General features: G+C 37.1%; 2 protein-coding genes across 3 annotated transcripts; one reads left to right on the top strand and one right to left on the bottom strand.

The window, feature by feature from the left end:
• Window positions 1-47933: 47933 nt before the first annotated feature.
• Window positions 47934-281239, top strand: PDGFD (platelet derived growth factor D). 2 transcript variants are annotated; one of them, XM_012770510.2, is made up of 7 exons: window positions 47934-48460; window positions 204777-204963; window positions 208761-208941; window positions 249665-249727; window positions 253774-253972; window positions 267023-267237; window positions 277611-281239. In XM_012770510.2, the coding sequence occupies exons 1-7, from the start codon at window positions 48337-48339 to the stop codon at window positions 277734-277736; spliced, it is 1095 nt and encodes a 364-aa protein (XP_012625964.1). In that variant the 5' UTR covers window positions 47934-48336; the 3' UTR covers window positions 277737-281239. The 2 variants fall into 2 exon arrangements, with proteins under 2 accessions (XP_012625964.1, XP_012625963.1); XM_012770509.2 differs by having other exon boundaries at window positions 204759-204963.
• Window positions 169340-170692, bottom strand: DDI1 (DDI proteasomal shuttling factor 1). Its single transcript, XM_012770508.3, has one exon. The coding sequence runs from the start codon at window positions 170690-170692 to the stop codon at window positions 169448-169450; it is 1245 nt and encodes a 414-aa protein (XP_012625962.3). The 3' UTR covers window positions 169340-169447.
• Window positions 281240-288358: the final 7119 nt, after the last annotated feature.

Genomic DNA, 288358 nt, shown 5'->3' with positions numbered 1-288358 from the left:
GCACATCTTATATTTTCCTGGTTAGAGCTGGAACCCATACTATTAAGTGAAGTTTCCCAAGAATGGAAAAACAAGCACCACATATACTCACCAGCAAATTGGTATTAACTGAACAGCACCTAAGTGGTCACATAGGTACTACAGTAATAGGATATTGGGCAGGTGGGAGGGGGGAGGGGGGTGGGTATATACATACATAATGAGTGAGATGTGCACCATCTCGGGGATGGTCATGATGGAGACTCAGACTTGTGGGGGGAGGGGGGGAAACGGGCATTTATTGAAACCTTGAAATCTGTACCCCCGTAATATGCCGAAATAAAAAAAAAAAAAAAAGAATTGCTCACCAAATGCCCTTCCCTTGCTGGCTGGGCCAGGAGGCCATGACTCAGTAAGGCCAGGAATAGAGCTCAAGAGCATACTGGCTGCAGTCTCTTAGCACAGCCTTCCTTCTGGGCTCTACTCCACCCAATCCATGGTCTTCCTTGTCCCGGCCCGCGGGAACTTCTGTTACTTGTGGGGTCAAGGGGGACTGTCCTGAAAGAGATGGGCGAGAGAAAAGAACAAGACCAAGCAAAGGGTTGTCAAGGTCTACTTTACTTGGATTCTTTGTAGATTTTATAAGCATACAGAAACAAGGAAGTAGAAACAGAAAAATAGAGTGGGGCGACGATGAGGCTTGGGTCTGGGGCAATCAGCCCCAATCAGCGTCTTATCGGTATCGAAGCTGTTTGTGACTGATTACTCAACCCCAACCTGGCAGGTGGTCGGGAACAATTGCAGTTAGCACTCCCTGGAGCATTCCATGGTCAGCACGTCATGGAATGCATTCTTCTCGGAGCTATAGCTGGAATTTTCCAGGGCGAAGCCCGTGCGTAGGACGAGTCATAGGGGAGTTGAGGGTCTTTGAGGGTCCTTGCCTCCAACACTTCCTCTTAGTATGATCATGAGTACTTCGTCTCCTGTCCCTTAATAGCTTCTTATTAGTGCTATCTGTAAATATTAATCAGTCCTGCTATTTGGAAAACTATCATTTCATGCTCAGAAAAACAAGTGTCAGAACTGTAAAATCTCTTCCTACATGGATCTACGGACTTGTTCCAACTATCATGTGTCCAGTGGTCCATTGCTGCCATTTTTCCAAATGTGCACATTGTGCCTGTCCCTTCAGACCTTAGATTTCACCTTGCTGAGATCACTCTGTTCCAGAGACTCATACAATTGCTGCTGTTGAATATTGCCAGAATACTACACTTTGTGCCCTTCAAGCCATCACTTTGTTAATTTACTAATGGCTTCTCTTTTGTTTGATGAGAGTTTTAACTTCTTCCTAATGCCTTCCTGCCCTAAAGACTGCCTGTTTAAGTCTGGTGCTCAAGAGATGCTGAATCCAGATACAATGACTACTGCCATCAATCAAAGTCTCATATCCATAGGGAAGCTGGGCAACGTTAGCAATGAAACCCACAAAAGGACTAAGGCAAATGATTTGAGCTTTGAGAGTGTCTTATGAGAAACAATGTCACAGACATAAGCATTGGCTTTTGACAGATCTAGATTTGAAGTCAAGTATAACCACATAATTGTGTGACCTAGATAAAGGCATTTAATCTGCCTGAGCCTCAAAGTTCTTCATTGTAAAATGAGACAAATCACAGTATTTGCCTTACCTGGCTGAGGTGAGGATTCAATATGTTAAGTCACAAATGTCAAATTCTATGTACCTGGCACATAGAAAACACTACAAAAAGGTAACTATTATGATTATTTGGAGGTGAAACATGTTGCAACCATCAGCTCTGCATTGGTTTATACCAACACAACTCTCCAGTTCACTGCTGCTGGTAGGAGTAACTATATAGTACCAAATCAAATAGAAGACTGACTTGCCTCAAAGGACAAATGCAATATAAAAGGGTACTCAGAAACAAAAAGGAGAGCAAGAATCCAAAAATGGAAAATAATTCTTACTGCAGGAGAATTATTAAGTTATGGCCAACAAGTCAAAATGAAACAAATCCAGACTTGTCAACTGATAATTTGGGGAGCAAAGGAGCTGGCTTTTCTTAATTCTTAACATATGTTGTTTAGGAGGATGGCTGTTTTGCAATCAGAGAGTCTTTTTTCTTGATGTGCCAAACTTTCCAAGAAGACTGTCACTCACCATATACTTATGTCTCAAGTAATGGCATAGTGCCTTTGAGGGAAGACTGCATGTTGAGTCACACATTTTTATTAGAATTACACACAGTTCTACTTTAACTCTGGGCTTGTCTATCCTCTTGCCTTTGCTCGTGTAAGTGCTTTAGAAGGAATGCAGTCCCACTTCTTTTGGGGTATGCAATCTTTCTCATCCTTTAGGGTACACAACCAATGCCTCATGAAATCCTCCCTAATATAACCCTCCCGTTGATGTAATCTCTCCCTGTGCTGCACTCCTATAGCACTTAATCTGCTCGTGCTTTATGATAAATAACACCTTTGACTTTATAAACCACTAATTCACCTACTTGCATTAACTCCCTTATCATATGTTATTTTGAAGACAGAGGTGTTTTTTTCATGCTATATTAAATTTTAAGTCTCCAAACTTTTAGAACCATGCTTTGAATATGGTAGAGACTCAATATATGTTTGGTGAATGCATGAATTTACCAGACTGTAGATCCTTTAGATCCTATTTTCCACTAAGGAAGAGATTATGCTAATTTTATCAATGACAGGATCTCATACAGTTGCAGCACACGAAGTAGGTGCTCCATGGATATTTGCTTGATGAATAAGTGGGTGGTACATCCAATGTCCTGTGGTGGCGTTTCAATTAAAGGAAGCCTCATTTAGGTTTGGAGGGGAAAATAAGAAACAGCTACATGACACATCTTGGCAGGCCTTTAAGAATTGGGAGGACCAGCTGGAAGCATCCATGTGCAAAAATCACACAACAGCACTGACACATAATGAAATGTGTAATAAAAATGCTTTTTTCTTAAGTCAGCAACATTTTATTTATCCCACTATTCATTAGGCATTTACATTCTTAATAAACTTTAATTTGTGTGCATATTAACTACTGAAATTTTAAGTGAAAGTGATTATTCAAAATCATATTAAATTTTACATGCTTTAAAATGCACTATAAAAGTTTATAAGTCAGTGGCTATCTCAGATTACATACGTGAGATGTTTGCAAATCAGACATAATTACATAAAGGTTGTGATACTCAGTCTGCATGAAGTCCCTCAAAGATTAAAAAGGAATATATGGCATGAAATACATGACATATATGTACAATAAGACTGTAATTTACTGTAGTGCTCTGAATATGTGTTCGTCTCATTAACCAAATGATATGGGTAAATGAGACCTAAATAGGAAACAATTTTTTTCTAGAATCATCAGCTGTTATGATTATAACTTATTTCATTTAAAGCCTCCTAACTGGTCCACTTATCTGGCCCTTCTACCACCGTCACTGTCTCACAACAGGCAGCGATCCTTTTAAGACGTAAACAATCAAGTTGCTTCCTAGTACATTAAAGTTCAAACTTTTTACCATGGGGAACAACCAGAGGTGACAACCATAACCTGAGGTTGTACTAAGTGGTTCTGAATCTGGGCTGCATATTGGAATTACCTGGGGAACATCGAACCATTCTGATGCTTGTGTCTCCCTCCCTGAGATCCTGATTTAACTGGTCTGGCTTGGGGCCCAAGCATGAGCATCTTCTAATGGCTCCCCAGGTGACACTAATGTGCAGCCAATGCTGAGAACCACTATGCTGAGTTTGGCCCTCATTCTGAGAGGGATGGTTAGTTTTAAACAGCAAAGCAAAATTTGCCCCTACTATAGAATTTTTATTGAAATAAAAAAAAAAGAAAGTTACAAGTTAACCATTTCATTGATCCTTGAGGTTTCAATGTTTTTAATAAAGAACAGCAACTCATCTAGAATTTGTCAGGTTAATGAAGTTGTTTAATAAACATTTATCAGTCACCACAGCATCCATGTCACTGAGACGTTGCTATGTACAAACTGTTCATTCATTTATTCAGTAGCATTTGTTGTGTTTTCACTATGTGCCAGGCACCATCCCAGGTATAAGGAAGATGAAAATGAACACTATAGGTGTGCTTGTCAAACATGTTAACCCTTCATCAGGATGACAGACAAACGCATGGCTAACTCGGTGATAAAATAAGAAATTCTATAGAAGCAAAGATACAAATAATCTGCTATTAGAGGCAAAGGGAAGGTCAGTGACAGAAGCTACAGAGTAGCAGTGCCACTTGCTCCAGGCCTGAAAAGATGGTTGGGGATCTACCAAACAGAGAGGAGAGAAAGAGTCGTCTAATTTAAGGGAATGGTGACAGCAGTGGCCTGAAGGAAGCATGAGAGGGCATGGTCTGTTGAAGACAGGATGACCCATTGAGGAGACAGGTCGTAGGCTGTGCTGCAAGGGCTGGTGCATGATAAAAAAATAGAAAAGTAACTCAATCTCCTAGGTATTTTCTTACAATAATTTATAGATATTCAGAGGAATAAAACAAGTGTTTCATGGTAAGGTTTAAAAATCTAGAAATTAAGTTTACAATTCAGGAGTGAAGCTCTCTGGGTACAAAGTAGAATGACTTGGGGCAGCAGCTCAACTGCCAGCCTACAGCTCCTCTTTCCCTGTGAGTTGGCAGCAAACCCAGATGGCAGCACACGGAAATAAAGGTCATTTGCATTGCACATGAGGAGTGCCCAAAACATCAACCTGCCCTAATATACCCTGCATTGGCTTCAGAGTCCTATCTAATCTGGGATCAGTAGAGTACTTCCTGTGAGCCAAATCTGGCCCAGTGCCCGTTTTTGAAAATAATGTTTCGCTGGAGCACAGCCATTCTCATTCATTTACATATTGTCTATGGATGCTTTCATGCTACAATGGTAGAGTTGAATATTTGTGACAGAGGCCATATGGGCTGCAAGCCTGAAATATTTATTCTTTGGTCCTTTACATACACACACACAAATTACCAATACCGATCTAGCTTGTGAGTAAAGTTTTCCTCTATAAATGCCCAATTAAAATGAAAATTCATTAGCTGAGGGGGTAATGCATTTAGCCACAGACGCTGCTTAATACATGAGCACATACGTTAATGTGGCACAAGCTCTGGAGTCATCATGCCTGGGTTCAAATCCCAGCTCTGCCACCTACCAGTTATGTGAGCAATTTGGGAAGGTTCATAAACTTTGCTAAGTCCTAGACAGGTTCATGGGGTTGAGTTGTGAAGACCATTTATTGCACAACTCCAGGAGCAACATATATTACATAGTCTTTATGAAAGGTGACTGTGGAATTATGCAGTGTGCAATCTTTGTGCTCCTTTGTGGTTTGTGCATCTGTTAAATAAAGCCAATTACAGCATCTTTCTCATAGAAGGGTTGAAAAGAACAGACTAGGTTCTATAATGAAGTGAATAGCACAGGGCCTAGCACATAGTATGCACACAGTAAATAAATTTACTGCAGCAGATTGCTACATGTCTCCCCAACCCCATTCTTACTTACTTTCTTTCTTATAAAGTTTTAGTTAGACACAAAACCATCTGGCCAGACTCCATATTTCCTAGTCTTCCTTACTGGAAAGGTAAGGAAGGTGTGGCTATAAGATTAAATTTGGGAAAAGGAGTATGAGTAGAGGAGATAAGTAAACTTCAAATAATCTCTGATTGAAGATCATTCACTCATTCTGGAGATTTTTTTGTTTTTGGTTTTTCTCCTTCTCTTGGAGTATGCCAGAGGTACAGCAGGGAACCAGAGAACCGACACTGACTATGCAGATGAAGCTACACCCTGGGGAGATAAAGACAAGAGAAGGAAGGAGTCTGGGTCCCTGGATGATCTGAGAACTTCCATAACAGACTACAGGGAACACACTTGCATATGGCATAGAAACAAACTCCATCTTAATGAAACAAAATATTTTAACAGCTTTATGATGCCTAATTGACATACCAAACCTGGACATCTTTAAACTGTAAAATTTGCTGTGTCCTGACTCAGGTATATGCTTGTGAAACCATCACCACAATCACAATAATGAATATATTCATCCTCCCCCACAGTTTTCCTTGAACCACTTTAGAATCCCTCCCTCCTGTCCCTCCCCTGTGCCCCCAGTCACCAGGCAGCTACTTATATTGTATAGTCTTTGGGCCAGAGTACTTTAGCTTTCATCTAAACTAATTGCAGATATTCTTAGTATTACCATGAGTGCTGTGTCAGTTCCCACGGACATTCTTGGCAAATGGTCCAGGTGACAGATATGTTTTAATGTGTGTGGGGAGGGAAGGAAATAATAAATACATGAAGCATAAGGCCCTGACATAGAGTAAGACAGTGTTTTGGGGTGAGAGCTTTAAGCCATCAGGGGCAGCTAGTTGCTTGACCATAAACTCACTGACGGTGGGGCCAATGTTTCATTCACCTCTAAATCCCCGACACATACAGCAGTATCCTCCCTTCAGTGGACTCTCAGTGCATGCTACATGGGTGCATGAATGAGGGTACAATAGCATAAAGAGAGTGAGAAAAAGGCAGCAATTATAGTCATTTTATAATTATCCACTAAGTTTGGCATGATTGTCAATGCATTAGGAAACCAAGACCAACAACAGATTTTAGCCAATTTTGCTTCAGAGCAAGCACAAAAATAAAAAATATGATTAGGTACAACAATTTTGAGGAAAACATCTTTGATCTTCCAACATACTTGGCAAAGGAGAACAAAGGTAAGAAAATACTCAATGTTATGAAAACTCTCAGGAGAGGAACATTTTTATTTGACATTTAAGAGCTATCTCTGGTTATATATTTTTTTCAACTCCTGATCTAAAGCTGAAGAGCAAAGAACAAAACAGAATCGTGAAGAATGAGCAGAATGTGTAATGTGCCAGAACAGAGGGGAAGAGTAAAGAAATGGAAGGACGGAAACTGAAAAAGAATCATCATCATGATTCACAGAATGCCAGGGCCCCTGGGATCATTTTTTGTTCCTTTTGATGCTCAATATGGCCCAATATGCATTCATTCATCACTCAACCAACCAGGAACTATGCTTGGAGTTGGGAACAAAAATGATAAATATGTAATTATCAATTATATTTTTAATAGGAGAAGACAGTCATGTAAACACATAAATAAAAGTTACAAATAAAGGGACCATGCGTTCCAACTTGCTCAGTGTAATTTCAATGTAAATCTATTAGATCACTGTAATTTTTGCTAGCATACTTTCACTTTGTAAAGTGTCCCAGGTTGGGTGATCAATGCAGTGCTAGGGTAGAAATCTTAATAGAATCTCGAAGAACAAAGTAGTTAAGTCTACCTGAAGAGATCGGGAAAGATTTCATACAGAATAAACTTTGAAGCAAATATAAAATATAAGTAACTGGGAGTCAGGAAAGTAAGGACAGGGGTTGGGCACTCCAGGCAGAGGGAGTATTGTAGCTGAGTTTCAGAGTCACAAGCAAGCATTGCACTTTCAGAGAATAAAGACGGTGGCAAAGATGGAAGAGGCTTAAAGAGTAAGGAAAATTTTTTGCATTAAAAGTTTGTGGGCAATGAAGCAGAATGGATTAAGGATGCATAAAAATATTTTTGATAATCTAGTTGAGTTGGTCACAACAGTTTATTAGTGGGGCCCATCCTCCCAACTGCTGACTACTGATTCCTCAAATGACATCCATGAGATCAGGTGTAAGAGCAAGACGTGGCCAGTGACATTGATTAAACGTTTTATGAGAGGATGCAAAAAAAGGGCAAAGGACACAATGTTGAATGCACACAGTGGCAAGAGAACTTTTAATACAATAAAATATTTCGTCAAAGCTGTGTAAACAGGGAAGTCAAATCGGGCTGGATGAGAGGAGGAAGTACAGAGAAAAATAAAAAGGATAAGAAAAGAAGTGACTAGATTAATTGACCTCAAATTGTATTGTGTATAAGAATCACCAAATGTGTTTATTAAAAATACAGTCTCTAGTGCTTCATTCCTAGAATTCTGATGTGGAACATCTGGTATGAGTCCCAACAATCATTTCAAAGGGATGGGTGTAGTTCAAGTCAAGAATGAGGGCCCAGAGAGTCTTCAAACTCAAAGCAAATAAATGTTCTGTCCCTTTGTGCTTTCTTTGGTCAACTGCTTTCTTAATGTAAGTACTTTAGTTCATTCCTTTATTCCCTACTGTTCTCAATCACTTGCTCATTCAAAAACATAGATTGTAAAGGGATTTATTCACTTACTAGCCTTAGCAAGTTGCTTAATCCATTTCTCATTTCACCATTGGTTAAAATGGGGATAAAAATACCTATGTTGTAGAGATGTTGCATTTAATGATATAATACATGCAAGGGACCCCAGATAGAAATTGAAATATAATAATCACTTGAAAAATACTGTTTATTTTTGTTCATTGTATGTTAACATCTTATTACACAGCAATCCTTAAAAACTTCCAGAAGGTGGTTCTTCATGTGTATTTATCAGAGGGAACTCTGTTTAAATACTCAGAGAAGACTGAGTGATCAGAAATCATTCATATATCCAGTTAGACTGGGGAAGAGTAGGTGTTTTAAAGGGCTTGTAGAGAATTCTAAAATTCTAAGAAGAATGAAACGCTAAACTCACAGTGTACTAGAGTACTGCAGAATCATAAAATATTTACATTGGAAGGGATTTTAGAGGTTATCTAGTCCAAATACATTAGGAATCTGATGTGAAAGACGGTTAGATCTTTCACTCCAGGTCACAGAGCAAAGTGGTATAAATGAACTTGGTGCCCAGCAGTTTCGATTGTCAAGCCAGAGTTCTTTCTACTGCTCATGCTCCCTTGATTGTTATTTAATAATATATATTTGTCTATTTGTTAATTCATTTCTTTATTCATTTTACAAATTTTATTGAGCAACTAATATGCACCAGACATTATTTGAGATATTGAGAATACTGCCCTGAAGTAGCCAATAAATCTGATCATAATAGCTCAAATATGTTGAGTGTTTACAATATGTGAAATACTATTTTAAATGCTTTGCCCCTATTAATTCATTAATCACACAACACCTTTATGAGTTTATTTGTTATCCACATTTTGCAGATAGGGAAACTGAAGCACAGAGGAATTAAATAACTCTCCCCAGATCATATGGCTAGTACACGGTAAAACTGGGATGTAACCTTAACCTGTATTGGTAACTACTACACTATACTCAGAGAAGGGAAACATGCAACAAAGCAGATTAGCAAATAATAAAATAAATGCAAATAGTTACAATGCTTTAATGGAAATAAAGTTCAAATATAATAGTGAAGAAAAGGGTTGGAATGTATTCTGATGCTGGTGTGGAATTTCTCTGCGTTGTGACTTAAGACCAGAATGATTGGAAGGCAGCTAAACAAAGAGAAAGGACTTTAAAGCACCCACTGTTTCCCAGTCTTAATGGATATCTGAATGATTTCCAATCACCTGGAGGCTTCTCTGAACACTTAGAGCTCCCACCAATAAATACTCTTGAAGGACCGCCTTCTGGAAGTTTCTGAGGATTGCCATGTCGTAAGATGTTAACATACAATAAACAAAAATAAACAGTATTTTTCAAGTGATTATTATATTTCATAAAAATGTCCACACTCATGTGAGAAAGGCCAAGTGTGTAAGAGCCTGGCGTGCTTATGCACAGAAAAGGCCAGTGTGACTAGAATGTTGAGAACAAGGACAAGAATGAGAGAAGATACAGTCACAGAGAAAGGCAGGGTCCAGATGGTGCAGTGTATTGGGCCACATTAAGAAATTTCAATTTCATTATAAGCAAGAAGGGAAGTCACCGAAGCATTTTAAGCTGAGACCATGCTTTCTGTGTTTTTTGCATCTTCAGTCTTTGTTCCCACTAGTGCACTATACATATTGGATTGTGAATAAAATTTAGAGTCAAATTGACCAACCGTTTTCAACATTACCAATGGTGAAGGCATTTTCTTCCATTTGATTGTTTCTGTATTGTTACAGAGAGGAACACAGTCCACACAGAAATAATAAGCAATTATATAGAGATAAACATACATCATAACTTTGTCAGTTTCCATGCCAATAAAAATATTAGCCTACCACCCACACCACCATTCACATATTTGAATAACTAACAATGACGCTATTTAAAATCAAAGGTCAGTCGTGGGTCCATACTTTTAGAAATCCCCAGCCTAAATGAAATAAAACATTCAGCCAGAATTTTTTTCTCAGTCCATAGGGTCCTTGCTTATTTCACAGAAATAAATTATTTTTACTTTTAAGAGAGATATGCTCTTAAATACACACACACATACACACACACACACACACACATTTCTTTAGTAATCCATCTCAAGCAAAAACCATGTATCAGAGCAAAAACAAAAATAGATTCACCTCTGACTTACAGAATTGTTGAAACCACAAGGGTGGAATGGAAGAAAAATGTTTCCAGAATTCTTTTAGTGTTTTCTTTAGACGAATTAAGTAACCTTAAGGAACTGTATTAGACCAGACTAGAGTCTGGGTCTGGGATGAAGGAGGATAAAAATGACAATTTGGACTCAGTTCAAGGATTACTCCCAAAGCGGCTAACGAGTCATGCAAATGGAAATTATGAGACTCTGATAAGAGCAGAAGAATATGGTTCGGGTTGCCCTCTTGTACTTTATCGAGGAGCATCCCAAGCCCAGCAGTTACGGCAGCGGCAGCCCTCACAGAGTGAGTGGATATCCCCTATGCCAAAGGCACATGCAATCATAAACTTTCTCCCCAATACACCCCCAAGTCACATTAGCACCAGAAACAATTTTTAAGAATTTGCAAGACTATAATTTTTTTACAACTCAATAAGCCTAGTCACCATAGGTGAAGGTTTAAGTTATAGGTCTTAAATTTTTTTATCTGCTGAGACTGGGGCAATCTCTGTTTATCTAGATGTTCACTGCAAAATCTAGGAGTTTCACTTATATCTGTCCAGGGGCTTTCCATAGCCAGGCAGGCACTGCCTACCACACTCACTCATCCTGAGTTTAAACAGTGATCAACTCCTCACTCCTGGCATTATATGTTCTATTGTTTATGGATGTGATACCTTGAACCAATCGGTAAAAGCATGAAGTATGCATTAGCACTTGCCTAGCCCCATATCTCAAATAACTTGTTTAAAAATAACAAATGATAGTTAACTCAAAATAGAGTGAAGAAAATAGCATTAGGACAGGATTATTGTTATAGTCTCCAGTATAAGCAAGAAAGAATTCTAGCTGAAAAGTGTTCTCATAATTATTTTACAAAAAACAGTAGACATGTGTATATGTAAACTTCAGAAATGAATCCAAGCATGTAATATTCTAGGTTTCTGTGAGACATGATTAAATCTAAATATTATAACTAACCAAAGCACTGTGTATTTAACAGGTACCTAATCCCACTGACCTAGCAAGGAACACTTTGGCCTTTGAGAGCACAAAGAGTTAGAACAGAGGAGACATCCTTTTTTCTCCCCTGTTAGATGTTCTTTTTCTCATAGAATAATGTGAGAACAATTGCATCACCTTTAGAAGATGAACACGAGATATATATTTTAAATGCCTTCTGTTGAACAACACAAGATTAAATGCTAGAATAAATGAGTTCACAGCAAGTCATAGGTATAATTATATTGTTTGTTCCTTCTAACAATTTAAAGACAACTGGTTATCCATTATAGATGATGTCCATAAAAGAGCATCGGAATTGGACTAGAAAGAATGTCTTTTTCACTATTGTTCATCTATCTACATCCAGAAAGGGCATAACAGTTTTTAATATTTTGGTAGCGCTTTATTGTTTAAAAAGTGCTTACACACACACCAAACCATATCACACAACATTTTATAAGCACAGAAACTGATGCCCAGAATGGTTAATTGACTTGTGCAATATCACCCTGCCATCAAGTTATAACACAAAACTCAAATCTAGAGGTTCTTTCCATAATCTCGGGGGGGGGGGGGCAGCTCCACACATGATATAGAGGAATGCACTACATTCGATGGCCTGAGTGCAGCCTGCCAATACGTTAATGAGTATGGTCCCTGCCATTATTTTTTCATAGCAATAATGATACACATTATCAGATAAATATTTGATCCCATGCTGCATGGAATATCCTCACATGATCTATTCATCCATCAAAACATAAAATATACCATATTGTTTTCCAAACTAATAAGCATTTGAAGAGCTTTTATCTTATATTTCATGCTAACATTTGTTGATCTAAGCATTACATTATTTATAAATATTGGCAATTGACAATATTGATTTGATAATCAATATAGATATTTTATAAACTTAATTTTTTATAATATGATAGATGCCCAGCTCAGCATCACTCTCAATGAAAACTTAGGAAAAATAGTATTTATCATTCCTCCCAATAATGTACTTATGGGTATGATTAGCCTTTGGTATACCAAATGGAACATAAATTTAAATGTATGTTTTCTATTATTAAATGAAATGTAAAGAAATGGCATAATCACCATAGATGCACTTTTGAGTGCATAAGTTTAAACATTTTTTAGAAATTCCACTCATTCCCTGTTCTTACCTTATCTTTCTGAAATATTCCCAGCCCACTATCTCAGCCAGGCCAAATATCCTTCTCACCTCTGCCTCACCAATGTCTATTCCCCTCACCTCCACCGCTGAGTATTTCTGCTGCAGCTAACTGGATAAAAATATAAATTTTCATAAATGGTTGCCATTGACAAAGATTAGCCCTTACTTATAACCTGTGAGACTTAGCTCCAAAAGACGAGATGCACCAATCAGATCGTCTCTCAGCAATTTGAAGCTTGTATTATAATAACATGGGAAGATCTAGCCTATGATGAATACTTGCTCTAAAAAATTTATAGAACTGAGTCAATGGAGGCAATGAAAAGTCCCCAAGCCTTGGAAGTTAGACAAGATGAGAATCTCAGAAGGAGGTGGTTGGGAGACAGATGAGAAAGGAGGAAGAAGCAGCATGTTGGCGTTCTTGGCCCCCAAGAGACAAGCAGCCTCTGTCCCTCACTTCCCAGGTCCTGTCTTCATCTTAAGGAGACCTGACCTCACTTCACTTCTGATCTTGGTTGGATGTGGAGCTCTCTGTTAAATCTTTACAATAAATTTTCCTTCTCATGAAGTTTGAATGAGCCTCTCTATTCCTTGCAACTGAAAAACAAACACGGCCAGGCGCGGTGGCTCAAACCTGTAATCCTAGCACTCTGGGAGGCTGAGGCAGGCGGATCGCTCAAGGTCAGGAATTCAAAACCAGCCTGAGCAAAATCGAGACTTCGTCTCTACTAAAAATAGAAAGAAATTAATTGGACAACTAAAAATATACAGAAAAAATTAGCCGGGCATGGTGGTGCATACCTGTAGTCCCAGTACTTGGGAGGCTGAGGCAGAAGGATTGCTTGAGTCCAGGAATTTGAAGTTGCTGTGAGCTAGGCTGACGCCAGAGCACTCTAGCCCTGGCAACAGAGTAAGACTCTGTCTCAAAAAAAAAAAAAAAAAAAAAAAGAAGAAGAAGAAAAGAAAAGAAAAAACAAACAAACAAAAAACAAAACCCTAACTGGAACATGAATAACTATTTTAGTTTATTTGATAACCTGGGTGTTTGTATGTATGTGTGTGGTGATGGTACCCTCAGATTATCATTTATATCCTCAAAAGCATAGAACAAACAGAGCGAGCATTGAGTTTTTCTAATTAAAAGTTCATCAAAATTCCAAAGGAGGAGAGGGAGATATTGGGAAAGAAAGAAGTAGGTGAGGCTCTTGACAGTATATTAAAATACAATGATCAGCAATTCATTTGCTATCAAAAAGTCACGACTGTGACATCTATACACACAATCATAAAGAAACATGATGCACTAAAATTGCTATAGTTTGAATTTTTTCGTCCCCTCCAAAACTCATGCTGAACTTGATCCCCAAAGCAACAGTATTGGGAAGGAGCTTCCTAGAATGCTGAATCCTTGGAGGGGTGGAACCCTGTTCCTCACATGACAGAAGAGTGGAAGAAAGTGAATTTTACCTTTTTTTTTTATATAGTGGTGTTAATCCATTCAAGAGGGCAGAGCCCTCATGAAGTAAACATCTCTCATTAGGTCCCACTGTTAATATTCATGCTGAGTTCAAAAGCAGGTAGAAAGAGGCACCAAGGCCGGGCGCGGTGGCTCACGCCTGTAATCCTAGCTCTCTGGGAGGCCGAGGCGGGAGGATCCCTCGAGGTCAGGAGTTCGAAACCAGCCTGAGCAAGAGCGAGACCCCGTCTCTACTATAAATAGAAAGAAACTAATTGGCCAACTAATATATATAGAAAAAAAATTAGCCGGGCACGGTGGCACATGCCTGTAGTCCCAGCTACTCGGGAGGCTGAGGCAGCAGGATTGCTTGAGCCCAGGAGTTTGAGGTTGCTGTGAGCTAGGCTGACGCCACGGCACTCACTCTAGCCTAGGCAACAAAGCGAGACTCTGTCTCAAAAAAAAAAAAAAAAAAAAAAAAAAAAAGAAAGAGGCACCAAATGTGAACAAGAACCTCCTTGGAGACAAATGAATAATATCACTATGAGCAATTATACATTTCAAATCAGAAAACCTCAACATTTTTCTTCTACAGATCTATTTGTGGAAGAATGATTGCCTGGGAGTCGCTCCAAGAAAGGTATTTATACACAACAGGAATCACTGCATAGATTCCAGGCCTCTTCTTACACTAGGCACCTCTACAGGTATAAATTTCATTGTTAAATCATACAATTGTCACAAATGAATCACTGTGCCCAACAGTGGCCAGACTGATGTATTCTTAGTGATGTCAGCTCAAAATGAAATGAGAAAATATGTGAGAACCCACTCACTTGCTAAGAAACTGATTGTGTTAAGAAATGCCCTGACCATCAACTGTGGCTGTAATTATTGTTTACCAGGACCCTAATGGCAAGAAGTATTTTATACACTTCCCAGGGACTGTCTCCTCAAAGGTGATTTCACTGGCTATTTGCTGATTCTGCAAACCTGGGATCCTTTCATCTCAATTTCTCTCTGATTTTAAAGAAATTTCAGGCAAAAGAATAAAATCACAGGAACAAAAGTTGTTAACATATTTTCACAATATACTTTTTTTTTTTGGCATATTATGGGGGTACAGATTTTAAGGTTTCAATAAATGCCCCTTTCCCCCCTCCCCCCAAAAGTCTGAGTCTCCATCATGACCATCCCCCAGATGGTGCACATCTCACTTGTTATGTTTGTATATACCCGCCCCCCTCCCCCCTCCCACCTCCCCAATACCCTATTACTGTAGCACCTATGTGTCCACTTAGGTGCTACTCAGTTAATACCAGTTTGCTGGAGAATATATCTGGTGCTTGTTTTTCCATTCTTGGGATACTTCACTTAGTAGTATGGGTTCCAGCTCTAACCAGGAAAATATAAGGTGTGCTATATCACCATTGTTTCTTAGAGCTGAATAGTACTCCATGGTATACATATACCACATTTTATTAATCCATTCTTGGATTGATGGGCACTTGGGCTGTTTCCACAGCCTTGCAATTATGAATTGTGCTGCTATAAACATTCGAGTGCAGGTGTCTTTTTTGTAGAGTGTCACTGGATCATTTGGGTAGATGCCCAGCAATGGGATTGCAGGATCAAATGGTAGATTCACTTGTATCGCTTTAAGGTATCTCCATATTGCTTTCCACAAAGGTTGAACCAGTTTGCAGTCCCACCAGCAGTGTAGGAGTGTTCCTCTCTCTCCGCAACCATGCCAGCATTTATTGTTTGGAGATTTTTTGATAAAGGCCATTCTCACTGGGGTTAAGTGATATCTCATTGTGGTTTTGATTTGCATTTCCCTGATGATTAGAGATGTTGAGCATTTTTTCATATGTTTGTTGGCCATTCTTCTGTCTTCTTTAGAAAAATTTCTGTTCAAGTCCTTTGCCCACTTTTTAATGGGGTTATTTGATTTTTTCTTCCTGATTTTCGTGAGTTCTAAGTATATTCTAGTTATCAGTCCCTTATCGGATGCATAGGATACAAAAATTTTCTCCCATTCTGTAGGTTGTCTGTTTACTTTCATGACTATTTCTTTGGCTGTGCAGAAGCTTTGTAGTTTGATCATGTCCCATTTATTTATTTTTGTTGCTGCTGTGATTGCCTTTGGGGAGTTCTTCATAAACTCTTTGCCCAGGCCGATGTCTAGGAGAGTGTTTCCAACTTTTTCCTCTAGAGTTCTAATAGTTTCATATCTTAGGTTTAAGTCTGTTATCCAGCGTGAGTTAGTTTTTGATAATCAATATAGATATTTTATAAACTTGATTTTTTGTCATTTATGATGTACTTTGAACATATCAAAAGCATAGTACTTAATAGTATCACTACGCCAAAAGACACATTTTTTTACTATTTGATATGGAAGAATGAACTTCTCTGAAATAAATAGCAATTGCCAAGCTTCATGCCTAGCAACTTAATAGTAAATTCTGGAAGACCACAGAATTACCTCAGGGTAAATTATTAGTGCTGCTTATGCAAAATGCGGACATGGAAGTCTATTAGGTAGCATTATGAGGTGCGTAATTTTGAAGCTGATACATTTTTTTTTCTCTCCACTGAGAAACTATAGTTTTAGAGATGAAGCTTGTAGTTTGGAGACCCTAACTGAGTTAGGCATAAATAATTTATATTCATCTAAGTTGAATGTCTGACTCTCTGGCATGTTAAGTGCTACAATTATCAGGACCAGACAAGTACTTCATTTTCATTTTCTGGGATGATTTTTTTTTTATGGTTGACTATATATGTGGATATTTCTGCATGATTGCTTACAAAGGGCTTGCTCATTCCCCATTTAAACTTGCTAAAAGAAGTTAGCTTAATGCTTTGCTATATTGAAATTTATATTAATGCTGAAGGGTTATATTGAATTATGTCAGTGTGTTTTATGATTATTTTATCCTTAGTAGGCTGTGGGGAGGAGATGTCAGGTCATAAGGAAATTCTATTTTGCACAGTTAAGTATCTTTTGTTCCCTTTGTTCATCTCATATTCAAACTATGATTGCATTTATTTGACCACTAGAACATTTCTTTGAGAAAAAAACCACCTTAACTTAATGAAGTTGTTTTGAAGGAAACAACATGGCCATAGATGCACAGCAAAAGTCAAAGATTCTACCTTTCAAATTAAAATTTTGTGGGACCTGAGTATTTGCTTTCTATTATTTCTCATTTGGAGTCACTTTTCTCCTTTTGTCAAACTTGGACTAGTATGTAAAAATTGCAGAAGGGAATATCATTCCCTGTTATTTTCTTCCCTTGGTATTTCTTACTTAGATGTTCGAAGGCATTATTTATTTGTTCAATAGCATACAATTATCAAAAAGGGGGTAGGGAAAGAATTTTGCTAGAACATCATTGTCTTTTAGGTTTTGAAAGATGTTATGACTACAGAATGCGGGCATAATTTTTAAGATATTGAAAGAAAATCCAAGAACTACTACATTTTTCCCTTCTTTCTTTTTAACTTCAGGTGCAAAGGGTTAATGAACTCACATTCTACAGTTCATGGTACTGATACCATTGTCTTTGGAAGGCAGTGTTTTTAGTGTTATTGTTTTGTTTTATTTTTAATTCCGTCTTTATGCTCCATATCTATGCCACAATGTCTACAATTCCCTGCAAGAAATAGGGGAGAAAAATCAAACATTTAACCCCATAAACTTCCAAGGCTTCTAAATCAGTGAAGGGGAAAATGAAAGGAGGGAGAGGGAAGGGAATGATTCAGAAAATTTAAAAAATCATTTGATTAATCAAGTATTCATTTATGGAAAACAACTTTGATATATGATTATAATGTGATAACTACCACTTGAAATTTATCTACCATGTTCAATCTACCATCATTTCACACTGTTCATGTCAAAACTCTCACCGTCATCCTTGATTCATCTTTCTTTCAGCTCTCATGGATACATCTTGCCTTTGTTGACTCTTCTCAGTCCCCACTCTTACTCTCATGGTTCAAAACACCATCTCCTCGCACCTGGACTGTAGGAGGAATCTCCTTTCTCATCTCTCTGCTTCCATGCTTAAAATATATTTTTGACACATTAGCCTTTTTTCCAATCTGAAGACCTTTCCATTGACTAGTTCTTCTTCCTAGAAAACACTTCTGATTGTCAGTTGTTTCATTTCTTTGCATCACTCAGTTCTCAGCTCAAACATCACCTCCTTAAAGATGATTTTCATGATCACCTATGGAAAATAGCCTGCCTTAGTCTGCTCAGGCTGCTGTAACAAAATGCCATAGACTGGATAGCTTTTAAACAGGAAAAATTTATTTCTCATAGTTCTGGAGGCTATAAAGTCCAAGATAAGGGCATCAGCAGATTTGGTGTCTGGTGAGGGACCATTACTTTGTTCAAAGATGACACCTTCTCATTGTGTCCTCATGTGGTAGAAGGGGCAAGGAGTCTTTTTCCAGATATATATATAAAATATATATTATATATTAATATATATAATATATAGTGTATATTATATATATAATATATATATAGCCACTAATCCCTTATAAAAGGACCAATTTATCTCCCAAAGGCTTCATCGTCTAATAACACTTTGAATCTTAGGATTTCAACATATGAATTTGGGATGGGGGGTGACACAAACATTCACACAATAGCATAGCCCTACCCTACCCCAATTCATTCTCCATTTTATTAATCAGTTTATTTTTTAGCTGTTATTATTAGAAATTTTCTTATTTATTTGTTTATTTGCTTATATTTTCCACTTTCCCTCAATCCCCAATTGAAGATATAATCCATGAAAGACATGGACTTTGTTTTTGTTAGGCTGTCTCCCATACAGTGTAACCACCAGAGTAGTCCCATGGTAGGCAACTAATGGATACTTGTTAAATAGATAAAAACACCAGGTACTTTATTAAGCAATACACATCCATCCTAAGAGTAAGTAGAGCACACTATCATACTTCCTGTTTTGCAGTTATGGAAACTGAAGCTTGGAGAGGTTAGATAAATTGTTCAAGATTACATGAATAGTAAATGGCACATCCAGGATTAAAACCCTCATTTGTTCTGAGGGTCTTTTTATTAAGCCCTCAGTCTTTTTATTAAGTCCTTAATTTTTAAAGTTGACTTCATTTAATTTGAACAAAGCCCTATGCAGTGTCATCATCTCCATTTTTATTGACAAGAAAGCTTAGGATCAGAATAATCAACTCTTTTGCCTCAAATCATACGGATAGAACATGGTAGAGTCAGAATTTGAATCCCACTTTCTAACCTCAGGCTCTTTCTATCCATCATGCCACCTTATCTTTCCAATCACAGCACTGAAGTTAAAGCATTTTATTATAAAGTTTTAAGAAAGATGTTAAAGACAAGCACATCATATATTTTTTTTTACATTGGGCACTAAATGCTTTCATTTGATATATAGTATAAATGTTGATAACTGACTTCTAGGAACATGAGTCTAACCTCATAACCATCTCTTTACAAGTGATGCTGTAATAGACCCTTTAGGGTAAGTCCATATGTGCAGGCTGACAAGTCCAACCTAGCTGGTAGCACCCACCCAGATTTGGGCTTTGCGATAAAGTCAATATTTGGGTATAATTTTCTGGCACAGACTATTTCCACTGGCCCAAACTCATGTTCTCCTCTTCTTCATGGGTACATATTTGGAAGATTTACCTCATTTCCTGGGCTCCATCTTATTCTGTGTGGCCATAAGACTAAGACTGCATTCCCAATGAGAGAATATGAGAGGAAACGATAAACATCACTTCAAAGACTAGCCCAGGAAAACCTTTTACAGAGGCCTCTCAGATATTTTTCTTCTTCTGATTGGATGAAATGGAGATGGTTCACAAGGCCAACTTGCAAGCTTCCATAAGCCCATGTTCCTGAAAATTGCCCAGAGTGAGGCTTCCACCAACCTGTTCACTGGCATAAAACTATTATCTGGGGAAGAAATAGATCACTCAAGCCTGTTCTGAAATTTCTGCAATGAATTGACTCATACAAAATTGCTAAACAAGGAAATGATTTAGAACAATGTACAGTGGTGTGACTTTGTAAGTGATATTTCCCAGCATATTAATATTTTGTGCCATGAAGTAACAGCAGCAGAGAGCACCAGCTTTTCAAGTAAGACTCAACAGAATGAGTCATGGACAAATAGAGAACCACAACTTCCCATCCACTCCATGTTTGCTCTGAGCTTGATCATTTGCTCTGTATCACAAACTTTGGATGGTTTCCTCTGCTGGTCTTTGCTACCTTAACTCTGAAGATCCGTTATTCCTTATACCTGTCCATCATGCTTATTCTCCCACTTTTCTTTTAAAAAAAGGTAGCTTCAAAGTGTTTCTTACTTATTAGGAATTTAACATGTATTTTTACAGAGACTTTATTTTTTAGAGCAGATTTAGATTTACAACAAAATGTAGCTGACAGTATGGAGAGTTCCTGTGTACTACCTGCCCACTCACATGCACAGCCTCTGCCACTGCTGATATTCCCCATCAGAGTGGTACATTCGTTACAATTTATGAAACTACATGGACACATCATATCACCCAAGGTTCGTAGTTTCCATTAAGCTCCTCTCTTGGGTTCATTCTGTGGGTTTTGACAAATGTATAATGACATATATCAAACGTTATATTAACAGTATCATACAGAATAGTCTCGCTGCCCTAAAAATCCTCTAGCATCTACCTTTTCATCTATCTTTCCCCCAGCCCCTGACAATTGCTAATATTTCTACTGTCTCCAGAGATTTTCCTTTTCTAGAATATCATATAGTTGGAAACATGTATTTTTAAGTGTCCTAGCATGTTTTTCTTGTTTTTTAGTGTTCCGCTTACAAAGCTCCATAGATTTGAAGGGGTTTGTTCCAACCTTGTTTTTTTCCAGAGGTCCTGTTATTTTTAATGTGTAATTTTATAGAATGGGCGATTTTTTTTAGAATAAATCCATTGAATTTTCATACTAACAGAAACTCAAATATATCAGTTTGAACTATTATACACTTTTGGAACTCAATGTTTTATGTGTTAGCTAACTCTAGTTTATAAAGATCTTTAACTGAAATTACTTTTACCCAAAAGAATAGGGCATTTTAACATAGTATTATTAAAAGCAGTGTAGCATAGTAGTTGTATGACCTTGAGCAAGTCTCTAAATCTTAATTACATTACCTGTCAAATAGATATAATAGGTTTCTGTAAGTATTCAACAAAAAAGCTGGGCAATACTCTTGGTTCAGTACTGATGCATGATAATCACTCAAACTTTTCAACTGCAATTTTTATCATTGGCTTTGAGATACCAGAATTCTGTCACTTCCTATCTTCCTATCTGTACAACTTTAGGAATGTTTTTAACCCCTGAAAGTATCAGTTTCTTCATCTGTAAGATGGAATTAGTATTTTACACTCATTGTTCCAGGGAGAACTGACTGAGATAATATATGAAAAGCTAGAACCATATACTAGATCACATTTAAACAGAAAAATGATGTTCAACACTTTTCAGGCAATGCAACCACATTGGAAAAAAACAGGTTTTCAATGCTTTCAATTTGCATCTTAGAGGCAACTACTGTCCTTGCACACACATCAAAATGGTTCCAGGGGTTACCAGTGAGAAGGGAATGTGTCTGTAATCAGGGGCAGACATACTAAGCTTGAGGAAAAGAAACGTTTTAACTACAGTATTTTCCTCTTTACCCAAGGACATGTACATAATAAGTAACTCTATGTTGGTAAATAGTTTATTAAAATTCTTTCTGGATTTCATAGTATTCAGTTTAAAGAAAAGAGATAAGACAAATGGCATACATAAAAATAAATCCCAGAATTTGAGAGTTAAGCAGTAAAGAAGGAATAAAGTAACTGGAAGAAATAACATGTGAATATTATCAGTTATTGGGCTATAGAAAGACTTTTTGAGTATAATATTATAAATGAGAACCATTAAAGGAAAGTTTAACAGATATGACTTTCTAAACATTTTAAACTTTTACCCAATTGTTTTATCTCCCTCCCACCCATCACTCCAAAAGGCAAACAACTAACTAGGAAAAATGTGGATAATATATATATATATATATACACACATATATATATATATATCAGACACAAAAGATTAATAGGATTAATGGCCTTATTCTTTTCAATAAGAAAAAGAGAAACATCCAAATAAAAAGATGGTTAAAGGGCAAATTCAGATAATTCATTACACAAATATTTATTAAGCACCTAGTATATGCTGCATAGGGTTCTAGTTTGTGGGAAGTAATACTGAAATAGATAAGGTAGTCACACTCAACCCTTCAGGAAGCTTCTATTCTAATGAGAAGACATTAAAAAAGCAAAAAGGAGGCAACTATATAACTAAACAATATAATTTTAGGTGGTAAATAAATTTTATGAGAAAGTAGGGGAGGTGGTTATAGAATAATGGAAGGAGACGCTATTTTGGATGAGGGGGCCACCTAGAAAGGTTCTCTGAGGAGTTAGCATTTGGACAGAACAGAATGGAATAAGAAAGTGAACCCTGCTAAGATTTGGAAGCAGGGATATGTTGCAGCTAGAGAAAACCAACAACATGGTCAAGGTCCCTGAGGTGGAAACAAACTTAGCGTAGTCTAACAACCGCAAGGTCCATATGGCTAGAGTAGAGTAATATAAGAAAGGTTGTTAGAGAGGAAGAAGGTCCAGATCATGTAGGGCCTGAAGGCAACTGAGGCTACAGTGTATTTTTAAAATGACTTCACCTTACAAATAATAACACACATGCGGATTAGAAATATAATGAGAAACCATTGTACCTATCAAACTGGCAAGGATTTGATGATAATACACAGTGTTGGAGAGAACAGTGAGGGTCTGATATTTTCAAATCTCCCAGCAGGCATGAAAATGTGCACCATCTGACTGGGAAGAAACTTGACAACTGCATCTAATATTAATAGCTTAATATATCCTCCTACAATGAATTATCTGAATTTGACCTTTACCCAATCTTTCTATTTGGATGTTTCTATTTTTCTTATAGAAAACATTCCAATAGAATAACAGTATTGATCCTAATAATGTTTTGTTTGATATAGATACTACCCATATTTTCTTAGATAGTTGTTTGCCTTTTGGGGGGATGAGAGGGGGATAAAACATTTGGGTAAAAATATAAAATGTTTAGGAATTTAACCAGGTAATTCCAATTGTGCGGTGGCTCACGCCTGTAATCCTAACACTCTGGGAGGCCGAGGCAGGCGGATTGCTTGAGGTCAGGAGTTCGAAACCAGCCTGAGCAAGAGCGAGACCCTGTCTCTACTATAAATAGAAAGAAATTAATTGGCCATCTAATATATATAGAAAAAATTAGCTGGGCATGGTGGTGCATGCCTGTAGTCCCAGCTACTCGGGAGGCTGAGGCAGTAGGATCACTTGAGCCCAGGAGTTTGAGGTTATTGTGAGCTAGGATGACGCCATGGCACTCACTCTAGTCTGGGCAACAAAGCGAGACTCTGTCTCAAAAAAAAAAAATTCCAATTGTGGAAGTCTATACTGATGAAATAATTGAATAAATGTATGTATGTACACAGATATTCATACATTCACACATTATCATTCAAAATATAATGCAATATTGAAATAAACTAAATGTGTTAATACAATCATAGGAGATTATTACCTTAGCATAGTGCCACAATAATATGGAATGATATGCAGAAATAAAATGATGTTTTTAAAGATTACTTAATGAGGCATGAAATATTCAAGATAATATGCTGAGGGCAAAGAGAAGTATACAAGAAAAAATAAAACAAAAACATGGCCCAGATGTTATATAAAAAACAAAGAAAGAGGCAAGCGAGCAAGAACATTAAAATGTAAGCAATGATAATCACTAGGTTGAAGAATTATGTGTGATTTTTATTTTCCTCTTTATACTCCATGTGCTTTCCAATTTTTGCCTAATGGCAATATATCACTTTTATAATCAAGAAAACATTATTAACAAAAGAAAGTTTGTGTCCAAAAACATATTTTTTTTAAATAAAAATGGCCTATAATGGGTTACCCTCATAGTGAATTGTATGTTCAGCTTGTTTGGCTGCAGACAGAATTACAGCAAGGAAGATGCTATAGTTCTCTGGACATAGTTTTGCAAAACATCATCACAGAATTATGGTTGTTACATTTGGTAAGGACTATGAAGAGCATTTAGTCAAAACACCTTGTTTCAAAAATGAGGAAACTGAGCCCCAGGAAAGATATGTGATCTGCTATTGACCCAAAAATGAGTCAATTTTGAGAAGTCAACAACCTCTATCTCTTGTTTTTTGGCCCATTTTCCAGTATTCCAGAACTCGTCCTCCATCCTGACAGCAGCAATACCAACATTCTGGGCAAAGGGGACGTGTCAGAAGAAGAGAGAATAAAAGGCTAGGAGAAGCTTCTTAGGTGTAGGAAGAAATTGAAATCTAGTGAAAGAGAAACAATGATGGCATCAATTGTCAATCTGACTTTTGGAGACAAAACTAAGTGCCAAGAAGAAAGGAAAGAATCATTGAGAGTCAAAATAGAGCAGGCCGGAGCAACAGTTTCTCAGAGCATCTGTTTTTAAGAGAATAAGTTCAGCCAGGTAATGAACCTACAGAAGCATAACTAGAATCCACCCATTCTTTAGAACAAGAATATTCAGTGATGTAGAGCCTAGAAGGAGTGGTAAAAGTCAGATAACATGCTACAGGTATTAGGCTAGATAAAGTATATACATAAATATATATATATATATATAGACATTGTGTTTCTAATTTTCCTATGGTTTTACATGCTCACATTCCTTGTATAATAGTAGGCTATTTTCATACCTTAAAATTCTTTAGATTGGTAGTTCACCATCATCATTTCTGCCATGATATAATTCATAGATATTTCCCATATGCTTGCCATGTTAGCATTTGAACACACAGAATTATAATGTATGATCTGCAGTACAAGTCAGCAATCTCAGTAATAACACTGAATTCCAAAAGCTTGGATGGTACAGTGGAAAAAAGAAAAAAAAAAAAAGAAACTATTGTGTGACATACAAACACTAATTTTGTCATTTACTTTCCTTGGGAAAATTAGTTTCGGCTTCTTCATCTATAAAATGGGGAATAACACCTAACTAGTAGAACTGAGGGGATAAAATGAGATGCTGAATGTAAAACAACTAGAGTATTTGAAGTAGGAAAGTACAAGGTAAATATTATAGGCTTTTTCATATTCTTCACATCCAAAAGTGTACACTGCTTCCCTCCTTCATCCCTTCCATTCTTTTCAAATGTAGTTAGAGTTTACTGAACTAGAGTTTACTGAACTAGAGTTTAATGCCCCTTCTGCAGAACTGTAGTTTTCAGGGACCATCAATGCTTATTGACCAAGTCTACATAGTGGAGATCACCCACAACCCTAAAGATGAAGGTGAAAGTTCATTCTGACTTGAGCAACTGAAATTGCCCATCAAGCACTGAAAAGGATTTCCACAAGCCCCATGTGAAATCCTGTCATAGGCTTCTTTAGCTACTGCTTGTTTAACAGAATTGTTTGTGTGTCTGTGTATGTGTGGTGTGCGCTTACAGAGAGAAAGGGAGATTTTGTTTGACATGCAAAATCACTGATTCAATGGAATAATGAGTAAGGTAATGATGGATTCCACTACACTTGTTGACTAAGTGTGCCCTGGAGGCAGATGCAAACCTACAGGAGGTCTTGCACGTTTCAATTTTCCATTCCTCCCCCACTGAGCATGCAAGTGAAATGGAAAAATAAATGTCAATTTGAGCTTTCTAATATATAATATTTGGTAGGAAGGGATATTAAGTTTGAAAGTAAAGCAATTCATTTCTTCTCTGCATGACTATAATCTAATCCTACTCTTTGATGCAAATATAGATCATGAATATGGGGGCCACAAACCACTGACCTTATCCTATCAATGTTTACAACCCGCAATTACAAACATGTAACTCTTTTAACTATTACTGAAATCTATTTCCCTCTTTTACTTTTACTTTTTAAAAACGTTACTAATGTATATAAGAATCACCTGTGGAACTTTGTAAAAATACAAATTCCCGCGTCTATCATAAAAAATTCTGATTTGGGAATCTGCATGTTTTAATCAACATCTGATTCTGATGCATATGGCCAGCACAAGGACATTCTGAGAAAACACTACAGGTCCCCCGTTCTTTCTTTCTTATTATTTCTTTCCAATGAGGAATTCATCTAGTTTGTCATCTTCCTCTCTATTGCTTTCTACTGAAAATATACATTTTTTTTCAATCTTTAAAAAGATATTACATGTTCAGCTATCTCTTTCCCTTGCCATTTTGTTGTTTCTATTCACATAGTTAATATGAAACATCTTCATTTGGCTTCCAGAATACACATTTGCCTGATTTTCCTGTTACATTAAATACTATCCCTTTTCAGTAGACTTTCTTGGTCCCTCCTTATCTCCTCAACTTCTCAATGTTAATATACACAAGGCTCAGTCCTTGGATATTTCTCTTTTCTATCAAAAATCACTCCCTAAGTGATCTTTTCCATTTCATGGCTTATATATCCATCTGCCTTCTTGACATCTCCACATGGATGTCTAAAAAGCACCTCAGACTTTTCATGCCTAAAACTGTAAACCTGGTGCCTATCCCAATCTAATTCTCCTTCAGTCTTCTACATCTTTGCAGTTGTTTAGACCAAAATCTGTAGAATTATCTTTAACTCTTACCTTTTTATGACATCCAATCCATTAGCACATTCCATTGGCTCTACTTAAAATTTTATTTATAATCTGAACACTTATCTCCCCCAACTCTGCCACTCTGGTCCAAGCCTTTATCATTTCTCACCTGGATGATTTGCAGCTTCTATGCTGATCATCGGCTGATCATCTTCCTTTTATTCATCCTCCCTTTCTGAGTTATGTTTGCTATGGCAGCAGGAATGAGCTTGTTAAAATATAATTCAAGAACATGTCATGCAGGAAAGAGGCCAAGATGGCAGCTTGCACACATCATTCTCAGAGAGATGATCGAAATGGGCAAGTAGATATTTACCTTTGGATCAGTTGTCTAAGAGATAGCATTGGGAATCAACAGAGAAGCAATGGGAGGCACCTAAAGTGAAGGAGATGGAAGTGGGGTGACCCTAAAATGAAGGGTCATCTTCTCCTGCACCTAAAGTGAAGGAGATAGAAGTGGGTTGACCCATTTGGCAGGATTAGAGGTACCAGGAAAGGTGCCCACACATGGGGAAGAGACAGAGGAAACAACCCCAGAGCTCCCCACTTCTCCTGTGGCTACTACAATCAGAGCTGTGGGAGGACGCTTATACTGCGGTGGACCTCTGGTCAGATGCAGGGAGCTGACTGCAGACTGCACAACAGTTACTCCAGACAGTAGGCACAGGAGGGTCCCACTGGTTCCTGAATCCTGGATACTGAGCCTGGCATCAATTTGAGGTTCCAGCTCCAGAGTGCTGCACTAGAGAATCAGACACAATGCTACAGTCTCCCCATAGCTCCTACTATCTGGGGATGGAGCAGAGAGGCTGGACACTCTCACACACCACCACCACCGTCACCACCAGGAGATCCAGGCAGAGCAGGCACCCATGGACCTGGTGCCTGCTGTCACCACCTGGGTAGCCCTGCCCAGCCACAGCTACTGTGGGACCCATGCTCAGAGTCCCTGGCTCCCACTCCACTACCTAGATAGGGCTGCTACTGAAGGACCTAGGCAGGGCATATGCTCACCCCACCACTGATGCTGCCATTGCAGCCACCAGTGGACCTGGGTGCAGCGAATGACCAGGCTTCCACACACAGACAACCCTGTACCTACTGCAAGCTAACAACCCACCACATGCCTGCCACGCCTTGCTTGCCCCTGACAACCACAGGTGAATAGGGAGATGAAGGACAGCAGTAATGTTAAAGGCTCACAGTTTATCCACCCATCTTCTGCTTGGTCAGTCTTCCAGAGTAGGAATGAAACATGCCATCTACAGGCCTCTCCCTCTTCATTGAACAACAGAGTTCCCAGCAAAGGGGAAGAGGTGTACTACAAAGATATCAGTTTTGAGCTGAGAGAAGAGGTGACAGATGAGAAGGAACCAGCATAAGAACTCAAGCAACATGGAAAAAAAAAAACAGGCTGTTTTGATACCCCTCCAAAGGATCACACTAGCTCTTCAGCTAGTATGATAAATTAATTCAGTACAATTTCAGGTTACAAAATTAACATATACAAATCAGTAGCATTACCACATACTAATAAAACAGTCAAGCTGAGAGTCAAATCAAGAACTCAATACCATTCACAATAGCTACAAAGAAAATAAAATACTTAGTTAACAAAGGAGATGAAAGATTTCTGCAAAAAGAACTACAAAGGATTGATGAAAGTAATCATAGATGACACAAACAAATGGAAAAACATCCCATACTCATGGATTAGAAGAATCAAAACATCCCATACTCATGGATTAGAAGAATCAACATTGTTAAAATGTCCATACTGCCCAAAGTGATTTACAGGTTTAACACAATTCCCATCAAAATATCAATGCCAATTTTCACAGAGCTAGACAAAACAATCCTAAACTTCATATGGAACCAAAAAAGAGTCTGAACAGCCAAAGCAATCCTGAGCAAAAGAACAAATCTGACATCACATTACTTGATTTCAAATACTCCAAGGCTGTAGTAGCTGAAACTCCATTGTACTGGTACAAAGATGGACACATACAACCAATGGAACAGAATAGAGAATCCAGAAATAAAGTCATATAAATACAACCCACTGACCTTCAACAAAGCAGGCAAAAACATACACTGCGGGAAAGGATGCCCTATTCAATAAACAGTGCTGGGAAAGTTAGTGAGCTGCATGCAGAAGAATAAAACTGGATCTCTATCTCACCATATACAAAAATTAACTCAAATGGATTAAAGATAAATGTAAAATCTGAAACAGTAAATGTTCTAGAAGAAAACTTAGGATAAACTCTTCTGGATATTGGTCTAGGCAAAGAATTTATGACTAAGATCCCCAAAGTAAATATAGCAATAACAAAAATAAGCCAACAAAGGTAAAGAAGACAAAGACAGTCATTATATAATGGTAAATAGAGAGAGCCAACAAGAAGACAAAACAAACCTAAATATATATGTCCCCACAACAGAAGCTCCCAGATACACAAAGCAAATCTGACTAGAGCTAAGCAAAGAAATAAATAGTACCATTGTAATTTCTAGGGACCTCAACATCCCACTGTCAGAGCTCAAGAAATCATCAAAGCAGAAAATAAATAAAGAAATAATGGACTTAAATAAAACTCGAATTTAAATGGACCTAACAGATATTTCCAGAACATTCTACCCAAAAAGTACAGAATACACATTCTTCTCAGCAGCACATGGGACATTCTCCAAGATTAATCAGGTCTTAGGCCATAAAACAGGTCTTGACAAATGCAAAAAAATTGAAATCATACCATGTACCTTCTCAGACCACAGTGGAGTAAAAGCAGAAATCAATCACAAGAGTAACACTGAAACCTATAAAAAGTCACGGAAATTAAACAACCTGCTGCTGAATAATTATTAGATCAAGAATGAAATTAAGATGGCATCTACCCAAAAGAACAAAAGACATTCTATCAAAACGACATCTGCACTCGAATGTTTATAGCAGCACAATTCACAATGGCAAAGATGTGGAAACAACCCAAGTGCTCATCAATACATGAGTGGATTAATAAAATGTGGTATATGTATACCATGGAGTACTATTCAGCTATAAGAAACAATGGTGATATAGCACCTCTTGTATTATCCTGGATAGATCTGGAGCCCATTCTACTAAGTGAAGTATCCCAAGAATGGAAAAATAAGCACCATAAGTACTCACCATCAAATTGGTTTCACTGATCAACACCTAAGTGCACATATAGGAATAACATTTATTGGGCATCCAGCAGATGGGAGGGGGAAGACGGGATGGGTATATACATACACAATGAGTGTGATGTGCACCAACTGGGGGATGGATACGCTTGAAGCTCTGACTACAGGAGAGAAGGGGGGCAAGGCAACATACATAACCTAAACATTTGTACCCCCATAATATACTGAAATAAAAAAAAAGATGGATATCAAAAAATTCTTTGAGCTGAATGACAAAGGGTATGCAAGCTATCAAAATATTTGGAACACAGCAAAAACATTCCTCAGGGAAATATTTATAGCCTTAAATGCCTACATCAAAAATATAGAAAGATCATGAATTAAAAACCTAATGTCACACTTTCAGGAATAAGAAAAGGAAGAATAAACCAAACTCGAAATCAACAGAAGAAAAGAAATAATGAAAGTCAGAGCAGAGCTAAATAAATTTGTAGAACAAAAAAATAATACAAAGGATTAATGATATAAAAAGTTGGTTCTTTGAAAAGATAAACAAAATTGACAAACCTCTTTCTAGATTAATGAAGAACAGAAGAGAAAGGACCCAAATAACCTCAATCAGAAATGAAAAAGGTGATATTAAAATTGATACCACAGAAATACAAAATATCATCCATGAATATGATATAAATCTCCACCTGCATAAACTAGAGAATAGAGTGGAAATGGACAAGTTCCTGGAAATACACCACCCCTTAAGACTCAACCAGGAAGAAACATAACTCCTGAACAGACCAATAATGAACAGTGATATTGAATCAATAATAAATACCTCCCCCAAACAAAAAGCCCTGGACCAGATGGACTCACAGCCAAATTCTATCAGACCTATAAAGAAGACCTAGAACTCATAATACGGAAATTATTCCATAATAATGAGAAAGGGGAAATCCTCCTCAACTTATTTCTATGAAGCCAGTATCACCTTGATAGCAACGCCAGGAAATGACACAACAAAAAAAGAAAACTATAGACTAATATCCCATATGTATGTAGATGCAAGAATCATCAATGAAATACTAACAAACCAAATTCAACAGCACATCAAAAAAATAATCTACAAAGACCAAGTGGGCTTCATCTCAGGGATGTAAGGATGATTCAACCTATGTAAATCAATAAATGTGATTCATCATGTAAACAAAAGCAGAAACAAAGACCATACGATCATCTCAATAGATGCAGAAAAAATATTCAACAAAATCCAGTACCCTTTCATGATAAAAACCCTCAACAAACTAGGCACAGAAGGAACATATCCTAGAATTATAAAAACTATATATGACAAACCCATGGCCAACATTATACTGAATGGGGAAAAGTTGAAAGCATTCACCCTAAGAACTGGAAAAGATAAGAATGTCACTATCACCTCTCCTATTGAACATAGTGCTAGAAGTCATAGGCAAGTCAATCAAGCAAAAGGAGAATATTAAGGGTATCCAAATCAGCAAAAAGGAGGTCAAATCATTGCTCTTTGCTGATGATATGATCTTGCATCTGGAAAACCCCAAGGATTCTACCAAGAGTCTTCTGGAATTGATAAATAAATTCAGTAAAGTTTCAGGATAGAAAATCAATGTACATTAGTCAGTAGCATTTCTATGTACTAATAACAGTTAAGCCAAGAGTCAAATCAAAGGCTCAATACCATTCACAACAACTACAAAGAAAATAAAATACCTAGGAATATACTTCACCAAGGAAGTGAAAGATCTCCACAAGGAGAACTATGAAACTCTGAGGAAAGAAATCACACAGGATACAAACAAATGGAAAAACATAGCATGCTCATGGGTATGTAGACTCAACATTGTTAAAATATCCATTCTGCCCAAAGTGATTTACAAATTTCAATAGCCATCAAGTTACCAAAGTCATAATTCACATATCTAGAAAAAATAATTATGCCCTTCATTTGGAACCAGAAAAGAGCCCCAATAGCCAAGCAATCTTAAGCAGAAAGAACAAATCTGGAGCCATCACATTACTAGACTTGAAACTATACTGGAGAGCTATAGTAACCAAAATTGCATGGTACTGGCACAAACCCAGATATAAAGTCATCTACCTACAACCAACTGCTCTTTGATAAAGGAGACAATAAATTACACTGGAGAAAACTGGGAAAATTGGACAGCTATATGCAGAAAAATAAAGCAGGACCTGTACCTTACCACTCACAAAAATTAATTCAAGATGGATAAAATACTTAGATGTAAGGCATAAAACCATAAGAATTCTAGAGGAAAATGTAGGAAAAACTCTTCTAGGTATTGGCCTAGGCAAAGAATGTATGAAAAAGATCTCAGTGGCAATCAGGGCAATAATAAAAATTAATAAATGGGATTTTATTAAACTAAAAAGCTTCTGCACAGCTAAGGAAACCATTATTAGAGCAAATAGTCAACCTACAGAACGGATGAAAATATTTGTAAGCTATATATCCAATAAAGGGCTAATAACTAGAATTTGCAAAGTACTCAAGAAAATCAGTAAGAGAAAACCAAACAACCCTATTGAAAGATGGGCAAAAGATATGAACAGAAGCTTCTGAAAAAAGAAAGACAAATGCCCAATAAACATATGAAAAAATACTCAATGTCACTAATCATCAGGGAAATGCAAATTAAAACCACAATGAGATATCACTTTACCCCAGTTAGAGTGGCTTTTATTAAAAAGTACAAAATCAACAGATGATGGCATGGATGCAGAGAGAAAGGAATGCTTATACACTGCTGATGGGACTGCAAATTAGGATTAATACAACCTCTATGGACAACAGTATGCAGATTCCTCAAAGAACTAAAAGTAAACCTACCATTCATTCCAGAAATCCCACTACTGGATATTTATCTAAGGGAAAAGTAGTCATTTTTATCAAAAAGACACCTGCACCCAAATGTTTACTGCAGCACAATTCACAATTGCAGAGATGTGAAATCAGCCCACTTGTCCATTAATTCATAATGCATTAATAATATATGGTATATGTACACATTGGAGTACTACTCCACCATATAAAAGATGAATTACCACCTTTTAAAAGAATTTGGATGGAACCGGAGATCATTCTTCTAAGTGAAGTATGTAAAGAATGGAAAAACAAACACCACATGTACTCACTAGTAAACTGGAACTAACCAATGAGCACACAAGTGCACAGAGGGAAGTTAAACTTGGTGGAGAGCAACTGTGGGTGAGGCTGGGGGATAAATCAACCTAATGGGTACTATGAACACTATTTGGGTGATGGGCACACATATAGCCAGTACTCAAGCATTATAAAAATGATCCATGTAACCCAAAACATTTGTACCCCCTTAATATTTTGCAATAAATAAAAAAAATTCAAAAAATAAGTAAATGCACACCTTCTAATAAAAAAAAGGTCAAAAACAATATATGTTGGCAGGGATGTGGTAAAAAGAAAATGCTTATGTACTGTTAGTGGAAATGTAAACTAGCACAACTTCTATGGAAAACAGTAAGAATATTCCTCAAAGAACTATAGGAGATGTAACATTCTGTCCAGCAATCCAATTATCTATCCAAAGAAAAGAAGTCATTTATATGAAAGATGCCTGTGCCTGAATGTTTATTGAATCACAATTTGCAATTGAAAAGTTATGGAATCAACCTAAATGTCCACCAGCTGAGTAGTGGATAAAGACAATGTGGTATATAAATATACCATGGAGTACTACTCAGCCACAAAAAGGAATGAAATAATGTCTTTTGTAGTAAATTGGATTGAACTAAAGACCTAAGTGAAGTATCTCAGAAATGAAAAAACAAATACCTGTTCTCCCCTGTAAGTGGATGCTTAATAAGTGGTATATATTGTCATTAATTGGTATAATGGACATTGAAAACTAAGCAAGAGGGTGGGTAGGAAGGGGAGAAGAATATAAATCTACCTATCAGGTATGATGTTTACTATTCTGGTGACAAGTACACTAAAATCCCTGACTTCAGCATTATACAAGTATGTTACAAAAAACAGTTGAACCCCCTAAATCTCTTGAAATAAAAATAAATAATAAAATTATCCAAAAAAATTAATAAATAAAAGAGCATGTCATTCCTCAAAACCCAATGACTTCTCACTTCACTAGAGAAAAACTCATAGTCGATACCCTGTCCTGCAAGGCCCCACAATGATCTGACCACCCGTTACCCCTCTGACTATTCTCCTGCTACTACCTCTATTACTCTTTCTCCTATAGCCACAGGTCCTTTGCAAGTGCTGTTTCCTCTGCCTCGAATCTCCTCTCAGATATGCGCATGGCTTTACCCATCACTTCCTTTAGCTCTTTACTTAAAATCACTTTCTCAGACAACCTTTCCTGGCCAAACTATCTGAATCTCAACACTCCCATCCCTACCCTTAACCACTAACACTTCATAGTCCCACCACCTGCTTCATTTTTCATAATCATCTCTTATTCTAACTGTCAGATATTTTACCTCTGTTATCCACATTTGAATGCTAGTTCCATGAGTACTTTGTTTATTGCTGTATCTCTAGTACCTAGAACAGTGCCTGACACATGGCAGACATTCAACAAATACTGTTTGAATAATTTAATGGACACATTTTTAGCTCCTGGAGCCATGTAATCCATTCAGTTTACTTCTAATATTTTCTCCAGTTCTCTCCTTTACATTTTCCAACCTCTTTTCCCCCTAAGTGAACATGTGTCAAATAGCTTTATGTGACCAAATAAAGTGCTCTGTTTTCTACTCTAACATTGTTTCGACTGTTAATATCTTTTACTATTAAAATGATAGCCTTCACTTTTACAGTGCCTCCTGTGTGACAAGTACTAATAGTCACAACCAACCTCTAACTAATGCTCTTTTCCCATTTTACATACAAGGAAAGCAACCTTTGAGTGAGTTGCCTGACATCGTATTTAGTGACCATCCTTTGGTCCTCCTCAGTCTGCCGCCAAAGCTGAGCTTTTCCCATAAACCATGCTCTGCCTTCTCATACCAACATCATATTATATTGCTTCACATGCAATTGTCCCATCATTGAAACACTTCCATATCCTAATTATAATGCACTATCCTCTCAAGATTTACTTTATATACATTTATCTTTGTTCTTTCATTTAACAGTTTATATATAGGATGAACATCTTAGAATTCACCCTGTATTTTCATTTATCTTAAGACTTTCCTGATGGAGAGAAGATTTTACTGCTATATATTAATATTTTTTTATGTCATTTGACTTCTAAAGTCTCTCCCTCTCTTTCTCTCACTCTAGATTTTCCCCTCCTCTAGATCTCTCAACAGTTAAACAAACCTCAAATTCCAACCCCACTTAATAAAATGTGTCATATAAGCTAGTATTAAGTTATAGCCAATGTCAGCAGAAAATCTGGATAACTCATTGTTTCAAATTGGAATTATTGGCTCATTAATCTGGTGAGGTTATTCGAATATTGAAAAGGCATTAACACATGTGCCAAGCATTTCCACATAATTTTTGTTGGGTAAATTCTGTATCTATTAGAATAATACAAAAAAGGAAAAAATTTTAAGATGATCTAAATTTTAAAGAACACTGACATCTGCATGCTTTCTATGATATTTTGTACTATTTTTAATCATAAAGACTATGATAAGATACCTAACATTAATGGAAAAACTGCCAGAAAAAGTGAAAAAAATCATGGCAATTTAATATTGTAAAAATTAATTATGTTCTTCTTGCTGAGATTTACTGAATTCAGATATTGCTCATGAAAAGAAAGTACCACTTCCACAGGACAAAATGCTTATCTTCAATAAATATTTTAATGCTCATGATTCTCAAAATAAGTCTTTGTTCCTTTATAATTCACCAACAAATCTGGTGAGGTTATATTCTCCAAAGCCATATTTTCTTTAGAGGTAGCTTTGAGCTTTACAATATTCTCCTACATTTTTATTAGAAAAGAGAGGAGGGTGAGAGACTGGATTATGAAGGTACTTATGTAAATTCATTACTTTCCCTAGAGATGAGGATGAATTTTATAGTCACGTTGCACTGAATCATAACTTCCTTAATATATGGTAGAATTCTTTTTTTTTTTTGAGACATAGTCTTGCTCTGTTGCCTGGGCGAGAGTGCCATGGTGTTAGCCTAGCTCACAGCAACCTCAATTTCCTAGGCTCAAGCAATCTTCCTGCCTCCACCTCCCAAGCAATTGGGACTACAGGCATGCACCACCATGCCTGGCTATTTTTTTCTTTATATATTTTTAGCTGTCCAGCTAATTTCTTTCTATTTTTTTTTTTTTTTTAGTAGAGACGGGGTCTCGCTCTTGCTCAGGCTGGTCTCGAACTCCTGAGCTCAAACGATCGGCCAGCCTCAGCCTCCTACAGTGCTAGGATTACGGACGTGAGCCAGAGTGTGGCCTAGAATTCTTATTTTTATTAACTCCCTGTGAATTAGGAAAATGTTACAGCTGCTAATTTATAAGAGAAATATATAACAAATTAAAAAGAATGTATGTTTGAGTTTATAATTTTGCTACTACCGAATATCAAATCTACTCAACTATAATACAATCCATAATCAGTGATGAGGCAGAATTTAACAAAATGAAAAATCTGGAAGCAGCTTTAGTCATCAAATGCTGCAATGTAGACAAAAATCTCAGCACAGCTTATAGAACACAAACTTATGCATCAGATTTTAAACCAGAAGCTGATCAGACCTTTTCAGGTTAGTATGGCAATAATTCTTCAATGCATTTTTATCAGCTTAATTGTTTTCATCATCATCATCAGCTTCTGTCAACCAACATATTGAAAAGAATCAATTGGATTGCAAACAGTTTAGGTAAACTATCATCATTTTAGTCACTGAATAAACATCTTTCAATCTATTCACATTCTCTGTGACCTCCTTAAAATGGTTAGCTTATACACACAAGTCTATCTGACAGAAAATAAAAACTATTTAGTAAATGGGTTATTGAATTATCTTAAGAAATTTCAAACCACTATGGATATTTTAAAGGGTTATCATCCATTGAAGAATTAACATAGTTTTACAGTGCTAAGATGCGCTGTTAAGATATGTCATTATTTTGTGTTTCCTTGAGAAAGAAAAAAAAAAAAACTGGCACAGTAATCAAAGCTGTGTTATCTTAGAAATGTTAAGCAAATTCAGATAATTCTTTCAAACTTATACATACTTTAAAAAATCACTTCTGTGCATAAATAAAAATGAAAATATAAGCAAGATATATTGGTTTAAGTATTAAGGAAACTCCTTCTGATTCAGAGTCCAACTCTCCTAATCACGTTGGGGTTAAGAATCACTGAATTTCATATTTTCCCATATAATGTTATTTTCTGGGCCATCGAAAGTGTTGGTAGCACTGTACAGCATATATTAAAAGAATGCTCCTCTATTGTCTTTGAAGTTTTCTCCTTATCCACCAACATCCATCCTGCCAGTTTGGGTGCTTGGGCTTTATCTTACCTGAGGTGTCAGGTGATGTTAACCATATCATGACTGCCACTTGGCCAACATGGTTTGACAGATGCAATCAATTGTAAGATTTATACTGATTTTAGAGCTGTTTAATATTAGAAAAAAAATGCATCTTAGAATTGATTACATGGGGTATACTATTTACCAAATACATTCAAGAGGTTTTTTTGTTTTTCCTATCCAGGACAACAATTTCTGTACATAAAGTTTATATTTACAAGTAGCCTACATTATCTTATATTTCACTCTTTCAAAATTTTCATGTCCTTCACTTTTCTGGTAGTTTTCATAAATATCTAGTTTTGTTTATTACATCCCTCTCTAAATATTGACCATAGAATTCAACTTATAAATGAGTCCAAATTGAGGTTCCTTCTAATTCAGCATTTCTCAAATAAATGTATAATATATTGGGAAAATTCTGGATTAAGTAAAATTAATAGGATTCTTTAATACAACTTTCTCAAAGTCTGCAATATATTTATGTATATTGTGAGCATCATATAGTGTCAAATCATGTAGAATTTCTGAAAATTATTTGCTCACAGAAACATTTTTAACATAGTATATGTTTTGAGGAACACATTATTAGGCTTTTTGGGTAAATATATTGGTACTCTCTGGCAGTCAAGGTAGATGATGGCTAAATGTTCTCTATCCCGTAACTCTACTGCCAGTTGTTACATTAAAATAAAAGTACATATAAGTCAAATATATAACTATTATTAGTAAGCAGGAACAAAATAAATACCCAGTTCTTACAGCTGCTCTGGCACCTGGGGGCAAGTTCAAGTCTGCTCAGGCACTCCAACTAGCACCTTGCATGACAGGTGAACACAGTGGTGTCCTGGCAGAAGGACCAGCTGGACATGTAACTGGGTCAGGAGATAAGGCCCTCTGTGAAGTGGAGCAGCGGGGACATCCAACTGCTGACCTTGCTGACTCTTATACTTCATTTGGCCAAGAGCAGAGGGCCAAAATTGACCAATATTTAGTACCAACCACATATATTGGACACCATTTCACTAGCTAAAAATCATTTCTTATATTGTTTACATAAATTAGCAAAATCCTCTTGTCTATATTTGGATAAAGATATGTGAGGCATTAAACACTCAACCTCTAGAGTGTTGATTTCTGACAAAGGTTTTTTTTTTTTTTTTACAAATTTTAAATTGGAGTTAACTTGTATACACATATATCTATGTCACATTGTTAATGTTCAAACATTTTTAAAGTAAATTTCTACATTGCCAATGTAAAATTTTGCATTTGCAATATTAAATATGATAATAGCCAATGGAATTGAAAAATTTATGGTAATTTAGCACAACGATTATATATTAATATTTCAATTAGTGTGATGCTCCATAAATGTCCATGAGTCCAAAAGAGTTATATAAGGCTTGTTTACAAGCCATATGCATATAAATGCATATATATAGCTATTTACAATCCATGTATATGTATAAGGCTGTTTACAAGCTTTATATAATCCTCAGACTACCATGATCAATTTTTGATTTTTCTTTTTATACATTTTCTAAAAATCATTCCTTACACTTCACTTTCCCTTATTATTCTTTAGGATGCACTTTCCAGTTCAACACTTAATGGAGAAATAAGCTATTTGAACTAGTGAAATTTACATATAAGGTGGCCAAGCTGACTTTAATTAAGGCCTAAAGGTTTTCTACAAAGTGAAGTATAGACTTTCCAGAATGATCTTTGGAATATCTAGTTTGGCTGCCCAGAGATGGCTCCTCAGTTTTATTATAGTTCCTTCAAATTGCTCAATAAATCATTTTTGAAATAACATTAAAAAGTTATAACAGATTTGGCCGGGGGCGGTGGCTCACACCTGTAATCCTAGCTCTCTGGGAGGCCGAGGCGGGCAGATTGCTCAAGGTCAGGAGTTCAAAACCAGCCTGAGCAAGAGCGAGACCCTGTCTCTACTATAAATAGAAAGAAATTAATTGGCCATCTAATATATAGAAAAAAAATTAGCTGGGCATGGTGGCGCATGCCTGTAGTCCCAGCTACTTGGGAGGCTGAGGCAGAAGGATTGCTTGAGCCCAGGAATTTGAGGTTGCTGTGAGCTAGGCTAACGCCACGGCACTCACTCTAGCCTGGGCAACAAAGCGAGACTCTTTCTAAAAAAAAAAAAAAAAAAAAAAAAAAAAAGTTATAACAGATTTTACTGGCCTTAATATTTTCATATTTTCTACAGTTATGTTTGGCCTCAAAAATGAATTTAAAAACTTCCCAAGCTCGTTTAAATTAATATTGTGTTAGGAAAACAATTACAACTTTAGTGCATTAGGCAAAAGCATATGTGTAGTCACAGCACGATTTAAGATGTTGGCCATATTAAGAAGATAATTAATTTGTATGTTTTTCTATTCTCAATATAAAATCATCCTGTATATGCCTTAGGGCCATATTAAAAATGCTGCTGTGCCTTAATAATTTCTAGACTACACCTGTAATAACCAAAACACTTGAAAAGGATCAGAAATTGAACTATTCCAAATTCCTAGTTTTGCTGTATATGATAAGATTATTGTTCAAGAACTAAATAATTTTGGGAAGATACAGTCATAACATCACAAAATTCTAGAGTTGGATAAAAATTTTATGCCCTTCCAAAACTTCCCCTCAATGAAGGCACTTTATTTTCGATATTCCTGATATTTACGCAGTTCCCATTATAACGCTTTTAGTAGTGAAAAAAATTCTGTCTTAAGGTACGATTCATTTCACTGTTAAACAGTTCAAGTTAGGTTTTCTTAAAGGAGTTTATTAATTGGAATGTGCCCACTAATAAATCCCCTCCATTGATTCCATATACAGTATACAGGTGGAATAGCTTACTTACTCTCCCATATGATGTCCCGGCCCACGGGACCTTCTGTTACTCGTGGGGTCAAGGGGGACCGTGCCTGGAAGAGATGGGCGAGAGAAAGGAATGAGACCAAGCAAAAGGTTGTCAAGGTCTACTTTACTTGGATTCTTTGTAGGTTTTATTAAGCATACAGAAACAAGGAAGTAGAAACAGAAAAATAGAGTGGGGCGACGATGAGGCTTGGGTCTGGGTTAATCAGCCCCAATCAGATTCTTATCGGTATCCTGTTTGTGACTGGTTACTCATCTCCAACCTGGCAGGTGGTCGGGAACAATTGCAGTTAGCACTCCCTGGAGCATTCCGTGGTCAGCACGTCATGGAATGCATTCTTCTCGGAGCTATAGCTCGAATTTTCCAGGGCGAAGCCCGTGCGTAGGATGAGTCATAGGGGAGTTGAGGGTCTTTGAGGGTCCTTGCCTCCAACAATATGATAGACTTTCACATCTTCAAATACTTAAAGACAACTCTTATGTCTCTCTGCACCTGTCATTCCTACTCCAACTCTCTCTCCACTCCCATTCACCTCAAGCCTTTATCTTCATAATTCCTAAGATATGCTTTCCACAGATATTTCACTGTTCTTATGGCTTCATAAGTATGTATATTAGTTTTTCTACAGGCTTCTTTGTATATAGCACCCAGACAGATTTTAAAGATAAGCCACTTAAGAAACTACAGTTTAAGGAACTAAAAGACAGGCTTTTTTTTTTTTAACCTTCATTACCTTGAAATAACCTACTACTTTCCTATGGTTTCCCACATCCTTTCGTTGTCATATTTTATTGTTTTCTACTTCGTCCAGTTCATTCTTGAGATTGCACTTCATTGATTGTTCTACATGAAGTCAATAAGCTTGCTTATTTCTTTCAAGCTTTCTGAGAGGTTTCGAGTTTCCCTCTACCCTCCCTAATGGCCAAGAAATAGTTTGAGTTGGAGGTGGCTCTGCATAGTTTTGAAATTGGCCTATCTCCAAACATAAAGAATATAATCATGAAATGTATGTCATGACCTTTCAAAGATACCACATTATATTACAATTTAGAGTCCCTTGAAAATTCTTTCATCAATCAGTATATAATACTGAAAAATACTCATAAGATTATGTTCATCCAACTAGTCAATATTGTCCAAACTTGATCAAAGCAGTTTCGTGAGGGACTTTTCTAATCTTTATTCAGGAAACAAATTGTTTGTGGCCCTCAAAAGAAGAAAAGTCTAAGAGAAGAATCGGGGTCAGCATCTAGTGGTGTAATTTATTTCTACCACATTATCTTATTAAAAGTAAATTGTTATTATTCATTTGGCTCAACGCATTCAATACTTCTTGTCCTTCCAAAGTGCAATGTTTTAATAGACTAAGTATAAGGAGGGAAGCACGAAAAGATAACCAAGATTTTAGGACACAAAAGATGATGTCAATCCCAGTCTCACTTTTTAAAAGTAACTACTTTTGTAATGCTTAGTCAGGGTTATAAGTGTGCCCATCACCCAGATAGTGTTCACTGTACCCATTAGGTGGGTTTCTGTCTATCCCCTCCTGCCTCCTACCCTCCGTTTGATTTCCACTGAGTTATACTACCCTTTATGCACATGTGTGTTCATCAATTAATTCCATTTGAGTGCAGGTGTCTTTTTTGATGAAAAGTCTTCTTTTCCTTGAGTAGATACCTGATAGAGGGATTGCTGGATCAAATGGTAGGTCTGCTTTTAGTTCTTTGAGGAATCTTCATCCTGTTTTCCAGAGAGGTTGTACTAATTTGCAGTCCCACAGCAATGTATAAGGATTCCTTTCTCTCTGCATCCATGCTAGAATCTATTGGTTTTTGGACATATTTGTACCCCCATTAATATTTTGAAATAAAAATATATGAAAGTAGAATTATAAAACTAGATTTAAATCATCTTCAGTATACTAACATAAATGACACCTTAGACTTTTCACATGGAAGCAGAAGGACATTTTAGAAGCAATGAAATTATATGTTCCTAAGTTTAAAACCAATAAGTTAGGTAGTGGGTGTAAGAGGGAAAAAAAATAAAAATAAACAATAAATAGTTTGAAATTAAATACACACAAAGTTTACTAAATCATATATCAAACACAAATAATGAGGATATCTATTGATATCCTTTTGCCAATATCTATTGATATTGGCAAAAGAAAAAACATTTAAAAAAAATTAGCAAAATAAACATTTTAGGTTAAAAAAAATAAAAGTAACTCCTTGATGGAGGAGAATACATATCAAAAGAGTTAAATTAGCAGAAAAGAAAAAAGAATTTGGTAATTACTAAGGGTTAAATAACTGCTTAAGTTTTAACTATTATCTTACAAAAAAATACAACCTTGGCTCAACTAAAAAGAAGAATAAATGTGTAGTGTAGAATTCCAAGGACATAAATATAAGAAAAGATTTTCTTTATTGAATTAAAATTCTCACTCAAGGAAAGGAACATTTAAAGGCCTGAATACCAATTGCTTGCTCAAAAAAATGGCAAGGTGAGAGGAGAACTTGAAGTGTGAGAGTTACTGGATGTAAGCCAATCTTATAAAGATAAAAGTACAGAAATGTAAAGGAGTCTGGCAGATATCCCGGGTCAATTAAGGAAGAAATTCTGCAGAATAGGCAATATTCTCGTCTTTAAAACTTTAAGCAAAGATAATGCAGCTCAAGAATGGGTAAATGGAAACACAAAATGCAACTAAGTGGAAGAAAAATTATAGATATAGGGATTTTTTTTACACAGTAAATTGATAACTCATTGACTTATTCAATTAAGCTGAATTATTGGTTAACTCAGTAAAGTAAAGGATAACTAATGCTTGACAGAACAGACTACACGATTGACTGATAGGACCTATTACTTGTCAAAAGGTCAAGCTAATATTCTCAACCACAACCAATCTTAAATGGTCAAAGCTGGAAGTTATTCTCAAAATGTATCAGCATTGTAGCTGGATAAATTTTATTTGACATCACTATGTAGGATTCTAGACAATATGTGGTGGTTGCATACATAAATTGTCTACATATACTATATATATAAGCAATCAAGCAATAGAGTTTCCATATAAATTAAAGACACCGGGACTGACCATTACATTGTCATGTATATACTATGATTTTCTTCAAGTTAGTACTCAAATAGAAAGAGGCCTGCATTTCATTCAATTAAGTGGGAAGAAACATCACCAATTGTCATGCATTTTTATGGTAAACATTTAGTTAGGGCCATCAAAGTTATAGTTTTAGAGAAAAATATCTAACAAGGAAGTACTCCATGTCATGACCTGTTGAAGAAAGGCAATACTCAGGTTATGGGCTCCTTCACCTATAATTAAAAAGTAAAGTAAATTAATGCTGCTTTGAAAGAAGTTAAATAAATCAGTAAGTTTCAGTACTCCAAAGAGACTTAATTTCACAGTTATTTTCTGCCTCTTTATACATAGAGAATGTAATGCTTGTAAGAAAAGATCTTACAAGGCTTTTTACAACTTATTTTACTATTAATAACAATGAGAATAAAAGGATAAAATTGATACATGTGGCAAAGGAGTCAGTTAAAATGTGAAAGAGTTTTACAAATGGGTCACTTTCATTGCTAAAAAAAATTATTGGATGGGTTGATTAAAGGTCCGCTATTTTTTGATGAGTAAATATAATTTGATAATGTATTTTTATATATGTTTGATATAAAACATTCTTTAACCACTTGTATTGTAGGCCATTGATGCCATTTGGAACTACTCAGAAAATTTACCACATTTTATGAATATTTAACTTCATTCTTTGGCACCTGAAATATCTATACATTATCTTTTCTTTAATTTTGAAAATAAACTGAATGTAATCCAGTTCTTATGAGTCAAATAACTGGTCAAAGTCATTTCACTAATTGTCTTAAAACATCAGAGTCAATTTTGTCTTCTTTCTAAATTTATGTCATAATTTTAATCAGCTGTATTTCATCTATTTAGTTATTTTTACCAATAAAATACGTTCTTATTTAGATTCTGATATATTTGAACAAGTAATTTAAAGAAAATATAATTTTGAAAATTAAAGTATTTATTAATATTAGATGATAAACAATTTAAGCTATCATTTTAGTATGTGTTAATTACTGTAATTTCAAAATATCAATTTATTAATTGTGTAGAAACCCTTTATTCTTGTATATAACCAGACCTTTTAACAATAACTATTTTAAATATATTTGGGCATGATAAAGCGACACATTTATCACATGGTGAAAAATTACAAATTAAGGTAAGATTTAAGAAATGAAACAAAATATTCAGAATTCTGGAAGAAGTCTTGAAGATAATCTATCATAGCAATTCTCTTTCACAGGGAGGTATTGAAGTCCCATGAAATTTCTATATACACCAAGCTCAATAGTCTAGTGGCAGAGCAAAAATTAGGATGTCTTGTCAAGGTGTTTTGCTTTTTCTGAGATCCAGGGAGTGGAGGATGAACAACAAAGGAATGTCCTCTTTGAATGGAGTAGGCTTCCTAAAATGACTATTATTGTCAAAGGAAAGGTCCTGCATGAGTTACAAGTTAAAGACTGGCAGAAGTTTAGTTAAAACTGGGGTGAACCATCTGCAGAGATAAGAAGGCCTCAAAAAGGTCACATCACCTTTCATTTCTTTTCCACTGTAGCTTCTATAAGTAGTGAAAGAAGCCGAGAATATTTGAAAATATAATGGAAAACACTATTCTTGTGTCCTATTAATGTAAGGAAAAGAGTACATGATAAAAATAGTGTCACATCCTAACTTGCCCTTTTATCAAATCCTTACTGCCAGAATTTTTTGGGGGGATAAATGCCATTATATGTGGATCTATTATAAGCTGCTCTCACAGTTTTTTTTTTTTCCTAAACAATAGATGTACCTTTTTTAGTTATATGAATGTCATTGAACAATGACTAAATATAGAATAGTTGATTTATATTAGTCTGAATAGTAATAAATATTTATAAATCTGATTTCATTGTGTTGGCTCATGTCCTTCTAACTGACCTATTATATAAGCATTTAAAATGTAGTTCAAATTCAAGCAAATTCAAGGTTTTGGTAAGTTAGATGTAGATACATGGGAAAATAAATGGAAATAATTCTATTTTCTTTCCCACTTTAAACATATTTTTATTAAACATCTATTCTGTGTATAATACCTTAGTTGATAGAATCAACCTAATTTGTAAGAATTAATTATTAGATAATATTAAAAACTAGGTTCAAAATAATTGGTTAGGCTTCGGTGTCTAATGTTTTTGCTTTATTTTTTACTTTTGCATATTTATTAATATTAAAGATCAAGAAAATATTGATTATATGGACAAAACTACATTTAATACCTTAAACTTAATATTTCATATCAGATATTAAAATATAATTTTAGCATTTTAATATTTATCATAACATAAGCTGACATTTTGATACTTGCTATAATAACAAAAGCCACTTGCAAATTTTCTCATTTTCCATATATTCTCATATCAGAAACTAAGTCTGAAATTTAATGAACATTTCCAACCACTTCTAAAAAATGGTATCGCATATTACAATCAGTTCCTGGCCTATCCCATTTATCTCTGGCTCCCTTCACTAATTAACATAGATATATATTTACTTGTTTATTTTCTCTCTCCTCCATTAGACTGTAAGCTCCAAGACATTAGGGATCTTGTCATTTTTGTTCACTATTTTACCCCTAAGATATTTACACAAAAGCATGTCACAAAGGGAAAAGCTAATGCTTAATTAATACTTGTTGAAAATTAATAAATGACTGAAGGCAAACCCAGGTTTTATGCCCCTCCTTAGTGCCCCTTCCAGGGTTTGACTATTTTGAGACAATGTGATTACATTTTGTCTTTCCAGTTGCTTTCAAACTTTTTTTTAGCACGCCCTACAGAAATACCTTTTACATTGCAGTGTTGTGTGTTTGGTGTATCTGAAACAAAATATTCATGAAACAGTATGTTTAGATTATCTCCATTGAACCCTGATGATTAGATTTCTAAGCTATCCTATTTATTTAAAAAATTATGCTGGTACTGGAATTGATTTCAGGACCCACAGACTTTTACTTTGTGAAACAATGTTTTAGGCCAAAATGCCAATAGAAATGAACCACATTAATCTTTGACTATGTGGAAGGAACACGTGTATCCTAGTCAGCATTGGATGGTATAATATTGTCACAAGGCTATCTCTCCTGAACTTCTTACCCTTCAGCCACTTCTAGAACCCTACGCATGGATATCACTTTCCATACCTCAGACTTTCAGAAGCTGGAAGGCCTGAAAGAGAGGGAAACATTTCTCTTCCAGATCTCATCAGTGAGAAGTTGAGAAATTATGTAAATTTGGATTTGGATTCAGCTACAAAGTGATAGCCTATTTTTTTTCCATATAATTCTCACCACAACCATACAAAATTAAGAATCGCTACTCTCGTTTTGTAAGTGAAGAAACTGAGGCTCAAGAGGTCAAATGACTTGCTCAAGGTGACAAAGCTAGTGAACAGCCATTCTTAACTCACTCCTGTTCAAATATAGCGCCTACCTTGGGGAGACAGGTGCGTCATGTAGAAGTTCCTGGAAACCAGAGGCAGCTGCTCTGGACTGGAGGTTCCAGACACTGAAAGTAGGGAGGCTCCCAGAAACTTCAATAGCCCCTGCTTCTTCCTATGGGCCGTGAAAGCAAAGAGACACATGTTCTTTCACAACTTCCTCCCCTTGCCCAGTCTGTCTGTCACTGCTCAACCCTACTCTGTTCTGTGACCCTTTCCCAGGGGTATTAAAAAAAAAAAAAGTGAACATTTATTGCTGCACGTATAGTACACTTCATCGCATGGGCTCCTCACATCCACAGCTCCGTGAGGTAGGAAGGAGTGGTTATTTTTTTCCCCCTCAGAAATTACCCTCAACTCATCTCAGGTCACACAGGCTGGAGCCCAAAGGAAAGCTCAGAATTGAGCTCCTCAGTGATTGCATTTTTTTCATTCTACACATAGTGAAATTTTGCCTGAGTAGAATTTGATTTTGATTACTGTAAAACAAACACTCCCAACTCCAGTCCCCGTCACCCAAATCCCACCATCCTGAAGGCGGGCGCTGTGGCGTGTGGGGGTGGATGCGCCAGTCACGTTTGGAGAAGCCCTAGGATTCTGCCCTCTCCCACTTCCCCCTGGCCACCTGGTTTCCTGCCTTCTTTCCAGTCCTCCGACTAGGGTAAAGCCCAGGGCGGTGGGAAGAGTCCTGGCCCCCAGTCAAACTGGGCATGCTCAGTGGCGGAGCAGGTTTGGGCCGGGCCTGGGCAGCCGGGGTGCTCGCGCCGCCGCTCCTAGCCTGAGGGCGCGCAGCGCTCGGGGCCGTCGCCTGGGTGGGAGGACGCGGCTGCTCCGCTCGCCCGCCCGCCCCGCCGGACGCGGCGCCGCCCGCCCCCTGCAGCCTGTGCTGCAGCTGCCGGCCACCGGAGGGGGCGAACAAACGTCAACCTGTTGTTTGTCCCGTCCCCATTTATAAGCTCAGCACCACAAGGAAGTGCGGCACCCACACGCGCTCAGAAAGTTCAGCATGCAGGAAGTTTGGGGAGAGCTCGGCGATTAGCACAGCCACCCGGGCCACGCTGGGCGAGCGCAGGCAGCAAGAGCGCAGGGCGGCGCGGCGTCCGTCCCGGGAGCGGAACCCGGCTTTTTCTTGGAGCGACGCTGTCCCCAGGTTGCTAATCCCAAATGCACCGGCTCATCTTCGTCTACACTCTAGTCTGCGTGAACTTTTGCAGCTATCGGGACACTTCTGCAACTCCGCAGAGCGCATCCATCAAAGCTTTGCGCAACGCCAACCTCAGGCGAGATGGTAAGAGACTCACTTTATTTTTTTTTAATGTCAACGATAATCATGTTTGCTGTTGTTGTCATTGTTCTTTCTGGGATTTTTTCCCCCTTTCTTTCTGAATCTTCCGTATGAACCCGGGCTGAATGGATTGTTTGGGAAGGGAGGTCTTGTGCCTGTCCCCAGTCCTGAGAAAACCCCTTCTTCCGGAATGGGACTGAGGGATGTGGGACGCAGCATGCTGGAGGGGATAGGATGAGTCAGGTGGCTCATCTCCGTTGCACCCTTGAGAAGTCATTTTGGTGTCCAATGAGTCTCTGATACCAGGATGCGGTGCCTCATCCAGGAGTTGGAGAAAGTTGCAGGCTGCGCCGCCCCTTGGTAAGGCTCTTAACCTTTTAAACTTGTGATAGGTGGAGGGACTCAAAAGTGGCTGTCTCTGAGCGACTTATTTTTATTTTTTTAGTGGGGAAAGGGAAATGATGTGTTTCAGTCCAGCAGTTGTATCTGGAACAGAGTGAGAATTTATGTATATATTATTTGTTTTTAGGAGATGGCCATGTGCAGCAAGCATATTGCCATTTCCGTCCCCTAAGTGACTTTCATTGAAGTTCAGAAACTCAGAAGCCAGGAGACAAGGACTTCTGGGCTTTCATCTCTACCACAGGGAGACCAGGCTTCTGCTGCTAGTTTCCTTTGCATAGAAGGCTTTCCAGCGGTTCCCAAGGAGCAAAGCTTGAGACAGCTGTCCTGAGAAAGGTCTCAAGCAAGCTTGTTTGTTTTCCTTTACTGTGGAAGACACCTGGGTCACTGGGTCCAAAGACTCTACATTGAGTTTATTTACTTTCTGGGGCCTCCACCTACATCTCAAGTTGATTTAGCCTTCAATTCCCACTGCAGCCAATGTTCCCAGCAATTTGCAGCTGTTTCTGCCATGTACCTGAACTCACCCATAGGTTTTTGGGTTTTGTTTCTTCCTACATCAATATCCTTCTCTCTTGCCTGCTGAAAGTTATAACACATCCCCCAGGGAGACCACCAAGCTATTCTTGATGGTTTCACTGTTTGAGCTGGCAACGTTTGACTGTCTTACTTGGTAAATTCATATTATCCATCTTACTGGATATCTTACTATCCATCTTACTTATCAAGTTTTTTTTTTCTTGGTATGTCCTTAGTTTGGGCTTGACTGAAGGACTTTTGTACTTTGAAAGGGAAAAAAAAAACTTTATTATATTTTCCAATGACAAGTAGACTGTGGATTTCAGTGTGCACAAGTCACCTGCAGTGGTTGGTGTAGGTGTGTGGCAGGAGAAGCCACAGAGTCACCTTACATTATAACTGTGTCACCTTACATTATAACTGTGTTTTTATATAAAATACTACAGCAGCACATTTTTGATAACCCTGTATCTTAGTTAGGGCACAAAGTTTTCTTTCTAAATTTAAGAAAAGATTTAGTCCCAAGACCAACTTTTATGGTTTTGTTTCATGCTTTAATATTCACACTAGGGACAGATGTTCTCCTAGCTGATTTTTAGGATTTGTTCATGTTTGTAGTTTAAATGTCCTTTTAGCTGCATAGAGTAAAATTCCACTTATAATTTGCATGACTTCATAGCCATAATTTTGTAATCCTTAGCCTCTCAAGTATCAGTTACAAGAAGTCAAGGACACAAAGTGAAAAGTATGTAACCGTTGCCCATTTAACCAAAGATTCTGACTAAAAGGGGTTATGCAGTTTAGCATTTTTTTTTTGGAAGGGAATAATCTAAACGTGGTTTCCATTGTTAAAACTCTATACATCTGTCTAGGCTATATGGAAAGTGCATTGTTTTGTCAAAATTTTAAAAACTACCCTGAATTTATTATTTCTTCATATTTTAGTTAAAGCTATTTTGCAATTACTCTAATAGTACACATGCACATACACTCACACACACACACATTTTGATTAGATCTTATTGCTCAATATTTTTGTCAAAATCATCTTACAAATAAGATTAGGAAGGAGGAAAAGGTAGTTAGGCATAAAAAAAATTGTTTTTTATAGAGTAAAAAATGTTGACAATCATAATGAGTTGTTAGTTTGGGAAATTCAGAATTGCAACTTTTTCTTAAATAAGCATGCATTGTCCAAGAGGGGCAGTATTGTCCCCAAGACGGTGGTATTGGATCTTAGAGTATGAAAAAAATCTTAGATATTGTAATGGTTTGTGTTTCTCCAAAGGACTAGCATATATGAACAGATAAACTGTTTTGTGGTATTAACATTCCTAGGGAGGGAGAATGATTAAAAAAACGTCTAAAAAGGCTCTTTATTGGGGTGATGGGTTAGTGATAGTGAGAAAAACATTGAGAACATTGCCATAGAGTCTTAGTGAAAGAATAAGAATAAAAAGTCTTTTAAAAAGGCTAGACAACATTTGGAAAATCTCAATGGCAATAATTGAGCTGACAGAGAGAAAGTAATGACTTATTAAATTAAAATCTTGTTCTGATTCCAAACATTAACAACTTGCTTTCCCAAATTTCCCTTATGGCTCATTGAAGGGGACAATATTCTTGCACGTTTGACTATCAGATTAAGATACCATATAAAGATAAGATACCATTGTGAAGAATATGGACATGGAATATAATCAAGGGAAAGATGGAAAATAAAAGTTTCCAAGCATTAATTTAGGACCTTTACAAAATCTGGCTTTCAGAATGCAAATGGTAGGACATCACAACAAAAAGTTAGATGTGACTCTTTATTAGAAGTTTTAGAAACTATTATCTGATGATGGACATGTCTCCACGCTTGAATGCCATCCATTTGTTCTGCCAGCCTTGTTAGATGCTACCTAATGTTGAGGTCAGGAAGGGAACAAAGAGGACAGGTGTCCTGTCCAGGGCATGAGATATGTTGGATCCTGTCCAACTTTATACAAGAAAACTTGTTTTTGATCTACTGTGCTGAATAACTTCAGATAACTGGAGTAGCTATGAAAGAAGGTGGACATAACATAGTGTTAGGGTTAGTAAATGATAGTTTTATTCTACCCATTGTAGGATGCTTCTTGCTGCTATCTCCCAGCCTTCCAAAACTTTTCATAACAATGTATTCTTTTTCTAAAAGGATATCTGCAGAGCCTGTCTACCTGCAGAATGGCTAAAGGTGGCCCATTGGTGGAGGATGGTTGAATTTGGCCCCTCTCTCAGGGAGGAAATAAGGTTCTATAGCTAAGAAAGATTAAAATATAATAATTCACAGTACTTAATAGAATGCTTACACTTTCTTATATCATATTTATTATTTATCAGTCTTGTTCAAACTGAGTTATTTTTGATACTCATTCCTGCCTCTGGGCACAGAGCAAATCTTAATTTACCAATAGCATCTACAGATTCTTATTTTAGTGCCTATGCAGTTAGTGCTTTGGTAATAATAACTGGCCACAACTAAGTGGTGCTCAGAGTGTGGATCAAGAAGTGTAAAGGTAGCAATTAACTGACAGTATTACTTACTTATTTTAAAATCTAACTAGATAGAACTTCCTGCCTAGAGGGTTAAGAATACAGATGTACTCTTCGTTTTCTTGACCTTTTGTAGCTTTCACAAAGTATGGGTGTTGGTGGTAAACAATTCTGAATTTAGTCCTGTATTACTGGATAATACACCAGTACTTGAATCATCTATTATGTTATCATTATCTAGTGATAGGCCTGCAGTTTTAGTAATTGTGCTGTCTTAGATTTTAAAATAAGCAAGCTCCTTTCTTAAATAATGTGGCTTTCTATTGTCATTTTTGATGACAGCCCATTGACTTCAGTGCAAAGATCAGAGCTTATAGGAAAGGCAACAAAACAAAGGACAATATAAACAAATTATTTTTAAAATATCCGAAAGCTGAGAATCAGATTAGGGACTAAATCTCATGTTCTTCTGTGTTTATATTTTTTGTTCAACTCTAAGAGTATTAAAGCCTCATAATCTTAAAAAGCGCCGATTACATATTTTAAATGCAAAATGGCTTTGACCTGACACTGTAGATAAATTCTATTTAATAAAGATTCTTTTAAAGAGGAGAATTTAGCCAGGTATCTTCATGCTATACAGTGGAGGATGCCACTAGGTTTTGAGTTACATTAATGACCATTGTGAGTTCATTGAATGACAGTAATTTTTGTCTACAGGATTTTCCTTGCAGTGAATGAAAGCAAAACTCTATTGTTTCAGAACAATTATTCAAACAATGGAGCAGAGCCCACAGAGTCACTGATCTCTAATGACTAGCCATAAGTGTAAGCGTGCTGTCACGGAAGACAATGAGTGTATGTGGTCTCAGATCCCTATCATTCTAAGAGTCTAGAAGGATATGTGTATTTCTGTCTTTGTCCTTGAGAGCTGAGTCATAATGTAAATCATCTTCCTTCTGGAACTTACTGTTGAACTTTCTTTGCTAAAATAATCTGATCAGTGTAAAAAAGCAGTTCCAGAACACCTTAATAAAATCCTTCCTTTTATTAAAATAGGAAAATCTTTTAGCTGAACCAGGTGTAGGACGGTTCTAACTCATCTATGCCATGCATTTAGGATGCATAGCAAAAGATCAAGATGATTTGAGGGTGGAAGTGAGTGAGAGCCTGAGCTACTTGGACTTTTTCAAGGTTTTCTCTTTTCAGGTCATTCTTTACTTTATTTAATCTGTCTTCTAAACACACAGAGTGGTATAGTGGACTCTGGAGACTCAAAGGGGGAGTGGGAGGGAGTGAGGGATGAAAAATTACCTATGGGGTACAATATACACTATTGGGGTGATGGGTACACTAAAAGCCTGGATTTTACCACTGTTAAATATATACGTATAACTGAATTCAACTTGTATCCCCTAAATCTATTAAAATAATAAACAATATCACCATAAGTCCAGGAAAAAAAAAATAAAGGCGAAAGGTAACACAAATAGTTCTTTATCCCAAGCTCTGCTGCTCACCCCTGCTGTAACTATTACTCATTTATTCAATGATTATTTTTTTTTGCATCTCAATCTGTCATACCCTGTGCTGGAAACTTGGTATCTAGCACAATCTGAATGAACTATACATGGTTCCTGCATCTTCTTGGCATCTATAATCTAGTGGAAAATGTAGATAGGTAAGTAGTCAGTTCGAATGTATTGTATGTATCTTTCAGATGTATTCGGGAAAGTGCTAAGATTCTCTACAAGTGCCTTAGAGGACAGTGCACAAGTATTGAGGAGGCTGAACACGTGTAGCATGAGGTTCTCCACCCTTTCATCAACAGAACAGCTCCACATGTGCCTCCACACTTCTGTCTCACACATTTGAGTTCATCATAAGATTTTTTTTTTAAATAGAATTTTGCAGTTAAAGTGTGAAAGCTCTTTATAGTGTGATAGATATTTTAGTGGAGGAAATGCACTCAGGTGTGGGGAATTCACAGGCACATCTAATACAGATTTGAGGGATTGAGAGAGGCTTCCTGGAGGAAGTGGCGTCCAAAGTGAAGAATGAAGGATAAATAGGGATTAAGAAGTTGGGGGCAGTCAGGATGAAGGGAGGAGTTTCGCAGTGGAGAGAACCGCACTTGCCAGATTTGAGGATGAGAGCACAGGTGAGCCAGTGTGCACTAGTGAAAGGCATGAGGAGAAATGTTAGCGAGTTTGGCCTCTGTGCTGAGGGCAGTGGGAAGCCATTGAAAGATTTAATTTGGAGGGAAACATGACCCATTCTGTGTTTGAATGCTGAGGGTTTGAATTTCTGAGGAGTCAGCCAGGCCAGTGCTGTATTCAGAGCCAGTCTTCCTACACCCTCACTGCCTGCGGGACACGGACAAGACTGAATTATTTCATTTGCAATATTATAGTGAAGGATGTGAATGGCTTTCTTAGTCCAAAAGCTCCAAATCCTCAGTCCCTAGTTCCTCACGGTATCCCTGAGGTCTCCCCACCTAGGCTGCCTCTCTGCAGCTCAGCACTGCAGGTATTCTTTTGTTAACTGTATCTGAGGTCTCAATAAGGTAAAGTAAATGGTGACAGTCACCTGTCTAGTGTTTGACAACATTTTAAGGTAGTTCGAATGTCTACATTTCAGAATTAATGCAATTTAAAAGGGAACGTTTTTAGATTAACTTTTACCTGAGGGACAGTTTCAGCAAAAGCTACAGGGGGATAATATATAATAGCGAAAAGAAGAGAATCTAAGACAAAAGCCAAGGCAAAAATGTTCTGCCTGCCCATATTGTATTTTAGGACCAAATGTAAGTCAGAAATAAAGGAGTGAGCCCACAGGACGACTCCAATGTGTACAAGTGCACATACAGGAAGAAATAATTTCTTCTGAATTTTTTTCCCCAGAACAAGAATGAAGGATGCCTTGTTTCTTACAAGTGTTGATGATGCATATAATAATATATCTTTTCCCTCATCTACACCCTGGTATTCTGACATCTATGTATTAGCTTTAAAATTGATAGATTAATACTGTATGGTTTTGTGATTTGTGGGGTGTGCAGTTTAGTGGGCTTATGTGATCAGGAGGCGGGAGGTCTGTGGAAACACCATAGTACAGGCATGTGAGATGTCTTTCATTATAAGGAGTGATCTCTTCTCAAACTTTAAGTTTGGCACTTGAGCACTTTTCCGGAGAGTGTATTTATGAAGACAGTTTTGGATGAAGTGTTTTGCCTATAAAATAAGCCAAACATGATTTGAAACCTCATATATTAGACTTCTTTTAAAATTTTAAAACCTTATTTTATCATGTATTTACTTTTGGTTGACATAAAAATTGTATATATCTGTCATGTACAACTTGTTGTTTTGAAATATGTATATGTTGTCATATGGCTAAATAAAGCTAATTAACATATCCATTACCTCACATATTTATGATTGTTTTGTAATTAGAACACTTAAAACCTACTTTCTTAGCAATTTTCAAGAATGTAATACATTGTTATTAACCATAGTCACCATGTTGTATATATTAGGATTCTTTATTTTTAAAATTTGAAATCCAGCATTCCTTCTCTGGACTGAAGGAGTTCAGGGACACTAGCTGGGTGTGACCGGTGAGCAGGAGTTGAATGAACTGCATTGGTTCTGAACAAGTTATTTCAGACCCACTGTGAGAAGATACTGACAAGTTCTGCATTTAAAACATTTAATAAGCAATATAGCAACTACTTACTTTTACAAAAGTTAGCTGTTCAGAAACCTCAGCTACAGAAAATGCAACCAAATGAAATGACAAATATGCAACAAATCTGCTTAAAAGCAAGCTAAAATCAGTGTCACAAAATGTATAAATGAGTTTGTAAGGATCTTGCAGTAGACACTGAAAGACCACGTGTCTTTACTCTCCATGTTATTCTGTCACAATGGTTTATGTGGCTCTCATACCCACAGCAAATAAGAGTGTGGTATTAGAATAGAGGAGAGGACTGGTTTGAGTTTTTCACACTATTAGCATTAAGAAATGACAGCTGGTAGTTTTCCTGCCTCCTCTTATATTTCTAGGCCTTGAAAAGCATCTGTAAGACCTAAGCAAGGCCAGCTGGCTTAGGCTTCTCATTGAATAAGGTGAAAATAGTTCCAACCTGTCTCTAAATGTCACTAGGGAATTACTGTATTACAGCTCAGTAAAGTTGTTGATTTTTAACATATTGTCCTTGAGCCATAAAGAAGGTTCAGATTATGTGTCTGAGTTTACCAGGTTCATAAGCTGGAAATGGTATTAGCTTAAGTATATATTGATTTCAACCAGAAATTGACAATGTTTACTATGAAAACCTTGTGGAAAATAATGATTGTAGCCTTGATTTAGATAATAAACTATTATTATCATCCCTCTAGTGGTAACTAATAGATTTGTGCTAGTCAAGAAGGAGGTGAATGGTGATTTACTGGCCCTTTGGATTAGACCCTTTTTGGGTACAGAATCTTTAATAACTTGAACAAAGACAGAAAGCACATCTACCAAACTTGCATACTTTTGCTGGAAAAAATAGTTAGTTGGTTGGATCAGAGGCAGGGGCTGGCAGACGTTTTTTGTAAAGAGCCAGATAGTAAATATTTTAGGCTTTTCAGGTCGTATGGTTTTTGTTGCAAGTACTCAACTCTGCCATGACAGCATAAAAGCAGCCATAAGAAATTACAAAGTCAGACTGTGCTCTGGTCAGTGCAAGTCTGAGTGTGTTGTGATCTTAGTCCCTCTCTTTTGCACAATTCTACCTCTAACTCCTTTAGCTCCATGACCTAAATCCACAGAGTTTAATACTCATCTATCTTTAAACTTTTCCATTTTATTGGCTCCATCCCTTCCGCCAGCAAGTATGTTCAAGTTTCTTCCCGCTGTCCCACAACATACACAAGTCGTTTTTCTGTTTCTCTTCACTTTATCATCATTTAAACTTCCTTGGTCTCACCACAACTCAGTGTCTCTACCTCATCTCCTCTCCTGTATGCATTGCGATTTGAAATCATCCCCACTGCTCCACTGAGCTGCTCTGGGGTAGTTCACTAGGATTTGGAGTCTCCTTGGGGATAGGCCCGTCTCTCCTTGAAATGTTCTCTCCCCTTGCCTTGACGCTGCCCCTCCTCTGTCTGAACTACTCCAAAATGACAAGATGGAAATGAAGCCAAAACTAACACAGGACTCATTGCAGGTTCTTTGGAGAAGCAAGTGGGAGAAAGTCTTAAAAAGCATATTTTACGTTTCATTCTTTCCCTGTTGTCATTATGAATAGGGAAAGAAGTAGGAAGGATTTTTATAATGTAATGGGAATACTGTTAATATATAAAAAAGAACATTCCAAGATAAAAATAATGTGATATTATTACCTATCAAGTTATACAGTTGCCGCGTTTTTGAGGACAAAACATAATATTCTTTAAATGGGAGGATACTAAAGAAATATGACATTGAACACATACATACTTTTTTGTTGCTGAATACTCTTTTGTTTTTTTGTTTCCTTGGCTGAGTCTTCTTGTCTGCCCTATAAATATTGGTATGTTTTCTAGGGCTCTCACCTCAGACTTCCAACTTTTTTCTTACTGCTCCTCTCTGAAAGATCTTAGTTTATCCTGGGTCAGTTGCTACTTATGTGTAAATGACCCATACATCTGCATGTTCTTCTTCTGCTTCTTTACTGAGCCCTAGAATTTGTCCTTTTATTTCGCTACCTGAGGTCTACAATGGTTGATCCCACTGGTAATTAAAGTAAACTCTCCAATTTGGTAAATAACCGTGTGAAATAATTAGTTTTTAAAATATTAGGTTGTTTATTCGATGGTGAATTTCTTAAAAGTAGTAATCATTTTTTGTTGTTCTTCTTCCAAACACATCAGAATTGTTTTTGAATGAAGTATTGAGTAGAACACACAGATGAGATATCAATTTTAGATAGAGGAATTACAGCACTCTATGTAGACTTGCCTGACTCCCAACCCTCTCCAAGTAGAACTGGCTACTCCTTTATTTATCCCACATTTCTATCATAAAGCCTACAATAGTGCGTATTTATTTACATATCTGATGAATGTGGGTATATAGGTGCTACCTATATCAATAATACAACTGAGCATCCTTTTTGTCCATTTCATTTGCTGGTACATAGGAGAAGCTCTATAAGGTTTGATGAATCAGTAAATCAGTCAGTGTCCCCTTTTAATGTCAGATCTTTGGGTTGCAAAAAAAGCCCTCTCACTATCAGGAAGATCAGATTAGAGAAAGTCACAGAGATAGTAAATTAATTTTAGGACACTTTAATCTTTAGCAGCTCGTACAACATTCATGTGGAGAAACACGGAGGTAGGAAGGCAATAAAGAAACACATATTTGCATAAAATGCATGCACAGTGAACAGTAAGTAAATAATTATGTATTATGTTTTTAAAGTAAGTGGGATTCATGTTTGTGGGTTCATGATCATAATACATGATATTTCTTAAGTGCTTTTAACATGGCAAAGTGCTTTCATACCTGTTATAAACAGTGATTTGGTGTGAAGAACTGGTTATATGTTTCCAGAAAGCTTTGCTGAGAATCCCAAGATTATACATACCTTCATACTGCCACTTTCGGCATAAGCATATTTCAGGTTAATTTTTGATTAATATTAATGAAATGTAGAGAATTTTCAACTGTCTCAAAAAAAAAAAACAATAAAACTTCATACAACACTCCTACTAGGTTGGATCCTTTTTGGTATCCCTTTCCAGTATTAGTATTTAAGTACTTTTTTAAGTACACAAAATTCATGCTACATAATAAAGGGTTAAAATAAAAAAAGGTGGAAGTAAATTAAGGATCAGGAAACAAGGCTTAAGAGTCAGTTTGGATGATAGACTACAGAAGTTTAAGGAAAAATTAATGCATCTTCATTCTGCTTATAAATTTATCTATGGAAGAACATGTTTACACTATATGTTATTTTACTGAGTATAAAACAAGAGAGTTATTATTGAATATAAAAATATTCATTTGCTATAACAAAAACCTCATTGACAAAGTTGCTAAATATGGAATTAAAGGATTTTTAAACATTTGTTAATTTAAAAAACAAACTAAAATGGAGTGAGAGCTACTTGGAATTTAGTTTAAGTACAGTGTATGGGAGGATTATTTAAATGTTTTAGGAAGAGTCACTGTGGCCATATTTTGATCCTTTAGTTTACTACTTTTCCCCAAAACCAACTGCAATAAACATACACAGTACTTGTTTATTCAACAAGTATTTTGAGTACTGACTGCGTGCAAAGCTCTAGCTAGATGAAACACTATAGAGCAGAAACAGTTAGACCTAAGGCATAGTCTCTGCTCTTTAAAGATTACACTTTGGCTACAGAAAGAAAATATGTATGTGAATAAATATAGGGCAAGGGAGTGCTATATGAGAGCCACTGTTTTGTGACCTAGGGATTTTTAAAAAAAAACTCTGATTTCAAGAGTCTGTCCTATTGATCAAACTATAACTGTAAATTATCCATATTAATATTAGTTCAGTAAGAAAAATTTATATTGTTTGAGTTTTTGTTAAGCACAATATTATTTGAAGATGAAAGACAAATCCCTTCTAATTAAGTTACTACAATCATTATATTAGTTAAAACTTGAGCAGAAAAGTAACATTTATTGTAGGAATGGGAATTATACTTTCTTGATTTTTCTTTTGTATGTTCAGATTTTAGACTAAATACTCCTGAATCATAAAAGCAAATATGTAGACTCAGTTGTCAACCCAGTATGACTTATAACGTTGTATTAATAATATGTATATGCAATGTGATTATTTGACCACTGGATGGCAGTAGACAAAGACAGCTCTGTGCATCCTATTTTTTTTCCTCCCTTGTGGTTGGGAATGTAAATTAAACTAGGGTATTCTCATATTTTCCACATACATTGAAGAAAATAATCTAGGAATAATGGGAATCTATCATTAATCTACAACTATTCTGTATGATATCAATAAATTTTAGATATAAATAAAACATGTTGAGACAATTTAGATGACTGTTTTACTGCTTTGTACTCTTTACACATCCAGTTTGTATGCACACGTAAAGTTTGTGAAAGTCCAATTTAGAAACACTGATTAGTTGAAAATAACTTTGTGAACAACCGTTGCATGTATGCAGCCATGAATTAAAAAATTTCCTTTGGATACATGACTAGCTAGTTGGACATTTAGACTTGCAGGAAGTCCCTGAAAACTCCTTATTACTTGCCAGGTTTATCAGAAATAAGTTACTTTGGGGAATAATGGCATTATTACCATTTTAGAAGTGAGAAATCATCCTCTCAAAATGTTGCAGTATCTGAGATCCTAAGGAAACAGAGTGGAGTGGTGACCATATGGAAATATAAGCACTTGAAACCTGCATCTCACTACCAAGATGCTGAACAGTGATCAGTGATGGGCGTGCAGTAGCCACATCATTGCTGCACATAAATAATTAGGTTGTGTTCATCCGGCTTTTATTAAAGCAAATTGCAAAGTGGATACAAAAATTGACAATTTTTAGTGAAAGCTTTGGGGCAGATTAGAAAACAGTGTTTTGGGGTTTGTACAAGGCTGAACAGTGGCCCGTAAAGATATCATGTCCTAATCCTGGAACTTCTAAATGTTACCTTATGCGGCAAAGACTTTGCAGATGTGATTTCCTTAAGGATCTTGAGATGCAGAGATTATTCTGGATTATCTGAGTGTCCCCTACATGCAATCACAAGTGTCCTTAGAGGAGAGAGGCAGAGGGAGATTTGACATAGGCAGAAGAAGAGTCAGCTATGTGACCACAGAGGCAGAAGTAATGCAGCCACAAGCCAAGGAATGGCAGCAGCCACAAGGAGCTGGAAAAGGCAAGGTAGACTTTTCCCTGGAGACTGCAGAGAGAGTATGGCCCTGCCAATGTAACCGGTTCTATGAACAAATTTCAATGACCCCTATATGTTTTTTTTTAATAATCCTCTACCTTTAACTACTTGACCTTTTGAGTTGTTTCTCAAAAATGGTGGATTTTCTGCAAGACAAAGGAGTTGAGATTCTGAAGGCCCCTGGGTAGACTTCCTGACACCAAGACTTACCATCCATCAGAGCAACCTGCCCTGTGCATGTAGATCCATGTTAATTTCAACAAAACCTGCCAAAATGCATGTAATCCCTTGTTAATTTCTCCTCTTTAAAAAGTCCGAACTCTCCTTTAGTTGGGGAGATGGATTTGACACTGCTTCTCCTGTTCTCTCAACAAGACATCTTTCATACTAAAATTTCCTTCCTTCCTGGGCACTCCTCCTTGTCTCAATAATTGGGTATCTGTGCAATGAGTAAACAGATGTAGGCCTAGGCTGAAACCCCCTTGTGGTTTCAATAACACCAACACCTTGATTTTGGCTTACTGAAACTGATTTCAGACTTTCAGCCTCCAGAATTGTAAGAGAATAAATATGTGTTGTTTTAAGCTGGTAAGTTTGTGGCAATTTGTTAGAGCAGTCACAGGAAACTAATATAATCTTTGATATGAAAAAGAATACTACCTAGTTTGTTGAGCCCAGTTTTCCAGCCATTATAAAATGTCATTGGCCAGTAAATTTACCCTGATGGTTTAATAGTGCATTTTGATTTCTACCCTTGAGAGTTTTCTATTAATAGTAAGACAAGCCTCACTTCTATCCTAGCTCTGTATCAGAAAAATTAAAAACTTCTGGCTCCAAGTTTTACCTATTTTTCAGATAAGATTAAGTCCTTAGATGATGATAATGGCATTGTCTTACTTCATTATATTATAGTTGATTCTTAAAAATTTCCATGAACTCATCGTGTCATTTATTCATTTGTTGGCTTATATGTTTATTAATTTTTTATTCCATAAAGGTTTATTGTAAGTTCACTATGTGTATACTTCTGTACTAGGTTCTAAAGAACATAAGTACTAGGTACTTCTGTTCTAGGGCTAAAGTGTTGCAAGTGATATGATAATTATTTTTTTAAATTAACTAATTGATAATGTGATGATGGCTAACATCCACGGAGTACTTATTAGTGCTAAGAATATGCTGATGTAATATGATATATGTAATTAATACAATGATGATGGTGTATATTAGGTGGTAGGAGCCTAGAAGAGAGATATTCCTTGAATTGCACCATTTTGTTCAACATTGTGTCTTTATAAGGTTGATGAGAAAAAAATATAATTGATTCCATGCTAGGGCCACTGTCTGTATAGAGTTTGCACATTCACCCATGTCTGTGTCAGTTTTCTCTGGGTACTCCAAAGAATGCATATGAGGTGGTCTGGTGTATTGAACTGGGTCTCAGTCTGAGAGAGAGAGAGAGAGAGAGAGAGAGAGAGAGAGAGAGAGAGAGTGTGTGTGTCTGTGTTTCTGTGAGTGAGTGCATCCTGTAATGGGATGGCATCTGGTAGGGGTAGGTTCCCACCTTGTGCCCTGAGCTGCTGAGACAGGTCGCAGCCACCCTTGACCCGGAACTGGAATAAGCGGACTGGAGAATAGATGAATGAATGAATGAATGAATGAATGAATAGAAATTATCAAATTATTATAAAATAAAAATTCATAAAGATAATCATACGAATGCACAATAATGAACTATGCCAAACAAAAGCACTGCTTGAGCCCAACAGTATTTGCTCGTTTGTTTTTGAGTTGCATGGTAGGAGGAGCTGCGCCTTACAATGTTTGCTTTGCAAACATTTACTCCTTGATTTAACCCACCATGATTACAACCGCTGTCAGTCACTCATTCACCAAATATTGGGTAAATAATGATATTACTTGTTTTTATTCATCGTATGTGTACCTCACATGTATGTTAGTGTTTAATATTAGAAGTGGCTTGCATCTCTACTTAGAAGTTTGGTGATGTTTTTGTGACCAGAAATACGCCATAGGAACTTAACTCTTGTATATGTCAACAAGCCTATGGTAAAATTAGTTATACTATACGTCCTTTTACGAATTCGAGGTTTTCAAGAGCTTATCGTCAACATTTAGTGACTACGTACTAATATCTAGATGAATTATTTGGAAATATTAAGATTATTTGAATTTTTGAGTTTAGGATAGGATCACAGAATTCCGGGTGAATTTCTGAACCCAGGGCTCTTAGCTGAAATTGAACCCAGCTCTTGCCACTCTAGGCCATCATTGTCCAAGAGAAATATAATATAAGCCAATGTTATTTTTAAAATGTTAATTAGTAACCACATAAGAAAGTAAAAATAAATGGATGAAATTAATTTTAATATATTTTATGTAATCCAATATATAGTCCAAATGTTATCATTTCAATGTTTAATAAATATTTTAAAGTTATTAAGATTTCTTTAAAATTTTTTTTATCATACTAAGTCTTCAAAATCTGGTATGAATTTTACACTTGCAACACATCCTATTTCAGACTAGCCACATTTCAAATATTCAATAGACACATGGCTAATTGTTGCCAATTTGGACAGTTGCAGCTCTTAAGATCACTGATTTAGAACAACACAAGTTATTATTGGTCTATTTCCAACATAAAAAAATTTAATTCATGCAAACTATTTCTCTATCTCCTTGTTTCAATGTGTTGAAATCTACCGAGTAACTTTTTAGGGAAATTAACAGCTCAGCATGAACAACTTTTATGTGGTTTACATTTTGTTTTGTTATCACAGCACTGGTACAGTTGATGTTTCTGGTTGCTTTCATATATTATATTTTAAAAAACCCAACAACTTACAGTCATCTAATAAACTTACCATCAACCAGGCCACTCAGTTTTTATGCCAGGTGCAAAATTTCTGATAATTCAGAAGTTTCTTGTGAAAACCGTAGCTGGCATGAATGGGAAAAACTGTGTTTCACCTGCATTGGCAGTCCTTCTCATTTATAACTTAATTTGACTTAGGCAGTGATAATGTTCTCTTTTATCACTTGACCATTTTTAAAAATTACTCTTTCTGGCTGGTAAGTAATAAAAGATTTGTGAATAATAGAATCCTGTCATCTGTTGGGGGGTTTAACCTATTATATATTTGATACAGATTTTTACTAAGTGACCCACAACTCCTTGGATTTCGAATGCCTTGGCCAGCATACATTTTGGAGTCTGACTTTTTAGAAAAATTAAATGTTATGAAAACTGTTATGCATTTTAAAATTTCAGACCTTTTACTTACTATGTGACCTAGAATTTAAAGGAGATAATTCATAAAAATTATTACAGAAATATGAATTATTCTTCCTTTTGCTAAGTGACATATCTGTACCAAGCTTTTAGTCATTATTGACATGGCCTTTAATTTGTGTATAATTTGGGCAAGTAAAAACATTCTATCAAGTGAAATGGCTTGTAAGAATGTCCTGTTTTTTTAAGTGACTTTAGAAACATCTCATTGGATTGTGTTCCAGTGACAGGCTCAAATATAATGATGCTCTCTGTAAAACTTTCATTGCTGCAAAATTTATTTCTTCTATTTGTGGAGAATTCAACCTCAGTTGTCCATTTCGATGTCTTATCACAGGAAGGGCCAAGGCACAGTGTACCGAGTTGTCAAAACAAGCACGCAAAATCAGAAAGGCTCATTCTAAGGAAGAAAATCCTTGAGATCAGAGTCTCTTCCACAGCCCTGTATGTATCAGAGCACAGCATGACTAGTGTTATTGAAAACATTTTATTCAGAAGTCACTTTTCATTTTTGAGCAAAGAAGTGGTTTTAAAAACAACTACTTTTTTAGTGTGCCTTGTTGCCTGGTGCTCACCGTTCACACTTATTTCTATCTGAAATTATGTCATTTGTTTTCATTTGTTTATGTTCTGTCTTCCTGCAAGAATATAAGCCCTGTAAGGATAAAGACTTTGTCTCTTTTATTCCCTACTGTATCCTTTTTTATGTCTCTTTTATTCCCCACTGACTCCTGGAATAGTACCTCATATATAGGAGGTACTCAGTAAATATTTGCCGAATGATTGAATGAACAACAGCAGAGTGTAGTTCAAGTGAAGCTCAAACTTGTAGCAGGAGGAAAATGTCTGTGGGTAGCAGAGGCAGGCTAACTTTGATGCTAATGAGTTTTAAGCTTCAGGCCCAATTACTTGATTAGCCCCTTTCCAGGCCCTCTTACCTATTTTTCATAGGCCCTATTACTTATTTTTCATTTTACATAACTTGGTGTGCTTTTTTCTTAAAGAAGGCATCCTACACTGTGTGTATATAAGAAGCATGCATCAGATTGCACAAATCTGGATCATCCCCTGGTATTATGGTCCCTATCTAGTCATTTGAAGTCAGCTCTGAAGAAATGTGGAAACAAGTGAAAATATCAGATGAACACAGTAATGCAGTGGGAACTCTGTTGCTCCGAGAGCAGGATTAATCACATTGTCTAGTTTGATATAAAACATGCTGACTGACTAATGTCCTCGGTGATTGTGGCGCTCTCATGTTACATCTGGGGAGCATACTTCTGCTTCTACCATTGAAACACATATATTCCAAACGTCTGTTGTATTGTTCCCAAACACATGTCTCCCAGCTGTACATGTTAAAGTAATTACATAATTTAATTAAATATTGTGTGACACAGCAAAACATGATGTAAAAAAGAGAGTTGTCTCTATAAATATTTAATTCAATGCTTTATCCAAACTTTAATAGTGAGTTGCTTTTTAAAATGTTGTTGAGTTAGTGTATTAGTCTGCTTGGGCTGCCATAGCAAAATGCCACAGACTGGTTGATTTAAACAACAGATATTTATTTCTCACAATCTGAAGGCTGAGAAGTTCAAGATCAAAGGTGCGGGCAAATTTGATTTCTGGTGAGACCTCTTTCTTGGTAGCAGATGGCCGCCATCTTACTGTGTTCTCATATGGTCTTTCTTCCTTGTGCATGTGGAAGGAGACATCTCTGGTGTCGCCTTTATCTTCTTATAAGAACCCCCCCCCCCATCCTATAGGATTAGAGCCCTGTCTTTATGACCTCTTTTAACCTTAATTAGTTCTCTAAAGGCCCTATCTACAAATATAGTCATCCTTGGGGTCAAAATCTCAACAGATGAATTTTGGGAGAATGCAGTTAAGTCCACAAGAGTTAGGTGTTATGAGTGAGACAGTTTTAGGAGTGAGACAACTGAACTATTCTGCAAAGACTGAAAAGTAAAGTAAGTCTAAAAAGCCTGAAGGACTCAGGCTGGATATGGATATAAATTGCTTCTCATGTGTCTTTAAGTTTTTCTCTACTTTCAAGAAAGAGAAATTGGAAATTATGGATAAGATATGGACACGGTTTATGCAAGAATGATTACAAATAATTTATTAGTATAAGCACCCAAAGAAAAGACCTTTGCAGTTCATCATAACTTGATCATAAAAATGCACATTTACATGTGTTAAGCTAAAATAAAATGTAGAACTTCACATTTTAACTGGCATTTTAAATTAATCAATACAGTCCTGTTTCGACTGTGTTGGATAAGAATGTTTCTAATGTGTATATGAAAAAAATGTCTTAAAAAGATGCATGTATTACACAATGTAGAATTTAATTTATATCAACGGAGGTTAATGAAATTCATTAACTTGAAAACCTAGCCTGATGAGGGACTGTATGAAATAATGATTAATAGTAACAAGACCTCAGCTGAAATCCTGCCCCTACCACTTGCTAGGTATGTATTTTTAGGAAATTACTCAAACCCTCTCAGTACTCAGAGTTTAAATAACAATAATAACAACAACAACACAACTACCTGTATTATAAAGTGTGAAGATTAAATAGCCCCTGTATGCAAAGCACTTAGCATGATGTCAGGGCAATAGGACTGAATAAATGGTAGGGCATTTATATGTCTACATTCAGTTGTCGATTGGATTAAGAGCATTTTCACGTTTCCACATTTTTTCAATGTATACGTTAAATGATAAAAGTTGTATCTAACTATAAGTGGTAGTAAAAGCTATGTCTAAAATACGCTGATATGATAACTTAATAGACTCACTAAATTGTAGCACCAGAAGGCTTCTTAGAGGTGGGCCAGGTCATCTCCTTGATTGATGGTTGATAAAACCATGACACATAGTAGTGTAATGACTTCCCTAATGTCATGCAGTGGATCAGTGGCAGCATAGGATTTAAATACAGATTTTCTGACTCTCATCTGTTGCTCTTTACAAAGTATTGCAGATATCTCCTGTCTATTATTAGATGAAACAATTGACAATCTCATTAAGATCCATAAAATTTAAAGAAAGTGGCATCACCAACATTGAATTTGTTGTATTATCAATGTCTGTCTTTTTTCCTCTAGGGTTGTATTCAGTTAGGACTTTTTTGTGGTAATATAATGGTTATAATTTCTTTAGCATTTAAAAATAATGATAAGAATTGAGATTTCATAGGGTTTTTTTTTCTTTTTTGGTTGTTGCTTTTAATTTTATTTATAATCTTAACCTCCAAATATTCCACTTGTTGGAATATATTCAACTTAAAGTTGTAGGTGAAGCAGCTTTGCAGCCTATTGGCTGGAGACTTGACTTTTTAGGAATCTGCTTTCTGTATATAAAAGCATGAATCTAAATACACTTGGAAGCTAGATGACATTCATTCCTGACATGTCAATCAGAGTTTTCTTTAATGTGTAAAAGCAATATGTATGCAAATTTTAAGAAAAGGGGCAGAAACTCAAGCCGCCTTAAATAATTGTATCTACATTTGAAAAGTAGACAAATTGGTTTTATAATGTAACCAAGGAAAAAAACTTAAATCCTTCCCTGGTTTTTAAGTAGTGCTTTGGAAGTTAGTTTCTCTTGATTCATTAGTCATTTACTAAAAGCCTATTGTATGCCAGGTACCTTAGCTGATAAAGACGTGGTATAATAGTAAAAGAGACATGATTCTTCACCCTAATGTACTCTGGGGACGCTCAAGGCCAGTAGATTATATGCACTAGATAAGTATTGTGAGAAGAACAGGATCAAGGGAACACCAAGGAAGCCTTCTGATTGCCCTAAAATGTAAATGGTGCCTCTGAGGATAGAAATAGATAGGTTAGACCTTCAGCTGCCAGAGTTTATATTGTCCTGGAGACCAAAATCAAATGACAACTCCAAGAAGCACAGGATTTCACTTTATTCTACAAGCATTGGCTCAAAATCCCTTTCTAATTCATGTTGGCTCCTCTCTAGCATGTTAAGAAATGTGTAGGCTAGACATAGATATTGGATGTCAGTTTTATTATAAATCTTAATATCTAATCAGTGATTTTCTAAAACAGGCCCAGCAAACAATTTCTGATGTGAAAATGGTCCTTACATCAAAGAGGTAGTTACAGCTTCCTATCAACATTAAACAAATAAACCAAAAACATATGAAAATATAGCAGACCTTTTACAATTTCATACTTCATAGAGAAAACAGTTTTTCTTATGAACTATTAACGATAATAACCTATCCTTATGTCATGAAAATACATACTATAAGGAAAATCTCCAGAGCTCCCTGAAAATAACCAGACCCTCATCTTTCAATGAGCTATGGGAGTAAGTAACAGAGCAAACAAACCGCAGAGACATAGTGCTTTCAGAGAGCATCTCTCTTCCCTGGAGCATTCGCCGTGGTTACAGAAATTATTAACTGGCCTTGCTTGGGACACCTTGAGTGCAAGTGGCTTTGAAACCATAATGGACATGCAGTATCATGGCCCACATCATTGCTCCTTGATGCATCATCATGTTGAATCTCACAGAAGGCAATGGCCATGTTAAGGTGACTTACAATCTGTCCTGGCTGTATTTTCTAGAGGATATTAAGATAGCAACATCACTTCCTGGAAACTCTCTCCCTTGTTCTAGTTACAAAGAAATTCTTAAGGCCTTAGAATTTTCTAAAGCACTATCAGTCACATCTCAAACTCTCATTCAGCCAAATCAAGAATTTGGAAACTTGACAATATGAGAACTCACAGAAGACTGACTACCCATTGATTTATTTGACAGATACTTATGGAGCAAGTAAGGCACTGTGCTAGGTAGATGAGGTAGAGATTAAAAAATCTATTAGATCATCTCTGGAGATTTATATATACACACGCACACATATATGCAAATATATATATATATAGTTCATATATTATATATATTTGTATTCACATATATACATATACCCAGATGCATGATACATATTTTAACATGTTTGTGTACAGGCACACAAATATATACATGCTTATATGTTCAGATGTATTGTGCATTATGTATATTATAAAGATGTTTGTGTATGAAATAAATATATGTAGTATCATTAAGATGGCATTGTTAATTAATATGGTAAATGTGAAAACATGATACTGGAATAGTTCTAAATGGGGGGGTCACCAAGCCCAGAGAATTAGACATCCTTTTATGGAATTGAAACTGGTACAAACCAGATTATAAAGATGATATATTGGTTTCCTTGGGTGCTATACCAAATTGCCACAACCTTGGTGGCTTAAAACAACAGAAATTTATTTTCTCACAGTTCTGTAGACCAGTAGTCCAAAATCAGGGTGTCGGCAGGCACACCTACAAAGGGCCTATGAGAGATTCATCACCTTCTGGTGGCTGTTGGCATTCCTTGGCTTTGGCTGCATCACTCCAATTTCTGCCTTTATGGTCACATTACCTTCTCTTCTGTGTGTACCAAATGCTCCTCAGCCTCAGTCCTTTGGGAACACTTGAGATTGCATGTAGGGCTCACCTGGATAATCCATCATAAGCTCTTCTTCTCAAGATCCTAAACTTAATCATGTCTTTTGCCATATACGGTATATTCACAAGTTCCAGGTATCAGAAAGTGGACATATTTTAGGGGGGAGGTACCATTCAACCTACTACAGATAAGAACCTTTAAAAAAGCTGAATTTGGGGAGCTCATTACAGGCTAAGAAACAAAGGTAAGCAGAGATGTAGGTCAAGAAAGAGAAGGCATGTTGTGTAACATGAGGATTGTCATCAGGAGGCAGTAAAAGTTGTGTTTGGAGGAAAGAAGAGATGGAAGCCAGAGAAGACAAAGTGAGCCAGGCCGTGGAGGCCCTTCACTCCTGGGCAGCCGTGTTAGGATGAAATGGAGAATCATCGGACAGCAATTTATTAACATAGCCCAAGTGAGGCCTCACAAAATAGCTATTAGCTATGAGAGTAGAAAGGACAGGAGAGATTCCAGCAGTAAAATCAATAAACAGAATTGGTGGGCTTTAGATTCCATCTAAGAGAATTCCAAATGCCTGAATAGCTAGGAAAGGTTTGGGACATTAACAATAGAGAGATAATAAGGCAGAACTGATTGCTGCGTTCAGATGTGTTGCCTCAGTTTCCAGTGCATTATCCAGTGGGGAATATAGTTAGAAATGGAGAGTTAGTCTCTGGGAAGAGCTTGGCATTGATGTTATCTACGTTGAAGGGTGAGGCTCCCAAAGGGAGAAAGGGAAGGAGAAGAAGAGAAGGTCTCTAAAGGTACAGTCTTGGCAGACTCCGTCCTTTAGAGGTTTAATGAGAGAAAAAGAGAACTAACATTCCTATGTTTCTTTCTGTTTCAAAAAATGCACTTTCTGAGAACATTTTAACACAGAGCATTATTCATGGGCACAGAGGATTTTTGGATTTACAGGATTTTCATGCATCAAGTGATTGCATGTGAGCTTGATCTCTTTATGTTGTCTCTGCCCAAATACTGATCTGTGAATCTGCTATGTTTCTTTGCATTTTGTGCTAAAGTAATTTTCTTTAATTAGGACCTTATTAAAGCAACATGGTTATATTTGTTCTTTGTTTTATGGTAATGACCGATAAACAAAATGCTAATTGGCATTACAGTTTTGTGCTATATTTGTTCTGATATTCAAATGGTTTAATTAGGATTTAATTTGCACACTAGCCTGAGTAGTTGTCTATACTGATATTTCTTTTGGCTTTTCTTGTTCAGACAGAGTTGTTTATTAATACATGGCAAGAGCCCAGAGCTTTGTCACTGTGTGCAGTGTTAATACTGGTTTCCAGGAAAGAGAGTTTTCTTTATTAATCAAGGAAATGTGCAATTGATTCCAGTGATGCCGTTGTGTGTAAAGATTTTGTTGTTTCAGGTGAAACATCAATTGATTATCCTGCACCTAGTTGAAAGCAATAGCTTCTACAGGTAACTTTTGTGCCAGTCTTTAGTCTTTAGTGTTTGTGATTGGATTGTTGTCCTAGAAGCTTATTTCTAGTTCAGTCTGGATCCATATAAGCCTGTTTTTTCACCATTTATCAAACAGTAATTTCTTCTGGGGCAGCTGGTGCTTACCTTTTCCTGTTTACTGTCTGTTACTTTTGCTCATTTTACTTTTCAGCTGTAAAAAGTAATTTCTATCTTCCACTAAAGTTATATCCTTTACCCACCCCATATGTTATGCTCAGAGGAAGCTCTCAGGATGCTTGGAGGATGCAGTGTGGGGTGTCGAATTCCTGCATTAGGAATCAGTTGTCCTATGCTTCCTTACCAACTTTCTCACTGACTATATAATCCTTCTGGGTCATCTGTAAGCAGGAAAGAATAAGATATTTAGCTATTTTATATGGAGGTGATACATTCGGACCACAAAGAAGGAAAGTCAGATGGACTGAAGTTGTCCCTCTCAACATTTATTGTTATATGAATCACCCAGGGATCCTATTAAAATGTGGACACCTGAAGAGTCAGGAGATCTGAGGTGGGCCTGAGATTCTAACAAGCTCCCAGGTGATGTTTGTGCTACTAGCTTGTGGACCACACTTTTAAGAATTGGCATTTCACTGTAACACACATAGGGCTAGGAGGAATGGTAAGTTATTTAACTCAATTGGAGAATCATAGATTTTTAAAACCTGGGAAACAGAATTAATCCAACCAGGGAGTTTGCTGTTTAAATGAGCTGTATAGTGAAACCATTTGTAATGTAAATTTATGTCTAAAATAACTGCTTTATAAATGTGGATTTCCTCATTGGGTTTTCTTAAAATTGCATTTTTCAAATGTAAAAACAGTTACAACTCCATTAAAAAGTGGCCAGAGGACATGAACAGAAAGTTTTCAAAGGAAGACAGTCTAATGGCCAATAAACATGAAAAATTGCTAAACATCTCTAATCATCAAAAAAATCAAAACCACAATGAGATATCACTTAACTCCAGTGAGATTGGCTTTTATCAAAAAGTCCCAAAACAACAAATGTTGGCATAGTTGCAGAGCGATAGGAACACTCATACACTGCTGTTGGGACTGCAAATTAGTACAACCTCTATGGAAAGTAATATGGAGATACCTCAAAGAACTCAAAATAGAACTACCATTTGATCCAGCAATATCACTACTGGGTATTTACCCAAAGGAAAAAAAAAAACATTCTATAATAAAGACATCTGCACTCGAATGTTTGTAGCAACACAATTCCCAATTGCAAAGATGTGGAAACAACCCAAGTGTCCATCAATATATGAGTGGATTAATAAAATGTTATATATATATATATATATATATATATATATATATATATATATATGCCATGATGCACTACTCAGCCATAAAAAAATGGTGACCCATAGTTTATATTATCCTGGATGGAGCTGGAGCTGATTCTTTTAAGTGAAATACCACAAGAATGGAAAACAAACACCACATGTACTCACCATTAAATAGGTACTAATTGATCAACATTTATGTGCACATGTGGAAGTAACATTCATTGGGTGTCAGGCAGGTAGGAAAAGGGAGAGGAGGGGGTGGGTGAGTTCACACCTAATGGATTCGGTGGGTGCTGTACAAGGGATGGGCACACTTGTAGGTCTGACTCAGGCAGTGCAAAGGCAATTTATGTGACCAAAGCGTTTGTACCTCCGTAATATTCTGAAATAAATAATAAATAAATAAAATCAAGGGGTCATGAAAAATTCCATCTAGATACAGGACAACATAAATGAGGTTTCAGTCAATTGTAAGGAATATAATAATTCTTTGGTCTCAAATCACATTTGACTATTGTATGTGGTGAGCTTTTGTGCATTATTTTTGTTACCTAATGGAAATTCAACACATAATTCTATATATCCTACAAGGAAAACAGGGCCCAAATAATAGTCTAATTAAAAATTGTACTCTTCGTTGTTTTATTCACGTTTTGTTTTTGTATTATGACCTAATAGGCTTGCTTAGAAAAACACATTTTATTGTTTTTCAGTAATTTCTCCATCATGTTTATTAAACTTGAATTAAAATAAATTATTCTAAAAAAAGAGTTACTGTATCAATTAAAATCTGTTAGTTTTTTCTCTATTTAATAAATATGGTAATTTGGGGGATTATTCATCATTTCATTTCTTTCTTTAACTCATAGGATTTTTATAGTACATTAACTGTCATAACTTATGGATTTATATCATTTGTTCTTTTCTTTTTTTTTTTGAGACAGAGTCTCGCTTTGTTGCCCAGGCTAGAGTGAGTGCCATGGCGACAGCCTAGCTCACAGCAACCTCAATCTCCTGGGCTCAAGCGATCCTCCTGCCTCAGCCTCCCAAGTAGCTGGGACTACAGGCATGCGCTACCATGCCCGGCTAATTTTTATATATATATATATATGTTAGTTGGCTGGTTAATTTCTTTCTATTTTTTTTATAGTAGAGACGGGGTCTCGCTCAGGCTGGTTTTGAACTCCTGACCTTGAGCAATCCACCCACCTCGGCCTCCCAGACTGCTAGGATTACAGGTGTGAGCCACCGCACCCGGCCTCATTTGTTCTTAATAAGAAAGTGTTCAGAAAATATGCATCTCCATAACATAGGCCAAGTTGTGGATGCCTACAGTGTAGCAAGTGTTGGCTAAAGGAAGAGGATACAAGATAAGCAGGTATGGAGTGCATATTCTGCTAGGGAGGTCAGCTTGTGTGCAAGCCATGGAAAAGCCTGGAATCTTTCTGCATAGGGGCAGCTCTGCACTATGTATGAGGATGGGTCTGGTAGGGTATCAGGTGAGTATCAGCAAAGGCTGCAGGAGCAGCTTGATCTGGGTGCTAAGTGGGCCTATTGGGAAGGGTAGGAGTGGCAGGCAATTCCACACAGAGAAATCCAGACCTCCAGTAGTTAAGAACACATGCAAATGTGATCTACATTGCTACAAAATAATGCAGGTACAATGGAAGATCATAATCAATTATCACAGGATTTATGTGGAAGTCAAATACCACCATCAACCTCATGGATAAGATGGCCTATGGCAACAAAGTGAGATCTATCAACCCAATTATAACTTTACAAAGTATGGAATACTAAAGGGGCTCAGTGCTTTTTGGAGCACAGTAGCTTTTTCTGGTGCCAATGATAAAATTTACCAAATATGCTTTATTTCTTTTATTCTAGAAACGATGCTGTAAAATTTTCTGCCTTTAGACATATTTGTGATTCCAGATTTTTGAAAGACATTACAGTTCTCGTGAAGTTTTTTTGATGCCAATCATCCCATTCTATTCCATTTTTTGTTTAAATCTCCCTTCTTTATACATAGAATATATGTACATAGAATAAGCTACAGGGGCAAGTATTGAATCCCTTGTTCACTGCTGTGTCATCAAGAGAGTGCCAGAGCATTTTATCGGTTTGGGATGCCATTCTGTATTGGCCTAATGTTTAAAGATCTTCTTTGTTACTGAAATCCTAAACAACACAGCAATTTAAAAATGCACTTAATATCGACGATACTATTAATATTTTATGCAGACCATTTGGCATAATGGACCTAGTGTTCAACAGACCAGAGCTTGAGAAATTCTGGTTTAGTGGAAAAACAATGGACCAGGAAGGAGGAACTCTGGGTTGTTTGCTGAGCAAAGCCAGTGAGTGATCAGATGTTTGACCTCCAGCAAACTCTCTAGTAAGATACTTAGTTTTCCACATGCAAAATGAGGACATTGGACTAATTGCATTCTAAAGTCCCATCTAGTTCTAAAATTCTATGATGTATGATAATGTGACTGTAAAATGTTTTAGGGAGTTGGCCCAAATGTTTGAGTGTTTCTTAACAGTACTTAGTCTGGCAGGCAGGATAATTCTTTATATTTTATCTGCAATAAAATATAAAAGTGATGACAGATTGCTATTGGTGCAGGATGAACATGCCTGGCAGAGCAAGTGTTGACATAGATTTGGTATGGAATAATCATGCTTTTCATGTTATTTACTATTAGAAAAGGCATATTTGTGAAAAGTTACATGCAAACTGAATCTCATTCTCACTTCATTGATGTCATAGTTTCTAAAAGGATTGTTTTTACAGAGCAATATATGTATATACTTTAAAAATCAAACCAAAATCCCCCAGGGTTTATGATAATCAACTCTGGCCCCTCCAGTCCCTCTTTATGCACAATCCTAATTCCCAGAGAGATCTTAATTTTTACTTTAATTGGCATTCATTTTGTTATTACTTTGTGTATACTACTGTTTATATATTTGTCAACTTTGGACATTACTTATTATCTTTTTACACTGGGAGATGATGATTTGTGGGTTTTGTGAGGAAAGGTAGGTAAACACACTTGTTCAATCTGTCATGCTTAATTGGAAGCCTGCAAATATGATTTTAGAGATGTTTTTACTTTGGTTTCTGTAGAATCTTTATAAGATAGTGACTAGATCATTAAGTCATACATAGCCTTGGCTCTCTTGCCTGTCCTAGCTCCAAGGATTTTAATCACAGAGACAGTTTCAGGTCCTGTCTTATGTATGACAGAGCTTAGTGGTACCTAATATACTCCTTTTCCAGATTGCAGAGCTAAGGTTTGCAGGTTGTCTCTACATGGAATCTCTATGCTAGGCATGCTCCTTTCTCCCTCCCATTTCATCTCACCTGCCTGTCCGGAGGCCCCCTCCTCCCCCTTCCAGCCTCCAATCCAACGTTGCCATCTTTGAAAGTCCTCCCCAGGCTTCCAGACTGTTGATGTGTGTATTCCCACAGCTCTTAGTGCCTGTGTTTTGTGCATTTTTCTTATTAGCCATCTACCAACTTTCCAGACCTCTCTTGAGCTCAGACCTGTACATTCAGTTCCCTTATAGACACCTCACTTCGTAGCCGTCTTCCAGATACCTTGAATTCATCGAGGGCCAAACTAAACTCATCCCAACCTTTTCTAAAGTAGCTTTTCCTTTGCACTCTATCTCGGTGAATGGCACACCTGTTAACTGAGATTTCCCTCCTCCCATTGTCCTCTAATCCACCATCCTCTACACTGCAAGGAGCAGGTGGAAATCAGATCCCATCCTTCCCCTTCTTAAAACTCTTCAATGCCACCAAATAGCCTTCTGAGTAAGGCTCCTAATCTGATTCCTTCAAACCCCTCAAGCCTCAGCTCACTCAGCCTTTGCACAAGCATATGCCCTAAGCTTCTGACATACTAAGCCCCTTAGAATTTCTGGAAAATAGTATGTTCTCACTTACCAACTGGAATTTCATGCATAACTGCACCATTTTGGAATACCCTCTTCCCCCACCTGCAACACAAACACCCAACATTATGTGTCTAGTTCCTCCTCATCTTTTACCAGCTCATTTTGAAAGCCCTTCTAGATCCCTTTAAAACTGATTCCCCCCGCCATTGGGCTGCCCCTGGCCTCTGGCTTACTTTCCCCATAACACCTAGCACCGCGTGGTGATATAAGAGCCACTGAAAGAGTAGTAGCACTGTGCCAGATACTGTGCTAAGTGTTTTATGGATATTACACCACCTAAATGTGATTGTCAGTTTAATTACTAATATAACAGGCATAGTAGCCAGTTTACCTTCCTTATACTGATGACTATTCTCTGAGAGCCTAGCCACAGCTTCTGCTAGGAGGGCAGTGGCTCCCTTGCTTCTGCTCCAATGGTCTTAGGACATTGGGCAAGGACAGACACGTGACTCAGCCTACGTCGACCAGATTCCCTCCCACATAGAAAGCTGGAATTTGAGCACAGAGCCTCTAGTATCGGAGGTCAGCGAAAGCTAAGTTGAAAAGACTACCTGCTTTCTGTTTTGTGCCTGCAGAGAGGTAATAGCTCGTCAGAAAAGAGAAAGACAAATGTAGATAGGCAGCCCATGGCTCTTTGGGAGGTGGAGACTAGATCTCTCCTTCAGAATTTGCAGTTTGTGTTTGGCCTCTCAGGAGACCTGAGTAAACACTGCCTTGGGTTCCTGGAGACATCTACGTGTCTACCCCTAAATTCCCTTTTACCTAAGCTAAATGAATGGTTCTACTACTTGCAACTAAATTATTCTTAATTAAGATATTGTTCTATATACAATAATGGCCAAGAATGACAAATTCCTTGCTCTCATGGAACTAGCTCTCTCTTGGGGGAGAAGCAAAGGACACCAAAATAAACAGGATGATTTCCAAAAGTTAGAAGTACTTTGGAGAAAATAAAACAGGGAGTTGCAACAATGACTGGGGTGGATAGATGGTGATATTTAGGTGGACTATAGAGAAACAAACTCTCAGGAATCATTTGAAATAAGAACCACATAATAAGGAATAAGCTTGGTGAATATGGGAAGAAGTAGCATTCCAGGCAATGAAAACAAGTGCAGACACCTGCAGGCATGTGAGCAGGCAGAAGGCCAGTGCACTGAAGCATGCTGTAGTAGGTTGAATTAGGTCCTAATACCTGGATTCTGGGAATGCTACTTTATAGGGTAAGGGTTTTGTAGATATGATTAAATAAGGATAATGAGATGAGACAATTATCTTGAATTATCCAAGTGGTCCTTAAATGGATCACAGGTGTTCTTATAAGAGAGAGGCAGGGAGAGATTAGACACAAAAGAGGAGATGACTCACAGAAGAAGAGGAAGTGATGTGAAGATAGAAGCAGATTGGAGTAATGCAGCTACAAGTAAAGAATGCCTAGAGCCAGCAGGAACTGGAAAAGGCAAGGAACAGATTCTCCCCTAGAGCCTCTGGAAGGAATATGGGCCTGTCAATACCTTGATTTGGGGCTCCTGGCCTCCGAAACTGTGAAAGAATAAATGGCTATGTTTTTAGCCTGTGTTTGACGTAGTGTGTTACAGTGGCTTTAGGAAACTAACACACAGGGTGAGTGAGAACTAGAGCTGCACATGAGCAGATCTTTTAAAGGTCTTGTTGGCAGAACTGGATTTTATTCTAAATGCAGTGGAAAGGTATCACATTGGAGAATTTTAAGCATGTTAGTTTGGTGCTGCCTGTCAGGGGGAAAATAGATTATGGTGGGAAGGGAATATATTTGGGTTAAGAGTAGAAACAAACTAGTAAGGGGTCAATTGAAAGAATCCAAGCAAGAAATAATGGTGGCTTGGTCAAGGATAGAAGCCATGGAGATGGAGTGCAGCAGACAAATTCAGATTATATTTTGGAGATAGAGCTGACGAAACTCAATAATGGATTGGATGTGAGACCTACGGACAGAGGTGTCTTGGTCTGAGTGTAAATAAACTTCTAAAATTAGGGACAAAAACCTATTTGTGTTCAACCTATGGATAGGAAACGGAGTCTCATGAATCTTAATAATTCTTTCTTTTATTTGTAAAAACATTCAAAGTAAATCATTTATGAAATAGATTACTTCTAAAGTATTTTTCTAAGATATTTTAGATATCTTCAGCTCACCTGTAATTGGAAGGAGACTAGACTATGTTGGAGAGTGTTGGGCAGAGTATATACATGTCCAGGTGGATTTTTAAAAATATATGAGAGAATAGTATGGATTGTACCAATAAATGCACTCCTCTGAAAATTTTTAGGATAACTTCTCTTTCTGAGGTTCTTGGAAACTCTCTAGCCATGCATGGTCCCAAGTGTGTGCACTTACAGGTATTACAAGGACGGCTGGGGTAAAATTCCATTTTTATGTTTTACCATTATTGATGGTAACAGGAGCATTATAATGAAAGTGACCAATAAAATATGATTGATATTTATAAGAAATTCTATAATACTTATTCTCTGTTAGTTGTAGTTCACTAACAAAGGGAGAACTTGCGTTTTGTTTATTATTCAAGTAGGATATGGAAAATTCTTATCCATACAACTTAATTCTTATTATTTAGGAAAATAATTTTATAATATCAGAATTCAAAATCAGCACATAAAATTGAAATGTTTTAGATATAATAATAATGAGACAATTAAAATAATAATGAAATAGTAATACTTAGATGTTACATTACTATAGTAATGATGAATTAAACTTATAATATTTAAACATAATAATTAATAACTAAACCTTATTGAATGTTACTGTAGGGTAGACATTACTTTATGGATCCTTTATTCATTTGATCTTCACAACTAATCCTAGCTAACAGATAGTAGCGTAGGTGACATTTGTCAATTCTGGGCTGAAGCAGTTAACAGACAGTATGTCTCTTCCATTGATATCGTCTCCTACCACAGCAACCTGGAGTTCCAAACAGTGGAGCTATAAGAGGGTCAGTTTGGATTTTATGTGAGCAAAAAATACACTTTGAGTTAAACTACTGAGATATCAAGGTCATTTATTATTGTAGCATAGTCTATCCTATCCTGACTAATACAATCACTGCACAATATGTTATGCAATCATATTGTTCATTTGTTATATTCTCAGAACATCATGGAATGGTAAATTTAGTATTAACAAGGTATGTATTCTTTTGATAAATCAGTTAATTGTACTCTTGTAATCTATATGTAAGACTAAAAGATGAAGAGAGGCTAATTTGGTCTCAATGAGAGCATCAATACTGAGCATAAATCATTCTTTAAAATAATGATCTAAAGATGTATATTATCTGTAATAACTAGCTCATTAGTCTACTATCTTTATAGAATGGCTTTATAAGCCTGCCTTACTCATGTTATAAAGAACCCAGCAGAATTGAAAAGATGATACAAATAGTAAATGTGAGGGAAAAAAAATCACTGTGGTAAAGAGCTTGCAAAACAGGATACAGGGAACCCAAACTGAGGTCATTGAGCATTTTATGACTAACTATTGGAAAGTAGGTAAGTATATTGTTATATCTCTGTACAGAGCAGGAAAAGAAAGAAAACGATAATTTTTATAGTTATATCTGAAATTCACAGGAGTATGTACATGTCAAGATTTTGCTACTTGTGTAAAATTTTTGGAAAAAAGATGCATGGTTTTAAATGAACTCTTACCTATTCAGTATAGTTTTGCCTAGCTAACTACAAGGAGGGGACACAAAGAGAATCAGAGAAAATAAAGAAAGTTGACCTAAGAATAAGTGATATGAAGATTATATAATTGGATAAAAAGATGAAAGTTTTATCTAACATTACCTGAATTTCTGATAATTTCCCATCCTTTGGCATGCTCACCATGTCAGAAGTTATTTAAATCTCTGGATTTCCTGAACCTGAAAGGGGATAAGATGTCTTCTAACAGAGCTCTCTGGTACATACATCCAAAGGTTCATCCTGGTGCCACTTGTCAGCTTTATCTTCCCTTTACCATTCTTCTGCAAATGAGAATTCCAGCCTTAAGGTTATCTCATCAAAGAGTAGATCACCAAGCATCCCATTTTTTTTTTTTTTTTACAGTTCATTGCCATTTAGGATACTTAAAGGAAAACACTGGGACAGTATCTCTGTCTAAAGAGATTAGATAGCATTTCTCCTCATTGGTGGCAGCAAACCTTCAAGGCACAATTACTAGACCAGAAATGCCACTTGTTGTAAGTTGACAGAGAAATTACATTTACAGCTCTTTTTCTATCCTACTGCACTCTGGATGGTAAGGCACCTGCTTTAAGAGAAAACACATCTCATTCTTTGAATAAATATTTTTTGAGCACCTACTATGGTCTAGGGTCTAGGAATATGTAGGCAAGGTCCCTGCTTTCATAGATCTTACATTTTAATGATGGAAAAACTAGGTTGGGAGATAGTAAACAAATCATCAGTTAGCTTATTGAACTGAATCTACGATGCACATTTTTAATCACATTTTAGCAATTTTGAAGTCAGATCCTGCTCACAATTAAAGGTGTCTTCTTCACCATTGGCCAAGCATCAGAAGTGATGTAGCTGTCATTTCCTGCTTATTCCCAAACTTGTTCAAAGAGGGGCATATTGTTACTACTTCTGTTGAGTTATGTGCATTGTTGGTATTACACAAACTGAGTTAATTGCCGTTCAAAATGTTTTTGAGATTGCACTATGATTTGACATGAAAACAAAACTTTTTGTTTTCATGTCAAATCTTTGTCTGCAGAAAGGACATAAAAAGACCAGTGAGACCTGAATTTGACATTAATGAAGCTAATACTCACTGTTGAAAGAATGACTAACTACATATTTTACTGCAAAACAATAAACAACTTGTCTCATTTATATTTTCCTATTTATGTATGTCCAAGAGTGACATGTGATAAAAATCAATATCTACATAGATATAAAATAACTCTTCCAATTAAGTATACAATCAAAATTTGAAATGGAAAGAAAATATTGTGTCATAGTTTAATTGGCAGCATTTAGCTTTCATAGGAGCAGACAAAATAATGTGCATCTTATCATTAATGGCCTTTTAAATTCAATGAAATACAATTAATAAGCCAAAAATGTCAGGCAGTTACAAGGTCTGTGAAAAGAATAAAACATAATGAAGTGCTAGAAAATGGCTGGAGCCCCAGAAGAGGGGAGGTACCTTGGATAGGTGGTCTGAGAAGGTCTCTGTGAGTTTGTTTGAGTCAAAGATTAAATATCAGAAAATGAGCCGTGCTCTTAGAAGAGTGTTCAAGATCTAGAGAGACAGCAAGAGGAAAGGCCCTGAGGTTGAGCACACATGGTTTATCCAAGCAGCAAAAAGGACTAGTATTGCTGAGTGTAGGGAAGGCTGGTGTGGGGATATTTTCATCTTCTGTTGTAAGTTTTAGCAGCTAGAGATGTTATTTTATGTTACTCGGTTACTGCCTGAACTAAAATCCCTTCTCTGGCTATTTGGAGAAAAGTGGGCTCATCTCATACACTCCTTATGTCAGTTCCGCTGCTTCTCTGTACCTCTATGAGCATTGCTGTGGCTGTGGCTCATTCACTTTGAGCCAGGTTGCCGTCTAGAGACCCAAACACCTCATTGTGGTGTTTCTGGTGTTTCTTGGTGGTGCTGGTGCCTCCTGTCGCAAGTATGTATGACTGGCTGCATTAGACTTCACTTGAGGTTTTGATAGAGAAAGAGGGGATTACCAATGAACAGGATGTCGAGGGCCATTGTGCCTTAGCATATACCCCTTGTATACCTCCATCACCCTGAATTTCTGCAGACCCCAGCCTCCTATTGTGCTGCTCAGCCCCCACGTCTCTCTCCTCTTTCTCATTCGCTATCTTGTATGCTCTGTTGCCTCACCCACATCCCACGTTTAATGTCTTATGCTGAGTGGTTTGCCTATTTCTTCCTTTAATTATCTCCCTTCAGCTCTTGCCTTCATGTCTCACCTTCCACTCCCCAAGAAACTGATCGAAATGTTTAACTTAAAGTTTCTTCTTTAAGAGGAACTCTGGTTCCAACTTCTAAGATGGCAGTTTTTGCACCCTGTTGCTTCAAGGAGGTAGCTCTGATGTTGGTGTACAATGCTTCCTGCAAACCATCGTAGCATGGTTTTACTCTACTGTGTTTGCCTTGCCTACATTATAAGTGAAAAAGAAAGAGAATGTGTGCCTGGAGACATGACTAGAGAGGCATGTGTTTATTTCCATGTGTCTGCTCATGATTCAAGATGATCACAGGAAGAAACGTTGCAGGTTAAGGGGAAAGTTGACAAGAAGTGTGTTGTAAAATCTTCATCCTGCTGTTATGTGTCAGGGCTTCCTCATCATTAAAATGCTCTCCAGGGTGCTTAGATAGCTGCCACACAGTGCTACCTGGAAAGATAAAAAATGTTTGAAGTTGCTGAAAGGAGAAAGGAGAAAAAAAGAAGAAGATGATGATGACAATGACAGAGTGATATTTTACTTGTCGAGAAAATATAGAGCTCCAGTTGGAGGCAGAGCTCTGTATTATACTCTTCCTTGCAGTTTGCTGTATTTCTCATGTTTTTTTTTAAATCTATACAGGTTTGTAGTTTATTCCAAAAATTTTAATATACACCTGGAGAACTTTTATAGGGTTTACTATAAGACTAATGGTTACAGCATTCGTTTGGAAACCCTGCTCAATCACTGAATGTACAGTGTTTGCATCTCTAGGTCACCATGAGGATAATTTTAAATTCAATATTGTAATTAAGAATTATGAGCAGAAATAATAGCAGCAACAGCAAAAATAACAGTCACTGCCATTCACTGAACATTTTTTTTAATGTTTAGGACAATGCCAAAATCTTCATGAGCATTATCAATGTGCATTATTTCTTTTAATCCTCACAGTAAATCTTCCAGGTAGGTATAATTTTTGCCCTCATTTTTCAGTTCAGTCAATTGACAATTCCCAATGAAATGCCAGAATTCCGAACCAGATTTTTCTCATTATGGGACCGGTTCTGTGCTGCCTCTTCTATATCAGTATTTTTTGATAGTAAACCTTGCTCACTCATTGTTTATGACAGACTAGAAAAAGAAAGGAGAAGTACATGTGTAATTGTGTGTGGAATCATCCATGTGTGCCAGCCTTTTGGTGTACCCAGAGGCTCTCAACTGGGGGTGACTGTATTCTAGAGATGTTTGGAAGCATGAGAGGCATTTTGGTTGCAGTGATAGATGGAGGACACCATTGGCAGTTAGTGGATATGAACTGAGGAGTGGAGCATCTGCTCTCTGGGTGGAGCTGTGTTTGAGCACACATTTTAAATTAAACATGCAGCATTTTAGATTGAGTAGTTCATGTCTATGTAGACCACCATTTAGCTGTCTTCTTTTTCCTTTATTTGGGATGGCATATCATTTACTTAGGTATGACTGACCTATACCACATTTTATCAGCGAGCACAGCTAATTCCCCTTGATACTCTTCTCTCCTCCTCAGGTGGGCCAGCGTAGATTTAACACTTAACAAGTCGCATTGGACAGAAACTGAGGCTTGGGGGATAGGGAAGCTGGGGTGTTGCAGAGCGTTGATAGCAATTCCCTCAATTGCTGGTTCTGCTGGGTCATAACTAATTGGCCCATGGAAATCCCTATGACCAAAGCTGGGCTAATCACTTTCTCCTTGGAGTTTATAACAGGAATAGAGAGAGGCTAAGAGACCAGGTGTCTTGGAATACTACATACTAATATTAACACTAAGAACTAAATAACTTAATGGCAGTGCTATCAACTAGGAGAAGGTCTATAAATTTTTGTGCTGAAGTTCTCAAACTGTCCTGTCCTTCTTAGCATTCTTCTTAGCATTGGTTGGTTCTTCATATGCTTCTTTCATTTTTTGAGCTTTGTGACCTTCATATATGTCTCACTTACATACATGCACACGCATACATGAAGTACTTTAAAAAGTTGTGGGAAAATGGAATTATAAAAGATAAGAATTAAAAAAATATATATTTTTTATATTTCATTAAGATCAAGACACTTTTGTAAGTGAGGATTCCAGCCATTTAGTCTATCCCTAAAGAACTGAGGTTCCGGGAATTTAACCATGTCAATGCAGTCTTTTTTACATTAAGTGAAGAAAAATGGGTGCCCTTTAAATAATTTTTTAAATATTAAAAAACAAAAAGAAGTCAGAAGGAGCCAAATCAGGACTGTAGGATGGATGCCTAATGATTTCCCATTGAAACTGTTGTAAAATTTCTCGTTTGATGAGAGGAAGAAACGAATGAGCAAGGGCATTGTCATGGGGGAGAAGGACTCTCTGGTGAAGCTTTCCTGGCTATTTCTCTGTTAAAGCTTTGGCTAACTTTCTCAAAACACTGTCATAATAAGTAGACATAATTGATTTGGGGCCATCTAGAAAATCAACAAACAAAATGCCTTGAGCATCCACAAAAACTGTTGCCATGACCTTTACTCTTAACCAGTCTGCTTTTGCTTTGACTGGACCACTTCTACCTCTCGGTAGCCATTGCTTTGATTGTGCTTTGTATTTAGTACTGTACTGGTAAAGCCATGTTTCATCTCTTGTTAGTTCTGAAGAAATGCTTCAGGATCTTGTTCTCACTTGTTTAAAATTTCCATTGAAAGCCCTGCTCTTGTCTGCAACCGATCTGGGCACAATGGGTTTTGGCACCCACTGAATGAAAAGTTTGCTTAACTTTAATTTTTCAGTCAGAATTGTGTAAATTAAACCATTGAGATATCTGTGGGGGGGGGCTATTATTTCTGCTGTTAACTGTTGGTCCTCCTCAATTAGGTCACCAATAATGTGATTTTTTTCCCACATCAATTTTAAATTGATGTGGATGATTTGTCACTGCAGGCTTCATCTTAAACATCTCATCCCTTCTTATAAGTTATATTTATAAACTGCTGATTTCTTTGGGGCATTGTCCCCATAAACTTTTGTATAATAAATCATCAATGATTTAATCATTCTTCTACCCAAGCTTCATCATAAACTTGATGGGTGTTCTTGCTTCAAATTTGATCCCTTTGAAAAGTGAATCCAGCTGTGTCTCCGTGTTCCCCTTTTGTCTATGACAGTGGTTCCCTGACTTGCTGCATACTAGAGTCCCCTGGAAACTTTCAGCACTCTCTAAGTTCAGATCACACTCCATACTAATTAAATCAGAAGGTCTGAGGGTGGGATCTAGGTGTTGGCATCTCTGAAGATGCCCAGGCAATTTCAGTATACAGCAAAATGTGGCATCACTGTCTAGAAGACAGTGGGCATCATTGCCTGGCTTGTAGCTCCACTTCGGCCTCACTCTTGCTACTTCCTACCTCACAGTGTAAGTTCTTATAGGATGTTTTTCCATATTTCTTCAGGTTTTCTTTTATTTTGAAGAACTCTTTTGTGGAATAAAATAGGAAAAAGCAGAGCTAGCATGAGGGCGGGAATGTGGCTTGTGCTGTTAGAGGGCCTTGAGCCCCCAAAGGTCTTTATAAACTCCCCTTCCCCTCAGTAAACTCCATAGATCAGAGATTTTTTAGAAACAACTGCTCCAGCACCAAGTCTTCCCATGCAGTTGAGAGTGCTCGTATAATTCATTACTTGAAGGGTACCATTGTTTGTAACTGATTTTTCTATTTTCTAAATTGGAGTGCTTTCAACAGCTACTCCTCTAATAACTCCTCTTACTTGCATTGCAGTATTTCTGTGTAGGAGGGAGAGGGGTAGAGTTGTAGCTGCTGCTTGTGAATGAGCACATCTCTCAGCCTGTGTTAGCAGAGAACTGCACGAATGATTGGCGTGAGCATGCCAGCTGTATAGCACCTGTTACTTCGACATGCTCTACATATGTGTCCCTCTATCGTAGACCTTAATCTCCTTAAGAACAATCACATCCTAATTTCATTTCTTTTTTTTTTTTTTTTTTTTTTTTTTTGAGACAGAGTCTCGCTTTGTTGCCCAGGCTAGAGTGAGTGCCGTGGCGTCAGCCTAGCTCACAGCAACCTCAGACTCCTGGGCTCAAGTGATCCTGCTGCCTCAGCCTCCCGGGTAGCTGGGACTACAGGCATGCGCCACCATGCCCGGCTAATTTTTTATATATATATCAGTTGGCCAATTAATTTCTTTCTATTTATAGTAGAGACGGGGTCTCGCTCTTGCTCAGGCTGGTTTTGAACTCCTGACCTTGAGCAATCCGCCCGCCTCGGCCTCCCAAGAGCTAGGATTACAGGCGTGAGCCACAGCGCCCGGCCTTAATTTCATTTCTTTAGCATCTAGCAGAATGTCTGGCACATAGTAAGTGCTTGACAAAGGTGGTTTTTTCCTCCTTAAAAATCAACTGACAATTGGAACTTGTTTGAGTTTAAAAAGACTCAGTGAATAAATAGTACTTATCTTCCCCACGTGGGTTTTGAAGCCACTGAGAAACAAGCAAAAGGACAAGGCAGATAAAATTGGTAAAACTGGCATTGAGGATGTCTTTTAAAGGTACAGAATCCCAGCCTGAGATCCCAGCCCTGTTGGACGGGGAGAGGCCATCCAGTGTCCTGCTTTGGTGAACTCCAGGAAGGGAGGAGTCCAGCAGAGTCTGTGCCTCCTGCCTGCAGGCCACACTCTCCCAAGAGGAAGGGCAGTAAGGACTGTGCATACCCAGTTTTTCATTCCAAATCCATTTGTAGTGTAGATCAACTTACTCTTCTTTGGGAATTACAAAGGGAGCAACAGGGAGATCCTAGGGGGATCTCTCTCCACGTGGAAGTAAATGTCAGGAGTGGCAGATAAGAATTTTCCCTTCTCTTTCCCCACCACTGTGACCACACTGGGTTCCTCCGCAGTGCTGCAACCTCAGCCGCAGAGCTTTGGTCTTCACTGTATATGTATATGGTCACAAATGCCCACTCTGTGTAATAGTGTCACTGTTACTCTTGTGTCCCGAATTGAACACCTTAAACTGTAAACGTACAGTGATAACATTACTGTTGGTCCTAGAATGAACAACTTTGCCCACTGCCTAACTTCAGCATCGGGAGTACCCGTGCCACGTATTTGCTAATAAAATAGAAGAAATTTGATATTTTGTACTCTTATGAAGAGTCATTGGTAAATACACAGTAACGTAATAACATGTAATTTGATTTCTAAAATGTTCCTCGCAGTGGGACATTCCCGAGAGTCTATAAACAAGAAACATTTTGGGGTAATGTCATGTGTTTTTATTTGAACCTAGCTCTGAATACATATAATCTATTACATAATTACTATTTTAAAGTAAACATGTTCCTATTTTCATATGAATAATTTAAAAATCTGCAATTGAGATCTCTCGTGAGCACTTTATTTACGGTGGAAATTCTCTAAGTATAATGTAATAGTGATAATAAACAGAAAGAGGGTGCCTGAGTGTTTTCTTGTTATGTGAAGCCTTTCATATGTACTGTTTCTTTTGATCCGGAAAACAGACCTATGAAGTATATATTTAGCCCTATTATCAGATAAAGATACTTAAATTTAGAGAGGTTAAATAACTTGTTCAAGGTCAAATAGCTGCTAAGCAGGAAATTGAGACTCCAAGAGCACATGCTTCCTGACCTCTCAGCTGCCGCGCTGTGAAGGAGACTTTGATTATCTAACTATCAGGAAGGCTCATAGTCAACGTATTAATTACTTCGTATCTATCTCTCATTACTACTTAATGGAAAAAAAAATACTAAGTTTCAGCTATTCCTGAAACTTATCAGAGTACTCCTTTGTTGTAGCAATTTTAACAGTAAAATGAGATGAGTCTGAAAATTATTGTTTTTTACTCATCTGGTTTAAAAGAAATGCTAGCCAAATGATCATTTTTATTATATTCTACTTGAAAATTTACATTAAGTTATTTAACTGACTTGTCTGGACTCTTTAAGATGCTTTGTCTTACATCTTTAAACAGTTTATTACTCGAACAAGGAAGGCTGCATCTGGAATGCTGCTTTTCTGGAAAGGGAAACCCTCATTTTTAAAGAGCCTTTAGGAAACAGTTTGGTTTGGACTAGAGCCAATACTAAAAAAGAGTTCATTAAATTATTAAAACAATTACATTTGCTTGGGAATACTTTGTTTCACCATAAACTAGTAAAAAGCATCTGAACATTTTCTAGCCACTATGATAAAATAAACTAAATTTTATGAACCTATCCTGAATCAATAGGAAATGAATGTAAACACAGCTAATTTAATGAATATAAACATTTATATTATCTTATTTATGTTATATTATTATATTCACTTAACGAAGATGAGGGCAATAAATATCTATTAGTTTTCTGCTCATGTGACTCTCTTCCTTGAACACTCCAATGGGTGTTGATACAGGATTTCTAGCAAAGGGGAACTCATCACCACATTGTACAGCCCATTCACAGTTTGGTGGTTCAGTAATGAGAAAGTCTCTTCATACCTTAAAGTAGAATCTACCTCCTAGAAATGCCCACACATTGCTCTGACTTTTGTTTCAGTGGCTGCATATGGAAATAAATCTTTCCTCTCTCCTATCTAACAAGGAAAAGGATTGGTAAGTTTAAAGTCAAGTTTCGGCCGGGCGTGGTGGCTCACGCCTATAATCCTAGCACTCTGGGAGGCCGAGGCAGGAGGATTGCTCGAGGTCAGGAGTTCAAAACCAGCCTGAGCAAGAGGGAGCCCGTGTCTCTACTATAAATAGAAAGAAATTAATTGGCCAACTAATATATATATAGAAAAAATTAGCTGGGCATGGTGGCACATGCCTGTAGCCCCAGCTACTTGGGAGGCTGAGGCAGGAGGATTGCTTGAGCCAAGGAGTTTGAGGTTGCTGTGAGCTAGGCTGATACCACGACACTCACTCTAGCCTGCGCAACAAAGTGAGACTCTGTCTCAAAAAAAAAAAAAAAAAAGGTCAAGTTTCCCAGTATTCTGTTTAGGCCCTCTTCTCTACTCACTCTGCACATTTTCTTCAGGGGTGATCTTACTTGTACTTATCGCTGCAATTACCATCTGTATGTTACTGAGTCCTAGATGTTCTTCCTCAGTCGGACTTTTATATCTAACTGCTTTCTGGACATCTCTATTTCCATATTTCACCAATATCTTATAAATTTCACCATAACATATAAATTGAACATGACAAAAAAACAATCTTTTTTCCTTGCCAAATACACTTTTCCTTCTGTGTTTCATACCTTAGTGAATAGCTACAGAAAAACAGTAGTAGTTGGGTCTTTGCCAATTAGAAGCAAATTTTTTGTGACTTTTTTCCATTATCTAGAGTCAGCACCCAGTGACTACAGTAGATACTAAAACAGAGAAAAGGAAAAAGTAGTCTTAGAAAAATATAAACTCCCATGAGGAGTATCACACAAAGCAATATACCTATACAAAAAAACAAAGGGCATTTGAAAAATCTTTCAAAGTCTGCATTAAAATTGCAAGCTTCACTAACAGTTATTTATTTTTCCCTTGGATTCATGAATTCAGAATGAAGACAAAAGAATGCCACTTTAAACATATTTAATTAGTTGTACTTATGGCTTCAGGGTATTATTGACTCATAGTTTACTAGGTTTAAAAATTGATAAAATGCTTATTAATAATAGATGCTTGTACTCATTATTTAACATTCACTAGGCAACCATAGTTTTTGTCTCCATAGACTAATAAAGCCTTGGTTTGAGACAATTAACTAGGTATTTCAAGAACTTTTTTGTTGAATTGTCTAGATAATTGCCTTGGTGCCCTGTTTGCTTTTCTTATGCAGACAAGAAGCTAGATAGAATATAAAGTTTTCTTTCTTTTTTAAAGTTTGTTATAGGAAAAAAAAGCCTTTATGGTTCAAAAGAAACTTCCCAGCTAATAATGAGGACTTAAGCATTACTTCACAGGTATCTTATAATCTTTGTTACGGTCAGAAGTTTTAAAAATGCTATACTGCTGGTCTTTTACTTATTTTAAATTTGTGTTTATATTTTTACTTTTTGAAACAAACGTGAATTATTTCTCAAATAGGGTACCATATTTAATATTCACTACCATGGAAGTTCCCAGGAAAACATTCTTTAAAAAACTAAAAGAGAAATAACAAAACTCCTCAAACTCCCAAATAGTTTAAATTATTGGGATTAACATTAGCAGGGAAAAAAATGTAAACACAGCTGTGTGTAGTGGGTAGGAGATCCAGGGTACTGCCTCAATGATCAGTGTCCTTATATGTCTAGGTTTAGACTAATAGTAATTGTTCCTTCTCCTGTCACCTATCTCTCCATCTGTCTTTTTGCTTCATGTTCCTTTTACACATACAAAACCATCAAAATGAAGGCTAGCTGTGACTACGAAGATTAGTAGTCTAAAAACTGAAATTAAGGGCAAGTTTATTTTTCCTTTCATAAGACTTTTGATTACCTGAAGAAATATAAATTATATTAATAATTATAATTAATAATTATTATATATAATTATTAATAATTATATAATATAATAAAATTATAATGTATTATGAGTTGTATTTTAAATATTACTTAGCACTAGAATAAAGACACTTAGATATCCCTAGGTTTGCTGCTATATCTTTTTTGCTGCAGTTATATCTTATTTCATGGGCATCAGTTTCCTCAGTTAAAAAGTGAGGACAGTGTTTATGTAAAAAAGATTTTTTAAAGAATAAAATGAATAATATATCTCAAGCCTGTAGATCAACACTTGATACAGAGCTGGAGATCAAAATAAATTAGAAATTATCAAGGGTCTCACATTGCTCATTTGTAAAATAAGGGGCCTGTATCAAAGCTACTCTAAGTATGGTTTGCAAACCAGTAATGGATCATGAGCTAACTGGTTTTTGATGAGTTAAGTACAGGAATTGGGAGTGTGTGTGCACAAATTTTACATAATTTTCCAGAATTATTCTGTCTATTGAATCTAATAATAAAAATCTAGAACTTGTGTTCTTGTAGGTTTTGCCTTTTTATTATTTCATTTGTAGTAATTCATTTTTTACTATATTTTACAAAATTATTGGCCTATGATTGAAAATTAAAAAAAAAAAAGCTGGTATTTCATCACAGTTATTTAGTATCACTGGGCAAGTTGACCCCTACAATAATCATTCTAGCTATAAATTTCTGTTCTGGGTAAACTATACACCTTTTTTCAGAGCACCGCGAAATGTATTTGCAACAGATACAGATGTTTTTAAGTGAAAATTGCTTCACTGAATTAAAATTCCAAATATGTACCCCCTAGTATTTATTCACATTGCCACCTGAATTAGAAAGCACGTTATAGGTGCCTGAGGAAAAGAATGATGTGTCTGCACTGTTGACAATCAAATTAAACTTTCAATTTGTTCTTTAAAATCTAATCTATTTGGATTCAAAGATCTGTTTTTAATAAAAAGCAGTGGGAGACTACAAAATGTTAGTGATGTGTGCTGTCACTTTGTATCTTCGATTGCTGTTGTTGGATTAGAAAGGAAATAATTCACTTCTCGAAAACACCATTTTCTATCCTTTAAATGTCCTGTGATGAGTGGTGAAGTTAATGCAGTTTTATTGTGGGCCTACTATGTACAAGGCTCTGTTTTGCATTTGAGCTATAGAGGAAAACAGAGCCAAATATTAGTCGTTGCTTTCAGATGACTTCTATTCTGGGAGTGGGGCATGTACACAGGAAAAGAGGAAACACAATAGTTAGCTCCTTGCGAGAAGATGGTAGGAGAAAACAAAGGAATTAAGAAGAAATAAGTGCCATTTTAAGATGAATAGAGGCGTCCCACAGGGATGACTCTTGACTGAGAGAACGAATTGATAAAGAGAGAGAGAATGGGAAGAGACTTTGCTATATGGAGAGAACAACAACATCAAGTTCTTGAGATGGTAAATATATCTAAAATTATCTTTGCAATAGTTTGGTGGCTGCCAAAACTTGCTGGGGAAATATTAAAAGATAATATTGAAAAACTATGAAGAGAATAGGTGGTTGAAATGCCTTGGGTACCAGGTCAAAAGTTTAAACTTATACTCTATGAGTAATAGAGATCCACTAAAGACTTTTTAACTAGGAATGACAGTTAAAGAGATATGTTTTGAGAAGACTAATTTGGAGGTATGGTTAAGATAATTTAGACTGAGGGGATGATTGAAAACCGAGAGGTGACAGTTGCAACAATTTAGGCATGAAGTAATGAAGGCCTTTGGTTGGAATGGGGATAGTGGAAGTATAAGGGAAAAAGTGCAATACCTTCTGAAGGCAGAATTAATGCAATTTAGGGATGGTTTAAGAGAAGTAAAAGAGTAGAAGAGAAAGTAAAAGAAAGTGCTTTAAGTCAGACTTGACTTTCTACAGCTAGGAAATAAATGGTCTGGAAAATCATAGAATATTATGTATGAATAACAAATAAGCAAGTCAATGGCATTTTTTTTTTTTAGTTATAGAGATGGTGAGTATACTTTTAAATACTTTACTATCCCAGGTTAGCAATGGGATATCAATGATTAGAAACAGAGTCAATTGATGATAAGGGCCTTTAACTCATGATTAATAGCATTACAAAAATATGTGTAGTTGGGACTCATTCACACAAAGGTAATACTTGATGTCAAACAAATGAATTGGCAGAAGTAGTAAGGAAATAGAGTTCAGCATATTGAATTTCAGGGAGATCCTTCATCTAACACAGAGGAAGCAGATTTTAAGGCATCATTTCCCAAAGATTGACCTGCAGGATATTAATTAGTCATACTAAAAAAAAAAAAGTGAAAGCACCTTATTCAAATATTCAGAAATAGTGGATAAAATGAAATTAGACTTACCTCTTTAGCAAAGGACTTTTCTAATTATTTTATATGACTTCTAACCTCTAGAACTGCAAGATAATAAATTTGAGATATTTTAAGCCACAAAGTTTGTGGTAATTTGTTACAGCCCCCATGGAAAACTAATATGGGAAGGTTTTTACCAAAGACAATGCTGTTATTTTCTCCTTGCTACACTCTAACAGGTGTCCTCCAACTACGGCCCGTGGGCCACATGTGGGTATTTTTGCCCGTTTGTTTTTTTACTTCAAAATAAGATATGTGGAGTGTACATAGGAAGTTGTTCATAGTTTTTTTAAACTATAGTCCAGCCCTCCAATGGTCTGAGGAACAGTGAACTGGCCCCCTGTTTAAAAAGTTTGAGGACCTCTAGGAGTCTAGCACAATCACCAGTCCAGCCATAAGGAGGTGCTTCCCCTGGGGCTCAAGAATAAATGCCCTGTTACCAAAGTATTGGTTAATTGCTCCACCACTGAACCGAGAACAACAAAAATGAACTCAGCTATCTCCTTTTCCCCAGCTATCTACCGGCTACATATGTATTAAAACTTAATTGAAAAATTACATGCCCGATTTTCTTTTATGACATCATCAAAGGAGATCTGAACCAAAAATTAGATCTGAGGGCGAGGAATAATCCTTGTTGTGTCTGGTTGTAAAGCATATACAGTTTGGGTCACATGAATCAAAGAAGACATCTAAAGAGGTTAAAAAATATTTTGAATTAAATGGAAACAAAAACAAAGTATCAAAATTTGTGGAATGAAGCGAAAGCAAGGCTTAGAAGGAAATTCATAGCATTGAATGTATCTATTAGAAAAGAAGACAAATCTAAAACCAATAATCTAAGTAAGCGTCTACCTTTGGAAACTAGAGGAAGAGCAAAATAAATCCAAAAAAAGCAGAAAAAAAGTAATGATAATAAAAATTAGAGCAGAAATAAATGAAATTGGAAACAGGAAATCAATAAAGAGAATTAACAAAACTAAAAGCTGTACTTTGAAAAGATCAATATAATCAGTAAGCTTCCAGCTAAGCTAACTAAGAAGGAAGGGCGAGGACATAAATTACGATCAGAATTAAAGAAGGTATATCGCTACAAATCACATGGACTTCATACGTGTAGTAAAGGAATACTATGAACAATTATATGCCCACAAATTTGATAACCTGGCTTAGATGAAATGGACCAAGTCCATGAAAGACACAATCTGCCAAGTCTCAAACAAGAAGAAATATACAATCTTAATAGGCTTATATCTGTTAAAGAAATTGAATCAATAATTTAAAAACTTCTAAAACAGAAAGCACCTGGCCCAGATGGGTTCACAGGTGAATTCTACCAAACACTTAAGGAAGAAATTATGCCAATACTTTACAAACTCTTTTGAAAGATAGAATCAAAAGGAATACTTTCTAACTCATTCTATGAGACCAAAATTACCTTAATACCAAAACGAGACAAATCTATTACAAGAAAAGAAGGCTACAGATTAGTATTTCTCATAAACATAGATGCAAAAATCCTGAACAAAATATTAACAAATTGAATCCAACAATATATACAAAGAATTATACCCAGTGACACACAGAAGATGTCCAGGTGGCAAATAAGAGTGTGAAAAGATCTTTCATATCATATGTCATCAAAGAAATGCAAATTAAAACAATAATGAGATAATTATAACTACACACCTATTAGAATGGCCCAAATCCGGAACACCTAGAACACCAAATGCTGGCAAAAAATGTGGAATGGCAGGAACTCTCATTAATTGCTGGTAGGAATTTAAAAGGATACAGCCAGCCACTTGGGAAGAGTTTTTCTTACAAGACTAAGCCTACTCTTACAATATGATCTAGAAGGCATGCTCACCAGTATTTACCGAAAGAAGTTGAAATCTTATGTCCACAAGAAATCTGCTCATGGATATTTGTGGCAGCTTTATTCATAATTGCCAAAACTTGGAGGCAACCAAGCTGTGTCCTTCAGTAGGTGAATAAACTGTGGCACATACAAATAATGGAATGTTATTCAGTGCTAAAAAGAAATGAGCTATCAAGCTGTGAAAAAATATAGAGGAAACTTAAATGCATATTAAAGTGAAAGAAGCCAATCTGAAAAAGGCTACATACTTTATGATTCCAACTATATGACACTCTGGAAAAGGCAAAATTATGAAGACAGTAAAAAGATCAGGGGTTGTCAGAGTTGGGCAGAAAAGGATGAATTGGTAGAGCACAGAAAATTTTTAGGGCGATGAAAATATTCTGGATGATACCATCATTGTGGATACCTGTCATACATTTGTTCAAACCCATGCAACACCAAGAGTGAACCCTAATGTACACTACGGACTTTGGGTGATAATGATGTGTCAATATAGATTCATCAGTTGTAACAAATGTACCACTGTGGTGGGGAGTGTTGATGCTGGGAGACGCTGGGTGTGGGGGACCATGGGATAATGGGAAATCTCTGTACTTTCTGCTCAGTTTTGCTGTGATTCTAAAACTGCTCTAAAAATAGCCTATTAAAGAATGATTCATCAGATTTTCTTATGTGAAATCATCAAGGGTGCTATGAATTATAAGTTAGACCCAAGAGTCAGTAGTTATCCAGGTTTTGGTTTCAAGCTTATACAATTTTGGGGATTCTGTTGGAAAGAAAGAATAGAAAGTGACTATGGATTAGAATGAGCAATTACAAAAAGTTACAAACTTTAAAATGCTAATAAGTAGCAAAAAGTTACTTATATAACAAAAAGTCCTGAAAAAATAATATATTTTTATTAGTTAAATGGCTGGTGTGCCTTTCTAATGCTTTTCATATATTTTTGACTGCATACTCTTGGATCATTTCTTCACATGACCATGATTTGGTCATGTCATTTTCTGTAAAGAGAATAGAAAAATCATACAGTCTTCCTTCTAGCATAGTGAATTAAAATTTGGTTTCTTTCTTTTTGTTTGTTGAAAGTTTGGAAAAGTTTCTCTCAACGGACACAGCTTGTTACTAGCAATGCCATGTAAGTTTCTGAGATTGTTGCAAACCTCTAATAAAGTGTCTTTTATATATGACCTGAAAGATTTAGATTTTTCCATAGTCCAGCTGCTAGCTCCATCTATTGCAAACTTTACTTCTACAACACTACCTCTATTCTTCCAGTAACAGGCACTAGAGGACCTCTTCACATGTCTGTAGAATCTCTGGCTTTGCAACTGTGTGTCCTGATGTCAGGTGTATGATGAGTCAGCACAGTAGGTGTTAGGAGCATTTCTGGAAGCCATTCTTACACCAGGACCGTTATCAGTGACTTGACTATAGAAGGGAGTAACTGTGAGTTACTTAATTATAAAAATTTCCCATTAAACCCAAACTAAGTGTGTCCCAGCTCAATGTTCCCATTGCAGTATCTTGCAATGCCTCGACAGTCTATCACCACCTAACAAAAGAGGAGCATGATGGAGCCTAAGCGAGAATGGAAAGAAACAGCGATCTTAATTGGTTGCATTCAAAATATCCTTCTTCAAGTTTCACTCAAACGTATGACTATGTCAGTTCATTGCTAGGGCCTCTCCCAGGGCTTTGAAAGGAGCCCATGCCACAGCTGGGCCCTGAAGCTTTATCAGCTTCTCAATAACACTGTCCCTGATAGATAGAACATGATTCCATACACTGGCAGGATTCTTTAATTTTTTTTTTTTGTTTGTTTCAAAGTTTTCGATCCCGCGATTCTGAAATTCCAAATATAGAAATAACTGAGAAACACGGGTCATATCCCATGGTCAAAACATTTATTTCCATAGGCTACTCTTCCCAGCCTTGAAAGCATTAGACTAGGATAAAGCTTTCTGGCCGGTTTCTGTTTGAAGCTTTCTTATGTGCTTTCTCCTCTGGATTCAACTAAATTAGATGCCCTTAAAGTTGGTGTCTCCATTTTTTTTCATTCATTTTTATTGTAGCCATGATTTGATTTAAAATAGATCATTTTGCACATTCCTACTCATTTTTCATGTAGCTGAATTTAAGCTTTTCAAACTTTTTCAAACGTGAAGGAAAAGTAGAGGAGCAATGTTACCTGAAATGGAAAAATAAATGTTGCAGCAAGATTTCTAATGAAAGCGGAAGGAATGGAGCAGTGCTCTGTAGCCATGGGTGGAACGGTTTACAGAACAGATGACTCACTCAGCTGGATAGTATCTTATGAAACATCGGGAGTGGTTTCTGCATTTCACTGCTAAGGAGGATGAGGCTCAGAGAAAGAAATTGTTCTGCCATTTCTGGATAGATGTTTCCTTTCTGGGTTGACAAAGCTTTATTCAGTATTTTTAAGTGTTCCTATATTTACCTTTTGATAGTATGTATGAACAATTAACTAATTTACTTGGATTTTTATTCCTTACAGGTAGAATTTCAAAAATTTGATGAATGTGTCACTTTAAGTATTTCATTTTTTTGTTTGCTTGTTTTCATTAGTGGAGGGGTGATGTGGGGCATGGAGAAGTTGTAGGAACATTTGGCAGTCTCAGGTTAGGAAATTTTGGAACCCACTAGATAAAAGCAAGATATAGCTTTATCTATTAGAAATATCTTTTGTAGACCATGTGTAATAACTTAAATGCAAAACGGTTAGGTTATTTTTCACAATAAATTATGCACCTGTTCTCCTTTAGTTTGCTTAAATCAAGGTAGCGTATTATGAAATACACTTTGTGAGAAGCCTGTTTTAAATATGGCTATTTGGTGTCACATAGAATTGAGAACTTACTCTGTCTTGGTGAACTGGGGGAACATGGAACCGCTCTGGCTTAGAATCTCTTCAGTCTACATGGGGTAGCACTGAAGACCTTCCATGGCATGTTCCCCTCCCCCTCACATGTTGTGTCCATTTCAGTCACAATATAGTACTCCTCCCAGAACAGGCCTTGCTACTTATTTGTGACTTTAAACATCCAGTTCTTTTTGCATGCAATATTCTTTGCATTCTCCACACCCCTTTCAAATCCTGCCTGTCTCTCACAGTCATTTTAAATGCTGCCCCCTACTTGAAGTCATTCTCAATTTTCCCCATTGAAATCACTCAGTAAATCACCCTTCCTCCTTACCTCTTCCTCTCTCACTGTGCTTGCAAAGACTTATTTTTACTGCATTCTGCATTTTCTAATAAATACTTACGCTTCTCCTGACTGGCTTGTAAGTTACGTGATGGAAGAGATGGTTTCCTGAACTTTTTGGCCTTATCCTTGGTGCTTTGTAGAAATATGAGATAGTTTGTTTGTTGCATCAATTCATTGATTCAACAAATATTTATCAAGGACCTACTGTTTACCAGGCACTATGTTCTAACCACTGGAGACATAGCAGTGGACCAAAGTGATAAAAATTTCTGCACTAATGAAACTTACATTAATTTTTTTGATTTGAATTACATTTACATGTTTTTCTTAAATATCTTATGTACACCTTGATTTGTAAAAAATAATTAACATTATTCTCTAGTCTTTGACAGCTGTTCACATTAATGTTAATTCTTGCTAACTAGTATTAATAGGTGTTATGTTATAAGGTTCATATTCATGCATTGGGCAAAAGATCAGAATCCTATAGATCAGATAGCTAATCTATAGGGTTGTATGCAACTTAGTTACTTTGGGTTTTTAATATTTCTGATTACTCTTCACTTTCGACCCTCTTACCTGTGTTATTTTTCTATCCCTTTGTTACTCTGTTATGGAGCAACATGTTTACTGCCTGTGCCTGCCAGTACAGGGCGAGCTCACTGTGGGCAGGAGCTTTGATTTGGACGTGGCTACGTCCCCAGTACCCAATACTCTATCTAGCTAAAAAAGGTGCTCATTCATTGGTTTTTTCCAATGATTAAAAAAATGAATTAACAATACCTTCTTTATTTCTGGGGGAGTTATATAATCTTTAGTATAGATGATTTCCCCTGTGGAAATCAATTTTTCAAATTGCCACTCCTAAAAGATGCCAGTGCTAGCCAAATGTTCTGACTGAAAAGTATCCTCTTTCAGTTATAGGTCCTATTCTTAATTTTTCAAATCACATCAGTGGTTTAATCTTACTATTTCTGCTTTACATTTTCTTTAATTAATTGAATTATTTAGGAAATATAATAAATATCTTTGCATTTATAATTTTATGAAATAATAGCCATCATACAAATGGCAAAATTCTTTGAAAAAGCAGATTGGTTTTACAATCTTATTTGAGACTGGAATATGATCAGGCTATTATGAATTAAATCCTTTTTATGAAGACCTGAAATTTACAGATGTGTAATTCCACAACAAACAGTACAGGTTATAAGCTACTTCTCAGACTAGGTATAGATGCAGTAATAGTAGATGTTTAAATGTCTGAGCTGTTTTACTGTGACTTATACCCATGTTTAAGTTTATAACTCCCACTTAATTATGAATTCTACATTTTAAGAAGCCATCTATTATTTACTCTACCAAAACTCCTAAAATGGATAATTTATCTAAACTGTAGGATGAACATATGCCTAAAATTTGCCCCTTCTTTGTCTTTGTTAGCAATTCTTCATTTTTTTCCCAGCTTAATTTTCTGTCTGTAGAATATTGCTTAAGTTATCCAGAACCTAGAATGGTATAGAATGGGCTATTCATTGGTCATAGAAAAATAATCTATACACAGATCATATAGAGTGGATTTGTTACTAATGCTGTTTAAGGTATAGAATTTTTGTTTCCCCTGAATTTTTAAGAATTGGAGAACGGTAGGAAATAAACTTTCAGTCTATTAGGACTCATGCTTCTCGTGTTTCACAATCAGTATAATTGTTATATTAATAAATACCTCAAATTCTTGTACTTTTAGATAATAACCATTGTGGGAACATTTTCTTCCTATAGAATTTCACTCAATAAAAAAAGAGCAATATATTTCTTGAGTTGAAACTGTTTGCACTAGGACAAAACAATCATTTTTGGTAATATATATAATGGTTAAAGAGAAGTTTTTTTAGCTTTTGTACCACCTAATCCAGTTGCTTTCACAGTATTTTGTCCTGAGATTTTAGTTACTCTTGCACGCTTTCCTAAAACTCTCATAATCTCCTTACCATCGAGAGAAGGGGGACAAGAATGTGAATAGACCAGACAACTGACTGCATAGATGCTGCCAACACCAAGCCATGATCAGGGCCCTGTAATATCACTGCAGTGGATTATAGAGAGCAGCAGGTAAGGGGCTTGGATAAAAGACACAGCCTGGAAGATCTGGTTCACAGTTTCCGATGCACATAAAAACCACAACCAAACTGCTCTGGGGTCTTTTGAATTTTTGAGGACTCCTAAGTATTCTGTCTCAGCCTCCTCTCTAGTTCCAGTGTGACCTGCACGTTTTCTTTCAAGTGCTGACACTTCTTGCTTAGAAGTACCTGTCCTAGGCATCGTAATGAAAAAGATTCTGAAGGGATGAATTTTTTTTTGATGAATGAATGCTTTAAAAGCATTGTTGACTGCAAAATTAGAATCACGTGAAATCTCTCTAAAGCCATTTATTGATTCTGTCGTATTCTTTCATTTTCTTTTTAGACTGGGTTAAGTATTAGGTATATAGTGGACCATACAGGCATTTTTCTCTTCATTAAATTTATAATGATGGTAATGATAGCAATAGCAATAGCATTAATAATATTTTATGGAGCTTACTATGTGAGAGGAACTGGACTTAGCATTATAAATATCTTCTCTCACTGAGCCCTCCCAAACACCTATATCATTCCCATTTTATAAGTGAAGAAAGGGAGGCCTTAAGAAGTTACTTGCCAAAGGTCACACAGCTAGTCAGTCTGACTCCAGAGTTCTTTAATAGTAGTGGATTTTGTGATAGGGGAAAAATGGAGTTTTATTTTCTCTGAAATGCACAGGACTTCATCTTTACTATGGAATTTTAGTTTACACTGACTTACGTATACATTTATTGTTTTGGTATAATAAAGTATCAAAAATCTAGCAGCTTAAAGAAGCATTCATTCATTATCTCACAGTTTTGGTGACTCACCAGTCCAGGCACAGTTTAGCTAGGTCCTCTGTTCAGATGCAGATAAAGGTGTCAGCAGGGCCTGTAATTTCATCTGAGGCTTGGAGTCCTCTTCCAAGCTCACTGTTCCTTGGAAGAATTCAGTTCTTTTTGGTTGGAAGGTTGAGGTCCTCAGCTTCCAGAAGCCACCCACCACCCCAGGCACATAACTCTCTCTATAAGGTGGCAGTTTGCATCTTCAGGACCAACAAGAGATATCCCTGCTGCTTCTTATCTGTTGTCTATAGGTAGACCTTCCTTTAAAGGCTTGGTCTTTTGGACCCTTTTGATGAGCTCAGAGTCAACTGATTAGGGACTTTAATTACATTGCAATTTTTTTTTTTTTACTTTAGCTATATTTTGGATCCCAGTCATGGGAGTGGTGTTCCCCTCATCCCCTCATCTTCACAGTTCCTGCCCATATTCAGAAGAGGGGATTATACAAGGGCATGGTTCACTGGGGCCTCTTAGAATTCTGGCTCTCACTACTTACAGTGAAGACTGCTTCTTCTTCACTCCTATAGACCTCAAGTTTGTGAAAGGCCTACAACTAACAGTCCTCGTTTTACCCCCTACACACAACAAAATGTCTTGCATAGAATAAGCAGTCGGTATTTGCTGAATGCCTGAATAAGTGTAGACTTTTTATCTTTGTTGTATCAATTTCAACATCCCACACAGAGTCCTTAATTGGCATATGGTCTGCATTAATATCAATTATGCCTATTTTTAGGAACAGAAACAGAACTCTCTGCTGTCAGAAGTAATGCCAATGCAGAGGTAGTGATTTTGTCCTTGAGAAAGAAATAGCTATGTGTTATGACATTAGCTTAGCTGTGCTTCTTGGTGGTTGCTAACATTCTTCAGAGTTAAAAAATGTAAGCATGTGCTATCAATTAGTGGGCTCACGAGGAATTTTGCAAACAAATAGTGCCAAAGTGCTGAAAAATGAGAATTACCTCATCTTATTTAGAACTGCATGGAAGTTTGAGATTACTTAGTTTACTAATTATTGTCAGAATTCTTTTCCATCAGCTACCAGTCATTTATTCTGTTCCTCAGTACAAAAATGTACCTTTCTAATATATGTATGATTTAAACTCCCTGTGGTACTGGTTTAATTTTTTAAGTGAAGATTTAACAGTACTTCTAAAGTAACTTTTTTATAAACATTACACTTTTTATTGTTGTTTTTTTACTGTCATTGTGTCAGGAATTTTTGCCAACACGTATCATCCTGGACTTCTTTATAAACCTGTCTCAAATTCAAGTTTTCATTTTTACTAATTCCTGACAATACTAACATGTACTTATATGTAACACCTAGAAGTTTACCTTTCCTTTGAAGAAGTATGAAGTCTTTTCCAGCAAAACTCAAGAAAAATTTCCAGGAATTCTTTTATGTGGTCGTTTTTGTACTTCATCTACTTTCATTGTCAATCTCCTTTATCTTCGTGGGACATTATTTTTCTACTGTCATTTTGGAAATTACGGGCTTGCACAGCTGAATTATATGAGCCATCACCTCTATACAGAATATCACTGACTCCACATGGAGAAAAATGTCATATAAAGCTGAATAAGCATTTGGAAAATAAGAAAACATTTACAGCCAGACAGTTTGAATAACTGGAGATACAAATATTCTTTTCCTTTACAGAAATTGTCTCATGTGAGTTAGATAAATAACTGACCAAATACTTTCCTTTTCCCATGTAAACATGGTTTATTCTCCTTCTTCTTCCGATTTTGCTCCCAGCCCTGATGGCTTCATCTAAGTGAGGTGACTTTATGCAGCAGGCATTTTATTTGGGCCGATGACTTGTTACTTAGCTCATATAATTAGATAATACTAGTTGTTAAAAACACATGATATAATGAAGTGGCTCATAATGAGGACTAAAATTTATAGGCATAATATTAGCTCTCCCTTCTCCTTGATGTAGCTGTATGTGGGGGAGCGTGGGCTTCACATCAGAGACCTGGGTTCATGTACCAGCCCAGATGTTAACTCTGTGTGACCCTGGGCAAGTTGCCATCTGGGTGACCTTAATCTGTTTCCTCATCCTGTGAAATGGCAATCATGGTGTCCCCCTTTATGGGTTGCTGCATGGCTTATGTGGGTAAAGTGTTTAACACAGTGACTGGCACTTAAGTTTCGCTTAAATGCTAACTATTATTATCATTACATTTCATTTTTTTATAATACTGGTATATATGGTGAGAAGCAAGAGAAAAGTCCCTATTAGTCAAAAATAGGAGTTTTCCTGTGTAGTTTTCCTATAGATATATGTAAATTTGCATATGATGTCAGTGTTTGAAGTAACGAACAGCTGTTTCACAAGGTACTTATGAATATACCACCTGTTTCTGGTGATGCATAAGCATTCAAGACTCAGAGTGTTTATTCTTTAGACAAGTTTCTGTGCAGAGTTATGCATCACTCAACGACAGGGATACATTCTGAGAAATGCATCATTGGACGATTTTGTCATTGTGTGAAAATCAGAGTGTACTTACACAACTGGATGTCACCGCCTACTACATGCCTAGGCTATATGGTATAGCCTATTGCTTCAAGATTATAGACCTGAATTCTGTAGGCACTTGTAATACTATTAACTATTCATGCATCTAAACATAGAAAAGATACAGTGAAAATGTGGCACAAAAGAGAAAAAATAGTCCCCCTGTATAGGCCCCAAATGCCACTTGCAGGACTGGAAGTTGCTCTGGGTGAGTCAGTGAGTGAGTAGTGAGTGACTGTGAAGGCCCAGGACATTACTGTACACTACTGTACACTTTATAAACACTGCATGCTTAGGCTACACTGAATTTATATAAAAAATTCTTTAATAATTAACTATAGCTTGCTGCAACTTTTTTACTTTATAAACTTTTAATTTTCTTTTTAACTTTTTGAATCTTTTGTAATAACATTACCTATAATCCACTACCTGAATTCAAATTTTGGTTCTGCTGATAATTAGCTGGGTATTTTTGCTCAACTTAGTTGAGCTCATTGTGTCTCTGTTCCGAGAACTGGCTCCCAGAGAAAACACTCAGTGAATGTTAGGTATTATTCTTTTATTTAATCTTCAGTGTCTTTCTACTGCTTTAACTAAGAAGCCTATTTTTAGAAATTATTCAGTTTATATGAGGAATTTCACCTACTTTGTCAAACATAATGCGAACGATTTAATAATTTTTGTGCCTTGCTCATTTCTGTATAACATACTGTATTTTCCTTCACTTTTGTATTTAGAGGATAAAATTAAGAAAACAGAAGGAAAATCTTTCCCCTCTGTATATATGATTTGCAGCCTCTTAGACTGCTTTGGATGAAATAATACTTCTTATCAGAGCAGCAAGGAGTGTAAATTAAAGATACATGTCCCTAACCAGGACACCTTGTATTTCTCCTCCTCCCTTTGACTTCATCTCTTGTGGATGGCCCAGGTTGCTTGGCATCGCAGAGAGCTTCAAATCCAGTGTACAGATATGAGAATTGAACAAGAGTAGCTATCATGTCTGTTTTTAGCTTTTCCTTCGCTAAACAAATACCTTCTCCAGGGCTGGACATGTAGCAAGCACCAGATAGGTACTTTTATATTTGTTACAAACTCAAACAAATGATGTGGTTGAAGTGGCCTGTTTTCAAGTTAAGAACCTATCTCAACAATTATAGAAATGTTTTCACACAAAGTACTATTTGTAGTGACATTTTGAGGAGGAAATCCCCCTTCCTTATGATTGAGAGTGATTTTCATACAAAAAGGTGTTCAGGGCTTTTGGAGAGGAAGGTTAGGGTTTTCTTTTTAAGGTGAAAGACCCACCATTATAAGTGTCTGAAGTTTGCTCTATAATTTTAATAGTCCACACTCAAAAATGGTTTGTGCTTAAGGGAGGCAGTATAGTTATGTGGAAAGTAAGAACAGGGGATTCAGACACACCTGGGACAGGTTGAAACCCAGTTTCTTACCAGTTGGACAGATTACTTGGTACCACTAAGCCTCCATTTCTTCATTTGTAAAATAAGGATAACAACAGTACCTTCCTCATAAAGTTGGCCTGGGGGCTTATTGGAAAAGTATGTGTAAAGCACTCAGTACAATTGAAGAACACAATTAGTACTCTACAAATATGTTATTGTTGTTACTGAAGTGTCAACATACTGTATGACATTAGCATCTGGCAAGTGTTTGAGGGCTGGATCCCAACCATTTACTGAGCACCTTGCACATACCAGGCGTTGTTCCACATGCTCATGTTCTTTTTTCAGCAACCTTAACTAGTAGGTGTTATTATCACCTTGTCACAGATGAACCTTAAGAAGAGAGGAATGTAAAGTCTCAGTTTCTGATTAGTAAGAAAATGCTCACATCTGACTGTTGCATTTTAGAGGATTGGAAATCCTGTACATGTGACATATCGTGTTTCTTGAAAGGACACAATACAATTTCTGTGATATAAAAACTACTGATGTACTAACACCCCAATAAATCTGCTGATACATACACAGTCTGGGGTAGAGGTGTGTGGCCTGCTATAATTAAGATTTTCTTTTGAAACAGTATGAGTTTATCATCTAAGCACTGCACAAAGAATCAGCTGCTTTGTTGAGTGTGCAGCTCTTGCTGAGGTCTGGGGCAAACCTCTTGACCTCACTTACCCTGTCTTTCAAGAGTAGAGGAGTGATGCTTTCCAGAAGTCCTGCAAGGCCTGACTTGTTGAAGAACAAAACTATTTGGTATGAAAAGCTATATTGAGATAAGAAGTAATAAATAGTGACCTCACTTATGTCTACTTGTAATTACCCAGGCCTTAACTATATAGTTTCATCTTCTTTCAACCAGTCTGGCTACGTCACTACTCCTTAGCACAGCTTGATTTTTATACCACTTGGAGAAGGAGCTTTAAACCATTGGTTACAGTTGTACCATTGATGTCTTCTCCCACATTTATATTCTATACCAGTCTCATATGCAGATGTGTGCTTAGTTATGGATAATATCTTGTATTGTTGTCCAAGTTATTGAATATTGACCACTCATGAGGCAACTTAATAAGTAATCTTTGGAACTTCTATTACACAAATAAGACACCTGTAATAGAGATACTCTTGGAATGATGGTATTCATGGTACATATTGATGAAAGAATCTGTGCATCCTCTCTCACCCAAGGCTGAGTGCTTTGTGTTTAGTACAGTCTAAAAATGTTTGCTGAACAAAGAAAGGAGTTTGGGGATTATTGCTAACTATAATTTGTCTATTTTTTCTTTATTCTAGGATGAAATCAAGAGTTGAATAAATATACCATACGACTCTCTTACTTTACATTAATACTTGGCTTTAAATTACACAATAAATGCAGTGCCCTCCATTTGTTGTTTTTCCAGCATTCCTGATTTTTTAACCAATACCGGTTAGCCACATTATGGCAGCTATAGATAAGACAGATTTTTTGGTCTATTTTTTTTTCCCCAACCATGTAGCCTTTTTGTATTTTTGCAGGAAAAAGAAAAAAACTATTGGACATATGGTTTCTTGAACAATTACTTAGAGAAAAATCAAATTGTAGCTCATTTTATAAACTTCAGTTGGTATTTTCAGATTGAAATTATTGTGTTTTCAATGAACACATTGCAGAAAATTTCACTGTAATAATAACAGGAGATTTAGAACTTAATACCAGATTCTCCAAGTTCCTAAATAATTCCCTTGGGAATATGTTTAGGCACATCTGCAGATTGCATTAATTTTTTTTTTGTGCCACTGGGGGAGTATTGAATGAGTTATTGTTTGAAAGTCTGGGCTGTGGAATAATTTGCTCCGGAACTAATAGAGCTAACTCACATTTTTATCTCCTCATATATCAGTAAGAGGGGTTTCATTTCTAGTGTGAAATATATAAAAAGATAAATATGATACTAGAGTTTGTAGGATGCTTCCTTCTAAAGATTGGAGCTGTATATTTGGCCTTTCCAAACACTAACAATAATGGAGATTGCATGTGCAAGTATTCATTACAGAGATGATAGGCTTTTCTATGGAGCGTGTTTTATGGACTAAATCTTAAAGGAAAATGATGAGAATATTTCTTACATATCAAATGTGCTTCAACTGCAACAATTAAATCTTTCTCTCTCCTTTCCCCTCCTCTCTCTCCTCTTCTCTTCTCATTTTCTTTTTGCCTGTTTTTTTTTTTTTTTTTTTTTTTGTCTCTAAGATAGTCAGTGACTGTGTGACAGGAAACAGATGTTATAACGAGAATTTTAGGCATGGATGGCAGAGTCTTCCTGGGACTGAAGCAGGAGCCTGTAAATCTCCCTCCAGCCTCCTGCTTATAGGGCCCAGATTAGGGCTGAGAGGGTCACTTGCTTCAGTGAGATGAGTGGTTTACAATATTCAAAATCTTTTTCATTTCTTAATTGACATAGCATTCTTGAGTGTATCCTGTGTGCACTGGGCTAAGTGCTGGAAATCTAGTATTCAACATATAAAGATCGAATTCTTGCCATCATGGAGATTTTAGTTTAGTTGGATGACACTAAAGAGTGAAAAGAGAACAAAGAAAAAAATAAACATAATAAGAGAAGGATACTGGGAATTCTAATTGAGGTTAGGTAGGTGGGGGTTTGAGAAGGCATCTGCAGATGCATTGTTTAAACTGAGATGTGAAGAGTTAGTAGAGGTGAATAAGGTTAAGAGGAGAGGGAAGACATTTCCAGACAGAGGACCCTACAAGAAAAAGAAAGATTAGGCAGGAAAGATCTTTATGCATTTAAGTAACTGGAAGGAGGCCAGTGAGATTGGTTAGTAGTAAACTGGGAGGAGGGCTGGAAACCTAGGCAGGAGTCACACATCATGCAAAGTTTTGTGGGCATATTTAGGAGTTTTAATTTTGTTTTGGATTTAGTAGAAATCCATTAAAGGACTTTAAAAGGAGAATGTCAAAACTTGATTATATGTTAAGATTATCACTTGGCAATGTGAATTGGGAAAGTGGATGGGAGAAACCAGCTGGGAGACTATTGCATTTGCCCATGAAAAAGGATGATTTTATAGCTAAAGTTATGGCAGGATATTAGGACATTTGGAGGAAAAACTAAAAAATAATATATATGGATATATATATATATATATATATATATAAAATCTGTTATGGATAACAGAATGATTAGGACTTGTCAAATGATTGGATGAGGGTCATGAGAGAGAGAGAGAGATCTCAAGGTTGAGCCCTACATGTGCGTTGTGAGCAACTGGATAAATGATAATGCCGTTTCCTGAAAAGGAAGACAAATTTTGAGGGGGAAGGTGAGGAGTTTAATTTTGAAAAGTGAAGTTTGAGATGCTTGCATCTGAAGTAGGTTTTTAGATATATTAGTTAGATGCTGAGATGTAAATTTTGTCATTTGGGGCACAAAAATACTATTGTATGGATGAAGACAACCTAAGGAAACTTGTATGCAGATAGTAAAGAAGAGGGCGGCCAGGATCGATTCTCAAGGAATTCCAACTTTTCGAGCTGGATGAGAGGAAGAAGAAGCCAGCACAGGCTAATGAAAGAGCGCCGGGGGAAGCAGGGGAGGCTGGAGGAAAATCAGTAAATCGTGCTGATATGATGAGCAAGAAACAGAGGATATCAAGACAGAGGGGGTGGCGAGCCTGCATGTGCCAAATGCTGCTGAGAGGGCTGATAACTTAGGAATCAAAACACGTTCCGTTAGATTTAGTAACATGAAGATCATTTAATGTTTAAGATTGATGGCAGAATGCTGGAGGCTGAAGGCAGGACTGGAGCGAAGGGAAGGATAAAGGGGAGTGAGAGGCAGGCAGCATATGAAGACAACTCTTGAAAGATTTTTTTTTTTCTCAAAAGGAGTTATGAAATTGGGTCGTAGCTGGAAATGGTTGTGAAGTTGAGGGGAATATTTATTTTTTTTTTAAAAAAGGGAGATACTAGAACAGAAAGAAAGAAGATAACCTGAAGAGCAAAGACTATGCAGAAGACACAGAATGGCATTCAGAGGCACGTGAGGGAGCAGCCTCTGTTAGGAAGGAGGAGGGGATGGATAGGGAAGGTAACATTAGTGATTTGGTGACGTCATTTGATAAGAGGGGTGAAGCCTCGTGGATTCCATATTCTCAGTAAAGAGAGAATTAAAGTCATTGGCTAGAAGTGAGAGAGTGGAGGAGTGAGAGGTTTGAGAAGTTCGAGGGAGAAAAAAAGCAAACTTCCCAGGAGGGCATTATGGGAAGTGTACCCAGTTAGTGACAATTAAGCAGAAGTTTGATGTATAGAACTGATAGAAGAAGTTGTGTTTGAAGACGACAGAGGAAGAACAGAGGTTTACCCATTCAGTTTTCTCTACATTGTAGAGGGTACCCCTAAGGGAACCCCCCTACCCCCAGGGCTCCAAAGCACTCAGTTTGAAAACACCTAACTAAGGAAACTGTGTCTGTCTTCCAGGCAGATACTGAGCGCTCAATTGCGGCGAGTGTGCATATGTGTGTACGTTCTACCTACCCTTCCAGGGCTGACCTCTGTGGGATGATTCCAATCACCCATCACCTTCCCATCACTTTTCTCTAAAAATTTGTCTGTACAATGTATTGTTTCATCTTGGAGGCATCCAGAATTCCAAGTGAAAAATCAAATTCTTCTAGAAGGGCTACTGGCTTGTGAAACTTAAAAGCATTTAGATTTTGGCAAGGTGAAAACAAGATGCATGTCTGTACCCAGGACCAGGGGGACCTCAGAGTGGGAAGAGAGTCACTCCGAAAGCAAGGGGCAAACAACCCCTTGGGCAAATTCTACTTTATAATTTTGTATTAGATTGAATTTGCTTTTTCTAAGCTATTGTTTAATGTCCCAGGAAAATGTTGGACCACCTGCGGAGTGACTCATTCTCTACTTGAGTCAATCATAGACATATAGGAATAAATGAGCATACAGGACAAATGTTGAAAACCCCAAGATGATCATATTCTGTTTCGTTCCATATAATCACTATCGATTTTCCACTGTTTATAAATTCAGTACACATTGACTTATATATCAGAAAAGCCAACACCATTGGTATAGCTTTTTTTAAAGGGGCATAATGCTTCTCAAAATTATAATAATTACTTATCCATATGCCAGTGATATAACTCTGTATCATATATAATAGTTTCTTTCAAGAAGATCAGAGTTAGAACATTTTTTTTCTGGGGACATGTTTTAATTATAAAAGCGTGTCCTTTGGCACAGATGTCTTCTAATCTGCAAGAAAAGCTATTGTCAGAATATCATTCGATTATTTTTATTTCAAAATATTAAGGGGGTACAAATGTTTTTAGTACATGGCTTGAGTCCGGGCTATAAATGTGCCCATCCCTCAAATAGTGTTCATTATACCCTACCTGTTAGGTGGGTTTTGCCCCTACTCTCCTCCCTCCCTGCTTGATTTACAATTGGTTAGTTCCAATTTAATAATAGTAGAGAGTACTTATGGTGGTGGTTTTTCCAACATTGTAAAAGCAATGAGTGATACTTCTGTTTTGATATCCTTGTACCTAGAGATTTGGGATAGTGCAGAGGGAGGGAGGAGCTCTGGGGTGTTCTGCTGGTTGTGATCATGGGCACTTTTCTTTCCTCTTCTGCAAAATGAAAATAATAAAATTACCTCCTTCATGAGGTTGTTCTAAGGATTTAATGTGTTAATAAACCCAAAACACTTAGCTATTGTCTGGTAAGCAATAAAAATAAGCCAGTTTAAGCATATGAAGAAGCTACAAAACTGATTGAGAGACCACATAATGTGGTTGAAAAGTCATTTTGTCTTTGGAATCAGATATACAGAGATTCAGATTCTGGCACAGATATTCACTAAGCTGTGCGATCTTAGAAACATCACCTTGCTCTCTGAGCCTGGGGGCTTACTTAATCTTAAGGACTTGGATGACTGCTTTTTCTCTAAGGTTTAGTTTCTTCATCTTTAAGCAAGAAATAGTCATCCTTACTTTGTAGATCTGGTATAACAGTTACATGGGATCATGTGTTGAAAATATATGGAAAGGCATCATCTATAAGGTTTTGTTTAACATTTGTGTGGGTGCTTATGTAACGTCAGCTTCTCTTTTATTGCCAGCTAGATTTGTTTCCATCCTAATAGACATGACTGTGGTTACTTCTGACAGCTTACTCAGTCCCCATGGTTTGTTAACACCTACAAGTCCCTGAATATTAGATCATTTTCACAATGGGGTGTAGATTTTGGAACAAGATCAAGATTATGAAGCCATTAGTTATATAATGGTCAGCATAATTATTTATTATATGAACAGTGTAGGCTCAGTTCTAAGTACATGAAACCTAACTCCTAAAGAGTAAGTCTTAGCTTACTCCTCATTGGAGGACATAGTCAGGGAACTTTTCAGCAACCTGTGAAAACAGACTCATTAAAGGCAGCTTGTCAGCCTTTCCCCTGCGAGTACACAGTGTCGATATCTCAGAGCACGGTTGCTGCAGGGAATAAAATGTGAATCAATTTTTAGAATATACACCCAGAGGCTGTTAGCTCAGTCTCATAGGGTAAAGGTTTGCTGCAACAATAGCTCTATCTGGTTCATGCAGAAGTAGAGAAAAGAGTTGAAGGACTGAACTGTATTAAATGAAGGGGGCATCAATTTCTCGCATGCAAATTAGGGGCCATAAATTTTTTTTAAAAAGTTTCATAGTTGATCCTGCAGTATTAAGCATTTCTTTTTTTAAAAAGGAAAAACAAATAACCAACATGATTTTAGTGTTTAAATATGTCCAACTGAAAAGCCATTTGGTTAAACTATTTCTACAATATGCTTTATACACATGTAAGCAAGTATGATTTTGGCCAAAGTCTGTCAGAGACTCTATTTTAATTTACAATGCTCCTTTCTTTTTACATCCAAGGCATCAGCTGTATAGCTCTGTAAATCACACTGTTTTAGCTGGCTTACAGGCCCTGGGGAATGCTTTAGGATTTCAACATTAGACCTGGTAGTTTGCCTAAGGGGCTTTTGAGAGACTAGTTGTAGGCCAAGTTGCTACATCTGTTTTAGAGCCATAATATAAACTGCGTCATAGGCAGAGTGACTACTGTAGCATCTGCATGAACTGCTCCTGGGAGGGCCTCAGGAGATCAATAATGTGGCACATTCCAGGCAGAATTGGAGGGGTGGGGGAAGGCACTTTCGTAGCTGGTAGGCCTGCCTTAGATGTGGGACACAAAGAGAAATACAGAATCATTTATTTCATTTCACTGTATTTCTCCATTGCAGATAAATGTTTCTTAAAAATTGATATTTTAAAACAGTGTTGTGTTTCTTTTTCTTTTCAATTAATGGCAAATTTTTTGACAGTGCCTTGTTCTGCCATACCTTGGTTTTTAACATTTATCAAGCCCTAAAAGTAATCTCACAAATGATGAATTTTAGTTGGAAATTTTGTACAAGCTTGGAAGCCACAAACCCAGATGTTAAAATTGGAAAATCTATTTCTATAAGATTCATAGCTTTTTATTACTGTTAGTGTCATAATATAGTCCTAAGATAAGAGATTTGAGGGGAAAAAAGGAAATATAATTAAGTTCTCTTCTATCTTCCATTGCTGTCTTTTGAGGAAGAGATGACATTTTAATGAGTCTTCTAAAAGTTATGTTATGGATTTGATTGATAAGGACATTAACAGTTTTTCTTTGTTGATTTTCATTAATTGATGGGGGGAGAGTTATATGTTCTATTCTAAAAAGGTCTAGATTTGAGGCAAATGGACTGGCTCTTAAATCTTTTTATCTAGGGAGCAGTGGTCAATTCCAATAGAATCTGTACAATAGAATCAATTCCAGTAGAATCTGTGCTTTCTTTGCTATATTGTGATAGGTATGATGCTAATAAGAGGTGTTCAGTTTATCATACAAATTGATCATGTCTCACATGTATCTAAGAGGCTTTTATTTAAAGCAACCTTTTGGTAAATATTTTTTTTAAGTTAAGAAGGCTGCATCTTGTGATAGAAAATGCATACAATTTTAAATCTAGGTGTTCTTAGTGATAGTCAGCCATAGACACTTGCCAAGACCTATTTCCTCATCTGTAAAGTGGATATGGTAACTTTCCATAAGGGCTGGTGAAGATCAATTGATGCAATTTTTGCAATAGCACTTGGTAAACTCTAAATTCTCAGCTAATATGAATTAAGTTCTGTATGCCATTATTTTATTCTTGCAATTGAACTTTGTATAAACTTGCAACTTGTATGAACTTTGTTTAAACTTGCAATTTCCCACATTAAACCCACATAGAAAGAATACAATCCTCAGTTATCTAGAAAATAGAACATGTGGCCACCTATCAATTGTTGCTTACCACTGTTGCCTTTAAGGATTGGGACTTGGCAGTGCAGTAACTGCCACCTCCTAGGAATTCAAGCTCTGTCCTTCTCAGAGAAGAAAAGGCACTCTCTAGATTCCTTTTCCCCAAATTCCTATGGTTTCAAATCTAGTGTAAATTAACTCTCTGACTCCCAGAGGAATCCTGATATGCATCACCTTTCCAGATTTTTCCTCTATTTCAGGATCCATTTCAAAACTTAGTCTCCTCATGGAATATTCTCTGATGACTGCAAAGTTCACTAACTGCCTCATGTTTGAAGACAGTCTCTGATTCACAGTTTACCTATTTACCACTATGTATGCATACATTTATTACTTTCTAATTAGCTAATTTGTTTCATCTTCCTAACTTTTGCTTTTGGAGTTCCTTAAAGACAATAGAAGTATCTTATAATTCTTTTGTTTCTTTTCTCTATGAATTTTTCCCCTAGTTCTTTATACCACTTAGATGCTCATGATTACATGGAGGAGTGAATGGACAGTTGCACCTCTAGAACTTTCCTGGGTACAGAAGGAAGAATTTTGGTTCAGTGAGTTCTAAAAGTGCTTACCCAGCTGAGACAGTAATCTGGTTGTTGTGTATTTCCTTAGCCTCACTCCTTCTCCAGGCTGATGTGGTTGACTTGGTTGTTGGTCTAAGAAGATCTTGCCTTCTCCAGTGCTGTTCCCTGTGAGTCCTTCCCAAAGTCACTTGACTATTAGTTGTAACAGTCTGCCTTACCAGAGAGAAGGCGTCTGTTCTTCAGGCATAGCTCCTTCCAAGCTGTAATAGCCAGACAAGAAGTCCAAACTCAAGAATTTCAATTTTAGAATGTCATATTTAAAAAGCATGGTAATATCCCTTAGATTGAAAACTTTTATGTAGTGTTTCTATGTATCCATGAATTTATCCTTTGTGTTGTTCTAGGTAATGAAGGTTATCAGTATGAAGGGATAAATTGAGTGCTTAAAAACAAATTGTTAGGTATTCCACAAGTAAGTGATACACTGAGCCCCACAAGAGACCTTTTCAGTATGGCAGAGTAAACAGACAAACTTGTAATTGTCTGTTTAACTGTAATTATGAGTCTGCAAAACTGTGTGTGTGTGTGTGTGTGTGTGTGTGTGTGTGTGTGTGTTAACTGGGAATGTACTGAGCAGCCACCTTGCACAAGGGCTTATGCTAGCTGCTGGTGCACAGAGAGAAACCAGGCACAGGCTTTGCCATAAAGGAACTCACTGTACTCACTATAACTCACCTGAGTATAGTCGAGACAAAGCTATTAGCACGATGTAAGAGAAGCATAGAAAAAGTTGATTAATTCTATGGAGGACAGAGACGGCTTCATGAAGAATGTGAAGCTTCAGCTTTCTTCAAATGGAAAAGTAAGACTTCACTGAGCAAGCTGTGGATGAGCATAGCTTGTTTACGGAATAAGTTACTCAGTATGAATGGACCATCGAGTGTGTAAGAGACCACATCATGGAAGGTTATTCTAAATTAGTCCAGGCCTCCCTGGCAGTTATTCTAAATAAAAACATAGGCCTTTTTAACACCTAATTAATACCTGCCTGCCTGGGGCACAGTACCAAGGCATGAGCCAAAGCCTCTAACACAGGCAGAGTTTCTTCGTGCTCTAGGTGAAATATTTCAGAAGTTATCCTGGACATCATGAACCTAAAATCTCACTGAATAGTTGTTTAGGGGAAGATAAGGAAGTGGCGAGCAAACAGTGCTTTTTGGGAAAATGGCTTAACTTTGGATTTTGTGTGATCAGAGTTAGATAATTAAGGAATAGATTTTTGTTTTGTAGATCATGTGTCAGATACCTTTAAAAGATGAAGGAAAAAAGAGGAATAAGAGCCTAGATAAAAGACAGAACTGTTCTCTCTCGCTTCAGCCAACAGCGTGATGGACATTGCATTGTAAGCTGAAGACCACCAATTCTAGCTCTGTGTTTTCATTTATTCTGAAAATACTTAAACACTACTTCTCCTGCAACTTGGAATCTGAGAATGTTACTTGGCACACAGGAGACACTCTCATTATCTGTTGCTGATACTGAGGCATCTCTGTTTACATCTGACTCTAAACATATTCCTCAGTTTTCACTTCAGTAAAATAATTTTGTTTATATATTATCCTCTAAGGGAATTGAGCAAGATGAGTACATGAAAAAAAAGAGTATTATTATAGTGTTTTGGTGGTATGTCTACCTAAAGTTAATATCCTTTGGTCTGAACTCTGCGATATTGAGGCTATGTTTATTTCTGACCAAGGTACCAGCAACATGGAGAGGAAAAATGGATTCATTAAGCATTTGAGCATTCCTAGTTATAAAACTGCCTTTAAAATCTATACTTAGTACTAATCTGTTTTTAGACTGTATTGGAATCAAGAAGAAATGTAGTCCCTTAAATATAAGATATCATTGATTGTAAGATACACTACCAATTTAATAACAGCTTTGGAAGGAGCAGGAAAAAAAAGAAATTATATGTCCCACTAAATGCACGTACTTTGCTCGTTTTTGCAAAATTTGCCCTAAAACCTGATATTCCTCCAGGCTTTCTTATATAGCAGTGAGTGCTCAGGTGCAAAATATATAAATTATCACTATTTTCTCTCCTTCTCTCTAATCTCCTGCATCTACTTCAATCAGCAAGATCTATAAACGCTACTTACCAAAGATGCCTGGCATTAGTGTTGTTTTCACTGCTACTCCTCTAATTCAAACCACCATAGTCACTTGCCAAGAGACCATGAGTAGCCTCCTAGTCAACTCCTCTACTGCCACTGAGACCCCCTTGATATATCCTTTGCTGTCACCAGCCACCCTAGTCATTCATTATGCACATAAAACCCAGAGGAGTGATTTTTCAAAAGATATGAATCAAGCCGTGTCACTCCCTGCTTAAAACTCTGCAGTGGACTTCCTTACCCTTAAAATCCACCCTCTTTATCATCCAAGCCCCTAACTCAGTGGTTCTCAGTGGCTCAGGTATTCCTGGGAGTCCTCGAGACCTTTACAGAGCTTCAGGAGGTCAAAACACTTTTCATCATAATAGAAAGATGTTACTTACTTTTTCCTCCCTCATTCTCTCATGCGTGTTCAGAGGAGTTTCCCAGATATTACATGACATGTTTTATCGCAGCTCACTGAATGCAGTAGCAGATTTGAGAATCCAGACGCCTTCTATTAAGCCAGACATTAAATAGACATGCAAAAATGTAAAATAATGCCCCTCTTTTCACTGACTGCTTTTGTTTTGAAAAATACAGTAATTTCTCAGAAAATTGTTATCTCTATTAATATGCAATGGATTTGTTATTGCTATTTTAAGTAAATAAATATTTTAAATGCTTCTTTCTATCTGAATTTCTAATATAGTAAACATCAGTCTATAGCACATATAAACAATAGCTATTTGGAGTCTTCATTACTTTTTAGAGGTATAAAGGAATCACAGATGTCCTTTAGTGGGTGAATGAGTAAACAAACTGGTACATCCATACCTGGAATACTAGTCAGTAATTAAAAGGGACCAACTATTGATACATACAGCAACTTGGATACATCTCAAGGACATTTTGCTGAGTGAAGAAGCAAATCAGCTGATTTATGTGACATTTATATAACACTCTCAAAGCAAGAAAATTATAAAAAAACATATAAGGGTTGCCAGAGGTCAAGGTTGGAGGAAGGGTGTGATTATTAGGCGATAACACAAAGGGATTTCTTTGTGCAATAGTTCTGTAATGATGATGGTAGTGGTGAACAAATCTGCATGTGATAAAATTGAATAGAAATATATGCCAAAAAAAGTACAAACTGGTGAAATCTGAATAAGGTCTGTATCTAAGTTAGTAGTATTCTACCAACATCAATGCCCTTGTCCTGAAATATGTTATGGTTATGTAAGGTATTATCATTGGAGGAAGTTGAGGAAAGGTCACACAGTATATATATATATATATATTACATATATGAGATATCATATGTATATACATATGTATAATTTATACATAATTTTTTAAATAATATGCTATCTAATTATTTCATCATAATTCTATAATTATAACAGTTATATATATAAATTATTTTTATATGTAATTTAATTTTTTTAAAAAAGAGGGTAAAGGACACAGAACAACAACTACAAAAAAATCCTAGAGAAATGTTGCCATCAATAAATATGCCACCTGCCTGCCTTTCAGGCCTCTCCTCCCTCTGCTTAATATGTTTTGAGTACACTTTTCTCTTTCTGTACCTTCACTATACTAAGCTCAGGGTCATTGTACTAGCCCTTTCTTTTTCCTGAAAATCACATCCCCAGATCTCTCCAAGGCAGGTTCTGTCCTGTCATTCCATCTCAGCTTAACCGACATTTCTTTTGAGAGCTTCCCTGACCATGCAATATGAAGCAGCTTCTTGGTCATGCTCTGTGTTCTCTATTGTTTGGTTTTCACCCCAACACTTCCCACCAGTGGGCATTCCTCGTTTCAGTATTTGTGTGAGATAGACTGGACGTTCCATGAGTGCAGGCATCTTCTTTGCCCACTCACTGCGATTTCCTAGTGCATGGAAGAATACTGGAGATGTCATGGGAACTGAATCTGTATTTGTTGAGTGAATACACTAATCTGCACTTCTTCAGTATCACGTCAAAGGGTGAGGTTATAGCTTTCTTCACAGGCAACTCTAAGTCTATAAAGAGTTTGGTCAGTTCGCAGTTACTCAGCTGTTTTTCATAAGTTGTGCATGATATTTTAACCTTTTTAGCAACTTCTGAATTGACAGTGTAGTTTTTTGTTCCTTATCTGACATTCAGATTTAACTGGGTGTCCTTTTATGTGGTAACACTGCCTAGATGATACTAGATAACCTTACATTCTTCTCAAAATGGAATGAACTGACTTGCCTGAGTGGCAGTGTACCAGCAAATATATGAAGCTCAGAACATTCCAATGCATAATGTTCTACTGTTAGTGTTTGATTAGAAGTTCGAGGATACGTTTTTAAGATTTTTTCAGTATTCCTAGATTAGTAGGCTCTGATTTAATCAACATAATCTGGATTTTCCACATTGGAACAATATCATATTTTGTTTGGTTTTTTTGGTTGTTTTGAAAACCTAGAGACTAGAGAAATTTTCTGTGCAATTAGTAAAGGGAAAATTTGATGCTTTAGTGTTATCGGGAAATCTAATGACATTAACACTAGCTATAGAGTAAAAGTGATCAAGGTTCAGGAAAATAATGAAAAGTAATGGCATTTCTGCATATTATGAAACATGCCATTTTTTAGGCTGTCCTCAGAAATCTTCACAAAAGATTTTGATAATGTTTTTTCTCTTATAAGCCAGGTACTTTACACATTCTGTTATAAAAACATAGCTTCTACATATTAATCTAGCTTTTTCCCCACCTTTGTCCAGATCAAATATTTCATTTGCAAACCAGCATCTATTGTTTGTTCCACTTCTCCCTGCGGTTAGTTAAAACATGATCAAGACTCTAAGATATTTTTGAAAATTTTATACCATGCTTCATGTAACTTTTAGAATTTGATACATTATATGGGTGATTTATAGCAACCTGAAATATATAGGGTTATGACTGATAAAAAGAAGATTCTGAAGATCTTCACAGTAAACCTGACATTAAGGAAGATGGTGACCCTACTTCATCCATAACTAGTATACTGGTTGTAAGAGACATGGTAGGATTTTCTTAAAACTTCTTGATGTGTTTTAATTAACTGTGATGATACAAATAAGCCTAAATTTAGTGTTTTCAAGTGATCTTTAAAATGGATGAACCAAAAATCTAGTTGGAGTCCATTCCTCTAATGAAGTATCACAAGAATGGAAAAACAAGCACCACATGTACTCACCATAAAATTGGTATTAACTGATTAACACTTATATGCATATGTAGTAGTAACATTCATCAGATGTCGGGCAGGTGGGAGGAGGATGGGGGATGGGTAAATTCACACCTAACAGGTGCAGTGCACACTGTCTGGGGGATGGACACATTTGTAGCTGACTCAGGTAGTGCAAAGGCAATTTATGTAACCAAAGTGTTGGTACACCTGTAATATTCTGAAATTTAAAAAATAAAAATCCAAGCATGCATTTTGAATGAAAGTCACTAGAATGTTGGGTAACTAAAAAGAAAAGATATATAATATATGTAATGAAAAATACAGCCAAACCCAGAAAATACTATCTTTCTTGGAACTGCATTCAAGTCCAGTTATTAACACAAAATGACTTTGAAGGTGGGGTTCACATAATAAGAGTAGGTGAAACCCAAGGACAACAATGAAACTCTTCTGAGTCTAAAGAAGTACCCACTCAAAAAGAAAAGCACCTTTGTTTACTACCATCAGAGAATGTAAACTGCTAGTGGAAAGCTTGAATTCTTGCCAATATATGATTTGGGTAATGTCAAAGTTAACACTTTTAATGGACTTGTTCTTCATGTATACTAATATATAATGACTACAGCAAAAAAAAAAAAAATGTTAAAACTTTATAGTGCCTGATTGACAAACAACTGGGAAAAAGTTTGGCAATAGTTGGCAGCTCTATAAAAAGCAATACTTTGGGAGCTCAAATAGGCTGCATCTAGTCTTTTGCCGCATTCATTAAGAATCACCTGCCTTAAAAAAATTAGCCATGATTCTCTCAATGTTTTCAATGGGATGATATATATATATATATAAAAAATAAAATCAGCTGCTTCAAATACCTATCATTTTAGACAAATGTTTAATGAATTACAAGATAAATTCAAAAACTTATTCTATGAATATATGTTGAAGTAAGAAAGGTAGTTAAAATGCTCAAACTTAGGTTTGAATTGTTTTTCTATGAAGAGGAAAATATGGGATATCATGACAAAAGGCAAAGACCTGGATAAATGGCCAATCTCATTGTTCTTGTAAACTTGGTTTATTTTGCAGATTTTTTATAGTTAAATATTTCTATCAAAAGCTGCAATTGCAAACTGAGCTGTTTTTACTGCTTATGTCAACATTACTATAATAAAAATAAAATTTTATGTTTGGTTGAAGAGAATTGATCATAGAGACTCTATGTTCTTTGTGGCTCTTAGTTCATTTGGATTTGATAGAAATTATGGGTTTCTTGATGAAAGAAAAATAACTTTTGATGACATATTTCTCAAGATATTAAAAAACAAACTGAATGGTGATTCAGAGGATGTTTCAATTTGTCACATAAAACAAGCAACTTTACCTCTTACCAAGAAGATTAACAGTGAATTTTCCACAATAGCCTGGAAAAAAAAAAAAACCAGTAGCCTGAAAATACAACTCCATCAGTTTATTAGGATTATGCACAACTTTCTTCAGGTATTGCCTTATCATAGTTCACAAAGAAATGAAAAATAATTTGCCATTGGTATCCACTTACATATTATTTATCTATTGCATATAACAAAATATTCTATAACTTAGTGGCTTAAGAAAACTCCTTGGCATTTACTCAGAAGAGTTGAAAACTGTTGTACACACAAAAACCTTCACATAGATGTTTATAGTAACTTTATTCATAATTGCCAAAACTTGGAAGCAACCAAGATATCTTTCAATAGATGAATAGGTAAATACTTCCAGACAATGCCACATTAGTAATCAGCACAAAAAAGAAATGAACTATCAAGCTACGAAAAGACATGGAGGAAACTTAAATGCAAATTACTAAGTGAAAGAAGCCAATATGAAAAAGCTACATACTATCTGCTTTCAACTATATGACATCCTGGAAAAGGCAAAAGTATGGAGACAATAAAAAGATCAAGGATGGCCAGGGGTTAGAGGAAGGGAAGATGAATTGGTAGAGCACAGAGGGGTTTTAGAGCAGTGAAAATACTCTGTATAATACTATAATTGCGGATATTTGTCATTAGACATTTGTCCAAACCCGGTGAATGTACAACACCCAGAGTGAACCCTAATGCAAACTGTGGTCTTTGGGTGATGATGATGTGTCACTATAGGTTCATCAGTTGTAACAAATGTACCAGTATCACTCTGGTGGGGGATATTGATAGTGGTGGTGAGGCTATGTATGTCGGGGGCAGAAGGCACATGGGAAATCTCTGTACCTTTTGCTCAATTTTGCTGTGAACCTATAACTGCTCTAGAACAAAAAATAAAGTCTTTATGGAGAAAAATGCATTATGTCTCATAGTTTTTGTAGGTCATCAATTGAGGATGGGTTAGCTGGGTAGTTTTAACTCTTTTGCTTTTATGAAATTGCAGTCAAGATGTTAGCTAGGGCCATAGTCATCTATAGATTTAACTGGGACTGAAGGATCTGTTTCACAGTGGCTCACTCACATAGCTGGCAGGATGGTACAGGTTGTTAACTGGAGGCCTCAGTTTTTCCCCGTCTGGGCTTTTCCTCAAGGATCTTGGGTGTTCTCGTGACGTGGCAGCTGGTTTCAAGCCAGAGTGAGCAATCCACAGGTTAGGGTGGAAACTGTAGTGTCTTTTATGTCATATTCTCAAAAGTCACCCACCATCGCTAGTTCAATATCTGTCGGTCATATAGTTCACCAAAGTGTGAGGGTACCACGCAAGAGGAGTAGGCAAGGATGACGGTGGAGTAACCTATTGCAGGCTGGCTCCTTCAACATGTGTCAGAATATATTCATGAACTACTGAAATGCCAATGTGGAACCAAGAAATTTCCTAGATGCTGAAACTGATATGCTGTGAATGTCAGATCACTCCAATTCAGCCCAGTTTCTAGACATATTAGACCCAGTGCAAGTGTATCTTGCATATTAAGCAAAATGGTATCAAAATTTTTGTTTGTTTTCCAGAAAGTATTATATGGTTTTAGAGTACTTGAATTTCTGGTCTCTAGTTCGGATCTGATGGTTGTCAATATTATTTAATATTACTTGAGGGTTCTTATTTTTTTTTTTATTTAGCATCATTTATTTACTTTTGATGAGCACACATATAACATTTACTCCCTTGTAGGTATCACTGAGAGACTCCAGTGTTAAAAGACCAAAGAAGTAATGAACTCAGTCTTCAAAAACTCTGCCTTTGGATCAGGGCAGTGCTAATGGTAGATTTTAATGACTCAGACATAGAAAGCTCCCTTTTTTCACTCTGTAGAGGACACACTATACCAAAACTCTCTGCACTTCATTTAGTCCCAGTTAGTGTAGAATTAGTGGGGAAGACTAAGAGTAACTCAGAGGGCTTTTTGGCCACATTTGTATGCATAGGCAACAATACTGTCAGCCCCATTATCTTTTAATTCAAATAGTATGGCATATAATTCAGAGCATGTACAAAATGTATAAATTTATAGAGGTTCATTGCTCTGCTCAGAAATGTAAGTTTATACTATGCATAAATGCCATTAAATCATATTTTCAGACTTCTTTATATCTTTGCTATTAATAATTTCTTCACAGATATGGTGATATATAGGTATTTATGCAAAGATTAATTTTGCATATTGCATGTATTCTGTCACTCTATATTTGCTGGTAAAACTGGACAGAGCATTTGTAAAAAAAAAAAAAAAAAAAGTGGTCTTTAGTATAGAATTAGCATATCCGTTCAAGAAATTCAGGGAAGTAACCTGATAATTTTAGAAAGAGGGTGAGATGGAGAAGAGGCTTATTGCAATGTCATAGGCCTATCTTGAGTAAATACAGTCACCTACATATTGTGCTGAGGTGATACTATGAAAGACTCCTCCTTTCACTTGCCTAGTAGTGGAGTCTGAATTGTTCAGCTAATACATCTCCATCAATTTGAAGTCACTGGATGAGTTTTTTCCAGATTTTTAAATCTGTTCTTGATATTGTCAGAATTGAGAAAAATTAAATTATGCTACCTACTAAAGTACAAACAGCAATTTAATCAATGATCTTTTTAAGCAATATTAAAAGTAGACTTTAAGGAACATCACAAGGAAAAATATATTTCTTAACCTGCCAGGTTCCTAAGCGGAAGCTTTCTTTAAGTACAGGTAAACCCACACAATTTTAAATCTTGCCTTTATTTTGGACACATTTATAAAGAATATATGGTGAATAAAATGACATATTCTTCCCTCATTGGTAACCAGCTGAATGTCTAAACATTAAATATTTTATACTATGGGAATAATTAAAGATGATGAGTTTTTGGAGAAAATATAATTATTAAAATGAAATAATTTTTTGATTAACCTCTTCCAAAATCAACATGAATTATGTACTGACTAGCCCATATTAATATACTCACAAGCATTTGGATGAGATTTTATTGGATTTTCAGGTCGAAGAGCTAAACCATATGGAACACATACTAAGTGATCCAGAAAAAAATAAGAGACAGACATTTTCAAAGTAGAGAGTAATAGACTAAAGAGAGAGCAGATGTTCACTAAAATACTAAGGCCATGAAGGCACAGAGCCATGTTTACCACGTGTGGGCAACAACTGGGCATGTGAGAAGTGGCAAGTGCTGTAATAAAATCCTTTTGAAGCTGTGCTGTTTCCTGCGGTGCATGGTTAAGTGGTAGAGCTGGAACAACACAGCCAGCCATGGCCTACCTCTGTGGCCCACCAAACACACCATTTAGATTTATTCCCAGAGGCAGTGGAAATAAATCATCATTGAAGTGTGCCATACCTGGCTTCATTTTTGGCTACGGCTCTGTGAAAGTATGGAGTTCCTTAATCACATTGAGTCTCACTTTCGTCATCTGTAAAATGGGGATTAAAATACTTGCCTTATGAAGTTATTTTGATCATGATAAAGAGATTTTTGCATTTTGAAATGCCCCCCTAGGTATGTCCCTTTATGGCTGAGTTTGTATTTCATCCTATACCTCATGTGCAGGACGGCCCCAGGGAGAGAGAAGGGAAAACACCACATTGGGAAGGAGGCAGATATGGGAGAGCCCTTATTAAACATAAGGAGGAAGTAAAAGAAAGTCTGAATCAGGGAAACAGGGACAAGTGATGGAGTAAGGGAGTGAGTAAGAAAGAAGAGGTAGGGGAAATTGTCAGATTAGAAATAGCATGCAGTAGAAAAGGAGGAATTGAGAACATCGTAGTTAGTGGCTGGTTTCCTTGGGCATAGTGTTAGTGGGGTATATAAGCCTTCTAGAAAGACCCTGTCCAACGTCTCACAAGCAATAGGGAGGCACTAACAGAAGATGCCCATGTCACCAGCCTGGGTTAATGCTGCTGTTATACGGTGCACATGTGGTGTAACTCGGCGGAGAAGTTCACCTTACACAGCCCCTAGCTCTTCCACCTGCTAAGGATACAAGGAAGTGCTTAATGGATTGGTTGACTAGTGCAGACCTATGTTCAGAAGAGGACACTGAGACCGAGGCAAGGGACAAGACTCAAGGGACAATGGCAAGGTCCAAAGGGCACAGCAGCAGATGCAAACCTATGTTAAAGGCCACAGAAGACCAGTGCCATCACCAAGCATATTCTCTGTGGCCAGGGGATATGTCTGCAGAGACCACGGGGCAGCATGGATCACTCCCCAGGCCCCCTGCCAGTATCCATAAGCTTTCCCCTTCACCTAGATGCCATTAGGAGGGAGATGGGTAAGGCTAAAATAAACAAAACAAAACAAAAAAAATGTTGGGGAATCTGAATTTTGAATTGATTTAATATTTACCTATAATAGATTGACTAAAACAAAATAAAACTCTCACTGAAATCATTGAAATACATTTAATTGGCAAGTTTTTTTTCCCTGCTATCTTTTGGGATGGGGAATCAAGAGGAAATCTAGATTAGTTATAGAGAAATAAAGAAGCTACAATATTTTGTATAACCTTGCATACTGGATGTAAAGTTTTCTTCCTCTACGCGTTTTTGGTGATAACTGTCCACTGTACCTGGATGTCCGGCAGGCATGTCGAATGCCTGCATTTAGCACTGAACTCATTATCTCTGACTCACATCATAAATCCCCATTTACCTCTCCAAATCCCCACTTGTCCTGCTGCTTTCTTTTGGCGGAGCTGGGAATGACAGCACCAGCTGCCCAAGCCAGAGTCCTTCTAACTCTATGTCCTCAACTCCTAAACATCTCTTTCTCTTTCCTAATTTACTCTGTTCCCACCTACACTGCCTTAAACCTGACCTTCTTCCTCCCTTACCTGGTTGACCTTAATACCTTCTTGACCTCCCTGGCTCCAGGCTTGTCACCAGGCATGCCACCTATATAGAGCTGCTATGAATGCTTTTTCAAATGTAGATCTGCCCTTGTCTTTTCTCTGTCTAAAAAATCCTTTTCAGACAACCCACCATCTAGAGAACTAGGGAATACAGTTGATGCTTGGACAACATGGGGTGAGGGGAGTCAACCCCTCATCCAATCAAATATCCACATAGGACTTTTGACTCCCCAAAAGCTTAACTTTTGTTAGCCTGCCATTGAATTGAAGCCTTACTGATAACATAAATAATTAATACAGACATATGTTAAATGTACTAAGAAAAGAAAATGTTATTAAGAAAATCGTAAGGAAGAGAAAATATATTTGCTATTCATTAAGTGGAAGTGAGTCACCATAAAGGAGGTCTTCACTTGAGTAGGCTGAGCAGGAGGAGGAAGAGGACTGATGGGTTAGTCTTGCTGTCTCAGGGTTGCAGAAGTGGAGGAGAATCTGCATTTAAATGGACTGGCTCAGTTCAAACCTGTTTTGTTCAAGGGTCAACTGCAGTCAAATTCCTCAATGTGTTACAACCAGCCTTTCAGAGCAAATACCTCAGAATGTCTGGATGTGAGCCTTCTTGGATGGATATTTTTTTAAATCTTCTCAGGATAGTCCAGTATGATGTAAGGTTAAGAAAAGCTGATTTAGATAATTCAGAATAAGTTTATAATGTTTTTAAAAAGATGAATCTGAAGTGAAAACACAAAATTTAAAAATTCTCATATAGAACTTGTATACCTGTGAGATTTGCCTCTGCAGCAGGCTGTTAGAAATGCTGCTCGGTCCTCTAATGGAAAACATTTGAAGGTGTGTAAGCCGAAGAGTGATGTGGTCACACTAAATAATAATAGCAATTATAAATAACTCTGGGAACAGTTTTAATGATGGATACATAGAGCACAGAGCTATTAAGAGGCCTTTGCAACACTCCAGATGTTAAATGCTACTGATATAAAGATAGAAAAGGCATGGAGAAATCATCATGGAGCTTTTCTAAGAGAGTAGGGAGACAATCACAGTACCTGGCTGTGAGCATAGGAGTGACGTATATCAGGTGTAAAGGCAGTACATCCAAGATAAACAAGTTATAGACAATTGGGGACATCTACAAGGTTTTTAAAATATCAAAATTATTCTACCACATAAGTACGGTCTCATATTAGCTAACAATTGAGAAGGTGGGGAAAATATGTCCCTCAGGCTTAGTATAGATTGAAAAAAAAGCTGAGAAGTTCAAGTGATGAATTCAAATATACTTAGTGTATTTTGCCAAAGGCTTCTGCTTACATAGACAAATGCAGCTAATAGTTCATTAAAACAATGAGGTTTGCAAATTCATCAGTAACATCTTGCATTATTGAATTGTTTGTGTGTGAGAAAGAAATGGATAAGATATATGGACTCTCTTATGAGAGCAAGTTACAGGCCCCTCCTGTGACCAGTGGACATTTTTATCCTAGCCTTAATTCCAAGCTACATTTCATGTTATCTATCGCATTTACAAAATGATCGCCCTGGGTTATTAAAACAAAATCAGAGGGCAACCAGTATATGTTGCTTATTATAACACACTTCCCAGCTTTCTTAACTAGCAGAGCTTTATTTTTTAGTTCATGTATGGACCACTTTTGCTTAGTTGTTTATTTTAAATTAATTTATTTAGTTTTTTAATAATTAAATAAGAATTTATGAGCCCACCATATAAAACAAAAGCTAGTTTTATAGTGAGCTACATTTTACCGTGTGATTTCCCCATCCACCTGCTTGTTCCATCCCAACTTAATCAGCATCTTGATTTTTCCTGCTTATCATTGCCTTGCTTTTTTAAAAAGTATTTTGTTGCAAGTTGTGTATATAAAACAGGTATCACACCGAGGATAATCTCTTTAGAGTTTTTCACTCAGTGTTATTTTGTGAAGATTCATCCATATAGTTATTTGCCTGTTGCTGTACTTCACTCATACTTACACTACAGTTTATTCTTCCACTCTGCCTGAGTTGGTTGTATATGCTTAAGCCAGTACCAACACTGCTTCATAATGAGTCTTGATATCTGTTTTGTTTTGTTTTTCCACAGATATTTTTTGGTTCCTACTCATATAATCACATTCTATAATCACATTATCAAATCCCACTTTTAAAAAGCTCTGTTGGAAATAGCACAGCATTTTAGAGATCTTGACACCAAGAAACATTTAAGATGTCCTTACTTAAAATAAAATTTCAGGCACTTTGTGTAATTGTCCATTGCCACAACAATACTGCAAAACAAACTACTTCAAAATATAAAGGTTTAAAACAACAACCCAACAGCTGTTTATTGTTCTCCCAAGTTCATGTGTCAGTTGGTACTTCTGCTGCTCTGGGCTGGATTAACTGTTCTCAGCTGGCTCAGGCATGTGTCTGTGGTCAACTGATGGGTTGCCTGGGATTAGTTGGTCTAGGCTCCACTAATCCTGGACTACCCACTTCATCCTCTAAGCACACAAGCCCAGGCTTGTTGTCAGGGTGGTATCAGGGGTCCAAAGGAGGACGTGGAAATGAGCAAGCACTTTTTTACACTTCTGCTGTGTCAAGTTTGCGGTTCCCATTGGCCAAAGCAACAGTGACTGGAAGTGGGTGCGCTAACAAAAAGTGTGGTTACAAAGAGGTTTAAAAACTGCAGCCAGTAATGCAATCTGCTACACAGCTTTTTATCAAGTATTAGTTCTCATTTACTTTGTGCATATGTCAATTAAAAATTACTCATTCGCACCAAGGGTTTTAGAAAGTTGACTCAGATTCTAGAGATGAGCAAAAACAGAATAATATGTAGTCCCTAGATGTAACAGCCAACTCGCCTGTGTGGTCAATAATGGTTTGATTCACAACTTACAGGTGTGAATGATCAGTATAATCATTACTGATCATTCTGATTATGATTATATGATTTCAGCCGAAAGTGTATGAACATTTATGTGCCAAGTCTCATAATGTCATAGCTTTAAGGTTCCTAAAACAAAATGCACTTTATAGGTGTGTTTTATAATCTCTGATTGAGTGATACAAAACCTGCAGTAGAATCAACAGGTGTAACACCAATTATTCTGAATTACCTCAGGATAATTTAGGGGACAAAATTTATTTACACACCTAAAGTTGCTTTTCTTTATAATAAATATTACAATATTCTATTTTTCATTTCTTCTCAGAATATAAATGAAGGAGTTACAAATTAGTCTAGAAATTGGCATTTCTGCCCTAGAAAACCCAAAATATACTTACATCCAAAGAAAAGTTTCTTTCTTTAACCTTTACATAAAATAAATAATGCCATGATGATTCCTTGCTGGTATGCTTCAGTTGGATCATCTGTACAAAACTTAGGTTAGCTGGAATCCTGTTTGTGTACTTTTTTAAAATTGCAATTAATTACAACCATTTACTATGTACAAGCCTTTTCATTGTTTTTTGTAATTGCAATACTCCTGATAGTGCTAGAAATTATTAACATGAACTGTCTTCAGCTGCAGCTTATATAGTAGAATCCATTTTTATGCTAATTTTTGAGGATAAAACTAATACTGGATTATAAGGTAATCACATTATATCATCCAGTTATGCTTCATCAAACATGATTTCACATATACAATGTGCAAATATTTGTAAAAACCAATGTTGTGATATACTTTTTCTATACCTATTCCTTGATTTGAAAGAAAGAGGGTTGGAGCTTTAAAGAAAAAGATAAGAAATTAATGTATTTTTTTATTTTTGTGTATTATGCAACTCGTGAACAAAATACCAAGTGAATTTTAAAGATGCTACTTTAGTATTAGATATTTGTATGCATATCTCATCCAAACACATACATTTCTGAAAGAAAAATATATATTTCTAATCTCTAAATATCCTGAAAAAGCTTTGGACAAAATTCAATACCTGTTTGAGGAAAACAGAACTCAAAATAGAAATTAGTAGACACATTATATGATAAAATATATCTGCACTACATTAGCAAAACCAGAATTTTACTTAATGGGGAAACACTTCAGGTATTTTCACTAATATCTGAAATTTGCCTCTTATGTCTACTATCCTTCAACATTGTTCTAGAGGTTTCCTTTAATGCAGTTTGAAAGAGAGATCAAGTTGGGGGCATAAGAACTTGAAAAGAAGAACTAAAACTATTTCTATTTGTAGATGATGATTGTATACCTAGAAAACCTTAGATAATCAATGATAAAACTAACTCAAATAATAAAAGAATTCAATAAAACAGCAGACTATAAAATTAAAATACAGAATCAATATCTTAATGTACACAAACAATACTTAGAGAATATAATTACAGAAACACTTCATTTATAATAGCAGAAAAATAAAATACATAAGACAAAGTTTAACAAGGCATGTGCAAAAGTCATTTGTGGTAAATTTTAATACATTACTGAAATACATAAAAGTAGATTTAAATAAATGAAAAGATATAACTCGTTTTGAAATAGGATACTCAGTGTCAGATGTCAGTCCACACTGTTAATTTATCCATTTATTCTTTTATAAATGTAATGAATCCCCAAAATCAATACAAAATATATTTGGTAGAACTAAACGAGTTGATATCGAATGTCATATGGCAAAGTAAGCATCCAAAAGTAGAAAAAAAATCCAAAAACTTTAGGATTTTTAGAAAATCCTAAAACATTTCTATTTAAAGAAAAATAGACAAAGGGGGGATAGCCCTACCAGACATTAAAATATATTATAAAGTCTTTATAATTAAAACAGTGTGGTACTGACACATGAATGTAAATATAGACTAATGGAATAGAATAGAAAGTCTGGAATTAGACTCAAGCACATATGAATATATAATAAAGGTGGCATCTCAAATCACTAAAGATGAACCTTTTTAATAAATGGGGCTGGGCCCCCTGGAAAAAAGTTAAAAAATAAATAAAGTGTATAATACTAGACAAAAACATGGATGAATTGCTTCTTAACTTGAATTTGTAGGGAAAGGCTTTATAACTATGACTCAAAATCCAGATTTCATAAATGAAAAGATAGACAAATTTTATTGCCTATATGTAAAAATGTTTTTAATGTTTGCATCTCAAAAAGCAATTTAAATAAAGTAAAAAGACAACTGGGAGAAAATATTTGCAATATATATCACAGATAAAGGGGTACTATTAAAAATATATCAGAAATATTTAATAAATGAAGGAAAAAGATTTTTTAAAACCTGAGAGAAAAATGGGCAAAAGGCATGAACAACTTATATATGTATATGTATCAATATACAGGCATACACATATATACATATATACATATACACATGTATATTTACAATATTTATATTTGTTTCCTAAAAATATATAAAGATATTCAGTACAACTTATAGGAAGGGAATTTAACAATATCTAACATATCTACATATTATGTAAAGGTGTTCAGTTTAACTTATAAGAAAAGACTTCATTAATAGTAATATCTAACATATCTACATATGCATTGTATTTACCTTTTTGCTCAGCAGTTTCTTTTTCAGGAATTTATTCTAAAGATGCACCTAAAACAATAATAAAAATGTATATGCACAAGGTATTCATTTCAACATTATTTGTAATTTCATAACATTGGTGAGATCTAAGATGTCCATATATAGGCAGGTAGTTGAATAAAGTATGACATATTTGTAGAATTGAGTTCTGTGCACCTGTAAAAAAAAAGAAGGATGATGTCTATGAACTGATATGAAGTTATTTTCAGAATATATTATTATATTAAGTAAAAAAATTAAGGTACATAAAGAATATCTATAGTATTCTACTTTTTTATAAGGAAGAAGAAGAAATAAGAAAATGTAGATGTATTTCTTCATATGAATAAAAAGAAACACAGGAAGGAAATATGAGAGACTAATGAGGCTACCTAGAAAGCATGAGTGAAAATGAGATGGACAGTTTTAAATGAATGGGTGAGGGATGGGATTGTATCCTCTTTGAATATACCTTTGTGTACAGTCCTGACTTTTGTAACCATGTTAATATTTTTATACCTAAAAATAAATGAAAAACAAAGAATGGCAGAAAATCCTAAAACTGAATATAAGGAGAAAAAAGTAGATGCAATCATTTTATGAATGAATGGCATGATTTCACCAAAGACAAAAACAAGGACCCAACCCATGTAATCTTGAACACAGTATTTCCTCTTATTCCTTTGGGACCAAAAAAAAAAAAAAAAAAAAACTCTAAACGTATGTTGAATTCTAATAATTTTTTTTTAGAGACATGTGTCGGTATTTCTGAAACTACTTTCTATTCATTCTGTGATTAAGATAGTATATCCATATCTCTTGGGATAATGGGAGCTAGGTTTCTCACTGTTGGAAAAGACAGTTACAGATACAGAAAGAGGGAAGGATAGCACCTATGATGCTGGGTTTATATTTGATGTATTGGTATGAATTAAGGGGTTGAAATATAGATAGCTAGATACAATCTGTTCCCTAGCTCTACTCTCTGAGGTCTAGAATCCGTGACACTGTATTAGGAATGAACACTTAGTACCTAGATTTAGATTACTAAATGTCATTCTCTGCTAAAAGGACCAAAACTTCTTGGAGAAATGGCTGATTTGGGGGCTGGGGTAGGGAAAGTCCAAGATTATCCTGTGTGCTAAGACAAACTTTTTTTGCTGAAAGATGAGGAAGTGTTCAAAGAATGATGGGAACATGTCAAAAGGACACAAGAGCCAATCTATAGGGGCTTCCACTGGCCAAATCTTGGATAATATGAACATCAAAATTATGATAGCAGAGGATTATAAACATTAAATAAAGTTAGAATTCATGAGCCCATGCTGGGAAGCTCTTGTTTCAGTAGAAAGTCACCTGATAGATGTAGAAGAAATGATGAAATTAGAAAAGCACCATTTACCAGCCATTGTAATAACAATTGATCCAGACAAAAAACATTAAGGGATGCTAAAAGAAATGAGTGAAAGTTTAAAGAGTAACAGAATACTCTCTTTGGTCTCAAAATCTCTTTAACAAGATATTTATTAATTAAAAAAGGTAAAATAATTTTAAAGTGGAAAACATGGCAGACGCCACCCTAACCAAATAATCAAAAATAACTCTGCCAGTTGACAGCATGTGTCTTGTGATAATGATGTGTTGAAAAGGACACAGTAGTACTTCTGTGGTATTCCTTCCAAAAGTGCACAAACTACAAAGTAGATCTAATCATGAAGAAATATCAGACAAACCCAAATTGATGGTTATTGTAGAAAATATTGTAATTGGCCTGTACTCTTCAAAGATGTCAGTGTCATGAAAGAGAAAGACTCAGAAACTATTTCAAAATAAAAGAGGCTAAAGAGACATGACAATGCATCTCATGAATGCAGTGCACGACCTTGGGTTTTCATTTGCTCTTATAGACATTATTGGGACAACTTAAAACTACTTAAGGTTTGTAACATCTGTGGATTAGATAACAGTATTGTATCAATGTCAGTTTCCTGATTTTAATGATTGCATCAATGTTATGTAAGAGAATTCCTTGCTTTTAGAAAATACACATTGAAATGTTTAGGGATAAGGGAATATCATGTCTGCAACTTACTCTGAAAGAATTCAGGGAAAAACACACACACACAGGCATATGGGAGAAAGGGAAGGAGAAAAAGAAATACCAATGTTATAAAATGTCAAAATCTTGGTAAAGGGTATTTATAAATTCTTTGTACTATTCTTACAATTTTAAAATTACATCCAAATCTTTATAAAGTAATAGATCCACAAATAGACATTTGCTCCCATTGCTCATCAATAGCTTTAATGAATTAATCTGTTTTGATCAATCATAATTTAATACCATATGAAATGAAGAACCTATATATATGTAATAGCTATGATAGCTATTTACTGATTACCAGCAATATTAAATTGGCTGTACATAGTGAAATCTTGAGAATCTCTTTTAATCCCAAATTACAAAAGCTACAGGAAGAAAGATAGTCACAGCAAAAGAAGAAAATAATTATTAGTGTTTTATGCATTAATGAAAATGTATTTCCTCATTTGAGGTTAAGCATGTGTCCACTGCCTGCACAAAGTAGTCAATAAACAAAGCAGTTGGTTGTTGGTTACAATAACTGTGGAGCCAGACAGATTTGGGTGTCAGTCCTGATTCTGTACATAATTTTTGAAATGTAAACATTGATCTCCACCACATAAAGTATGGGTGTGGTTTAACTTAAGGAAGTACAGGATTGCCATTATTCTTATTCCTTCGGTTTTCCACATAGAGAAGTGATACAGCTCAACCAGCTGCTTTCTGATCTCATATGTTAAAAACAATTACATAGGAAAGAAATTTACTCTTTAATGCGTTAACATTTTAAGTGAGTGATAACGCGCTATTCTCTTTCACTTAACTGAAATTTTCATGGCAGTTTCACACATATAATTCTCTCTCCCCTGCAATCTTATTAGCATTATTCCCATGAAACAACCAGAGAAATAAAGCAAAAGCATTTTAATTAACTCAGGTTTAATACGTTTTCCTTATCTGCCGTTGCTGAAAATACCAGACGAGCATAACTGCTCTATGTATTCAGAATCTTTTAGTTGATTAAAGAAAGGAGTCTGCAGGAAATTCAGGACAAGAAATTCATTTAGTTCTAGTTAGATCATGAGCATGAACAGAGGCCATTTATCCTTCAACATATCTTAAAATTTCTGTTTTTCTACTTGAATCTACTATTTTTTAGAATTAGCCTGACTTGCTAAAGGAAACAAAAGCACTTAGCTAACCTCATTGTTTTTTTCCAGTCTTGTTGTCTTGCTAAAGGGAGACCAGGAAGTTCTGTATGGTTAATTTGGACATACATAGAATAGAATTTTAATGTATGCCTATATGTGCCTGTGTGCTTAATATGATTGAATTCTCATGAAAGATTTTCAAATTTGAAGTACCTTTGCTTATTTCTTAATATATTTGAAACAAGAAAAGATAGTCAATATATTTTTAAATGACTGTTTAGTATGGTCAGAATAATTATTCAATCCATTAATAAAGATTTAGCAGTTATCTACTCTTTGAAAAGAAATGAGTTTCAAAGCATAATTGAGAAATACCACAAGGTCTTATTTGACCTTGCCTCAAAAAACATGTCACACTCCTCAGAACGTCCATATACGGAAATAGCTCCTTTAGTACCTACACAGATAGTGAGAGTACATATATAATCATGGCAGCTGACTGGACACAAATACACACATTTTATTTCATTTACAAACAATTTATGTATTTAGCATACCTAGAGAGAAGACTGAAGGACAGAGTGCTTTCCTTCAGAATCTTGAGATGAGACCTGTCATCTTCGTACTGCACTCACCTGTGGCCACCAGCACCTAGCACAATGCCTGAACCATTTTTGGTCCACAATTACCATGGGAAGAATGGAAATATATGACTTAGGGTAGAAGAGTAAATATTAGGAGATGTACAAACCAAATTCTCCAGGAATTTGGTAGCATAAATACTTTTACTTTAAGACTTCAAGAAAGAATAATATTCAAGCTAATTCTCAAAGGGTAGGAGTGATTTGATCATGTGATCTGAACTACTACTACTCGGATCAATCAGTAATGCTGATTAAGCCCAGAGCTTTAGACAGTGACACCAGGGGATTTTTTATCATTACCTTCTAAAATATGTTTATGAAGTCGCTCAAAATACCCTCAGCATTCTTTTATAAACTCTTAAAATTATAACAGGTATTAATTTATCCTAACACTTTCTTTATGCTGGGTTATCTCTGGGTGTTAGGTCAGGGAATTTATTCCCTACTGTGTAAAGTGTTATTTCTCATTACTTGTCTGAAAGCTACCATGACAGTGTTACATCATCTCACTTGGAGTTTTACTGAGTTCTCACTCTTCACATTTTACAGTAATGAGACCAGACCCAGCATAGATCCCTGAAAGAAATACATTGTTAGCACTTCTTTATCCATTGAAGTATCTGATCATTTCTAACCTCTATGACTATATATAGGAAAAAGCATTCCATCCAACTTAATTCAACTGTTTTTTTTTATATTTTAAAATTTATTTTTATGTTTTTGCTATAGAGCCCCAGAAAAAGGATTTTTAGTGATTTTTAACAAATCATGGCTTATAATTCTCATCAGGGTATATCAAAAGATCTTGAAGATGAGAAAGATATGACATTGCTTTATAAAATTTGGTCATTTTCCTCCATTTTTACCAGGCCATGTTGCTGCTGCTTTATTATGTTCAACAATAAACATGCTTGCAACTTTAGATCTTGTCAATCCATGAGAATTTATATGTAAGACATCAAATTTTCCAAGTAAAAATTAAAATATCTTAGTTAACCAACCAGATATTTTTTATCTAGAATGATTGGAACAATCCAGGTAACCATACTTTTACCCTTTTTACTTTGAAATTGTAATTCATCCAGGATGTTTATCAGCACTTACAATGGATTGCCTTACAAGCCCGGTTGAGGTATTCAACACCTGGTAATTTAGTGAGTAAACCCAGCACATCGACATAGGTTTAGGGGATGTCTGTGAAGTATTTGAGCTCAGTGGGAAAGGACACGTTGTAATGGCAACACTATTTTATTTTCGACCTTATGAACACATTGTGAAATTGACCATGAGGGGTCTATTTTTGGATGCTGTGCACGTCCTTGTACTCACTGACTTCATGTGGAAGATCTCAGAGTCATGGTCTGCATGGGATAGGTTCAGAGTGAAGCCTTTAAAGCTCAGTGGGTTGGACCCCCCAAATCCAGACTCTACTACTTATCATAAAACCCTGAATGAGTTCCTCACATTTTCTGAAGTTGATTGCTTCTTTCTTCATTCTTCTTCCTCCTTCCATTGGTCCTCCATTCTCCTCCTCCTCTCCCTTTTGAGGTAACATAGAATTTTTGGTGTGGTTGCATTTAGTGATTTTTTTAAAAAAAATTCCTATCTAACTTTTAGGATGAGGAGTCTGTGATTCAATAATGTTCCCAGGATCATTTATCTAATTATTACTTTCCCCCTCTGTTTATCAAAATAAGTATTCTCTCTCTCTCTCTCTCTCTCTCTCTCTCTCTCTCTCTCTCTCTCTCTCTCTCTCCCTCCCTCCCTCCTCTCTCTTTCTGTCTCCCTCCCTCCCTTCTTCCCTACCTCCCTCTCTGTCTCTTTCTCTCTCTCACACACACTCACATACACACACACACACACATGCACACTCATATCTACAACAGCATCATAGAGGGAAAGATGAATCATTAAAGGACTCTTCCAATAAAGGACTCTTCAAGAGGTTTCTTGTTTTACCTTAGTGTTGATGATATTGATATATTGGCTGAGTATGCATATTTGTAGAAAGTTCTCAAGCTCTTTTGCTTTAGGAGAAAACTACCTCTCTTACCTCAAAAGCCTGTGCTCATTGTGTGATATTTAGCAGCATAATTGAATGGATGTCTGTTAGTCCTTTCCAAAGCTTGGAACCTGGGGCAATTTGCCCTAGTTTGCTGGATCTCAGGGGAAGCTCATCAAAGTATTTATGTAACCCAAAAACTTCAAAATTAGAGGGTTTGTTAATTTTATTTTGTTGTTGTTTAGAGAAAATATACATTCACAAAGTTGCAAAAGAATAAAATTAATAGCACTCAGAGATACTCTATTTGTATCTCTAGAGAATGCTGCGTATCTAATCAGTAAATTCATTAGCATATCTGTTGTGGATAATGGTGATTAATCTTATTAAAGATATTTTTGTTTTCTCCCCTTAACATGAATTTTCAAACATGCCCACTTGTCAGTAGGAAGTAGCTTTGAGTTTACTTTTCTTTTTTCTTTTTTTTTCTGCAGCCATTTAGAGGATGTTTGTAAGAACATAATAATCTATTCTCTTTGTGTGTCAATTCTCAATTGGTTAGTGCTGCAATAAATTGAGGATTTAAGTGGGTGGATAAGCATATTTAATTAATATAAGTTATTATTTCTAAGATATTCTGAGGTAGTGAGCTTCCACCTGGATATTTTTGCAGCCTAACAAAAAATAATTTAATTCAAATCTTAAGTGGGCCATTTCAAATCAGATTGATAACATCAGTTATGTAGTCTCACATACTTTATTTGATTCAGAAAAAAAATCTTTTTATTAGCTGAATTTAGGAAAGAAGAATACACAGAGCCAGGTTGTATGACAGACTGGAAAGAACAGATGGAGGAGATTGCCTTTTCTGTGGCCAAGAAAAAGGATGAGAAATGTCCCAGGAAGGACTGGCCCAGGGTTGTAACTGAAATGCTGATTGAAGTTATTTGTTTTCGTGTGTCAGAAACACTGGGAACCGTTGGGTGTGGAATCAGCAGAAGTGTTAGCTCTTATACCACAGTTCCACGTAAAATGTCATTGAAAACCTTTCTGCCCCTACCTCTACATTAGAAAAGCTTAGTCTTGACTAGAGGGGATGGTGTCTCAATTAAGAAACATTCTATGAAACATGACCCAAAAAAAGGGACTAGGAAATAGAAGCATCGACAAGTCTAAATTATACTAGAATAGGAGGATTCAGTACCTACCTGAACTTTAACGTTAGTGTTCAAGTTGTAACTACCTGAAACAACAAAAATACCAGAAAAACTGAGCTTAGAATGTATCAAAAATACCCACACCATATTTCATTGTATATATTATATATTCCACATTTTGCTTTTCCATTCATCTGTTGATGGACACTTGGGTTTTTTTTATCAGTTTTAAAATTAGGGTATCTGTCTTTCCCTCTCTCCACCACCCCCAATTTAGGGTGTTAGAAATATGTTTGTCAGAATACCGGTACATTATTGGTTATACGTGTTGCAAAATTTCTCTTACTCTGCATCTAGCTTTTGCACTGTCTTGTTTTGGTGTCATTTAAAAAGAACAAACGTTCATAACTGATTCAGTTTTAATATTTTTTTCTTTCTTTTTGACTAGCATTTTTATGTTTCGGCTAAGAATTTTTTGCTTGCCCCAATGTCTCAGAGATATACACCTGTCTTCCATAAGCTTTGCAGTTTGACCTTTCATATTTTGACCTATTATTCAGCTATAAAAAGCATTGAGGTTCTGATACATGTTGTAGACATAGATGAACCTTAAAAATATTATGCTAAGTGAAATAAGTAAGACACAAAAGGACAAATAGTATATGATCTCACTTATAGGACATACCTAGAATATGAAAAGTCATAGATATAGAAAGTAGATTAGAGGTTACCAGTGGCTGAGGGAAGGGGAAATGGGAAGCTGTTGCTTCATGGTTATAGAGTTTCTGTTTGAAGTGATGAAAAATCTTGGAAATAGATCATGATGATAGTTGCACATAGTTGTGAATATAATTAATGCCACTGAATTGTACACTTAAAAATGGTTAAAATGGCAAATTTTATATGTATTTTGCCACAATTTTTAAAAATTGATGATGAAATACTGTGTTTCCCTGAAAATAAGACCTACCCATAAAATAAGCCTTAGCAAGATTTCCAAGCATTTGCACAATATAAGCCCTACCCCGAAAATAAGACCTAGTGATGGACGTGGCTATGCACAGCATATCTGCACAACCCAAGCATTTCGTCCCAGAGCAGTAAAGAAGACGAACAGCCCTTCTCATCTGCCCCATCGTGACAGCTACTATCCCAGAGGTGACTGGAAAGGTGTGGGCAGCCCCACCAACAAGGTCGGCTCCCCCTGTCTGTCAGGTCCCAGCCAACGTGTGTGTGCTGTAAGCCCAGGCTTGAGGGGAAAATAACACATCCCCTTGAAAATAAGCCCTAGAGTGTCTTCTTGAAGAAAAATAAATATAAAACCCTGTCTTATTTTCGGAGAAACATGGTATATAAAAAAAAACATCGAATTGTATACTTTAAATGGGTGAGTTATATAGTATATGAATATCTCAATAAAGATGTTATTAAAAATATATACATGAATACACCATATGGGAAAAGTGGTTCCTGGATCAGGATTGGCACATAATAGGTTTGTTCATTCATTTAATAAATAGGTATTAAGCCCTCATTGTTTTACTAATAAGCTGGACATGCAGAAATGTGTATAGGAATCTCTACTAATGAGCCATTCCCTTTGGCTGCCACCCTCTGCAGAATTTAACCATGGGCAGTGTAATTGGATATGAACTAGCAACCTAGAAGCAATTTTTCAACCCTTCCCCACCCCTGCACCAGGAAAAAATAGTGATTCCTTCTTTATGATCATCTCACCGGTGTGTGTACCCAGGCTCAGTATAAACAGGACCGTGTTCCTCCTGATCCAGAGAACCATGTCTGCCTGGTCTAAGGGGGTGGTAACGCCTGGTCCAGGAAGAAGGAATCCTGTGGGTCAGAAAGTAAAGTCTGAAAGGTGCAATTACACCCAACCACACCTGGACACCTGGAGCTGCTCTGGGTTGCTGATCTGGGCAAAAGTCAGATCTAGAAGGGAAGATGCCAAGGCACAGTCAAAATGTGATTGATAACATAGTGGATCTGTACCATCCTTTGCAGCTTTCTTACTGCATGTTTCTGATGCAAACTCAGTTGGTCGATCTTTTGGGATGTCACAATGCCATTATGAAAAAGAAACAAATGACAAGCAAGTAAAATCAAATTAAGAGTTAGTATATTGTCCTTCAAATATCATTTCATTCTGAAGTCTCTCCTCGGGCTATCATCCATTTAGACCACTCTATTGCAGAAGCTAAATTTCCCATACAGTGAAATGACAGGTGATATTCAAAATGATTTATTTTCAAAGCAAACATGTACTTAGAACCTTTTAGTTGTTAGGTAGTCTGCTAGAGGTTAGGAAAATAAAGATATATAAGCTAGAATCCTATTCTCATTTTAGTAGAAGAGAAAAATAAATGTCAGAGGGGTAGTATCCTGGAAATGGATTAGGTACCCTGAAGTACAGGGGAGAAATTGGTGAATCAACAGCAGCAGTCTTTGGGGAGGAAGGTTGCTCAAGCAGTCTTGAAGGATTAATTGTAGTTCATTACGTAGACAAGGCCTCAGAAGAGGGAAAAAATGCATAGCACATGGAAAATGCTAAAAAGCGGAGTTTTTATTAATATAATGTAAATTGCAAGAGGTAAAAATTAATTAAAGAATTGGATTTGAATTACCTAATTTTAAAGTATTAATGCTATAACAATGTAGAGGTAAAACATTTAAGGAAAACGTTCACCTGGGAGAGGGGTGTTTCACTTGTAAAGAAGTAATTGGTGCTTAGTTTATCAAAACAATGAATGACAGAGGTATAAGGATATTTAAGAGTCACATGCTAATGATAGTGCTGACATTTATAAATGAAAGGTATTTATTTTAAAATAAAATATAGAGATTGCATTTGTTTGAGAATGTTAAAGATTTATTATTTGCTCAGGAATGTCAGACTTTTTGGAGAATATACCTATGTTAATAAAACTTCAGAAGGACAGAAAACTGTTTTATAGCTACTCTGAAACTCCCTAGCTCCAAATACTCTTTTTTGACACTACACTGAAAATTTTTATGGACTGATTTATTGAGCTATAATTTGCACATAGTAAAATTCACCATTTTTAGGTGTATGGGTCGAGTTTTGACAAATATGAACAGTTGTGTCACCACCACCAAAATCAAGATATGGAATAAATTTTGTCACCTGAAAATGTCCCCTCGTGCTCAGCTGTAGTCAGTCTCCTCCCCTATACTCATGCCCTGGCCATACTGATCTGTCCTTTTGGTTTTGCCTTTTTATGAATATCATATAAATGGCATCCTGCAGTATGAGGTATTTGTCTGGCTTCTTTCACTTAGCATAATGCTTTGCAGATTCATCTATGCTGTTGCATGTATCCATAGTCCATTCATTTTTATTGCTGAGTGGTTTTCCACTGTATGGAGAGCCTCTAATTTGCTTATCCATTCAAATGACCACGGGCATGGGAGTTCTTCTATCTTTTTGGCTATTCTGGATAAAATTCCTATGAACATTTGTATACAGGTATGTGCTGTCATTTTTTTTTTTTTTGGCATAAATACCTACCAGTGTGGTAAGTGTATGTTTTTTATATGAAACTTCCAAACTTTTTCCCAAAGAGTCTAATCCTTTGCTCATTCCCACCAACAATGTATGAGAATTCCAGATGTTCCAAATCTTTGCCAGCATATACTATTGTCAGTTGTTGCTCTTGCTTTTGTTGTGTAATTTTAGACATTTGAGTAAATATGTCTTGATATATCATTATGGTTTATATTTGCACCACCCCAGTGACTACTGAGATGGTTTTGTGCCATTCATGCCTCTTCTTCAGTGAACAGTCTCTTCAAATCTCTTGCCCATCATGTGTTGAGTTGTTTTTATCATTGAATAGTAAAAGTTGTTTTATACATACATATATATATATATATATATTTTAACATTTATCACATATACATTTTGCAAATAATTTCTCCCAGTCTGAGGTTATCTTTCCAGTTTCTAAAAGTATTTGTCCAAGAGTTTTCAATTTTGGTGAGGTCTAGTTTATCAGTTTTTTTTTTTTTATGGTTCATGCTTTTTGTGTTCTAATAAAGTGTTGACTAATCTTTGTCACAAAAATATTCTATGTTTTCTTTTACAAGTTTATAGGCTTTATGTTTAGGTCTGTGATCATTTTGAGGTAGTTATTTTTAGATGGTATAAGGTAAGGGTCCAAGTTATTTTCTTTGTATTTGGATGCCCTATTGTTCCAGGATGATTTATTGAAAGACTAATCTTTCTGTATTGGATTTTTTGACATCTTTTTTGCAAATCAATTGACCATATATATATATATATATATATATGGGTTTATTTCTAGACTCTATTTCTGGACACTTGTGTTCATGGATGTATAGGGCTATCTTTGTAATAATATTAAATTATCTTGATTATTGCAACTTTGTAATAAGTATTGACATCAGGTATTGTGAGACCTCCAATTTTGTTTTCTTAGTTTTTAGCTATTTCTGGCCCTTTGTTTTATGTATAAATTATAGACTCGGGTTGTCAATTGTTACCACAAAAAATATTTCTGCAGAATTTTGATTGGGATTACTTTGGTTCTATGTATCAAATTAGGAGGGATTGACATTTTAACATTATGGGCTTTTCTAATCCAATGTTCTTTAATTTTTCTTATAATATTGTGTAGTTTTATGCTTACAAATGTTGCACATATTTTGTTAGATTCATCTTGAAGAATTTTGTGTTTATTGATGATATTAGAAGTTTTTTAATTCAATTTCTAAGTATTCATTGCTATTACATTAAAAAATGCAGTTGATTTTTATATGAAATAATTGTTTTAAACCTTTTATTAAAATATAAATATGAAAATAAATCATTTTATAATGCAATTTTTGATAAGTTTTCTTAGAAGCAACTGACATGCTATAAAGGAAGGATATATTTTTAAAGCATAAGATAGTTATATGAACACTCAAACAAAAATATTTTTCACTTTCATCCACAATTAACCAAAACTAGTGTTCTGTTAGAATATAAAAGTGGTGATACTATTAGAGAAATTATTTTTTAATTTTTATTTTTACTTTAAACCTCAGAACAAGAAACACATTTTCTCCAATTCCACTTCCCCACTTACTCTCCCTGATCCTCTCCCCATCAAAAACCTTTGTGAAAGGTGAAAAATATTTTGTTAAAACTGAGGTGACTTCAGAAGGGGCAGCTTGGAGAAAAAGGAAAATGAACTTAGAAGTCAAAAAGACCTGCGGTTTGAATTTTGCCCTGCACTTCAGATTACTGGATGACCTTAAAATCATTAAGTCCTATTTCTGAGCCTTAAATTCTTCCTCTGCAAAATGGGGGTAATACTATCTTCCCAGGCTTTTTTTGTGAGATTAAATAAGGCAATAAATGCAAAGCACTTTGCATGGTTTTTACTGCATAGTCAGGACTCAAAAAAGGTCAGTTTTTAGTGGCTTTAAACAACATAAATTTATTCTCTCATGGTCCAGAAGCCGAAGTTTGAAATCGAGGTGTTGGTAGGGTTGGTATCTTCCGGAGGTTCTGAGGGAGAATCTGTTCCGTGCCCCTCTCCTAGTCTCTGGTGAATCCCAGCAGGTGTTGGCGTTCCATGGCTTGTGGTTGCTTTACTCTAGCCTCTAGCTCCATCTTCACATGGCCTTCCCCTGTGAGTCTCTGTCCCAAATCACTGTCTCCTTTCTCGTCTAGGAACACCAGCCATTGGATTTAGGGCTCACCCTAAACCTAGAATGATTTCATCCCAAGATTTTTAACCAGATTACATCTGTTGAGCTCTTCTTTCCAAATAAGGTCATATCCACAGATACCAGGGTTAAGACTTGAACATGTTTTTGAGGGATACTGTTCATTCAACCCACTATAAATGTCTAGACAAAGATTAACTGTGAAAATAAAAACATTACTCCACATTAAAAATTCTATCAATGGCCAGGCGCGGTGGCTCACACCTGTAATACTAGCACTCTGGGGGGACAAGGTGGGTGGATTGCTCGAGGTCAGGAGTTTGAAACAAGCCTGAGCAAGAGCAAGACCCCGTCTCTGCTAAAAATAGAAAGAAATTAATTGGCCAACTAATATATATAGAAAAAATTAGCCAGGCATGGTGGCGCATGCCTGTAGTCCCAGCTACTGGGGAGGCTGAGGCAGTAGGATTGCTTGAGCCCAGGAGATTGAGGTTGCTGTGAGCTAGGCTGACGCCGGGGCGCTCACTCTAGCCTGGGCAACAAAGCGAGACTCTGTTTCAAAAAAAAATTCTATCATTGTTCAACATAGGTAAAGAATACAGAAAAGACACAACTTGGACATATGATGTATTTATATTTATAGATAATCTGACACATATAGAAATTATTCTGTTCCTCATTCCCATTTCTACATTTTAAAAATCCTTACTGTTTGACAGACTGTATATAAATAAAAACAGCAATAGGTTTTGGGGTAAAGAGGATTTTTAGCAATTTTACATCATAGGTTAATCTTTTAATTTTGAAATGGGGTGAATATTCTGACTCTGCTTATTGATTTTTGTTTTTTATTTGGCATATTATTTTAAAAGATAAAAAAAGAACAACTTAAATGAGAAATAGTACTTTCAGTGTTTTATTTTTGTTTTGGGTTTTTTGTTTTGTTTTGTTTTGCCCCTCATATGAAGGAAGCACATCCAAATGAAGAGAGCAGAGTGGCAAAATACCATTTCTATGGCAACGGTTCCATTATGTGTGTGCTTCAGTAGTAATTTCTGTAGTACATTGTATCACTGTAGTGGGTACCTTCAAAGCACTCAAACTGGGGGAATAGCAAGTCAATATCTATGTGTCACTTCAGCACAAATTCTGGAAAGTTTTCTCCAAGTAAAAATATTTTAAACTTTTCACCTTCATAGCATATTTCATATTTTAAGAATAATAGGTTTATGATTTATTTAACTTTTCTCTTAATTCTTCAAATATTTATTTTTTTCCATTACTACTAAAGACTGATATTTACTACATAGATCCAACTAGATGCTAGGCACTGTATTACTACTTCAATATATTCTTCTATTCCTTGCATTATTAATCCCATTTACAAATCAGGGAGCCAAAACTCAAGAAGTTAAAAAAATTTTATTCTCTTATTTAATAAATATTTATTAAGCCAGGTACTATTCTAAGCATCAAACTTACAACAAGGAACAAGACTGAGCTAGAAACTGACAGGGCTAGAATTCAAATGCACATCTGTATGACTCTAAAATCTATGTTCCTTCCAATATATACCTGCTGCTGAATCTGGCTCTATTTGCCAGACTGTTAATTCCTTATAAATGATTTATTTGAAATGAACTGCTGTTTTGTAGTACAGTGGAGTAGCACATCCTTTCCTCTACCAGAGAATTTGCTTTAATCAGACGTGACATTTGTGTAAAAGCCACTGGTAGGAACAAGTATATTTTATATTAAAAAATCAAAATTAAAATAAATAAACTTTTATATGCCAGATGCTATTTATATAATATTTTCTGAGTGATGGGTATTGTTTTTCTTAGTTCAAAGGTAAGAAATTAGGTTTAGAAACATTAAGGTATTTGCCGATGGCCTTAAAAACGTTGACACTTGCTACATCTGAGGCTGGTCCCCTCTACCTGTGCTTGGTTTCTCTCCTCCTCTTCTAGGATTCTTACCTGGACACTGTAGCTGTCTCCTCTACCTCTAGACTGTTTCCTTTTACTAATGGTTTCTTTTTGGCATTTAAACTTGCTCAAGTATGTTTCATCTAAAAACAAATAAACACTTTTCCCTTTACCCTCCTATTCCCCTCTAGCTAGTATTTTATTTCTCTTCCTCCCAAGAAAAACAATTTGAAAGCATTCTCTGCATTTGCCATCATTACTTTCTCCTCTCCTATTTATTCGCCACTGTCTTCATCTTACTTTCTCCCTTTCTATTCTAATTGTTCTTTCCAAAGACCGAGCCAATGTGATGCTAAATAGGGTACCTCATTGCCCATGTGATGATTTTGTTCCTTACCCATTTCTCATATGTGTGTTTGTGTTGCTTGTTCAAGTATTTTGCCTGTTTTCTTATTGAGGTTGCCTTAGTTCTTTTAAATTCTCGCATACTTAGTGGGGAAAATATTATTTCATCATTCTTTGACCCCCACTGGGCAGAACTAAGAAGTGAGTGCATCATTACTGGTAAAGGTCAACAGAGTATGTGTGGGTGAAAACATTGAGCAGCCAAACTGTGAAGGACGTTGTGTAAATTATACAGTTTTCATTTTTATCGAAGCTTCATTTCTCAGCAACGTGAAGCTTTCCTGCTCTTTTGCAGGAATCATCTCTCAATGGTCAAAATCCAGTTATGCAATAAAGATGTACCCTGGCTATGCCAGTGTTTGTTGCTGCAGTATTTGGTATAGAGCTCTCCGGAGACTGGCCTGCAGGTCTCATGGAATGGTGGACAGTGTGGGCTTCCAGCAAGTTTATCTTGGGGAAAATGTCATGCCTCCTCTTTCGCTGGCCTTTGTTACTTTTTCTGTAATTCATGAATCTTCTACCTTCATAAATGTCTCTGTTCTGCCTCTTGCTATAAATCTGTTTTATGTCTCTTATGTGGCAGAATACCATCATAACCAAGTCTGTCCTGAAATTTGGAAGCCTCAGGAGTTTGAGGCCTTGTTCCATCCAATTTTATAGATTCATCAGATTTTATGGTGAGCATGTGTTGTTTTGTGTCTCAGCATTGTATCTGGTTTGATTCCTCTGGATTATGCAAGTGTTTGCAAGGTCCTACTCAGTTGAATATGTATGCTTCTTGTTCTGTACTTTCTAGAACAAACCATGTTCCAAGTAGTTGATTTGGCCCTCCAAATTTATTTTTATGTGAGTACTATTTGGTTTTATAGATGATTGCAGTTACATGAAAGGATATGAATAGTTTATCTTTAATTTATAGTTATTATGGCTAATTAACACATTTTCATAGGAAAATGTACCAATGTGAAGCATTTCAGTAATAAACTATAAATATATTCTAGAAGCTCTTTGGGAAACTATTAATTTCTGCAGAATTGATTGCCATCTCATTTGAGATACCTAAGTAATATGACCACAGTTTTTAACATACATATTTACAGAAAGACAGACATACACAAAGGGTTAAATTTCAGTTATTTTGCATAGTACTTTTGCCCAACTGTCTAAAATACAAGCAAGAACAAAATAATGTCTCCTTGGAGGGAAATTTGTACATTTTAAATGGACTCTCAGCTTCTTAGTATTCTTTCTGAAAACTCTTACAATATAAAAAGGGTCTATTTTTTTCCCTCAAAGGTGTCATTAGGAAATCAAATTAGATTGCTATCCCACTTCAGTTCAATAGACTGAGGTTCTTCAGAAGAGTTCACCATCCCAGATTTCATAATAAGAAAGTATTTGTTCAGTTAAATCATACTCATATCAACTAAATAATAGGAAAAATATGACTTAAAATCATAAGATGGAAAGTGACAGTTAAGACCAATATTCTACCTCATAAACTACTTCACTGTGTTTTTGACAGTGAATAAAAATGTAGAAATTCTGTACTAGACACAGTTAGAATAAAGATTCCACTGGGTCTTTCTGACAAGAGGCATCAAGAAAGGAAGAAAGTTATATTGGAGATGTAAATTTAAAAGGGAAGAAGGAAGATCTTCTGTGACTTTTATATACAAACTATTGAGGACATTTTTTACAAAAGCAACCAGTCCCACAAGCCCTGATGTGGATGGGGAGCTAACAGGTTAGAAACAGGTTCATGATGACTCTGAGAATCAATGACATTGACACTACAAGTAGAAACAACTCCCCCTGCTCATGTCAGCCATATTGCACTAGCCCCCGTTGGACAGAAACAAACACACATCAAAGAACCCCACACCGTCTCCTATTCTTACTGCATGTCTTTAAACAGACATATACTGAGTACCTTCTGCATCATAGATAGCATGCCAGGAGCTCCAAACCTTCCAGCTCATCAGTAATTAATAAATATTTATGGCATCTCATGGGTAAAGAGCTAAATGTCACTTAAAAAGTAAAGAAAGGACTTTCTAACAGTACCATCTTTCATTTCATGAAGGATTCCTGGTAGTAAAATTAATGAAATAGGCTCCTTTCTGCTCTTCTTTCCTTAAGAGTTGTATTAGTCAGGATGGGCTAGGTTTTGCTGAATTTCTGTTGGGTTACATTCATTGTTTTCCCTCAGAAGTGGGACATCTGTATTGTGCTTTAAAGTTAATGTTGCAATTCAAAAGCACATTGGCTTCAGCCTTACAAAGGAGTGAAACACTGGTACATGCTACAACATGGATGAGTCTTGAAAACGTTAAGTGAAAGAAACCAAATACAAAAGGTCGCCGATTGTATTGTATGACTTATTTAAATGAAATATTTAGGACACATAAATTCACAGAGACAAAACACAGATCGATGGTTGCCAGGACAAGGAGCAGGGGCAATGTGGGGCAATTACTTAATGTATTCAGGGTTTCCTTTTGCAGTAAAGAAAATGTTTTGGAACTAGATAGAGTTAGTGGTTGCAAAGCATTGTGACTGTATTAACTTTCACTGAACTGTTCACTTTTTATTTTTTTTTTTTTTTTTTTTTTTTTTTTTTTTTACTTTTTTTTTTTTTTCTTTTTGTCAACAGAATGTCATAGCAGTCTGTTCACTTTTTAAAGGCTAATTTTATGTTATGTGTTTAACCTCACTTTAAAAATTATCCCAAAAGATGTTGAGCTTTTTTCATATGTTCCTTAGCCATTATTCTGTCTTCTTTAGAAAAGTTTCTGTTCATGTCCTTTGACCACCTTTTGATAGGGTTGTTTGATTTTTTCTTGCTGATTTTCGTGAATTCTAAATAGATTCTAGTTATCTGCCCCTTATCAGATGTGTAGGATGCGAAAGTTTTCTCCCGTTCTGTAGGTTGTCTGTTTACTTTCATGACTATTTCTTTGGCTGTGCAGAAGCTTTTTAGTTTGATCATGTCCCATTTATTTATTTTTGTTGCTGCTGTGATTGCCTTTGGGGTCTTCTTCATAAATTCTTTGCCTAGGCCGATGTCTAGGAGAGTGTTTCCAACATTTTCCTCTAGAATTCTGATAGTTTCATACCTTAGGTTTAAGTCTGTTATCCAGTGTGAGTTGATTTTTATGAGAGGTGAAAGGTATGGATCCTGCTTCAGCCTTCTACAAGTGGCCTTCCAGTTTTCCCAGCACCATTTATTCAAAAGGAATTCTTTTCCTCAGTGTATGTTTTTGTCCGCTTTGTCAAAGATTAGTTGGTTATATGAGGATGGTTTATATCTGGGTTCCCTGTTATGTTCCACTGGTCAATATTCCTATTTTTGTGCCAATATCAAATTGATTTAATTACTACAGCTTTGTAGTATATAGTTTGATATCTGGCATATTAATACCTCCCATTTTGTTTTTATTGCCTAGAATTGCTTTTGATATGTGGGGTCTTCTCTGGTTTCAAATGAAGCATAAAATTATTTTTTCTATATCTGTGAAGAATGCTGATGGGATTTTAATAGGTATTGCATTGAATCTGTAGATCAGTTTGGGTAGTATAGACATTCATCAGGGAAATGCAAATCAAAACTACAATGAGATGTCACTTATTTCCAGTAAGAATGGCCTTTATCAAGAAGTCCCAAAACAATAGATGTTGGCGTGGATGCGGAGAGATAGGAACACTCCTACACTGATGGTGAGACTGCAAACTAGTTCAACCTCTATGGAAAGCAATATGGAGATACCTTAAAGTGATACAAGTAGATCTACCATTTGATCTAGCAATCCCATTACTGGGCATCTACTCAAAAGGCCAAATGACACTCTACAAAAAAGACACCTGCACTCGAATGTTTATAGCAGCACAATTCACAATTGCAATGTTGTGGAAACAACCCAAGTGCCCATCAATCATGAGTGGATTAATAAAATGTGGTATATGTATACCATGGAGTACTATTCAGCTCTAAGAAACAACGGTGATATAGCACATTTTGTATTTTCCTGGGTAGAGCTGAAGCCTATACTACTAAGTGAAATATCCCAAGAATGGAAAAACAACCACCACATATACTCACCAGCAAATTGGTATTAACTAAGCAGCACCTAAGTGTACACATAGAAACTACATTAATTGGGTATTGGGAGGGTGGGGGGGGGGGAGAGGGTGGGTATACACATACATAATGAGTGAGATGTGCACCATCTGGGGGATGGTCACGCTTGAAGCTCAGACTTCTGGGGGGAGGGAAGGCAAGGACATTATTTGAAACCTTAAAATTTGTACCCCCGTAATATGCTGAAATAAAAAAAATAGAAGTCTTCCAGAGCCAAAGGAAAAAAAATTATCCCAAAAATGTTTTGTTTACATAAAGGGAAAAAAAAAGCACATTGACTATGTATATGTTTACTCTGTTTGTTTTCATTCAATAGATGAAACAGTAGTGTTTATAATGTCTGATAGACATTTTTATTCAATAAAGGTCAGTAATAAAACTATTTGAGATCTGTGTGATCACAGATTTCTTTCTTTTTTGTTTTCAAGAAATCATCAAGTTACCATTAAAGATTTTCCACTAGAATTTTTCCTATCTGCCTATGTTATCTCACTATACAATTGCCTGACTTAAATTTCGTCTTCCCAGGAACATCTGTACTCATTTCTACTGTAGTTATTACTGTGATGTTGAAACCTTGCATTTGTTATAACTCCCACAGTGGAATCAGTTTGGAAAATCCATTCACATACTAGTCTTCTTTTTACACATCATTAATGAAGGTGTCAACTAGAAAGGTCACTAACAGCAATGCCTGCAGCACCCCACTGATCATTTGAGTAGAATTTGATGTATTGCCTTTAATAATTGCCTTGTCTCTGGCAACTAATTTTCAGTTCATGTTGGGGGCCTTATGGCTAATACAATTAAAATTATTTTTTCTCATCTTATGGTAGTGAGATGTGACCGAATACCATGCTGGCAATACCTGGGTACAAAACTTTCTTTGCTACTATTGCATATTATTGCTGACGGCACTTATGTTTGATCATTATATTAGTTAATGACAGTGGTTTCCATAATAATGAAGGACAAATATTTTATTTCCGTATCACCCTATGCTGCCTCTTCCTTTTCTCGGCCATAATCTGACTGTTTCACTGCTCATTAGTACCTCTAAGGCCTAAGGAAATAACAAGGGCAAACTCAACTTCTGTTCATTTTGCCTGGCTAGCAACCTATTATTAGTCTAAAAAATACTATGGGAGACAAGAGTGAGGATTCATAGTGATGAATTAAATGCATGTGTGGTTTATCCATCAGTTTAATCCAGCTTCCCCTGACATAAGCAATTAAGGTTATAGTCAGTCATAGAGTTGGAGAGCCCCTTGGTGTGATCATCTGTTCCTGTGTTTCTCATCAGGGTGGGGCACTGCTGGAGATTGTGAAGGGAGAGTTATTTATTTTTTAGGACTCTTCCACATCCTAAAATACATTGAGTACCCTGGACCTTGGACACTAGATGCCAGTGGGCACCAGGACACATTTCTGGGTCCCTCAGAGTGGGACAGACCCACAGTCTTCTCTCACTGGACTCAGTGAGTAAACTGAGGCCCAGAGAAGTTTGGTGCCTTATCTAAAGGAACATGTCCAGTAAGTGGCAAAATTGGTGTTGGAACCAAAATATCTACTTACCTAGTCTAGTGCTCCTTCTATCAGCTAGTTACATTTAAATTTTTTTAGTATAATCTCAAGTGAGCCCTTAGCATTGTTCTGGAATTCAGTTACATTTTCCTATCCAATTTACTCTCGTGTTCTAAAATGACTATTTCATACTTTCTTCTTATTCCTTAATCCTTCAAAAATCCCTGCTTCCCTCCACTCCTTCTTATGTCAGTGACAAAATAGAAGATAGAAGAGACCAATCTCATCTTCACACCATCAATCTTGCCAGCCTGCTGCATTTATACCCATATGCCCTGCCTTCCTTTCCATTGCAAACAATGAATTCTTCCTATTCCTCCCTAGAGCCTAATCCCACCCTCATATGCAAGGATTGTGCTCCTTGGTTTATCATTTATTCTCTCTTACTTTTTCAGTTTCTCCATCCCATGGGATCGTTCCCATCAATACATAGCCATACTGAAGTGCCTTCATAGTAGAAGACATGTTCTCATGGCCCCTTCATCTACTATGGTGTTTCTCTGCTTCCCAAAAGAATTCTTCCCTCAATTATTAGTACTTCTCTCCCACCTCCTCCAGCCCAGTTGGCAACTCACCCCTTTCAGACCAGGCTTTCTTCCCCAGCATCCCTGCAAAGTCACTCTTGTCAAAGTTACCCACAACCTCCCCCTTGCCAAATCCAGCCACAGTTCTCAGCCATCATCCTAACCTCGTGGCCATATTTGACATGGCGACCACACCATTATTCATGGAAAGTTTTCTTCATCTGTTCTCTTAGCCATGATTTCCTTTATGCTTTATCTCCTGCCGCACCGTTCACTCTTTCTCAGGCCCATTGGCTGGTTTCTGCTCATCTCCCCAACCTGTGGCTACTGGACTTCTCAAGGGCCCAGTTCTTAGCCCTTCTGGGGTTTTTTTAGTGTATTATGGGGGTACAAGTGTTAAGGTTATGTATATTGCCCGTGCCCCCATCCCCCCTCAAGTCAGAGCCTTAAGTGTGACCATCCCCCAAACATTGCACATCTCACTCATTATGTTTGTATATACCCATCCCCTCATTTCCCCCACCCACCTGCCCAACACCCGATAAATATTACTCCTATATGTCCACTGAGGTGTTGATCCATTAATACCAATTTGCTGGTGAGTACATGGGGTGCTCGTTTTTCCATTCTTGAGATACTTCACTTAGTAGAATGGTTTCCAGCTCTATCCATGAAAATACAAGAGGTGCTATATCACCATTGTTTCTTAGAGCTGAATAGTACTCCATGGTATACATATACCACATTTCATTAATCCACTTATGAATTGATGGGCACTTGGGTTGTTTCCACAACATTGCAATTGTGAATTGTGCTGCTATAGACATTCGAGTGCAAGTGTCTTTTTTATAAAGTGACTTTTGATCTTTTGGGTAGATGCCCAGTAGTGGAATTGCTGGATCAAATGGTAGACCTACTTGTATCGGTTTACGGTATCTCCATACTGCTTTCCACAGAGGTTGAACTAGTTTGCAGTCTCACCAGCAGTGTAGGAGTGTTCCTATCTCTCCACATCCATGCCAACATTTATTGTTTGGGGACTTTTTGATAAAGGCCATTCTCACTGGGGTTAAGTGATATCTAATTGTAGTTTTGATTTGCATTTCCCTGATGATTAGAGATGTTGAGCATTTTTTCATGTTTTTTAGCCATTATTCTGTCTTCTTTTGAGAAGTTTCTGTTCATGTCCTTTGCCCATTTTTTGATATGGTTGTTTGATTTTTTCTTACTGATTTTCCTGAGTTCTAAATAGATACTAATTATCAGCCCTTTATCGGACGTGTAGCTTGCGGAAAATTTTCTCCCATTCTGTGGGTTGTCTGTTTGCTCTCTTGACAGTTTCTTTGGCTGTGCAGAAGCATTTTAATTTGATCAGGTCCCATTTATTTATTTTTGTTGCTTCTGTGATTGCCTTTGGGGTCTTCTTCATAAATTCTTTGCTTAGGCCAAAGTCTAGAAGAGTATTTCCAACGTTTTCCTCTAAAATTATAATAGTTTCACATCTAATGTTCAAGTCTGTTACCCAGTGTGGGTTGATTTTTGTGAGAGGTGAAAGGTGTGGGTCCTGTTTCAGTCTTCTGCATGTGGCTATCCAGTTTTCCCAGCACTGTTTATTGAATAAGGATTCTTTTCCCCAATGTATGTTTTTGTCTGCTTTGTCGAAGATTAGTTGGCTATATGAAGATGGTTTTATATCAGGAATCTCTATTCTGTTCCTCTGGTCAATGTCCCTGTTCTTTTGCCAATCCCAAGCTGTTTTAATTACTATAGCCTTGTAGTATAGTTTGAAATCTGATAAATTGATACCATCTATTTTGTTTTTATTGCCTAAGATTGATTTTGCTATATGGGGTCTTCTCTGATTCCATACGAAGTGTAAAATTATTTTTTCTATATCTGTGAAAAATGACGTTTGTATTTTAATAGGGATTGCATTGACTCTGTAGGTCACTTTGGGTGGTATAGACATTTTAACAATGTTGATTCTGCTGACCCATGAGCATGGTATATTCTTCCACCTGTTTACATCCTCTACTGTTTCTTTCTTCAGTGTTTCATAGTTCTCTTTATACAGGTCTTTTACCTCCTTAGTTAAATATATTCCTAGGTACTTTATTTTCTTTGTTGCTATTTTGAAGGGAATTTAGTCTTTTATTTGGTTCTCACTTGTACTGTTGTTGGCGTATATGAATGCCTCTGATTTCTGTGCGTTGATTTTGTATCCTGAGACTTTATCAAATTCATTTATCAGTTCAAGGAGTCTCTTGGTTGAATCCTTGGAGTTTTCTAGGTATAATATCATGTCATCAGCAAAGAATGAGAGTTGATTTCTTCTGCTCCCATTTGGAAACCCTTAATTCCGCTCTCTTGTCTGATTGCTGTAGCGAGGACTTCCAGCACTATGTTGAACAGAAGTGGAGATAGTGGGCAACCTTGTCTTGGTCCAGTTCTAAGTGGGAATGCTTTCAGTTTTTCCCCATTCAGCATGATATTGGCTGTGGGTTTGTCATATATGGCTTGTATCATTTTTAGGTAAGCCCCGTCTATGCCTATTTTGTTGAGCGTTCTTATCATAAAAGGGTGCTGAATTTTGTCAAATGCTTTTTCTGTCTATTGAGAGGATCATATGGTCTTTATTTTTGCTTCTGTTTATATGGTGAATTACATTTATAGATTTGCGTATGCTGAACCATCCCTGCATCTCTGGGATGAAGCCCACTTGGTTGTAATGGATTATTTTCTTGACAAGCACCTGGATTCGATTGGCTGGGATTTTGTTGAGAATTTTAGCCCTTCTGTTTTTAACAATGAAACCAGAGAAAGCTTTTAAAAAATCAATTAAATGTCTCTCCCTGGCTTAAAATCTGTTAAATCTCATAACATTTGGAATGAAATCCAAACCCTTTATTTGGAACTACAAAGCCTTACATAAACTAGCCCTTCTAGATTACTCTTTCACTACCCCCTTCTCCACCAACCACCCACCTTCTTGCTCTTCCTTTGAATACTCTTAGTTTACTCCTGCCATGGGGTATTTGTTTCTCCTTCCTGAAATGTTCTTCGCCTAGACCTTTTCATTAGTTCTCCTCTCTCATTGTCCAGGTGTGTCCTCAAATATTCTCCTCCTCATAGAAACCTTCCGTGACTCTTTTATCTAAACTAGTGTCCTCCCTTCTCCCATCCCTCTCTCTGTTCCCTTTGTGATTTGTCTTATTCACAGAACATATCTCTGTCTGACACTGTATATTTATCTTATTGCTGTTAATGAGAGGTAATATGAAAGAGTGATTAAACGCATGGACTCTGAATCCCTCAATCCTGGATATAGCCACTTGCTAGCTCTCTGACCTTGGACAAGTTACTTAACTTCTCTTTTCCTCAATATCTTAATCCTTAAAATGGGGTTGTTGTTTAATGCTTACAGGTTGTTACAAATTAAAATGAGTTAAAATATGTAACATGCTTAGAATAAGCAATTCACTTGGTAAGTGTTATATAAATGATAGGTATTAGTGTTATTATTTTTTATTATTGTTTGCAACTTGCATTGGAAAATAAACTTCAAGGGGATGACTGCTTTGTCATTCTTGTGCATCATTGTTTTTCTAACCACTGAAGCAGTGCTTGGTTCATTGTATAACTCTCAATGTCCACTTTTTGAGTGACCAAATTAATGACTTTCCACTAATTGGACTTAGTCTCAGCATACACTCAAATTGTACTCGTGGCCTCAAAACAAGATAGCTTCGAGAACGGCCTGTGCTAGTCACAAAGTTAGTCTGTCAAGAACAAAAAGTGACTTGGAATTCTTGTAAAATAAAACATCCACATCTGTTCTCACTCTCAGTAGGGTTTTAGTGACCTTCCAATTAGGTTGGTTTGTGTTAAGACCTGTTAGTTCATATGGACATCATGGAGAGAATAGGAAGGTAGGGAGTGATCAAACTCAACAAGGAGACAACAAGTGGTAAGTTGAAAGGACTAGCTTTGTTCACCCAAGAAAGAAGAAAACAGAAAAATAAATCAATGGTGGAATTAGAATTGGGGTTTGAATGTTTTAGCTTTATATCCTTGTTTTTATAATCATTTAAAAATTCTTTGGAAAATTGTTTCTTAATATTTTCTATTGGGAATTGAGGCTTCATTTTTACCTAGCTGGCCAGATCCATCTGGGTCAGTGAGTTACCCTCAAGATGAAGACATGGTCTTCTTAGAGAGAGCTTTGGCATGCCTGAGATTTTTAGAATATCCTATAAAGTTACTAAAATGCAACCAAATATAATTTAGAAAAGCATTCCTATAAGAGAAATACGCACTGGTTGTTATTGATGAGATGTTACATATGTAGTCCAGGAATCACTGTAGTCCTCTCAAAAATGTGTACTAGATTTTCATTTATATTTTTATAGACTAAAATAAATCAGTGCCTTCCTAATCACTATCAAAGTTATAAAAGGTTTACCTTAGCTATATACTATAAATCATTCGGCCAACTATGAATGAATACAATGTATTTAATTTGACCCATTCATTCTCCATGGCATCCCAACTAAAGAGTGCTGAATTGTGAACCCATTCTCAGAACTTGCTGTAGGACTTTAACACATCCATTTTGTTAGCTGCCAAGCTTTTTAGGCCATCGCAAAACTATAGAAAGTTATGGTGCAATAGAAATTTGAAGCTAACTTCTACTTGTGCCACAACCTGAACTATGTTTAGAATGTTTTTCAAAAGGAGAAAGGATTTAAAAGTGTATTCTCACTGGTCTTACTTTGGAATTTTTGCTTAAGTTAAAAATAATTTAACCTTAGTTACTGAGAATAGTTAGGTAGCATGTGAAGGTTTTGTATTTTTTATAAAACTTGAACAAATGTGCTGTTGAATACTTAACTGAAAAAGAGCACACACTGTGTTTTAGTTTCTTGTATTAATGAAGACATTCAGTATATAATGAGGCTTTGACAGTGGAGGCCCTGCCATATGGGGACATAAACTCCTATAGCTATGGAATATCAGTGAGATCGTTTTCTGTCAATTACTGTTTTGGAGTCCAAGTGATGACAGTTGGCAATGTTTGAACAGATAATGTCATTGTTTCTGTTTTAGTCTAACTGCCCATCTGTTGCTTTAACTTTATGCAGTCATTTCTGATAAAATGAAGCCTACAGTGCTAGCTCTAGTATTTCTATATAAAATTTTTCTTAATATCATGTAGTTCTGAACTCTTGATGAGATAGATCACAAGTTTTTAAAAGTGAAAACTGACAAAAAAAAAAGACACCTTGTACGTGTTTCTGATGTTCCATTGATGTCATCAACTATATGCTGCTTTCCTTCAATTCTGTCACCATTACCCTTGTCACAGGTTTTATTGTCCTTCTAGTGGCAGAGGTAAAGGTCTCACCTGGCCATTTTGCTTTGTGTTATTTGGAACACTGGATGTGAGTGGCTGACCTATTTTTCCTTAGGACCTTCTCAAGCCTCTGCTCCCATGGCAACGTGACAATGTGGTCATGTCTTCCTCTCTTTACCTGCCAGTCCCTGAACTCTTTACAACTTCCACCACAGCATGCTGGACTCTCCACGCTTCTTCCTCTTCTCAACCAGACACTCTGCAAAGCTCCTTCTTGTAGATATCCTCTACTACCTATAAGCACATCTCTTTATCAAAAACCCGCTTGTCTTTTACCCTCTGTTTTGTGCAATCCTATCTTACAATCTCTTTTCTTATATCTCGACCTTTGATAACTCCATGACAACTTGAAATAATTGAGAAGGTAACCTCATTATTTATTTGTGCTTCTTCTGAGGTTTCTGCTCCTTTGTTCAAATATTCTCTTAAAAACTCAGAATGTCAAAACCTAGGATTTACTCTGAGACTTAAATTCAGTCTATCACTCTCCTTACAATCAGTGTAAAACAAAGTATAGTTTTGTTTTTTCAGTGCTTTTCCAGGATAATCCAAGTTCATAGATAATTTAAATATTTACTTTGAATGTCCTATTCCCCCATTATCTGATGTCCATTTCTACTCATTTCATTTTTTTAGTTGCATAAACATATACCATTTCCAAGGAGACTTGAAAATTAAAGCAGTTTCATCAACTTCAGCTGTAGTATGAATTTTCTTAAAAAAATTATAGGATTTTTTTATTAAATTATTTTAGTATTTTATTAAAATGTGTTTTTCTTCTAATTTTTAAAATGTTTAACTTTACAGTCCAGAAATATTTGATAAATGAGTTTAAATAAGGTTATATGTCCCATATAAATAAATTAGGACTTGTTAATGTCAACATAGATGTATACTGTTCACTGATCATTCTGGCCTATTAAATTTGCAACTTGTTTAGAAGTACACAGCATGCCCCTGAACATAAAATTAAAAGTTCACTTATAGCCCTAGTAGAGTGACCAACCATCCTGGTTTGCCCTAGGATGGAAGGGGTTACTTAGATGCAGGAATATCAGTTTTAAAACCAGTACAGTGCTAGGCACACTGGGATGAGATGACCACTGTAAACACTAGTTATATTGCCCTTAGAATAGAACCACTGGCAACTCTACCAGATTAAAAGTACTTTAAGGGTTTATTTTGTAGATCACTTACATTTAAACATATATAGATTATATATATAATATATATGCATATATATTATATATATATCAATTATGTTGTTAACCCAGAATATATTTATTCTAATTATTTAAAAATAATCTTACTATCTATATGTGATTTAGTTTTACCTTATATGTGTATAAGAAGTAAGTCAAGTTTTTTAAAAAGTCACATTTTCTCTACATTAGCTTATTAATAACATGTGAGACCCTGTCCATTTATTCATTCACATAATCTATATTTATTAAGCAGATACTGTTTGACGCACATAAAACACTAAGGACTGTAGATATAATTATTAACATGATTATGACCACTCCAGAAAACCCCAGCCCTTACTGGATTTTTGTTAGTAATTTGGGACCCAATTCTAGGTTTTATAAGTGCCCAAACATCTATATAATTGCTATCTGGTTGGTGTCTCATTGTCCTTGAGAACCCTTGTTCTATTATTCCCTGGAATTAAAGTATGTGGCAAATGTTTTATCAGATTATGTAATCTCTGATAGTTAATTCTTGTGACTATTTTGCTGGTTGTTCATCTATTATGTAAGCCCCAAACCCTTTTCATTAACTCTGTGAGAGAAGTATTTATTTACAATTGCCTAACTCTACTCCAGGATTAAGTCCATAATAGCTGTAATAGTAGCACGTTGACTGCAGTGCCACTGAGGATGGAAACAGAAACAGACCACAGACTTCACTTTGAAGTTTAGCCTAAGAATCGGCCATATGCTGACTCTGGGTTGATAAGCTGAGTCATTAAAAAGGGACCCTGGAAGACTCACCTTTGAGGAAATAATAAATTCTCAGATGTCGCTAGTTGCAGCTCACAATGCTACTTGAGCACTAGAAATCGGTTGCTGCTTTGGGGAAACCCAGCACCTAAAAGTCCTGACATACAGCAGGAGGTCAATACGATTCTGCGGAACAGATGTTGTATTGTTGCAGTTAATGTCCAAAATGGGAAGCAGGAGCCATTCCCCTCAACTCCATATTCTATATTTTATGATTCAGCACTGAATTAAATATTATCCTCGAATATTTTACTATGCATTTTTTTTTCTAGTTTCTCTAACTGGGCTTTTAAGATGTTTATAGGCTAAAACTATGCCTTACACTTCCTCGTATCTCTGCATGGTTTAGGCCAGGGGTGGAGAACCTGTGGCCTTGAGGCCACACGTAACCTTCTAGGTCCTTAAGTGCAGCCTTTTCACTGAATCCAAATTTTACAGAACAAATCCTTTTATTATAATTAATACATTTTTGTTTGTCTTTTATATATATATATATATATTTTTTTTTGAGACAGAGTCTCACTTGTTGTCCAGGCTAGAGTGAGTGCCGTGGCGTCAGCCTAGCTCACAGCAACCTCAAACTCCTGGGCTCAAGCAATCCTGCTTCCTCAGCCTCCCAAGTAGCTGGGACTACAGGCATGCGCCACCATGCCCGGCTAATTTTATATATATATTAGTTGGCCAATTAATTTCTTTCTATTTATAGTAGAGACGGGGTCTCGCTCTTGCTCAGGCTGGTTTCGAACTCCTGACCTCGAGCAATCCGCCCGCCTCAGCCTCCCAGAGTGCTAGGATTACAGGCGTGAGCCACCGTGCCCGGCTATGTCTTTTATATTTTTATTTTATTTTTTAAGTGAGTGTATTTAAAATACCAAAGAATAAAATAAGTTTCAATGAAATAATGCTCCCAGATTGAAAGGCACAATTAGAACATCAGTAAACCATAAAGGCTAAATCGACAGCTGCTACGCTCATGATTTAGTTCTAACTTCCTCTGCCTGACTAGCACCACTACTGAACAAGGCTAGTTGGCCAGAGTTTATGGGAGTCTAGTATGCCAGTCTGTTACCAGCTTTTGACAATGTTGCATCACGTTTCTGTTTAAAGTGGAATGTGAATAGTCGCACAGCTCAACAGTTATTTTTAATTCTCTCTGCTTAATGGCCCATCATGTCAAAGAAGACTCAGGGAATGCTGAAGGAAGAAAACAGGTGTTTAAATGAGGATTAGGGATTACGTTATTATCTTGTTTCTTTCTGCTAAAGATAAGATTATTTGCTTGTTTTGTGATACTGCAATATCAACATTAAAGAAATTCAGTGCTCACCCGCATTATATTAATAGCACTCATAAGGACCACAACTATTTTAAATAGAGGGAGAGGTGCAAAGATTGTATTGCAGAAATTAAAAGATGAAAAGCAAAAGCAAAGCAAAGACAATTCTTTCAAGCAGCAATACAATCTGAAAATAATGCCACTGAAGCAACTATTTTGTAAGTCTATAAAGTAACTTACATACTTGGGGGGAAAGGGAAGCCATTCAGTGATGTAGAAATTGTGAAAGAATGCGTTGTCTAAGTTGTAGTTTGCTTAGACCCCAATAACATTTCAAAGTACAAGCAACTGCCTCTTTCAAGGAGATCCATATCTGATTGACAGCATGAATTAGCCTTCAACTTAACGTAACGACTTCATACAATACTTCAAAAGGAAAATATATGTGATTCAATCACTCTAGATGAATCAACTGATACTACTGACTCAGGGCAGGTTTTATACTTCATTCAGGTCATACTAGATATTCTTTGCTACAAAGAATTACTTTGGGAACACTTGCAAACAGAACATGAGAAATAGATATCTTCAACAACTTTCTAGATAAATGTCGTGAAGTTGCACTGAATTTGGTAAATTTAGTGAGTGTATGCACCTTCCTTCACAGGGAAACATGATGGCTTTATTGCACAGATAAAAAAAAAAAGTGTTAGCACATCCAGATGCTTTCATTTCTTCTCATTGTATCTTGCATCAGCAAAATCTCTGTGTGAAAGCTACTATTTTAAGTGACACTTTGCAACAAGTTAGAAGTATTGTTAACTACTTTCCTAGAATGCAATACAGCATGATCAGTTTTGTAACATTCTAAAGTTGAACAGTGAAGTATTCAGGGTGGATTTGCCTAAAGTGTGTTGGCTATCACAGGAACAGGTGTTAGTCAAAATCTTATCTCTGCAAAAACAGATAGCTAAACTGTATGAAGAACAGAATCAGCAATGTGAATTATCGAAAGACAATTTCTACAGAAATGCAGCATTTCTATGTCATATCATGTCAAATCAAAATGACTTGACTATTTCTTTGTAAGGTAAACCTAAGTCTATATTATGATATGTGCCAAAAAATCCAAGCATTTTGAAAAAAGCTTGCTTTCTTCAAAACACTTCTTTGAAAGGAAATTTTGGATGAACATTTTTCCCAGTTAACAAAGGTCATTCATGAGCGGATGATATGTGCAACTCATTTGAAGAATATGCAGCTGTTACAGACCTATTAATTGGAAAACACAATGGAAGTTTCACTGATTTTGAGAATCATGATATCGCACTCAAATTAGCATTTCCGCCTCACCTAGTTGATATCACCAAGGCACCTAAAGAAATACAGATGGAATTGATTGAGCTCTCAGTAGATGACAGTTTAAAGTCATTGATGCTAAGAAAGATACAATTGAAATATGGAAACATGCAGTAGAATACCCATAACTTTGGCGGCATGCTGGAAAAATGCTTTCTAGCTTTTCAGCCACTTATTATTGTGAATCTATTAATACTAAGAAGTGTGCAACCTAGATCCTTCACTCGTGCAGTTTACAGTAGGATTCAAACACCTATTAGAATCTAATGCCTCCGCTGATCTGACAGAAGATAGAGCTTATGTGGTAATGTAAGCGATAGGGAGCTGCTGTAAATACAGATGAAGCTTCACTCCATTGCCCACTGTGCACCTCCAGCTGTGCAACCTGGTCCCTAACAGGCCGTGGTTCAGAACCACTCCATGGCCCAGGGGTTGGGGACCACAGATCTAGAGGATCAACTGAAACTACAGACCTCCATGCTGCAACCAAATATTCAAATGCTTTCCAACAAACAGTAGGCACAACAAAGTCATTAAAATGTTAGTTAACTTAACACATTGGCTGCCACACTAGAAAAAATTTTTCCTTGGAGCCACGGTGTTTTATTACAAAAACAAAATAAAAACACTAGAAAACAAAATGATCCTTTCTAGTGTGTTTCCCCAAAATAAGACAGGGTCTTATATTTATTTTTCCTCAAGAAGACACCCTAGTGCTTATTTTCAGGGAATGTGTTATTTTTTTTAAGTATGATACAACAATCTACATTTATTCAAATATTGTTAAGTAGTCTTCTTCTGGAACATCATCATAACTCTCCAAACCCCGAATTCCATCCTGAATTTCTTGCAACTCTATTTCCTTTAGAACCATTGGCCCCAATCTCTCATGTTAAGCAATAGAGCTCTCATGGGGCAGATGAGAAGAGTTGTTCATCTTCTTTACTGCTCCGCGATGAAATGCATGAGTTGTGCAGCTATGCTTTGTAGCCACGCCCATCACTAGGTCTTATTTTCAAGGTAAGGCTTATATTGTGCAAATGCTTAGAAATCCTGCTAGGGCTTATTTTATGGGTAGGTCTTATTTTTGGGGAAACACGGTAATTTAATGAAAATTTTATTATTTTTTATTGTTTTCTGTGCATGAGTTATATGCAACTTGAAAAATAGTTCTCATAGCTCCCATGGTGATGAGTCATGTGAGTTACATATGCTTCATGAGGTCCTGGACTCAGAACTAATATGAGTTAAATACAACTCACATGCAGTTTATACATTAAAATTAATAAAGTTTTCATCTTTTAAAATTATTAAGTACATTGTATTCAATTTTTATAAAATAATGTACATTTTTAAGCATACCTAATTGAAGTTTCTTGAGGGTGCAGCCTTATTTGATTGCAGATAAATTAATGTGGACTTATAACATGAAAGGTTCCCCACCTCTGACTTAAGCCAATGACAAGACCCTTGAAAAAATTACATTGAATTTACAGTGACATGTATGAATGTAAAACACTGACACTTTTTGACTGATAGGCTAATTGAATCTCTAGACATGACAAGAGTTTGAAAGGGAGAATATGTGAATTAATGTGATTTTAAGTTAATTTTCCTCTTCATCTCAGAGGATCCTTGTAGGGAAGCCCTGGTAAAGTAAGATTTCATAATGGTGATTGATGTCATAGGGCCAGAATTTGATGGATTCCAGTGATTATTTACCTGGAATATGTTTATTTGGTAATCATTGTCTATTTTATTCAGACAGGGCATCAATACATCAATTAACAGTAGAAAAAGACACCCTTTACCCTTACCTGAAGCATAGCCCACCTTGCCTCCTATGCACTTTAACATAGTGGGAGTTGCCTTGTGATTTTTATAATCATGTTCATAAAATAAACTTCACTGATTAGAAATATAGAAAAACCATATTCGTGTCTTTCTTCAAAGAAAGAAAGCAAACAATCATCAAAAAACACTCCCCAGGGTTATATGAGACAAAGCCACCCAGGTGTATCATCTCAACAGCCTGTTAATGGATCCTGTGAGGAAGGCGTAGAAAACACAGCAAACCTGCATGTTCCATTTTTTTTCTAATAACAGACCCTTAGAGATTCTAACAGGCGGACCCAGGTGTGGAAGCAAGCTGGAGTTCAAAAGCAAGTTGAACTTAGCTCTGCCGTGAAAATATTTCCATTTTTGGGTAACTTGCCAAGGATGAATAAAATGTTTTGAAACAGTAGCTGACCCGTAATTTTAGCCTAGTCCTCACCCACCATGTGAAACAGTACTTTGACTGGGAAAGAATCAGTTAAAATCAACCCAGACTTCTGTGTTGGTTTTTTGTTTGTTTGTTTTGTTTTTTTTCCTTTCTTCCTCCACCTATCTCGGCCTTTATTCTTCTCCTTCGGTTTTACAGGCTCTTGCCAACCTCAAGGAATAACTAGGAATAATGTTAGCATTGATTAATAGTTTTGCCATCAGTTTCCTGGTGTGAGTCCCAGATCACTCTCATCATTGACTCAAGCGTTTCTTTATGGGAATGTTAGATGTCAGCAAATGGCCCTCTTATAATTGGCATTCTGAAAGAAGCACAATTGTTCTTTTAACTAAAAAGGCAACATTTAGTACCTGCAGTGAAGATGAATTCATACATGCCAACATCCATTTGTCTTTTTTCTTTTGGGCGAATAGATTGCCCTCTAGAAACAAGAGAAATTTTATGACTAGATATTTTAAGAAAAAGGTCAAGATTATATGTTCTACTTATCTCAAACAATATCAATCTTCTGGTTTAATTGCAGCAGAATGCATTACTGTAGTCATGAAATAAATGTTTATCACAATAGTGATTTTATTTTAGGTAAGATGGGTATTTAAATGGGTAGTAGATGAAACCAAGGATTTTTTAAATGGCTTGTTATTTTAAACAGGGTAGGTCTATTTCATCATGTGGTCAGCTACATCCTGATTTCTAATAGGAAGAAAGAAAATGAAGATTTCTTCATCCATTTTCCAAGTAGTAAATTTCCAGTGCTAGATATTTGTAAGTTGTACATTAGCAAGCTGAACTTTTAAGACGAGGTTAAGGGCTTTTTTGTCAGTGTCAGTGATGGACATTTTAAACATAGTGAGACAGCATTTACAGGCTTGCTTCTTATTTTAAAAATAACCCTCAATATAAAATTTATTCTTTTGTACCTATTAACATATGAATTTCATGCCTACCCTTTATGTTCTTAATTGGTTACAAATCTGTCTTCTATCTTTACTAGGTTATAATCACCTTGATGTCTGTAACTGTAACTTACTCATTTCCATGTTTATAAAAACCTGGCTTGGGACTTATTTCATGGACATTCAATAAATAATTGTTGAGAATATTCTGACTCCTCCTACTCTGTTGTCATTTTTATTGGTAGTGTTTTGTGAACATAAAATAAAATATTATAACAATTTTGCATCTTTTGTACCAGTATCTAGAATTAAAATATGTCAGGTAAAGAAGTTACATAGTGAAAAGAACTTGGCATTTGAAAACAGAAATATTTGAATTGGGCAATCTGGTAGTTTAGTCAGTGTTTTGTAAATTGTGTAAAGAATATCTTGGTGGGATACATAAAAGATAATTTTTAAAAGGAAATAGACTAAGAAAACAAAACATTTTATATTGTTTCAAGAATTTTTTTGTTTCAGTTATGTAGAGAGACATATATAGAGAGAAAGACATACATAAAACTGGATCACAATGTAAAATGTAGGTAGTCATCAAAAAAGCTTAAAAAGTACTGAGCTTTGACATTTGAATGTTACTGATAATTCTGAGCCTCACATTCTTCATCTGCAAAATGGAGTTAAGAATAACTATTTTGAAGGTTTATTATGAGGATTAAGGGCAGTAATATATGCAAAGTACCTTGCACAGCTTCTGATATATATATAGAAGACAAGCAAAAGAGGTTGCCTTTTACCAAAACTAATCTATTTAAAATTTAATTGATTAGAACTCTTAATTTTAAGTGTACACAGAATTGCATCAAGACTTTAAATTCATTAAACTAATTTTTAAAATACTTTCTGATTTGAAAGACAACGATTTTTAAAAATTTATCAATACGAACATTGCTTAATTAATTCACTTTGTTTACTGAGTTTTCTTTGAGGTCATCGCTTTTCAATTCAGTGTAAGTGTTTTTAATTTACTCATCCATTCACTCAAGTAATATGTTTAGAAGTTGGAATATATCCAAAGAAACATGACAGAAATTTTTAGGAGAATACACACTAGTGAAAGCCGATGGAAAAGATTATGTAGGATGATACTGATTTCATGTATTAAAATGATTGCCTCATACCAGAAAGATTAAAGACATGGGTTCTTGGCAGAAGGAAGAATGAAGACAATTTATTGGAAGTTACAGGACAGTAGATTTCAGCTCAAAATAAGAAACAAAGAATTATACCTGAGACTTGTTCCAAAACATTATAGCTACCTCAGAAAGTATGTTCCTCTGAGAAAGCAGGGTCATGTAAATTATCTTTTACCTTGAAGATTCTGTGATTTTTACACTAGCTTTTTGGGGCTAGACATCCTGATAGACCATATAATAAACTTGTGTTTGACATTGAAGAGTCCCATGTGGCATATGCAAATCAGATATTTTTTGCATAAATGGACCTTAAAATTGAGTTCAGAAGAAGATGCTAAGGATCTTGCATATTTTTATCTGCGAGAGAATCTATGAATTTATCAGGTTGCTTATCGCTGACTTTATTCTGAATGTCTTCCTTTTCCATTTATTGCATTTGTCTTGAGTGCTTAATTAGCAACAAAAGTAGAAATCTATCCATTTGGTCATTTTTAGCAGTTCTAAGTGTAAATCTTGGTGCAAATATAGACAAGATTGGTGAATGTGAGCATGGGAACACCTATAAGAAAGAATAAAACTTAGAGGTGAATTGATGGTGGCTGAAAGAGAACAGTGACTGTTTTTAGAAAAAGGGTGATTAGTATCACCAAGAAGCAAACCCAAAAAAGGAATGTGGGGATTATAGGGGAGGATTTATCTGTAGCTTTTGGAAATGCTTTCAGTGGCTTTAGATCTTGTTGGGAAAATAGCATAATATCTAAAGACTCAGGCTGGTTAAAAAAGAAAAAAAAAAAAAAAAAAAAAAAAAAAGAAAATAGCATAATTTAAAAGATATCCTAGATCATAATGGAGTTTTAACACCTGAAAAGCGACCCCCTCACCTCTGAAACAATTTATAGATGAGGAATCTGAACTGCAAAGTTGGTGAACTGATTGTCTAAGTAGTGAAGAGCTAGGATCAAAACATATGCTTCTTGACTTTTAATCCACTGTTCTAATACCAGTCTTGATGAATTATTGTCCTGAAACATTTTCCTTGCATCCGATGGCCCCAGGTAGCTGAACCTTTTCTCTCAGGTGTTTTAGCCATGGGTTGTAATTAGGTCTAGGATCTTCCATTTCTCACTATCAGTAGTAATGAAGAGTAGCTTTGTCTGAACAGATTTTAATCTGAATGAAGCATTAGGGATCTTCTCATTCAGAATTTTCCAAATGTTATTTTAACAGTGAAGCCCTTTCTTCAAATAGTATGTATGCAGGAGGAGCTTAATATATAAAGCAGATTTTTTTAAAAGGTAGATGATCTAGTTGAAATGAGTATTAGAAAACTTGGACCACTGCCTGCTCCTACCTCTCACTCCACCGCGATACAACCACTAGGCTTCCAAGAAGTACCATAATTAAAAAAAAATACTAATTTATTGCCTTTGTTTTACAACCAAGTCTTCCTTAAATGCAGGGGAAAGAGAAAATTAATTTATGACATTCTAGGAGGAAATTTATTCTGTGTAATATGGCCCTTAGCAGGGGATTGCAGTGAGCATGACTCCAGGGGAATCCAGGGGATGGGAAGTTGTAAGTAAATATGAGGAAATTGGCCCTTATGCTGCTCAAAACAGACATAATATTAATCAATTTAAGAGTATAACTGACCCATCATTTCTAATACTTTTCCCAAAGAAAACAAAATCTGTGAAAATAGACATATTTCTCTGAGTATAAATAACTGTTAGTGCTGATGTGAAATAATTTCGTGTAGATGCCTTGTAAGTTCTGCAGCAATGGCTTTTTTCCAGGGAAATCTGCAAAATAGTAAGTTGTTTGGACAAGCCACCCTGTAATCTGATAGGATAGTGTCTTTAAAAGAAGAGACTGGTTTTCCTTTTCATGGATTTTCTGGAAATCAGCTGGAGCCTCCAGACCCTTCCCAGGATGAGGTTCAGTGATCTTTGGATAAGGGAAATAGAAGAGGGGCCAAGAACAAGCAATCATGATTTATATAGTTACCCAACGGAGAACTTAGTCCCAAGGCCAGGTTTGGTTGCTACTGATGTCTTTAATGATTACATTGCCAGTGAGCTCATGTCTTATAATTTCCTGGGTCCTGAGGCTCCCTCAAGGTGGTGGCATGTTTCTAACCTGCTTCAATGCTTTTTCCGTCCTGAATTCATGAATGAATGTTTAATATTATCTGCTGCTTCCTTGCCTGAAGACTCTTCTTGCCCAGTACCATTGACGATCTTAGCACATGAAGGTAACTCTCCTTCAGGAAGAAAATGAGTCTGTGTGCCAGTGGTGCCAATCACCAGCACGTTTTTCTTCAAATCAATGGAACATTGGTGTCTCTTGAGCATGTCTAGGCCTAGAAGCATATCCATGGGCTGCTCTTCCAGTATAGAGAAAGAGCATTGTAAGAAATCACCTTCAATTTGGATCTGAGCTAGATGAACACGGCCAATAATTCTCTGCGTGCCCACGCCTTTAGCAATCCCAGCCCATCGTCGATCCACCAGCCTCATGATGTTACATCTCTCGGCACAAGTCTGGCTCATAATGGTCATCTGGGCACCCGAGTCAACAAAAGCCTTCAGAGGATGTCCATTCACTTTGCAGTTAATGTAGAGCATGGCCACTTGTCCGAAACTCTCGGGAGCCTCCTCCATGGCTATGTTCATGTTTTCTTCGATGTTTTGTTGCCGGATTTCTTCTTCTATTTTGGCCTGAGCTTCCAGATCGAATGGGTCAGAAGAGAAGAGGCGAATCCTCTCTTGCTCTCTCAAAGTCCTTTCCCTCTGCTGCTCCATCAGGACCTGGGAAAACGTCTCAAGGTTCCCGCTGAGCAGAGCCTCTGCCAGGAGGGGGTTGCGTTCCTTCAGCAGGGACAGGTCGTGTGGGTTGGACAGCAGCATGCTGCGGATCAGGGTGGGGCTGTCCAGACCTTGAGAAGATGCTGCCTTCTCTCCGCTGGCCAGGCCGTGGGACTGCTGGGCTGCTGGTGGGGTGCGCTGCTGCTTCTCCTGCTGCTGCTGCTGCTTCTGCTGCTGCTGCTGCTTCTGCTGCTGCTGCCGCGAGCTGGACGTCCCGGGCACAGCGATGCCACTGAAATCTATGCGGGACTGCTTCGCGGTTCGTCCCGGAGGCCGGGATGCCACACTGTCCTTCTCGAGTAAGACAACTACATCGCCGGTTTTGAGGCCATACGACTCCAGGGAGCTGTTGTCGTCGGTGAGGAGTTGCTCCATGTGGATGAGCTGCATGTCTTTAGCCGCGACTCCGGACTCCAGCTCGCAGAGGGCGCGGAAGTTGCGGAGCTCGAAGTCAGGGGTGACCTGGAGGGTGAAGGCTATCTCGGAGAGGTTCCTCCGCACGCAGTACACGGTGATCAGCATGGCAGGGACCCAGGAGGGCCAGGTGGAGGGGGCATCGGGCGTTCACTGGCTGGCTGGGCTGGTCTCCGCTGGTGGCTCTGCTGCTCCTCCGCACGACGAGGTGTGTCCCTGGGGCTCATTCACCTCTGGAAGAGGCGCAGACGCGCACCCGTCTCGGGGCTGCCTCCCAGCAGGTGCCCGCTCCTTGGCCCCATGGAGCCTTGGGGCTGCACGCGGCGTTCCAAGGTTCATTGGCATGTGTGCTCATTGGAACTTAGAATGCTTATTCCCCTAGAAACGAAGGTCCTCAAGGCCATTAGGTTCTCGGGCCAGCCCTTCAAAGCCTATGTAACACTTGATAAGAAGGAGATGACTTCAATTCTTCTTAAAAACAACATATTAACATTCGTTTTCTTCACTTTAGAATTATATTCTACGTAATTTTACCTACCCCCGACCAAAGTGAGGGTTTGTTTCCTACATGGCAAGTACCGTTCTCTGTGGTTAGTAGGAAGGATAAGTGAGACTTTTTGTTTGCCCTGGAGGAGCTCACCCTCTGGAAAAGGTTAGACAGGTGAATGGGTCAGTCAAGATACTAGAAGGAAGTACTTTTACAGACATGTGTGGTGTACTACTCTTACTACTGCCAGAAAAACAGAGGGTGTTTTTCTAAGGAGGAGACAAGCTGGATGTTGAAGGATGAGCATTTTCCAGGTGAAAAGTGGTTGAGAGTCACTCCAGATGAAAGGAATTGCATGTTGCAAAAGCAGGAATTCATGACAAGGCCTGTTCTTTCTAGAGAAAAGTAAGACACTCTGTGCAACGGGGGAAATTTGTACATGAATTTGAGTGGCAGGCTCTAAAAGCTGGGAAAATTTGGTTAGATCCAATTTATAAAGAATCATGTGTGAATCCAAGGAGTTTAAATATTATCAGTTAGCAAGAATCCCTCCTTCCAAAAAAAAAAAAAAAAAAAAAAAAAAAAGATGAAGGAAAAAAGAAAGGAAAGGAAATGGAAAACATTTGAAGCAGGTATTTGTGATTTTTTTTTCCAGTTAATTGACTTAAGAAAGAGGCTTCTTGCCACGAGTGGAGGACATACATGTGGCTGGAGGGCCAGTTAGGATGATTTTTTTTCAATGGTCAAGAGGGAGCTATGGCTAGAATCTGAAGACCTAAAGAGGACTAAAGCCTAAGCAGTGGGGAGGAAGATGTGTTTGCCCATTGGATGCGGGAAGGGTCAGAGAAGCTGAGTGTGTGGGTAACACAAAGGGTCTCTACAAAGGGAGACTGAGTAAGATGAGCCACTGCTTTGAAAGGATGAGTGAGCCAAGCCTTTGAGGTGACCAGTTGGACATTGATTCCGTAGTAAAATGCATTGCAGATGCTACCCTGGAGGCCAAACATGCCTCTCCCTGACCCTAGGGCACAGCCTCACACACCCTACCCCACATGCACACACATACCCCAGAGTGGAAGCTCTCAGGATAAGGGTAAAGAAGTCTTTCAGGCAAATGATGGTTGGGTAGAAGTGCTAGAAAAATATACTAGTTATTTTTCTCTATGTTTCATAAAGTGTTTTATACTTTAAAAAGCTTGTGCTTCCCTGGCTTAATCCTCCCAGATCTGCCTACTTTATAAATCTATTTATTTATCCATTAACCAGGATAGTCAACATCATCTGCCTGGTCCCCCTTTTCCCATCCCCCGCCCCTTATTTCAAGTGTTGTCAGAAGGCCTGCACCATTACACCGTGATGGAGAGAAAGATGTTGCATCAGCCTAAAAGAGCTCTTTTTTTTTCTTGGCTCCTGTTCCTCATGTCTTTGTCTCAGATGGAAGACTATGTCTCATCCTTGTTCTAATTATCATAAAGTTTCCATGTTCATATTTATTTATATTAGAAATATTGACTGAATACCCAGTATATGTGAAGCATGTGCTAAGTTCTGGAGATACAGACATGAATCATGTGAAATATAGGCTGTATTCTTTAAACAGAGGTCCCCAGCCTATGGCGGGTTGTATAATTATTTCATTATATATTATTACAATGTAATAATAGAAATAAAGTGCACAATATATGTAATACGCTTGAATCATTCCAAAATCACCCCCCCCACCACCACCACCATCACCACAGTCTGGAAAACTTGTCTTCCACGAAAACAGTCCCTGATGCCAAAAAGGTTGGGGACCACTGCTATAAAAAGGTCACAGTCTAAAAAAGGAGACATGTATGCGTACACACACACACATACGCACACAAATCGGGAGTAAGAAAGTATCCCAGTAGAAGCCTACGCACCTCAGGAGAAATTAATAATATTTGGAGAACAGATGAAGAAGATGGCAAGAAATATTGGGCAGGGAAGGCTTCCTGAAAGAGGTGGGCTTAGAAAGATGATGAGTTAGCAATGCAGGGTGGGCTAGGGTGGGGAAACAAAGGCGGACAGAGATGACCTAACTTAGAACCTTTAATTAGAAGGCAGTGCTTCATGATATGAGGATTTTTAGGGGAAAACAATCTAGCATTGTAATTTTTCCCTATTTGTAGAGATCAGTGGCCCTTTGACCCGACAATATTAAGTTATTCAGTTTCTTCTGTGGTTCTTAGTATCCTGGTAAATTTATCAGAGTTCACTAATGGTTTGTCCTGAGTTTGGGAACAACCATCATGTGACATGTCACATGCAAACTACTCTGCTAAAGAACAGATTGAGAAATCAGTAAGATTTGGATTTGATGTTCCTTTTTCTTTTTCCCTGAAGTAGCTTTGTACAGTTTGTTCTTAAAACTGTAATAAGTTGAGATAATCCTAGGGCTTTGAGGTTTTTTATAAATAGTGGATGAAATTATTTTTGTAGAATAAGCTTTTTTTTTTTTTTGGTAAAGCAAAAATTGAGAGGTCACATTAAAAGATACATCTTTTTTCATATATATTACTGTCATCTTGATATCGAACGTATTTAAATTCTATATGATATGTTTGGTTATCTTGCTGTAATTCTTTACTTTGGGCGGCATTTTGCATTTATGTGTTCTTTACTATTTTACGTTTTACTGAGAACACACTCTGGAAAGCAAAAACTCTCAAGATCTGGCCAGTAAACTGTCATCATTCCGTAGGTCACAGGATGTCAGGATTGGCAGGAATCCTTTGGGTCTTGTCTTCCAGCCACCCTTCCAGGCCTTAAACCTCAGTTATAAAACAGCCTAGAATCTGAAAAGATAAACACAGTCTCCTGGGGCTGTTTAGGACTTCTGTTTATACATTGTGTGATTCTTTCATTTTACTCAGCACTTTTGGTGATTCAAATATCATATGTGTCATTCTCTTAACTTGAAATTTTAATTTAAAACATCTTCCGACTATACAGTGAACTTGGAGGTCACTAGAAGTATGTATGAATACTCCTAAACATAAGCTTTTATTATACTATAAGCCCCTATTGCATAGACTGTTGAGAAATGGGTGATCTGAATTATATAATAGGTGTTATATATATATATATATATATATATATATATATATACACACACACACATTTATATATATATATATATATATAGTGTTAATCTAAGTAACCGAAGGTTATTGAAACTTTTCTTGAAGAGTTCTTTGTGAAATATTCTCTTACTTTTTGTCTCACTAAGTACAATGTAAGCATGTAATTGAATCTTTCTATGATAAGTGAACTCCTGCAGGGTCTCAGGGCTATCACTCAGAAATCAATTCTCATTGTATGGCCTAAATGCCCAGAAAATAGAAGAGATGGCACTGATTTCATACTGTCCCAGTAAATAACCCCAAAGTTATTTTTTGGAATAAATTTACAATAATACCATTTATAATTTATCTCTTTCTAAAAAGTTAATGCAGCAAAAAAAAAAAACCCAATCCAGATAATTGATGATTCCACTTAGTACAGTCAGTTGATATTTAAAATACTATCTATTGCTTTACAAAGTAAAATAAATGTTTTTATCTGTGAAAAAAATAGAGTGCGTGCATAAATGTCATCATGTAACATATATAATAATTAACCACGTTAAGTAAATATATTTGCTTGCTACATAGGGATCCCTTTCTTTAAATGTGTACCTGATATTACTTTTAAAATGTAATTGAGACTTATTAAGACAGTTAAATCATCACTTGAGATTTTCAGTGCAATTTAGGAGAGATGCAAAATTTTTAAAGCTGTACCCTTAGGTTAAATACCTAATTTTTCCACTGTCCTTTTATTTGCTTTACAGTAATACAATAAATTGTTCCAGAACAGTCATAGATGAATAACATGTATATCTTCAGAGAGTTAATTATTTAATAGACACATTGAAAAGTGCCATAATGAACTATGGTACATTGGTATACTACACAGCTGTTAAAGAATGTGTGAACTGTCTTTAAGATATCTTCTGTATTAAAACAAAGAATTTTTCACTAGGATGGTAGACTGAGTTAAAACAAGAAACTTTACCTCCTACTTCAATCTCAATAGAAATGCTAGATAAAATATTTAAAAAGAAATGTTTCCAAAGCTGGGTTATGGATAGGGGCTTATTTATTGCATATATGTTTAAAGAATTTTCCATAATAAATAGTCCATATTTACAAAAAAAAAAGTGCTTAATGAAAATTCAAGCTTTTATTAGTGTGTTTGGAATATAAAAATGTATGAAATGTAAAGGCTTAGTATTGCCTGTCTTGGAAGCTTAAACACCATAGTAAAATCTTTTAAATAAATACATATATAAACAGATATGGAATTGAAGAAACTCATGGAATCTGAGAAGTTAGTCTGTGTCAGTCTGCTTAGAACTGAGCTAGTGGATTTTCTTTGTTGTAAGGAGCCGGAACACTGGCAGAAGACACACACAGGTAGAAAGGAAGTGGGGAAAGAGAAAGAGAAAACACATGCCTGCAAGTTGCAGGACGTTTCCAATTACTTTGAAAGTGCAATTGTTAATCAAAGATAGTCATTTTCCAGCAGGGAATATTTTCATAGTGCACTTTGTTTATTCCTGTATTTTATAGATTATTAGTTTTAGCACCATATCATGAAAAGAGATTCATGTAATGTTATATAGTGCGTGTTGAAAATGATATAATGACATAATCTCTTGATAACTTTTGGCATTTTCAAACTATGCACATTCTAAGTCTGTCGTGTGTGTTTACTTGCAATTTTGTGCTGTGTGATCCCTTCCAATGTCTTACTCATATTATAAAAATTACTCTGATCTGTGGGGCTCACGCTTTGAAGGCTTAAAGATTATTTATCACTTGTGGGAGACACATTCATAGATTAAATTTAGTGCAACAAGTTAAAAATAAGATAAAAAAGATTTATGATTTTGGGGTTGACATTTACTTGTTTCTTGACTTTCAATGTACCTTTGGAAAGGAATGTTTATGTATTCTTATTCCTGCTGTGTGGCGAATAACCATGTAACATAAAAATAATAGTAATGATAATAGTGCCTTATGTTTTGAATTCAGCTGCAATTGAGGCTAAAGTCTTTTGCACTGTAAAAAGCTAATGTTTCCCTGGCTTGGTCCTCCAGGTCTACCTACTTGTGAACCAGAATAGTCAATATTGTCCACCTGTTCCCCTCTCCTTATTTCAAGTGTTGTCAGAAGGATATTGCATTTTCAGAAAAATCTTCATTTAAAAATCACTGTTACTATAGTTTAGAAATACCACTATGGCCTATTCATAAGTTCAAATACATTGTAATAACTTCATCAGAAATTTTCTTTGTGAAAATATTAATTCTAGTATCTACATGAATTCATGATTTTATTTAGGTATTATCCTAAATTTATGTATTATCCAGACAATGAGAACATTAGCTGGTTCCCTCTCAGGGTGGTGTTAATAGCCAATCACCAAAATATTATCTTTTGAGCACCTTCTAGGTACCATCTCTTCTAGAATACTTGATAGAAAAGACATATAACTCTGAGTATATTCTTCAACCTCCAAGAGCAGTAGCATACATAAGACTAAAACATAAAGAAGAAGATACTGCAAAGGCGTAGGCAAGTCAGCACTGTTACTGAATCTTTATTATACTTTCATTTTACAAATTATATCTTTATTTCATTAAAACTATGCATGAGATGTTTCTTCTATTAGTTTTTTAAAATATCAGATATTTTATCTTATTCAACCTTGAAACCTTCAAGGTTCCTAACACAGGGTGTTGATAATGATGTGTTCCCAGAAATGTTTGCATGAATGGCAAAGTAACCACAGACCTACACACTGGACAAGAGTCTGCAAAGAACAGTGTCATGAAAGTCCTATATCTAGAGGAGTCCTTTCTCACTGCTGCCAGGAGGATGCCGCTAATGTTTGAAACCACTGTTTGTATTTCTTTTCTATTTAGTTCTATTTATGATTTCTAGGCTCTTGTGCTCTTTGTCCTTCCACATATAGTCAGCTCTAGTTAGAAATTATTGGAGTGCAACATCATTATTTGGAAGCACCTTGGCTTGGGCCCATTAATTTCCCAGAAGTATATGTAGTGGGAAAGTTATAGATTGTTTAGCATTTACATAATGAAATTAAGCTTTCTGTCATTTGGAGATGATCTCAGAAACACATTAATTTCTCATAGTAAATATTTAATGACTGCTTCTTATGAGCCAGACACTGAGCTAGGGGCTTTGAGGATGAATAAGGAGTCAGTTTCCTCTTTCAAAAAACAAGGCATCTTACTAAGAAAAATAAAATTCATTCACTTTGAATTATTTTATGTAGTATAAAATAATAAGTCATGATAGATGTGTAAATAAAATGCTGCGGTTGCTTACAAGAGGTCAAAGTGTCTTGTTTGGTATGGATGGGTGCTGAATGGTACCTTCTAGAATGCTTACTGGAGAAAGTGCCACAGACGTGGGCCTGGAAGAATAATTTAGTCTCAGCCATGGTTAAATTTACTTACCTGAGTTCCAAGGAGCAATCCATTCCTTGATGTATAATACCATTTGCTTGACCTCATTCTCCCCCCATGCATTTGTATTTTTCTATGCATTTTTTTCCTGGTAGATGCTATAACCAAATGGATGCGTTAAGATGGTAGGATTGGTATAGGGATGGAATAGTAATTTACCCTTTTCAAAAAGTAACCTCTACCACCTGAACATTCACCCACACTGACACAAACAGAATGGATGCCCATGTTTCTTTCTGGTAATTGAGTTAAGAGGCAGTCTTTATTTCATGAGAAAAGCCCATGCAGTACCCTGAATTGAAATATGAATAGGTCATCTTCTCAGTTCACCTTCATCTGCTTTAGTGTTAGTGAAGATTCCTTCAAGATTTTGGCGTTACTGTGCTCTTCAGTCTTACCTTTTTTTATTCTGTAGCCTGTGGAGATATTTTAGTAGGAAATAGGTAGAGACTGTATGCATCAGGGATTTCCAAAAGTCCTTGTGGGTGTTTTTAATCCAAATGTATATACAGGCTGAGTATTCATTATCAAAATGCTTGGTGCCAGAAATGTTTCAAATTTTGAATTTTCTTGAATTTTGGAATATTTTCATGTACATGAAATATCCTGGAAATGGGACCCAAGTCTAAACACAAGATTCATTTATATTTTTGATACATATACCCTGTACACATAGCCTAAAGATAATTTTATACAGTATTTTTAATAATTTTATGCATAAAACAAACTTTGACTTGCATTTTGACTGCAACCCGTCATGTAAAGTCAGGTGAGGAATTTTCCACTTGTGGCATCAAGTTGGCACTAAAAAGTTGCAGATTTGGGAGCTTTTAGGATGTTGGATTTACAGTTTAGGGATGCTGAAATACTTTAATTTTTAAAGAAGGTGTTGATAGTCCTATACATTTACCTGTGATACAGTACAAAAATCTCAGAGCAACCAGTTTTCATATTATCTACACACATTCATCTTTGTGATAAGAGATTCCTAACCTTAGGTACAGAGTAATAGCATGCAGTTTGCCCAAGCAGGACGGTTCTGATACCTCCAGCCACTGGCCAAAACACCTCAAAAGGTAGTTATATGACATGTCACTTCCTTTATGATGACACTTTGGGTCAATCTTTGTGGAATGGATAGTGTCCTGACATGACAGAGATATACTGAAAGATCCCAAATAAATATAAAAGCCCATTGTACCATAACATCACGATCATTTGGATATTTTATGAATTATATGCGTGATAGGTGATTATTTCTACAACTGTCTTATAGAAGACAAAATTTCCAGATTGTTGTTAATGTAGCTTTCTCTATTCTAAACAGCAGCTGAGTTAATTGATCACCATAGTAATTAGCATGGCTAAAGCCCATCTGTCTATAGAATTTAGTTGCATTCCAACCATAAAAATGAAAAACAAAGGCTGATAAACAAAAGCTTCATTTTTTAAAATAGCAAATAAAAGACGATTCGACTCATCTTCTATTTTTCTCAGAAAAAAATTAAATTTAGCAGCCTAGATACAAGGATAATTCCTCCTTAGAGCAACTAAATGACATCAGGTCCATAGCATTCTCATTTTTACTGTTAAAATGGTTTGGGAACCTTAATGTCTCTACGGGCTAGCTCTCTATTCTGAAAGATGTGCAACTCCCATCCCCATCCGCTGTTCCATTATCATTTCCATTCTACTTACAAATACTCTATTTCATTCAGCTCATAAAATGTGCTTAACCACTGATAGGCACTTGTTTACTCATGTATTGGTGAAATATTTCAGTCCTGTTTATTCAGAGAACAGAAGTCTTTCTTTGGATGCCTCTAGAGGACAAGAACTAATCAGAGTAACCATGTACCCTAGCTTTCAAAATTAAGGAACCAATTTATGATGTTGAAGAGAAAAAAAAGATGGTATCTTGATTTTTTTTTTCTTTCTAAACTGTAGAGGAAATGGAAGTGAAATGTCTCAGGCAACTGTTTTTTGATTCTTTTATTTTTCTGCATTTCTCTTTTTATTTAACTTCAGAACAACTTAAAATACTATTAACTTTGAACAAAGACTCGGTTTTATTTCATGTTCTTACTGCAGTGTTTGGGGCTTTTATCTATAATGTAGGGTTGTGGTGGGCCCTTCATTCCTGTGGCTAAGAGACACTGGACCCAGTGTTCTAAGGATAACTCGTAAATTACCATTTACACAACATGAAATATACTAGCGTTAGGTTGGCATCAAAGAGTGAAGCCCCACTGTAGTTAAGTTTTCTGATATTAAAATTGGCCTCTGAGACTATTTCTTTATAGAAAGTTTTAAACAAACAGGATCACTAGCTCCTGAATTTGCAGAAAGCCAGATGGAAAGAAAAAGAAAAGAAAAGAAAAGGTGAGAAATTCAAGCAGGAAGTGTGATTTGTGTTAGTAGGGATGAATTTATAGTAAATTTATCCAGCAGTTATTGCCTCAGTTGTCTACCCTCTCTGTTATAGGACTAGGTAAGATCATTTCTTTATGGTATTGGATTTTTCATCTAAAATAACAAGGATCATCTTAGATACAAAGTATCTCAAATAGAACATAGGAATTCACGCTATACTTTTTAATATAATAGGCTCTAAGCTAATCACTTTAATCACTTGTTACTAAGAAGGCCATGAACTTTGTTCCTTGAAAAAGATCCACTCAATCTGCCCTTGTAATGTAACAACAACAACAAAAGCAACAAAATGCAAGCATCTCCACACACTAGTATCAAAAATTTCATCAAGATATATTATTATATCTGTATATAAAATGATAGTACTCTGTATCTGCAATTTTAGAAAAACAGTCCCTCTCTCTCTCTCTCTCTCTCTCTCTCTCTCTCTCTCTCTCTCTCTCTCTCTCTCTCTCTCTCTCTCTCTCTCACACACACACACACACACACAAGAACTGGGGTAAGATATATAGATAAATGACATAGAAGGCCTACTATGACTTTGAAGTCAGAAAAGTAGAGTTCAAGATCCCTGGATTTGTCACTTATTATCTGATGTCCTTGGACAAAGCATTAATTTCTCTGAGGCTCATTATCCTCTTATGTAAAATGGTGATGATGACAATAATCTCTTTTCCGTAGGATTTTGGTGTGGACTTAATGGATAATTTGAATTTGTCTTGTAAATAAAAAAGCATTCTACCAAAGTAAGTTATTTTTTTCCTCATATGAGTAAAAAACAATAATTAATAGCCTGGAAAAATAAAACAAGAGGATGGAATTTATAAATGCTAAAGGAAAGATGCAGATTAGTTTTTAACCCTTTATTGACCAGGGCCTGGTGCTGTTGTGGCTTTAGAGCTGTCACTGCTCCCTTCAACCTTGCATTCCAGGGTGCCCTGGAGAGTTTGCAGGAAGATTTGATCACTAAATCTCTTTCAAAACCAGGGAGCATCCTTCAAAAGTTGAATAAGTAAATCCCTCAATAGTGTATTATTTTAACAAGTTATTGAATGGTTTTTTTAACCATAGCAGTCTGCTAAGTATTCTTGGAGGTTAAAGAAAATACAAGACAAGATCCCTGTTCATAAGGTGCTTATACAATTTTCAAGCAGCCAAAACACAGACAATTGATTCACCATAATTAAGAGTGAAAAAGAGTTGTATATTGAGTCAGATTATTATTGCTTATATCGTGTTCAACCAAACTGTTGAGGTTAATGTCAAGAATTATAAGTATGATCATTCCTATAAATTATGATCTGGAATCACTGTTGTGGATAGTTGTTAGATAGAATGATAAACATTTCACAGGGGACTTTCCCCAAAGGCTTTTTTTTTTAAAAATCAAACTTCCAAAGCAAATTACATAGCTAAGCAGATCAAACACTCGGTGGATGCCCATTGTCATTTGGACTTGACAGTGTAGGCATAAGGCTATGAGGTTTGTAAATCTAAAGGACTCCTCTAGACAATTGATAGCAGCCATCTAGAAGTTCCTTTAAAGAACTGCGATTTTGACAGCAGACATCCATCCTGTGGCCATGGAACAACAAATAGAGTCTCTCAGAGCAGGCGCTTCAAACATTTTGCTGGTGCACCTCCTTACTTAAAATGTTTTTTGATCACACTCAATATGTGTATGTTTATAAACTATATGTAGTGCTATATAACATAAGATATAAAAAGAATGGAAATTATAAATGGATCTGTTAAAATAAATACAAATAAAATTTATAATGTTATCTTCCTGCCTTCACCAATGGATCTTAAGGTACAATAACTCATGTTTGAGACTATTAGAAGACAATTAAGTCTCTGATGCTTTGAGTGTATGGCCAAGGATCAGGCTTCCTTTCACGATGGCATGGATTAGGATCAAAATAGGAGGGCAGAGAAAGTGTAGCCCTGAGAGGCATTGCAGAGAACCACACCTGTCATGGCACATTGATGGGCTGAGACCAGCCTCTCCTACTACAGTATTCAGCAGGTGGAAGTCAGGAGGAGACAGTGTGACAGCCAAGGTCACAGAGTTGGGAGCCAGGTAGCCTTGACAGGAGCAGCAGGGACACCACTGTACCTACCCTAGATCCCACCTACTGTCCTGGCACATACCACAAAAATGCAAAGAGCATCTGAGAGCCTCTCTTTGAGAACCCATGTGGTACCCGTCAGTCAGATGATATGGGTGGGTCCAAGAGAAAAGGTAGAAATGAGGAAAGCAGATAGATGTAGAAAGACTTTCCCTCTGCTTCCCACAGTGGGTGGAAAGGTTTACCAGAGCTTCAGAAAAAAACAGCGCTATGACTCTGTGATGCTGTACTTTTAAAGCAGACGCTCTTGCTGCTCCACCCAATCCCCCTGACCCACGTTTATATTCCTGTAAATGCCAACAGCTTCCCATTTCCAGTGCCCTTGTGTCTTGGTTTCTCTGTCACGGGGGAGCTTGCTCAGACCTCTTCAGCCTGGAAGTGCTGGGGCTTTCATGCCCCTAGGGACAACTTTCAGCCTGTCCCCTTTCTCACCTGCACTTCCTGGCATGACCTCCCAAATAAAGGCTACCTGCATCCATACTCTTGTCTCAGTGTTAACCCCTGAAGAGAAACAAACCATAACTGAAGTTGGCAGGGGTGAGAGGGTTACATATTTTATCCACTGTGTTCATGTTTCTCAGTTTCGTCTAGAGCCTCCAACAGTTCATGTAGATTTTACAGAAAGTTAAACACAATGGATTTGGACCTTACACCATCTGGGCAAGATCTTGGTGCCTGGATCAGGGTTCCATGTAGGTGTGTAGCTTTTATTAATTCTGCATGTTCTATAACGGTGTTCTAAACTGTTGCTCTAAATTGGCTGATTCAGATTCAAAAGTGCCCTGTCAAGGAGATCTCAAAGTTTTATATATTTGGTCATGAAAATATATAATAAAACATACTAGGCAGAAAATTCGGCATCAGTATTAAGGGCATGGACTTTTGATATACTGAGGTTTGATTTCCTACTTTGATACATTTAGTTCTGTGCAGAAATTTCTTTCCATTTTAAAGAAGGATCTCAACATTGATATCCTGTCAACTGCTGAAAAATCCACCTGGCATTGATTCGGGGGCTTATTTTAATGCATCAATCACTTAAGATGCTCAGTTAAATTGAGCAATATAACTTGGTAAGGACATGTTCCATATTCTGCCCACAATTTCTTGAGATCCATTCTTTCCTTGAGATTATACAGATTTGACACTCACATGTGCAAATAGGTTATTTGTATGCACATTTTTGACAGAGGCCTATGTATCTATCTCACTGTTTTGACAATACAGTCATGTGTCGCTTAACGACAGGGAAGCTTATGAGAAATGCATTTTTAGGCAATTTCATACTCGTGTGACTGACTATCACAGAGTGTACTTACACAAACCTAGACAGTAGACAGTATAGCTTACTATACACCCAGGCTATAGGGTGCAGCCTATTGCACCTAGGCTACAAACCTGTACGGCATGTTACTGTACTGAATACTGTAGGTGATTGTAACACAGTGGTATTTGTGTATCTGAATATAATATATCTAGGCAGAGAAAAGATACAGTAAAAATATGGTATTATAATCTTATGAGACCACTGTTGTATATGTGGATATTGACAGAAAGGTTATGTGGTGTATGACTGCATTAGCAAACATTAGAGAGACACTAACTGGATACATAAGTTATTTGTATGCAATTCAGTCAGCTTACTGTAGACTTTGGAGAAAATTCATACCCTCTGACCATTTGTTTTACATGTGAAATATGAATAGCAGCATGATTACTAATGATCAAAGTGATTTTTCAGGGTTTTCTGTATGGTATCATCATGTTAAAATGTAAAGCATATACTTGAAAATATTAATCTTTTTCATTTACCTGTTTTATCATCCTAATTTATAGCCCAAGATAAAAACCTTTTTTTGATACTAAATGTCACATTATACATCTTACAAGACCTTTTTGTTTATTAGGGTCCCAACGGAAAGTATTTCTTCAGTCATGTGATTTTTTTTCCCCTCAGAACCTTAGATAAGGTTACACATATAACACATACATTTAAGTTTATAAGAGGTCGTCCAAAGCAGAAATGTTGAAGAAATGTTTGGGATCATATTAACACTAGTCAATATGTCCCAAGTTTGTCCACCTTTTTATCTTAAATTAGCAATGTTTGTATGTTAATGTTTATGTATTATGGTAATTTCACTGTGAATTTGACTTTTAGAAATAACAGGGAAATAGTTCTTAAGAGAAATGTTCTACAGTAAATATGTAAGTTGTGATAAGCTTTTTGACAACCTGTAAAATTCCATTGAGAGTTGGTGGCTGTAATAGCTGACCATTGGAAGAAAACTGCTAAGCATTTTTGTAGCAAATCTCCAGATCACATTTACTTACTCTTTATTCTATGGCTACATAATGTGTTTCATAAAAAAAAGAAATGTAGTATTTTTTAACAGCGGATTGTCCTTACACGATAGTAACACTGCACAGGATGAGTAATTGTGCAATTTACTAAGAATGGATCAATAGTGTGCTTTTGTAAACTAAAGCCAGGACTATTGCTATCGGAATAGTCAGTGCCATCTGTTTTTTTCCCCCTGGCACTCAAAATCAGCACTTCTTAAATGTTGCCCAGTAGGAAGGAACATTTCTAGAAAAATTATATAAGTCTGTCTTTGGTGGATTGAATGAGACAGAAGGAACTACACCTCAATTGCAGAAGGACCACTGAAACTTTGAAGAGCAGGAGTTCCCTGAAAAGACAGGACAGCTGACATTCTGTTTGAAATGCATTAGATCAAAGAAGTTTATAGTTCAGAAAGATGTAAATAAAACACTGCTCAGAAGGCATTTTTGTTGCTTACCTTGCAGCTGTTATTTACTAGAGATTCTGGTTATTTAATTATACCTTTTTCCAGAAGATACTCAAGGTCATAGTTGCAGCAGATTTTTAATTATATACAAAGCTATAAAAAGTAGAACATTTCACCCTGGGGAGCCCCCCCAAAATGACTGTAACCACTTTATTAAGTGAGCTCCCACAGAGTTTGGCTATGGTGACTGAATCAGAGTTTTGTGTATACATTTTGTTCCTTTGGGCAATAGTTGTTCCATAGTTTTCATTTTTGACTATCTGGAAGTACAAACCAATAAACCCTTCAGGGAAAACCCCACAAATTTTACATTTTTATATAGTTATTACCCACATAGTATCCAGGAAACTTTAACAACAACAAAAATGGCTCGTAAATTTAGTGTGTGTGTATATATACCTACATTTAACTAAATATTTGTTAAGTTTCAGGTGTATGCAATAAATTTTGGCTTAATGTAGTAAAAACAAACAGATAAAATACTATGTCACTTTTATTTTTGTAAACTTTAAGGTTACATTTTTTCCTTTCTCATAGTGTGGTTGGGACCAAGTATTTTGGAAATTGGCCTTAGGAAATTGGAGGGGTAAAATATGTTCTTTATTAGTGCTGCAGAAAGTGTATGTTATTCTAATGTCCCACTTCTAAACAATAATTACCAAAACATGCTTCTGTAAGAAGTCCTTTTTTTCCCGTCTACTCACAGAGTCTACATAAATCAATGCAGTTGTCTCTTTAAGGATCTTGAGTCCAAATATTAATCTTAAAAAAATATCCAGATGAGATCCATTAAGTTAGAACTTGAAAGGAAAACACAAAGAATAATAGAAGATCAACTGAGCCCACACTATGGAATAGAAACTCTACTTTTCTTTAGCATAGCTATTTTAAGAATGCAAACTGAAGAGTGTAACAATATAATTCAGCCTGCATGCATTCTATTATAAGCCTAAAATCCCTACTCTTTAGTAAATGATTAGAATCTCTATTATATCCCAGCTTGAAACCTTCTTCTTTCATTTATAAAATATTGGTCTTTGTGCATTATGTTCTTTTTTTATTCTTTGCTACACTAACTGGGGTAAAAAATAAGGAAGTTGTTTCCTTGTATCAGAGTCCTGATGGGGATTCTCAGCACTTGTGAAATCAAGGAGTTTTTAACACTTGCCTAAATATGCCACTCATAAACCTAATCATTAATACTTCTTTTGCTATGTCTTGTAGTCAGGGTGTGAGAATTCCCCTACCAACACTTGTCCACGTCAGCAGCCCTCCACTACCTTGAATTTTGGAAAGCACTGTTCTCATGTGCATTAGTTAGCTATTAGCATAATAAGCTGTGTAACAACCATTCCAAGACTCAATGGCTTAAAGCAGAAATAATTTATTCTTTCTTGTGTCTGGGGTCAAGTGTGGTTTGACAGACCTAGACTAGGCTTCGATGACACTGGCTTCTAGGTTCAGGTTGGATCTAGATCCATGCCATGTGTCTCTTACCCTTGGCATAACAGGCTACCCAGTTCATGCGCTTCTCATGGCAACAGCAGACGCACAAGAGGATCAAACAGAAACAGCAGATGACTCCTAAGGCTTAGGCTCAGAATTGGCACACAGCCCTTCTGCCTGCATTCTGTTGTCTAAGTCAATGCACGTTCCCAGCCTCAGCATCAACAGAGCAGGAAAATAAAGTGGTCGACTCTAGAGGGAGTACTACAAAGCCACATGGCAAAGAATGTGGAAACTGTAGAAATATAAGAACTGGAGCAATAATGCAGTCTATCATAGTATGCACTTGAGAATTGGCCTCTGAGCTCTTTTCTCTCTCAACACACACAAGGCAGCACTAGAATAATTCTCTAGCTAATAAGGCTGGTTATTCAGTAGGTCAGACTGAAGAGAACCAATCCAATTCTGGTTTTCCCAAGACCAATGCAGCTCACACGTGATCCCTGGACCAGTTGCCATTGTATGAGCTCTTTGTTTTTAGTGCAAAAAATGATAAGGCATATGTACCAAATGTAGATTAAGATGACCGTAAGTATATTGTTTAGTTGGCTAAAATTGTTTTTGTCACAAGAAGCTGTCAATGAAGGAAGCAGCATGTTTCGATTTTCAACCTGGCTCAAGGTCCTAATCACATAGCAGACAGAAATTTTGAATAGCTTGTCCAGAAAAATGAATGTATCCCTTAATCCAAGATTTAAATTCTTTTACTAACTGTAAGTTATATAGATTCCGAGAATGGAAGTTAAAGCATAATGAATTCAATACCTTTATATTGGCATTAATGTTTCTTTCTATTTGAAACCATTCCATTAGTAGTATAGTTTCATGCAAGGAATAGCATGATATAAGGATAGATATTAATATGAAATTTGGCAATTATATAAATGCATGAGAAAAGTGAAGAATAAAATATGACCATTTTCTAAACCTATTACTCTTAAAATACTTTCATTGCCCTGAATCTAAATGGAAAAATATGTTTTCCATTGCCTTTTTCAACATATTCTAAAAATATTTATTGTGTTTCTTAACGTGTACAAGGTACCTATTCAAAATACAGTTGTGATATGATAAAGTAATTATTGCTATTATTAACATTTGTATGCTTTGTCATACATATTATCTCTTTCTTATTAGATTGGAACATTTTTTCCACTTTTTATTTTCATTTAGAAGCTATCAATAAATCATTCGTAATATCTTTTGGAAAGATTAAATGGATAAAATCAGATCATACTTTATGGAGTTTATATTTTCAATGTATTATGTCTCCAGACACAGTCATTTCAAACTTACTAGAAAAAAATTAATGAAATAGCTTCAGGGCTTAATATTTCTAGAAATAGTGTCAAAGAAAGCCAAATTAAAAATACAGTATTAAGTGTATATCTCCATCTCTACATTTTATTACACATGTTACTTCTACTCTCTGAAGCAATAAATCAGTCTAAGAAACTGCCTTTCCATCCTCTGAACTCCTGGAATGTTTGCTGTCTAGAAATTTGTTTGGTGTTTACTTATTATTTTGTGTTATTTTTGTGTGTCTGTTTAGCTTAATGACATTTCGAGATGGCTTGACATTTGCTAAAACATTTCCATATGATATACATATGGATACATATACATATTTTTGGTCCTTATAGCAGCCCCATGGAGATATTAATGTTATTACTACTTTTCAGACAAAGAAACCGACACCTAGATTAAGTGATTTTTTCCCCAAAAGAAACAGCTAGAAAGTAGTAAAAAATATTCCAAACACACTTTTTAAAGAAAAGCTCTTTCATATTAGCCCTTCTGTAGTAAAGACAGCAAATATAACATGTGCATAGCCATTTATCTCCCTTCCGGGCTCAGGGCAGATATTAATAATTATATGTGATACCCTTTCCCCCAGACCATATCTGCAGCCTCAGAAACATTCTCAACACACATCTTTGGGAAGAGTCTCATAAATTTTTGGAGTAGACATTCAGGATTAAATATGTTTGATTTTCCACCTCTATACCTTACTTTGTTAGGGTTTATGTCTTTTGTATCTCTGCCCCTGTAACATCTACCATTGTATTTTGCATAAATTAATAAGTGCTAAATAAATATGTTAATAGTTTATGGTTAAATGGGTGAAAGTCATCATGTGGTAGAATTTGGTTGACTGTAAGGAAGATATTTTTTCTTTTATTATCATGGAATAATTTATTTCTCAGATACTACTGGCCCTCATCTGTGCCAGGTACTACATTATACATTTGAAATTCAAGGATGGATCCATTCAGTGAACATTTGTTGAGCATTTGCTCCATACCATCTTTGTACTAGGTGCTAGATATGCAGTACTGAACAAGATAAACATGATCCTTGTCCTTGCGAAGTTTATGGTCTGCTGAAAGATCCAGTTATGAAACTATGAAAGCCACACACGTAACACATATTGTGATGTGTGTTCATAAGGAAAAGAGCAGGCTGTGATGAAAAAGAGAAATGGTGCAAAAGGAGCTTGCCTAGTGAGGAGGTGGAGGGGTGAGCATTCTTTGCAGAAGACACATGAAGAGGTCCTGAGGTAGGGAAGAGCTTGGAGCAGAGGAGAACATGAAAGGCCATTGTGGCTGGAAGAGAGGGAGCGAGGTGGAGAGCCATAGTCCTTTCCTTCAAAGAACTAAAAAGTCCCGTAGAAGAAAGAGACACATGCTGGCAAAAGCACTATTACTATACATTATATTAAATGAGAAGAATTAAAATAGTCTGGAAAGGAGGGGAAGTGTTAGAAATGCTCAAAAGCTAAAAAAGGGTCGTTAGGCAGACAACACTTAGGGCAAGAAAGGGCAGCAGAATAGGACATAGCAGGGCAGACAGAATGTGCGAGAGCCAGGAGTACAGTGACAGGTGTGAACGTTGCTGGCCGGAGCTCACCCATGTGGAACCGGGGCCACCGTGGTACCCCGTGGATTGCCATTCACAGAGGAGGGGGTGTCGCGTGAGATGGGGAGACCTCCTCAAAAGACATCGTAGTTTACAGAAGCAGTCTAACATGGTCACCTGCCATGGGTTTGACTGCAGGGATTGTGAATCCTGCCCTCAAAACTTTAAATGAACCTACTCAGTTAACAAAAGGAAATGATTGCTTAACTTCTCCAGTCCTATTTCCTCGTACGTAAATACACAGAACTGTCTCGCCTTGAGAATATTCTGAGTCTCATTCATTTGTTCAATAGATATTTATTGAAAGCCTCCTATATTTCCCTTTACGTCCCAATACAACAGTGAGTGAGATGCAGTCTTTGTTTTCCAGAAGCTTTCAGTCTGGAAATAGGGGTAAGCGTGAATCAAAAGATGAATGTTTAAGTTAGAATCAGTAAAATAGAACATGTTAAATTTTCTGTCACAATGCCTGACCCAAGCAATGCTCTTTCCCTTCCTTCATTCCCACTTAACATAGCATAAGGTCCTCTAGTTGTTTTGTTTTGTTTTTTAATCTGAAAATCTCCCTCTCATAATTACACAGCAGTAGGAACAGTAATGGTCACTGTACTACATTATCAAGTCTTTCTAGAAGTATATACATACAATGATGCACCTTTACCAAAACAGCCTCTTTTAGCAGATGCCTAGGGTCTAATAACAATTAGACCCTTGTAACAATTGACATCACGCACTTGCTTTCTGAAAGTCTCCAGTGAGTGTCCACATACAAGGCTTCAGCTTTCCCTCTCAAAAGTTAGTATCCTGGCATATGTAACAAGATAAAGATATAGGCAGTGTCCTTTGAATAAGTCTTTGTAAGGCATATGTCAGGTACCTACAGACAATCCCACAGGTAGAGGATCAAGGTCAAGATTTTCATATCTCAATTATTGTTTGTTGAACACTTTCATGTTTAAACAGTTGGAGTTTATTAAGATTACTAACTGGAAGATTGGAAGGACTTCTTTTTTGTGATGGAGGTGGGTGTGGGATTGGGCAGGACAATTATGAAGATGATGTTGAGTGCTGGACTACAAATTTGAACTGGAAAGAGTAGGTGATGGGGACTAAAGTTTGACTGACGTAGGCTCAGATTCAGCTTACAATGGATAGAAGTTTAATCTTCCTACCTAATGTCCAGGTATTTATTTGGAAATACTGGATAATAAAACAGACAGGAAAAACACCCTAGGAATGTTAACAGATCTAAGTAGAGAGGGAGCAATAGTTTTTTGAAGCTGCCATAGCAACATACCATAGACCAGGTAGCCTAAACAACAGAAATGTTTTTCTCATAGTTCTGGAGGCTGGGAAGTCCAAGATCAAGGCATCAGCAGATTCAATATGTGGGGAGAGCCTGTTTCCTGGTTTATAGATGGCACCTCCTTGCTGTGTCCTCACAGAAGGGGTGAGGCATCTCCCTGGGGTTTCTCTTATAAGGGCACTAACGCTGTTTATAAAGGCCCTGCCTTCGTGACCTAATCACTCCCAGAAGGCCTCACCTTCTAATACCTTGGAGTTAGAATTTCAACTTTTGAATCTGGAGGAGACACAAACATTCAGACCATAGCAGAGAAGTTTCTGAGAGCTGTAAAAGCTAGGAAAGATTTCTTTACAAAGCTTACTTCAGTGGAACCAACATTTCTTAAGTGGTGCTCCATGGCACACGTGGAAGGAAAGATTTTTCTGCTAGCCCACCTCTGCACTAGATTCATATACAGAAAAGCCTTTTCTTTGACCTGAAACCAAACTCTGAGAGGGGGAGATAGGTGAAGCAGCTGTCACATTTTAAGAAGAGCAGCCAACACACCCAACATGGCAGAACAGAATGGTGGAAAAACCCATGACCATATTACAAAGTCCTGAATTAACCAAACCTGAAAGTATCTCTCTCTAGACTTCCTATGTGAGGTGACATGCTTTCCTTATTGTTTAAGTCACTTTTAGCTTTGTCATCTATTATTGCAGCCAAAATTAGCCTACAAAATCATCAGATTGATTAAACATGTGGTGTGCAAATAAAGTAAAAGTGCTCTCCCCATGTGCAAAATTTCAGAGTCATTCAACAAGTACAGTGGCATCATCATAGCTCACTACCACCTCCAGCTCTTGAGCTCAAGTAATCCTCCTGCCTCAGCCTCCCACATAGTTGGAACTATGGGTGCACACCAGCATGCTCAACTAATTTTTTTCTATTTTTTGTAGAGATGGGGGTGGGGGCTACTATTTAAATATTGATAAATCAAGAGAATTTATTTCTATTGAGGTTTTGGACTCTGTAGCACAAAATGACATGGGTAGTAAAAACCAGCTAGTATTCACTGTAGTTCCATGTGAGCTCTTTATATGCATGAAAGGACTGTGTCTCTGTTTTTAACCAAAAGTGAAAATAGAAATGTAAAATGTGTGAATAGCTAAATTGGACAACCATGCAAAACTCTCACATGATGTCATAATTTGGTGAAATATGCCATTCTGAAGAGTTTAATGCATACTAATACTCTTGGTCCTGTTTAATTTATTCAATTTTCATACTTATTAAAACACTCTTTTATTCATTATATAGTTACTAGGTCTAATGTAGAGACATATACTAGCTAGAAAATCATGCTTTTGAATGTCCTGTTTTATTTAAGAAAAAAGTTAAATAGATGATTTTCTTATGTGCACAGGTGCTTTAAAATGCTTTTTTATATTCCAGATGCAAAGGTAATACTGTCTTTTTCTTCTTTCTTTTGAAATACCAAAAGCGATGACCTGTAGTTCTTCTTCCCTCTGAAATTGGTCTTTTTCTCAGATTAATTTAAAATGTAGCTATCTTCACACCTGAGACCACTTGAGAATAAACAAAATCTGCATTTCTTTTTCAAGTAATATCCTGTCAATCCAAGGAGAAAAGAGAATCTTATTTCAGTTGCTGGCTTCTCATAGCATGATGTCTATAGCAATCTCACAGAAGATTAGTAACTTTAGTTAATTTACAAGTTAGATTTTTATTGAGTGTGCTTAAGAATAAAATCAAGTAAGGTTTTAAGTACTTATGGTTTATGAATTAAATTTTAAAATAACATATTAAGAGAGTTTGGAGCAAGAGATTTCACTGGCAATATCCTTGAAGTCTTTATTCAATGGGAATAAAAAGTTCTATCTTATCTTTTCCTTTGCAAAAGTAATAGGAACAGAAGAACGAAAAACTTGGCCATTCTGCCTAGTGACATCATATGTAGAATAAAAGCATGAATTTACTCCACTTTCTAAGTGCAGCTTCTAATTCCCGCCAGGCACCCTGTCATATCTCAGTAAATGCTGGTAGAGTGATGAACTACTACAGGTCTTGTTCCAGAAAATAACTTCAAATTTCTTTTCTGCTGATCATATGAAAGATTATCTGATTATTATTAATATATGGGCTCCCAGAGAAGCCAGACAGATGCTAGAATATCATTAGTTACTTTTTTCCATAAAGCCTACCAGTTTTCTAGCACAAACCACAGTAGGCTTCTAAGATGACTATTTGGGTTCAAAATAGGTTCCTTTTAACAATACATGTGCATACAACCCCATCTTTATAAGCCCTACCCCGAAAATAAGACCTAGTGATGGGCGTGGCTAAGCGTATCTGCACAACCCATGCATTTTGTCTTGGAGCAGTAAAGAAGAAGAGCAGCCCTTCTCATGTGCCCCATTGTGACAGCTACTATCCCAGAGGTGACTGGAAAGGTGCGGGCAGCCCTACTAACAAGGTCAGCTCCCTCTGTCAGGTCCCAGACATCCTGTGCGTGCTGCAAGCTGTGGCTTTGAAGGGAAAATAACACATCCCCTGAAAATAAGCCCTAGGGTGTCTTCTTGAGGAAAAATAAATATAAGACCATGTTTTATTTTCGGGGTAACGCGGTAGTATAAGGGAAGAATCAATCCATGGAGGAGGCACACAAATCCAGGTGACAATATTTGAAGAGATTTGTTAGCAAAGGATATGACAAGGAAACAAAAGGCTTGTTTCATTCTAAAACACCAACCATTGTATGACTTACCTCAGTTTAGTAATAGCCTTGGAAGAGAAAAGAAGATCTGCATTAAAAGAACAGAGAACTTTGTAATAAAATGATAATACTGTGATTTTATCCAGAAAAGTATAATCTCTTTTATTTTATTATTACAGTGAAAATCCAATCCAAGATTTTTTCCCATTGAGTCTCAAAAGTTTTCTAATACTTCTGTATGTCAGTATCAATACATAGCTTCAAGGCAGCATGATCTTTTCCATAACGTGTGTATATCTTGATTTGCTCAGTTTAGCACTTTTAGGACTCACAAGAATTTTGAGGAACAGCAATGAATAAGAATTCATCTGAATTTTCTGTTTAATTAATTGTATTAATTTTGGCTTACTTGAGTTGTGTCACTAGTCTTTAAATAGTTCTCTTGAAAACCACAAGGTGGTTTTTGCCAGGTAGATATTTAGCACCATCATAATGCATGGGTTATTTACATTAATCTCAGGTAGCTTTGACAATTCTTTGACCTATTCTGAGATGTTTTGTAATTTCTGCTGCTTTTAATTTTATTGTCTGAGGTACCAGGAAATGTATTTCCACGAGCATCAATAATAAATCAAAATGCAGTTTTTACTTTTATACATCTTCCCAGCTTGATCCCATAAAGCTGATGTCCCTCATGCCCACACCCCCTCTCGGACATTTTCATTTCTTTTTCCATGCAGATCAACTTGTTAAGCATTGGAATATTTCGTGATCATCATCTCTGTTCCACACTGTTCACCCCACATCAGTTTTTTTGGATTGATTACTTCCTCTTGAAACTTACCCTGAAAATATCCTCATTCTCTGTGAATATTTAAAGTTCAAACTTTAAATACATACTCTTCTTTCACAATATTTATAAAAATGTTGGTTTTAGAGAATATACCAAATCTAGTTACTTCTGGATATTACTTTTATTTCTATTTTGCCTGTTATCTTTTTGTACCTCTGAGCTATGGTGGCAGTGGTTAAAACATATATTTTTGTCATTGTGGTTGTCTTAATGTTTTCTGGGTAAGTTAGTATGATTGAAAAGATCTCTGTATTCAGAAGCTCTTGATTCTAGAATACTTTCGGTCATGCCGGTCAAAATTTCCCTTCCTCAGGGAAGGGCTATAGTTCTGAATTTTATTGTTTCATATTTTTATATCCTTTACATGTAAAGGACAATATCACAACACAAAAAGACTACAATAGAAAAAAAAAAACATTATCTGAGAATTAATTAATATGAACTGCCATAATGTGATAAAATATAGCATGTATACTTTAGGTTAATCTTTATTTACCTAAGTTTTAATTTTCTAATAAATAGAAAAAATCATTTCAGGAAGGTAAATTATTTCCATTTTAATATAATTTTGCAATCACTTTTATAATCTATCTATAAAATACAGGCTATTTTGAAAGAAAGAAGATGATTGTTCACTGATATATAATAACAAAACAAATTTTTGTACATTCAAACATCTAGTGAGCTGAGGAATAACAATTATCAGCATAGTACTCCCACAAATCTTCAAAAGGACTTTATGATTTTTTTTCCCTTTTTCTTCTTTAGTGGACTCAGATTCTTGAAGAATTTTGAGCTCAAGGACTAATCAAGTGACTACTCTCCAAAAAACATTATCTCTAAATTGTTATTATGAGAAAGGTTGTTTATCACATTAATTGATATATGAGTTGTATTTAACTCATGCTAGTTTTGACCCCTGGGGCCTCGTGAAGCACATGTCACTCACACGTCTCTGCCTTTGGAGCTGCATGAACTATTTTTCAAGTTGCATATAACTCATGCACAGAAAACAATAAAAATAACAAATTTTTCATTAATTAAAAAGGATCATTTTGTTTTCGAAGTTTTTATTCTATTTTTGTAATAAAACACCGTGGCCCCAAGGAAAAATAATTTTTTTTCTAGTGTGGTAGTCAATGTGTTAAATAACATTAACACCTTCATTTGTACCAAAAGGAACTGTAATTTTAAAAAAAGTATGTAACTGCCAAACAACCAACTCCTTCCTCCCCAAATCTTCATAAACGGAAAGGTTTTGTATTACTCCTGAGTTCTCAGAAAAATCTCTGCTGGAGAGTTCTAAATAAATGTCTGATATTTAATCAGCTTTGCTCTTGAATTGTTAAAGGTAGGCCATAAACTGAGCCCAGGTGGATGTTTTTAGAAAGCTGATGTGGGCTATTAGAAGACTGGTTCTCACTAGAAACATGTGTTAACCAAAAATTCCTTAATGAAGACTGTCCTATTCATAGTCCCAGGAGGAATTTAATTCATTGATTGCAAGCTTCAGTGCTTTAGCAAACATTGAGGAAAAAATGTTAAAAAAGCACTCACACTGGTTTTTAAATTTACGCTGCTAAAGTCTCATTTTCACCTTTATCAGTTCACCTGGTGAGACTCCAACCCTGTACTTTTTAAGTTAGGAGATAATCTACAGAAAATTATCTAATTAAATTCAATTTAATCTCAATTGTGTATTTAAGGGTCTGTTCTACAAATTGACCTATTCATTTTTAAATTAGGGGCTTCTTGCCCTACTCTCTTTTATGTTCTCCATCTCTCCCTAGTTCCTTTTTTCCTTCTTCAACAAAACACTGCACCACATCTCACAGATTAAGGTACCGTTTTTGTATCTAGGACACTTTTCTTTGCTATGTTTTTTTTTTTGTTTGTTTGTTTTTTGAGACAAAATCTCACTTTGTTGCCCAGGCTAGAGTGAGTGCCATGGCATCAGCCTAGCTCACAGCAACCTCAAACTCCTGAGCTCAAGTGATCCTGCCTCAGCCTCCCAAGTAGCTTGAACTACAGGCATGCATCACCATGCCCGGCTAATTTTTTCTATATATATTAGTTGGCCAATTAATTTCTTTCTATTTATAGTAGAGACGGGGTCTCACTCTTACTCAGGCTGGTTTCGAACTCCTGACCTTGAGCAATCGCCCACCTCGGCCTCCCAGAGTACTTAGGATTACAGGCGTGAGTCACTGTGCCCGGCCCTCTATGCTATGTTTTGATTAGTGGAGGGAGAGCGCAGAAATTATTTGAGGCGATTGAGTGGTAGTGATAATAATACTAATACATTAACAAGACACAGAACTGAATTTTGATTCATGTTGCTGAGCTTGCTATTCTAAATTAAATGCTTGCATAGGGTGAGAACCTGTGGGATTTACCCAATCATCTGATTTCATATATTGCTTAATAAATCTGCGAGCATTCCTCAAATGTAACCGCAAACTCTTCTACTTTTATTCCGGCCTTCTTCTTTTCCTTCTGGCCCATGACTTTTTAAAGTGTGGTAGGGCCTGGCTATGGTGCAGCCAGTAGGTTGCATGACTACAGCATAAGTAGTCATTTCAGAATTCATATCTAAACCAGATGGGAAGCAGGATCATTTCAATGGAACGCTCCCCAAAATAATCCTTTAATGTTCTTACTGGATGTGATCCTGCAAGTGTCAGGGCCCTGGGCTACATTAATATTGCATTTCTTAGAAATAAAATATTTGGGACATTTTACAACTTCATTTTTTATAAAACTGCCTTTTATTTGTTATCTTACTTCAAAATGTCTTTCAGTTTTTTAAATAATTCTGGATATGCATTATTTCCAGCAACCCATTCATCCATATATATATTTAACAGATATATTTTGAATGTCTCCATGTGCCCAGACTGGCAAGCCACTGGAGTTATGTTGATGAACAAGACATAGTCCTTTCCCTCAGGAATTTAATATTCTGCAATACGAATTTTTTTTTACTTTCCCATGACACTTTCAAAGAAATTATAAAGCACTTTTGAGTATCTTCAAAGCCTCAGAGAGAAGTCTTTACTTAGTTTTAAAGACAGCAAAATATAGAATATATTGTTTCTACATTAAAAGACTTTAATTCCTCCATAATGTGTTCAACACAAATTAATGTGCTAAGTGGATAATTATGTGCCTAGGACACTTTTCTAGTTAATGAGAAATAAGGATTTTCCCAAACTAATGTGTTTGAACAACTTGTTGAATTTATCCATTTTTACTCTTATTTTATAGGATAGCTTACAACTTCATATAGTATCAGTTATAGAGGGAAAAGGTGTCTGACCATGCTTCCCATTGGAGATTTGCGATTTTTAATTTCATTTCATTGCCCTGTCATTGTCTTATCTTGCCTGTTGGCCATGGTCAAATCACTGGCAATCTGCCCCCTTAAAAGGAAGCTGTCGAGGTATGTTGTCGTTTTGGACTTGAAAAAAATCTTAAATGCCACATTATTCAGCCCCCTAAGGTATTGGGAAACAGTAACCAGAGAGATGACATGGTACATCTAATGCTGCTGTTTGTAGTAGCACTGGAGAAAAGTTACCAGGACTAGAATGAGGAAGAGCTGAATTCAAGACTCAGTTCTTACAAATACCATATATTCTTTTGCCTTAGAACAAATCACTTTAACTTGTCTGTGTTGGTTTTGATTACCTGCTAAAGTAAACAAAAAAATTAATTTTTATAGACAGAATAAAAACCGTAATATTTACTACCTTTTTGTCAACTTATTTTTATGATGAACTTACAAAATGGATGCTTATAAACTATACTGCACCCCACACAAATTGAGCTCGCTGTGGTTGTTTAGCAGCAGAAGTGGAACTGTATGGTTTACATATATCATTCAGGTATACCCTGCATAAACATTGTCACTAAGACATTGTAGGATCATGAAACAACCATTTTACTAATGATATTTTGTAATGAGTCCCTTTGCAAGTTGGGAATTTCCTGACATAATGGCTCTTTCTGGCTTTTGGCTTGTAGCTGAAGAATATAGGGTTTGCGACTATCAATCATGCTACTGGCTCCTGGCTGTCTTATGGGGATAATGGGGCAAATAGACATGTTTGTACTGTTCCACTGAGTTTGTATGAGGTAGCACATCTGGTAACTATATCATTGTTTGTTCCTATGGACTCATTGATGAAATATTTTAATCCTTACTTCAACAATTTAGTATTTTCCTTTGGCATCCTATGTTGTCATGGATAACATTATGATATGAGAAGAAATAAAAGTATTAGCATTATTTATAGTTTTTTCCTTAAGAATTATTATATGTGAAGATGGATTATCAGGTACATCTATTGGGATTAGGGGTGACTTCTCCCTGAATGGGGAAAGGTGGGTAAGGAGGGAGACCCAGATGCTGACTGTCGAAGGCACTGGGGTGGGTAGCCTCTTGCCATAGGACGTTATTGCCAGAATGATGTCCAGGAAGAGGTTCCAAGGTCAAAGACAGGAAAGTGAGTCCAAGACAGGTCATCAGTCAAGCAGAGGAGACGCAAAACCAGACGTAAGTTACAGACTCAAAGCAAGGAGGTGGAGGAACAAGCGAAGTTGAGAATAAGAAGCAGTATAGTAGAATGTGTGAGATGGTCAGTGGTTTTTAAACTTTCGGGTGCATCAGAATCACCTGGAGGGTTTATTAATACATATAGTGCTGGGCTTCAGCCCTGGCATGTCTGTTTCTATAGGTCTGGGATGGGGCCTGATAATTTGCATTTCTAACAAGCTCCTAAGTGATGTCAGTATTGCTGATCTGGGAACAGCACTTTGAGAACCATTGATCTAGATGAATTCCAGAGATAAAGTGATCTTACCTACAGTGAGATTTCATGAGTTCCTCAGATACTTGGTTGGGTGAGCTGAGTTTGTTAAGACAAATACAACATTGTGTGTTTTTTTCCATTTTAATTGGCTTTTTTTAAAGTCAAATGCATGGTTTAGAGCAGAGGTCCTCAAACTTTTTAAACAGGGGGCCAGTTCACTGTCCCTCAAAACGCTGGAGGGCCGGACTATAGTTTAAAAAAAAACTATGAACAAATTCCTATGCACACTGCACATATCTTATTTTGAAGTTAAAAAACAAATGGGCAAAAACACCGGCAAGTGGCCCACGGGCAGTAGTTTGAGGACGCCTGGTTTAGAGTTTATGAGAACACAGACTTCCTTCTATACTAAAATGCAGTAAGAATTAATATTCTTGCCATATAAACATATATAGGAATTATTCCCTCTGTATAAAAAGTGGTTTATTTCCTATTTTTATAGTTTAACAGCTAGAACAGAGCTACAGTTAAGCCTATATACTCTGAAAGTAGACAGCCTCGAGTCAAATCTTGATTCCACCACTAGCTTTGTGCCTTGAGGTCACAAATTTCTTAAGCTCTCAGAACTTCTTTTGTGAAGTGGGGTATTATCAATTGCATAAGGTTGTTTTGAGGATTCAATGAAGTAGTGGCTATAAACCACTTATTGGAGTACCTGGCACATAATAATTGCTCCACAAATGTTAGCCATCATTGGAACATCAAAGTAAAGGCCTTTGTTCAGGAATGTGACTTTGCATACTTTGTTAGCTCAAGTTTAACCTGATAAGTTGTTTTCTATATCTATAATTCATTATAACTCTTCTGCTAAGAATAGTCCTGAGTTGGCATGAAGTTATAAACTATATATAAACAGTATGATTCAAAAGTCAAAGTGGTTTACAGAGAGCAAAGAATCTAAAATCGCCTCTAGCAAATTTCAGACTAAGAAGGAAGAACATCTTCTCTATAGCATAGTGGTTAAGAGCATAAACTCTGGAACCAGATTGCCTGGATTTGTATTCTGACTACACTCTTCAGTAGTAATGTGACCCTGAGCGAGTTATGTGTAACCTCTCTGTTCCCTAGAATCATCATCTGCAAAATAGTGGTAATAATAATAGCTATCTCAGAAAGTTGTTATAAATATATAGGACCACACACGCATACATGCTCACACACTGTCTCACACACATACAGGAGGTCACATATATGTAAAGTGATTAGACACTACAAATAAAACATAACATACAAAGACTTAGAATAATGCCAGGCTCAAAATAAGCACTAGAGAAGTGTTTTCTGTTATTCATATTTAGTTTATGTATGTGTATCTTCTGGCAGAATTTTGGTTTTAGGGGAAAAGAAATCAGAAAATTTGTAATTTTTCCCTCCTCTCTAGTTCAACATTCTACAGCATAGGTTCATGGTAAATTTTTAGGAATTGGTTCCAGGACCCCTTCTCCCTCAATACCCCTAATCTCTCTAAAGTCACCAAAATCCACAGATGCTCAAGTCCCTTTATAAAATGGTATAGTATTTGCATATGACTTATGCACACCCTCCCATATACTTTAAATTATGTCTAGATTACTTATAATACCTAATACTGTATTGCTTAGGAAATAATGACAAGAAAAAAAATCTGTGCATGTTCTGTACAGACACAACCATCTTTTAAAAAAAAAAAAAAAACATTTTCAGTCTGTGGTTGGTTGAATCTGCAGATGTGAAACCCATGGAGGACCTATTGTACTATCTTAATCAAGCTACCTAAGGAAGAAAGCCACTCTCTCTACCTCTTCTATAGCCTTCTTAAAAATATAATTGGCATTTCATTTATGAACAGAGTTAGTACCTTTAAGACAATGTAGCCATTATTGATGTTCTAGAAAAAAGAGGTCCTGTTTGTACTTACAACAATTTCTAGAAGTGTACTTTCAAAGGATGTCAATGACTTTGTTACTGCCAAGTTCTGTGGTCTTCTCTCTGTTTGTTGTTCCCTGGTCATCTTCTGCATTTGACATTATTAACTACTCTGTCCTTGAAATCATCCCTTTCCTGGGCAGCCTGACTTAGACAGGGCTTTCCTCCTAGCCATGACTTCGCAGATTTCCCTGGCACTCCTTTTGTCACCTGCTGCTTCCTGGGCACAGTCTCCCAGCACCAAGCCTCACCTTCCCTCCTCTCAATGCTTCCTTGGAGGACTCACTGATTCCCAAGCCTCTCCCTTCCCTCTTCAAGCTAAGGCCTCCCATTTGTTCTATTCTCTCAGCTCAGTTCTAGCCCCATAACCCCAAAAGCCTGCTAAAGTTTTCACTTGAATTCTTAAAAAACTTTTCCCCTCACAGTACCCCTGAGTATTAATAATACCACGCTGATCCCAGTCCCTGGGCTTAGCATGTTACTGCTACCTCTGACCCATCCCTCTACATCCCTTCCTTAAAGTTCATTTTGATTCCCCATGGTGCCTCACTGCCCCTCACTGCTACTTGCCCTTGTAGACCAGGACCTTGTCACTCTCACAACTACTTCCTAGGAGATATTGCCACTGTAGGCACTCTCAGGCCTTTCAATGAACAGTTTGCCCATCCCAGGGAGTTCCTGTTTCTACCCACATTAATGCAGATGCTTCTCGGGGTGGCTTTCTAATATTTTCATAGTTTGCATTTAAAGCCTGTAGGCCCGTATGTCTTACATGGCCCCACTCAGACTCTGCTCCGGGCAGGCCTCTTGCCAGGATCCCCGAACATACCTAGTATTCCCCACGTCAGCCCTTGCTGCTCTCCTGCCTCTGAGCAATCACTGCATTTACATTCTGCACTTGCTACTCCTTTGTGCCTGTTTACATTTGTGCAGGATGCATCAGCGTCGTTTTCAGGGTGTATGAATACACAAACCTTTCTTTAAACATGTTTAAATTATATTCAAATGTAGCAGAGCATCTGGAACAGTAAAGAAGGAACTCATAAAACCACTGAATATTACCTCTGAAAGAGACCAAAGAGAGAATGTTCCGCCCAATTCCCTTATACAAATGAAGAATCTGAACCCCTGAGATAGATATTTTTAAAATTAATAGTTACATATTTAGATTTGTGGTTACCTTGTATTCATGGAAAATGGTATCCAGTTGCCATTTACATTATTGGCATAGAGTTTTATTTTAGAATAAATTTGCTTTTGTTTATAAATATTAATTTAAAGAGAACCGTTAAATAGAAGTAACAAAATATGGCAAAAATTGTGAGAGTAATACTCAAGTGATAGAGGTCTTGAAAATACTGTAATCTAATATGATTAGAGTCTGTGCTTACTAAGTAAATATTGACTGATAGTTCACATCAGTCAACCTAGAAAACAGCTGTTAGACCCATTTCTTAAAAGTCCCTTATGACAAAATGAGCAAACATTAATTTTCACAGCTACATTTTTATCATAAGGTCAAAGGAATAGAAGATTAAAGGGTCAACTGGCAAAAAATGCTTTGGGGCTACTAGGAGTTTACCTAGTTGCTGTGCTCGCTGGAGGTGGTGGTGTAACTGCAGGCCAGTGCTCTGGTCGAGAGGCAGGGAGTGGGGACATCTTTCAACCACCCATTGCTCTCCCTAGGACTCTCCCTGCCACTAAAGTTTAGCTGGATAAGCTGCAACACGTTCGATATGGAATGAGTCCATAAAATGTTTAAATTTTCATATGCACAAAAACATTAAAAAAGAGAGAGCCCTTTGCATTTTACATGCCAATTCTTATTCATCCTCCCTTTCTTATTTTGGGAGTTTTAACAACCACCCTCAGCAGCCCTGCCTCATAGTGGTTTCCACCAGCAAAGTTAGCCTCCCCGACCAGGCTCACTGAATTATAGGCCTCGGAGTAAACTCTCTGCGGGGAAACACAAATAGACTGCTGCAGCTGGACCTGTGTTTATGGTGGGGCCTAAAAAGCCAAAATCTAAAATGCAAAGAACTCTGAGTATACGGAGACATGAAAAGGGGATCCATCCACCATGCAAGACAATTCTGATGCAGACCACTCATAGTTAAGCCAAATTTCACAGGTTAAAGGCAGAGGCCCTACAAAACTGCACTCACGCCAGACACCAGCTGCAAGTCTGCGAGGGGCCCCAGGCCACCTGCTCTTCTGACCAACTGGATACAAATTCAGGAGTCCCCACGAGCCCCTCAGTTTTGATAATTTGCTGGAACAACTCACAGAATTCCAGAAAGCACTGTATTTACCATTAAAGTTTTATTATTAGACCAGCCAAATAAAGAGATACGTAGGGTGACGTCTAGGAGAGTCCCCAAGCATGAAGCTTGGAATGGTGTCCTCAGGACCCATTCCCCTCCTGGTACATCAGTGTGTATCCCCAATTAGAAGCTTACCCAAGTCTTGAGTACCAGAGTTTTTATTGAGTTTTCATTATGCGGGCATGATTGATTGAATCATTGTCAACATGATTGGACTCAATCTCCCACCCACCCCACTTCTATCCCAGGAGGTGGGAGGGAGGTCAGACTGATATCACATGGCTCAAAGCCCTGACCCTTTAATCTCATGGTCAGTGTTCCTGGCCTGGCCAGCTCTAACCCTGGAACTGTCTTTGGGCCCACAGAGAGTCACCTCATTAGCATAAACTCATATGTGGTCCCAAAGGCCCATCACGAATAACAAAAACATTTCTGTCACTTGAGAAATTTCAGGGGTTTGGGAGCTCCCTCTCAAGAACCCAAGACAAAGCCAGATAAATTCTTTATTACACAACTTATAGAAAATACAGTAAGAATTGGACCTATTTTAAGTCATAGAAAACAAAGGCAAAAAAAATTACAATTTTTGTTGGGGAAGGATGATAAATTTGAAAGTTTTTGCTGATTTTAAATACAATCTAAACCTGAGTTCTGAGGTAATTGCTAGTTTTTGCTTGTGAAGAATGATGTTAATAGACCTTCCAAAGTATAAAATATTATACATGGAGTCTAGATTTGTGAAGAATTTGGGGAAGTGGGGAATAATAGGAGAAATATATATTACTTGTTTAACCAGAAAGCTACCCACTGGGAAATGTCATTTGAATATGAAATAAATGGTCCTCACACATAATAAAGGCCTTTTCATTTTTCACTCATTCATTCATTCAACAATATTTATTGAGTACCTCATCTGCTAGTCACTGGACATATATTGTTACACTTTCAGTATAATAAAAAATATTTGTTGATTTGCATTTCATAGAAAAGGGGAAGAATGAACTATTTGAAACTATTGGCTGATTTAAACTGCAATCTAAATGAACTTGTGTTCTGAGATAATTGTTAGTTTTTGCTAGTCAAGAATGATGTTAAGAGAGCCCCAGAGTAGGAAGTAGTAGGCAAAAAGTCTAGATTTGTGAGGAATTCAGGGAAGTGAGGAATAATAGGAGAAATATATGTTGCTTGTTTAACCAGGAGCCTGCCATCTGGTCTTAATATTTTTAAGCGAAATCAAGAAGTGTTTTGAAATGTGATGTGTTATAAACTGTTCTTTTTTTTTTACTTTCCTGTAATTGGAGCAACATACTAATTTCTACAAGTTGTGACTACTAACAGAGAGCAATCACCTCACAGACTTGTACCGAAGAGACGAGACCATCCAGGTGACGGGAAACGGCCACGTGCAGAGTCCTCGCTTCCCCAACAGCTACCCCAGGAACCTGCTCCTGACCTGGCGGCTGCGTTCCCAGGAGAAGACAAGGATCCAGCTCGTGTTCGACAACCAGTTTGGATTAGAGGAGGCAGAAAATGATATCTGTAGGTAAGTGAAAAAGCATCCACGTTAGAGTACTCTTCCAAGAAGGAAAAAAAAAAAAAAAAGATGAATGTAAAGCATCACATCAAATGTTCCTTTTGAGCCCTTTAGACTTACTTGAAATGTGTCACTTCTTTTTCCAAAAGCCTTGATGTCAACCCCAGTAGACAAAGTAGCATAGACTGCTGCTTCTGCTGCCGAGGGCCTAATAACCTGGCACAACTCGCAGAAACTCATTTCCACATCTGTCAGGACTGCAGGACTCCCAAAGAAGGGGGTAATCTCGTGGTCCTGGGCCTTTCCAGGCACAGAACAGCCTTTGTGAACACGTGGATGCACCCAACATCCCAGGTCCCCTGCAACTGCATCATATGGCCCCAGTCAAAGCCTGCCATGTGCTTAGAGAGCATCAACCTGCATTGGGCTCCAGGTGACGCAGCCATGGTAAGTGTAATGATTTTCCCCAGCACTGGGAGAAAGTGGCTGGGGACTGTCAGGGCCTGACCCTGAATTCATAGCGTTAAGGCCTCAGATATATGTAGGAAACACACCCAGAGTCCGTGTGCTCCTCAGATGGGTCTGTTTCTTGCACTTTCCAGGTCAGGAGTAAAAGATGAAAGCCATACCTGATAATCTTCTCCCTTCTTAGCATATTTATCAAAGAAAGCCTGGGCTGTTGTTCTTTGAATTATCCGCTCACAGTATTTTACTCACTTAATTAGCATGTGTAAGACTTGGCCTGTATTTTTTTTTCCTTTTTGTACTTTACTGCACTCACTCGTTCTGCATTGCCAATGAACTACTGAACTGCTAAATCCTTTCAGCAGGTTTATTTTCCTTTGAATAATAAAAAGAGGTTCCTCAAATTTGTTTGCCCTTTGTTGCATGTTTATTATGCTGACAGCTTTTATTATGTTCCTATTTTTCTGAGAATGACAGCAGTGACTATTATTTTCTGGGACCATAGAGGGTAATGTATGCCAGAAAGCAGAGACCAATGCATACAGAAAGAGCTAGTTAATATTTACAAAGAGAATAAACTAATGCTCATCTTACATCTTTTCAACCTGGAAAAAAAGAGAACTAATTTTCTGTGCTAAAAAAATAAAATAATAAAATCATGGAATAAAAAGCACTATTAAGAGATTATTTTTTAAAAAAGATTATTAAAAGTGATGACATGCAAGGTACCATGATCTGTTTCTACCCACAGAACACTTCTGACACCAAAGGTGGTGAGTTTCATTCCCACACCAGTCAATTTTCCAACACTCACTGGTGTCCTTCAATTTAATTCTGACACTACCTACCTGGAGTTAGTATCAGATCCCACAAGTTAAGGGCTTAGCCTCCACGTTTAATGCTAGTTGCAGGTCCCAGGCTTCCCATACCTCTGACTGACCAACTATAAATCAGAGGGTTCCAAAACTCCTCTCATTGGGTTTGATAATTTGTTACAACAGGTCACAAAATTTAAGGAAACACTCTACTTGCTATTACCAGTGTATTATAGGGGCTATGACTCAGGAACAAATGGAAGTGATGCACAGGCAGGGCATGTGGAAAGGGTGCACCCTTCTTTGGGTGTACCACCTTGATGTGTTCACCAGCCTGGAAGCTCTCTGAACCCTCTACTTAGGAGCTTTTATGGAAGTTTTATTCCGTAGGCATGATTGATTACATCATTGGTGATTGATCTCAGTCTCCAGGCCCTGTCACCTTCCCAGAGGTCCAGAGCTGGGGTCAGAAGTTCCAACCCTCTAATAATGTCTCATCTGGGTCTTGCTGTTGACCAGCCCCCATTCTGAAGCTACCTCGGGTCACCTCATTAGCTAAACTCTGATATGGTTGAAAGGGTGCTTATTATGAATGGTGAAAGATGCTCCTCACACTGCATCACTCAGAAATTCCAAGGGTTTTAGAAGTCCTGTGCCAGGAACCAGAAACCAAGATCATATATATGGTTCTGATTATATCACAGTATCATAGAAAGGAAGCCAGGGCTCCACAACTGAGCTGGAGTTTTTATACTGGCAATGAACTCTTTTGGTATCCTGACCTCAAAAATAGGAGAGGAAGAGTTAGGATGGTTTCCTTTCTGGATCCTTCATCAAATCTAGTTGCTCCTCAGAATTTATGAAAAGAGGTAAAAGAATAAGAGGTAAAAAAGAGGAGAGGAGGAAGTGAGAGAGACAGGCTTGCCTCAGAATCCACCCTAGGAAATAAAATGGTGCTTGCTCTCTTGACTTAAGATTCAGAGTTAAAATTACACTGATGCTGTGTTTTTTTAAGCAAAAGTGACCTATTCTGTTATAACAAAGTTTCAAGTATACACATACTCTTTGCAGTAAATATGATTTACACACATTGTGTACAAAATGAAATGCAATTGACTTCCTACCATCTGTTCCAAAGCCTCCTTGATGTTTACCTTATAATATTTTATTGCTTGAATGATTCTTTGTTAGTGCCTTTCACCTTCTAAGCACCATACAAACGTTAAGTAATTAATTTACACAGCACCCAAGAGACATCCAGCTGGTAAAATTATATAAGCCTCCTTATTATGCCAGTTTCCATAAGGAAACTGAGGCAAAGGACATAAGGGCCTCATAAATCACTGTCAAAGAAATGTAGTCACCATATCATTATTTTTTACTTACTCCTTAGATTATTACCCTGCCCAGTCCAGTAACAGCTCTGAGGTCCATGGGTAAGACCAGGAAAGCTATATTGGTGTTTCTTTATATTCAGACATGATGTTTCTTATGCTGATTCCTTCTGGTAATCATGACAGAGAAATATAGTATGGATGTGAGACTTCTGCCACTGTTCACCCTGAATGCCCATCATCTGTGTGTTAAAACGTTAGCATCTGACATAATTTTGGGAAAGGCAGAGTGAAGAAGTAGGATGCTGAAGAAGTAAGATGCTGATGACCAGAACAGAGAAGCAGATAGTTCATCTCATCAGGTCGAATGTTCCAAGATCTTAAGGTTCTGAAAATAGAATAAGTGATCCCTAGAAGATGCAAACTCTGCCACTGAGGGTGTCGTAGAATGTGATGAAATGATGGGGTTCTAGGGAGGGACATCGGAGAATCCAGTGGTCACGAGGAATAACAAAATAGGCCTTGCTGTCTTCTTCAGTCCTGGGATTCTGTATTTCTGTGACCACAGCTAGAGGTCTGTGATCTGAGGCTCATTCAACCAGCACAGATTTTTCCATTATTGGTTAGCTTTGTATCTGTCCTTTACCGTGTGATAAATTTTATATTTTATGATATGATCCTTCCAAAAATTTTCAAAAAAAGAATATAGTAAATCATATCTGTATACATTTATTTATTTTCTATAATGAAAATGCTGATTCTGTAGGCTACGTAGATATCGATCATTTACTTTCTAGAGAAAGTACTGAATGTGATAGACATTAATTCAAAGTGAGAATTTGTTTGACAAACTTTATACAGTTAATATTTGGCCATATAATTAGAGTTGCATCTCCTAAAATATGCCAACAGATCATCGTTATTAGTTTTTCCAAGAAACCTTTCTAAGCCAGATGTTCAGAAAGTAGCCCGTTTTGATTATTGATGACTTGGGAAATAGATGAGTAAAGTTTGAATCTGGAAAACTTAATCCAAAAATTAGCTTTCCTTTTAACATTTCTGTAGGCTATAATTTTCATTTCAGATGGTAGTTATGAGAAATCATATATGCTAGTTTTAATTTCTCAGTGAAAGTACGAATTTCAAAATCTACTGTAATCAAAATGTGTTCATTATGTCAAATTGATTCTAGGTATGATTTTGTGGAAGTTGAAGATATATCTGAAACTAGCACTGTTATTAGAGGACGATGGTGTGGACACAAGGAAGTTCCTCCAAGGATAACATCAAGAACAAACCAAATTAAAATAACATTCAAGTCCGATGACTACTTTGTGGCTAAACCTGGATTCAAGATTTATTATTCTTTTGTGGTAAGTAGCTTAACCACCCTGTGATTAAAAGCAGACACTGGTTTCATGCAGTATACAGATCGTTTTCTATGATATAAATACAGTGGCGTGAGTGTGATTGAACTTTATTAATTCCTTATGGCATGATTTGTTCTTACCTTATGGTCAAAATATTAAAGTCTTCATTAGTAAGAAATATCATTTGGGGTCTATTAAGTCAAACTTTGGGCCCTACCTTTTGAAAGAGAGCATAGTAAATAGAAAAAGGAAAATAGTTTATTGTAAAGCAGGTTAGAAGTTACCTTTCATTCCATTAAAGCAAGGTAAATGTATAGCCAAATAGGAGGTATGTGAGAGTTGAACAGGCTTTAAGAATGAAAGCTAAAGAAAATAATTTCTCTTTTGGTTTGAAAATTTGTGTATAAATTTCATAGCAGGAAAAGGTCCTGATGATTTTAATTTAAATTATGACCCAGATTTGGGAATGGTGTATGTTATAATCATGCAAGCCTCAGTGTTTGCTAGCATCTTTAAAACCATAATGTCCAACTCAGGACTCAAGAGTGTGAATCCTGTTGGCTACCCCCTGAGCTCCTTTTGTTGTCTCGCCTCTATTTAAACACCTCAGCAGGTGTTTCCAACTTTAAATGGTTCTGATTGTTAGACAATGTTCAATCTCATACTGAGTCAAAATCTACAATGTAGTTAATTTTAGTTGTTGAGTTACAGGCAAGCATGTATCTTCTTTACTCATTCATTCATTAACAAAACAATATGAAGTTCCTGCTGTTTGTCAGACACTCTGATAGATACAGTAGTTACAAGGTAAATAAGACAGACAAGGTCCTTGAACCTCCTGCAGTTTATAGTCAGATGGAGATGACAAATAATTAAAAAGCAATTAGCCAAGAATGTCTGTAAGACAGAAGAAATGGGTGCTCTAGATTAAGTCCATGTAGACATTGGGATTATTTTGCCTAAATAGTATCTTAAATACCCCTGAATGCTTCAACTGTTGATAGCGTACTGCCTTTTGTTACTGGCATTAGTTTTCACTCTCACTGGGCTTATCTCTGTCCCTTTTCCCAGTGTGGACGCCAGAATAAAACACAGTACTATAAATGGCATCAATTTGTTGGGTTCTTCTTCTCTTACGAATTAAATTTAGAATAGGAAATCTTATTTTATGTTTTAATCTGATGGTTCTTTGCATTATGGTGAGTTATTAAACACTAAGTGAATTCTACATCAGAACATTGTAAGTGAAAAAATAGCATGTGCTGACACTGGTTCCAGTTTTAACTTGAAAATAATCCATCAAGCATGCTTTCCATTATTGCAAACCCACACAGTGCTGCTCAGTATTAAAATTGAAATGTGAACCTTTGGTTTCCACGTTTCTTCACTTTTTAATGTGTTCAGTGATGCATCTGTTCACAGTCGCTCTGGACAGAGCAGGCTTGGCGTGTTAGAATGGTGATGGATGGGCTTAGTGAAGGATCTTTTTCCCTTTAAAATAACAAGCACTATTAGTGCTAATGTTTGATTATAACTAAGCTGAATGGTCCATAAGTCAGTAATAAATACCCTAACACAATGTCTTTAAAGCAAAACAATTCTATTGGTAGAAGGCAGTGCAAGTATGGGTTTCAGGAAAAAGGAGTATTCCTGTTGCAGATGTTTTAGGTTATGGCACAGGCTCATCACTCATCTCTTAGCCAATGTTAAGTGGAATATTGGGCAGCCTTGGTAGTTTGGATGTAAAGTGTTTGGCATCACTCCACTCGTTTACCTCCATCGGTATATGGAATTTTTTTTTTTTTTTTTTTTTTTTGAGACAGAGTCTCACTTTGTTGCCCAGGCTAGAGTGAGTGCCATGGCATCAGCCTAGCTCACAGCAACCTCAAACTCCTGGGCTCAAGCAATCCTGCTGCCTCAGCCTCCCGAGTAGCTGGGACTACAGGCATGCGCCACCATGCCCGGCTAATTTTTTCTATATGTATTAGTTGGCCAATTAATTTCTTTCTATTTATAGTAGAGACGGGGTCTCGCTCTTGCTCAGGCTGGTTTCAAATTCCTGGCCTCGAGCAATCCACCTGCCTCGGCCTCCCAGAGTGCTAGGATTACAGGCGTGAGCCACCGCGCCCGGCCGGAATTTTGTTTTTTTTTAAAGAAATGATGATAACTCTAATATTTTTGTGTATTTCTCAACTGGTCTCTTAGTCTGCATCCTTTGAGAATAGCTACAGACTCTTTCCCCTTCTGAATAGGCTTCTGGCAGTAATTATGGTCAACTAGGGCCAAAGTGCTTTGATGGCTGAATTCCAAGAGGTAGAATGAGCTTAACTTCCAGGTATGTACAGACTCTAGACCGTGTGGTTTTTTGATAAAATTCATCTGTTTGATTCTTGGCTCAGTAGGGGTAGAAGGTCACATATGGCTTGACCACTGTATTGAGAAGATCACTTTATGCATGTTTAAGTTTTACTTAGACAGACTTTAACGATGGGTTTATAAACTCAAGAGACCAGGCATGAAACTGAAAGTGAGCCACGTATAAATTAACAAACAGGGAGACAGTGAGATTAAGAATGGCAAGCCCTCTTCAAGTGTATTTAAATAATGTTTTTTAGAATGCTAAACACCTCCAGGGGATGGAAGCAGCTGTTTTGCAAGCCCTATTTTAAGCAACGGTAGGTGCTAGAGAATGTGAGCCTTAAGAATAGTCTCTGAGGAGTCAAAGTGCTCCTGGAAAATGGCAGGTAGCTGTTAGGATAGGTCAGGATCACCTCCCGTTTCATCTTTACCTTTCCCTTTTGTGCTTCCCGTGGAACTTCTCTGCTCTTCCCACCTCAGTGACTCTCAGGTGTGCAATGACTTCTCCTGTGGCTATAAGTAGTAGGTGCCCAAGAGAATAAGAGCCCATTAATCTGAAATCAAATAGACATGGGCCATGCTCATAACATCTTTGGAAACACACAGTGTACATTTTTAGTCAATTTTTCACTCCAGCAAACTGCGGAGACTAATGGACAACATCAAGGTATCTTATTTCCGGTTGAAAAGGATGCTGATATTACAATTTTGTGTGATATACTTGGAACTGAATCTTCTACCATTTTTCGGCACCTGTCACAGTCCCCTCCTAGGGCAGGGCAGCATAGCCACATGGGACCAGAGCTGGACTGTAAAGCATACTTCAGATTGAAGGCAGGTCTCACTGGTTACTAATGGTATGTTACTGAATAAGCCTTTTCCCCTTTGCTTTTACATCTTTAACATGGGGATAATAATTGGAGTTGGTATGCGATTTTAAAACAATAACGAATACTTAGCACAGTGCCTAGCATATAGTAAGTGCTCGATAAATGGTGATAATGATTCTACATTTGCCATCACAAATTATGTCCATATCTGTCTCTTCCAGATAAATGGCAATGAACATTTTGAGGGTAGGTCAAGTATCTTATTCCTATGCTAGACATGACTAGACAGTGTGTTTGTTGAATTGATGCTTTCTTAAGAATATGACTCACAAGAACTGCCTAATTTCATCTCCTTGCTCTCCTGCTCAGCCTTGTTTTCTGGTTTCACTCTATTCAGGAGAATAGATACCTTCAGAAAGCGCAATTAAGTAAAGTGGGTAATTATCAAACACTTGGTAGCAAAATATGATTATTTAAATAAATTAGGATCTCCCACCAAAAATCCAGTTTATTGGAGAATGAATGAATGGTTGAATGATTAGGAATCTTCTTGTGAAGACCACTAAGTAGATTATTAGAAAGGTGTCATAGGGTCCCTATGGACTATGTGCAGAGAAGTGAACAGACATGGATATGAATTTCAGCTCTGCTGTTAACAGCTCAGGTTTTTCAACTGTAAAATGGTGATAATACTGCTGGACTTTTGGCAGTTGAGCTGATTAAATTAAACAAATTTTATAAACCGCTCTGCCTGGAACTTACTAATTACTCAAATATCTGCTGCTATGATTGTTGTCATTATCACTGGTCTTATTATTATCATGTCAGGTGACAGGTAATCTCGTACAAATAGCCCACTTGTCTGGGGGGGGGGGGGCCTACACACATGAATGTGCACTCTCACCATATTCACATTCTTCATCCAAAGTAGAAACATTTTATTGTATATTGTAACAAACATGAGAACTTTTATTTGTGTTTGTGTGTGTGTAATGTAAGGTCCATTTTTTTTAATTCAAAAATAAAAAATTAAGTCATTGCAAGCTACTCAAACTTTCTTGGTTTATTAATAAAGTCTAGTTTACATTATAAATTGAAATTTACTAATACCTTTTATAAACACTTTCTAATATAAAAGAATTATTTTATCAGACCAGTTGCTTAACTGTAAATCTCTGCAGTTTGAATTAAACTTCAAGTGGTGCAGTTAAGATTTCCACTGAGATTAAAACTCAAGTGAAGCATGATTTTGCATAAAAATGATTATTTAAAATAGAGAAAAAAGAAAAAGAAGGAGATGGAGAAGAAAAGGAGAAGGAGGAGGAGAACCCAGGAGTTGAACAAGATAAGATTCTCAGTTATAGTAGCTTTTGCAGGTTCTGATTTTGCTTACCCAAAATTTACCAGTTTGGTGAAACAAAAAACAATATAAGAACAACAAAATAAAGGTGGGCAATTTATCCTTATCTGACTAAGCTGAATTCTTATACAAAGCTAGAGAGTAAAGGAACTCATTCATTTAGTAAAGTGTGGAAATTTCACCTGTAATCGCACAGCCAGTTAAAAATTGTTGACCGTTCTGAACATCCAGCAGCCAGGACCATATATAGAGCCAAGGACTGCCAATGTGGGGACGGTGATCCCCACAGAAGATTGTGTTTACCTCAGTTGCTTTTGCTTAAATATAACCCACTAGAGGTTTGAGAGCTGCAGGAGTTGTAATACAGTTGCATAAATGCCTACCGTGAGCCAGACAAGGTATGCCCAGGGCTCTGGAGACACAGCAGTGAGGAAGTCAGGCAGAGTCTCTGCTCTCAGGAACTTGCATGGTAGTAGGTGAAAAAAGACAGTCAACACGTATGTAGGGAAGTACATATACATGTACAAACATAAATCATTTGAAGTTCAATAAAGGCACATAAAAGAGAGTAACGTGAAGAAGAGTGACTCAGAAGGGACCCATTATAGCTAGGGAGTCAAAGATGATCTATGGATGTAATATTTCATTTGAGACCAGAAATATTAGAAGGAGGCCACAATACAAAGCTATGGGAGAAGAATGCAGTCAGCAAAAGAAGGGTAAATGCTAAGGCCCTGAAACAGAAAAGCAAAGCCATCTTTCCTTTGGTCGAAATGGTTCTCTTGGTGCCTGAGCACTCAGGCTGCTGGAAGGATGCAAACATAAGACGGGGAAGCAGAAAAGTAGCTAACTCCTCTCTCAGTCAAGAATGAGGAAGGAGGCTTCTTATCCTTATCTCAGCTCATCCCATTTTGGATATATCTCTGGTCTTTCTGCATGTGGATGGGATAAAGTAGTTAAAACCAGAGGGTCAGCTAAGGCCAGACGCCAAAATAATTGTCAGTGAGACACTAAACAAAGTCTGGACAGAAAGAAAGCTGGGGCATGGTCAAGGTCAGACAGGAGGAAAGCAGAGCAAGAGAGACAAATGTCTGCTCCAGAACCCCTGGGTAAATGTGGGTGCAGTAGGCTGGCAAGCCTGGGACCTTCAGTGGATCTCAGTTGAAGCACACATTCTTTGTGAACAGAGTCTCACTGTTGCACAATTTCATAGACAGGGGTAGGTAAGTGATTTTATTTAATATTTCACAAACATGTTCTAAAATTTTACCAATTACAGAGATGATTTTGATGAACTTGTTTTCTCTTTCAGAAGGTTGAATGAGGCAGTTACTTTAATCAGATTGCTTTCCTAAAGCCTGGATACATAGTGAGAACTTCAATAGAGTGTATGGGAGAGTGAAGAGCAAAATTTAATGTAATTCTGGAGTGAAGGATAACTTGGCAAAGGGTATGGCTAGCTGTAAAAACAAATGGTAATGAGTAAGGAGAATAAAAGGAAAGTTGGGCTTTTTCTGGTGGAAGGGGAACAGAAGAGGAGGTAGATAAGAAAGTGTTAAGGGACTGGGAGGAGACCAGAAAGTGAGGTGAAATGAAACCCCATGATAATACTGTTTGGGCCTGCCTTAGTCATACATTTGTTTCAATGTATTATTCAACAGACTTTATTAAACATCTATCAATTGTACCACACACAGTGATAAATACTGGATATAGAGTAGTGGACAAAATAGAGAAGGTCCCTGCCCCTATAGAACTTACAATTTGGTGGGCACAGTCCTGATAATAATAACAATAATACTCATATTATAAACGATAATAATAGAAAGAATAACAACAGTATCTGACCCTGTGGATTACTGTAAGGAGTACATGTATGAGGCACTGTATGTAAAGCGTTTAATGCAGTGCCTGGCATGTCATAAACAATCTGCTGCTATTAAGTCATGTGTTAAAGCATCCCCGTAAAGACTGGCTTAGGGAAAATATACGATTTAGAGCTGCACCATCTTAGAGATCTAGTGCCAACCCTTTTATTTTACAAGCGAAGCGATAAACACAGGTCAGGTAACTTTCCAAGTGAGTACAGAGTTAGGAATATGCCCATAGTCACCCATGTGCCACTATCCACAAGATATGAAAGCTGTGGGCCCACTCCAAAGAAAAATAAATGCATCCAAAATTGTGCATAAAATTGCAAGGGGCCCCCTGAATCTCATCCATGATGTCCTCTAGATACACAGATGCAATTAAGAACCCCACACATATTGCCTGTGCGTGTTAACTGACTTGTGGAGTGTTGTCTTGCATGTTGAGTAGTCCTTGCCGACACAAGCAGTGTTTGAAATAATACTTTACTACTGTAATTAATATTCCTCATAAACCCCATTTGCTAATCACATGAGCAGATGACTCCCTCATGTGCTGTGTAAACACATCTTCAGCATTGAGAGGGAAGCTGCTTAATGACACTTGGAAAGTTCAGTATCCTGTTTATCTAGTATTTAATTATTTGGGCATGCTGCAAGTAAACTTTTATCCTTGAAAACCAGAAAGATGTAGTGATTTTAGATGACTGTGCCTCTCTATAGACATATAACCTTCTTTTTAACCATGCTCTTTCTTGCACAAATATTTTGGTAGATGAAGAAAATGAGAAAACGAAGAAGGGAAAAGCTATTCAACTATATTAGAAAATGGCTTGCACATTTAAGATATGCCGAATACAGAGTAGTATTTCTTTCTTAAAAAGTGATGATGAAGAAGTGAGCCTCAGTAAAAAATATCTCCACGTATGTTCACTTATAAATTCGACAAATATTTCTGAAGACGTACTGTGGCTAATAAGAAAATGATAGTCCTGAGGGGAAGAAAGGTAAACAATTATAAAACAGTGTGAATCAGGAGTGATGAAATATGCGAGGAGTATTTGGGGCACACAGGAAGAAGAGAATTTACCCCACCGAGACTGGCATTGCTGGGCTGTGTCAGGGAAGGGAGAGTGTCCTAGGAAGAGGGCACTGCCCAAATAAAGGCCAGAAAAAGCAAGATATTTCAGAATATCCTGATGAGTTACAGTGTTGCAGGTATAAGGATGCTAAGCATGTACTCTCTTTTCTTCATATTAGACAGTATATGAGAAATATAAGAAGCTAAAAGGACATCAAAAATATAACAGCTTTATTAATGGGGTCCCAGAAATGCCAATGCCTGGGACTCCTCTATAAAACTAGAATCGAGAACTTGGCTGGGATGGAGAGCCTAAATGGGTGTGTACTAAAACTTGATGCAAATTCAGACCCAAGGATGCTTGGGAGGGCTTCAAGGTCGATGAGACAGATATGGGTACACCAACACACTCCTCCCACTGCATGGAAGAGCACTGTCTGGCCATAAATATCCTGGTCACACACAAGCAGGACAGCGAGCAAGGCAGGTAGACGCCAGGCGCAGCTTGCTTAGCACATAGACCCAGGGAGCGGAGAACCAAGACCCTTCCCAATGAGTGGTGCCAGAAGCACAGCCTAAAAGAGAAATGGGCTAGAGGATGTGGGTGAGGGAAAAGAAAGAGGATGGAAGAAGTGATGAAAGGGAAAAAATACTTGAAGAAAGAGACCAAAAATGTTTGTTGATGTCTCTATTTCTATGAGCTGATGCAGTAACGTGGGAAGAGAGTTTCTGCCCACGAGAGTGCAAAGGGCTATGCACCCATGAAGGATCCAGGCCCAGGGTGATTTTTATGTGTTAGGTTTACTCATCAGTCACCTTTGGTAACAGTCCTGGGAACTCAGTTCTACCCACTGTGGTCCTAAGGAGACCTCACTGACCTGCTCTGTTCTCTGTAAGCATCAGCCATCCTGACTGGGGAGTTAAAGATCCCGTGAACATTAGAGAAAGGCCAGCCTCTGCTTACAAGTGAATGAAAGAACTAAAAATCTATCATATAGAGAGGACTCATCCAGCCTTGAAAACAACTGTCCTGAATGTTCTCTGTATCAGTGGGAATGTGACAGATTAAGGCTACCCTCCATTCAAGATTGCTTCTTTCACCTGTGAGAAAATTGAGCTACATATTCAAAGTGACTCTTTCTTTATTTCACAGTTGAAAATGGGGCCAGACGCAAAAAAAAAAGGAGATTGAAAAGGCATAGAGCCACATCTGAAAATGAGAGATACATGAATAAATAATCAAGTAATCATTGTTTCTTGGCTGGGCCCTGCTAATCGCTTTCTGGTCAGTCTCCCGCCCTCCTGTCTCCCCTACCTTCAGTCTGCCCTGCACCTGGCTGTCAGCCAAAGTAGAGCTGTGATCACATTTTCCAGCTGAAAAATTGGGAATGACTCTGTGTTTCCTCTGGAAAAATGTTCAGATACCCCCCTCTGATCCTGGGGGCCTTCCACGTTCTGACTCCAACCTAACATTCTAGCTGCAACTCTCTCTTCCCCCCACACACATTCTTCTTTCCACACAAACAGCATTATCCCCCGATGGCCCTGTCATCTCATGATTTCTCACCTCTCATCCTTGGCAATTAAATGCCCTATATATAAATTTCCTCAAGAATCCAAGCCCTCCTCTGCCTGGCAAAGCCATGTTCATGTCAAAAATATTGCTATGTCTTAAAAAAAAAAAATGACTAGTCTTTAGCTCCTCAACCACATAGACGCTGGCATTCCGTCAAGTACCCAGATTGCTGTTCTTCATCAACATTACGGCTTTTCAAAGAAAAAATAAGGTACACATATGCATACTTTTGAAAATATATAGAAAAGTTTAAAAAGAAAGAAAAAAAGAAACACCCGTAGTTCCCATCACTCAAACACAACCACCATGAATATTCTGGCATGTTTCTTTCCAGACTTTTTAATCCGTAGAAACCCATGCGCAGGCCTCACCATGTCTGCTAGAGTGAAAGCTCCTTGAGGGTAGGGAGTAGCTTACTCCTGCAGAGTCTGTCATAGAGCATTACACTAAGTAGGCCTCATAATGTTCAATTGAGCTGAACCAACGAGCATCCATTGAGTACCTAAGATAATGTGCAATAGTTTGGAGTACAAGCAATAAAAAGCAACGCCAAATAATGTATAAAGAGAAAATATATTAACAGACCATGGCCCGTGTTTATAGGATCCTGAAAGAATTGCTCCCTCCCACTCTAATGTTGCAATCATTACAAACTGATACATACCCTTTAGCTACTTTGTTCCAGGACTGACTGGGCATTTGGGGGGGTGGGGGAGTAGGGAGCTTTGGTTTAGGGATGAAGTGATGGAGGTTGGGGGAGGTGGACATTGCAGGGTCCAACGTCAGGGAAATAGTAGAGTAGAAATGTAGCACATGACTAGGCATTCTAATTCTAAAGTCTGTATCCACAGTGATTTAACCTCAAGGAGGCATTTGATTGCATCACTAACAGACTGTGTAATTCTGACATCATAGCAGACAAGATTCGGGTCCTTTGTTGATGTGACTGCTGAGATGACCTTCCTCATGAACAGCAGCAGCCGCCTGAAAGACTCAGGGCTTCCTAGTAATCGTTAAAGGTCTCAGGATCCTGATAGTCTATCCTTCTAGCAGGTCTTTGCTGAGGCCTTAAGAGCTTTCCAGGTTTTTAAGACACTCCAAAGCCATTCATTGGATTTTTTCTGGTTTTGTGTACAAAGTAGAGTATATGTGAGTTAGAAACACCCAAGTTCAAATATGTGCATTATCTATGAGACCTGAGACATGTCATTTAAACTTTTGAAGCTGTTGTTTCTTCATTTATAAAATAGGAAGAAATCACTTGCATCATCAGGCTGCTTAAAGATTAGCTTTAAAATCTGTGGGTTTGGTGCACAGTCTGTGTGCAACAGATGGAGCTATTATTACTGTTACTATTAAATGTCTTCCAAGGGTGTCTTGGTCTGTTTTCTGTTGCTATAACTATTCAGTTATAAATAAATTTATAAAGAAGATAATTTTTTTTCTTGCAGTTCTAGAGGCTGGGAAGTCCAAGGTCAAGAGGCTTCATATGATGAGGGTCTTCTCGCTGGTGGGAACTCTGCAGGGTCCCGAGGTGGTGCAGGGCATCGCATGGTGAGGGGGTTCACAAGAGACAGCCAGCCTGGGATTTTATAACAGACCCACTCTCATGATGCCTCTACCCACTCCTATGATAACCTACTAATCCATTAACCCATTAATCCATGAATGAGTTCATCCATTCATGAGAGCAGAGCCCTCAAGACCCAGTCACCTCTTAAAGGCTCCACCTCCTAATACTGTTACATTGGGGATTAGTTTCACCAGGAGTTTTGGGGGGAAAATGCATTCAGACCATAGCAGTGGGTTAGAATCAAATTAAGTATCTGCCTTAGTTTCAGGCTGCTATACCAGAGCCTGAGCAGCTTATAAACAATAGAAATGTATTCCTTACAGTTCTGGAGTTCTTGAGATCAGGGTGCCAGCATGATCCGGTTCTGGTGAGGACCCTTGTCTGGGTTGCAAAGTGCGGAAGACTTCCCATGTCCACACATAACCGAAAGTGAGTGAGCTCTCTGGGGTCTCTTTTATAAGGGCACTAATTCCATTCAAGAGGTCTCATCTCCCGAAGGCCCCACCTCCCAATAGCATCACATTGGCGGTTAGAATTTCAATGTACAAATTCGGGGGGTAACATAAATACTCAGTCCAACAGTATCCAAGGTCCTTGGCAGTACCCAACAACCCTGGCTGTGTTGGGAGGACCAGAAGCCAAAAACTGTAACTAGCTTCATTTGGCCATGCTGTATCAGATGTACCTTCCCTTCCCTAGGTGATCAGTGCCTTTTGAACTGTTCATGAAAATATCTTGAAATATACCTTTAATATTTTAGGATTCCAATTTTAATAGTAAATCTGGACTTGAAAAGTTTCTTGATGTCACTCTGTAGAAAGGCATTCATTTCTCATCTAATTCTACAAAACACTATGCAAACAGCCCTTGACATATTCGTTTGGCTCAAAGGCAAGCCGCGTTTCTGAAGAGTATGGCTGTTCAAGGTCAGAAGTAGTCCATGTGATCTGGCTTTTTCTTTTTTCTTGAAATGCTAAAACCAGATATTTAAAAAAAAAAAAAAAAAAAAAAAAAAAAACAGGCATACTGGCTCACACCCATAATCCCAGTAATCCCAGTGACTCTGGAGGCTGAAGTGGGAGGATGGCTTGAGTCCAGGAGTTCAAGACAACAAAGTGAGATGCTGTCTCAAAAATTTAAATAAGAAAAACTAGCTATACATAGTGATGTACACCTGTAGTCCCAGCTACTGAGGAGGCTAAAGCAGGAGGATTGCTTAAGCCCAGGAATTTGAGGTTTCAGTGAGCAATGATCACACCACTGCACTCCAGCCTGGATGACAGAGCAAGACTCTGGCTCTTTAAAAAAAAAAAAAGGACACTAAAACCTCCTAATATTTTAATATCTACTATAACAGACAAAAAAGAAATATGAGTAATAGAAACATGAATACAAAGTTACTCCATTTAGCCCTGGGAGATAACCTAGAATAGGAAGTAGTTTTTAATTAGTTAAAAAAAAAAAAAAAAACAAGAACCATATATCCAAAGTCTTAACTAAAAAAAAAAATTTCCGATGGAATATCAGGTTAGACAGAGCTCTAATTTTATATTTCAGACCAGTACCTAATTTTGATTTAATGTTACAGTTAGTTTCAATAAACCATTGTGAATGATTCCCTTTTTTTCTGAGGTTTTTGTAAAACTATCCCTTGTATAACAACAACAACAACAACAAAAAACATGTTCTATGTTTTAGCATAAAAATAAAAAAAAAATAGTTACTTTTCAGGCCAGTTGCAGGCAGAATGGCAACACAGATCTTTTACGTCTTATAATCGTCTACAAACGTGCCCCACCCATCATCCTTGTATTCCATCCTCACCAAATGCCCAGAAGTTCCTTTCCTCACAGTCAAAACAACTAGCAGATCTTTATGTAGACAAGGCTGTAAGTTAATTCTCTAGTGAACTGCGTCACTCATTCATTCTGCAAACATGTTTGTGGCTCTGGGTCTCTGTGGCAGGTCACAAGGTAGGACCTGGCAATACACATAAGACATGACACCTGCCCTCAAGACCCTCAGGTGAGTGAGACAAGATGGGATCAAGGATAGTTGAAAACAGACTGAGTGAAATCATCCAGTCCAAGCAAAAGGAACCAAATGAGTTAATGACTGATTAGAGTTTAAAGCCTTACCCAGCCCAAATTATTTGCATGTAAAAGCAATAAAGTCTAAGGCTAAAGCCTCAAACTTTTAAACAGGGGGGCCAGTTCACTGTCTCTCAGACCATTGGAGGGCCGGACTATAGTTTAAAAAAAAACAACTATGAACAAATTCCTATGCACACTGCACATATCTTATTTTGAAGTAAAAACACAAATGGGCAAAAACACCCACATGTGGCCCATGGGCCGTAGTGTGAGGACACCTGGGCTAAAGGGAAGAAAGAAAGTTGATCAAAGACTTTTCAGGTTTGAACTATAGAGTATAGACAGCAGGAAAGGTCAGAATACCTGGGAAAGGATTTTTAACCCAATATTTGTGCTAGAGTTTTGGTGTTTTGTTTTGTTTTTTAACAGATTCCCAGAACTGATCCCAGATTTACTGAATCAGAGTTTCTTGGCGAAAGGGAATTTATAAAGCTTCTCAGCTGGTTCTGTTGTGCTGCCCTGTTAAGAACTATTTTCCTTGGGAGGAATTCTTAATGCATAAAGCAGAACCCCAAAATTTATCCCCTTCTCTGAGGATACCATCCCCAGGTTCATGTTTGCTACTGTACTCATTTCACTGCTTCAATGGCATTGAGCTCACCATACCTGTCACACAGCATTTATGTTTCGTCCCTAGACAATAACGTCACTTCGTACAGGGACAGGAGATAGTTACGCAGTATATGTTCCTAAGTGAATTGATGTTTTTGTTCAGAAAGCTTTTGTGGTAAATCTATCAACATTTCTAAAATATCTCCTATATACCAAGCACACAATAGGATTAAATGAGATCAGATACGGTAAAGCACTTTGTAAAATGTAAATGCTCCAGATAGTTTTGAGGTATTATAACAAACTACTGGGTGCTTCTTAATTCCATTAAAAATCTCAGTAGGCTGGAGTGTTTCTCTCATTGAATTGGCGCTTTTACGTCAATAAAAACATATTTAAGTCCCATCAAAAAAGACCTCTTAATTAATTTGCTCTCTTAATTCCATGCTACCTTCAAATCAAACAGCATTCTAGCTCATGTGTTCCATTAGTTAATTTTCTGTGTGGGGACATTAAGAGAGAGAGAGAGAGAGTAGCCAGGTGGCCACTTGGAAAAGCAATATTCATGTTTTGATATGTTCATGAAAAAAAGAAAACAACCCTGTTACCTTATAAATACCATCCCTGTTGATTGTCCATTTTCTTCTCTCAGTAAAGTTGATTTCCTTTTGAAGACATCATTGGTCCTACCCTCAATTAAGAGAAAATTCCTTCAATTTTGCTACTTAAAAAGGGTTTGCTTGCACAGAAAAAAAAAAAAAAAACAGTACATGGTGCCTGTTTTCTCAGCTGTCAGCAATGGGAAGGACACTTTTCCTGATGACAGACCTCGCTGGTGACACTGTAGCAGTCTCATATAACCTCTCCGGTGCTGGGGGGCGATTGGTGCACCTTTGTTTTCTGAGCATTTGCTATATGGTACCAGCCTTCTTTACTCCTGGTCTAATAATTCCATGACCTCTGCTATAACAGCGACTCAACACATTTGAGTTGGGATGACAACTGCCTCATCTTATTATGAGGATAGGTGGTGGCCTTAGCAACCATGTGTTTAAAGGGAAAAAAAATCCTCTATACATAATAGATCCCATTACCCTCAAATATATAATGAGTGCTAAGTGCCCCTTCATCCTCCCCTCCTTTTGTAGATGAATGGTCATTCTAGACATGCTTGGTATATTTTAATTAAAATATAATCAAAATAGAGCAAAGGACCATATGCATTACTCTATTTATATAACTGTCAAGAGGGATATGAAGTGGCTGATTCAACAAATAATTAAAGAGAACCTGCTGTATGATTGAAACTGGGGGCATTCAGGAGACCTAGCCCGGCTCTCGAAGAAGAGTTAAACAATATTCACAGTATTATCAGTTAGGCTGCGACACGGGCCATGACAGAAGTGCAGAAAGGTGTTCTGCAGTCACTGTTAGAGGTAGTTAGAATTCACTTCATAGAGGAAGTGGCAGAACAGTAGGAGAAGGGAGTGCTGTTTCATATGACTTTGATATCCTACCCTTGTTAGTACCCATCCTGTCCCGGTGCAGTTTGGGGAGTAGAGGCAAACTTGGGAATGAGAGTGTAGACATTGTCTTTTCTCTTCCCATTTGGAAAGTGCTCAGATTTTTCTTCACTAATGAGCAACTCATTTTTTTCCCTCCCTAATTCCTTAATATCTTTCTCTATGAGCCCTTTTCTCCCTCTTCTATTGAGCTAGATATGACCACTATAACCCCTTCTCTGGGCAATAACCAAGAACATTCTTCTTCCCTTGTTTCTCTGGCTGCAGGATTGTCATGCAACTCCCTTTCCCCACAGCGGCCTAGGAGATCTTTCTAAGGTTCAATCCAAACAACTGCCATTCCTCTTCTTAAAACCCTTCAGTGGCTCCCCATTACCTGTGATAATATTCCAACACTAGCATGCGATGTGGTTTGTTTCTCCTTGCTTCTTAGCTCTGTCTTTTGCCCTAGTCTGCATCTTACCCTGTCTCCCTCCAGCCACCCCGAGCATAACATATTTCTAAGGGTAGGTGTGCCATGTTCACAGGCTCTGCAAATTAACATGACTTCCTTTGCTTAGAGGAGTCTCCATAAAGGCTCTGGAATTTGAGTCTAGGCTCTGCTGCTTAGTTAGCATAGAACCATCAGCAAGGCCCTTCAGCTATCCAAGCCTGAGTTTTCTCATAGTAAAACTGCAAATAAAGAATGAGTCTCAGAGACCTTGTTAAGACCAGAGATGATGCATCCTGGTAGAGAGGTTGGCACATCTTAAGTGTGCAGGATTATCACCTACTTCTGATCTTTCAAAACTCATTTCCAAGCCTCCCCTTTTAAATTGGGGCCTCTTCTAATCCCTGGTTAAAAGTGACCACTTCGTCCTTCACACACCACACATGCATTCTTCTACTATGTATCTATAATAATGTATGACACATGCTTATTTACATGTTAGTCTAACCCTAAAATTTTACGAGGGCAGGGGTCCTGTATTGCTCATTTCTGTATTTCCTAGCCCCTGGTGAAGCTCCTTGCCTAGTTGACACTCACAGTATATTATATGTTGGTCAAATGAATGAGTTACTGTTGCCAGACTTACAAAGAAGTCTCTTTTGATATTGGCCAGTTCATTGAAGCTAGATAGACAAAAACCAGAAGCAACCTTTAGAATTCTGCATACAAAATGCCCATGTGGTAGTTAAGAACACTATAGTCCATAAAATGGAAATGTTATACCCACATTTGTGCTGCCAGAGAGTGGACTTTCAGATAAAAGTTTTTATCATTCGTGTTAGCATGTATGGACATTTGCACCATCTCACTCTTCCTCCCATCATTAGCTCATAGACTTAACTGTGGACCTACCATTAAGACATCTTCGATAAGGGGGTATAGGGTGCCTGAACTGGAGGAAACTGTGCATTAGCCTGTCTATACCTCTTGTTGACACTTACAAAACTGAGCTTCAAAATCTTACTCCTGAATGTCATGTGTTCGGGATATTGACTGCTAATGCTTCAGCAACCAATTCCAGCCCAGCTTTCTTGCAACTGCCTTCTTCATAGAACCTCATAGATATAAAAAGGAGAGTGAGACAGGTGGCTCCTCCTTCACTCTGACACCTTGCTCTGGCAGTGGTTTTCAATCAGGGTTGATTTTGTACCCTCCCCCCCCCCAATACTATTAAGCAATATCTGGAAACATTTTAGTTGTCACAACTGGGCAGGGAGTGCTACTGGCATCTAGTGGGTGGAGGCCAAGAAAGCTAGTCAATATTCTACAATGCAAAGACCATCCCCCACCCCTACTCCAGCAAAGAAGTATCCAACCCAAAGTGTAAATAGTAGTGTTTGGTTTGAGAAACTCTGCTCTAAGCCAATTTGTACACATTTTACTGCCTCAAATTATCCTTGCGATTTCCTGGAGTGTTATAGAGACAGGGGCTTGAAGAGAAATAGGAACAACATAGAACCTGTTAGGACTTAAACAAGAAGGAGAGAAGGAGTAGAATTATGTGATGTAAGAGAAATGTAAGTGAAATTTGTACAAACCAAAGCCTCCCTTCATCATCTTCTCACTCCTCTAACCCTCCTTCAGGATCTACTGTAAGCATCCTTTGTGCTATATAATCTTGCCAGGAGTAGTCTCAAAGTAGGCAATATGAAATTGATATAATTAACAAAATACCTGAGGGTATGGTCAGTATATCCTTACAACTAAAGTGTTCTTTGCTGATATAATAATGGTGAAGTAAGAAACAGCTTTACAGTGAGAGAACTCATTATTATTATAGGTTTAAATGGATCTTACACATGACATGTAATAATTAACACTTAACATAAAGATAACATCCTAGGTTCTTGTTTTTGACAGTTATTTAAAATTTATAATAAATTCTCACCTGCATACATATTTTATGAGATGTAAATATGTATATATAGCATAGCCTAGATTAGCATAAATAATTATCAACTATTTTCAATGTATAGAAAGTCTCAAATATTTCTACCCTTTACACCCATAGTTATTAATCCATTCCTCATAAATTATCACGTAAGAGAAAATTAGTATTAATAAATGCCCATAAGCAAAATAATTGTTTTCAATAAAACATGGAGAAATTACCTATTTATGAGTGGTTAAAGGGATTTCTAATATGGGATTTATAGCAATAAATGAAATATAAAAGTTTATTTCTGCACTCTTATCAGCTTTCAAGGGCTACTAGCTTAGGATCGGATGTATACATTTCTAGATACATTGTAAAATGGATTAAAACACTAACTGCTTTTTCCTCAGAGCCATTACCTATAGCAAGCTCAGGATACTATATAACCACAAATGTGATTTTCATAAACTCCACTCCAGGCAAACCAAAAGATTTACAAACTAAATGACTTTTAGAAAAATAAAAGCAAAAAAGATGATTGAAATCATAAACATAAAATCAAAGCTATGACATGAACATATTCACAATAGAAGACAGATGCTCACTCGAAGCACATAGCACTCCTAAAGGCAGAAATGGAAAGCTCTAGTGGATCATTCATTATATTCCCCGTCACAAACAGCAGGGCAGATTTCTTTCCAGAGGTGTATCTTTGAATACTTTGTCCACTCTTGTGTGAAATGACTTACAGGATGGCTTTCGCACCACTTCCATTGTGAGGCCATTCCACAATTTAATAGATATCACTATTGGGAAAACTTTGTAGATACAGAGCCTACGTTCGCTCTTATTCAATTTCATGCCCTGACTTCTAGCCATGCCCTTTAGGGAGCATCGTAAACAATTCTTTCCCTTCATGGTGATGCATTTCGTATTCTTGGAAGTTTGTATCATATCCCCCTAAGTCACTCTCTGAAAAATGTTACAAGTACTGTACATGAAGTACTTAATTCCTTAGTCGATGAACAATATATTTAGTTTTCATAATCTTGTCTCATAAGTCACTTTGGCGGCCTCTTAATCAATCAGCTCTTCTCTAAATTCCCTCAAGTTTGTCAACATCTTATATTAAAGTACTCACAAAATGATTTGGTAATCTGATTCCTGTCTTAGCAATGCACCACACAGATCAACAATTGATTCCTGGTTTCAGACTCTAATGCTGTTTTTGGCTTCTTTAAGATATCTTAACAGTGCCCTCATAGCTTTTATCACTTACTATATTTCACGGAAGAACTTTCTCCTTTGAAATTTTAGATAAAGCAGTTACATTTCTAGATTCGGTAATACCAAAGATGTCATGACAATTTTTTATTAAGACTCACTTACTCCCTACCATCCTACCATATGTGATAAACTATAGTAGCCACCGTGCATTAGTTATTGATATTTAGAGAAATCATTGACTAATTTCTATGTTCTCTCAACTCTGAAGTGGTCTATATCTAATGTAATATCAACATTTCCATGTCCATAACATTAAACATTAAGGAATGTCTAAAATACTCTACTAAATCTGCCCACACAAGGACCCTATAATGTGTTGCATTATGCAAATTATTGAAATTACAGAGAGATCCTTGTCAGGTAAATAATTTAGCCTATTAAAATGTATAGTGTATATAATTAACACAGACACCTTTTCTGTTTCTTTCAAGTTGATTAAGCATGATCATGTATGTCAGGGAAACTCTACATTTTTTTTAATTCCTAAGTCTTTATTTTTAAATTTAAATGTCTCCAGTCTTCCACGATGATTTTTCATTTTCAAAACACTCAAATTTTAGAGTTCTCCAGCTCCAGAATTAATATTATTATGAAAACCACTATTGTTGTTTTGTCTGAGTATTTTATTGCTACTATAATCTATATTTTTCATCTTAACATAAACCAAATGTGGGTAGTGAATACATTTTAGAAGACTTTGACCTTGCTAGCAGAGTTGATTCTATGAGAATCATTGCAATATCTTGAATTTCAATATTAAAAGGCCCTGAAGGAGTAGCTGCAACATACCAAAGGACAGAAATATAGAGAAAATATTCTTTTCACACAGCCTTAAAATAATTAAGTTAGTCACCTGTTACCCACCCTTTTTAACATTCATGTTGAGGGTGATGTCGCAACCGTTTACCAAGAAGAAAAACACCTTCGGTGATAAAACTAAATATTAACTGCTGTATTGCTGCCAGGGAAGTGGCTTTCTAGAACCTTTAGTTGTCACACATGTAGAAATGTGTAAGATTAAAAATAATATTAACCCTTAAGCCAACATTTAAGTCACCTTCATGAATAAAGATGGTTTAAAAATGAGTTAACCACCTGAAAATATGGTCTTTTAAACTTGTTAATTAGATTCCCAGCTGATAGGTGATAGATCTTCATTAAGAATTTGAGAACAACAAATGTCACATCATGCCCTAGGAGCCCATTCATCCTTCCAGTCTTTATCGAGAGCCTGATACGTCCCAGGCACTCTACTGGCTGCAGTGGAAGTATGAAAGTTGATGACAGAGTACACTGTCAAAACCTTTGTATACTCTGGGAACACAGAGGAGAGACCACCTACCTCAGGCCTAATGATGCTTCTCAAAGGAAGTGATTTCATTTGTGTTCTGAATAGCCAGGTGGAATTAGTTAAGTGGGAAAGGGTTGTGAGAACTTTCCAAGCAAAAGGAAACAGCCTATGCAAATTTAAGAGGGCTGACAAAGCATGAAATGATTCTGAAAGCTTCAGGAAATTTGAGTGACTGGAATATGAAGACAATAGCCAGATCGTGAAGGTCTTAATGCACTTATCAAAGGACCTCTGAAGGATGTGGGGCTTGGAAGTGACATAGATAGTGTAGTACTTTTCGTTTTTGGTTTTGCTGTTGAGGACCAATATGGCAGGCCAGTGGAAGTTGGATTGCAGCTGGACAAAAATGGAGAAAGACTGTCTATTTAGGAGGCTATCATGGTAATCCAATGGAGATGCAACAAGCTTCTGAATTGAAGCATAGGATAGAAGAAGTGGTTTTGAAGGATTAAAAAAGTATAATCTGAAGGATTGAAAGACTAATTGGGGAATATTTCAGTGTGACTTTTAGGTATATGATATACACAGGTTAAGGCAGTGGTGTTTTTCTAGGAAAGGGAACACGGGACCATGAGCAGGTATTGCTGGAAAATTGATGAGTAACCTTTTGGACCTATTTAGTTTGAGGAGATTATGGGACATCCAATGAGAGGTGGCCAGAGGGAATTTGGCAAAATGATATAGATTTTCGGCAAAGATTTCCTGGCCTGGGATATGGAGGAAAGCATCATGCATGTATAAATTATTGCTGAAGCCAGGGAAGTCAATGAGTTTCCTCAGGTGTCAGGTACTGAGTGTCAGAATCCTGGGAAATGCTGACATTTGTAAAGACATTAAAATAAGGGACTCCAGGGAAGAAGTAGAGTAGTAAAAGGAGAACACCAGAGCATGATATTACGAAAGCCGGGGGGCGGGGGGTGTTAAGGGGTGAGTCATCAACAATGTTAAATGCGAGAAAGAGGTCACATAAAACAATGGCTAGAAAGGGTGTATTGGCTTTGGCAACTCAGAAGCTATTAAAAATATTAGTAAAACTATTTACATCACAGTGGTGGAACAAGAATCAGGCTACCAGGGAATGATGAGTGAATCAAAATTGTAATAAACAACAGATATAAAGTATTTCAAGAAGCTCAAGTCTAAAGGGACAAGAATTTAAAGAATTGATACTTAGAAAGGAATTAGAATCAAGGAAATATTTTTTAAGATTCTAGAGACAGACTTTTTTTTTTTAGGAGGTTTATAAGGGGCAAACAAGGAGAGGGTAAAGATATAGAAGAAAGAAATGCAACATATTGTGCTGGTTTGGTAATATTTCTCCATCAGAAATCCCCATGAAGGAGTCTAGATGTTGATGATTGGATTGCTTCAGAATAGGGATTTTGCAGGGTAGATGCCACAAAGCAGTGTGGTGGTAAGGGAGTATTGATAAAACAGGACTTGAAGTGATGGGTTGTGAGGCCTCCAAGAATAGAAGGCTGTTACCTTGTGGGCATATAGCGGGATTAAGGGTCTGAAGGGCTCAGTGAGGTTAAAGAGAAGGGGACAGCAGCGAGAGCATTCAAGGGCATACAAGGACATGGAGGGAATGGTCAACAGAGTGCACTGTGCGTCTAAGATCTCAGATTAAGAGGGAGTTGCTAAAATAAGGTGAAGGGTCGTTAGAGTTGAAGGAGTCACAGGACTGCAAACCAAGGGTTGTACTATCTACCTGGACACTGATAACAAGAGGTGGAAAGAAATACAGGGACGCAGATGCCATGGGCCTTAGTGAATGGAGGGAAGTGACCAGGACTTGAGTAGAGACAGCAATGCACAGGGCAGAAGTGGGGAATCGTAGTTGCATGGCTTGAGTTTCAGAGGCAGTGTCTATATATGAGTTTACTTACATTAATATATACCTACAATATCTTTGAAAGAACATATAAGAATCAATAATGTTGGTTGCCTCTGAGTGACATCCCTTTCATAACTTTTAGGTTTGGATCCATATGGATGTATTAGACTAAAAATAACAATGGTTTGGAAGGGCCAGAATGCAGCCAGAAGAGAGCTACACACACACACACACACACACACACACACACACATATCCTTGTTTTCCCAGCCTAGCAGGGTTTTCAGAGAGGGGGCCCTCAATTGGTAAACCTGGAGAGAAGTACTGTTTTCTGGGGAGAGTAAAGCCTTGGTTACAGCACTGAAGAGCGAGTGGTCATTGAAGGTGTCTAGGGTGTTGGGTTGTGTCTACAATGATTGAGAGATCTAGAAGGCTTTGTAAAGCAATAGCCTCTCAAAAGTGATATTGTGCTTATGGTGCCCCATTTTAAAATTAATCTACCTAATAGATTTTGGACTGAAAATGCTCAACCAATGTCAGAAATCCAATTTAAAGTTTCCTTTTTATTTTTGAAGAGAACATGGAGTCCAGGCTAAAACAGCTCCCAAAAGCAGTATTCTTTACCGTTTACAATAAATCATCAGCCTTCGATCCCATCAGTAAACTAAGAAGTTGGCAGTAGATAATGCAGTGTTCTCTTGAGAGCAAAGATTCTTATTACCTTATATTCTTATCTTCCATAAAAGTTTATAGCGTTCTCTTTTTTTGGTTATTGTTGTTGCTCTTAAAAAGATAGTATTATCCTTTCTCCACACAGGATTATTGGGGATGTTTTTCTTTTATTTATCCTGATGAAATCTATTATATGCATTGGCTGAATAATAACTGTAGAGGTTGACTAGACCTATTTGAGCAAAAATAAATAGAGCCACAGAAGGTATCAATGAAGCAAATATCTAGCTCTCCTCACCAAGCATTATTTGACATTGTGATTAAATACAGTGTCATTTTGCTTTGAACAGTCTTTCTTTTCTTGTCTTCCACCCCCTACTCTGTCCTCTATAATTCATCAGGAAGCATCCTAAACATCCTGGGAACAGAATGATTCTAATCGGATGTTGTTGCTTGACCCAAATAGTTTTTGGTTTTTATATATTAAATGGTATTGCACAGTTCTCTCCCCCACATCATAAGGACATATGAAAAAGGTCAGCTCCTTTTCCTTGTCCTCTTTGGAAACAGCCACGTGCTAAAGGCAGGCACACTCAGAACTGTCAACTTGCTGAATCAGAGTCTGGGAGAGAACCCAAGGCCAGTCACATGTGCCATAGCTGCTCCCTAGCCAGTCTGCTGAGTGACACAGGCGTTCCTTTCCCCAGCCTGGATAGATATCAAGAGGCTCTTGAAGAGTCAGGATTTTCCATTTTGCTCAGCACAGGTGTTCCTGTTACTGAGGAGTCCTCCCCTAAACCTGTCAGAGTCAGAATGACAGAAGTCCACCAAAGACCTCTCAAGGGCAGTGAATTACATTAAGATTGAGACTACTGTGGTCAGCATTTGAACATGATGGGTGGTCTGAACTGGTCCATGAACTCAACCCAGCCCATCCTTCCAGCTGCCCCCATGGGTGATAGGCTCTTTTCTGCATGTAGACAAGAGGTTTGAATTCCAGTTGTATCATTTCTGCCCGTAAGAATCTTACTAATGTAGCAGTGCACACAAAATTGTGTGAAACTTTGCATCCAGTTCAAATAAATCAAGGGAGAGTTTTACAACTGTTGGATTTATTTTAAACTGGAGCTTCCATAGCTGGAAATAAAGAAGCAGCACCTGGCTGACTACTTTTTATGATAATAATTGTCACATTTTGTAGGACTGTGAACTGGATGACCCCTAACATCCTCTCTAACTTAATCTTTTATGTAGAAGGAAACATAATATGGTGATATAGTATGTGTTTACTGTAGCTTCAGAATCTTACTTTATAAGATGGTTGTTAAAGGGTCATCTTAATTGATAGGGAGTTTCTCCTGGCTTCTCACATGTCACATGCAAAGAGAGCATCGTGAATGTAGCTCCGTGTCTATGTTTCAAAACCTATATGTCATTTCTTATAAAATAAAGTTTTCCTTTACACAGGATTTATTTTAAATCCCAGTGGAGGTTCTTGAGGGACCTTATGTTCATGCTGTTGATTTTATGTTGGAAGACAAATTCCTGTTTTTCACATACCCTAGACCAACAGTACTGCTACCTCTTCTCTCTTCCATGTGAACCTCACCTGCTCCCTGTGTACCTCATACTAGACAACAGCTGTGACCCCTCCCAAATTATCAGCTGTCTCAGGAACCAACATGGTTTTCTCTCCTTTTTCTTCAACACTGATAGATTTTGGGCAGAGTCGGGTAGAGACTGGGAGGGTACCACAGGGTGGGGCAGTGTTCACAGTTTGCCACCAATGGATATGGGGAAGAAAAGAAAATGCATCACCCAGAAAAGGCCCCTCCCCTCTTTTCTTAAAGCATGAGCTAGAGTGGAAAAAAATCTGGAGTAAGGTAGGAGATACGATCTAGTCCTGGCACTCCCATGAGTTAGGTGCATGCTCATTGGAAAGTATTAGCTCTGGACACTGATTTCTGAAATAGTCATGGCTTGCTAAGTGGTATACCGCATTAATGAACAACCCAGAAATGTCAGCGGCTTACAAAAAGAAAGATATACTTCTCATTCATGTTACACATCAGGTGCTAGTTACCTGAAGCTGAACCCCATGTAGCTTCTTCATTTGGAGGTCCAGGCTAACGGTTCAGCCCCCATCTGGGACAAGCAGTTATTTCAACAGAGGACAAAGAACAATGGTGGAACCACACAATGTGTGTTAAAGCTTCTGGTCAGATGTGACATTTGTCACCTCTACTTACATTCCACTGGTTAAAACAAGTCGCATGACCAAGCCTGCCATCAAGGGAGCTAGAAGTTCACCCCTTCCACAGGGAGGGCACCAAAGAGAAGCCCTGGAAAAAGAGACCCAAGAGAGGGGCAGCCCAGTACCTCTAAGTTGAAAGCACTGGTAAATGATTTGTAAAGCCTCTTCCAGCTCCCAAATTAGAAATCTTAATTCATGCATTAGAAATAGCAATGATTAGTATGGATGTAGAAATATTTTACCAAGAGTTAGGAGACTGGATAAAAGATGACTCAGTCTATGAAGAAGCTGGACTCTTGCATGAATTAGTAGTTGGCCTATGCATTTGTAGTTTTTACCTTTAAATTCTTTCATCTGTTTCTAAAGCAAGTTCTTGCCCTCTTAAAATTTTTTGTTTGATATTTGGAAGACCCACATAAATAATAGTACTTTACATATATGTGGTAATTTGCATCTGGCAAATTATTTATATATATAGATACACACACACACACACACACACACAGATATATATATATATATATATATATATATATATATATATATATATATATATCTGTTCCTATCTCACATGACCAAATTGACCATGTTTGGTTTGTTTACCAGACATTCTCAATGCCTGGAACAGTGCCTAGCAAAGAGTAGGCACTCAGTAATTTTCTAGGGCATGGGTAAGAACTACTATTGTAGGAAGGATACTGGAGATAATTGTAGGGTTGGGGCATGGTTGCCATTCCTTTTTTCCCTAGGGAAAAAGCCCAAGAAGAGATTATTACATATTCTTTTGGCTTAATAGTGGCAGAAATGAGCAGTTAGGAAATCCAAAAATGTCCTCCTAGAGTAGACCCAAACTATTATTTTATCTAATGTATCTGTGCCAGCTGACATGGTGATAAGGAAAGTGAAATGAGATAGGAGATGTCAAAGCTTTCAGAAAATTTCAAAGCCTCGGTGTACATTTATGCGATAGTATGTTGGGCCACTGTAGGTTTGGTGGACCAATCAGCATTTTTTCCAAAGAAAGAACCATGAAAATGTGTCAAGGCTAAGGCCTTTCTCTGTGACACACACTTTTCTAATAGCTTTACTCCACATAGTGATCTGTTTAGTCTTCAAAACATCCCTTTGATGTAGGAATTATCTCTCTTTTCCGATAAGAATACTGAGGCACAGAGAAACCAAGTCATTGGTGCAAGGACTCTAGCTGGTAAGTGGTGAAGTTGGGACTTGAGTCCAAAGACTCCAGGGTTTGTAACAGGTGATTCCCATCTTTGCAGAGGTGTAAATATAGCCATCTTTCAAGTAGAAAGATCACATATTAGAAAGATTGTACTAGTTTGGGGGAAAAAATGCAACAACGAATGTCCATCTGGGCCAGTTAGTTTCACATAAGTTATCTCATCCTCAGACTAACCCTATGGGGGAAAAAGATAAGTTTTTCCATTTTACAAATCAGAAATCTCAAGCACAGAGAGTTTACCTTGCCTGAGGTCACACAGTCAGTGTTCCTTGTGTAATTCAATTGAGCTGTTCTGTCTCCAAAGCCACTTTTTAGAAATGCTTTAACACGATGATTATCAAATCTTTTCTACCAACTGAAATAGTGCAATCCTTATTCAGCAAGATGAGTGGTAAAGGAGTTTCTCAACTTCCCTGCTCTTCATTTAAACGCATGCAGTTTGCTTTTATTTTGTTTTCACTTAGAGATCTTCTGATGAAAGCCATCCAGAACCATTTGTATTCTGGCGTGTTTACGATCCCTGCTGGGTTTAGAGATAGCTTTTAGTAATCCTACCAAATCAATTCCTGCTGACCAGCCTCGGGGGTCATCATAAAATACTTAAGGGATTCTAATCTATTGAATCCTCTGATCAGGCAAACATTCTCACTCTTCCTTGAAGAAGAAAGGTAATTCTGTACCCCGCTGAGGGATAAGATAAGAGTAAATTGTATTTGAGTGCTATTACCATTTTAGGGGTTTGATTATCAAAATAAGTAATGACTCTTAATTCTAAGATTGCCCTAAAATCTTTTTAAGGCAATCTTAGAATTAGGACATTTCAAAAAGTTTTTCCAAACCAACAGGACTGAATTTCTTGTCTTCAATTTTTTTTTTTTTCCTTCTCCTCAGAATAGCTGTGCGTTCTTCACTGTTTGTTTTCTAGGAACTCCGTTATGTACTTAAGTTCCCCGAATTCAGGGTGATCAAATGTTCTTTTTTTTTTTTTTTTTCATACGTACTGAAAAAGAGGCATGCGACCAGGGGAGGTGAAGATGGGGTTATGTTAAAAACCAGTTCCCTACAAGCTGGTGCAATGCAGCACAGTCTGCCCAGAGACCTGGGCTGCAGGCACCAGATCTGCCAGCAATGCTGACGACCTTTTGGGGACCTGGTTTCCTGTGTGTAGCATGAAAGCTTTGTGAGAGCAGTGACCTCAAAGTTCTTTTCATTTCTTTTGCTCCAGCACCTTGAACCAAGTAGTCAGTAATAGTGGAAGTCCATAAATAAATACCTGTTGAATAAGAGATTAAGTGTCCTACAAGAAAAAAAAAAAAAAAAGCCCTTAAGCCTGGTATTCAAGACCCTCTGATTTGTCCTGCTCCTTCCTCTTCAGCCTCATTTCCTTCCTGGTACAGTGGGCACATGACACAGACTCAAGGTGATACCCCCCCCCAGCCCTCCAACCCCCGTTTTTGCGCATGCTCTCTCTTCTTTACTTTCCTGCTCCCATGACTGTCAAAAGCCTTGATTATCATTTAGAAGTCAACTCCAAGACCACTTCTTCTGAGACCTTCCCCCAGCCCTCCTAAATGGACTTAAATCCTTCTTTCCTCTGCAGACCTACAGGGCTTCGCTTAGGCCCCTAATAGAGCACATATGTCTATAAGTTTATTTATTATTTAGTCCACAAATATTTATTAACCCCCGCTGTGTAATAGCCAATGTGCTATGGCTTTATGTGAATCATCTCATCATGTCATTTGAATGTCACAGCAATGCAACGACTATTCTTTTTTTATCATTGAACCCCTGTTTATTGAATGCATGCTAGTTAACAGGCCCTGTTGTAGGTGCTGGGGGTAGGGCAGTGAGAAAGTTAGAAAACATCCCACCTTCGAGGGCTCCACGAGGGCTCCACATTCTAATGAAGAGGCACAAACTTGAAAACAAAGCAGAAATAAATGAACAAGATGCTATGGATTGAATGTTAGTGCCCTCCCAAAATTATTATGTTGAAACCCTAATCCCCAGTGTGATGGTATTTACAGATAGGGCCTTTGGGAGGTAAATAAGACATGAGGGTTGAGCCTTCACGATGAGATTAGTGCCCTTATAAGAAGACACATGTGAGAAATGACCTCTCTCTCTCTTTGCGATATGAGGACACAGCAAGAAGACATCCATTTGCAAGCCAGAAAGAGGGCCCTCACCCCAACCCAAACATGTTGGCACCTTGATCTTAGTCCCAGCCTCCAGCACTATGAGAAATAAATTTCATTCTTTCTAAGAGCCCCAACTGACTAAGACACAAGATAATTTGAGATAATGGTTAAACCATTAGAAAATGAAAGTTGCTGTTTTAAAAGGGGGTGACAAGAGGGGGAAATTAGAATTAATCTAGATGATACAATACATCTCTTAAAGGCAATTCTGCATTCTATGGATCTATGCCTCACTCAATGAGTTACACTTGGTTATTCAAAAATCTTTGTCAAATAGTGACTAGAACTTTTTCCCAAACTGTGTTCATAAGAATAAAGAAATAGGTATAAATTGTAAGTGTGAGGCATGATGCCTGTCAAAAAAATCCGTGTCCAGCAAGTATCTTAGCTAATCCTTGAGCCTGGGGCAACAACATAGTCAGCTCTGAATTTTCCCGATCCAGGAGAAAAAAGCAATTGTTTACCCAATCCCTAGAGTATTTTCCCTTTGACTTGGGAATGGATTGTACTTTTTTTTTCTAGCGGCATAAATTACCTTTGTAATTATATTTGGCTTAGATGAATAAAGCGCTGAATTTGCCTTCTATAAGAACACAGCATGTGATGGTGCAAAAAAAGTATAGCAAGAGCAAAGGAGAGCCAATCTAAGCTTAAAATTTTGCTATGCAAGGCCTAATGTTTTCACTCATAAAACTGCTAATAAATATTGCTAACGTAAAATAACAAGTAAAAAAAGTAAAGGATGCTGCTGTTAACTGATGATAACCAAAAGTCAAAAGAAATTGTAAAAGCTCATAAACATGAACTAATAGAATTCAGATTGCAGGATTTCTCATTTAAACACCCTTTATCCTATTCAGGAAGGATCCTCCCAACCAGTAGGGAAAGACTTTGAGTTGTTTAGGCAGGAGTGACGAAGTTCCATGGACTGAGTCATGCATTTGTTCCCAGGAGGTCTCTTTCACTGGCATTAACCACGGAGTTTGGCAAAAGGATTGAGGTTTTTCTCTGTGTACAGCTTTACCAGCTCTTATCAGAACGAAACCCATGACCTGAGTGCTTGGCGCTCAGCTCCAGCAAGCTCAGCTAACTAAACCAGACAGCCAGCCTGCTTTTGAGATCCGAAACTTGCAAAAAACTGCTTTGATAAGTTGTTCACTGAGCGGGGACTGGGAAAGAGGAACTGCAGGGTCAAGAACATACTAATCTCACCTTTTGTGGGAGAAGTTATTTGCAAGGATTTGAGTGCTACACTTTTGTTTCAAACTTTACATTAACCGTCACTGTAGTTTAACCACAGACAAGTCTGGAAATCCCCTTAGAAAGGGGTCAGGTCAAGAAAAAGGTACTTTGAATTAACTTATTTCATTTACATGGCTCTATAATGTTAACATAGCTATTAAATATTTTATATTCAGTGTAGCCCATAGTGCCAGATGATGATTAGGATGAGTGAATGCAGGAGTGGATGTATAGAAGAAAAATGTGTCACAAACAACACAAAGTCACCTCCCTAGGCAAGATTCATATTTTTAAAAGAAATGAACAGCTTCTTGAATGCTTTATGACTGACTTGCTCCTAATTCTCTTAGATTTTCCCCTTTACTTTATAATCCTATCACTTGCTGAACAATGTTTTATGAGTGCTCTTTTTCCCGGTACTATGCAAGCTGTGTTGGCTGTGGCTTTGATTTTTGGACTTCAAATGGTATTTTCTCCCTAAAGTCAGATCTTAGGAGTTTTAATTAGTAATGGAATAATTTGAGTTTATAGAGGTAAGGGATTTTGGTGACATGGCCTTAATCTTCATACTGTTTGTAATTCCCATTTCCTCTAATTATTAGTTTTAATAATGTAACTAGCTTTCGGCCACCACGAAGATAATCTATTTATATAACATCAGTCAAGTACAGAGAAATTTAGCAGTTCTTGGGAGTGTGAATTTCAGTACAGAGTTGTGAAATGGTTTGTTGAATTTTGAGCATGAAATAGTATTTCCTCTCTCAAGTAGAGAACAAAAATAAAGCAAACAAACAAAAAGAGTGCCCACTATGCACCAGGTATTGTGCTAAATGCAAGAAAATGAAAATATGAATCATCCAGATCAATATTTCTTCTTTTCATTTCAAATTTGTAATTCTCCTAATATAGCAGAATAATTTCCTCAGCCGTCCATTTTAGCTTGGTAATGTAAATAGTTTTTAAGATTAGCTTAGTAATATCAAAAGACCAGTCCTTAATAATTTTCAAGGTAGTGGTGAACTGAACCAATTGTTCTTTCTGAAATGCATTTAAGGGACTGGGCACAGTGGCTCATGCCTGTCATCCTAGCACTCTAGAAAACCAAGGTAGTAGGATGGCTTAAGGTTAGGAGTTCAAGACCAGCCTGAACAAGAGTGAGATCCTATCTCTACTAAAAATAGAAACATAGAAAAAATTAGCCAGGTGTGCTGGCGTGCACCTATAGTCCCAGCAACTCAGGAGGCTGAGGTAGAGGATCACTCGAGCCCAGAAGTTTGCGGTTGCAGTGAACTATGATCACACCATTGCACCTCTACACAGGGCTTCAGAGCAAGACTCTGTCTCAAAAAAAAAAAAAAAAGAAAGAAAGAAAGAAAGCGATGCATTTAAGGAATTTATGAAAATCTATACTTAGCACAAATCAAGAATGTTTGCTTATCTTATAAAAGAGATTCTTTACTAATGAAAAGAGGAATAGTTCAGCAAAGATGAAAGAGTTCAGAGTCAGCCTCAGGTTCAGGTATCTGCAGAGCCTGTAAATAAGGGGGTTTGCTTCCTGTCTCTGCTTTCTCATCTCCTGAAGCTACTGTAGAAATGATGAATGAGATAACGTACAGAAAGGATTTCATATAATGCCCAGAACAAAAATCTATGCTCCATGAATGGCAGCCACTACTGCAAAATAATTAATCACGGGGTTTTTTTTTAATATTAAACAAATAACTAGTCACAAAACTTAAATCTGCACCTAGCTTTTCAGCAAGACATTATTGAGAGACCTCTGACAGTATTTGTCTAGGTACAGATTAAATGATCACTTATCATTTGATCTGTATCAAACATGACGGAAGCTATTAGCCAAGTTGTATTTTGCAATTTGCAATTTTCTGCACAGCCCCTTGCTAAGACTTCTTGTCATGGCAAATGTAGGCTTTAATCAACCTTCCTGACCATTCATCTCTCCTCTCCAGGATCATTATATTTTCCTCAAGTCACAGTACACACACAAGAATTGCAGGCTGTTCACCCTTTTATTTTATTTGAATAGGCACCTCTCTCTTACCTTGATGCTTCTCTAGCTCTTGTCAATGGAAAAAAGCCAAACTTTTAAAATAATTTTAAAGAGGTTTATTCCGAGCCAAATTTGAGGACCATGACCCAGAGCCACTGCCAACAGGCCTTGAGCTAGTGGACTCGATGTGGTTAGGTTACAGTTTGGTTTTATACATTTCAGGGAGACAGGGGTTACAGGTAAAGTCATAAATCAATACATGGGAGGCATACATTGGTTTGGCCCAAAAAGGTAGGACATCTCAAAGTGGGGGCTTACAGATTATAGGTGGCTTTAAAGATTCCTTGGCTTGGAATTGGTTAAAGACATGAAGCTTTGTCTAAAGGCTTGGAATGTTTTAACATAAGGAGTTGTTATCAGAGAAAAGCCACCACCTGACATAGATTTGTTGTGCAAATTGAGGACCTGCAGGTTTGTCTTGCATACAGTTAGGCCTGTGAATGGGTTACAAAGGATGTTTCCCAGAATGGAGGGGGGCATAAGGCATGTCTGACCTCCCTACTCCTGGCAGACAATTTAATTTTAGGATATTTCTTTGGCCACGAGGGGGTCCATTCAGTCAGCCGGTGGAGGGTGAGCCTTAAAATTTCATTTTAGTTTATACTCTCGAGTATTGTTCTTGACCCTGTTCAAGTTAATGATCTTCTCTTCTCAGCTCACTGAAGGAACTTTCTTCTTTACCCACTGGACTGGGGCTTGCTCTTATCTTTGCTGATCATGTTGAGGAAAACTTCCCAGACTAAGTTCAGTCTGAAGAAAACAGAAATTAGCAAATCTCATAACATCAGAAGAAAAAATGAACTTTAAAAAAAATAGCTTGACATTAGCATCAAGATTACATAGATGATTGGTTGCTGAATCCTAGCAGTTCTAAATTAAAACATTGTTCTTTATTGTCAATGATGATAAGTGAAAAAGTTGTAAAATTAACTCTTAAATCAATGAAATCTGCTAGTATGTCTTATCTATGAAGGATATTTATTATTAAATATGTATTTATTTAATCAAAGACATTTTTCCAATAACAAGGCTCATGTCCAGGGATTCTTATGACTCTAAGAACCATACATTATTAAATTGCACAGGCAAATTCTCTAACTTTGAAAGATGCTTTTTGATTCTTTTTAATTATTGATTCTTGGAGTTTTGATATCCTTCTATTAAATATTCTTGCCAGTGAAACCTGGCCTCCTGCCAAGGCTTTTCCCATGTTATCTGTAGAAGAGTTGGTTTGATGATGAGTTTGTAACAAAGTATAGTTGTAAAGGTTTGGTTGGATCACAGAGTTTGATCCTACGAGATTAAATTTTTCATGTTTGCTTTGTTCTATTCCCATAGACATTAGAACATTGGAGTATTATCATCTCTGTGTATATTATTTGGTCTGCAAGCCAGAGATTCAGGTACTGAAGTATGGAAAGCCTTTGTTCTCAGAGATCTCCCCCATAGAGTAATCTCAGGTCATGGGCCTCCACATTTATTGATATTTGAATTTCCTTCAGTGGGTCATGAACACAACAGGGTGTCATGAATGAAAGAAGAATTTATTGAGAAAATAGATGTTGATAATGTATTCATTCGTTATTGTTTTATGAATCTGAACAAATCCCTCTGTTTCTTTCAAATTGCAAAAGAAACACCTCTGAGCGTTAGCATAATCAAGAAGCATAGATACAATTTGGAGAGAGATTTCTTTATTTTCTTTCTCTGAAGAGTGAATATAAAACAGAAAAAAAATATTTAAAAATGAGAGAAAATACTCTGCCAAATGTCTTTTAAAACTTTCCCAAAGTAAGTCAAACTTGGTAAGTTAAAGATTGTTTTGGTTGAAAGCTTTTTAAAAACTCCAAGTAACTGCGTATGTCTTTAGTGCAGGTGAAATACGTCCCTCTAGCAATGAATAGTTTATGGCTCATCTACTCATGTACAGCATAATCACCTAGGATAAAAATGAAAAGCCACCCTCTGTGAGATCCAGGAACAGGTGGTACAACTAATCATCCCAAATGTTTCAGTATTGGCCTGGGAACAGCTGTCTCCAGAAACTCAAAAGACAAGAGCCCTTAGCTTACTACCATGGAGGACAGGAAAGGAATTCCTCTGGACATCCATGGCTGGCGCTCAGTGATGGAATGTGTGTATGACCCTGAGCTGATGACTAATGCCATGTTTTCATGGCTGTTTTTAAAGACATTAAAAGTTTGCATTGCATTAGCTGTATTTTAGGTGGAGTCAAATGGGATTACTCTAGAACCCTTTATGTTCCAGTTTTGAATAATTTTCTATTGTTAATTGGTTAGAAGCATTTCTACAAGAAGGCATTTATTTTCTACAAGGAAATACATGGGTGACACCATCCAACAAATGATATGACAGATAAGCCTTTAGGGGTAAATGATAACATACACCCCTATCCAGTTTTTCTTTCCCATCATTGTTTTAGAAAATTACCATTTTATTTAAAAAAAACTAGACATTTATTATGAAATTTTAGAACATAAAAATGAACAAAAAGGGAAAAAAAATCAGGTATCACTCAATGACAACTATAGCAATATTGTTGTATATATATTTTAAGTCCTGTTTTAATCAATACCTATACATTTTTTCTAGCAAAATTGTATGATATGGAACCTACTCTTTTATAACCTTTTGATTTATGAAAGCTCATTTTATTTTAAGGATGTTAACTGTTTATCTGTTACATGTGTGTTTACTATATATCATTATGCTTTTCATTTTGTTTTGATATATTTTAAGTTTATGCATTTTTATATGTAAAGTGTACCAACTTTTATGTTTTCTGACTTTAGCATTTATGCTTAGAAACATCTTTCCACACTACACATATATAACTATTTATCTGTATTTTCATGTAGTACTTTAAGATTTTATTTTTATATACCTCCCCAACTTTCTAGTCCACAACACTTTTCTCATACAAACCAAACTATGCATACTAAGCAACTTAAAAAGTGAAGATCTGAGAATCATATCTATGTTTTGAAAACTACTCCAAAGATTAAAATGCAGAGAATGAGGGAGTTGCATTTCAAAATGCCTAACAATGAGTTTCGCTGCCAAAATACAATTATGAACTAATTTAATGTGAAGATATAAGCTGAGAGTAAATTATTATTTTAATGATATAAATTAATCCTTATTAGATTAAGGCAATGCAGATTAAGATTCCTATAATTATAGAATGATATATAACATTATTCAGTGAATTGGAAAGAACGTGTGACTCAGAAAAGCACAATAGCTAACTGGGTTCTAGTAAAAACTATTTTGGGGCTACTGGATAACTCATGGGGCTCTCTGAGCTTCAGTTTGCTCCTCTCTCCAGGGAGGTCATTGGACACCCTAGAGATGGTCCCAGTAAGCTGCAGTAAGGGATGCACAGCATCAAAGTGCTAAGATTCCCTATATGCACTGAAGGAACAAAGGAACCAAAATACCAGCTACTTGGTTTTAGGGTGTATTATGCTGCAGTTGAGTAGCAGAAGACGAAATCAAGAGTGGAATATGTACCAGTTTCCTAGAGCTAACAAATAGTTCTCTTGGGGTGGCTTTTAAAGCATTTTTATGTGAGCTTGCTGTAACAAAGAACAGAAATGTGATCTTTGCAAACTTGACTGTCTTGATACATTTTAAATGATTATTCACTGTTTATTCTATTGTAGCATTTCTTAAAGTAATGGTAAGGGCACTGCTAAGAACCCACGAAAAAGGAATTTGTCTTCCATTAGCCTGAAGCTTGAAAAAGCAAGACGTCTACCCAGGATGATATTAAAAATAGATAACAAACAGTAGTACCTAGGCACTGACCAATCAGAATGGATTCTGGCTATATACTACTGGTTTGCCTATACCAGTGGGTAGTCCCTGAACATCACCATCCCTAAGTGCATTCTGGAGGCCAGAGAAGTTGGAATGTGTAACAAGAACTCAGCTAGGAACTTGGACAGAGTAGAGAACAAATGAACAAGGACCCTACCATTCTGGAGCATACATTCTAGTTGGGGAAAGAGATAATCAACAATAAAGCAAACTAAAAGCATTTCAGATGGCCATAAAAGCTTTAAAGATAATTAAGCTGGCTAAATAGATGAAGTGAGCAAGGGTAGAAGTATTTTAAATCGAGTGCTCAAGGATGTTCTCTAAAGATTTGATTGGTGAGCAGAGAACTCAAGGATGAGGAGCCAGCCATTGGAATGTTCAAGGAAAGTTCATCCAGGCAGAGGGAACAGCAGTAGGTTAAATCTAAGGGAAGAAGCAGCTTGGAGTGTTACTTGAAGGAATGTAAGAAGGCTAGTGTACAGCTTTCTTTTGGTTAGAATTTACCTATTGTGTCTTTTTCATCTATTTTTTTTCATTATATTATGGGGCTACAGATGTTCAGGTTACATATGTTGCCCTTACCCTCCCTCCCCCCTCGAGTCAGAGCTTCAAGCATGTCCATCCCCCAGATGGTGCACATCGCACTCATTGTGTATGTATATACCCATCTCCTCCCGTCCCACACCTGCCCAATACCCAATAAATGTTATTCCTGTATGTCCACTTAGGTGTTGATCAGTAAAACCAGTTTGATAGTGAGTACATGGGGTGCTTATTTTTCCATTCTTGGGATACTTCACTTAGTAGAATGGGTTCCAGCTCTATCCAGGAAAATACAAGAGGTGCTATATCACAGTTGTTTTTTATAGCTGAGTAGTACTCCATGGTATACATATACCACATTTTATTACTCCACTCATATATTGATGGGCACTTGGGTTGTTTCCACATCCTTGCAATTGTGAATTGTGCCGCGATAATCATTCAAGTGCATTCATCTATTGTTTTAAACATTCTAGTGTATTTATATGAAACATGTTTTCCCCTAAAATATATTTAAAAGATTTAAAAAGATCCAATCTGAGTTTTTATACTTTTAATAGGCAATTTTAATCTGTTAAATTTATTGTGATTCCTGATGTTATAGATTGTTTCCTGCCATCTTATTTTGTATTTTTATTTAATTATTTTTCATTCTTTTCCTTACTTTTGCAAATTAATTTTTTACAAATTATTTTTCCTCCACTACTGTTTTGAAAGTTATGCTTTATTTTTTTTAAATTCTTTAAGGATTACTCTTATGTTTTAGCTTACATATATAATTTTATATTTTTCCAACAAAGCTAACAATTATTTGATCCATACCTCTATCACCAACAAAGATTTTAGCCAGCTCCTTTAGAATTCTAGGCTTTATGCAGGGAACCCAGTTCCACTTCCCTAATATGCTGGAGGGGGTCTACAGTCTCTTTTTCTCAATATTGAAATTTTAGTTTCTAAATTTTTCAACTAAAAAAATAAAAAGAAGGCCAGTGTAGCAGGAGTGACTTTAGTGGCAAAGGTAGAACATCAAATCAGAGAAGGACACCAGGAGATAAGGTCATGGAGGCAAGCAGTGGTCAGATCCTATTATACCAGAGAATAAATGCAATGGAAAGCTATTGGGAGGTTTTAAGCAGAAATCAGAAGTGATGTGATTTACTGTTAAAAAACAAACAAACAAACAAAAAAACGATAATTCTAGCTGCCACGTGGGAAAAAGGTAACAGGCACTTAGGAGACTGGCTGGTGTCTGAAACCTGGGAGGTTTTGGTGGAAGAGATGAGAAATGATCATGCTGAGGATATATTTAGAAGGTAATATCGCTATGTGCCTCCCTATGCTGAGATTCTCCTTTCAGGGCTAAAACTTTGAAGGCTCAATGTTTTATTTTTATAAAAGATATTGTTCTCTTTTATAAGCTCATTTTAAACATGTCATCTATAAATAATGGTAAACTTTTGAAGTCACATAAAAGAAAGTTGGTTTCTTTTAAATGTCTAATATTCATGTTGCTAAGAGAAGATTAAGTCACATTTTATCTAGGACTAAATGAAATCTTTTATCATTTGTTCCTATTAAATTTTCTGACTGGAATCCTGCAGCCCAGACAGTGAAGAAGCTAAACGTTCTCAGTGTATCATTTGTCTAGGTGCTTGTGCATGAAAGCATCTTTATCCCTTAAAAAAAAAATTCACAAAACATTTTTAATGCATGTCTATTCAAGAAAATGAACTGAAGTCACAGGATTTAATAAATATAGATATCAAATCTAAATAACTAAGACTACTTTTATGATGTAGAACCTGCCACCAATACTCTGCTTTATGCCTTTCCTGCCATTGTGTTGACTCCCTTTTTGGACAATGGTCCATCCTCCCCCCCCCCAGGCATACATTATCCAAGATAGCTTTAATGATGCAAAAGATCACCAACCACACAGTTTCTACTTAGGAATGAGATTTGATGGTCCTAGCCTTGCCAGAAGATGGCTGCATGACACAGAATGCATCTTTTCTCTCTGTAAGAATTGATTTTCTTCTGGGAGGCCAATGTGAAAGGACCGCTGGTGGTAAGGAGTTCAAGACTAGCCTGAGCAAGAGTACTCCAGTTACTCAGGAGGCTGAGCAGGAGGATCTCTGGAGCCCATGAGTTCAAGGTTGCAGTCAGCTATGATGATGCCACTGCACTCTCTACACGGAGTGACAGAGCAAGACTCTTGTCTAAAAAAAAAAAAAGAAAAAAAAATTGCTTCTTTTTTTTGTTCAACTGAGATTAGACTAGATAATCCTGAAACCATTTTTAGCTTCAAGATTTAAAACTGTCCCTCCTCTGATTTTCACACATGGTCAACATAATGTATTACTTGCTTTAATTACGTTTTTGTATTGGTAATTCCCACATCTATGTCTCAAGTTCAAGTCTCTCTCCTGAGGTCCATTCTCGTGTAGCAAACTCCTCCTGAAATCTCTACCTGTGTATTGCACAGGCACCTCAAACACTCTAGGTACAAGGTGACTCATTACATTTCCCCAGTAACTTGCTCTTCTTTCTGCACACTTTCCTTAGATGTCTAAGCACCTCTCTCCCTTTCAGTCTGTACCCCACCTTTCTTGCAAGTAACCACCTGCTTATCTTTCATGACTCCACTGAAGAGTCACCTTCTTGTATGAAACTTTTTGAAACCCACATCCTTTCCAGGTTTAATTGTCTGCTGCCTTCTATGGTATGCTGAGTAGACTGGTGTCAGAGCACTCACATGAAATTAGTGCACCTGTTTATTTACGTGTTTACATTTGGAACTCCTTGAGGGTAGAGATAGTTTGTTATTTCCTCGCAGTTCTACCCTCAGCTTAGAAACTATTCCATAATTAGGTGATTAACAAATATTGAATGAACAAGTGAAAATGAAAATTCTATGATCTGGGATTTCTCCTTTCATGTCTTACCTGGTATATATCCTCCCGCCAACAGTCCCATCCAGACACAGGGGAGCCACTGGCTCCCTTGCTTCCTGCCCCATCTCACCTGCTCACCTGCTGGTGAAGACCCATAGAGATGCCAACCTGCGTTTGATTGCACACATCCTTCCGATGTGGGAATTGAGTGTCCTTTTCATGTCTATTCTGTTTTGCAAAGTGCAGAGACCCCATCTATTTCTCTCCTATCTTCCCTGTGGTTGAGATTAGAATAATTATGTCTAGGGTGGGAGTGAGGGGGACACTTGCCCTTTTCCCCAAAAGTTCGCTGAAAGACCCACTCACAATTAAGGCAGACTAATAAGAGAAAGGTTTATTTACCATGTGCATGGGGAGAACCACAGAGTTATTACCCAATATCAGTTCAGATATTTTTATACTGGCTTTCTAGAGGGGAGTGGGAGCTGAGCAGTGTAGGTAATTCTGTTTAGGGGCAATAAATGGTTGCTAGGGAGGATGAATGGAGGGGGGAAACAGATTGACTAGTAAATGATTCCCTTAGCAAATTAAGTTAACCTGAGAGACAGGTATTACATTTCAAATGATGCGGGCCAGGTCTGGTTGCATTTTTGAACAATTTTCCTGCAATATACTGAGATAGCAGGGAGAAGAAGGGAAGTCAATTGTTCTTTTGATCTGTCACTATAGTTTATGCAGACAGAGGGAAAGCCCCTTCCAATGCTTTTTGATCTTTGATATCAAAGGGCCTCTAATTTAAAATATTTTTTATATTATACCAAGGACTCATATCTTGGGGTGAAATTTCCTGAGATCTTGCACTGATCAGTTTTTAATACTTATGTCATTCCTTGGATCCCACATTTGTTTGACTCAGTCATTCTTGGTAAACAACTGAAATTTTCTTCAACACTGGACATTTATTAATTAATCCAGTCTTATCATGAGCAATTAACAAATGTACTTCCAGCTTCTCAACATGTTAATGAAATTTAGACCTGACACTTAGTTCTCACTCAGTAAGTGCGCTTGGGTAAGTGAACTGTTACACTTGAGTGGCTGAATTTGTCAGCATCATCTCAAACCTCCTCCACTCCCTGGCCAGGCTGGAAGAAATTTACTAGGTGATTTATTTTAGTAGAGTCAAGAAGTCATTTCTGATATGTAAAAAAAAAAAAAAAAAAAATAGTAGAATCAGCTTTCCTTCCCTTTGTTTTTTTTTAAACTTCCTGCAGGAGTAATTAACATGAAAGTCACATACAAATGAGAGACAAGTTTGCCTTTTAAGAGAAGTTTCTTTCTGTGAGGTCCATTCAGGGTTGTCTGAAATAACTAATGTTCTCAGGTCTGCCCTTGGCCTTCTTTCTCTGAGTGAGTAGTACTTTGTCACTCCTAGTCATTTTCTTCCCCTGCCATCCTTGCTGACATTTGTTGATAGAATCAGGAACAGCCCTTTGAAAGTTAGTGTACCTTTGAAAAGCTCAACAATATTGTGGACTAGCTTAGCATTCAAGATTGAACATGATACAGAACCCAGTTTAAACCAAGTAAACATTAGACACCAATAAGGATAGTAATTATTATTATTCTTCATTAAGCGTTTTTATCATGTGCCAGTTATAATTGCATAATTAATGAATTCAATTCTCAAAACCTATAATGTGAGCATCCCATACCAGCCTTTTATAGATGAGGAAGGAAAGGACTGGAGAGGTTAAGTAGTTTGCCTGAGGTCACACAGCCAGTAGATGGCCAAGTTGACATGTGAACTCCTGTCTGGACATTGTCCATTTCCCCAGTACTGACAAGAAAATGCCCATGTCTTGAACAAGAAGGGTTCTTGAGGAGAGGTGCTTAAGACAAATGGTAACCTGTTCCGCAGGAATGTAGCCCTATTTCTGTTGTCACTTAGTTGGAAGGAGCTTCGGAGGCTGAGACGTTGAAACTGTGCACATAATGAATTGAACAGAGATTTGACTGACTCACACAGACATTTCTTTGCCTTCTAGGAAGATTTCCAGCCCGCAGCCGCCTCAGAGACCAACTGGGAATCAGTCACAAGCTCTATTTCAGTAAGTAATTTATTACTCGGTTGCCAGCGAAAGAAACTGATGGAATAGCTAAGGTCAACCCCAAAAGGACTTCACCTGCATTGAGGACCTGTGGTTTGACCAAAAACCAGATCTCAAGCAGGATATATTCCTCCATTTAATCTAGGTTACAGTGGATTATGTCAGGCACCCTTTTTCCTCTCTTCCAGAAAGGTTTCCAGGAATTGCCAGTATGGGCTAGGAGCTTGGGCTAGACAATGACTTAAATTATTTGTCAGTTTCAAAGCAGATCATTCCAAGAAAGGTCTGTCCAGACATCAAACATATCAAAGTGGTTCATGGCCCCAGCTCAAGTGGGGAATTTTGAAATAACTTTTTGAATATTCCAGAAGAAACTGTTAACCTTTGCATTTTCAAGGGTCTTTTTCAGATTTGAAAAATCCCAATGTTTACAGTAAGATAACTTAAGTGCAAAACAGGCATGTATCCTATTTGACTTGGATATGAAACACAACTCACCCTGAAGCTGTAAAATGGTTCATGCCCCAATTTTTTCTCCAAATTTAGTCATTTCTCAGTATTCTGTCTTCTTATCTACTTTGCACAGAAAGAGCAGACCTTGTTTTTACCCATCCTATGTGTCGCACTTATGTAGCAATGAAACCGAAGATAATAAATGCAGTTGTTCATAAAAAGGTCAAGAGCATGGAGAAAGCTTGTCTACGGCTCTAAAGTGGGTCTGAGTGGCTGAGTCAGAGTTGATTTTTTTTTTTTTCCAAAAGTGATATGCTATCTTTTGCTGTTCAGGGGATTTTCTTTTTAAATTCCCTCATATGGCAGGATTTCCTCAGTTTGGGATTCTGTGACTATTAAATTCACCTGATTTGGCTGCTGGACTATCTGATCAAGAGATCAGACACATCTCTGGCAGTGATATTAAGAGTGTTTTATTTGTGCATTTTTGACAGTACAGAATGCATCCTCTGAACCAACCTCAGTGTAGACAATCATTGTCAGTTAGGTGAAAATCAAAACAAAAGCAGATCACACTGAGGAGCTGCTCAGGCAGCTCAGGAGGGTTGGACACTTGGCAGCCTGAGGCTGATAACTCAAAGTAGACACCAGCAGCAGCTTTTGCAGCTGAGACTGGGTGTCAAGGAATCCTCTAGCTTCTCAAACATCTTGTAAATGATAACTCAGGGTTGTCTATTCATCTCTGCCCGAAGTGCACAATTATACACCAAAAGTAAAGGACTTTTACTTAGCTAGTTAAAGATAATCCCTGACCTTTAAAAGAAGAGGTATTATCCCATCCCTTGAGAGTATCTGGAGAAATTCAGCCTTGGGTTCACATCCCCTGGAAATTCTTCTGGTTTGAGTTTCAAGTCAAGGTTCTGCTTAGCTTTCTTGGAAGATCAGGGCAAACTATTAACAGCTTCTGTGCTCAGCATTCCATTCTGCAAGAACTTCTAGAGTAGGCGCAAGGGCCTTTAGACCTCCCATTAACTTCTGTTTACTTTGTTTTTGTTGAAAGTGGCTTACAGTTTTCAAAGCATCTTTTTTACAAATTGTTATCGTCTTGAAGTCATTTAGATAACTTTAGAATTGACTTTTATAAATACATAACAAAAGCTGAATGAGATCATATTTACTGCTCAACTGAAGGAGGCACACCCAATTAGCTATTTTTCTCAAAATTAGTCTTAAAATATTTACCTCAGGGGGAAAAATATTTTCATAGGTTTATTAGGTTACCTAATATTTTCTTAGCCATCATCATTGTTTCTGTCAACTGCCGTGAGTCAAAACTTGAAAACGGCTGTAAAGCTTGTACATGAGGACTCGTTTGCATTTTACCTATGGTTCACATTGCTCTTCAGCCCAGTGTTAGAAGAGATTAGATTTTCCCTCTCCTGCTCAGGAACTGAGAACCTCTACAACTTTCTCTTGGAGAGATAATGTGGGTATACACTGCGGATCTCTGGCCATGTGAGAAGCTACCCCAGAAAACTCCTGCAGCCATTTTCCCCAGAGCTATTCAAAAGTTTCCACTTGTGTGGCTTGATTAATGCCCCTGCTTTTATTTCAGAAAACAGAGAAGCATTTTTTAATCTTGAGGCTTTTGTATGCTGCAGTGCTTCTAACTTCGGTCAGTTCATTTTGATGTTTCGGTTCTTAGACCCATACTATTGTGATACCAGGCTAATTGTAAACCATCTGGTAAATATGAACCAGGTGAATTATCCAGAAAATACAAGTTGAATAGGGGTTTCGAGTGATAGTACTGAATTATAAGTATTTTCCACCCCTAGCATGTGACAGAAATGATGTACTTAAGTCTGGGTTTCATTCATATCAGGCAGAAACACACACACACACACACACACACACACACACACACATATACACACCCCTAGATTAAAGAGCTGCCTTATCAGAAACAGACGAGCAAATATGGCTGCCCTTGGATGAGCCATATCATATCCACAAGATGACTGTGGAGGTGTCTTCAGTATGACTTGAACTATTAACAAATCTCTAGACTCTTCAGTATTGTGTGACAAAGGCCATGCCACCAGATAAATGATTGTTATTACCTGGTTACACCTATGTAGAATATAGAGTAGACTCATGAGCAGGTAATGAAAGTAGCATGGTGGAAAGATTTGGTCAGGAGAGAATATCCACCTATTTTAACAGGGATGAATGAAAATTAGATGCATGTTTTCTCTAAATGAAAAAATAAAAATAGAATTGATCTGAGATATATATGCTGACCTATATGTATATACATCAATTTAACTCATTCTCCCACCCTAATCTCCCCACTCAACTTCCCCTAAGAGCCATATTTGAAAACTGCTACTAAGTTACACCAATGGTAGATTAATGCTTTTACACCTCTTCATTTTGCTGAAGAAGGACTGTTCTGAGAGCAGGTAATCATCAAATCACTTATGCCCTTTGGTCCTTGTTTGGTTAAAGAGAGACAACATTACCTAAGAGTGAGAATATAAGTTGTGGGCTTTGCTGTCTAAGACTCTACCATGCCTATTATTTCTTGATAGGATCCTATGATTAAATTTCAGAGAAGCAAATTTTCATTAATTCCCCTTTTCTCTTAGTGATAGGAGATATTTGCCCTTGGGGGACTTTATTTGTTTGGAAGTTTCTTTAAAGACATTTAAAAATCATTTGAGGCTATGTGCTCTCTATTTCCTTGTTAATGGGTCATGAATTTTTACAGAGATGTTTGAATCATGGCTCATTTACCTCTAGATTGTACAAGGGTTAGTGAAGTAAGTGCTTGGAAACCTTATGTGGGGATGTATTGCATAGCAAAATACATACTCCTTTCCAGACATTCAATGATGTTATGTTCCTCATTTAAAGAGTATTCCTAAGAATGTTTTAATGGCAACTGGGATCACTTGCAAACTATAGCACTTTAAAAAAAAATATGCTTCCCATATGAATTTGCCACTCTTAAGGCAAGAGAGCCAGTTTCATGGCTAATTATCCTTGTTGACATTAAATTAGTTGGTTAAAGTGCCAGATTTTATCAAAATGTCTCCAGAGTAAATTCAGACACTGCTCACACATCATCTGCAATACCAGGTGATCTGGAAAGGGGGGACATGGAGGCTAAACATGAGAGAATGAAATGAACTATCAGAACTTGCAGGGAAGGAGTTTGAAATTTCAATTTTCACCATTATTTGTTGATCTATGGATGATAGGGGACCTTGAACCAAGAAATGAGATAAACTTAGTTTTGATATTTCCACCTACCCTATATTTTTACATCATTACAGTTCACATGAACTGAAAGTTTTATGACCTGCCTGGCTGTGATTTGCAAAATACTGAGTGATTATCTTATATAAATCAATTGCTCTTATTTAAGACTATGGCAAGCTAATGCAAGGTGGTTTTTGCATGGTGTGTAGACATATGGTGTCTTATACCCAGAAGCCTGTTTATGTTCCTTCCATATAGTTGAATGACTGTTGTATTTCATAGCAATGAACTTTTTCTGAGTACACTGAGCTGTATGTCACTCTTAGGGGGTATCCTATCACTCTCCATCAGTAACGGATCCCACTCTGACTGCGGATGCTCTGGACAAAACAGTTGCAGAATTTGATACCGTGGAAGATCTGCTCAAGCACTTCAACCCAGAGTCATGGCAAGAAGATCTTGAGAATTTATATTTGGATACCCCTCATTATCGAGGCAGGTCGTACCATGACCGGAAGTCAAAAGGTAAGAGACAGAGGCTTGTGGGTTCTTCGTAAACAGATAAGAGTGTTAGTAGTACAGACTGAGTATCCCCTATTTAAAATGCTTGGGACCAGAAGTGTTTCCGATGTTGGATTTTATTTTGGATTTTGGAATAATGACATTTAATACTTACTGGTTTAACATCCCTAATTTGAAAATCTGAAATCCAAAATGTTCCAGTGAGCATTTCCTTTGAGCATCGACATGATTTTGGAGCATTTTGGATTTTGTATTTTCTAATTAGGGATACTTAACCGTAACAGTAAGTATGGATGAGCAATGCAATATATTTAATTCACTTAAATCAAACGATTGCAGTCAGTGCATTATCACATGTTTCACTGCGCTTTCAAATGAAGTTCTGTGTTTTGCACAAACTGCGTTGTTTTCATAGGACTAAGAAAGATTTCACCCAAAGATTTGTCATAGTTTGGAACTAGAAGAGACCTTATAAATTATCTGAACCAGTTTCTTGCTCCTTGGCAAGTAAGGCATTAGCCCCAATTTTACAGTGGAGGCAACAAAAGTCAGGGGAGGTAAATAATTTGCCAAAGTAATAGCAGTAGGGAAGACATGAGAATCGTGGTCTCTTGCCTAAAGTGACAGTGTTTGTGTAATGGTCTACTGTGCCTCTTTGAGGATTGGTTGAGTCCAGTCCTGTCAATTTTGACAGCAGAGGCTCCTGTTAAAGCAATTGACAAACTTCTGTTGTAAGATTTCACCTCTACCCATTTGATGTCCATTCTATAATTTTTTAAATCAGGATCTACTGTGTACTTGGTGCCTGGGTGGTTCAAGTGTTTGGGATATGAATGTCCCAAGGGAGAGGAAACAAAGGTCTGGGATAGTGAGAGCACATGTTCAATAGGAAGTTTCAAGAAAGCAGAATGAGGGGAGAGGAAGAGAAAACATTCAAGCAGAGAGATCATCATGAGTTAAAACAACACTTAAACTCTTAAAAAATTAATAGCCTCGTCATACATCTGAGTGATATGATCTTAGGATGAGAATGTTTTTTGGAGTATATATCACAAATTAATAAAGAAATGAAGTATAATTAACTCTGATTGAATAAAATTATCATTTCTGGTCTGTGTCATTGCTTTATGTGATAAAATTTGTTACCATTAAGATTTTCCTGAAAAAGTCTTGTAAGGTTGGCTTGCACCATAGCTATGAAGTTATTTAGCTAAGATACAGCTTGTTCCTACACTTTGTAATATTAAAGGTACTTTTAAGAACTGGGTTCCTTTAGTACAAGCAGTTATAACATTTGGGCCCAAATGACTATTAATATTAACTTCTGCCTGGGCCTTCTGCTTATGGCTCAGGTCAAAAGTCTCATATAGTTAAAATACACAGCTAAGAGGGGGACATGAAAGTTACCGGTGGCCCTGATGTTATGGAGATATGCCACATGCAGATCACTAAAACTCTCAAAGTGAATCTCCTCAGGGCTCAGATTGGATTCAGTTCAAAGAAGAAATTGCTTTTCTGTAAGTCATTGCTGTATTTGGATCCCTACTAGGTCAACTTGAAAGAAAGTAAAATAGTCATGTTTTAAAAAACTCACAAGAAATATTAAAAATGGCATTGGACAACAAAGCCATTAAATATGACTCTGTGTCTTCTGCTATTCAAGGAGTAGCCCTTCTTGGCACCCCTTTTCTGAAAATATTAAAAATTTTAAATCATCTTACTTTTTTGTTTTTTCTTAGAAGTTATGTTCAGTTGGAGGCAGGAGGCCTGGATTCAAATCCTAACCCTGCCACTTACAAGTTTTGTGACTTTCCAGCAAGTACCCTGATCCTTCCAATGTCTCAGTTTCCTCACTGGCAACATGCCTATAATAGCACCTGCTTCCAGGAGTAGTTTGTGGTGCCATCCAGAGCACCTGGCATATAATACTTGTTCAAGAATTGTTGGCTAGCTGTCGCAACTTAGAATTCTGAAATATATTTGCATCACTTCCTTGATGAAGACTTCCTTGTCCCTTGTCCTGTCCTTGTCATGCCTATCCCAGGCAAAGTTAGGAGTACTTGGGATGCCACAACCTTTTATATAACCTATTACTGCACAGTTATTGTGTGGTTGTGTTTTCTCTAAGGGGTTGTGCAATCCCAGGAGCTTCTGTGGGTCTCAAACTTGGGCTAAAAATCACCTGGGGAGATTTTAAAAACTACAGATGCCTAGTCCTACCCCAGACACATTCACTAAGAATCTCTGGAGGGTAGGGCTGGAGTACTGATGTTATTTATGGCTCTTAGGAGATCTAAGTTTAGAGGTAGCCAGGTTCAAGAACCATTATTTTAGAGTTTGCTCATTGTGTACCACTTGGCACAGTCTTTGAGTCACTGACACATTTTAGATGCTCAATTAATGTTTGCAGAATTGAAGATATTAATAATCCAGCATTAGCATATTTCTAAAGTTTACAGAAACCTTCCCCATAGTCTGAATAGTGTAGCTTTATTAAGAATGCCTTTGGTACTGATAAAATCTTGCAAGAGCATTGGAGGTGACATTCGACTCAATGTTTGTGACAGAGTAAACATCATCTCTCTCCCCTGTTGGCTTAGGTTCCATTTCTTAATCTGTTGTTTAAAATGGCCCTAAGGCAGATTCGGACAGTTTCCTTTAAAACCTGCCAAGTCACCACTGACTCTGCACTTGTTTAAATGTGTGACTTAATTGTTTATCATCCCACTGATGCTGAGACACCTGCATGTATCACAAAAACAAGGGAAGTCAGGTTTAATATTTCAGCTGGTATTTTCTGCTTTTGGAATTTAAAAATACAGATTTAGGGCTTGTATCCTAATGTGTGAAGAAGAGAGCAGTCAATATAGAGTAAAAACAGGAAAACACTATGAATAATGGAAGTGCATTAGGTGTCAAATAAAACATTGACTTGACAGGATCACCAGCAAAGTTTCCTCCTACCAGTGTACAATTTCTTAGCAATGTTGTGCAGAAACACGCTTGTCATTAACGAATAGTTATTGAGGATCCGTCCTTCTCATTTGCCCAGAAAGATCAAAAGTGGCATTTTTCATGATTCTAAAAAGCAGAATCCTAAGATGACACTTCGGTGTGAATATACAAAACACAAAGTTTTATAAACTCTGAAATAAAATGCAAACACACTGGGTGGAGAACTTATGTAATGAAACAGTTCATATTCTAAAGTGAAGTTTTATGTTTTGCTTCTTTTTATTTAGTAGAAAGAAGGTTAGGTGTGTGTGCGTTTTGCAATCTCTTCCAGAAGAGAGTTGAAAATGGAAAATAAAAGGACAGTGAAGTTTGGAAAGAAAAAGAGAAGAGATAACATTGCCAAATATTAAAGCCAGAATGTTGACATATAAGGTCTACTATTTTTTTTTAATTCACAAGTAATAGATAACCTCAACCTTGTCAGTCAAAGCTCTGGAATGAAGATAATATAACAAGTTAATATATCCAACTTAATGGTTATGGAGAAAAGGGTAGCATGTACAGTTGAAATCTATACATCACTGCAGTTCTGAACCCAAATTTTGCCACTAATTTCAACCTCATGTTTTCAACCTCAAAGCTACCCAAAAGTTAACAAAAAAGTTTCAAGTTCAAGTTGCATTTACTTTTTCTGATTGGCATGCTAATCACTATAGCAAATTTGTACAAAATTAGGTGAAATTATATGGATGTTCTTTCTATAAGTTACATAATTACCACCTAAATCATTGCATAGCACTGTAGTTGAACTCAAACTAAACTGTGATTCATTTAAAATATATACCCATGAACTTGGGGGCAGTGTATTTCTATTCAAGTTCATAGCACAAAATTCAACATTTCTAAATTAAGAAATGATCAGCCCTGAACTCCATTAGATGGAACATTGAATGAAAGATGATTTATAGAGGTTAACAAAGTAAGTGAGATCTGTTCTTTTACTTATTCCAGGAGAACTTAACTTTCCAGAATGATAGCGTTTGCCACAGAGAAAACTACAACACATAATAGCAAAGAGGGAAGCCTGTTCTCACAGTTTGTGTTATGATTAAAATATGAGCAAAATTGTTGAGGCACTGCAAATTAATAGTTTTAAACTATTAGTAAAAGATATTTTTCTCCAAAGAGTTGTCATTTTTAGATACACATGCCAAAATTTGGCATACACTCCTTTTTTAAAAAGTATTTTAATATTGAGTGCAGTGAATAACTTGATATTAAATTAATTCCAAATGATGAGGTTTGAAATATGATTTTTACAGACTCTAAATGGTTACATGTTGTAACTCAGGGACAGTTACCCATTTCTGAGTATCTAATACCAATTCTATTATTTTCTACATGACATTTTGCTCTAAGGTCTAACATATAACTCTCATTTGCAAACTATTGATAAGTAACTGGCATAAGAAACTGATGAATAAACGAAATAAATATGCTTCTTATCAAGATATTTGAATTGGTTCTGAAGTTTCTTAGGTCAAAATATTTTTTGTAAAAAACAATGAATCATTTATTCTTATTTCTTTGTTATGCCACTGCATGCTAACCTGGAGTATACAAATTTTGCTTTTTCGAAAATGATTTAGAATGTAGGAAATAATTTCACAGTGTATTGAAGCATAAATATATTTTAGCAACTGAGTGCCTACAGCTTTCTCTGTCTGCCTTTTTGATAGCTGGGGGGAAATTTGCAAAAAGCCCTTGGCTGACAACAGTGATGAATTGGATATGTCAGTCTTGAGATATCGGCCCTCTGTAACTACTACTCTGTAAATTAAACAAACAGAGGTACCAGAGACATCAAATCAATAATAGAAACTAATGATTATCATTATTTATATTTATTAACATATTAATAATTATTTCTATTGTTAAAAGAAGCTTAACTTCACTGGGTTTCCTGAAACGTGATTTATTTGTTACCTATACCAAGTAAAAGTTTTTTTTATCAATATTAAAATTGTTTGCCATAAATTTGATAGAAATATAGCAAAAGAAAAAAGAATATTATGATGGAAAGAGCATGGACTTGAGAGTCAAGCAAACTTGTGGCAAAATTCTAACTCAAATCTTAAAATCAGTAGCCTTGGAGAAGTCACTTTTATAGACCCCTGATCCTCGGTTTTCTGTATTTTGTAAAATGGCTCCAATGATAACCACTTTACAAAGTTGTGCTAGGATTACATAATAGCAGAGTAACAACTGGTGGGCCATCAATAGTTGATAGCTACAGTTATTACTTGAATTGCTTACAAAACTCTGCACAGAACTAAGATATTTCTATGAACTCTGTTCTGTAAGGCTTTTCTAAGATAATCATCAGTAATCTGGAGAGCCTCATACATAGTATCCAAATATTGTCATATTTAAGTATCTGTATAATCGGTACACTCATTAAAAGTTTACAAAATTATCGCCAAGTACTAAACTTTTCTATAATACTATTTACCCAGAAACTTTCTGAAACCATTTTGCTTGTTGGATGTTTCCTCTGCTAAGCCTTTTTTGTAAGACTTTAGCCACTGTTTATGACTCATATGATTTGTAAGTATCTAAATTCCCCACTCAGTTTGCCAGCAAGCATTAATAAAAGCCATGTTATCGTTTATCATGTTGCATGTGTCAATGAGCACACATGAAACATTTGAAGAAAATCTCATCAGCAGGACAAGGACATTTTCAGTTGTTTTTCTGTCTAGTGCCAGCGCCATCTCTACTTTTCTCCTAGATGAGATTGTTCATCTTTGTGGATATCCTAATCCCACTCTCATCAGCAAAGTTATTTTTTCCATGGAGGCATATCATTCAAATGCAAATTAATAGGAAAAATCCACGTGGCAGTGGAAAGCTAATGGTAACTTTTTGTATCTGGGTGAACAGATGTATATTTTCCACAGCAGTTATTCGTCTTTAAGAAAATGTGTGAGCCTTGTGTTTTCTATGCCCATTTTTTTCCGTGAAGCATTGGGAAACCCTATGGTATCCTTCTGCTCCGTGCCCCAGTGGACTTAAGGAGACATTGCACATGGAGCACATACTTACGTAGGAACTGCTTGTACTGACAGATCTGGCTCAGTAATTGTCTTTACTTGCAAAGGACGGTGCTCAGTCCAGTGAAATTAAACTGAACACACCTGACCATTGCATTCTTACATTTAGATGATCATAGTGGGCATGGCCTTCCTTTCCTTAGTACTCACCAATTGCAAAAATCACAGCTACTTCTGGTTTTAGGTGATTTTGTTCTTAACCTTCCCTCTTTGATCTGTTTTACTCACTTCAACAATCATGTGAGGCATGCCTCCTGGGAGCTAGGATTTGGACCTGTGCTTCAAACATTCTCATCTCATTCAATCTTAATATATTTCTTGGCAAGAGAGTACTGTTATTCCCATTTTACACAGTAAAAGAAACAAATTCAGAAAGATTCTGTGACAGCCAGAGAGTAGAGAGTCATGACAAGAACCTGGCTTTGTGGGCTGGCATGCTATGGGGCAACTCAGTAGTACTTGTCTAAAGCCCAAGTACTCGTAATTTAGTAAAGGAAAGAAAGAGAGACATTTTAAGATCTATTTGATTCTTAATAATGTCACAACTTGTTTTCTTATTTTTCATTTCATAAATAGACATCATACATCCCTCTAGGTCATGAGTTCCTAGGATTCAAAGAATTGCCTTAGGATGGTGTCAAATGCTTACATGCCTTCCAGATATTCATTCAATCATCCATTGACTTTTCAGCACATGCTTGTTGAATGTCTACTAATCTCCAGCGACTTTAGGCAAGCAAGTCATTTAACTCCTCTGCATCTCTTCTACATGTATCAAATGGGAACAATAATATCTAAGATGAGGGGTTTTTATGGGAATTCAATGAGACTTGAGTTTGTGAAAGCATTTCACACGGTGCTGGGCACCTGGTAGGTGCTCAGTAATTTTCCAGTCACTCATCACTTCACACTCTTTTTAACCCTTGAAAATCGGGAATTGCCTGTTGAAGAACCTTTTACTGTGTGAATTAGGTTAATTTTTGTCAAAACAAGTAGTAGAAGTTTTCATTCTTTAGATATGAAACCAACAAATGGAGTCACAAAGTTCATTGCATTTCATGATTTAAAGTTTAAAATATCTTGATATTCCCTCACTAAAAGTTATAAATTAATTGTCCTTCCCAGATTTATTTCCACTTCCACATTGGGGTTGAAATGTGCAAATAGTTTTTACAATTATGTGCTGGTTTATGCGAGAGGAAATCTGAAAACCGCGGTGAGGTTGTAACGTCCATAAAGATGTACAGACTCCTCCTGGGGAGTTTACGAGCCTTACAAAAGGCTGAGAGCCCCTGGTTGCTCTGTACAGAAAAACTACAATTATTAATATTCCCTTCACCCCCCACCCTCACTGTAAAGTGTCATAAATCTAGTGTTGCAACATCAAAGCTAGATGTTTAGCACTTAACAGATTGTGGCACTCTTTCCCATTTGGCAAAGGACATGTTCTTTAGCACCTTGATATATGTATCTAAGAGTGAGCTTTCTTGACTCCATGCTTTACCCTGGTTGGCACTGCCTCTAGATTCCATAGGTCTTAGAGCCAGTCATCTTCATGCATCATAGTTCATCCAAGGTAGAGCTGGTTCTAGAACCTTAGTTTCTCAGCTCTACTCTTGACACCTTCCCAGTACACCACACCACAGGTTAGTCTTGAGAGAAGAGCCATTCGACATATGTACTTGCTGAAAGATAATTGGAATTGTTTCTCCCTCTTTTCATGATAATCTGGCACAAAGATGAGGTCGTGTTCCCTTTGGCTACACCTTGCTTCTGATCGCTGAAATCAAATGGTTTTAAAAGACATGTACTTAAATGAATTGCATTTGGTCCTTACACTTTGTCCCAAAGGGGCAAAGCACTATAAGAAGAGGGATAAAAAGATGATTAATTCTCTGCTTCCCAGACAGTTCAGTAGACTAGAAACACCTAATTAGAGATGTTTCTCAACTTATAATGGGTTTATGTCCCAATAAACCCAACATTAAGTTGAAAATATCTTTAAGTCAAACATGCATTTAATCCACCTAACTTACTGAACATTCATAGCCTCCCCTACTTTAAATATGCTCAGAACACTTACATTAGCCTGCAGGTGGGCAAAATTATCCAACACAAAGCCTATTCTACAATAAAGTGCTGAATAGCTCATGTAGTTTATTGAATACTGTACTGAAAGTGAAAAACAGAATGGTTGTGTGGGTACTCACCACTAACACACACAATTGAAAGCACCATCATAAAGTCAAAAAATTGTGAGTGGAATCATTGTAAGTTGGAGACTAGAAAGAAAACAGTAAGGCAGGGTGTGTGGAAGTAGGTGCTGTCTCTAATAGAGGGCAGAGAAAGAGTGATGAGTACATAAAGGGTCAGAGAAGATGTAGGGTGAATGTGCCTTTTGGTTTGAGCCCTAGAAGATCAAAGTGATGTAGCAGGCTGAGATGCCAGGTAAGACAAAACAGAATGACACAAGCATGGTGTTGAAAATGAGCATGGCCCTACTCCCAGCCCCCACTCTCCTCATGCCATCACCGTGTACTAAACACACGCTAACACGGAGGCTGCTGCTGCATGCCTGCTGAAAGAGTTTATGCAGAATTTTAGCATTGTAAAGCCTAGACCTGGTTGGTATAAAATGATTGCTGGCTTTCTCCAAGGACATGTAGCAGTTTAATTGGACACTCTAGCAGACTCGGGATGATCAAGAGGAAAAAGGCTGGTGGTGCATATATCAACAGAAAGATTGATGCACAACCAGCATAGTGAAAGCTGACTGATAACTTGACATTTAGAGATTGATCCAAGGAAACTATCCTCCTGTTGAACAAAACAAGCAGTAAATTAAATTGGGAGAAAAAAATTACTTTCCCACATTCAAAGTGAACGGATTATTTTGTTTCACAGCGAATTTTTGTATTCACAAAAGAACACAGGCTTGCTTTTACATACCTTGATTTTTAACCCAGTAAAGCCCATTTTGGATTTCTGCCCACCTGAACAGACAACTTATATGCAATTGTGTGCCACTTTTTTAAAAAAGAAAAGGAATAGACCTACATATGTAAAATTTTGTCTTAAACTGATCACCAACTATGCAGTGTTTGCCAAGTATGTGAATGCATACTGGGTATATTGGGTTTATCTGTCCTGTAGAAACTAGAATCTCTAGGATGCTGTAATTCATTCCCACTTAGGACAAATCATTGCTGTCAATCCATCCAGCTCCTTTCTTGGGCCTCTGATTGGTTTTCATGACAAAGACTACAAGTAGATAAATGCAAGAAGGGGTTCAAGGAGAAATAAGGACAAAATGAAGAGACATGCCTCAGCCAAATTCCCCTCTGTCCAGGTGAAAAGATAAAACTTATTATATTGAACCACCAAAGAAAAAAGTAGGCTCTGTATAGTTGCCTGGTTTATTAGTCAGAACCCAACAGATGAATGAGTGTGCTCAGGAGCTCCTGCTTCGGTATGTGCAACTGATGAGATCGTGAAGGTGACATGGATAGGTCAGTGCCTATCCATGCACCTAGGAAGCCAGGTCCTTTGGACAGCAAATGTTCTCTGGTGGGGAGACTCAAGCATGGCTGTGGAGGCTGCTCTTTGCACCCTCCTCCTCATCACCCTGGGGCTCATAAGTACGAAAGGCATGAAGAGGCCTCGATTCCAACCCTGGCTCGGCCACTGAGCGAATACAGCTGTGGACAAGTGTTCTTTTTTAACTTTGCAAAGGCTCAGTTTCCTTAACTGTAAAAGTAAGGGTAATAATGGTGTGTAATTCATAGCATCTATGAGGATGTCATACAATCATGCATGTGAAGAACTTTTCACAGTACCTGCTGTTTAGAGGTCTGGATTATCAGGATCAAAAAGACCGGGTTGACTCTTCCTCCTCCCGTACCTAAGCCATGGGAGACTGAATAAGGGTGTGCATTCACATCTGCACCCAAGGCTCAGATTCCAGAATTCTCATCACAGCCTAAAGAAGCAAGTCTTTCCAGAAGGTTGTACGTACAAAGCCCCAAAACTTAATTCATGTCGAAGATCCATGCAAAACAAGACTCAAATTCAAAAAGACAGCAAGAGAGGGATCATACCGTTATGTAAACCTGGGTGAAATAAGGGACCTTCAGTGAAATTAATGGGCCTTTGAATTGAATTTGGAACATCCTTGCTGTTCCGTAATGTTCAGCTATGGGGACGGAAGGGGCAGCCCCTCTCCCACATGGATCTGGCCCACATGGCCTGTCTCCCTCCCAGAAGTCTCACGCCAGAGCCCCTCAGACCGAAGCAGCAGAAGCTTTAATTGCTGCCCAGCCTCTGCTTGGCTCCCCACTCTGCTGCCCCGCCTAATCAGTCTTCTTTGACTGGAAACTCAATATCCCCTGCAGAAAGTCTGCAGTCATGCCTTGAAGTTATTTGCATCCCGTCAGAGAACCTTTTAGTTCTAATTCTAAATTGAGTGCCTCGGTGGTTTCAATCCTCTGCTATGTAGGGCAGCTGGATTCTGCAGCAGTCACACTGGGCCACGGTTCTTAGTCACATCAGGGAATTGATGCATAAAACTGACAGAATTGTAAATCTCTTCGTGGCGGGTAAGAAACGGAAGTAACCAGTGCTAATCAGTTAAACGGTTACACAATGTGAGGAGTTTGGTTTCAAGGGAAGCAAGGCCTTGCCCTGGTCTGTTGAGGGAACTTTGGGGATTGGCTAAATTCCCAAGGGAATGCATGCTCTCATTTGGCTCAGGTAGTTCCTGGAGTTAAGGGTGTAGCCATTCACCACCCAAGCCCAGTTCAGCTTCTTACAAGAGAGCCCTATAGAGTCCTAGCAACCCTGGTCTTCTTCCTTCAACCAATGGGCTACCTGTCATCTTCCTGTCCTGCTTGATATGGCAGAGGTTATGAATCAAAACAGAGAAAGGTTTCCATTCCAGTTTTTCCATTTACTATTCACCTTGGGGAAACAATAGCCACCTCAAAAGGGTGAGGGACAGCTAAATGTAGTCACAGCGCTAAGGTGCATACAGAGGGCTGAACTAGCTAGAGACTCAGTGTTGGTACCTCCTACCTGTCCCTCTCCGCCTTCCCTCTCATCACAATCCCTTCCTGCTAATTGCACCTCTTTTACTCCTCCGTGTTAGGCAAATCCATTCCCATTATCACAGGCAGCAGATTTGGCCCTCTGCATCAGCCCTGTCCACAGGAATGCCCAGGCCAGCATCGATATTTATCTCAAGGTGACACTTGTAATGGATGGTTGCTGCACTTCTTAATCCATTTATGTAATCCTTCCTGCTTTGCTTGCAGTTATTTTCAGGACTTTAGCAGCAATAAAATGGTTCCTTTCCCAAGACGGAGTTCATTCAATTTAAATCTGGATTGATTGTAGCTAAAGTTATGACATGTCTTTACAAAGAAAGAAAGAAAACAGCAATAAATTATGCACAGTGATTACTTAGCATTTATTCAGTTCCCACAATGTCCTGGGCTCAGCATATAACAGCTGGAGAATAAACCCTTGCCCTTGAGAATTAAAGCACAGTTGCACATGTTAAAAGGCACGCAGGGATGGGTTAATAGACTCTTGATCCACACTTACGCCTTCTTTTCCTTTTGCTTCTTTTGGATACATTCCACTGACACTGTCCTTGGCATTTGACCTCTACCCCCAAAGACCATTCCTTATTGCTCCTCAAGCAGGGCTGGTTTCAGACTAAGATATTTATTGGGGCTGGAGTTCAGAGCGAGCATAGCGATATCTAACATTGGTAGGATTCCTCCTACAGTAGTCTGGCTGGTGCACAGGGGACATGGACTAGGAAATGGTGGTGGAACCTGTGCAAACAGACTTGCTTCTAATTGCATTCTTGTAAGAAGATACTCGTGTGTATGTGTGTGTGTGTGTGTGTGTGTGTGTGTGTGCACCAGTAAGAGAATCTGCATGCTAAATGTGTGGGTGATTGGATGTATTTTGAGAACACTAATTAAAATATAATTTCCATAACACAATAATACAAATTCAATTCAAATGCATATTCATTTACTTACTGTAATGGCCAAAAAAAAAAAAAAAAAAAGAAATGAAGAGGGAGAAAGACTTTTTTTTTTTAGGTTTGAAGGAAAGATTTGGTTTTAAAGGAAGAAAATGTGGGAGAAGGAGAATGAAATGAATCAAAATGAATAATAATAGCCAGCAATAATTGAGCGCCAGGCACACTAAATTCAGTCCTTCAAATATCTGCATGTTATAGAGGAAGCAGAGGTTCAGAACCATTAGGTGGCTTTCCAGCTAAAAGGTGGCATAGCCATGATGTGATTGAAGGCAGCTTTACTCTACAGTGCCCCAGCACATAACCATTATGCTATACTGCCACCTAGGACCCAATGCGCAAATATGCACAGCAAAAAAACGAAAAACAAAAAATTCCATTTCCTTTAATATTTTGGTTGACTTTGGAGTTAAATGAAACAAAAACCTTTTCTTCCTTATATTTACTTGCAAAATTTTGTGGCCAGGGAAATATATTACAGTGGTTGTCCCTAATGTGTCCTAGACATATATTAATAATTCAAATTATATTTAAATAATGACTTAGAGTCAGGCTTTATTTAGAACCAAAGAGAAATTTATTTTTTTTTAAATAAAGACAATTAGTTTAAATTGCCAAATGTTTTATTTTCTTCCCTCAAAACATTTTTTTTTTTTTGGCATTAAGAAAAGATGCACGGCAATTTGAACCAAGATACAGGTTTTAGTGTAGTTTTCGTCTTATTTTGTTGTTAGTGTTGCAGGGCAGATAGGATCAAAAGAGAAATTAGGTTTCCCACTTTAGGTGCCCAGTAATTGAGATGCTAAGGACAGATGTAATCCCTGGGTTAAGGCTGCTGGCACAGAATCTTCCCACTCCGTTCTCGATAACACGTGCTGAATGTTCCTGCTTACGGTTGTGCTCGCTTCACACAGTGTGTGTATTTGCTTACAGTTGACCTGGACAGGCTCAATGATGACGTCAAGCGCTACAGCTGCACTCCCAGGAATTACTCGGTCAATTTAAGAGAAGAGCTGAAGCTGACCAGTGTGGTCTTCTTTCCACGTTGCCTTCTTGTGCAGCGCTGTGGAGGAAATTGTGGCTGTGGAACTGCCAACTGGAAGTCCTGCACATGCAATTCAGGGAAAACTGTGAAGAAGTATCATGAGGTATGTCGTTCTCAAATTGCTTGTTGCAGTGCTACATCTAGCTCTTTTCAGCTGCATTAGCGGTGTTATTTTTAAGGTATGGAAGACAGGGTCATCGCATACAGTTGTTCAGGTTGTTCACTGCACAAGGGCACTCAGCCAAGGGGAAGATAGGGAGCTGAACTTCTACCAGTGCTAGGTTTGCCAAGCCAAGTGCCCTGGTGAGAAGTTAATTCCATCCTGAAGAAGGAATTCCTTTTTCTAATTCTCACAATATACCATATGAGTCAACAATAGCTGTATTAGAATATATAATCAAATGTATGATGCGGTCATTTTAGACCTTACTTGGCCTCCTTGTAGAAATATAATGCTATTCATTTACAGGATATGACTGCAAAATCTAGATTACTTTAAGAAAATGCTAAGAGCCAAAACTTAATTCTATTAAGTCATTATAAAATTAAGCACAGTACAGATAGCAAAATATAAATTGTCAGAGACCTTTTCATTTTCTAAATATGAAAATATTTTTCATCTGGAAATGCTCATTTTTTTTTTTCTAAATACTGCTAAGTGCTACCTGGGGAATCACCTCTTGGATTATGCAGAAATAAACAAAAGTGAATATAAAGATGTAAGAGGAAAAACAATTTAAGGAAAGCAGTAACCTTTAATAATAATAATAATAATAGTATTTACTGGGTGCCAAACACTACTGTAAGTACTCATTAGCTCACTTAGCAATATGTCAACAATACTGTAAGGAGATTGCTATTTTTTATTATCTTTTTGTAGGTGAGTAAACTGAGGCTTAGGATATAATCAGTAGGTTGACCAGTGTAACATGGTCAGTAAAACCCAGGGTCAAGACTAGAGCTCTAGTCAACTATTTCCAAAGTCTATGATCTTATCATTAGTAATACTGTGCTATAATATTAATATATTGCGCTTTACTGAGCACAAAATAAATAGTAAACTTAAAAGGAATCAGAGCTGTTCCTAACATAGACAGCAGCTCTAATTACTTTCTTGTGGGAGCATACACAAGTTACCAAAGTTAAGAGACTCAGTTTTCACATATGTGAAATGGGACTAAGAATTGATATCAGGTAACCCCTTTCAGAGTTATTCTGAGGATCAAATAAAATAATGCATATTAAATGCATTTTATAAGATGTGAAACATCATACAGAAATATGTTTAAAAATATAAGCTAAAATATGAAGCAAATAATATTCTTAGGAATTATTATTTGAGTTGTTTTCCATCAATAACCACCAACACACAGGAATGGATAGTTTTTTTCTTAAATAAAATTTCTAGCTTTGTAAAACTGGTTTTTTGGAGGGGGGGTGGCTTTGTTTAGTTTTGATTTTGATTTTGATTTTTATCCTGAAAACAATACAACAATAAGAAGGAGGTACCTTCTGGGCTAAATGAAAATGGGTATATTCCAAGTGATATTTTCAACTTGAGAAATGTGGGAAGTTGTGCCATAATAACTATACTTACCTTAGACAGGGGAAGCACATTTTTTTAGGCCTACATAGAACATACTTGCTTAGTCATAAGAATTGCTTACTCCACCCCACTGTTTTCAAAGGAAAAAAAAAATGTTCTCATATCTGGAGAATGCTGTCGTCTATGTTCATTGTGTTTTATTTTTGTATGAACTGATGAACTCTAGATTGGATGTCGCCCTCCACTTCTAAGAACCTGATTTTTATAATGTTTGGTTAAACCCTGAGGATAAATACAGAGCGCAGTAATCAGGTTAGAGTTAAAATAATCTAGGAAGTGACAAGATCTCTACCTAGTAATAACTGTGAGGAAGAACATTCGAATCCAGGCCTTTGATGTATTTGTGGAGTGCTTTATTTTTATCTTGACTCTGGGTTCAGATTGAAGTTTCAGCTGGATTTTTTAAATTACTTATTGTGAAAACAACAGAGTTAACCATATACCCCAAAAGACTCTTGCCTCCCAGACAGTTAACTCTAAAGAACTGTAAATTCCTGGCTACCCTCTTCCTCTTAGTTCCTTTCTCATCTCTGTACACAATAACTGTTACCTGCAAATTTGTGTTCACAGTTAATATCTAGTGGGGAAAATTCTTGATCTCTTTGTTCGGTCTCATGAGTAGGTATAAAATGTTGGCATCCTTTTAAAGCTGCATCTAAAGCATCTCTTTGTAACATGTGTCATAATATTTTTACTTCTAGCACTCTGCAGATCTCCATCCAAAATCCCTCTGCCAAGTGCTGGACAAAAGGGCAAATCGGCATCAATCATTAGTCAGTAACTGCATACCTGGAACAAACACTCCAGTCATATTTCCCCGAGATTCCTAAAATACCCTTGAAATGTGTCACAATTATCACTGCCAAGTACCCTGTGGAAAATAGCAGAAAGCTTATTCCATTTCCAGAAGTGAGGGTTGCTTGAGCTTGGTCTCATTAGAGAAAAATCCTCGTCCTTTATTCTATCAGTTCTGTGTCTGTATTCTTACCTCTGAGAACTGAGAAACCAGTTTCTCCAGCTTGTGGTTGCAACTGATGAGATGTGAAATGAGTTTTTACGAGAGATGAGCACCCTTAAGGGGGTAACGAGACCTAGTCACACAACAGGCCTGTGTGATTCTCCACAAATATTTCAGTGTTCAACATTAAGGAATTAAAATCTGGGAGACTTGAAAGCTCCTAATGAAGCTAATATCATTGCTCTTTTCACAGGTCGTTCGCCTTCTCCTGTAGGGGTTTGAGCAATCTTGCAATCTTCACTGTGCAGTAAAATATGTGACCATCTGTATTATTTCTTGCTCTCAAAAATTTGTAGCTACCTGTTAAAGGATTGTTCCTCTTTCCTAATTGTTTTCCAATTGTTCTATGCCTTTTGGAAAATATAGGTATAGAGGAGGAAAAACATCTTTCCTTCTACCTATCCTAGGTTCGTGGCCAAAGCCACTATAACAAAGACAGATTAATAAGAGAAAAGCAAACACGTTGACGTAACGTAAGTTTTACATGACACAGGAACCTTCATAAAGAAATGAAAACCGCCGGGCGCGGTGGCTCACGCCTGTAATCCTAGCACTCTGGGAGGCCGAGGCGGGCGGATTGCTTGAGGTCAGGAGTTCGAAACCAGCCTGAGCAAGAGCGAGACCCCGTCTCTACTATAAATAGAAAGAAATTAATTGGCCAACTTCTATATATAGAAAAAATTAGCCGGGCATGGTGGCACATGCCTGTAGCCCCAGCTACTCGGGAGGCTGAGGCAGCAGGATTGCTTGAGCCCAGGAGTTTGAGGTTGCTGTGAGCTAGGCTGACGCCACGGCACTCACTCTAGCCTGGGCAACAAAGTGAGACTCTGTCTCAAAAAAAAAATAAAAATACAAAAAGAAAAATGAAAACCCAAAAATAGCAGTTCAACCTGAGTGTTCTTTGTGGTAGGTTTGATGAAGAGGGCATAGTCGTGGAGAAATGCGATAGGGCAAAGAGTATGATCTAACAGTAATAAACTGGGGAAAACTTAGCAAGCCCTGTTTGTTCACGTTCTTCTTTGTTGTACCTTTGTCTTCAGAGATAAGGATATTCCTTTCCTCACATGTGGTTCTTATGTCCTACTACAGGGAGGGTCAGAAAATTTTTTCTAGGTTTTATGACGTACTTCAGGGGAGAAGGGTGGGGGGAAGGTCATTGCGACCTTTCTGGTTTTACTGTTTTCTCAGATCCCTTCAGCTTAAAATATTTTAGGGTAGAATGCCCCAAACTCCATCATAGGATTTAAAAGAGACTTTTGGCAGTGATTTTTTTTTAAGGGAGGGTTCCAGAAAACATACTGCTTAGACAATTAGAGGATGCTATTATTTTAGGTCTCCCCTTGATAAACATAATGAAGAGATAGGATATTCCCTAAAATTATGGTGACCTATTAAATTAATACTCACTGTTTTTCATTTCTGTGCCCTGGCTGTGTCCGTTCAGTCAGCAGCCAAAAACGTAGGAAGCAGCTGAGAGGGAAAGATTGAAGTTAATTTTCTCTGTCCTTCCTGTCATGATTTTGTCACGATGGTGACTTAACTATTTGCACTAATAGAACTTTCTGGAGTGAGGACAATGTTCCATATTTACACAGTCCAATATGCTAATCACTAGCAACATGTGGCTCCTGGGCACTTAAAATGTGCGTAACACAAATAGAAACTAAATTTTTAATTGCATGTAATTTTAACTAATTGAAATGTAAATAGCCATGCAAGACCAGTGGCTACTGTTGAACAGCAGAAGCCTAGACCCACCTCTGATTCTAGCACATTTACAGCATTTAGAATTATTACTATTTTTGGACAAAATGCAAGAAAAAATGACTTCAAAGGATTCTTTTAATTTCAATGTAGAATTTTATATTGAAATTTTGCATTTTATTATAGCTTAAGAGTTAGAAGATGTAAGTAGGTACAGACGATTCCCCAACTTAATGATGGTTCAATTTAGGGTTTTTTTTTACTTTACAATGGGGTTTATTGGGGTATTAGATGCATTTTTGACTTAAGACATTTTTAACTTAAGATGGGTTTATCGGTCCATAACCTCATGATAAGTCAACGAGCATCTGTATTTATATGTGAAACTGAGATTAATTAGAGTAATACAATGGTGACCTTCAGACTTGAGATGGAAGAATACTTTTAGCTTTTACATGTTTAAAAGATCTATTATTGAAACAAATTTATCTAAAATTACAAATCGAGACCAAAGAGACAGAAAAGAAATTTTGTTCAAGGAGTTAATACTCTCTGGCAAAAGGCAGTGAGTTTGGGGGTCATGATTATAACCATCCATCACAAAAATCAAGAAAATCTCTTTTCTATTATTTTTCTGCAAACCACATTCTTAGAGCTCATAGAGAGTCTCCCTGCTTTTTTTTCCCTTTCTCCACCTTTGAGTGAGACCATGAGTCAGGCCTTTCCTGTGTTTTCCTACTGAGAGAGAGGGCAATAGAGCGGAAAAATTGCAGGACTACGAGGGACAAGATATGGGTTCCGGCTCCCACTCCTCCACATGGGGAGGCAACCAAGGGCCAGCCACTTAAAACCTCCCAGGGCCTCGGGTTTCCTTACTTAATCCCTTAATAACCTATAATTTTGAATTCCCAGGCACACTTGAAATGACACTATATCCATGAACTGTGGTTACACTCCATCCTACCCCCTAAATCTTATCTTACTGAAATTGTGTAAGAAATAAAGACAAATTAGTGGTTGAAATGCTAGGGAAATGCAAAAGAATAAAGATATGATCTGGAACCATTAATGTTTATAGACTACTTATAAAAAAGTTAATTCACTCAGCTTGACAATGGCAATGATAACACCTGTGCTTCTTACCACCTGGGGATACTGGGTTAATGAAAGCATCTAAACACTGTCAAGCGCAAGACAGATGTGGGTGGAATTATATGAGAGCCTGGTCTGGCTTTCTCGGTTCTGACTACCTTTCAGCCCTGATGACTCACTCACCAAGAGAATAGACTCTTCACCTACGTGCTACAACTATGCATACATACACTTTCCCTTCTCAATCTAGCTTCACTCACATCAGGCCTTGCTTCCAAACTTAGCAAACCTGCCACGGGGCAAGATATTCCCCAGGCAGACAAGGCCCATCTGTGTTATGACTGATACCCAATGCTAATGCCATGCTCTGAAATTTAGTGTCCAGCCAGGCTTCCATTATGTTTTCTGCAGAGAGTAAGCTAAACATGTAGTCATTAATCCTCTAAGGCGCTGTTGAAATCGTTTAACTATTTAGTTCCGTAAGGGTAGGCCCGCAGCTAGGTATACCCCATAGAACCCTAGAATGTTTACAGAAAGCTGCTATTAGCAGTAAATATCCGCAGATGTCATGATGGCATTTTCAGAAATCATGAGCATTTTATAAATCCCCACTACCATCCAGCCTTTCGGCACCTTCACCTTAACTTCTCAGTATAACGTTTCTGTCCTGTTTATCATTTATGTCTTTCCTATTGAGCACTGTGTCTTATGACCTGATATCACTCCTGTCTTAACGTTCAGCCTCTGCTGGGACTATTGCCTGCAGATTGAGTAATTACCCAGGCAGAAAATAATATGTTATCCCTTCTCAAAATATTTTTGCTTGTAGTCACTTAGGTTTCAGTATAAGTCACTATCACCCCTTAAAAATCTTGACTCTGTGTACATTTTTATCAACTGTAAGCATGAAAGAAGTCAAAATAGAAGCAAAAGTAGGAAGCTTTTTTTTCCTTAAACTGTGTGTGCTGTATACTACCTGCTTTAGAAGTTGGATAGAATCTTAAATAAACTCTTAATGACTCAGGTTTATATAATGCATTTATCTTGAAATATGTACTTGTGTTCCTATGTCAGCCATTAATTTGAGAACTGTTACAAGGCCTTAACAACCTTTTTTTATATTCCCAATAAACAAGAACCCGACTCAGCAGATAGCTTTTCTGTCTGGTATTGTTTTATTAGTGTAATAGCTTTACAGCAAAAATTCATTCAGAGGTTTATTGGCAACAAGGTGAGTAACTGTAGTTAAATATCTTTCGTGATGTGGTAATTTGCAAAACTGAGCATCTTTGATTTTGTATTGTGTGGTATGAAAGCCACCAACTGGCTCAGTCACACTCCATTTAGTGGATGTCAAGTTTCCCTGGCTTCACGTGGTTTTCCAGGGGGTGGAGAGGAGTCAGGAGTCCCATTTGCACCCATAGGTGCTGAGAAATGGCTGGCTGTCTCTCAGTGCATTTGTTATTTCCGGGTGTGTGCTTGCAGCTGTGAGTCATAGCTCAGAAAATCAGAAAGCATTTTGTGATAGTAGCTATTAGCAAGTGCCCTTCAGCGGCTGTAATTAATTCAATGGTTCCTTCTCTTTAAAGGTGACCAGATAACCCAGAGCCAGCAAGTTTGCTTTCTCAGATAAAGGCTTTTCATTTTTCCATGTGCCCTCAAATCAGCCTTGCTTTCTTCCTCCTTTCAACATTGTATACCTGAACCTAAGACTATTACATGATCTGAAAGCTTTGAACATCCGTGCTGTGATCAGCCAGTCAAGCAGTCCAATTTCCACTTTGTTCAAATAGTGCTTTCCTGTCTTGTCTGGGAAAAGTGTCTGCCAATTCATTTTTCTCTTCTTATCAGTAAAACACATATATACAGTGCTCACATTGCTTAATATAAAACACAAGCAAAATCCCTGAACAATCAGAAGGCCAGTTAGAAAAACTGCCCAGAGCTTTCTGTTCTCATCCCAAAGCACATGCTTTTGTTTGCCATGAAATGAAAAAAGCAAATCACAGAGCACTGTTTTTCCAGGTGCTAATCATCACAAATTATTAGGCCTTGATAATGGTCTTATTTAAACAAAGACTACTTAGCACATGCTCACCTTCTTAGGAATCATTTCTTTCCCCTGTATCCCCCAGCCTTCAAATCTAGTTTACATGGAGATAGTCTTAGATGAGAGCAACTAATTCATATTGGAGGAATTCTTGGCAGATCTATAGGGGTTCAATTCCCAACCCCTTCCAAGGCACACTCACCAAGTATGATAAAGTAGGGTTTTCATATATGTCATGGGCAGAGGATAGCAAAAAAATAGTAACACATTCTCTATCCATGTCTTTAGTTGCTTATTTTTTTCATGGTGAAATAACAGTTTATATTTTCTATAGAGACCCAGCAGGAGAGAACATGGGAGCAGGAAAAGGCAAATGTCTTTGAAACTCAGCTCTCAGTACTTTCAATTTTATTTCAAAACTGTGAAAAGATTGAAACTAGTCCAAAGCATGGGCAACTTTGTTCTGGCCCCTGCTTTATCTCCTTGTCTGTTTTGCCTCTTGCTATGGAGATACAAACAAAAGCTTGGATGGAGTCAAATTCTCTGGTTCCACTGCTTACTACAATGTTTCCCCAAAAATAAGACCTACCCATAAAATAAACCCTAGCAGGATTTCTAAGCATTTGCACAATGTAAGCCCTATCCCGAAAATAAGACCTAGTGATGGGCGTTGGCTATGCAACGTATCTGCACAGCCCATGCATTTTGTCGCGGAGCAGTAAAGAAGACGAGCAGGTTACATGGATACGAGCTGCTCATTTAATGAGAGCTGTATTGCTTGACATGAGAGACTGGGGCCAGTGGTTCTAAAGGAAATAGAGTCGCAAGAAATTCAGGATGGGATTCGAGGTTTGGAGAGTTATGATGTTCCAGAAGAAGACAATTTAACTATATTTGAATAAATGTAGATTGTTGTACCATACTTAAAAAAAAAAATAACACATCACCTGAAAATAAGCGCTAGGGTGTCTTCTTGAGGAAAAATAAATATAAGACCCTGTGTTATTGTCGGGGAAACAGGGTACTAGCTCCATGACCTGAGGCAAGTAACTTAATCTCTCTTTCCTCATCTACAAACTAAATTAGAAACGTACCTGTCTCATTTTGTTGCACTGAAGTCTGAATAATTTAATATTTGCAAAACCACTTCCAACCATGTCTAGTATCTAGGAATGATGTTAGCAATTATTTATACTATCCTTGCCCTCAAAGCACATATAATCCAATTAATAGAATGTATAATAAATCATGTGAAATTATATGATACATATCATTAAGTGCAGTAGAATTGTGGGAGACAATGGAAACTATATAATCAGCTATCAAAACTGGCATTTGGACTAGCTTTACCAATATCAAATACTTTGAGTCTTTGTGCTTCCCTCATGAACTCTTATGGTATTCTCCTTTTTTCTCCAATTTTGTACTCACAGTTCTTTTGAAGCTTTGCTGCAAATGGGACTCCATGCTCCATTGTGCGTTAGCAGAGTGACCTAGCTTGATCAAACGCCGAACGAATGCAGGGATTTATTCTCTACCTCACTGGGACTGCCATGGAACAGCATGGCTAAATGCTAAATGAAAGTGTGTGCAGACCATGATGCATGAGTGCAGGGGACTCTAGGGGTATTTTTCCTAGTGTATGGTTTTGGTTCATTTAAGACTTTAAACATTTGAGAATGAGAAAATGCCTGGGAATACAATCCAGAGTAAAGAATCATGGGGATGCCATGAAGAGTTATGCAGATGTTAAAGCAAGATTTTCCTAAATCTAACATTCATCTAGGACAAGAGTACAACAAGCAAAGTGTAACAGGTGCCATTCCAGTTCACATAGAGGGCCAGACACACCTTTGAGGCACAAAAGGAAATCACAGGCACATGAGAGAGGCCTTGGGTCAGAATGCACCAGGAGCCTAGAGGACAAAGCCCTGGTCCCGGGCCCAAGTTGCTGGAAGACCCTAAACAATGTAATTATCCTCCTTTACAATCTCAGTTGTCTAATCTATAAAATGGGCATAATGATACCTTCTTTGCTATGTGACAAGGTTTGCAGAGAGCAAAACAAGTAGTGTCTGTGCAAATTCTTTGAAAACTGTTTAATGTAACAATTGTTTAGCGGTACCATGATGGAGTTTGGAGTCTAAAAGGAACATAGAACCAAATCAAAAGTAAATACTAACAGGAATCTAAGAACATCAAGAAAAGAAGCAATTCAAGTAACTATGCAGTATATTTGAAAAAAAGTTGATAATTCTGCCAAGTATTTGTCCATGTCATGGCTCATGTTTCACTCAATGAAGGTCACAGCAGGGAAGAAAAAAGTTAGCTTCTATTTAAACTAATGGTTTAAGAAATAATGTTTAAACTTATTAATTAAAAAGTTAAGGATATACTTACTGACTTAAGAAGTGCTGCATGGATGCACAGGTGTTAATGTACAAAGATTTTAGTAGAGCCTGATCTATTTTGAATTGTAAAGAGTATTCTATGTTAGCAACTATGTGAGAATATCAACACATTTTTATTTAGTTATGGCCACTAATGACCTTCAACAGGGCAAAATGTTTTACTTCAACCAGACATTTAGGCATGCCAGCATATTATGATCATGCCTTTATTCATTTTCCTGTCTGTGGTGACAATGTGCTCAGTTATTTGGTTTGTAACATATGTTTGGGTTAGAAGAATCTTTATGATAATATTTGAAAAAGCATCTGGCCCAAAGCAGGCCTCTATAAAGCTATCAGTAAATATCTACTAAGACACACAAGGACATCCGGGAACTGTAGGTAGGTAATGCCAGGGTATTACTGTGGAATAGTGCAGTCTTCTACTTTAAGGGAGTCGACTGTTTGTGAAAATGTTTGCATGTGGGCATTCTAACAGCAGGCCCAGAGTCTTCCTTGGATTCTCAAAAGGTTAAGAACCAATTTTCAGAAAAATAGCATCTGGGTGAGTTAAAGGCCAAGGGCTTTCTAACAGGAGCTGTGTTTCTTGTCCTAGGTGTTAAAGTTTGAGCCTGGCCACCTCAGGAGGAGGGGCAGAGTGAAGACCATGACTCTCGTTGACATTCAGTTGGATCACCATGAGCGGTGCGATTGTATCTGCAGCTCAAGACCGCCTCGATAAAAGAATGTGCACATACTTACATTAAGCTTGAAGAAACCTTTAGTTTAAGGGGGGTGTGGTAAGAGACCCATTTTCCACCAGCAACCGAACTTACTACTAGCCTGCAATGCAATGAACACAAGTGGTTGCTGAGTTTCAACCTAGCTTTGTTAGTGCCATGGCAAGTAGAAAGGCGTATCATCAACTTCTATATTCAAGAATATAGGATTGCATTTAATAATAGTGTCTGAGGATATATATACACAGCACAGATATGTATATCCATGTCTATGTGTAAATAGATCAAATGATTTATTCAATATATATAACCAGGTACACCAGAGCTCACATATGGTTATTTAGACCCTTAAAATCTTTTGACAAAATAAGAGACAATCAAATATATGAAATATGTCTTTAAATTTTTCAGAAGATGAATTTGTTTATTTTTAAATTTTGAATCACAAAACAATTTTGGATCTAGCTCTCTTAAAGAAATCATCATGTACATCTGTACCCCCATAATATGCCGAAATAAAATAAATAAATAAATAAATAAGTTGAGATGTAAAAAAAAAAACCAAAAGATGAGCTTTTCTTAGGTATATATCTTAACTGATTACATAAAAGGAAAAATATGATTTCTCGGAAAAAGGCAAATACTTAGGCATTTTTCCCACAAGATGCACTACACACTTACCTATGTAGACAATAATAACCTGTCTCCAAGACCATGCCATAATAATATAGGTGCTTTAGAAATTAAATCATTAAGTCTTTTCATGCATTTTGCTGATGCATTCTAATCCATTTAAAACCTGTCCTGAAAAAAGTACTCAGTGTCTTTATTATTATAATCTTACAAGAGACAATTTATGAGCTGTAGCAGAATTTTGAATTTTTATTTTTCCAAACCCCTCCACAAGGGCAAATCCTTTCAAGAATGGCGTGGGAATTCTGTATGAGCCTTTCAAAATGGTGTTCATTGGAAGATTTGGGTAGTTGAGAGTTTAAAAAGTGAGTATTGAATACATTAACATAACTGGAAATCAGGTAGAATATTTGATAGACTTCATATTTAATAATGGATTCAAACTCTCTAAACTATGCCAATTAATTTTTATCTATCTTGCATTTGTGTTCCTGTCTCTTGGATATAGAAACTTGGATTTAAAATGGCATTCTATTTTTGGCAAGCCATCATGGATTATTTTTAGCCTAAAAGCTTTTGTGTATCAATAAAACAACCAAATTTTATTAATGCAAATTCCCAATCCTATAAAGTCATCACCATGCTCAGTATGTTTCTCAACCAAGTGAAGTCAGATCTGGGGTCTCTGGTTCTTTCTAAATCTGTGAGTCTTATTCTAAGAAGCCAACTGTGAATCGTGGGAGCACAAGTTCGTCCCTGCTCTCTCACTAGAAAACTGTGTTGCATGGATTATTGGTATTTAGAGTAATTTTTCCTCCCTGGCTCCTTCATGTCTGTTTTAAAGGAGACTGACTCCAAGAGGAGGAAGTGATTCATCATTCTCCAAAGCAAGACACTTAAAGAGAGCAGCTCTGAAATCCGAAGATAGCTCAGGGGCTGCTCACAGAGAACTACCTTTTTCTTCCTGCCTTGAAAGGAAAAAGGAGAGCCGATTCCTTCTGTGAGTCTAGGGCCCTACCGCCTACAACCAGTTTGGGTGAGAGGTATGTGGCAGGGCTAGTGAAGTCCCAGTGTCAGACGAGTGGCCGTGATATACTTAGATTTCTAAGCGTGGTGCTCTCAGGCCCAGCTCTCAACTACCCTTAGGTAGCTTACTTCTTCCCAGCTCTTTCAGATGAAAGACCTGTGCTTATTGAAGATGTACCTTCTAAAACTCCCCTAGAAGTGCCTGATGTTTTTATTGAGGCAGTGAGTGGTAAAATTACTCCATTGTTCAAGTCTCCAAAATCCCAGAAATATCCCAGGCAGACACTAACAATCAGGAACCACTCTTCCCCTTCATGGCTACTTGCAAGTTTCCTGTGAAAACATTGGCTTCCTGTACCCAATTCAAAGTGTGTGTTGTTACATCCCTCTAGCTTGTACAGCTCACGTCGTAGCTGTAAATATGAAAAATTAGAGTGTTCTACCCGATTTTCAATAAACCTTCCAGGCTGCAATAACCAGGATGGTTTTCAGTTAAAGCCCTATCTGTACTTTTTATTTATTAGCTGAAATGTAAGCAGGCATATTCACTCACTTTTCTTTGTCTTTCCTGAGAGTTTTTTTATTAAAACTTCTCCCTTGGTTATCTGTTATCTATTGCACTTCCACCATGTAGCCAATAAATCTGGTTCATTGCCATCAAAGGAATAAAAAGCTCAACGTACAGATTACATTTCAAAACAAACCCTAATAAATCCACATTTCTGCATGGCTCACTCAACTGAAATAATGCCTTTCATTCAATATGTTCTTATAGGGCAGAACACTTCCATAAGTAGAGTTTTTTATGTTTTTTTTTTTTTTGTCATGTTGATAACATGCAGCTTTTTCCTCTCATAGAATTTTCTATGGCAAATGTAATATGCCTCTTATCTTCATGAAAAATAAATATTGCTTTCGAACAAACCTACTCCATTATTTAGTGCTCAATTGCAGTTTTAAAAGGTGTACAATGTTACCAACTTACTTTTGCAAATGCATCAAATTGTTTGCAATGACAAGATTGGGTGGTTTCTGAAGGCTTCATTTTATGATAATGCTAAAAGATTAAGAATCTTGTTTCCCAACTATAGGTTTCTACCCTGTCCCTAATCTGCAACTGCATAGTGAGTCAGGACTTGGGTTTTGTTTTGTTGCTGCTGTTGTTGCTTCTACCTTTGACTGTTTCCCCACAGGTCTTTTAATGAATTATATTCTCCACTGACATTCCTCTCCTAAGAGTGTCCACATCCTCTCTCTTCCTTGAGGCCTGAAATCAACAACATCACAGCCTCATTCCTCTTTTGGCCGCTCTCACCCCTTATCCCATCTGGATGGACAGCCCAGCGATTGTGATTCAGTGATCACAGCTCAGGGAGACTAGATTAGGAGCCACACTCTCATAGTATTTAGCTTACCATTTGTCAAGGGCCACAGAGCATAAAGAGAGCTCTTCTAGCTGCAAGAATTTTTGCTTTTGCTTGTGGCTTAGTCTTTATTATCATCCTACTAGAGACAAGATAGCAGCTGCCGTGTTGGTTAAAACTCTGCCACTTAAGCGTAATGGTTTTAGGTTGTTTGGGGGATGGGGGTAGAGACATATATATTCCATGACAAGAACCAATTTTACAGTCAAAAATGCCAGCTAATGTGTGAGTATGGGGGAGGGATGGGGAAAGGATCAAATAGTTCTGTGCATAAAAGCTCATTCAGATAATTTGGATGTTTATGTAAAAAGTCAAAATCTCATTCAGATAATTTGGATGTTTATGTAAAAAGTCATAATAGTTGTATATATAAACAGCATTTTAATGCAAATACATTAAGGATTTTATTTCATTTCCTGAAATGTTCATGTGTCCAGTTTTACTCTAAGAATAACTCAACAGATGTCCAAACTGTTCATATTCTCCTAGGGTCCTCTGGTAGAACATTAAATTAAAATTCATAGCTTAGTATTCATGCCTGAAATCCTAGGAAATACAATTTTGTTTATTAACAGCCCTGATCAAATATGCTGGAAGATAGAATATTTATACTTCCCTGGTTTTATTGACATTTACTCAGATCTTGTTGTTTTTAAAGATCAAGTTAAAGACTACACAGGCCTTCAAAACTTAACATCGCGCACTGGGATATCTCTCAAAACAAAACAATTAGACATCAACAATAGATAAACAGCTAACTGCTTAATTTAAGACTTTCTGCTTGCTGTTCAAGTTATATCTCTGAGTTTTGCAAACCAATTTGTATCATTTTTGAATAAATTTCATTTCTATAGAGATGTCTAAAATTCTCAAGCAGATCACATTAGAAGGGAGTGGAGCTTAGTCCATAATAAAGGTTAATGGACTTAGTGCAGCAAGTTATGGGCCAAGAAATCTTCATTTTCTAGCAAAATCATTTGACTTTCTAATTATTTTAAAACTGTTGAATACTGATTGCCAGGTTTAGTGGCCAGAAACCAAATGTTAAAAACATTCTTAGATTCAATTTGCATTTTAAATAATACCTGCAATACAAATTCTCTTTTAAGAACTAAAGCCTCTGGATATATTCTCTCACCTCTCTTTGGTTGAGGCCATATTATAAATTCCTTCTCTTCAGTCCTAGTCTTTGCTAGACTTTCATTTTTTCCCTGTGACTCCCAAATTCCTTTCCCCTCTCACCAGCCTCTACCCACCAGTCTTCAAGTTAGAGAAAATCAGAATTGATATCTCCTTTGGGAAAACAGATCCTTTAACAAGATCAAATGCACAGTTTCCCAAGTGAGCAATTAATAGGGTAACATTGCCAACTGATAAGAAATCACTGCTTCTTAAGAGTCAGACACATCAATTGAGTCTTTTCCAATATCGTCCATTTTGGTGTAAACTTCAGAATATGGTGGTGAATATTTATTGGCTTCTGTCAAAGGAAATTTAGTCTCAGTCAATAGCGGGGAAAACAGACTAAATTAAAATGCTTCATTCATTCATTCAGCAACATATCCATACACATCAGGCAGGCTTTGGGGCCCAAAACACAAGTAAGATCCACAAGAGAGGATAGTACTGGAGAAAGATATTTTAGGTGAGATAAATGTAAAAACAAAGATGCTCCAGCAAAAATGCAAAAGGTAGGCATGGGGAGTTCATGCAATACAGAATAAAGTGGTGGGAAGGGAAGGGAAGGGAAGGGAAGGGAAGGGAAGGGAAGGGAAGGGAAGGGAAGGGAAGGGAAGGGAAGGGAAGGGAAGGGAAGGGAAGGGAAGGGAAGGGAAGGGAAGGGAAGGGAAGGGAAGGGAAGGGAAGGGAAGGGAAGGGAAGGGAAGGGAAGATCTGTAGCCAAACAATTAAGTTTGAAAGAATAGATAAGCAACTGATTGCACAATGTCTTTACTGGATGGCTAGCAAAGAAGTCTCATTCTTTGCATTTAGGAGAGGAGGCCATGGAGACTACTGAGATAGTGGGGACTGTAAATGCCTTAGAGCACCAGACAGAGCATTAAGGCCTTGGGTGTAGTGACTCACATGCCACTTTCTGGACCTGGGTTCCCTCATTTACAAAATCAGATATGTGTGATGTTCTGTAGGACCCAGCCAGCAGAACAGTTCTGCAGTTCTGCATTTTGGACAATGACAGTCTCCAGGAAGAATGGGGATACACTGGGAGTTATGTGACTCCCTGTTTTAGGGGTAAAACTGTCAACGGAAAAGAACCCAAACTCTCCAAAATAATTTAAAGAGGTCTATTCTGAGTCAACTATGAGTGACCATGGCCTGGAGCCACACCGAAGAAGCCTTGAGCAAGTGGTCTTCCTGTGATTGGGTTACAGGTCGGTCTTACACATTTCAGGGAGACAGGAATTACAAGTAAAGTCATAAATCAGTGCATGAAACATATATGTTGGTTTGGCCTGAAAAGATGGGACATCTCCAAGCTGGGGAATACAGGGTATGGGTGGGTTTAAAGATGCTTTGATTTGTAATTGGTTAAAGACATGAAGCTTTGTCTGAAGGCTTGGAATGTCTTGAGATAAGGAAGCCTGTTAATTAGAGACAAGTCACAGGACATAGACTCACAAGATCTGTTGAGTAAATTGAAGACCTACAGGTGTGGTTTAAGCTTTGTCTTACATGTCCTTAGGCCTATTAAGGAGCTACAAAGGATATCTCCAAGAAGGGAGGGGGGCATGAGGAGGTGTATCTGACCTCCCTTCTCATGGACAGCAACTCAGTTTTAGGGTATTTGTGGGGTCCTCTTGGCCAAGAGGGGTCTATTCCATTGGCTGGGGGGGGAGGCTTAAGGTTTTATTTTAGTTCACAAAATAACAAGGAAGAAGTGAGACTTCAGAAACAGGAAGGGATGTGGTTGTGCAGGCTATGAATTGCAAATCTCTGGGGGCTGCTATTTGTGTGAACTAAGACTACAAGAAAGGTGAACAAGAGAATTCAGAGATCTTAGTTATTGAACTGGGCGGAGAGTGCAGGCTTGGAGGTATCCTGGAGGAAAGAAATTTGAAGAGTATTCTCTGGGAGAAAAGTAGGGAGGCAGGAAGGGGAGGCCAATTTCGAGAGCATATCTCTCAGAAAAGGAGCCAAGGCTTATAATTAATGTTGGCTGAGAGTTATCCTTATAAGTGGCAAAGCTGAAATCATGAGAAGATAAAGGACTTCCATAACCATAGAGAAAAGGAAAGAAGACTAAGTCACAAAGCTCACAAAATGTGTTCCAAAAATTTGGTAAATACTTACTGAAGGCCAGTTAAGGGCCAAATCCTGTGCTAGACACAATGGAAGCCTCTAGTCACAACATTTTGCCAACTGATCAATACTTAACATTGTATATGTGTGTTTCCGGTTAAGAATTCCTTATTTAATATACATCATTCATTCATTAACATTGAACTCATGGCTAACAGCACCATGACTCATGCCTAAACCAAGCTTACCTAACACACCTATTTTTACATAAGGCACATCACAGTCTTCTTGCACTTAGGAATACAGGACAGCACTTCAGTTCTACACTTGGGGTCATTTTAAATGACAAAATATTCAACAAAAAGTACGCAAACGTGAAAGACACATCATTAAATAGACTCTGAAAAGGACACTCCTTTACAGTGTGAGAACAGAAAGAAAAAGGTGGTGTCACCTTGTTCTACCTCAGCTGGCAACAGGAGCAATTCAGATTTCTCACAGCTCTGCTCATGTCTGCAGAAGACCACAAAAAACACTGTGCCTGTTGATTTGAGGGATATAAATATATTTTGAGGAGGTAAATTTGCAAATACGGAAGCTATGAATAATGGATATTGACTGTAATAATAGTGCCCATTTTACAACGTGCCAGGAATTTTTCTGAAGTTTCCATATACTTATTCAATTTTCATGATAACCCAATGATAAATGGATTTTATGAAAATGAAAGAAATGAATATATGCCAAAGCTTTTTATTAAAGAACAGTGCTACTGTATTTATTATGCTTCATAAGGGTGAAAAAGGGATGCACAGAGAGTTCAAGTCACTTACCCATGGACGGCAATAGTCAACTCCTGACAATGCCTCTGTAACCACACTCTTGATCACATTGTCACAGCATCTGACTCATTGGATAGCAGGCAGAACTGAAAAATTTCCTCGGAAAGTCTTGTCACCTACAGGACAATTCCAAGCATGGACCCTAAGGTCCTCATTGAACATTCTGATCAAACATCATCCATTTAATCCGTAGTAACTGAAAATGATTCCAGGCACCAGGGACGATGAACAAGGTAGTGTTCTTGCCTTTGTGGAATTTGCATCGAGATAGAAACAGAGAAAGAAAAAAAAAAACATGTATAGTATCATATAATGATAAGGGCTATAAGAAAAGCAAAACAAGTTAGAAAGGCAAAGGAAGTCCTCTCCAAGGAAGTGACATTTTTGCCGAGACCTAAAAGAAGTGAAGAAATAATGGGTGGAAGAAATATCTTGGGGAGGCCGGGCGTGGTGGCTCACGCTTGTAATCCTAGCTCTCTGGGAGGCCGAGGCGGGCGGATTGCTCGAGGTCAGGAGTTCGAAACCAGCCTGAGTAAGAGCAAGATCCCGTCTCTACTATAAATGGAAAGAAATTAATTGGCCAACTAAAAATATATACAAAAAATTAGCCGGGCATGGTGGCGCATGCCTGTAGTCCCAGCTACTCGGGAGGCTGAGGCAGGAGGATCGCTTGAGCCTAGGAGTTTGAGGTTGCTGTGAGCTAGGCTGACGCCACGGCACTCACTCTAGCCTGGGCAACAAAGTGAGACTCTGTCTCAAAAAAAGAAGAAAAAAAAGAAAAAAAAAGAAATATCTTGGGGAAAGGCCCTCTAGGCAAAGGGAACGGCAAGTGCAAAGGCCCTGAGGTAGAACCAGGCCAGGTATGGTGCAAGGAACAGCAAGAGGATGATGAGGGTGGAAGGGGCGAGCCACTTAATGGTAAGGGAAAAAGTGAAGGAAGTAGGCAGGGCCAGTTCACATGGGGTCTCATATCGTGCTAAGAAGTTTGGATTCTGATGTCGGGAAGTCCTTTGAGAGTTTGGAGCAGGAGAATGAAGTGTCTGACAAGTTGGTACTTGTTGTGTAGAGAATTGACTATGGGAGAGCAAGTGTAGAAGCTGAGAGACCACTTAAGACTGAGGAGGGAGAGGAGGCTTCCTCCAGGGAGGCTACATGGAGAAGTGGGACACAGGCAGTTTCAGGATGTATCTGAAAAGCTTTAAATGTAGAGTGTAAAGGAAAGAGAGGAATCAAGAATGTCTTCAAGGATCCAGAATAGACTCCCTGAAGAATGCCGGAGCCTTTTGCCTCAGTGGGAAGACAATGATAGGAAAAGAGCCGGGAAATAGGAGAATCCATCATTTTCTTTAGACTTTCACAGTCTTTGACTAAATTCTGGGATTGGGTTTTTTTTCTTCAACAAAAAAGTTGATTTCTAGGTGTCCTTGGAAAGTTTGCCCTCAACACACGGGAATAAATCACCTTGAGTATTCACTGAAACCCTCATTTTGTTAAAAAAATAATAAAAAAAAAAAAGAAGAAGAAGAAGAAGAAATTAAAGAAATTGATTTTATTCCCAGTTAAACCTTATCCAAACACCAAATATAACTTTGGTTATTACATAAATAAAAACTGAAGGCCTATGTGACAGTTTTCTTGTCCCCACATACACACATGGCTAAATGAAGACACTTGAGTGTAATATAAAGCAGTGGTACACAAATTAGCTTTGCTGAGAAGTACAGCTTACACTCATCCAGAGCCTGCAGTGGAGAAAAGCCCAGACCAAATCAGCAAGTGTATTCACCAAGGGTGAAAAAAAAAAAGAAATAGTGTGGTCAACTATTTACCCAAAAATAGATTCAAAAACAAACTAAAAATAATTCTCTGCATTCCAATACCTCAGACTCACCACCACCACATTAGGTTCTACAAGAACTAAAATCATTTCCTGTTTTAGCCATAGGAGGAAACATTTTTCTCCAGCAGATATTTTAATGAAATATATGAGCCTTTGTGCAAGACTGGGACTAATATGACTTTCCTTTCTCTTCTCATAGAAATCGAAAACAGACTAAAAACCACAGAGCTGTGAATATTATAGATCTAAATTTGATCTTAATATAGAATAAAGGAAATGAAGCAAAGCGTAATCATCAACATGGTCCTGTGTCTAGAATACATTTAGTGTTTTAATATGACATCTTTTTTCATTAATGCACTCGACAACTATTTTTGAGAAACTATTATGTTTCAGGTACTCTATGAGGTGCTCGGAATGCACCAGTGAATAATCCCATCTCAATTCTTGCCCTTGCTGTACTTACAGTCTAACGGTAACACTGGGAGGCAGTAAAATGCCAATTGTCTAGAGCAACTTTCAGAACCACTGAGACCAGGGCCTCTGCATTCCCCTTAGAATAGGGTTTCTCAAGCTCAGAGCTGTTAGTATCTTGGGCTGGGTAATTTTGTGTTGTAAGGGCTGTTCTATGCATTGTAGGATGTTTAGCAGCATCCCTCACCTCTACTTATAGGATGCCAGTAGCACTCTTTCCCCCACTAGTGACAATCAAAAAATGTTTCTACACCTAGCCAGATGCCCGCTGGGAGAAAAATTCATCCCCATGTGAGAACCACTGACGTTAGAGATGATATTAGCAATAAAATCCTGTTTTTCTCTGAGGTCTCCCAATTTGTTCTGCAAAGGTGCCTTTGCCAAGTGATGTTGCCTGGAGAAGAATTTGAGGTTAATGTGGAGAGGCCAGCCAGTCAGGGCGGGCTGAATTAGGCTCGAAAGACATCAGAATCCCTCGGTAAACTTTCAAAATACAAAGGCAGTAACTTTATGATGACACACATGTTGATTTCCAGAATATTCATTTATTCAATAAGAAAAAGTTATTAAATGCCTACTCCTCTATGTGCCAGGCACAACTAACTAACTATAACTGCTGAGGATAGTGAACAAAACACCAAAATCCTTGTCCTTGTGTGAAGGCAGACAAATAAGTAAAACATATATAGTATGTGAGAAGGAAATACATGTATGGCTATAGATAAATAAAAGCAGGGAAAGGGGATCAGCAAAGGAGGCAAATTCAACTTTTGATAAGGTGGTCATCTAAAGTAAAAGCCCAAAACACATAAGGGAAAAAGCCATGCAAATATCCTTTAAAAAGGGTGGGGGAAGAATTCCAGGCAGAGGGAACAGTAAGTGCAAAGGCCCTGAGGTAGAAGCTTACTTGGTGTGGGGCTGGAATGGTGTGAGCTGTGTTGAGTGTTAGAAGATGAAGTTAGGAAGCTCATAGGAGCCAGATTTTATTGAAACTTTTAGGCCATTGTTAGGACTTTGGTTTTGATCAGTAAAACTCTTCAGTAGTGTTCAACAACTATTTCTAGTTGTCCTTCCAGGCCTACTTCCTATTTCCCTGCCTACTTAAAGTTAGGTGTGGCCAGGTGTGA

This window comes from Microcebus murinus, chromosome 4, assembly GCF_040939455.1.
Source record: "Microcebus murinus isolate Inina chromosome 4, M.murinus_Inina_mat1.0, whole genome shotgun sequence".
Taxonomy (NCBI): Eukaryota; Metazoa; Chordata; class Mammalia; order Primates; family Cheirogaleidae; genus Microcebus; species Microcebus murinus.
Note: the sequence above shows the minus strand (reverse complement) of the source record. Positions and strands in the feature narration are given on the sequence as shown.

What these genes read in the sequence shown, in the direction of transcription:
- PDGFD (XM_012770509.2), top strand. Translation starts at nt 48,337, where the DNA reads ATGCACCGGCTCATCTTCGTCTACACTCTAGTCTGCGTGAACTTTTGC. An exon ending in AGATTTATTATTCTTTTGTG is followed by an intron (nt 208,942 to 249,664) that starts GTAAGTAGCTTA and finishes TTTGCCTTCTAG; the next exon opens with GAAGATTTCCAGCCCGCAGC. An exon ending in CAGTCACAAGCTCTATTTCA is followed by an intron (nt 249,728 to 253,773) that starts GTAAGTAATTTA and finishes TGTCACTCTTAG; the next exon opens with GGGGTATCCTATCACTCTCC.
- DDI1 (XM_012770508.3), bottom strand. Translation starts at nt 170,692, where the DNA reads ATGCTGATCACCGTGTACTGCGTGCGGAGGAACCTCTCCGAGATAGCC.